This window comes from Hemitrygon akajei, chromosome 11, assembly GCF_048418815.1.
Source record: "Hemitrygon akajei chromosome 11, sHemAka1.3, whole genome shotgun sequence".
In the NCBI taxonomy this organism is placed as follows: Eukaryota; Metazoa; Chordata; class Chondrichthyes; order Myliobatiformes; family Dasyatidae; genus Hemitrygon; species Hemitrygon akajei.
In genome coordinates, this window is record NC_133134.1 from 84,561,022 (window position 1) to 84,825,851 (window position 264,830).

The 264,830-nt window shown below is 50.7% G+C and overlaps 5 protein-coding genes across 5 annotated transcripts; 2 read left to right on the forward strand and 3 right to left on the reverse strand.

Annotated features, from left to right (window-relative positions):
• Positions 1–18,472: 18,472 nt before the first annotated feature.
• On the reverse strand, positions 18,473–60,423 carry LOC140735791 (DNA-directed RNA polymerase III subunit RPC7-like). Its single transcript, XM_073061271.1, is given in 9 exon segments — positions 18,473–19,416; positions 21,766–21,876; positions 26,004–26,077; positions 27,351–27,407; positions 29,508–29,522; positions 29,525–29,575; positions 32,304–32,433; positions 33,146–33,295; positions 60,145–60,423. Coding segments are annotated over 9 exon segments (849 nt in total). The 5' UTR covers positions 60,319–60,423; the 3' UTR covers positions 18,473–19,329.
• Positions 60,424–60,692: 269 nt separating this feature from the next.
• Positions 60,693–71,018, forward strand: LOC140735790 (LIX1-like protein). Its single transcript, XM_073061270.1, is given in 7 exon segments — positions 60,693–61,048; positions 63,507–63,670; positions 64,872–65,012; positions 65,665–65,760; positions 66,199–66,276; positions 68,011–68,103; positions 68,106–71,018. Coding segments are annotated over 7 exon segments (945 nt in total). The 5' UTR covers positions 60,693–60,825; the 3' UTR covers positions 68,256–71,018.
• Positions 71,019–80,065: 9,047 nt separating this feature from the next.
• LOC140735792 (tripartite motif-containing protein 46-like) lies at positions 80,066–177,012 on the reverse strand. Its single transcript, XM_073061272.1, is given in 12 exon segments — positions 80,066–84,305; positions 86,172–86,416; positions 86,418–86,543; positions 89,385–89,682; positions 103,746–104,048; positions 124,967–125,088; positions 129,445–129,698; positions 136,230–136,325; positions 138,954–139,100; positions 141,329–141,672; positions 160,083–160,338; positions 176,830–177,012. Coding segments are annotated over 12 exon segments (2,355 nt in total). The 5' UTR covers positions 176,899–177,012; the 3' UTR covers positions 80,066–84,210.
• A 32,041-nt stretch (positions 177,013–209,053) lies between these two features.
• krtcap2 (keratinocyte associated protein 2) lies at positions 209,054–221,009 on the forward strand. The gene is made up of 5 exons (XM_073061273.1): positions 209,054–209,181; positions 213,253–213,407; positions 217,991–218,054; positions 219,380–219,446; positions 220,751–221,009. The coding sequence occupies exons 1-5, from the start codon at positions 209,178–209,180 to the stop codon at positions 220,863–220,865; spliced, it is 405 nt and encodes a 134-aa protein (XP_072917374.1). The 5' UTR covers positions 209,054–209,177; the 3' UTR covers positions 220,866–221,009.
• Positions 221,010–245,983: 24,974 nt separating this feature from the next.
• On the reverse strand, positions 245,984–248,245 carry LOC140735794 (C2 calcium-dependent domain-containing protein 4C-like). Its single transcript, XM_073061274.1, has 2 exons — positions 247,662–248,245; positions 245,984–247,276 (listed from the first exon to the last, which is right to left on the reverse strand). The coding sequence occupies exon 2, from the start codon at positions 247,211–247,213 to the stop codon at positions 246,074–246,076; it is 1,140 nt and encodes a 379-aa protein (XP_072917375.1). The 5' UTR covers positions 247,214–247,276; positions 247,662–248,245; the 3' UTR covers positions 245,984–246,073.
• Positions 248,246–264,830: the final 16,585 nt, after the last annotated feature.

The following is a 264,830-nucleotide window of genomic DNA, read 5'->3' on the forward strand; positions in this document are numbered from 1 at the left end:
CCTCCCATCGGACTATCCCAACAGACAACCCTCCCATCGGACTATCCCAATAGACTACCCTCCCATCGGACTATCCCAACAGACTACCCTCCCATCGGACTATCCCAACAGACAACCCTCCCATCGGACTATCCCAATAGACTACCCTCCCATCGGACTATCCCAACAGACAACCCTATCCCAACAGACTACCCTCCCATCGGACTATCCCAACAGACTACCCTCCCATCGGACTATCCCAACAGACAACCCTCCCATCGGACTATCCCAATAGACTACCCTCCCATCGGACTATCCCAACAGACAACCCTATCCCAACAGACAACCCTCCCATCGGACTATCCCAATAGACTACCCTCCCATCGGACTATCCCAACAGACTACCCTCCCATCGGACTATCCCAACAGACAACCCTCCCATCGGACTATCCCAATAGACTACCCTCCCATCGGACTATCCCAACAGACAACCCTATCCCAACAGACTACCCTCCCATCGGACTATCCCAACAGACTACCCTCCCATCGGACTATCCCAACAGACAACCCTCCCATCGGACTATCCCAATAGACTACCCTCCCATCGGACTATCCCAACAGACAACCCTATCCCAACAGACTACCCTCCCATCGGACTATCCCAACAGACAACCCTATCCCAACAGACTACCCTCCCACCAGACTACCCATCCCAACAGACTGCCCTATCCTGACTACCTCATCCCAGACTGTCCCATCCTGACTACCCCATCCAATCAGACTGCTCCAACAGATATCTGCCCTGTTCCATCAGATGATCCCATCCCATCAGAGTACCCCATCCCATGGAGACCCCAGACCATCAGAGTACCCCATCCCATGGCCTATTCTGTCCAACTCTTTGTGATTTTGCTTCACTCTATATCTGACCCCGGGAGTGTGTGATGGGATGGTGTAGAGAGAGTTTCACTCTGTGTCTGACCCCGGGAGTGTGTGATGGGACGGTGAGGACGGAGTTTCACTCTGTGTCTGACATTGGGAGTGGGTGATGGGACGGTGTAGAGGGAGTTTCACTCTGTGTCTGACCCCGGGAGTGTGTGATGGGACAGTGTAGAGGGAGTTTCACTCTGTGTCTGACCCCGGGAGTGTGTGATGGGACGGTGTGGAGGGAGTTTGACTCTGTGTCTGACCCCGGGAGTGTGTGATGGGACGGTGAGGAGGGAGTTTCACTCCGTGTCTGACCCCGGGAGTGTGTGATGGGACGGTGAGGAGGGAGTTTCACTCCGTGTCTGACCCTGGGAGTGTGTGATGGGACGGTGAGGACGGAGTTTCACTCTGTGTCTGACATTGGGAGTGGGTGATGGGATGGTGTAGAGGGAGTTTCACTCTGTGTCTGACCCCAGGAGTGTGTGATGGGACAGTGTGGAGGGAGTTTCACTCTGTGTCTGACCCCGGGAGTGGGTGATGGGATGGTGTGGAGGGAGTTTGACTCTGTGTCTGACCCCGGGAGTGTGTGATGGGACGGTGTGGAGGGAGTTTCACTCCGTGTCTGACATTGGGAGTGTGTGATGGGATGGTGTAGAGGGAGTTTGACTCTGTGTCTGACCCCGGGAGTGTGTGATGGGACAGTGTGGAGGGAGTTTCACTCTGTGTCTGACCCCGGGAGTGTGTGATGGGACGGTGTGGAGGGAGATTCACTCTGTGTCTGACCCCGGGAGTGTGTGATGGGACGGTGTGGAGGGAGTTTCACTCCGTGTCTGACATTGGGAGTGTGTGATGGGATGGTGTAGAGGGAGTTTGACTCTGTGTCTGACCCCGGGAGTGTGTGATGGGACAGTGTGGAGGGAGTTTCACTCTGTGTCTGACCCCGGGAGTGTGTGATGGGACGGTGTGGAGGGAGATTCACTCTGTGTCTGACCCCGGGAGTGTGTGATGGGACGGTGTGGAGGGAGTTTCACTCCGTGTCTGACATTGGGAGAGTGTGGTGTAGAGGCAGTATTTACAGTAACTTCAGTTGACTGTTTGAAGTGCTGAACCGGAATGTTCCGGCTCCCCCTGTTCTGGCTGGGCGTGTCGCTGCTGTTGTTTCTCTGATTTAAAGTACAGGAATTACTGGAGCTGCAGCACGTAACCACCAGCTGGGAACATTGCTTTGCAATAAATGGTAACAGCCCGGAGCGCTGGGAATGCGAGCAGTCAGGGGAGGGGGCAGGGAAAGATGGCTGGAATGTACAGCTGGTTGTGCACAAACAAGGCAGACTTTCAGCGTCACTGCCCACAGTGAGGGGCTTCAGTTAACCCCGAGTACCTCACCACACAGCGCACAGCGTGTACTCGGCACAACACACTGCACTGAGCGTGAAAAACGCAGGGCATCCGGTACACGAAACAAAGTACAGTACGCAGGACGGTACACCACAGCACAGCACAGCACAGCACAGGGTACAACAGGTCACAACTTATCACACAGAGAACAAGGAATAACACGCGCGGGCGGGACGATGCAGCGAAATGGAAAACACAATGTCCTGTACAGTGTCAGGGACGTTCTGTGGAGGGAGGGAGACAGAGCAGAATTTCTCAGGTCGGGTCGTCATGGGGTTCATAACATTCTGGGGTTTGGCAGAGAAGGATTTCCTCTCAATATTCAAGCGGTGGGGGGGTGAGTGAGTATTGGAGAGGGTCACTCGCTCAGGGGTGGAGGGGGGGTCCCTCGGGGTTGATGAAAGGGTCATTCTCTCCAGGTCTGTCTTCCTTAGGGGTTCAGGAGAAGCCTCTCAGGGTTCAGGAGGGATCTCTCTCTCTCTCTGCGTTCAGGAGGGATCTCTCTCTCTCACGGTTCAGGAGGGACCTCTCTCTCACGGTTCAGGAGAGATCTCTCTCTCTCACGGTTCAGGAGGGATCTCTCTCTCTCTCTGGGTTCAGGAGGGACCTCTCTCTCAGGGTTCAGGAGGGATCTCTCTCTCTCTCGGGGTTCAGGAGGGATCTCTCTCTCTCTCGGGGTTCAGGAGGGATCTCTCTCTCGGGATTCAGGAGGGATCTCTCTCTCGGGATTCAGGAGGGATCTCTCTCTCGGGATTCAGGAGGGATCTCTCTCTCGGGATTCAGGAGGGATCTCTCTCTCTCGGGGTTCAGGAGGGATCTCTCTCTCTCGGGGTTCAGGAGGGATATCTCTCTCGGGATTCAGGAGGGATCTCTCTCTCGGGATTCAGGAGGGATCTCTCTCTCTCGGGGTTCAGGAGGGATCTCTCTCTCTCGGGGTTCAGGAGGGATCTCTCTCTCTCTGGGTTCAGGAGGGATCTCTCTCTCTCGGGGTTCAGGAGGGATCTCTCTCTCTCTCTGGGTTCAGGAGGGATCTCTCTCTCTCTCTGGGTTCAGGAGGGATCTCTCTCTCTCTCTGGGTTCAGGAGGGATCTCTCTCTCTCTGGGTTCAGGAGGGATCTCTCTCTCTCTGGGTTCAGGAGGGATCTCTCTCTCTCTCTCTCTGGGTTCAGGAGGGATCTCTCTCTCTCTCTGGGTTCAGGGGGGATCTCTCTCTCGGGGTTCAGGAGGGATCACTCTCGGGGTTCAGGAGGGATTCTCGGGGTTCAGGAGGGATCTCTCTAGGGGTTCAGGAGGGATCTCTCTAGGGGTTCAGGAGGGATCTCTCTAGGGGTTCAGGAGGGATCTCTCTCTCTCTCTGGGTTCAGGAGGGATCTCTCTCTCTCTCTGGGTTCAGGAGGGATCTCTCTCTCTCTCTGGGTTCAGGAGGGATCTCTCTCTCTCTCTGCGTTCAGGAGGGAGCTCTCTCTCTCTCTGCGTTCAGGAGGGACCTCTCTCTCAGGGTTCAGGAGGGACCTCTCAGGGTTCAGGAGGGACCTCTCAGGGTTCAGGAGGGATCTCTCAGGGTTCAGGAGGGATCTCTCTCTCTCTGCGTTCAGGAGGGATCTCTCTCTCTTACGGTTCAGGAGGGATCTCTCTCTCTCTCGGGGTTCAGGAGGGATCTCTCTCTCTCTGCGTTCAGGAGGGATCTCTCTCTCTCTGCGTTCAGGAGGGATCTCTCTCTCTCTGCGTTCAGGAGGGATCTCTCTCTCTCTGCGTTCAGGAGGGATCTCTCTCTCGGGGTTCAGGAGGGATCTCTCTCGGGGTTCAGGAGGGATCTCTCTCGGGGTTCAGGAGGGATCTCTCTCGGGGTTCAGGAGGGATATCTCTCTCGGGATTCAGGAGGGATCTCTCTCTCGGGATTCAGGAGGGATCTCTCTCTCTCGGGGTTCAGGAGGGATCTCTCTCTCTCGGGGTTCAGGAGGGATCTCTCTCTCTCGGGGTTCAGGAGGGATCTCTCTCTCTCGGGGTTCAGGAGGGATCTCTCTCTCTCTCTCGGGGTTCAGGAGGGATCTCTCTCTCTCTGGGTTCAGGAGGGATCTCTCTCTCTCTCTGGGTTCAGGAGGGATCTCTCTCTCTCTCTGGGTTCAGGAGGGATCTCTCTCTCTCTGGGTTCAGGAGGGATCTCTCTCTCTCTCTGGGTTCAGGGGGGATCTCTCTCTCTCTCTGGGTTCAGGGGGGATCTCTCTCTCGGGGTTCAGGAGGGATCACTCTCGGGGTTCAGGAGGGATCTCTCTCGGGGTTCAGGAGGGATCTCTCTAGGGGTTCAGGAGGGATCTCTCTAGGGGTTCAGGAGGGATCTCTCTCTCTCTCGGGGTTCAGGAGGGATCTCTCTCTCTCTCGGGGTTCAGGAGGGATCTCTCTCTCTCTCTGGGTTCAGGAGGGATCTCTCTCTCTCTCTGGGTTCAGGAGGGATCTCTCTCTCTCTCTGCGTTCAGGAGGGACCTCTCTCTCAGGGTTCAGGAGGGACCTCTCTCTCAGGGTTCAGGAGGGACCTCTCTCTCAGGGTTCAGGAGGGACCTCTCTCTCAGGGTTCAGGAGGGACCTCTCTCTCAGGGTTCAGGAGGGATCTCTCTCTCTCTGCGTTCAGGAGGGATCTCTCTCTCTTACGGTTCAGGAGGGATCTCTCTCTCTCTCGGGGTTCAGGAGGGATCTCTCTCTCTCTGCGTTCAGGAGGGATCTCTCTCTCTCTGCGTTCAGGAGGGATCTCTCTCTCTCTGCGTTCAGGAGGGATCTCTCTCTCGGGGTTCAGGAGGGATCTCTCTCTCGGGGTTCAGGAGGGATCTCTCTCTCGGGGTTCAGGAGGGATCTCTCTCGGGGTTCAGGAGGGATATCTCTCTCTCGGGGTTCAGGAGGGATATCTCTCTCTCGGGGTTCAGGAGGGATCTCTCTCTCTCTCTCTCTGGGTTCAGGAGGGATCTCTCTCTCTCTCTGGGTTCAGGGGGGATCTCTCTCTCGGGGTTCAGGAGGGATCACTCTCGGGGTTCAGGAGGGATTCTCGGGGTTCAGGAGGGATCTCTCTAGGGGTTCAGGAGGGATCTCTCTAGGGGTTCAGGAGGGATCTCTCTAGGGGTTCAGGAGGGATCTCTCTCTCTCTCTGGGTTCAGGAGGGATCTCTCTCTCTCTCTGCGTTCAGGAGGGAGCTCTCTCTCTCTCTGCGTTCAGGAGGGACCTCTCTCTCAGGGTTCAGGAGGGACCTCTCAGGGTTCAGGAGGGACCTCTCAGGGTTCAGGAGGGATCTCTCAGGGTTCAGGAGGGATCTCTCTCTCTCTGCGTTCAGGAGGGATCTCTCTCTCTTACGGTTCAGGAGGGATCTCTCTCTCTCTCGGGGTTCAGGAGGGATCTCTCTCTCTCTGCGTTCAGGAGGGATCTCTCTCTCTCTGCGTTCAGGAGGGATCTCTCTCTCTCTGCGTTCAGGAGGGATCTCTCTCTCGGGGTTCAGGAGGGATCTCTCTCGGGGTTCAGGAGGGATCTCTCTCGGGGTTCAGGAGGGATCTCTCTCGGGGTTCAGGAGGGATATCTCTCTCGGGATTCAGGAGGGATCTCTCTCTCGGGATTCAGGAGGGATCTCTCTCTCTCGGGGTTCAGGAGGGATCTCTCTCTCTCGGGGTTCAGGAGGGATCTCTCTCTCTCGGGGTTCAGGAGGGATCTCTCTCTCTCGGGGTTCAGGAGGGATCTCTCTCTCTCTCTCGGGGTTCAGGAGGGATCTCTCTCTCTCTGGGTTCAGGAGGGATCTCTCTCTCTCTCTGGGTTCAGGAGGGATCTCTCTCTCTCTCTGGGTTCAGGAGGGATCTCTCTCTCTCTGGGTTCAGGAGGGATCTCTCTCTCTCTCTGGGTTCAGGGGGGATCTCTCTCTCTCTCTGGGTTCAGGGGGGATCTCTCTCTCGGGGTTCAGGAGGGATCACTCTCGGGGTTCAGGAGGGATCTCTCTCGGGGTTCAGGAGGGATCTCTCTAGGGGTTCAGGAGGGATCTCTCTAGGGGTTCAGGAGGGATCTCTCTCTCTCTCGGGGTTCAGGAGGGATCTCTCTCTCTCTCGGGGTTCAGGAGGGATCTCTCTCTCTCTCTGGGTTCAGGAGGGATCTCTCTCTCTCTCTGGGTTCAGGAGGGATCTCTCTCTCTCTCTGCGTTCAGGAGGGACCTCTCTCTCAGGGTTCAGGAGGGACCTCTCTCTCAGGGTTCAGGAGGGACCTCTCTCTCAGGGTTCAGGAGGGACCTCTCTCTCAGGGTTCAGGAGGGATCTCTCTCTCTCTGCGTTCAGGAGGGATCTCTCTCTCTTACGGTTCAGGAGGGATCTCTCTCTCTCTCGGGGTTCAGGAGGGATCTCTCTCTCTCTGCGTTCAGGAGGGATCTCTCTCTCTCTGCGTTCAGGAGGGATCTCTCTCTCGGGGTTCAGGAGGGATCTCTCTCTCGGGGTTCAGGAGGGATCTCTCTCTCGGGGTTCAGGAGGGATCTCTCTCGGGGTTCAGGAGGGATATCTCTCTCTCGGGGTTCAGGAGGGATATCTCTCTCTCGGGGTTCAGGAGGGATCTCTCTCGGGGTTCAGGAGGGATCTCTCTCTCGGGGTTCAGGAGGGATCTCTCTCTCAGGGTTCAGGAGGGATCTCTCTCTCAGGGTTCAGGAGGGATCTCTCAGGGTTCAGGAGGATCTCTCTCTCTCTCTCTCTCGGGGTTCAGGAGGGATCTCTCTCTCTCGGGGTTCAGGAGGGATCTCTCTCTCTCGGGGTTCAGGAGGGATCTCTCTCTCTCTCTCGGGGTTCAGGAGGGATCTCTCTCTCTCTCGGGGTTCAGGAGGGATCTCTCTCTCTCTCGGGGTTCAGGAGGGATCTCTCTCTCTGGGTTCAGGAGGGATCTCTCTCTCTCTGGGTTCAGGAGGGATCTCTCTCTCGGGGTTCAGGAAGGATCTCTCTCTCTCTCTCTCTCGGGGTTCAGGAGGGATCTCTCTCTCTCTCGGGGTTCAGGAGGGATCTCTCTCTCGGGGTTCAGGAGGGATCTCTCTCTCTCGGGTTTCAGGAGGGATCTCTCTCTCTCTCTGGGTTCAGGAGGGATCTCTCTCTCTCTCTCTGGGTTCAGGAGGGAGCTCTCTCTCTCTCTGGGTTCAGGAGGGACCTCTCTCTCTGCGTTCAGGAGGGATCTCTCTCTCTCTGCGTTCAGGAGGGATCTCTCTCTCTCTGCGTTCAGGAGGGATCTCTCTCTCTCTGCGTTCAGGAGGGATCTCTCTCTCTCTCTGGGTTCAGGAGGGATCTCTCTCTCGTGGTTCAGGAGGGATCTCTCTCTCGGGGTTCAGGAGGGATCTCTCTCTCTGGGTTCAGGAGGGATCTCTCTCTCTGGGTTCAGGAGGGAGCTCTCTCTCTCTCTGGGTTCAGGAGGGAGCTCTCTCTCTCTCTGGGTTCAGGAGGGAGCTCTCTCTCTCTCAGGGTTCAGGAGGGACCTCTCTCAGGGTTCAGGAGGGATCTCTCTCTCTCTGCGTTCAGGAGGGATCTCTCTCTCTCTGCGTTCAGGAGGGATCTCTCTCTCTTACGGTTCAGGAGGGATCTCTCTCTCTAACGGTTCAGGAGGGATCTCTCTCTCTCGGGGTTCAGGAGGGATCTCTCTCTCTCGGGGTTCAGGAGGGATCTCTCTCTCTCTCTCTGGGTTCAGGAGGGACCTCTCTCTCTAACAGTTCAGGAGGGATCTCTCTCTCTCTCGGGGTTCAGGAGGGAGCTCTCTCTCTCTCTGGGTTCAGGAGGGACCTCTCTCTCAGGGTTCAGGAGGGATCTCTCTCTCTCTGCGTTCAGGAGGGATCTCTCTCTCTCTGCGTTCAGGAGGGATCTCTCTCTCTTACGGTTCAGGAGGGATCTCTCTCTCTAACGGTTCAGGAGGGATCTCTCTCTCTCGGGGTTCAGGAGGGATCTCTCTCTCTCTCGGGGTTCAGGAGGGATCTCTCTCTCTGGGTTCAGGAGGGATCTCTCTCTCTCTCTGGGTTCAGGAGGGAGCTCTCTCTCTCTCTGGGTTCAGGAGGGAGCTCTCTCTCTCTCTGGGTTCAGGAGGGACCTCTCTCTCTCTCTGGGTTCAGGAGGGATCTCTCTCTCTCTGCGTTCAGGAGGGATCTCTCTCTCTTACGGTTCAGGAGGGATCTCTCTCTCTAACGGTTCAGGAGGGATCTCTCTCTCTCTCCGGGTTCAGGAGGGATCTCTCTCTCTCGGGGTTCAGGAGGGATCTCTCTCTCTCTCTCTGGGTTCAGGAGGGATCTCTCTCTCTCTCTCTCTCTGGGTTCAGGAGGGAGCTCTCTCTCTCTCTGGGCTCAGGAGGGACCTCTCTCTCTCTCAGGGTTCAGGAGGGACCTCTCTCTCTCTCAGGGTTCAGGAGGGATCTCTCTCTCGGGATTCAGGAGGGATCTCTCTCTCGGGATTCAGGAGGGATCTCTCTCTCGGGATTCAGGAGGGATCTCTCTCTCTCGGGGTTCAGGAGGGATCTCTCTCTCTCGGGGTTCAGGAGGGATATCTCTCTCGGGATTCAGGAGGGATCTCTCTCTCGGGATTCAGGAGGGATCTCTCTCTCTCGGGGTTCAGGAGGGATCTCTCTCTCTCGGGGTTCAGGAGGGATCTCTCTCTCTCTGGGTTCAGGAGGGATCTCTCTCTCTCGGGGTTCAGGAGGGATCTCTCTCTCTCTCTGGGTTCAGGAGGGATCTCTCTCTCTCTCTGGGTTCAGGAGGGATCTCTCTCTCTCTCTGGGTTCAGGAGGGATCTCTCTCTCTCTGGGTTCAGGAGGGATCTCTCTCTCTCTGGGTTCAGGAGGGATCTCTCTCTCTCTCTCTCTGGGTTCAGGAGGGATCTCTCTCTCTCTCTGGGTTCAGGGGGGATCTCTCTCTCGGGGTTCAGGAGGGATCACTCTCGGGGTTCAGGAGGGATTCTCGGGGTTCAGGAGGGATCTCTCTAGGGGTTCAGGAGGGATCTCTCTAGGGGTTCAGGAGGGATCTCTCTAGGGGTTCAGGAGGGATCTCTCTCTCTCTCTGGGTTCAGGAGGGATCTCTCTCTCTCTCTGGGTTCAGGAGGGATCTCTCTCTCTCTCTGGGTTCAGGAGGGATCTCTCTCTCTCTCTGGGTTCAGGAGGGAGCTCTCTCTCTCTCTGCGTTCAGGAGGGACCTCTCTCTCAGGGTTCAGGAGGGACCTCTCAGGGTTCAGGAGGGACCTCTCAGGGTTCAGGAGGGATCTCTCAGGGTTCAGGAGGGATCTCTCTCTCTCTGCGTTCAGGAGGGATCTCTCTCTCTTACGGTTCAGGAGGGATCTCTCTCTCTCTCGGGGTTCAGGAGGGATCTCTCTCTCTCTGCGTTCAGGAGGGATCTCTCTCTCTCTGCGTTCAGGAGGGATCTCTCTCTCTCTGCGTTCAGGAGGGATCTCTCTCTCTCTGCGTTCAGGAGGGATCTCTCTCTCTCTGCGTTCAGGAGGGATCTCTCTCTCGGGGTTCAGGAGGGATCTCTCTCGGGGTTCAGGAGGGATCTCTCTCGGGGTTCAGGAGGGATCTCTCTCGGGGTTCAGGAGGGATATCTCTCTCGGGATTCAGGAGGGATCTCTCTCTCGGGATTCAGGAGGGATCTCTCTCTCTCGGGGTTCAGGAGGGATCTCTCTCTCTCGGGGTTCAGGAGGGATCTCTCTCTCTCGGGGTTCAGGAGGGATCTCTCTCTCTCGGGGTTCAGGAGGGATCTCTCTCTCTCTCTCGGGGTTCAGGAGGGATCTCTCTCTCTCTGGGTTCAGGAGGGATCTCTCTCTCTCTCTGGGTTCAGGAGGGATCTCTCTCTCTCTCTGGGTTCAGGAGGGATCTCTCTCTCTCTGGGTTCAGGAGGGATCTCTCTCTCTCTCTGGGTTCAGGGGGGATCTCTCTCTCTCTCTGGGTTCAGGGGGGATCTCTCTCTCGGGGTTCAGGAGGGATCACTCTCGGGGTTCAGGAGGGATCTCTCTCGGGGTTCAGGAGGGATCTCTCTAGGGGTTCAGGAGGGATCTCTCTAGGGGTTCAGGAGGGATCTCTCTCTCTCTCGGGGTTCAGGAGGGATCTCTCTCTCTCTCGGGGTTCAGGAGGGATCTCTCTCTCTCTCTGGGTTCAGGAGGGATCTCTCTCTCTCTCTGGGTTCAGGAGGGATCTCTCTCTCTCTCTGCGTTCAGGAGGGACCTCTCTCTCAGGGTTCAGGAGGGACCTCTCTCTCAGGGTTCAGGAGGGACCTCTCTCTCAGGGTTCAGGAGGGACCTCTCTCTCAGGGTTCAGGAGGGATCTCTCTCTCTCTGCGTTCAGGAGGGATCTCTCTCTCTTACGGTTCAGGAGGGATCTCTCTCTCTCTCGGGGTTCAGGAGGGATCTCTCTCTCTGGGTTCAGGAGGGATCTCTCTCTCTCTGGGTTCAGGAGGGATCTCTCTCTCGGGGTTCAGGAAGGATCTCTCTCTCTCTCTCTCTCGGGGTTCAGGAGGGATCTCTCTCTCTCTCGGGGTTCAGGAGGGATCTCTCTCTCGGGGTTCAGGAGGGATCTCTCTCTCTCGGGTTTCAGGAGGGATCTCTCTCTCTCTCTGGGTTCAGGAGGGATCTCTCTCTCTCTCTCTGGGTTCAGGAGGGAGCTCTCTCTCTCTCTGGGTTCAGGAGGGACCTCTCTCTCTGCGTTCAGGAGGGATCTCTCTCTCTCTGCGTTCAGGAGGGATCTCTCTCTCTCTGCGTTCAGGAGGGATCTCTCTCTCTCTGCGTTCAGGAGGGATCTCTCTCTCTCTCTGGGTTCAGGAGGGATCTCTCTCTCGTGGTTCAGGAGGGATCTCTCTCTCGGGGTTCAGGAGGGATCTCTCTCTCTGGGTTCAGGAGGGATCTCTCTCTCTGGGTTCAGGAGGGAGCTCTCTCTCTCTCTGGGTTCAGGAGGGAGCTCTCTCTCTCTCTGGGTTCAGGAGGGAGCTCTCTCTCTCTCAGGGTTCAGGAGGGACCTCTCTCAGGGTTCAGGAGGGATCTCTCTCTCTCTGCGTTCAGGAGGGATCTCTCTCTCTCTGCGTTCAGGAGGGATCTCTCTCTCTTACGGTTCAGGAGGGATCTCTCTCTCTAACGGTTCAGGAGGGATCTCTCTCTCTCGGGGTTCAGGAGGGATCTCTCTCTCTCGGGGTTCAGGAGGGATCTCTCTCTCTCTCTCTGGGTTCAGGAGGGACCTCTCTCTCTAACAGTTCAGGAGGGATCTCTCTCTCTCTCGGGGTTCAGGAGGGAGCTCTCTCTCTCTCTGGGTTCAGGAGGGACCTCTCTCTCAGGGTTCAGGAGGGATCTCTCTCTCTCTGCGTTCAGGAGGGATCTCTCTCTCTCTGCGTTCAGGAGGGATCTCTCTCTCTTACGGTTCAGGAGGGATCTCTCTCTCTAACGGTTCAGGAGGGATCTCTCTCTCTCGGGGTTCAGGAGGGATCTCTCTCTCTCTCGGGGTTCAGGAGGGATCTCTCTCTCTGGGTTCAGGAGGGATCTCTCTCTCTCTCTGGGTTCAGGAGGGAGCTCTCTCTCTCTCTGGGTTCAGGAGGGAGCTCTCTCTCTCTCTGGGTTCAGGAGGGACCTCTCTCTCTCTCTGGGTTCAGGAGGGATCTCTCTCTCTCTGCGTTCAGGAGGGATCTCTCTCTCTTACGGTTCAGGAGGGATCTCTCTCTCTAACGGTTCAGGAGGGATCTCTCTCTCTCTCCGGGTTCAGGAGGGATCTCTCTCTCTCGGGGTTCAGGAGGGATCTCTCTCTCTCTCTCTGGGTTCAGGAGGGATCTCTCTCTCTCTCTCTCTCTGGGTTCAGGAGGGAGCTCTCTCTCTCTCTGGGCTCAGGAGGGACCTCTCTCTCTCTCAGGGTTCAGGAGGGACCTCTCTCTCTCTCAGGGTTCAGGAGGGACCTCTCTCTCTCTCTGCGTTCAGGAGGGATCTCTCTCTCTCTCTCTGCGTTCAGGAGGGATCTCTCTCTCTCTCTCTGCGTTCAGGAGGGATCTCTCTCTCTTACGGTTCAGGAGGGATCTCTCTCGGGGTTCAGGAGGGATCTCTCTCTCTCTCGGGGGTCAGGAGGGATCTCTCTCTCTCTCGGGGGTCAGGAGGGATCTCTCTCTCGGGGTTCAGGAGGGATCTCTCTCTCTCACGGTTCAGGAGGGATCTCTCTCTCTCACGGTTCAGGAGGGATCTCTCTCTCTCGGGGTTCAGGAGGGATCTCTCTCTCGGGGTTCAGGAGGGATCTCTCTCTCTCTCTCTGGGTTCAGGAGGGATCTCTCTCTCTCTGCGTTCAGGAGGGATCTCTCTCTCTTACGGTTCAGGAGGGATCTCTCTCTCTTACGGTTCAGGAGGGATCTCTCTCTCTCACGGTTCAGGAGGGATCTCTCTCTCACGGTTCAGGAGGGATCTCTCTCTCTCACGGTTCAGGAGGGATCTCTCTCTCTCACGGTTCAGGAGGGATCTCTCTCTCTCACGGTTCAGGAGGGATCTCTCTCTCTCTCTCTGGGTTCAGGAGGGATCTCACTCTCTCTCGGGGTTCAGGAGGGATCTCACTCTCTCTCGGGGTTCAGGAGGGACCTCTCTCTCTCGGGGTTCAGGAGGGACCTCTCTCTCTCGGGGTTCAGGAGGGACCTCTCTCTCTCGGGGTTCAGGAGGGACCTCTCTCTCTCGGGGTTCAGGAGGGATCTCTCTCTCTCGGGGTTCAGGAGGGAACTCTCTCTCGGGGTTCAGGAGGGATCTCTCTCTCGGGGTTCAGGAGGATCTCTCTCTCGGGGTTCAGGAGGGATCTCTCGGGGTTCAGGAGGGATCTCTCTCGGGGTTCAGGAGGGATCTCTCTCTCAGGGTTCAGGAGGGATCTCTCTCTCAGGGTTCAGGAGGGATCTCTCTCTCTCTCGGGGTTCAGGAGGGATCTCTCTCTCTCTCGGGGTTCAGGAGGGATCTCTCTCTGGGTTCAGGAGGGATCTCTCTCTCAGGGTTTAGGAGGGATCTCTCTCTCTCGGGGTTCAGGAGGGATCTCTCTCGGGGTTCAGGAGGGATCTCTCTCTCTCGGGGTTCAGGAGGGATCTCTCTCTCTCGGGGTTCAGGAGGGATCTCTCTCTCTGGGCTCAATAGGGATCTATTTCTCGTTGATTCTCTCACTTGGGGTTCCGGGGGGAGGGTCTCTCTCTTTTCAGGGGTTTCTGCTCTATTGGGATTAGAGGAGCCTTTCTCCTTATTTGTACAATGTTTCAGGGTCATAAGCAATTTCTTTCTCACTGATCTGTTGGGGTTCAGAGACTCGGGGCCCTGGTCTCCCAGATTGCTTTCTTGTGATTTTAGGGTTCTTGGGGATCGAGGGCTTTCTGTCCCGGCACCATTCCAACAGCTTATTCCACACACCAACCCCCCCCCCCCCCCCGATGTGAGGTAGTTGTCCCTCAAGTCCCACCAATCTTTCTCCTTGCACCTTAAACCCATACCCTCTCAGGTTAGACTCCCTACCCACCTTGTCTACACCCTTGATGATTTTATAAACCTTCAGCCTTCGTCGCTCCAGGGAAAATTGTCCCAGCCTCTCCTGTCTCAAACCCTTCATTTGCAGTTACATCCTCGTGAAGCTTTTCTGATCCCTCTCCAGCTTAATATCATCTTTCCTACGGCTGGGCGACCAAAACTGCAAACAATACTCAGAATGCAACCTCCCCAATGGTTTGTGGGAGGTCCCAGCCTCTATACTCAGTGTCCCGGCTGACAAAGGCCAATGTGCCAACGCCTTCTACGTCATCCTGTCAACCTGCAACTCCACTTCCTGGAAACCATGTTCCTCTGACCCCCAATGCAACACACAAACAGGCCTTTCAGCCCATCGAGGCCGTACCAATCACCAATCCCATTTTACATCCCCACCATCTCGCCCCAGATGCTCCGGGCAAGTCACAAGGGTCAGTTTGCACCTGAACTGACCTGCAGAGTTACAGGTTCTTTGAATGGACTTGACATCAGTCAAGTGCTGCCCAGTGCCAGCTAACTGGAGCCTGTGGGACGGAACTTCCTCAGGTGGTAACAAGAATCAGAATCAGGGTTACTACCACGTTGTGAAATTTGTTGTTTTGCAGCAAATTTGGTGCAATACACCAGAACCCTACTCCAAGTTACAGCAAAAAAGCATCTAAACATCAATAATGCAAAAAGAGAGCTTGGTCTTGTGGACTAAGATAGTGAGGTGGTGCTCGTGGACCATTCAGGTAACTGGTGGCAGAGGGGAAGAAGCTACTCCTACAAGGTTGAGTGTGGGTCTTCAGGCTCCTCCTGATGGGAGCGAAGAGGAGAGGGAAGTTCCTGAATGGTGAGGGTCTTCATCAGAATCAGATTTAATATCACTGGCATATGTCGTGAAATTTGTTTTGTGGCATCAGTACAATCCATTCATAATAAAAGCTATAAATTACAATAAGCATATATAAAAACAAATTAAATTAAATAAGGAGTTCAAAAAGAGAGGAAAAAAATTAGTGCTCATTGTGCATTCAGAAATAGTGAGGTAGCGTTCATGGACCGTTGATGGAATAATGGAAGCTGCCTTCAAAAGGTGGTACCTCTAGATGCTCTGGATGGTGGGCCGGCCAGTGGCCAAGTCTATAACCCTCAACCCTGTGCACTGGCTCGCCCGGAACAGCGGTCTGGCCAGCGAGAATACAGTACTGTACTCTCCACCGGACATCGGCTAGCGAGCGCCCCCTGCTGCCCGCTAGCTGAAGTGCTGGCAAACATCAGGTGTCTGGTAGTCTGGCCTTCATCGGATGGGGCACTGAGTACAGGGGCTGGGATGTCATTTTACAGCTAGACAGAGGAAGGATATCATGAAACTGGAGAGGGGGGTAGGAAAGATTCACCAGGAAGTTATATGGACCGGAGAGCTGAGTTATAAGGAGAGATTTCCCTGGAGCGATGGAGGCTGAGGGGTGTAGACAAGGTGGATGGTCACCGTCTCTTCCCAGGAGTAGACCAAAGTCTTTTGAGACTAGAGGGCACAGGTTTAAATTGATGGGTAATACTTAAATGGCACATGAGGAGCAAATTTTATTCCACCCAGAGAATAGTCAGTATATTCCAAATGCCTTTAAAATGCTGTTATTTTACCTGCCAGAGGAAGTGGTTGAGACAAGTACATTAACAACGTTTAAAGGCATTTGAACAGGGACACGGATAGGAACGGTTTAGAGATATTGACGGGTACACGGATAGGAAAGGTTTAGAGAGATACGGACAGGTACACGGATGGGAAAGGTTTAGAGGGATACGGACAGGTACACGGATAGGAAAGGTTTAGAGGGATACGGACAGGTACACGGATAGGAAAGGTTTAGAGGGATACGGACAGGAACACGGATAGGAAAGGTTCAGAGGGATACGGACAGGAACACGGATAGGAAAGGTTCAGAGGGATATGCACAGGAACACGGATAGGAAAGGTTTAGAGGGATACGGACAGGTACACGGATAGGAAAGGTTTAGAGGGATACTGACAGGTACACGGATAGGAAAGGTTTAGAGGGATACGGACAGGTACACGGATAGGAAAAGTTTAGAGGGATACGGACAGGTACACGGATAGGAAAAGTTTAGAGGGATACGGACAGGTACACGGATAGGAAAAGTTTAGAGGGATACGGACAGGTACACGGATAGGAAAAGTTTAGAGGGATATGGACAGGTACACGGATAGGAAAGGTTTAGAGGGACACGGATAGGAAAGGTTTAGAGGGATACGGACAGGGACACGGATAGGAAAGGTTTAGAGGGATACGGACAGGGACACGGATAGGAAAGGTTTAGAGGGATACGGACAGGTACACAGATAGGAAAGGTTTAGAGGGATAGGGACAGGTACACGGATAGGTAAGGTTTAGAGGGATACGGACAGGTACACGGATAGGAAAGGTTTAGAGGGATACGGACAGGAACACGGATAGGAAAGGTTTAGAGGGACACGGATAGGAAAGGTTTAGAGGGATACGGATAGGAAAGGTTTAGAGGGATACGGACAGGGACACGGATAGGAAAGGTTTAGAGGGATACGGACAAGGACACGGATAGGAAAGGTTTAGAGGGATATGGACAGGTACACGGATAGGAAAGGTTTAGAGGGATAGGGACAGGTACACGGATAGGTAAGGTTCAGAGGGATACAGACAGGTACACGGATAGGAAATGTTTAGAGGGATACGGACAGGTACACGGATAGGAAACGTTTAGAGGGATACGGACAGGTACACGGATAGGAAAGGTTCAGAGGGCTACGGACAGGTACACGGATAGGAAAGGTTTAGAGGGATACGCACAGGTACACGGATAGGAAAGGTTCAGAGGGATACGGACAGGGACGCGGATAGGAAAGGTTTAGAGGGATACGGACAGGGACGCGGATAGGAAAGGTTTAGAGGGATACGGACAGGGACGCGGATAGGAAAGGTTTAGAGGGATACGGACAGGTACACGGATAGGAAAAGTTTAGAGGGATACGGACAGGTACACGGATAGGAATGGTTTAGAGGGATATGGACCAAATCGGACTAGCTTAGATAGGCACCTTGAGTAACTTGGACCAGTTGGACTGAAGGGCCTGTTTCTCAGCTGAGTGACCCTGTTCCCATGGTCACATTGTCCCCATAGTGTCCTCTGGTCCCAAAAGGTCTCTAGAGAGCCCGCAGACACTGTGTGGTCTCTCTCAGGGGCACCCGAGCACAGACGTATCATTGGAAGCGGCCCCCAAATGTGTATGGAGAGGGATGATGTGGTGTCCACTGGCTCTCGATAGTGAGAGCTGATGGAGTTGAGGGAAGATAGGGTAAATGAAAGCAGGCTTTTTGCAGTGACGTTGGGTGAGGCTAGAACTCGAGGTCATAGGTTGGGATGAAAGGTGAAATATTTAAGGAGAACATGAGTGGGAACTGCTTCTCTCAGAGCGGTGAGAATGTGGAATGAGCTGCCGGTGTAAGTGGTTAACGCACGTTCAATTTCAACATTGACACGGCCATAGTGGGGTGTGTCAGGAATGGACAGGAGGAGGAGTATAGGAAACTGATACAGGACTTTGTGATATGGTGCAACTCAAACTACCTGCGTCTCAATATCACCAAGACCAAGGAGATGGTGGTGGACTTTAGGAGATCTAGGCCTCATATGGAGCCAGTGATCATTAATGGATAATGTGTGGAGCAGGTTAAGACCTACAAGTATCTGGGAGTACAGTTAGACGAGAAGCTAGACTGGACTGCCAACACAGATGCCTTGTGCAGGAAGGCACAGAGTCGACTGTACTTCCTTAGAAGGTTGGCGTCATTCAATGTCTGTAGTGAGATGCTGAAGATGTTCTATAGGTCAGTTGTGGAGAGCGCCCTCTTCTTTGTGGTGGCGTGTTGGGGAGGCAGCATTAAGAAGAGGGACGTCTCACGTCTTAATAAGCTGGTAAGGAAGGCGGGCTCTGTCGTGGGCAAAGTACTGGAGAGTATAACATCGGTAGCTGAGCGAAGGGCGCTGAGTAGGCTACGGTCAATTATGGAAAACCCTGAACATCCTCTACATAGCACCATCCAGAGACAGAGAAGCAGTTTCAGCGACAGGTTGCTATCGATGCAATGCTCCTCAGACAGGATGAAGAGGTCAATACTCCCCAATGCAATTAGGCTTTACAATTCAACCGCCAGGAGTAAGATATGTTAAAGTGCCGGGGTTGATTGTATTTAATGTATTAAGTAAACTACTTAAGAACTTTTTAAAAGCTATTATTAATGCTTTTTGAGAGAGTGATTTAGATGCATATCATATTTTTACTGAGTTAAGTATTGTTTGTAATTAGTTTTGCTACAACAAGTGTATGGGACATTGGAAAAAATGTTGAATTTCCCCATGGGGATGAATAAAGTATCTATCTATCTATTTAAGGGAATTTCAATAGATACATGGTTGGGAGGGGTATGAAGGACTATCGTCCAGGTCAAGGTGGATGGGAGTAGGGAGAATAGTAGTTCAACATGGACTAGATGGGCTGAAGGGCCTGTTTTGTGCTGTTGCTCTCCATGACACGAAGATGGAGAGATAACAATCAGAGATCGCTTGGAAAACACCCACTCCGCCCCCCCCTCCCGAGCACCAGTGTACATGAATTTCACTTGACACAATCCCCCTTGAAATACTCACTTTGTAGAAACTTCATGTACAGAAAAATTCACTTTATTACAAATGCTGAAAAGTCTACATCAGACATCAAATCAGTCCCTCCCTCTGAAATCCCAGCCCCAACCACAACCCACTGCTCTCCTGCTTGTGATGGAGTCCAGGCCAGCAATTGTTCATCCACAGCTGGGCCCTCGACAGGTCACTCGAACTGCGTTCCTGAGCCGCTGCCGTCCATGGTGTCTGTGTCATCATCAGCCTCTCTCCCCACCCCCAATTTCCCCAAAACGGCCCTCAACCCACCTCCCGCACCCACAAACCAGGGGCCGATTAACCTACCGACCCCCGATGTGGTTGGGATGTGGAAGGGAACCCGGGGCACCTGGACGAAACCCATGTGGTCACAGGGAGACCTGTAATCTCCACACGTAAACACACACAGCCTGAAAAAGGGAGATAATATAGGCACAGCTCCTTATCCCGTCAGCTAGCATTCCACACACACACGCACAGATCAATCCCGCGTCCCTGGAGGATGCAGCTCTACCACCGAGCATCCACAGGACCCAGTTTCTTTATAAACAAGGTGGCCAGTTGGCCCATCCAGTCTATGATGGCTCACAGTTGAGGGAGAGAGTGAAGAGAAGAAACAGTTGGACGACTGGTGAGTCAGCGCTTGATGGATTGATAGGCCGACAGGCCTGCTGTCACATCCTGTACGACACCGAGTTTCCCACTGACTACCCCCAGATTCTATAACTCACCCACAGAGGAGAGGCAATTCTGGGGCTGGATGAACTTGTAGCAGAGAAAGTGTTGTGGATCCTCCTGGGGAAATGTTCCGTGTGGAAGGGAGGGGAAGTTCACGGAGAGGCCAGCAGCTGCCATTCCGGGCCGCTCAGTAAACAGCCTCGTCCATGTTATCATCACTGTCACCGCCAAACTCCTCGCCATTGTCAAAGTAGGACATAACGTAGTCCGTCTCCTGCGGGGGACAAAGAGCAAGGGCGTCAGGGGGTGGGGAAGGCAGCTCGAACTGGCAGGGAGCTGCAGGGAGATTGAGGGTGGAGGGGAGAAGAGAATCGGGACAGGCACGACGCAGTGTCACAGGACATAAAAAACCCTTTCCACATTTCCACTTGTGCATTTGAAGGACTGTCACCTGCAGATATTGTGAACCCTGAACAGCACAGCACAGGAACACATCTGTTTCAAACCTCTCCTGCCTGCACCTGATCGACATTCCATGCACATTCATGAGGCCCTTACACACCACCGTAATATCCAACAGACCCTCACACACCAGCGTAATATCCAACAGACCCTCACACACCACCGTAATATCTAACGGACCCTCACACACCACCGTAATATCCTACAGACCCTCACACACCACCGTAATATCCAACGGACCCTCACACACCACCGTAATATCCAACGGGCCCTCACACACCACCGTAATATCCTACAGACCCTCACACACCACCGTAATATCTAACGGACCCTCACACACCACCGTAATATCCAACGGACCCTCACACACCACCGTAATATCCTACAGACCCTCACACACCACCGTAATATCTAACGGACCCTCACACACCACCGTAATATCCAACAGACCCTCACACACCACCGTAATATCCAACGGACCCTCACACACCACCGTAATATCCAACGGTCCCTCACACACCACCGTAATATCCAACAGACCCTCACACACCACCGTAATATCCAACAGACCCTCACACACCACCGTAATATCCAACAGACCCTCACACACCACCGTAATATCCTACAGACCCTCACACACCACCGTAATATCTAACGGTCCCTCACACACCACCGTAATATCTAACAGACCCTCACACACCACCGTAATATCTAACGGACCCTCACACACCACCGTAATATCTAACAGACCCTCACACACCACCATAATATCTAACGGACCCTCACACACCACCGTAATATCCAACAGACCCTCACACACCACCGTAATATCTAACGGACCCTCACACACCACCGTAATATCCAACAGACCCTTACACACCATCGTGATATCCAACAGACCCTCACACACCACCGTAATATCCAACGGACCCTCACACACCACCGTAATATCCAACGGTCCCTCACACACCACCGTAATATCCAACAGACCCTCACACACCACCGTAATATCCAACAGACCCTCACACACCACCGTAATATCTAACGGTCCCTCACACACCACCGTAATATCTAACAGACCCTCACACACCACCGTAATATCTAACGGACCCTCACACACCACCGTAATATCTAACAGACCCTCACACACCACCGTAATATCCAACAGACCCTTACACACCATCGTGATATCCAACAGACCCTTACACACCATCGTAATATCTACACGTACAAACAAGCTGGATGAACTCAGCAGGTCGGGCAGCATCCGTTGAAATGAGCAGTCAACATTTCCGGCTGAGACCCTTCGTCAGGACTGAAGAGGGAGGGGCAGGGGCCCCTTAAAGAAGGTGGGGAGAGGGTGGAAGGTGCCAGGTGAAAAACCAATCAGAGGAAAGATGAAGGGGTGGGGGAGGGGAAGCAGGGAGGGGATAGGCAGGAGAGGTGAAGAAGGAATCTAAGGGGAAAGCACTATGGGTAGTAGATGAAGGCAGAATCATGAAAGGTGATAGGCAGCTGGAACAGGAGGCACAGTGAAAGTGGGATAGGGGAAAAGAGAGGGAGGGAATTACCTGAAGTTGGAGAATTTGATGTTCATACCAAGGGGCTGGAGACTACCCAGATGGTATATGAGGTGTTGCTCCTCCAACCTGACTTTGGCTCATCATAATATCTAACATCCTCTTACACACCACCGTAATATCTGCCTTATCACCACCCATGACATCCTCTGACATACCTGGTATGGCAAGACGGGCTCTTAACCTTACAATCTAACCCTGCCTGCACTGCAGTTTCTCTGTAGCTGTTATACTCGATTCTGCATTTTGTTATTATTTTACCTCAATACACTGTGCAGTACTTTGATCTAAATGAATAAGCTTTTCACTCTATCGCAGTGCATATCACAATAGTAAACAATTCCAATACAATACTCCAAGTATTAAACAGTCGCAAGACAATTCCCTGATCTTTGAACTCCACGCCTGACCTATGAGGACGAGCATTTACTGTATTTACAATTCTATCTACTTGCTTGGCCAGTTTCTGTGAGCTACGAACATCATTCTGACCAAAAGAACCACTTCAGCGATGAGGGCCAGGTCCCCTCCCTCTGTGCTGTGTGGGGAAAGGTGCGCAGCACACAATACGAGCCACTCACCTCCTCGAATTCCTCCTCGTCATACTCCTCCTCATTTTCTTTCTCTTCTTCCTCCTTCTCCTGCTCCCCCTCCTCCTCAGAGCTGTGAGCTTCCTCCTTCTTCTCCAAAGTCTGGGGAAAGTTTGTCAGGTTAGAACACGGGGCAATTTGACAGAGGCACCCTGCTCTCCCCGTTTCCCTGCAGTGTCGATGTGTACAGTCTCCAGTTCACATTTACCTATCTGTATGAACGAGGTGCACTGTACGATTGTGGTTAGTGTAATGCTTCACCAAGCCGGTGATCTGCCACTGTAGGGAGTTTGTATGCTCTCCCTGTGATTCGTCCCACAGACATTCCAAAGATGTACAGGTACTGAGCTGTGGGCATGCTCTGTTGGCACCAGAAGTGTGTTGACACTTGTGGACAGTCCCAGTGCATCCTTGGACTGTTGTTGTTGACGCAAGCACATCTCACTGTATGTTTCGATGTACATTAGACAAATAAAGGTATGTTAGAAAGAACCGTATGCCACTGTACTCAGCACGTGTGACAATAATAAACTCATTCTAATTCCAAGTTCAGCCCTGAACAACGATAAGCCAATTCCAATTCATTGGTGGGTCAGCTGCTTGAATTCCTGGGCATTAACATCTCGGATGAGCTGTCCTGGGCCCAGCACATAGATGCAATCATGAAGAAGACAGCCAGTGTCTTTCCTTTCTTAGAAGCTTAATGAGGTTTGGCTTGTTACCGAACACACTCGACAGGGGCGCCGTTGAAAGTATCCAGACGAGTTACACTGCCGCGGTTCCAATGCACAGGAACACAGTCCTCCCCACCACTACAGGAGACACTGCCTCAAAAAAGCAATGTCCATCATCGAAGAACCCCACCATCCCAGCCATGCCATCTTCTCTCGGCTCCCAGAGGGCAGGAGGTACAGAAGCTACATAAACCTGAAGTCAAACTCTACCAGACTCAGGAACGGCTACCTTCCGACAACCATCAGGAACCTGCAGGACACTAATTACTACCTCAGCAATGGGATACGACGGACAACTGCGGACTTGTCTCAGGTTGTGTCTTTTTTCCTCTATTGTATCTGCGTCTGTAGAACTGATGTTTATTTTACAGCCTGTACCTCTGTGCCTGTGACGCTGCTTTTCACCGTCTCTGAGCCTCAGCACACTGAGCTCCACTTGTGATTCAGCAGCGATCACAGGGTCGTCTAATCACAAACAACTACCTTCATTAGATTTATATTCTGTTTGGAGAACGGATTCCTCATTAAAACATCCAGGAATCTGGGGGGGGGGGGGGGTGAAGTTTCCACCAATGAGAGAATCTCGATTAGAAACATAGAAAACCTACAACACAAAACAGGCCCTTCGGCCCACAAAGCTGTGCCGAACATGTCCTCACCTTAGAAATTACTAAGCTTACCCATAGCCCTCTATTTTTCTAAGCTAGCCAGGAGTCTCCTAAAAGACCCTATCGTATCCGCCTCCACCACCATCGCCGGCAGCCCATTCCACACACTCACCACTCTCTGAGTAAAAAACTTACCCCTGACTTCAGAGGAGACATAGTTCTGGTGGTGGGGGGAGGGGGGGAATCAAGGACCTTCTCACCGAGAGTGAGTGATCTCTGGAATTCTCAGCTCCAGACAATGGTGGAGGCTGGATCACTGGGGTGTGAGGGGGAAGAGGGGGATTCCAGAGGAGGTAGATAGAATCAGGTTTACACTATGCAACGTTTATCATTTTGTGACAACTGTACAAGACAAAGACATAAAATTACAAATAAATGGTGGCGTACAAGTTAGTGTGACACTATTACAGCTCGGGGCGTTGGTGGGTTGGTGGGCGGTGTTCCACGTGGTATCCCCAAATAAATCAATGAATAAAATCCCAGAAAAGGAGAAATGAGATTGTGTTCGTGGATCTGACAGAGGAGGGGAAGAAGCTGGTCCTCATTGAGTGCGGGTCTTCAGGCTACGAAGACTTTAGAGCAAACTTCTACGGTCGTACAGAGGAGAGTATTCTGACGAACTGCATCGCCACCGGGTGTGGAGGTTCCAATGCACACAATCGGAAATACTGCAGCTCCAGACGATCAACCAGCTCCATTATGGACACAAGCCTCCCCACCATGGAGGACATCTTCAAGATGCAGAGCCTCAAGAAGCTGTCATACATCATTAATCATTAAGGACCCTCACCACCTGGGACATGCTCTCTGATTATTGCAAACAGTGAAGAGGTGCAGGAGCCTCAAGTCCCACACAATGTTTCAAGAACAGATTCAAGAGAATAACTCGGGAGAGGGTAGGACCACTCAGGAACATTTACTTGGATGTGAGGGAGGTACCTAATGAGTACTTTGCTTCAGTATTTACCACGGAAAAGGACATGGAGGACCGGGGGATCACTGCTGAGTGTATATACATTAGGGTGTTTAGAGGTCAAGGAGGAGGCGATGTTGGGCCTTCTAATGACTATTCAGATGGATGGGATTTACCCCTGGTTATTGAGAGACGAGATTGCTGGGTCCTTGACCAGTATCTTCTTGTCCTCTCTAACCACAGGACTAGCAACTGGCTAATGTTGTACCTCTATTTAAGAAGGGAACAAGGGAAAATCCTGGAAACTATAGACTGGTGAGTCTTACGTCATTTGTAGGGAAATTCTGGAGAAACTCCTTTGGGATCAGACATATGAGCATTTGGAAACCCATGGCCTTATTAGGGAGAGCCAACATGGCTTTGTGCCTTACCAACTTGACTGAGCTTTTGGACAAGGTGACAAGAGAGATTGATGAGGATAGGGCAGTGGATGTTGTCTACATGGATTTTAGTATGGCATTTGATAAAGTCCTTCATGGAAGCTAATCCAGAAGATTAAGATTCATGGGGCCTGTTACAAATTGGCTGTTAGGATTCAGAACTGGCTCGCGCATAGAAGGCAGAGGATAGTGGTTGAAGAGACTTATTCAAGCTGGGGGTCTGTAATTAGTGGAATTTCACAGGGATCTGTGCTGGGACCTCTGCTGTTTGTGGTGTATATAAATGACCTGGATGAAAATGTAGATGGGTGGGTTAGTAGATCTGTGGATGATACCAAGATTGGCAGATCTATGGATAGTGTAGAAGACTAGCAAAGAATGCAGCACGATATAGATCAGTTACAGATATGGGCTGAGAAATGGCAGATGGAGTTTAACCCAGATAACTGTGAGGTGTTGCACCTTGCTAGAGCAAATGCAAGGAGACAGTACATTGTTAACGGCAAGATCCCTGAAAATGGCTACACAGATTGATAAGGTGGTTAAGAAGGCTTGCTTGTATTAGTCTAGGCACCGAGTTCAAAAGTCGAGGTTACATTGCAACTCTATAAAACTCTGGTTAGGCCACATCTGGGATATTGCGTACAGTTCTGATTATAGGAAGGATGTTGAGGTTTTGGAGAGGGTGCAGAAGAGGTTCACCAGGATGCTGTCTGGATTAGAGGGCATGTGCTATCATGAGAGGCTGGACAAACTTGGCTTGTTTTCTCTGGAGCAGTGGAGGCTGAGAAGAGATCTGACAGAAGTTTACAGTATAAGAGACATAGATAGAAGAGACAGGGAGTATCTGTCTCCCAGGGCTGAAATGTCTAATACCAGAGGGCACGCATTGAAGGTGAGGGGGTAGGTTCAAAGGGGATGTGAGGGGTAGGTTTTTTCACTCAGAGAGAGGTGGATGCCCGGAATGTGCTGCCTGGTTTGGTGATAGAGGCAAATACATTGTAGGCTTTTAAGAGATGTTTAGATAGGCACATAGATGTGAGGAAGATGGAGGGATATGGACATTGTGTGGGATTAGTTTTTGATTGACAAGGGCCTGTTCCTGTGCTGTACAGTTCTACTGTTTTACACTATACTGCTGCCACAAAAACAACAAAATCTCCCGAAGGATGTCAGATCTTTAATAATGAGAAGGCACGTTGCAGGTGGTGACAATCCTCAGTGATGATGCCACCCTCCTAAGCCACTGTCTCGTGAAGATGCCCTCGATGGTGGGTGGACTTCCGAATGATCAGGGAACTGAGGGTGACGGAGAGCCGACACAGAGGGGAAACGCGGATGTGATCTTACCGAATGGAAGATCAAGCTAGAGAGGCTGACTCCTGCCATCTGCTAATGCTGCCCTCCTCCCTCACCAACACTACTGACAAGCCCCCCCCCCCCCACTCAACACAAGCACCCACCACCACCCTACCTCCAGTTTTTTGAAGATTTCCTCTTTCTCCACGCTGGTCCGGGCTTTCAACTTCCGAGTGGGAACTGCCATCTCTGCAGATGGGTTAAGCAAATAGAGTGGGTACGTACAGGGTAAGCTGCAGGGACAGGCTTACACCCTCCTCCCACTGACACCCTCCTCCCACCCACACACCCCACTTGGCATGCACACTCCCTAACAAAAGCTATCAGGAGGTGAGCTTTTGGTAAGACAGGAGGTCCAAGGGAGCCCTGGTGATTGACAAGGGAGTGGGTGGGGCCCAGAAGACAGACAGGTTGTCTCCAGGGAGGGTGGGTCCTTATTGTTTTGGAGAGGGAGATCTTAGTGAACGACAGGCCAAGGGTAGTTGGGGCCCTCGTGCATGGACAACTGGGCTCTGGTGATGTTCCCCGGGACTGAGAGGGGCTCTGGTGAAGGGCAGATAGTCCCCGGGACTGAGAGGGGCTCTGGTGAAGGGCAGATAGTCCCCGGGACTGAGAGGGGCTCTGGTGAAGGGCAGATAGTCCCCGGGACTGAGAGGGGCTCCGGTGAAGGGCAGATAGTCCCCGGGACTGAGAGGGGCTCCGGTGAAGGGCAGATAGTCCCCGGGACTGAGAGGGGCTCTGGTGAAGGGCAGATAGTCCCCGGGACTGAGAGGGGCTCCGGTGAAGGGCAGATAGTCCCCGGGACTGAGAGGGGCTCTGGTGAAGGGCTGAGTACTGGGACTGTGGTGGGGGGGCTCTGGTGATGGATAGTTAGTTCTGGGACTGAGAGGGGCTCTGGTGATGAACAGATAGTACTGGGACTGTGGTGGGGGGGCTCTGGTGATGGATAGTTAGTTCTGGGACTGAGAGGGGCTCTGGTGATGAACAGATAGTACTGGGACTGTGGTGGGGGGGCTCTGGTGATGGACAGTTAGTTCTGGGACTGAGAGGGGCTCTGGTGATGGATAGTTAGTTCTGGGACTGAGAGGGGCTCTGGTGATGAACAGATAGTACTGGGACTGTGTTGGGGGGGCTCTGGTGATGGACAGTTAGTTCTGGGACTGAGAGGGGCTCTGGTGATGAACAGATAGTACTGGGACTGTGGTGGGGGGGGCTCTGGTGATGGACAGTTAGTTCTGGGACTGAGAGGGGCTCTGGTGATGAACAGATAGTACTGGGACTGTGGGGGGGGAGGCTCTGGTGATGGACAGAAGGCAGGGAATGGCCAGGGTCCTGGTGATTGACGGGTGGTTTGGAGATGGCAGGGGTCCTGGTGGTTCTCAGATCTGCTGGTTAGTCCTCACGGACCCTGCTGCTGGGCTGCCTACTCGTATCCCAGCCTCCCCAACTCCTCCACACTCACTGTCCTTCATCGGCTTCCGTATCCGGATCTTCAGTTCCCGTGGTAACCGGCGCCAGTCTGAAATGACAGAGGAAGGCTTTAGAGAAGGCCCAGAGGAGATTTACCAGCACATCTTATGAAGGTAGGGTGGTTTCCTCTTCAGGGAGGAGGAGGATGAGATGAGGCGAGTGGATAGAGACTTTCCCCAGGGCGGACATGATTCATGTGATTGGAGGGATGTCGAGTGAGATTTCCTGTCACACAGAGAGCGGTGGGTGTGTGGAACTCTCTGCCGGAGTGGTGGTAGAGGGTCATGAGAGACACTTAAGAGACTCCCAGATAGGCACATGGGTTACGTAATTAGAGATCTATGTGGGAGGGCAGAGGTAGAGTTAGATTGAGCTTGTAAAAGATCAGCACACACTGTGGGCTCCTGTATGTTCTATACTCTACTGGGGTTCAGTGGGAGCCTGACAGGAGGTGTCCAGCTGCAAGCTTGTCTGATTCTAACACAGGAGCCTGGTAGACAGGTGAGGTCCCACAGTTTGAGCAGAGAGGACATTCAGCCCCTCCAGTCCTGCTCCCCATTCTATAAAATCCCAGCCTATCTGACCAGAGCCTCAACAGCACCTTTCCTCAAACTTCCATGATGATCAAGAATTGACCACCCTCTGCCTTAAAAATACTAAAGACTGTTTACACCACCCACTGAGGAAGAGAATTCCTCACAAACAGCTACTTGACTGCTATAAAACCACGATAAAACCTATCATCTTCCTCGTTATCATCTTGCACCTTACTGTCTGGCTACACTGTGCTTTCTCAGTAACTGTTACACTTTATTCTGCATTCTGTTATTGTTTTACCCTGTTCTACCTAATGCACTGTGTAATGATCTGATGTATGAACAGTATGCAAGGCAAGCTTTTCACTGTGTGTGTGACAATAACAAATTAACACTGTTGCCTCTGGGTCTCTCTGTTCTGCATGGTCTGGGACCCAGAAAACTTTGCCAGATTCCATGGAGTTGAGTTCACATTTCCTGAATCTGTCTGCCCCTCTGCACCAGAGGCACTGTCCTGCAGCAACCTCTCCTCACCCCACCCACCCCAAACATTCCCTCTTCTCCCCTCTCCCTTCAGGCAGAAGCTGCAGCTCAGGGACAGATTCTACCCACTGTTATCAGATTGCTGAATGGTCCCCTACTAGAATAAGATGGATCCACCTCATCTTGGGCCCCTGCACCTTATACATCTGCCTGAACAGTAACAATCTATTCGGGATTCTGTTACTGTTTTTACCCTGTTCTACCTCAGTGCACTGTGTGTATGCAAGACAAGCTTTTCACTGTGACAATGACAAACCAATTGCAACACCTCCTCTTCTCCATTTGAAAGGAGTGAGCCCTGTGTTTTAAAACAGTGATCTGCTTCTAAATCCACCCCGTAGAGAAAACATCCTCTCCTCACCCTCTCTGTCAGATCTCTGAGGGTCTTGTGTCTTTAAATCACAAAAGTGATTTAAGACCAGAAAGGGCCTGGCCTGGAGTGAGAGGTGGGGGCGTGGGTGGCGTGTATGTGTGTGCGTGTGTGTGTGTGTGTGTGTGTGTGTGTGTGTGAGAGAGAAAGAGATAGAGTGTGAGTGTGTGTGTGTGAGAGAGAGAGATAGAGAGTGTGAGTGTGTGTGTGTGAGAGAGAGAGATAGAGTGTGAGAGAGAGAAAGAGATAGTGTGGAGTGGTGTGTGAGAGAGAGAGAGAGAGAGAGAGAGAGAGAGAGAGAGAGAGAGAGAGAGAGAGAGGACAGGCAGACAGACAGAAAGAGAGAGAGAGAGAGAGAGGAGAGAGAGAGAGAGAGAGAGAGAGAGAGAGAGAGAGACAGGCAGACAGACAGAAAGAGAGAGAGAGAGAGAGAGAGAGAGAGAGAGAGAGAGAGAGAGACATATATATATATGTCTCTGGGAATATGCAGAACACTCCATTAATTGGGAAGACTCCATACAGAGAAGGTGCTTGATGGAGTCGGCCTGCATTGAGAGAGGGATGGTAGCAAGTGTTGGGAACATTTCCCTTCAGAGGAGGTGAATTTTGACTCAGTCACCCTGATGCTTGGGTAACACACCCAGAGCCGCAGACCATTTAACTACGGGGTGAGACAGGACGAGAAAGGCTGCTCACGTACCTGGGTTCCACTCATGGTGTTGTCTGTTGGGCCGGACGACTGGTATTTGTCAGAGTAACGCTCGATATCTGTTGAAACAGCACAGTGGGTGAGTGGGGGCAAAAGGAAACATGAGGCTTGATCCATGACCACTGAGAGGGGACTCTGCACTGGGGACTTTGTGCTTTTTACCATGGTTACTCTGGTCACAACAGGATGCACGCAGGGAGGGGCCTGTCAGAAGTTTGGGAGTTTGGTGACACGGCCCGATCGAGAAGCCCCATCTCCCTGCTGGAAGAAACTGGCCTTGCGGTTAAATCTGAAATTGGGGACAGGCTACCAATCTAAGTGAATATACACTCAGTGGTCACTTTATTAGGTACAGCTGCTCGTTTAATCCACTCAGCACTCATGTGGCAGCATCTCAAAGCATAAAACCATGCAGGCGTGGCCAAGAAGTTCGGTTGTTCAGACCAAACATCAGAATGAGAGGAGGGGGATTTACTTGACTTTGACTGTGGAATGATTGTTGGTGCCAGACGGGGGGTGGTTTGAGTATCTCAGAAACTGCTGAACTCCTGGGATTTTCACACACAACAGTCTGTAGAGCAGGGGTCCACGGACCCCTTGTATTGGTCCATGGCATAAAAAAGGTTGGAACCCCTGCTCTAACGGTTACAGAGAATGATGCAAAAAACATCCAATGAGTGGCAGTTCTGTGGGTGAAAACACCTTGTTAATGAGAGAGGTCCAAGGGAGAATGGCCAGACTGGTTCAAGCTGGCAGCAACTCAAAGAGTACACCGGGGTTTCACAGCTCTACTTCATAAAGTGGCCAGCAAATGTAAATTAAACATTGGTTTTTTTTTAAAACTGATTTCTTTTGATCAAGTTTTGGAATTTTGAGGGAATTGGATAAAGAGACGAATTTCCTCTCAAATCTGAGCAGGGTAAGAAAGATCTGAATGGTTCTCACGCTGGCACAGTTAAGCTATTGTATAAAACCACAGCTTCCGAATAGGAGTTCAGTCAGCTGGAGAAAGAGAACTAAAACTGAGGGGTATTTAACATCACCAGGGGCTTAGATAAGATTAGGACGTACTGCTGTTTTAATCCCCAGGAAAAGGCAGCGATCTTCGTTACCCGCCTGCCCAAACCCACGCAGATGGGCACACACAACAGGTTGTGCCACATGAGCAGAGGCACCTCCTACAAGTGCTTATCAACTGAGCTACTCCGGATGGGTTTTACCAGGGCTTTCTTGTAGTCTGGATGTGGTTGCTTCCAGTCAGAACGTTCCCCTCATTAGCAGAACATTCCATGGTATGAAACCACGGCCTGTACAGGGGGTGGCGAGCCCATGGCATGTGGTATAGAAAGTGGCACACGGTATCCAGTGCCGCCCCCTCGATTCCCTAAACCCCACCCATAATAAAAAGATAAGTAGTGATTATCTTCAATGCAGAATGAAGCAGCAGATGACTCTTCACAAGCCAAGGGCAGTGAGATGTTTTCACCAAATGTCTCACACACGCTTGGCACCAGCTGGGTGTTTACAAGAGCCCATGACAGCTCTCAGATTCTGTGCACTGTTACTATTTGCACAGCAAACGTTTGGCCAGTTGGTGTTAGCTGTGCTCTATTCTTTTTCCTTCTGTCATTTGTGAGTGACAGTGAAAATAACAGTAAATATAACACATAATTTAGTGTCTTTATGAAACATTTTTCAGGTAAACATAATAACTATGTTATGTTATCTAGGTTTATCAGTGAGACGTTTCTAAATTGTGTTACTTTTCAATTGGCTTTTTAAAAGATTAATATGAATTCTATTGAAGTTTTTCTAAAGTGATTCATTTATTTCAGTTTATCACTGTTATACTTCAAAGTAAAATTTATTATGTAGTAAATACTGTGTATATTACCATATACTGCGCCTTGAGATTTATTTGCTTGCACGAAAATAAAGAAATAATTGACAGAAAAATATAAACATGAATAGTAAAACAATGAATACATGTGAATAAGCAACAGGACTCATCCTTTCCCCTTAAAAAATGTCCATAATTACTGCTAATGGCTCCTTAAATTTGTCATAGCTGGGGGGAGGGGTGGGGATAAACTCCCACTACCTATTAAATGCCCCCAATGGTGTGTGTCACAAAAAGCCTCTGGCCACCTCCTGACCTTCGTGTGTGGCTTGGCTACCAAGCCCAGAGGAAATGTTTCTACTGACAGGAGAACAGGCAAAGGCAGGTTACTGGTGCCTTAAAACCAGTCGCTTCGAGCAGATTGGGCTCGTCAGCTATGGGTGGCAGCTCATCCAGGAGGCAAACTCTCTGCTGCCTGGTGGCTATACCCAGTCACGGGAAAGGCTTCGGGAATAAACCCCGAGGTAATATCCAAAGCTGGAGTTCCTGAGGCAACCCTACACTGAGTTCAACACTGAATGGCAACCTTTGTGATGCTGCTGGTGCCAAACTGTATCGGTCCCTGACGTTCTTTTAGACTCATCAGCTGTGTGGATGGGGGAGCTTGCTACACGGGCAACAGCTCGCTCTCTGTATCGTACTGCCCTCGCTCGTGTACGACAGCTGGGATGCAGCATCCATGGTCGACCCTGATCAACAGAGGGCCCCCAATTTTCTCTGCTCAAAATTTCCATGGTGCGTGAGAATTTTTTAGAAGTTTATCACTAAATTGGACACACATTCTCAAAAAACATTCACCACTCCATCCTTAAGATGTTTTCCAAGATGACCGTAACGTCAAATGGACTCAGTGCCCAACGGAGAGCAGACACAGAACAGTTGGGTACCTTTCTTCGGCGCGGCCGGTTTGACATAATAGGGCAAGTTCTTCATCGCTCCCCGCAGCTCCTGCTTCAGCGCCAGCATGTACTCTGCCTCCTCGCCCGTCTGCAGGGGCACCGCCTTGAACTCTAGGGACTGAGCCAGACGGAACATTATACAGATGGCCAGCAATGGGCTGGGCTTGCAGGTGGGGTGGGGGGAGAGGCAGCGGTGAGGAGGGCGTGGGGAGAGAGAGAGGGGAGGTGGAGGGATAGAGGCAGATGGAGGGGGGATTGAGGGGTGGAAGGGCAGGGGAGATTGGAAGCTGGAGGTGATGGGGTGGAAAAAGGGAGTTGGTGAAGGGAGAGAGATGTGAAAGGGGAAGAGATGGAAAGAGGGAGAGGTGGAGGAGAGAAAGAGAGGGAGCGGGGAGGGAAGAAGGAGAAGGGGAAGAGGGGGAAAGAGGAGAGGGCAGGAGTGAGGGGGAGAGGGGGAAGGAGGAGAGGGCAGGAGTGAGGGGGAGAGGGGGAGGAGGAGATGGGGAAGGGAGTGGAGGGAAGAAGAGAGAGGGGTTGGGCAGGAGATGGAAAGGGGGTGAGGTGGAGGAGGGAGAGGGGGTAGGGAGGAGGGAGGGGGGTGGGGAGGAGGAGGGAGAGGGGAAGGGGATATGGGGAGGAGTAAGATGATGGGTGGGGGAGCTGGATGAGCAGTGGGGATGGTGAGGGAGGAGGGGGGTGGGAGGGAGAGGGGAAGGGGAAGTGGAGGGGGATGAGGGGGATAAGGGGCAAATGGGGAGAGAGATGAGGGGGAAGGGGGTGAGGAGGGAGTAAGGTGATGGGGAAGAGGGATCAGTCCTCTGGGCACTCACTGGGTACAGTGGTGGGGGCTGCAGGGTGGGTGGGGGCAGCATCTCCCCCTTGCTGATGCCCACTACCTCGACACTGAAGGTCATTTGACCGCGGCCCCGTCCGCGGCCGGTCATCGTCAGCGTCTTGTCACACCGCCCCTGGAATAGAGTCTGAGGCAAAATTACATCATCAGGAGGCTCACAGCTTCCTGCGACACCCACCAATTAAACACTCCTGGTTCCACCCCCTGTCAAGGTCACCACCCCTACCCCATTGATCACCCAACCTCTCTACATCCCACTCTGAGCAACACCCCCTTTCTCCCCCCAGAACAGAGTATAGCAGTAACTCTCCCCCAGAACAGAGTACACCAGTAACTCTCCCCCAGAACAGAGTACACCAGTAACTCCCCTGCCAGAACAGAGTACACCAGTAACTCTCCCCCAGAACAGAGTACACCAGTAACTCTCCCCCCAGAACAGAGTACACCAGTAACTCTCCCCCAGAACAGAGTACACCAGTAACTCTCCCCCCAGAACAGAGTACACCAGTAACTCTCCCCCAGAACAGAGTACACCAGTAACTCCCCTGCCAGAACAGAGTACACCAGTAACTCTCCCCCAGAACAGAGTACACCAGTAACTCTCCCCCCAGAACAGAGTACACCAGTAACTCTCCCCCCAGAACAGACTACACCAGTAACTCTCCCCCAGAACAGAGTACACCAGTAACTCTCCCCCCAGAACAGAGTACACCAGTAACTCTCCCCCAGAACAGAGTACACCAGTAACTCTCCACCCCAGAACAGAGTACACCAGTAACTCTCCCCCAGAACAGAGTACACCAGTAACTCTCCCCCAGAACAGAGTACACCAGTAACTCTCCCCCAGAACAGAGTACACCAGTAACTCTCCCCCCAGAACAGAGTACACCAGTAACTCTCCCCCAGAACAGAGTACACCAGTAACTCCCCTGCCAGAACAGATTACACCAGTAACTCTCCCCCAGAACAGAGTACACCAGTAACTCTCCCCCAGAACAGAGTACACCAGTAACTCCCCTGCCAGAACAGATTACACCAGTAACTCTCCCCCAGAACAGAGTACACCAGTAACTCTCCCCCCAGAACAGAGTACACCAGTAACTCTCCCCCAGAACAGAGTACACCAGTAACTCCCCTGCCAGAACAGATTACACCAGTAACTCTCCCCCAGAACAGGACACAGTAACAGTCCCCCCAGAACAGAGGACACCAGTAAATTCTCCCCCCAGAACAGACTACACCAGTAACTCTCCCCCCAGAACAGAGTACACCGGTAACTCTCCCCCCAGAACAGAGTACACCGGTAACTCTCCCCCCAGAACAGAGTACACCAGTAACTCTCCCCCCAGAACAGAGTACGCCAGTAACTCTCCCCCAGAACAGAGTACACCAGTAACTCCCCCCATAACAGAGTACACCAGTAACTCCCCTGCCAGAACAGATTACACCAGTAACTCTCCCCCAGAACAGAGTACACCAGTAACTCTCCCCCCAGAACAGGACACAGTAACAGTCCCCCAGAACAGAGGACACCAGTAAACTCTCCCCCCAGAACAGAGTACTCCAGTAACTCTCCCCCCCAGAACAGACTACACCAGTAACTCTCCCCCCCAGAACAGAGTACACCAGTAACTCTCCCCCAGAACAGAGTACACCAGTAACTCTCCCCCCAGAACATAGTACAACAGTAACTCCCCCCATAACAGAGTACACCAGTAACTTTCCCCCCAGAACAGAGTACACCAGTAACTCTCCCCCCCAGAACAGAGTACACCAGTAACTCTCCCCCCCATAACAGAGAACACCAGTAACTTTCCCCCAGAACAGAGTACACCAGTAACTCTCCCCCCCAGAACAGAGTACACCAGTAACTCTCCCTCCCAGAACAGAGTACACCAGTAACTCTCCCCCCAGAACAGAGTACACCAGTAACTCTCCCCCAGAACAGAGTACACCAGTAACTCTCCCCCCAGAACAGAGTACACCAGTAACTCTCCCCCAGAACAGAGTACACCAGTAACTCTCCCCCCAGAACATAGCACAACAGTAACTCCCCCCATAACAGAGTACACCAGTAACTCCCCTGCCAGAACAGATTACACCAGTAACTCTCCCCCAGAACAGGAGTACACCAGTAACTCTCCCCCCAGAACAGGACACCAGTAACAGTCCCCCAGAACAGGACACAGTAACAGTCCCCCAGAACAGAGGACACCAGTAAACTCTCCCCCCAGAACAGACTACACCAGTAACTCTCCCCCCAGAACAGATTACACCAGTAACTCCCCTGCCAGAACAGATTACACCAGTAACTCTCCCCCAGAACAGAGTACACCAGTAACTCTCCCCCAGAACAGAGTACACCAGTAACTCCCCTGCCAGAACAGATTACACCAGTAACTCTCCCCCAGAACAGAGTACACCAGTAACTCTCCCCCCAGAACAGAGTACACCAGTAACTCTCCCCCAGAACAGAGTACACCAGTAACTCCCCTGCCAGAACAGATTACACCAGTAACTCTCCCCCAGAACAGGACACAGTAACAGTCCCCCAGAACAGAGGACACCAGTAAATTCTCCCCCCAGAACAGACTACACCAGTAACTCTCCCCCCAGAACAGAGTACACCAGTAACTCTCCCCCAGAACAGAGTACACCAGTAACTCTCCACCCCAGAACAGAGTACACCAGTAACTCTCCCCCAGAACAGAGTACACCAGTAACTCTCCCCCCAGAACATAGCACAACAGTAACTCCCCCCATAACAGAGTACACCAGTAACTCCCCTGCCAGAACAGATTACACCAGTAACTCTCCCCCAGAACAGAGTACACCAGTAACTCTCCCCCCAGAACAGAGTACACCAGTAACTCTCCCCCAGAACAGAGTACACCAGTAACTCTCCCCCCAGAACAGAGTACACCAGTAACTCTCCCCCAGAACAGAGTACACCAGTAACTCCCCTGCCAGAACAGATTACACCAGTAACTCTCCCCCAGAACAGAGTACACCAGTAACTCTCCCCCAGAACAGAGTACACCAGTAACTCCCCTGCCAGAACAGATTACACCAGTAACTCTCCCCCAGAACAGAGTACACCAGTAACTCTCCCCCCAGAACAGAGTACACCAGTAACTCTCCCCCAGAACAGAGTACACCAGTAACTCCCCTGCCAGAACAGATTACACCAGTAACTCTCCCCCAGAACAGGACACAGTAACAGTCCCCCAGAACAGAGGACACCAGTAAATTCTCCCCCCAGAACAGACTACACCAGTAACTCTCCCCCCAGAACAGAGTACACCGGTAACTCTCCCCCCAGAACAGAGTACACCAGTAACTCTCCCCCCAGAACAGAGTACGCCAGTAACTCTCCCCCAGAACAGAGTACACCAGTAACTCCCCCCATAACAGAGTACACCAGTAACTCCCCTGCCAGAACAGATTACACCAGTAACTCTCCCCCAGAACAGAGTACACCAGTAACTCTCCCCCCAGAACAGGACACAGTAACAGTCCCCCAGAACAGAGGACACCAGTAAACTCTCCCCCCAGAACAGAGTACTCCAGTAACTCTCCCCCCCAGAACAGACTACACCAGTAACTCTCCCCCCCAGAACAGAGTACACCAGTAACTCTCCCCCAGAACAGAGTACACCAGTAACTCTCCCCCCAGAACATAGTACAACAGTAACTCCCCCCATAACAGAGTACACCAGTAACTTTCCCCCCAGAACAGAGTACACCAGTAACTCTCCCCCCCAGAACAGAGTACACCAGTAACTCTCCCCCCCATAACAGAGAACACCAGTAACTTTCCCCCAGAACAGAGTACACCAGTAACTCTCCCCCCCAGAACAGAGTACACCAGTAACTCTCCCTCCCAGAACAGAGTACACCAGTAACTCTCCCCCCAGAACAGAGTACACCAGTAACTCTCCCCCAGAACAGAGTACACCAGTAACTCTCCCCCCAGAACAGAGTACACCAGTAACTCTCCCCCAGAACAGAGTACACCAGTAACTCTCCCCCCAGAACATAGCACAACAGTAACTCCCCCCATAACAGAGTACACCAGTAACTCCCCTGCCAGAACAGATTACACCAGTAACTCTCCCCCAGAACAGGAGTACACCAGTAACTCTCCCCCCAGAACAGGACACCAGTAACAGTCCCCCAGAACAGGACACAGTAACAGTCCCCCAGAACAGAGGACACCAGTAAACTCTCCCCCCAGAACAGACTACACCAGTAACTCTCCCCCCAGAACAGATTACACCAGTAACTCCCCTGCCAGAACAGATTACACCAGTAACTCTCCCCCAGAACAGAGTACACCAGTAACTCTCCCCCAGAACAGAGTACACCAGTAACTCCCCTGCCAGAACAGATTACACCAGTAACTCTCCCCCAGAACAGAGTACACCAGTAACTCTCCCCCCAGAACAGAGTACACCAGTAACTCTCCCCCAGAACAGAGTACACCAGTAACTCCCCTGCCAGAACAGATTACACCAGTAACTCTCCCCCAGAACAGGACACAGTAACAGTCCCCCAGAACAGAGGACACCAGTAAATTCTCCCCCCAGAACAGACTACACCAGTAACTCTCCCCCCAGAACAGAGTACACCGGTAACTCTCCCCCCAGAACAGAGTACACCGGTAACTCTCCCCCCAGAACAGAGTACACCAGTAACTCTCCCCCCAGAACAGAGTACGCCAGTAACTCTCCCCCAGAACAGAGTACACCAGTAACTCCCCCCATAACAGAGTACACCAGTAACTCCCCTGCCAGAACAGATTACACCAGTAACTCTCCCCCAGAACAGAGTACACCAGTAACTCTCCCCCCAGAACAGGACACAGTAACAGTCCCCCAGAACAGAGGACACCAGTAAACTCTCCCCCCAGAACAGAGTACTCCAGTAACTCTCCCCCCCAGAACAGACTACACCAGTAACTCTCCCCCCCAGAACAGAGTACACCAGTAACTCTCCCCCAGAACAGAGTACACCAGTAACTCTCCCCCCAGAACATAGTACAACAGTAACTCCCCCCATAACAGAGTACACCAGTAACTTTCCCCCCAGAACAGAGTACACCAGTAACTCTCCCCCCCAGAACAGAGTACACCAGTAACTCTCCCCCCCATAACAGAGAACACCAGTAACTTTCCCCCAGAACAGAGTACACCAGTAACTCTCCCCCCCAGAACAGAGTACACCAGTAACTCTCCCTCCCAGAACAGAGTACACCAGTAACTCTCCCCCCAGAACAGAGTACACCAGTAACTCTCCCCCAGAACAGAGTACACCAGTAACTCTCCCCCCAGAACAGAGTACACCAGTAACTCTCCCCCAGAACAGAGTACACCAGTAACTCTCCCCCCAGAACATAGCACAACAGTAACTCCCCCCATAACAGAGTACACCAGTAACTCCCCTGCCAGAACAGATTACACCAGTAACTCTCCCCCAGAACAGGAGTACACCAGTAACTCTCCCCCCAGAACAGGACACCAGTAACAGTCCCCCAGAACAGGACACAGTAACAGTCCCCCAGAACAGAGGACACCAGTAAACTCTCCCCCCAGAACAGACTACACCAGTAACTCTCCCCCCAGAACAGATTACACCAGTAACTCTCCCCCCAGAACATAGTACACCAGTAACTCTTCCCCCCAGAACAGAGTACACCAGTAACTCTGCCCCCCAGAACAGAGTACACCAGTAACTCTCCCCCAGAACAGAGTACACCAGTAACTCTCTCCCTAGAACAGAGTACACCAGTAACTCTCCCCCCAGAACAGATTACACCAGTAACTCTCCCCCCAGAACATAGTACACCAGTAACTCTTCCCCCCAGAACAGAGTACACCAGTAACTCTGCCCCCCAGAACAGAGTACACCAGTAACTCTCCCCCAGAACAGAGTACACCAGTAACTCTCTCCCTAGAACAGAGTACACCAGTAACTCTCCCCCTTGAAGAGTACACTAGTAACTCTCCCCCAGAACAGAGTACACCGGTAACTCTCCCCCAGAACAGAGTACACCGGTAACTCTCCCCCAGAACAGAGTACACCGGTAACTCTCCCCCAGAACAGAGTACACCGGTAAGTCTCCCCCCAGAACAGAGTACACTAGTAACTCTCCCCCCCAGAACAGAGTACACCAGTAACACTCCCCCCAGAACAGAGTACACCAGTAACTCTCCCCCCAGAACAGGACACAGTAACAGTCCCCCAGAACAGAGGACACCAGTAAACTCTCCCCCCCAGAACAGAGTACACAGGTAACTCTCCCCCAGAACAGAGTACACCGGTAACTCTCCCCCCAGAACAGAGTACACCGGTAACTCTCCCTCCCAGAACAGAGTACACCAGTAACTCTCCCCCCAGAACAGAGTACACCAGTAACTCCCCTGCCAGAACAGATTACACCAGTAACTCTCCCCCCAGAACAGGACACCAGTAACAGTCCCCCAGAACAGAGTATACCAGTAACTCTCCCCCAGAACAGAGTACACCAGTAACTCTCCCCCCCAGAACAGAGTACACCAGTAACTCCCCCCCCAGAGTACACCAGTAACTCTGCCCCCCAGAACAGAGTACACCAGTAACTCTCCCCCCCAGAACAGAGTACACCAGTAACTCTCCCCCCAGAACAGATTACACCAGTAACTCTCCCCCCAGAACAGAGTACACCAGTAACTCTTCCCCCCAGAACAGAGTACACCAGTAACTCTGCCCCCCAGAACAGAGTACACCAGTAACTCTGCCCCCCAGAACAGAGTACACCAGTAACTCTCCCCCAGAACAGAGTACACCAGTAACTCCCCTGCCAGAACAGATTACACCAGTAACTCTCCCCCCAGAACAGGACACCAGTAACAGTCCCCCAGAACAGGACACAGTAACAGTCCCCCAGAACAGAGGACACCAGTAAACTCTCCCCCCAGAACAGACTACACCAGTAACTCTCCCCCCAGAACAGATTACACCAGTAACTCTCCCCCCAGAACATAGTACACCAGTAACTCTCCCTCCCAGAACAGAGTACACCAGTAACTCTCCCCCCAGAACAGAGTACACCAGTAACTCCCCTGCCAGAACAGATTACACCAGTAACTCTCCCCCCAGAACAGGACACCAGTAACAGTCCCCCAGAACAGAGTATACCAGTAACTCTCCCCCAGAACAGAGTACACCAGTAACTCTCCCCCCCAGAACAGAGTACACCAGTAACTCTCCCCCCCATAACAGAGAACACCAGTAACTTTCCCCCAGAACAGAGTACACCAGTAACTCTCCCCCCCAGAACAGAGTACACCAGTAACTCTCCCTCCCAGAACAGAGTACACCAGTAACTCTCCCCCCAGAACAGAGTACACCAGTAACTCTCCCCCAGAACAGAGTACACCAGTAACTCTCCCCCCAGAACAGAGTACACCAGTAACTCTCCCCCAGAACAGAGTACACCAGTAACTCTCCCCCCAGAACATAGCACAACAGTAACTCCCCCCATAACAGAGTACACCAGTAACTCCCCTGCCAGAACAGATTACACCAGTAACTCTCCCCCAGAACAGGAGTACACCAGTAACTCTCCCCCCAGAACAGGACACCAGTAACAGTCCCCCAGAACAGGACACAGTAACAGTCCCCCAGAACAGAGGACACCAGTAAACTCTCCCCCCAGAACAGACTACACCAGTAACTCTCCCCCCAGAACAGATTACACCAGTAACTCCCCTGCCAGAACAGATTACACCAGTAACTCTCCCCCAGAACAGAGTACACCAGTAACTCTCCCCCAGAACAGAGTACACCAGTAACTCCCCTGCCAGAACAGATTACACCAGTAACTCTCCCCCAGAACAGAGTACACCAGTAACTCTCCCCCCAGAACAGAGTACACCAGTAACTCTCCCCCAGAACAGAGTACACCAGTAACTCCCCTGCCAGAACAGATTACACCAGTAACTCTCCCCCAGAACAGGACACAGTAACAGTCCCCCAGAACAGAGGACACCAGTAAATTCTCCCCCCAGAACAGAGTACACCAGTAACTCTCCCCCCAGAACAGAGTACACCAGTAACTCTCCCCCAGAACAGAGTACACCAGTAACTCTCCACCCCAGAACAGAGTACACCAGTAACTCTCCCCCAGAACAGAGTACACCAGTAACTCTCCCCCCAGAACATAGCACAACAGTAACTCCCCCCATAACAGAGTACACCAGTAACTCCCCTGCCAGAACAGATTACACCAGTAACTCTCCCCCAGAACAGAGTACACCAGTAACTCTCCCCCCAGAACAGAGTACACCAGTAACTCTCCCCCAGAACAGAGTACACCAGTAACTCTCCCCCCAGAACAGAGTACACCAGTAACTCTCCCCCAGAACAGAGTACACCAGTAACTCCCCTGCCAGAACAGATTACACCAGTAACTCTCCCCCAGAACAGAGTACACCAGTAACTCTCCCCCAGAACAGAGTACACCAGTAACTCCCCTGCCAGAACAGATTACACCAGTAACTCTCCCCCAGAACAGAGTACACCAGTAACTCTCCCCCCAGAACAGAGTACACCAGTAACTCTCCCCCAGAACAGAGTACACCAGTAACTCCCCTGCCAGAACAGATTACACCAGTAACTCTCCCCCAGAACAGGACACAGTAACAGTCCCCCAGAACAGAGGACACCAGTAAATTCTCCCCCCAGAACAGACTACACCAGTAACTCTCCCCCCAGAACAGAGTACACCGGTAACTCTCCCCCCAGAACAGAGTACACCGGTAACTCTCCCCCCAGAACAGAGTACACCAGTAACTCTCCCCCCAGAACAGAGTACGCCAGTAACTCTCCCCCAGAACAGAGTACACCAGTAACTCCCCCCATAACAGAGTACACCAGTAACTCCCCTGCCAGAACAGATTACACCAGTAACTCTCCCCCAGAACAGAGTACACCAGTAACTCTCCCCCCAGAACAGGACACAGTAACAGTCCCCCAGAACAGAGGACACCAGTAAACTCTCCCCCCAGAACAGAGTACTCCAGTAACTCTCCCCCCCAGAACAGACTACACCAGTAACTCTCCCCCCCAGAACAGAGTACACCAGTAACTCTCCCCCAGAACAGAGTACACCAGTAACTCTCCCCCCAGAACATAGTACAACAGTAACTCCCCCCATAACAGAGTACACCAGTAACTTTCCCCCCAGAACAGAGTACACCAGTAACTCTCCCCCCCAGAACAGAGTACACCAGTAACTCTCCCCCCCATAACAGAGAACACCAGTAACTTTCCCCCAGAACAGAGTACACCAGTAACTCTCCCCCCCAGAACAGAGTACACCAGTAACTCTCCCTCCCAGAACAGAGTACACCAGTAACTCTCCCCCCAGAACAGAGTACACCAGTAACTCTCCCCCAGAACAGAGTACACCAGTAACTCTCCCCCCAGAACAGAGTACACCAGTAACTCTCCCCCAGAACAGAGTACACCAGTAACTCTCCCCCCAGAACATAGCACAACAGTAACTCCCCCCATAACAGAGTACACCAGTAACTCCCCTGCCAGAACAGATTACACCAGTAACTCTCCCCCAGAACAGGAGTACACCAGTAACTCTCCCCCCAGAACAGGACACCAGTAACAGTCCCCCAGAACAGGACACAGTAACAGTCCCCCAGAACAGAGGACACCAGTAAACTCTCCCCCCAGAACAGACTACACCAGTAACTCTCCCCCCAGAACAGATTACACCAGTAACTCCCCTGCCAGAACAGATTACACCAGTAACTCTCCCCCAGAACAGAGTACACCAGTAACTCTCCCCCAGAACAGAGTACACCAGTAACTCCCCTGCCAGAACAGATTACACCAGTAACTCTCCCCCAGAACAGAGTACACCAGTAACTCTCCCCCCAGAACAGAGTACACCAGTAACTCTCCCCCAGAACAGAGTACACCAGTAACTCCCCTGCCAGAACAGATTACACCAGTAACTCTCCCCCAGAACAGGACACAGTAACAGTCCCCCAGAACAGAGGACACCAGTAAATTCTCCCCCCAGAACAGACTACACCAGTAACTCTCCCCCCAGAACAGAGTACACCGGTAACTCTCCCCCCAGAACAGAGTACACCGGTAACTCTCCCCCCAGAACAGAGTACACCAGTAACTCTCCCCCCAGAACAGAGTACGCCAGTAACTCTCCCCCAGAACAGAGTACACCAGTAACTCCCCCCATAACAGAGTACACCAGTAACTCCCCTGCCAGAACAGATTACACCAGTAACTCTCCCCCAGAACAGAGTACACCAGTAACTCTCCCCCCAGAACAGGACACAGTAACAGTCCCCCAGAACAGAGGACACCAGTAAACTCTCCCCCCAGAACAGAGTACTCCAGTAACTCTCCCCCCCAGAACAGACTACACCAGTAACTCTCCCCCCCAGAACAGAGTACACCAGTAACTCTCCCCCAGAACAGAGTACACCAGTAACTCTCCCCCCAGAACATAGTACAACAGTAACTCCCCCCATAACAGAGTACACCAGTAACTTTCCCCCCAGAACAGAGTACACCAGTAACTCTCCCCCCCAGAACAGAGTACACCAGTAACTCTCCCCCCCATAACAGAGAACACCAGTAACTTTCCCCCAGAACAGAGTACACCAGTAACTCTCCCCCCCAGAACAGAGTACACCAGTAACTCTCCCTCCCAGAACAGAGTACACCAGTAACTCTCCCCCCAGAACAGAGTACACCAGTAACTCTCCCCCAGAACAGAGTACACCAGTAACTCTCCCCCCAGAACAGAGTACACCAGTAACTCTCCCCCAGAACAGAGTACACCAGTAACTCTCCCCCCAGAACATAGCACAACAGTAACTCCCCCCATAACAGAGTACACCAGTAACTCCCCTGCCAGAACAGATTACACCAGTAACTCTCCCCCAGAACAGGAGTACACCAGTAACTCTCCCCCCAGAACAGGACACCAGTAACAGTCCCCCAGAACAGGACACAGTAACAGTCCCCCAGAACAGAGGACACCAGTAAACTCTCCCCCCAGAACAGACTACACCAGTAACTCTCCCCCCAGAACAGATTACACCAGTAACTCTCCCCCCAGAACATAGTACACCAGTAACTCTTCCCCCCAGAACAGAGTACACCAGTAACTCTGCCCCCCAGAACAGAGTACACCAGTAACTCTCCCCCAGAACAGAGTACACCAGTAACTCTCTCCCTAGAACAGAGTACACCAGTAACTCTCCCCCCAGAACAGATTACACCAGTAACTCTCCCCCCAGAACATAGTACACCAGTAACTCTTCCCCCCAGAACAGAGTACACCAGTAACTCTGCCCCCCAGAACAGAGTACACCAGTAACTCTCCCCCAGAACAGAGTACACCAGTAACTCTCTCCCTAGAACAGAGTACACCAGTAACTCTCCCCCTTGAAGAGTACACTAGTAACTCTCCCCCAGAACAGAGTACACCGGTAACTCTCCCCCAGAACAGAGTACACCGGTAACTCTCCCCCAGAACAGAGTACACCGGTAAGTCTCCCCCCAGAACAGAGTACACTAGTAACTCTCCCCCCCAGAACAGAGTACACCAGTAACACTCCCCCCAGAACAGAGTACACCAGTAACTCTCCCCCCAGAACAGGACACAGTAACAGTCCCCCAGAACAGAGGACACCAGTAAACTCTCCCCCCCAGAACAGAGTACACAGGTAACTCTCCCCCAGAACAGAGTACACCGGTAACTCTCCCCCCAGAACAGAGTACACCGGTAACTCTCCCTCCCAGAACAGAGTACACCAGTAACTCTCCCCCCAGAACAGAGTACACCAGTAACTCCCCTGCCAGAACAGATTACACCAGTAACTCTCCCCCCAGAACAGGACACCAGTAACAGTCCCCCAGAACAGAGTATACCAGTAACTCTCCCCCAGAACAGAGTACACCAGTAACTCTCCCCCCCAGAACAGAGTACACCAGTAACTCCCCCCCCAGAGTACACCAGTAACTCTGCCCCCCAGAACAGAGTACACCAGTAACTCTCCCCCCCAGAACAGAGTACACCAGTAACTCTCCCCCCAGAACAGATTACACCAGTAACTCTCCCCCCAGAACAGAGTACACCAGTAACTCTTCCCCCCCAGAACAGAGTACACCAGTAACTCTGCCCCCCAGAACAGAGTACACCAGTAACTCTGCCCCCCAGAACAGAGTACACCAGTAACTCTCCCCCAGAACAGAGTACACCAGTAACTCCCCTGCCAGAACAGATTACACCAGTAACTCTCCCCCCAGAACAGGACACCAGTAACAGTCCCCCAGAACAGGACACAGTAACAGTCCCCCAGAACAGAGGACACCAGTAAACTCTCCCCCCAGAACAGACTACACCAGTAACTCTCCCCCCAGAACAGATTACACCAGTAACTCTCCCCCCAGAACATAGTACACCAGTAACTCTCCCTCCCAGAACAGAGTACACCAGTAACTCTCCCCCCAGAACAGAGTACACCAGTAACTCCCCTGCCAGAACAGATTACACCAGTAACTCTCCCCCCAGAACAGGACACCAGTAACAGTCCCCCAGAACAGAGTATACCAGTAACTCTCCCCCAGAACAGAGTACACCAGTAACTCTCCCCCCCAGAACAGAGTACACCAGTAACTCCCCCCCCAGAGTACACCAGTAACTCTGCCCCCCAGAACAGAGTACACCAGTAACTCTCCCCCCCAGAACAGAGTACACCAGTAACTCTCCCCCCAGAACAGATTACACCAGTAACTCTCCCCCCCAGAACAGAGTACACCAGTAACTCTTCCCCCCAGAACAGAGTACACCAGTAACTCTCCCCCTTGAAGAGTACACAAGTAACTCTCCACCCAGAACAGGACACAGTAACAGTCCCCCAGAACAGAGGACACCAGTAAACTCTCCCCCCAGAACAGACTACACCAGTAACTCTCCCCCCAGAACAGAGTACACCGGTAACTCTCCCCCCAGAACAGAGTACACCAGTAACTCTCCCCCTTGAAGAGTACACCAGTAACTCTCCCCCAGAACAGAGTACACCAGTAACTCTCCCCCCCAGAACAGAGTACACCAGTAACTCTCCCCCAGAACAGAGTACACCAGTAACTCTCCCCCAGAACAGAGTACACCAGTAACTCCCCTGCCAGAACAGATTACACCAGTAACTCTCCCCCCAGAACAGAGTACACCAGTAACTCTCTCCCTAGAACAGATTACACCAGTAACTCTCCCCCAGAACAGAGTACACCAGTAACTCTCCCCCCAGAACAGAGTACACCAGTAACTCTCCCCCAGAACAGAGTACACCAGTAACTCTCCCCCCAGAACAGAGTACACCAGTAACTCTCCCCCAGAACAGAGTACACCAGTAACTCTCCCCCCAGAACAGAGTACACCAGTAACTCTCCCCCAGAACAGAGTACACCAGTAACTCCCCTGCCAGAACAGATTACACCAGTAACTCTCCCCCAGAACAGAGTACACCAGTAACTCTCCCCCCCAGAACAGAGTACACCAGTAACTCTCCCTCCCAGAACAGAGTACACCAGTAACTCTCCCCCAGAACAGAGTACACCAGTAACTCCCCTGCCAGAACAGATTACACCAGTAACTCTCCCCCCAGAACAGGACACCAGTAACAGTCCCCCAGAACAGGACACAGTAACAGTCCCCCAGAACAGAGGACACCAGTAAACTCTCCCCCCAGAACAGACTACACCAGTAACTCTCCCCCCAGAACAGATTACACCAGTAACTCTCCCCCCAGAACATAGTACACCAGTAACTCTTCCCCCCAGAACAGAGTACACCAGTAACTCTGCCCCCCAGAACAGATTACACCAGTAACTCTCCCCCAGAACAGGAGTACACCAGTAACTCTCCCCCCAGAACAGGACACCAGTAACAGTCCCCCAGAACAGGACACAGTAACAGTCCCCCAGAACAGAGGACACCAGTAAACTCTCCCCCCAGAACAGACTACACCAGTAACTCTCCCCCCAGAACATAGTACACCAGTAACTCTCCCCCAGAACAGAGTACACCAGTAACTCTCCCCCCAGAACAGAGTACACCAGTAACTCTCCCCCCAGAACAGAGTACACCAGTAACTCTTCCCCCCAGAACAGAGTACACCAGTAACTCTGCCCCCCAGAACAGAGTACACCAGTAACTCTCCCCCTTGAAGAGTACACCAGTAACTCTCCCCCAGAACAGAGTACACCGGTAAGTCTCCCCCCAGAACAGAGTACACTAGTAACTCTCCCCCCCAGAACAGAGTACACCAGTAACACTCCCCCCAGAACAGAGTACACCAGTAACTCTCCCCCCAGAACAGGACACAGTAACAGTCCCCCAGAACAGAGGACACCAGTAAACTCTCCCCCCCAGAACAGAGTACACCGGTAACTCTCCCCCAGAACAGAGTACACCGGTAACTCTCCCCCCAGAACAGAGTACACCGGTAACTCTCCCTCCCAGAACAGAGTACACCGGTAACTCTCCCCCCAGAACAGAGTACACCAGTAACTCCCCTGCCAGAACAGATTACACCAGTAACTCTCCCCCCAGAACAGGACACCAGTAACAGTCCCCCAGAACAGAGTATACCAGTAACTCTCCCCCAGAACAGAGTACACCAGTAACTCTCCCCCCCAGAACAGAGTACACCAGTAACTCCCCCCCCAGAGTACACCAGTAACTCTGCCCCCCAGAACAGAGTACACCAGTAACTCTCCCCCCCAGAACAGAGTACACCAGTAACTCTCCCCCCAGAACAGATTACACCAGTAACTCTCCCCCCAGAACAGAGTACACCAGTAACTCTTCCCCCCAGAACAGAGTACACCAGTAACTCTGCCCCCCAGAACAGAGTACACCAGTAACTCTCCCCCTTGAAGAGTACACCAGTAACTCTCCCCCCAGAACAGAGTACACCAGTAACTCTCCCCCTTGAAGAGTACACCAGTAACTCTCCCCCCAGAACAGAGTACACCAGTAACTCTCCCCCAGAACAGAGTACACCAGTAACTCTCCCCCCAGAACATAGCACAACAGTAACTCCCCCCATAACAGAGTACACCAGTAACTCCCCTGCCAGAACAGATTACACCAGTAACTCTCCCCCAGAACAGAGTACACCAGTAACTCTCCCCCCAGAACAGAGTACACCAGTAACTCTCCCCCAGAACAGAGTACACCAGTAACTCTCCCCCCAGAACAGAGTACACCAGTAACTCTCCCCCAGAACAGAGTACACCAGTAACTCCCCTGCCAGAACAGATTACACCAGTAACTCTCCCCCAGAACAGAGTACACCAGTAACTCTCCCCCCCAGAACAGAGTACACCAGTAACTCTCCCTCCCAGAACAGAGTACACCAGTAACTCTCCCCCAGAACAGAGTACACCAGTAACTCCCCTGCCAGAACAGATTACACCAGTAACTCTCCCCCCAGAACAGGACACCAGTAACAGTCCCCCAGAACAGGACACAGTAACAGTCCCCCAGAACAGAGGACACCAGTAAACTCTCCCCCCAGAACAGACTACACCAGTAACTCTCCCCCCAGAACAGATTACACCAGTAACTCTCCCCCCAGAACATAGTACACCAGTAACTCTTCCCCCCAGAACAGAGTACACCAGTAACTCTGCCCCCCAGAACAGAGTACACCAGTAACTCTCCCCCAGAACAGAGTACACCAGTAACTCTCTCCCTAGAACAGAGTACACCAGTAACTCTCCCCCTTGAAGAGTACACCAGTAACTCTCCCCCAGAACAGAGTACACCGGTAACTCTCCCCCAGAACAGAGTACACCGGTAAGTCTCCCCCCAGAACAGAGTACACTAGTAACTCTCCCCCCCAGAACAGAGTACACCAGTAACACTCCCCCCAGAACAGAGTACACCAGTAACTCTCCCCCCAGAACAGGACACAGTAACAGTCCCCCAGAACAGAGGACACCAGTAAACTCTCCCCCCCAGAACAGAGTACACCGGTAACTCTCCCCCAGAACAGAGTACACCGGTAACTCTCCCCCCAGAACAGAGTACACCGGTAAGTCTCCCCCCAGAACAGAGTACACTAGTAACTCTCCCCCCCAGAACAGAGTACACCAGTAACACTCCCCCCAGAACAGAGTACACCAGTAACTCTCCCCCCAGAACAGGACACAGTAACAGTCCCCCAGAACAGAGGACACCAGTAAACTCTCCCCCCCAGAACAGAGTACACCGGTAACTCTCCCCCAGAACAGAGTACACCGGTAACTCTCCCCCCAGAACAGAGTACACCGGTAACTCTCCCTCCCAGAACAGAGTACACCAGTAACTCTCCCCCCAGAACAGAGTACACCAGTAACTCCCCTGCCAGAACAGATTACACCAGTAACTCTCCCCCCAGAACAGGACACCAGTAACAGTCCCCCAGAACAGAGTATACCAGTAACTCTCCCCCAGAACAGAGTACACCAGTAACTCTCCCCCCCAGAACAGAGTACACCAGTAACTCCCCCCCCAGAGTACACCAGTAACTCTGCCCCCCAGAACAGAGTACACCAGTAACTCTCCCCCCCAGAACAGAGTACACCAGTAACTCTCCCCCCAGAACAGAGTACACCAGTAACTCTCCCCCCCAGAACAGATTACACCAGTAACTCTCCCCCCAGAACAGAGTACACCAGTAACTCTCCCCCAGAACAGAGTACACCAGTAACTCTCTCACTAGAACAGAGTACACCAGTAACTCTCCCCCTTGAAGAGTACACCAGTAACTCTCCCCCAGAACAGAGTACACTAGTAACTCTCCCCCCCAGAACAGAGTACACCAGTAACACTCCCCCCAGAACAGAGTACACCAGTAACTCTCCCCCCAGAACAGGACACAGTAACAGTCCCCCAGAACAGAGGACACCAGTAAACTCTCCCCCCCAGAACAGAGTACACCGGTAACTCTCCCCCAGAACAGAGTACACCGGTAACTCTCCCCCCAGAACAGAGTACACCGGTAACTCTCCCTCCCAGAACAGAGTACACCAGTAACTCTCCCCCTTGAAGAGTACACCAGTAACTCTCCCCCAGAACAGAGTACACCGGTAACTCTCCCCCAGAACAGAGTACACCGGTAAGTCTCCCCCCAGAACAGAGTACACTAGTAACTCTCCCCCCCAGAACAGAGTACACCAGTAACACTCCCCCCAGAACAGAGTACACCAGTAACTCTCCCCCCAGAACAGGACACAGTAACAGTCCCCCAGAACAGAGGACACCAGTAAACTCTCCCCCCCAGAACAGAGTACACAGGTAACTCTCCCCCAGAACAGAGTACACCGGTAACTCTCCCCCCAGAACAGAGTACACCGGTAACTCTCCCTCCCAGAACAGAGTACACCAGTAACTCTCCCCCCAGAACAGAGTACACCAGTAACTCCCCTGCCAGAACAGATTACACCAGTAACTCTCCCCCCAGAACAGGACACCAGTAACAGTCCCCCAGAACAGAGTATACCAGTAACTCTCCCCCAGAACAGAGTACACCAGTAACTCTCCCCCCCAGAACAGAGTACACCAGTAACTCCCCCCCCAGAGTACACCAGTAACTCTGCCCCCCAGAACAGAGTACACCAGTAACTCTCCCCCCCAGAACAGAGTACACCAGTAACTCTCCCCCCAGAACAGATTACACCAGTAACTCTCCCCCCAGAACAGAGTACACCAGTAACTCTTCCCCCCAGAACAGAGTACACCAGTAACTCTGCCCCCCAGAACAGAGTACACCAGTAACTCTGCCCCCCAGAACAGAGTACACCAGTAACTCTCCCCCAGAACAGAGTACACCAGTAACTCCCCTGCCAGAACAGATTACACCAGTAACTCTCCCCCCAGAACAGGACACCAGTAACAGTCCCCCAGAACAGGACACAGTAACAGTCCCCCAGAACAGAGGACACCAGTAAACTCTCCCCCCAGAACAGACTACACCAGTAACTCTCCCCCCAGAACAGATTACACCAGTAACTCTCCCCCCAGAACATAGTACACCAGTAACTCTCCCTCCCAGAACAGAGTACACCAGTAACTCTCCCCCCAGAACAGAGTACACCAGTAACTCCCCTGCCAGAACAGATTACACCAGTAACTCTCCCCCCAGAACAGGACACCAGTAACAGTCCCCCAGAACAGAGTATACCAGTAACTCTCCCCCAGAACAGAGTACACCAGTAACTCTCCCCCCCAGAACAGAGTACACCAGTAACTCCCCCCCCAGAGTACACCAGTAACTCTGCCCCCCAGAACAGAGTACACCAGTAACTCTCCCCCCCAGAACAGAGTACACCAGTAACTCTCCCCCCAGAACAGATTACACCAGTAACTCTCCCCCCCAGAACAGAGTACACCAGTAACTCTTCCCCCCAGAACAGAGTACACCAGTAACTCTCCCCCTTGAAGAGTACACAAGTAACTCTCCACCCAGAACAGGACACAGTAACAGTCCCCCAGAACAGAGGACACCAGTAAACTCTCCCCCCAGAACAGACTACACCAGTAACTCTCCCCCCAGAACAGAGTACACCGGTAACTCTCCCCCCAGAACAGAGTACACCAGTAACTCTCCCCCTTGAAGAGTACACCAGTAACTCTCCCCCAGAACAGAGTACACCAGTAACTCTCCCCCCCAGAACAGAGTACACCAGTAACTCTCCCCCAGAACAGAGTACACCAGTAACTCTCCCCCAGAACAGAGTACACCAGTAACTCCCCTGCCAGAACAGATTACACCAGTAACTCTCCCCCCAGAACAGAGTACACCAGTAACTCTCTCCCTAGAACAGATTACACCAGTAACTCTCCCCCAGAACAGAGTACACCAGTAACTCTCCCCCCAGAACAGAGTACACCAGTAACTCTCCCCCAGAACAGAGTACACCAGTAACTCTCCCCCCAGAACAGAGTACACCAGTAACTCTCCCCCAGAACAGAGTACACCAGTAACTCTCCCCCCAGAACAGAGTACACCAGTAACTCTCCCCCAGAACAGAGTACACCAGTAACTCCCCTGCCAGAACAGATTACACCAGTAACTCTCCCCCAGAACAGAGTACACCAGTAACTCTCCCCCCCAGAACAGAGTACACCAGTAACTCTCCCTCCCAGAACAGAGTACACCAGTAACTCTCCCCCAGAACAGAGTACACCAGTAACTCCCCTGCCAGAACAGATTACACCAGTAACTCTCCCCCCAGAACAGGACACCAGTAACAGTCCCCCAGAACAGGACACAGTAACAGTCCCCCAGAACAGAGGACACCAGTAAACTCTCCCCCCAGAACAGACTACACCAGTAACTCTCCCCCCAGAACAGATTACACCAGTAACTCTCCCCCCAGAACATAGTACACCAGTAACTCTTCCCCCCAGAACAGAGTACACCAGTAACTCTGCCCCCCAGAACAGATTACACCAGTAACTCTCCCCCAGAACAGGAGTACACCAGTAACTCTCCCCCCAGAACAGGACACCAGTAACAGTCCCCCAGAACAGGACACAGTAACAGTCCCCCAGAACAGAGGACACCAGTAAACTCTCCCCCCAGAACAGACTACACCAGTAACTCTCCCCCCAGAACATAGTACACCAGTAACTCTCCCCCAGAACAGAGTACACCAGTAACTCTCCCCCCAGAACAGAGTACACCAGTAACTCTCCCCCCAGAACAGAGTACACCAGTAACTCTTCCCCCCAGAACAGAGTACACCAGTAACTCTGCCCCCCAGAACAGAGTACACCAGTAACTCTCCCCCTTGAAGAGTACACCAGTAACTCTCCCCCAGAACAGAGTACACCGGTAAGTCTCCCCCCAGAACAGAGTACACTAGTAACTCTCCCCCCCAGAACAGAGTACACCAGTAACACTCCCCCCAGAACAGAGTACACCAGTAACTCTCCCCCCAGAACAGGACACAGTAACAGTCCCCCAGAACAGAGGACACCAGTAAACTCTCCCCCCCAGAACAGAGTACACCGGTAACTCTCCCCCAGAACAGAGTACACCGGTAACTCTCCCCCCAGAACAGAGTACACCGGTAACTCTCCCTCCCAGAACAGAGTACACCGGTAACTCTCCCCCCAGAACAGAGTACACCAGTAACTCCCCTGCCAGAACAGATTACACCAGTAACTCTCCCCCCAGAACAGGACACCAGTAACAGTCCCCCAGAACAGAGTATACCAGTAACTCTCCCCCAGAACAGAGTACACCAGTAACTCTCCCCCCCAGAACAGAGTACACCAGTAACTCCCCCCCCAGAGTACACCAGTAACTCTGCCCCCCAGAACAGAGTACACCAGTAACTCTCCCCCCCAGAACAGAGTACACCAGTAACTCTCCCCCCAGAACAGATTACACCAGTAACTCTCCCCCCAGAACAGAGTACACCAGTAACTCTTCCCCCCAGAACAGAGTACACCAGTAACTCTGCCCCCCAGAACAGAGTACACCAGTAACTCTCCCCCTTGAAGAGTACACCAGTAACTCTCCCCCCAGAACAGAGTACACCAGTAACTCTCCCCCTTGAAGAGTACACCAGTAACTCTCCCCCCAGAACAGAGTACACCAGTAACTCTCCCCCAGAACAGAGTACACCAGTAACTCTCCCCCCAGAACATAGCACAACAGTAACTCCCCCCATAACAGAGTACACCAGTAACTCCCCTGCCAGAACAGATTACACCAGTAACTCTCCCCCAGAACAGAGTACACCAGTAACTCTCCCCCCAGAACAGAGTACACCAGTAACTCTCCCCCAGAACAGAGTACACCAGTAACTCTCCCCCCAGAACAGAGTACACCAGTAACTCTCCCCCAGAACAGAGTACACCAGTAACTCCCCTGCCAGAACAGATTACACCAGTAACTCTCCCCCAGAACAGAGTACACCAGTAACTCTCCCCCCCAGAACAGAGTACACCAGTAACTCTCCCTCCCAGAACAGAGTACACCAGTAACTCTCCCCCAGAACAGAGTACACCAGTAACTCCCCTGCCAGAACAGATTACACCAGTAACTCTCCCCCCAGAACAGGACACCAGTAACAGTCCCCCAGAACAGGACACAGTAACAGTCCCCCAGAACAGAGGACACCAGTAAACTCTCCCCCCAGAACAGACTACACCAGTAACTCTCCCCCCAGAACAGATTACACCAGTAACTCTCCCCCCAGAACATAGTACACCAGTAACTCTTCCCCCCAGAACAGAGTACACCAGTAACTCTGCCCCCCAGAACAGAGTACACCAGTAACTCTCCCCCAGAACAGAGTACACCAGTAACTCTCTCCCTAGAACAGAGTACACCAGTAACTCTCCCCCTTGAAGAGTACACCAGTAACTCTCCCCCAGAACAGAGTACACCGGTAACTCTCCCCCAGAACAGAGTACACCGGTAAGTCTCCCCCCAGAACAGAGTACACTAGTAACTCTCCCCCCCAGAACAGAGTACACCAGTAACACTCCCCCCAGAACAGAGTACACCAGTAACTCTCCCCCCAGAACAGGACACAGTAACAGTCCCCCAGAACAGAGGACACCAGTAAACTCTCCCCCCCAGAACAGAGTACACCGGTAACTCTCCCCCAGAACAGAGTACACCGGTAACTCTCCCCCCAGAACAGAGTACACCGGTAAGTCTCCCCCCAGAACAGAGTACACTAGTAACTCTCCCCCCCCAGAACAGAGTACACCAGTAACACTCCCCCCAGAACAGAGTACACCAGTAACTCTCCCCCCAGAACAGGACACAGTAACAGTCCCCCAGAACAGAGGACACCAGTAAACTCTCCCCCCCAGAACAGAGTACACCGGTAACTCTCCCCCAGAACAGAGTACACCGGTAACTCTCCCCCCAGAACAGAGTACACCGGTAACTCTCCCTCCCAGAACAGAGTACACCAGTAACTCTCCCCCCAGAACAGAGTACACCAGTAACTCCCCTGCCAGAACAGATTACACCAGTAACTCTCCCCCCAGAACAGGACACCAGTAACAGTCCCCCAGAACAGAGTATACCAGTAACTCTCCCCCAGAACAGAGTACACCAGTAACTCTCCCCCCCAGAACAGAGTACACCAGTAACTCCCCCCCCAGAGTACACCAGTAACTCTGCCCCCCAGAACAGAGTACACCAGTAACTCTCCCCCCCAGAACAGAGTACACCAGTAACTCTCCCCCCAGAACAGAGTACACCAGTAACTCTCCCCCCCAGAACAGATTACACCAGTAACTCTCCCCCCAGAACAGAGTACACCAGTAACTCTCCCCCAGAACAGAGTACACCAGTAACTCTCTCACTAGAACAGAGTACACCAGTAACTCTCCCCCTTGAAGAGTACACCAGTAACTCTCCCCCAGAACAGAGTACACTAGTAACTCTCCCCCCCAGAACAGAGTACACCAGTAACACTCCCCCCAGAACAGAGTACACCAGTAACTCTCCCCCCAGAACAGGACACAGTAACAGTCCCCCAGAACAGAGGACACCAGTAAACTCTCCCCCCCAGAACAGAGTACACCGGTAACTCTCCCCCAGAACAGAGTACACCGGTAACTCTCCCCCCAGAACAGAGTACACCGGTAACTCTCCCTCCCAGAACAGAGTACACCAGTAACTCTCCCCCTTGAAGAGTACACCAGTAACTCTCCCCCAGAACAGAGTACACCGGTAACTCTCCCCCAGAACAGAGTACACCGGTAAGTCTCCCCCCAGAACAGAGTACACTAGTAACTCTCCCCCCCAGAACAGAGTACACCAGTAACACTCCCCCCAGAACAGAGTACACCAGTAACTCTCCCCCCAGAACAGGACACAGTAACAGTCCCCCAGAACAGAGGACACCAGTAAACTCTCCCCCCCAGAACAGAGTACACCGGTAACTCTCCCCCAGAACAGAGTACACCGGTAACTCTCCCCCCAGAACAGAGTACACCGGTAAGTCTCCCCCCAGAACAGAGTACACTAGTAACTCTCCCCCCCAGAACAGAGTACACCAGTAACACTCCCCCCAGAACAGAGTACACCAGTAACTCTCCCCCCAGAACAGGACACAGTAACAGTCCCCCAGAACAGAGGACACCAGTAAACTCTCCCCCCCAGAACAGAGTACACCGGTAACTCTCCCCCAGAACAGAGTACACCGGTAACTCTCCCCCCAGAACAGAGTACACCGGTAACTCTCCCTCCCAGAACAGAGTACACCAGTAACTCTCCCCCCAGAACAGAGTACACCAGTAACTCCCCTGCCAGAACAGATTACACCAGTAACTCTCCCCCCAGAACAGGACACCAGTAACAGTCCCCCAGAACAGAGTATACCAGTAACTCTCCCCCAGAACAGAGTACACCAGTAACTCTCCCCCCCAGAACAGAGTACACCAGTAACTCCCCCCCCAGAGTACACCAGTAACTCTGCCCCCCAGAACAGAGTACACCAGTAACTCTCCCCCCCAGAACAGAGTACACCAGTAACTCTCCCCCCAGAACAGAGTACACCAGTAACTCTCCCCCCCAGAACAGATTACACCAGTAACTCTCCCCCCAGAACAGAGTACACCAGTAACTCTCCCCCAGAACAGAGTACACCAGTAACTCTCTCACTAGAACAGAGTACACCAGTAACTCTCCCCCTTGAAGAGTACACCAGTAACTCTCCCCCAGAACAGAGTACACTAGTAACTCTCCCCCCCAGAACAGAGTACACCAGTAACACTCCCCCCAGAACAGAGTACACCAGTAACTCTCCCCCCAGAACAGGACACAGTAACAGTCCCCCAGAACAGAGGACACCAGTAAACTCTCCCCCCCAGAACAGAGTACACCGGTAACTCTCCCCCAGAACAGAGTACACCGGTAACTCTCCCCCCAGAACAGAGTACACCGGTAACTCTCCCTCCCAGAACAGAGTACACCAGTAACTCTCCCCCCAGAACAGAGTACACCAGTAACTCCCCTGCCAGAACAGATTACACCAGTAACTCTCCCCCCAGAACAGGACACCAGTAACAGTCCCCCAGAACAGAGTATACCAGTAACTCTCCCCCAGAACAGAGTACACCAGTAACTCTCCCCCCCAGAACAGAGTACACCAGTAACTCCCCCCCCAGAGTACACCAGTAACTCTGCCCCCCAGAACAGAGTACACCAGTAACTCTCCCCCCCAGAACAGAGTACACCAGTAACTCTCCCCCCAGAACAGATTACACCAGTAACTCTCCCCCCAGAACAGAGTACACCAGTAACTCTTCCCCCCAGAACAGAGTACACCAGTAACTCTGCCCCCCAGAACAGAGTACACCAGTAACTCTCCCCCTTGAAGAGTACACCAGTAACTCTCCCCCCAGAACAGAGTACACCAGTAACTCTCCCCCAGAACAGAGTACACCAGTAACTCTGCCCCCCAGAACAGAGTACACCAGTAACTCTCCCCCTTGAAGAGTACACCAGTAACTCTCCCCCCAGAACAGGACACAGTAACAGTCCCCCAGAACAGAGGACACCAGTAAACTCTCCCCCCAGAACAGACTACACCAGTAACTCTCCCCCCAGAACAGAGTACACCGGTAACTCTCCCCCCAGAACAGAGTACACCAGTAACTCTCCCCCTTGAAGAGTACACCAGTAACTCTCCCCCAGAACAGAGTACACCAGTAACTCTCCCCCCCAGAACAGAGTACACCAGTAACTCTCCCCCAGAACAGAGTACACCAGTAACTCTCCCCCCCCAGAACAGAGTACACCAGTAACTCTGCCCCCCAGAACAGAGTACACCAGTAACTCCCCCCCCAGAACATAGTACACCAGTAACTCCCCCCCCAGAGTACACCAGTAACTCTGCCCCCCAGAACAGAGTACACCAGTAACTCTCCCCCCCAGAACAGAGTACACCAGTAACTCTCCCCCCAGAACAGAGTACACCAGTAACTCTTCCCCCCAGAACAGAGTACACCAGTAACTCTGCCCCCCAGAACAGAGTACACCAGAAACTCTGCCCCCCAGAACAGAGTACACCAGTAACTCTGCCCCCCAGAACAGAGTACACCAGAAACTCTGCCCCCCAGAACAGAGTACACCAGTAACTCTGCCCCCCAGAACAGAGTACACCAGAAACTCTGCCCCCCAGAACAGAGTACACCAGTAACTCTGCCCCCCAGAACAGAGTACACCAGAAACTCTGCCCCCCAGAACAGAGTACACCAGTAACTCTCCCCCTTGAAGAGTACACCAGTAACTCTCCCCCCAGAACAGAGTACACCAGTAACTCTCCCCCCAGAACAGAGTACACCAGTAACTCTCCCCCAGAACAGAGTACACCAGTAACTCTCCCTCCCCCAGCACTCGAACAGAACAGCAGTGGCCCTGCTGACTTCGATGCCGTGTTTAACTAACACCTTGTGCCTGCATGGGACGGACAACATGGTCGTGTAGTAGTTTGCACGATGCTTTGCAGCATCATCAACCATGGTTCAATTCCCCACCGCCTGTAAGGAGCTTGTACGTTCTCCCCGACCACTGCATGGGCTTCCTCCAAGTCCTCCCCTATTCCAAAGACGTATGGGTAAGTTGTGGGCATGCTGTACTGACCCTGATGGTGTTGGTTGTTGATGCAAACCATGCCTTTCACTGTGTGTATCAAACTTTCAATGTACAGGTAACAAATACAGCTAATATTCAAATCTTTAATCTAATTCCCTTCGTTCCCTGCAAACTCAATGTGTATCTAAACGCATCTTGAAAGGCATTGTCCTATCTGTTTCCACCATTACTCATGGCAACACATTCCAACCCTCCAAAACTTTCTGTGGGTCAAAAAAATTTGTTCCAGATATCTTTTGAACTCTTCCCATCGCACCTAAAATAATGCGTTTGGTACATGAAACTTCTTCCCTAGGAAGAAGATCCTCACAGCCTACGCTGACCATACCTCATTAAATATTATAAATTTCACCCAGTGCTCCCCTCAGCCTTGGACACTACAAAGCAAATAATCCAAGTTTGTCCGACCTCTCCTCATAACTCGAATTCTCTAATCCCAGCACCAACCTGGTGAACCTCTTCAGCTAGTCATACTCCCTGTCAGTCTCCCCCTTTAACTATAACCCTCCCCGTCAGTCTCCCCCGTGACTATAACCCTCCCCATCAGTCTCCCCAGTAACTTTAACCCTCCCCGTTAGTCTCCCCTGTACATATCACCCTTCCCATCAGTCTCCCACCCCCTCTTTAACCATAACTCACCAGGTCAGTCTCCCCCATAACTCTAACCCTCCCCAGTTTGCTCCATAACTATAAGCCGTCATAAACCCCTTTGCACTATCTCGTCCTAATTCGATTTGAGGATCTGCAGTAGCCTCAACTGATACCTTATTTTTGTCTTCCTCCTTCAAAGTTCACAGTAAATTTATTATCAAAGTACGTAGATTCTACCTGAGATTCGTTTTTTGCGGGCATTCACAGTAGACACAAACAAATGCAGAAGAATCAATGAAAAACGACACACAAAAACTTACTGTGCAAAAGACAAACTATACAAATAACAATAATAAATAAACAAATAGTAAATAATATTGAGAACACGAGTTGTGGGGTCTTTGAAATTGATCCATGGGTTGTGGAGTCGGTTCAGTGAAGTTATTCACACTGGTTCAGGAGCCTGATGGCTGAGGGGTAATAACTGTTCCTGAACCTGGTGGTGTGGGACCTGAGGCTCCTGTACCTCCTTCCTGATGGCAGCAGAGAGAAGACAGCATAGGTTCTAATTTATGGATGCTGCTCCAACCCTCCTTCAATCTATCCCGCCCCTCACTCACCCCATCCCTCCTTCTCTCTATCTGCCCTCGGAGGCCCTCCGTACCTCATTACCCCACCGTGCTCGGTCCCGCGGCAAATGCCGCCCGGCGCCGCAACCATCGCACACAAAGGTTCCGAGATCGAGCCAGCAGCGGCGCTTCGGCCGAGCGCTCGGTGTCGGACAATGGGCGGGGCATGAGGGAGTGACTGACAGGCGGAAGGCGTGACATTGATGCATGTCCGACCTATGATGGGCGGGATCCTGAGTAAAAGCAGCCAATGGGCGCGGGAGTGGGTCGTGATCGACATACAGTGGGCGGGATCGGTTTCTGCGCCCGCTGGGGCTCTGAGTGAGTGAAGACCGAGTAACAATCTGCAGAAACACGAGAAAATATGCAGAATCTGGATATCCAAGCAACACACACAACTCAGCAGGCCAGGCAGCATCGGTGGAGGGTCTCGGCCAGAAACGTCGACTCTTTTACGAGGATCTACCGGGCCCGCTGAGTTCCTCTGGCATTTTGTGTTGCTTGAATAACGGACAGCTTGTGGGCGGGTCGTAGGACCGTGTCTTCCGTGATTGGGCCTGCTATTGAGTGACTTCCAATGGACAAGCAGAGGGCGGAGTCACGTTCTGACCAGCAGCCAATAGGCGGATGCGTTTATCATTAATTGACAGTCGTTAGGCGGGATCTATGACTGACTGACAGACAGCCGGTGGGCCGGGTCCGGGTAACGGGCGACGATGGAGTCGGTGCGGCCTCAGCAGTCCGCGCCCGGTGGGGCTTTCCGCGGCCTGATGCCCGGGGCCCCGAGCTCGGCGCCAGTGTTGGGGCCGATCGCCAACCCCAATCCCGGGCCTGGCGGCGGGGCGAGCCCGGCGGACGAGCGGAGTCGGGCGGTGCTGCGGGAGGCGGTCGAAGCGGTGGTGAAGAGTTTCGCCAAACACACGCAGGGCTATGGCCGAGGTGAGGGAGGGGCGACTCTCCTCCCCACACCCCTCCAAACCCAGTCTCCGTCCATCTGTCTGTGTCTGCCCCCATCCCTCGCCGCTTGCCTCCATCCGTCTACAGCCATCTCCTGCCCGCGGCTCCGTCCGTCCCCACCCCCTGCCTTGTCCCACATTTCTGTCCCTCTCCCCCCCCCCCCGTGCCTGTCCCTCTCCCCCCCCCGTGCCTGTCCCTCTCCCCCCCCCGTGTCTGTCCCTCTCCCCCCCCCCCGTGCCTGTCCCTCTCCCCCCCCCCCGTGTCTGTCCCTCTCCCCCCCCCGTGTCTGTCCCTCTCCCCCCCCCGTGTCTGTCCCTCTCCCCCCCCCCGTGCCTGTCCCTCTCCCCCCCCCCCCGTGCCTGTCCCTCTCCCCCCCCGTGCCTGTCCCTCTCCCCCCCCGTGCCTGTCCCTCTCCCCCCCCGTGCCTGTCCCTCTCCCCCCCCCCGTGTCTGTCCCTCTCCCCCCCCCGTGTCTGTCCCTCTCCCCCCCCGTGCCTGTCCCTCTCCCCCCCCCGTGTCTGTCCCTCTCCCCCCTGCCTTGTCCCACATTTCTGTCCCTCTCCCCCCCCCCGTGCCTGTCCCTCTCCCCCCCCCCGTGCCTGTCCCTCTCCCCCCCCGTGCCTGTCCCTCTCCCCCCCCGTGTTTGTCCCTCTCCCCCCTGCCTTGTCCCACATTTCTGTCCCTCTCCCCCCCCCCGTGCCTGTCCCTCTCCCCCCCCCCGTGCCTGTCCCTCTCCCCCCCCCGTGCCTGTCCCTCTCCCCCCCCCGTGTCTGTCCCTCTCCCCCCTGCCTTGTCCCACATTTCTGTCCCTCTCCCCCCCCCCGTGCCTGTCCCTCTCCCCCCCCCGTGTCTGTCCCTCTCCCCCCTGCCTTGTCCCACATTTCTGTCCCTCTCCCCCCCCCCCGTGCCTGTCCCTCTCCCCCCCCGTGCCTGTCCCTCTCCCCCCCCCCGTGTCTGTCCCTCTCCCCCCTGCCTTGTCCCACATTTCTGTCCCTCTCCCCCCCCCCGTGCCTGTCCCTCTCCCCCCCCCGTGCCTGTCCCTCTCCCCCCCCGTGCCTGTCCCTCTCCCCCCCCGTGTTTGTCCCTCTCCCCCCTGCCTTGTCCCACATTTCTGTCCCTCTCCCCCCCCCGTGCCTGTCCCTCTCCCCCCCCCGTGCCTGTCCCTCTCCCCCCCCCGTGCCTGTCCCTCTCCCCCCCGTGCCTGTCCCTCTCCCCCCTGCCTTGTCCCACATTTCTGTCCCTCTCCCCCCCCCCCGTGCCTGTCCCTCTCCCCCCCCGTGCCTGTCCCTCTCCCCCCTGCCTTGTCCCACATTTCTGTCCCTCTCCCCCCCCCGTGCCTGTCCCTCTCCCCCCCCGTGCCTGTCCCTCTCCCCCCCCGTGTCTGTCCCTCTCCCCCCTGCCTTGTCCCACATTTCTGTCCCTCTCCCCCCCCGTGCCTGTCCCTCTCCCCCCCCGTGCCTGTCCCTCTCCCCCCCCGTGTTTGTCCCTCTCCCCCCTGCCTTGTCCCACATTTCTGTCCCTCTCCCCCCCCCCCGTGCCTGTCCCTCTCCCCCCCCCGTGCCTGTCCCTCTCCCCCCCCCGTGCCTGTCCCTCTCCCCCCCGTGCCTGTCCCTCTCCCCCCCCCGTGCCTGTCCCTCTCCCCCCCCCGTGCCTGTCCCTCTCCCCCCTGCCTTGTCCCCCGTGCCTGTCCCTCCCCCCCCGTGCCTGTCCCTCCCCCCCTGCCTTGTCCCCCGTGCCTGTCCCTCTCCCCCCTCCCCCCGTGCCTGTCCCTCTCCCCCCTCCCCCCGTGCCTGTCCCTCTCCCCCCTCCCCCCGTGCCTGTCCCTCTCCCCCCCCCCCCCGGTGTCTGTCCCTCTCCCTCTCCTCCCCCCCTGTGTCTGTCCCTCTTCCCCCCCCCCGTGTCTGTCCCTCTCCCTCTCCTCCCCCCCCGTGTCTGTCCCTCTCCCTCTCCTCCCCCCCGTGTCTGTCCCTCTCCCTCTCCTCCCCCCCGTGTCTGTCCCTCTCCCTCTCCCCCCCCCCGTGTCTGTCCCTCTCCCTCTCCCCCCCCCCGTGTCTGTCCCTCTCCCTCTCCTCCCCCCCGTGTCTGTCCCTCTCCCTCTCCCCCCCCCCGTGTCTGTCCCTCTCCCTGTCCACCCCTCCTCCACTCCCTGTATCGTATCTGTAACCCCCACCCACTATTAACCTGTCTCTGTTGCCCCAATGGCCTGCATCTATCCCCTTTCCCGCCTCTCTGTCTCTCCCCCAAGTCATCTGCCCGTTTGTAACCCTGCCAGTCCCTCCACACCTCTTCCCTGCGCCCATCCGTGCCCACGCTGTCCTCTCCCTGGGCCCCAGTCTCTACAGACCTTCCCATCTGGACTGCCCAACCCCGGGCACTGTGTGTTGACCGTCTCTTTGCCGCTGGTGAGGGTAAGTGACCTGTGCTTTCCGGCCTCTCCCCAGTGAACGTGGTGGAGGCCCTGCAGGAGTTCTGGCAGATGAAACAGAGCCGAGGTGCTGACCTGCGCAATGGCGCCTTGGTGGTCTACGAGATGGTCCCTTCCAGCAGCCCCCCTTACGTCTGCTTCGTCACCCTGCCAGGGGGCAGTTGCTTCGGCAGTTTCCAGGTACTGCGCTTCAACCACCCCCACTGGGGCAGTGGGTAGAAACCCATGCTGGATCCCCAGCTCTTGTGTGTGTGTACTTTGCATACTCTCCCCATGAGTTTCCCCTCGACATTCTGGTTCCATCTTGACGCTGTGGAGAAAGGCCGGGGTGGCCTGGGTCCTAGGTGGTGTCAAGCCTCCTGAGAGTTGTTGGAGCTACGCTCATCCTGGGAGCTAGGAAGAGCCCCGTCACACTCCTGAGTTGTTTTGTAGAGCAGGGAGAGGTAATGAGGCAGATGGTGAGTGCATGGACTAACTCCATCCTGGGAAGTAGGGAATGTCCCGTCACTCTCCTGACTCGTGCCTTGTAGACAGGGGAGAGGTAATGTGGCGGATGTTGAGTGCATGGACTAACTCCACCCAGGGAAGTGGGGAATGTCCCGTCACTCTCCTGACTCGTGCCTTGTAGACAGGGGAGAGGTAATGTGGCGGATGTTGAGTGCATGGACTAACTCCACCCAGGGAAGTGGGGAGTCACACTCTTGACCTTACTTTATAGATGCGAGTACTGTGGTTCTCCTCCACATCCTAATGTGTGGGGTCGGTGGGTAAATCAGCTGCTGTAAATTGTCCCCTGGTGGGTGGGTGTGTGTGTGTGTGTATATAGTAGAATCTGGGGACGCAGTCGCAAAAATACGGGAAGGGGGCACCAGGATGTGTTTAAATGGTCAGCACAGAGTGGATGGGCTGAACGGCCTGTTTCCCTGCTGTATGAATCTATCACTTGGGGCTGATAAGGGATGAGATCACTGACAATATCAGAACCTCCTCTTCTGGTTTTTGGTGGTGAGATCAAATTTTGGCAGAGGACAGGTCAGCATTTATTGCTCATCCCTAGTTGCCCCTTGACAAAGTGGGGTTTAGGTACGATCTGGAGCTGCCACCATCAGTGTGATGATCACACCGACCTCCAGCCACCCCTTTACACCCATGGATGAAGCTGGGTCTGGCAGGGCTCTGAGTGGGGAGGAAGAGGAGTCGGGTGTCGGGAGCTGTGAATGGGGGCCGGGATCGTCTGGGATCAAGCATCAGGGATGATGCACTGTGCTTCGGGTCAGGAGTCGTGAATGGAGTCTGTGATTGTGGGGTTTGGAACAGGGGTCACCTGTGTGGGCGGCAGCCATTTCCTACCCCCCTAAGGTGTGCATTGCTTTGTCCCCAGCTCTGCCCCACCAAGGCGGAGGCGAGGCGCAGTGCAGCCAAGATTGCCCTGATGAACTCCGTCTTCAACGAGCACCCTTCCCGCCGGATCAACGAGAGCTTCATCGAGAAGAGTGTGGCCGAGGCCCTGGCTTCCTTCAGTGTGAGTGGGGTGGGGGGGTCACTCCAATCTCCCAAAGCCCTCTCTCCCTCCTTCTGCTCTCCACTCCGAAACGAGCATTTTACCCTGCATTGCTTTCTCCTGACTCTTGAACTCAAGGTCAGGGTTCATTACTTTGTACCATTTCACTCTGGCAGTGTGAAGCCAGTGCACTCCTCTTGTCCACTCAAGGTTAACTCTGTTTACCCCCGAAGCACTGAGCATTCAACACCCACCCCCACCTGCCAATTTCAGCAGGCCATTTGGCCCATCGAGCCTGTTCCTTCCCTCTGGGAATTCCAGGCCTCATCCTGTGTGAGGGGTGGTGCCCTACATTGTCTGTCCCGAGTGGCACAGCAGATCAGGGGAGGGGTGATCCCACCTCACCCAACCCAAGTCCCATGGGGCATGGCGGACCATGGGGGCAGAGGGTGTGTTATCCCACGTCACCCAGCCTGAGTCCCATGTGGGATAGCAGATCACGGGGGGGGGGGGGGGGGGGTTCCATCTCACCCAACCTGTCCCCAGTGTCACAGCAGATCATGGGTGGGGGGGTGAAGGGTGGTCCCACCTCACCCTATCTGAGTCCTGAGTGGGATGGTGGGTTGGGGTGGGTAGGGCTTTTGTCTTATTTCTGGCTCTGGATCTCCTTCAGGGTGACCAGGATGAAGCAGACATTCCCAACACTGGCATCGGAGCCTTCCGCTTCATGCTGGAATCCAACAGGGGGAAGTCCATGCTGGAGTTCCAGGTCAGTCCAAAGGGTGAGGGGACAAGTTTCTGTGGACAAGGGGGAGCTGGAGTCGAGGAGGCAATGGCAGGGTGAACTTGGGAAAAGAGGGGGAGAGGAGATATGGAGGAAGAGAGGGAAACTACTGGAGGGAGGGGGGAACTGTAGAGGGGGGCTTGGTGACAAGGGGGTTTGATTTGGGAGGAGGAACTGGGGAGGACAGTGGTGGCAAAAGGAGAAGGGGAACTGGGTCATGGGAAGGAGGGGATGGGGGAACTATTGTGGGAGGGGAAGAATGTGAGGGTGGGGTTGGAGAGGCTTACAAAGTCTAAAGGTAGGTGGAACTTGGTGGCTCAGGAAGCCCAGGTGACAGTGATGGGGCCTGTACGTAACTGGCTGTATCTCACTTGTCCATACCATGTACCCCCATCCTATCCATCTTCTGTGTACCCTTTGCAGGAGCTGATGACAGTCTTCCAATTACTGCACTGGAACGGGAGCCTGAAGGCTATGAGAGAGCGGCAGTGTTCCCGGCAGGTAGGTGCCCGCAGGGCTGGGTGTCTTGTAGGCAGCAGATGAAGGCTGGCACGGGAGTGGCAATTCCTATGTACCTGATAATCCAGGCGCAAACGGTCTCTGCCGACCACTCCAGTATCCATCTGAACTGAGCCCACTTCTCTGGTCTCCCAGCTACAGGAAGAGCATTACCACCATAAAACCATTAGACATAGGAGTGGAATTAGGCCATTCGACCCATCGAGTCCATTCCATCCTGTCTGATTTATTATCCTTCTCAACCCCATTTTCCTGCCTTCTATCTGTAACCTTTGACACCCTTACAAATCAAATACCTATCAACTTCCATTTTAAATATAGTCAATGACCTGGTCTCCACAGATTCACCGTCCTGCGGCCAAAGAAATTCCTTCTCATCTCTGTTCTAAAGGGACGTCCTTTTATTCTGAGGCTGTGCCTAGACTCCCCCACTATAGGAAACATCCTTTCCACATCCATTCAATATTTAATAGGTTTCGATGAGATCCTCCCTTGTTCTTCTAAACTCGTGATTACAGAGGAGCCATCAAACGCTCCTCATTTCCTGGGATCATTGTCATGAACCTCCTCCGGACCCTCTTCAATGCCAGCACGTCCTTTCTTAAACAAAAGACCCAAAAATGCTCCCAATATCCTTAAATGTGGTCTGACCAATGACTTACAAGGCCTCTGAAAAAAGATGCAGGGAAGATTCACCAGAATGTTAATGGAACTGGAGGGACTGGATAGGCTGGGACTTTATTCCATGGGAGCATAGGAGGCTGAGGGGTGACCATCATACCATCTGCTGGAGGAACCAGAGATTCTGCGGTTGCTATATCAGCCATTCAGGCAGCATCTATAGAGGGGAATAAACAGTCAATGCTTTGGACCCAGTGTCTACGTTTCCAACCATAGACGCTGCCTAATCCACTGAATTCCTCTACACCATAAGACGGGAGCAGAATTAAGCTATCTGGTCCATCAAATCTGCTCTGCCATTCGATCAGCTGTTTTTTTTCTCCCTCAGTTGCATTCTCCCACCTTCTTGCCTTAAACCTCTCACTAGTCAAGAATCCATTGTTCCTTACCTTAAATACTTGGCCTCCACAGCCCTCGATGACAACAGATCCACCACCCTCAGAGAGGAGGAAATCCTACAGCCGGTTATTCTGAGGCTGTGCCTGTCTAGTATATCTGACTCAGGCAGTGCATTCCATGCACCAACCACTCTCTGAGTAAAAGACCTTCCTCTGATAACCCCCTTGAACCCTTACCTTAAAGCCATATCCTCTTGAGCAGTGGTGCCCTGGGAAAGAGGTGCCGGCTGTCCACTCTATCTATTCTCTAAATATCTTGTATACCTCCATCATGTCTCCTCTCATCCTCCTCTCCAAAGAGTAAAGCCCTAGTTCCCTTAATCTCTGATCATAGTCCATACTCTCTAAACCAGGCAGCATCCTGGTAAATCTCCTTTGTACCCTTTCCAATGTGTCCACATCCTTCCTATAGTGAGGTGACCAGAACTGGACACAGTACTCCCAAGTGTGGCCTAACCAGAGTTTTATAGTTTCAATGAGATCCCCCTCATCCTTCCAAACTCCATAGAGTACAGGCCCAGAGACCTCAAACACTCCTCGTACGCTCACCCTTTCATCCCCGGGATCATTCTTGTCTCCAGACTGAGCTCCAACCCCCGATTCTCACCCTCCTTTCCCTCACCTTCCCTTCCCGCAGGAAGTGCTGGCTCACTATTCCCACCGGGCACTGGATGACGACATGCGGACCCAGATGGCGATGGACTGGGCGAGCCGTGAGCAGGAGGTGCCTGGGGGCTGCTGGGCCGCGAGCTGGGCTCGGCCGAGCGGGAGCTGGAGGAGGCACGGCTCGCTGGCAAGGAGCTGCGCTTCTACAAGGAGAAGAAGGATATCCTGGTGCTGGCCATGAGCCAGCTGGTCTCCAAGCCCAACACCAGCTGCTGAGGGATCCCCGGGCCTCCGTCACGCTCACTTTATCCCACTGTGGGGGAAGTGCGGAGGGTGGAACTGTGCGAGACGCCTCCTCCAACCCCTGCAAGCGCCCAAGCTCACTGCCCCACACTTCGTACGTCACTCCTGCTTCCCCACTTACCCCCACACTCAGCTGACCTGCCCAATGGGGAGGCCACCACCCTCAACGGGGACTGTGGCTTCCTGGTGTGTACAGCTGCCTATGTTCACTACATTCAGTATCACTTGGAGTTTTTGAAGCTACTAATGTTCAGGAGGGAGGGAAAGAGAGAGAGAGAGAGAGAGAGAGAGAGAGACCAGATGTAGGGGAGCAGTGCTGCTTATGCTCCCCTCCCCCAGCCCTCTGCACCTGCAGTTCTCCACTACCCGTATAGTAATGCGCCGGACGGGTTCACCTGATCGCAGTGGTTGGTGAGCATGGACCGCTCAGCCTCTCCTCCATTGTGGAGTCTCCATTCTGCAGATGCTGGTGATCTAAGCAACACGTACAAGATGTTGGAGGGATTCGGCGGTCAGGCAGTATCTATGGTGGGGTCTCCTAATGAAGGATCCTCCGCCTGAAACATCAACTTTTTATTTCCTCCTTAAAGGCAACCTGACTTGGCAAATTGCTCAAAATTCATTTATCATCATCGCGTATATGGAGGTGATGCCGTGTGGATGTTGCATCCTTGCTGTCATATGCAATCCAGAGTGTATGGATCCATACGGAGAGCAAATTGCTTCTCACAATGAATCCGAAGGAATAGCAGAGACTTTGGCACCAGTCAGTGTTGAACTGCATTACCGACTCCATATCGTATTTACTCCTGAAGCCTTCCCCAAGAGTGGGTATAGCCATAAGGCAGTGGAGGTTTGAGATCAGAGTTTTCCTTCTAGATGGGCTGCCAATGAGAGTCATCTGGCCAAATTGACTGCTTTTAAGGTACCATTAACCCACCTCTGCTTCTCCTCTTATCAGTAGAAACGGCTCTGCCAGGCTCGTGTGATTTAGCTACTGGACTTGGTTGTCAGAGGTTATTTGCGGCGCACGCTATTGGGAGCATGTAATAGGTAGTGGGAGTGTATCCATTACCAGTCCTGGCTGCAACAACTTTAATGAAGGCAAGGTACAGTGAAAACACAGTACAGGCCCTCTGGCCCACTATGTGCCGAGCTTTTAACCCACTCTGAGATCAGTCTAACCTTACCCTTCCATGTATGGAAGAAAGAAAAATGTATGGCTTTCTAAGAGAAAAGATTTTGTCTGCATGACAGATCATTCCACACATGAATAGATCGAGGAACAGAGAGACGGTGCAAATGAGTGTTACAGTTGCAGAGAAAGTGCAGTGCCAGCAGACAAGGGCCACGATGAGCTAGACCGGGAAATGCTTCAGAGTACAAGAGCAGGATAGAAGCTGTCCTGGAATCAGGTGGGGTGTGCGCTCAAACTTTTGTATCTTCTGCTCGACAGGAGGGGAAAGACGGAAGTGATTTTGAATCTTACAGTCTGCCTGCACTTACTCTGTAGCTGTTATGGTTACACTTTGTTCTACACTCTGTTGTCCGATGATCTGATCTGTGTGAACAGTGTGCAAGAGATTCTTCTCACTGTCTCAGTACATGTGACAATAATAAACCAATTCCTATTATGTTGGCTGCTTCTCTGAGGCATCGGAAGTGTAGACAGAGTCCGTAGAGGGGGAGCCTAACCTGCGTCCACAACACTTGTTTCTTGCAGTCACGGGCAAAGTAGTTGCTGTACCAGAGTAAAACACTAAACATTGGAGGAACTCAGCAGGCCAAGTAGCATCTATGGAAAGAAATAAACTGTTGACACTTCAGGTCAAGACCTTTTGTCAGGTCTTGGCCCAATAAGTCAACTGTTTACTTCTCTCTATATTGTTAAGATGGTATATCTGTAAAAAATGTTTTTTAATCATTTACGGGATGTGGGCATCGCCAGCTAAGCCAGCATTTATTATCCATCCTGAGGTGTTGGGCAGGATTCCATGATTTTGACCTAGTGACAATGAAGGAATGGTGATATGTTTCCAAGTCAGGATGGATGAGTGTCTTGGAGAGGGATTTTCAAGTGGTGGTGTTCCCAGGTATCTGCTATTCTTGCCCTTCAAGGGTAGTTGTCGTGGGTCTGGAAGGTGCTGCCTTAGGAACTTTGGTGTGTTGTTGCAGTGCATCTTGTAGACAGTACACACTGCTGCAACTGTTTGTCGATGGTGGATGCTTGTGGAAGGGGCACCAATCAAGTGGGCTGCCTTGTACTGGATGGTGTCGAGCTTCTTGAGTGTTGATGGAGCTGCACTCATCCAGGCGAGGGACGAGTATTCCATTACACTCCTGAACCTGGAGACAATTTGCAATCATTGCTATATCACCTTATTTATTGCTCTTAGGGCATGTTTCCCAAGTTCAAACCCTTGCCCAGTTCCATCTTAAGGAATGAATTCTGATTGATTTATACTCAAGATGTGTTTCCATCTGCATACTGGATAAATCAAAGGGACAAGTTCTGGTCTCTCTCTGTCTCTGATCTAAGGGGTAACTTTATACTCTGTTTTATATTCATTATAAATCATCAACAATTGCTGGCATTTTGCATAAAGAGCAGTATTATATATTTATATACGTGGGGATGTAAACAATCACAGCCTTGTATTTTTTGCCAAAAGTTCTCCTCACTTGTGTACTCTGTTGTGTATTTTTGCCAGTAAAGTTCTCCTCACGTATATTCTATTGGTCATTTGCATTTGAGTCCTTGCTTTGCCTTCCAGTCAATCCAGTAACTCCGGTTCGGACTTTCCAGATCTTGGAATGTAGAGCCACAGAGAGCAGGGAAAGGGGCCCTTTAGCATACCCAGTCCATTCCAACTCATTTACATCAACCCCCCCCCCCCCCCAGATTTCACTCCTCAGCCACAGCAATCGGGAAGCAACGCACAGCAGCTGATCAACCTGACGCAAAATGAACTGCTGGAGGAACTCAGCAAGTCTGTGGAGGTAGAGGGGTGGTCGAGGGCCGGCCTCAGGACTGAGTGTGTAGAGAGGTACAGTGGGGGTGATGGGGTAAATTGGTTTATTATTGCCACATGTATGGAGGAGGTAGAGTGGAAAACCTATCTTGGGACAGAGGGAGGAATGGAGCTTGTCTCACCGTTGCTGCTGTGATGTGTTGTTCTGCTGAGCACGATGTTGGCAGCAGAACGTACGGCAATACTTGGGCGTGATGGTTGTTAGTTCTAACGACACACTTCACTAAGTTTTGATGCACATGTGATTAAACAAACCTGACTTTGCATACTATTCATACAGATCAATTTGTCACAATTCACTGGAAGTACAAGGGGAAACTGCTGGGAGGTGATCAGTGGAATCAGGTGAGGGAGGGGAATGATGGGCAGAAGGCCAGATAGGAGAAAGGGATGAGTCTGGGTAACGATGAGATGGAGGGGGGAGAGAAGGGATGGAAAAGGTGAACAAGGAGAGGGAGAAAGATCCTGGGAAGGAACACGGGCAGGGTGGGAGTGGTATCTGAACGAGGAAATATCATTGTTCACACAGGCAGGTCATAGATTACCCAGGCAGAATATGAGAAGCTGTTAATTCCACTTGCATTTCTTATCACCCTATAGGCTGAGGGCAGTCAGGTCAGTGTGGGAATGGGGATGGAGGGGGCTGAGAGAGAGGCCTACGCTTGTTCTCACTGACGTACCAGACTGGAGAAGGTATAGGGACAGGTGTTAAACCTATGGTTACAGAAGGAAGTGTTGGGAGGGATGAGGGAGTGTGGTGCCTCTGGAAAGTGGCCAAGAGCTGGGATGCTTGAGGAACCCCCCCCTCAGCCCCAGGAAGAATGTGCCAATTGCGTACACACACACACGCGAACACTCTGCCAGAGGCTGGAATCAAACCCAGTCTCCGGAGCCAAGTTTCTTGCATTTGGCTGATCCTCACTGTAACAACCCCACTTTCTAAGCTTCACACTTGACCTAAGCACCTTTCACCTTGGTGTTTAGATGATTTCCAATGTTCAAAGGCTCAAGAACAGCTTCAATTCCACTGTTACCAGGCTGCTGAATGGACCTCTTGCACGAAACATGGACTCTTGACATCACCTCCCCTTCCATCTTCATCAACACAGGGCTGGGTGCGTAGTCCCCTGCTCTACTCGCGTTATGCTATGACTGTGAGGCTAAAGGCTCCAATGCCATATTTAAATTTGCTGACACCACCACTTGTAGGCGGAATCAAAGGAAGTGACAAATATAGGAAGGAGATTGAAAATTTGGCCGAGTGGTGCCACAACAACAATCTCTCGCTCAAGACCAAAGAAGTGATTACTGACCTCAGGAGGATACCAGAGGTCCGTGAGCCAATCCTCATCAGGAATCAGAGGAGGAGAGAGTCAGCAACTTTAAATTCCTCGGTGTTATTATTTCAGAGGATCTGTCCCGGGCCCAGCAAGCACAATTGTGAAGAAAGAACAGCAGGGACTCTACTTCCTTTGGCATGACATCTAAAACTTTGACAAACTTCTATAGACGTGCAGTGGACAGTATATTGACTGGCTGCATCACAGTCTGGTCCATTCAATGCCCTTGAATGGACAATCCTACAAAAAAGTAGTGGATACGGCCCAGTCCACCATGGGTACGGCCCTCGCCACCATTGAACACATCTACACAGAAGGCTATCACAGGAAAGCAGCAGTATCCATCATCCTCACCACCGAGGCCATGCTCTCTTCTCGCTGCTGCCATCAGGAAGGTACCCACACCATGTTTATAATCCCTCAACCAGAGGGGATAACCTCACTCGCCTCATCATTGAACTGTTCCCACAACCTACGGACTCACTTCCAAGGACTCTCCATCTCATGTTCTTGATATTTAATGCTTATTTATTATTTCTTTCTTTACTTTTGTATTTACAGCTTGTTGACTAGTTGCTTGTCTGTCCTGTTTCTTGCAGGCATACCCGGTAACTAAGGAACACAGCAGAGATCCTTCATTGATTCCTCTGAGGATTTACTGTGAATGCTCACAAGAAAACGAATCTCAGGATTGTATATGGTGACATACACCTACGCTGATAACATATTTAAATTTACTTCGATTCTTGGCCTCACAATCCATTGTAATCTTGCACTTTATTGTCTGCCTGCACTGCAGTTTCTCTGTAGCTGCATTCTGTTATTGTTTTACCTCATTCTACTGTGTTATGATCTGATCTGTATGAACAGTATGTAAGAGAAGCTTTTCACTGTATTTCAGTACATGACAATAATAAACCAATACTAAAGTCCCCCTGTCTGTGTGCAAGTTCCCTTCCTTATTTGTTGAACGTGTGTGTGTGTTAAATCCTATTTGCCATTCCTTGGCTCTTTTCCCCAGTTTATAAATATTCTGTTGTAATTATTATACAACCTTAACCCCATCCACTTCACCCAATTCTGGTGTCACCTACAAACTTGGTATCCCCACCACCTACTCTCCTACTCAAATAGTTAATATAGATGAGAAACAACAGGGAACGTAGCACCAATTCTGTGGTCACAGGCCTCCAATCTGAAAACCAACCCTTCACTACCACCACCCCAACCCCCTTCAACCAAAACAATTTTGTATCCAATTCACTAGCTCAACCTGAATCCCAGGCTGCATAACCAGCTTGCCATGCAGTACTCTGTCAAGAGGCCTTGCTGAGGTCCGTGTAGATGTCATCTACCATCCCTCTCTTGTTGGTCCTCTCGTCATTCCTTCAGAACCTCAATCAAATTCGCGAGAGATGATTTCCCACACACAGGAGGGCATGGGGCGAGAGGGACTGGCTAAAGTTCTGGGGGAGGGAGGAGAGGTGGAAGAAGGGTAGGGAAGACTAACCAGGGTCAGGCCCCTTCCTCTAGGATGTCCTGTAGCTGCCCCTCACAGTGGTGGTGGGGGGGAGGAGGTATAGCTTGCCCCAAACCTCAGAGTTCTGATATGGATGGCGGTAGGGTCCCGATTCCTGCCACAGACCTGGTGCCCCTCTTCTCAGGATGGCCCAACACAAGAAGCTGGAACCTGGTGTTTGTTCCCCCCACAAGAGGGGGGCAACTACACTAGCATTCATCAGGAGATCAGCGAGCCTAGGGTCTCACGGACATGAGGACAGCAGGCTGAGTGTAAAACCCCACCCCCTCCCACAAATTCTAATTTCAGAGAAATTGTCCCAGGTACATACACGAAACGCTGAAGGTTTGGCAGCACCTATAAGGAATAAAGAGTCTACACTTCAGGCCGAGGTCCTTCATCATGCCCCAAAGACTCCAAAGGAAAGGCAGTGGCCATGCCCACACAAACTCCTTGGAAACACTGCTCTGTGACCAGGAGCAGTGGTGGTGGGGGAAGAGGGGAATAGGATAGAGAACCAACAGTCCGTACACCAGGAATGTGCCGCTTCGCAAACCAAGGAGCACGTCAGCCTCATCGAATCCCACTCATCCTCGATTCCCCAGGACAGCCTATAGATGTGCTCACACCACTGAAAACCAGCCAATTCCCTTCCCCAAACAAGGCTGATGAACCAAGGAACCATTTTCTTTAAAGACAGTCTCGTAGCTTCATGGACACCGTCACCAAGCCATTCTTATTTCCAAACTGAGAATTTTATTTCAACATTCAAATTTCCCAATGTGTTATGACAGGATTCAAACTCCTGACTCCGGCACTGTCCCTTCCTTCCCACCGTGGGGCAGAGCCAGAGGGAAAAAAGGAGGGAGCCAACATCTTTTGCAAAAAAAATGTTTGGCCTACCCCTCTCAAGAGAATCCAATTCGAATTCCAGCCTTAAAATGACAAGGCCTTTTTGTGGCCTCTACATTTTTTTTTATTTGGCTTCTTCATTTTTGTTTTGTTACAAAAACTGTCACCTTGACTCCACACAAACCTCAAAGTACAAACAGTTCATCTCATTTAAAAACTTTGTCCGGAGATTCCACAACAAAACCGAGAGGGCAGGCCTCAAAGTGGCCATGTGCTCCTGAGACATTTGACTTGGGTCTTTGAACCGCCCTGTAAAAAAATGCTTCACCCCGCCCCCCCCCCCCCAGCCAGGCTCAGAGATACTTAAATTTCTTACTCTTCGCCTTTGACTTTTGACCCTTGACTACACTCCCTCCCCTTAAAATTATCTCACTGATTGAAGGTAAAATTGTTAATGGCACAGTTGCAAAATTCTCCAGACAAAGGCACTCTATAAATGGTAGTTAGGGTGTTGGGTCATTGAAACTACCACCATTAATTGTACTGGGCTAGTCAAGACGTCCACAGCCATTTGCCAATCTAGGCATGGATCTCCCCCAATACTTTAAATCTCTTTAAAAGCACCCACACCCTCCCCTTTACGTCGATGAAATGCTACTTGAAACCTAGGCACAAGAGACCTTGCACCACCCAGTGACACCTGACCCTTTGCCGTTTGAACATTAGATGTTGTCAACTATTTTAACATGAATTATCAAGAATTACATTCATTTTCAAATCAAATACATGGAGAATATATATTGGCCAACCATTACACCGAATACCCTCATCAGTCACAGCAACAAACCCACTCAGAACCCAAAAACAATTTTTTTGTGAATATACACTCTAACACACAGGACCGGAAGAACGCCGCAGAGGGTCGTAGACTCGGCCAACTCCATCACAGGCACAAGCCTCCCCACCATCGAGTGCCTCAGGAACGCGACATCCATCACCAAGGACCCTCAGTATCCAGAACATGCCCACTTCTCTTTCTGCCCTCGGGAAGGAGGTACAGGAGCCTGAAGATCCACACTCAGTGATTCAGTAACACCTTCGTCTCCTCCGCCATCAGATTTCTGAACACCACCTCACTAGTCCTCTTTTGCTCTAACTTACAATAATTTTTTATGTCTATGCTGTAGCACTCTAAGACTACCATGGATGGGAGGGGTTATAGTGGGCTATGCAGAATATTTTGGCACAGACTAGATGGGCCAAAGGGCTGTGGCGCTCTTTATATCTTGCACCGCACTGCTGCCACAAAATAAACAAGTTATACAGCATAATAAACAACCTAGTTCTGATAGTAAGTAACCATCTATTTCCTACTGTAGCTGGAACAGTGACAATTCCAAAGTATTTCTCACCCTTTAACCTGCTGTGGCAGTTAAAACAATTTGCAGATTGCTTCACTGACTTTGATGCCATGGGCTCAGGGAATCAGCTTAACACTGACATCACACAGTAAAACTACAATAATCTATCAGTCTGGGCATCCTGATCGTCCGACGCCTCATCGCAGCTGGTCAAGCCATCAATTGGACCACGCCCAGGAGTACAGTTCTGGCCAGCACAATGCAGGAAGGATGTGGTAGCAATAGCGAGAGGGTGAGGATAATCCTGGGAATGAAAGGGTTAACATAATGAAAAGCCTGTGTTTGATGGCTTTGGGCCTGTACTCACTGAGTTTAGAAGAATGAGGGGAGGGATCTCATCGAAACCTATTGAATATTGAACTGCCTAGACATGTAGAGGATGTTTCCTATAGTGTGCGAGCCTCGGACCAGAGACTCAGGACAGAAGGACGTTCCTTCAGAATAGAGGAGGAATTTCTTCAGCCGGAGGGTGGTGAATCTGTGGCATTTATTGCCACGGACAATTGTGGAAGGGAGGCCATTGGGTATTTTTAAAGCAGAAGTTGACAGGTTCTTGATTAGGAAGGGTGCCAACACTTACGGCAAGAAGGCAGGAGAATGGATTTGAGAGAGAAAATAAATCTGCCATGATCGAATGCTGGAGCAGACTTGATGGGCCGAATGGCCTAACTGCACACCAAGACTTATGGTCTTGTGAATGAGATTCACCAAGATGTTGCCAGGAGAGGAGGGCAGCATGGATTCATTCTCACTTCTGAAGTGTGACCTCAGACATTTCTAACTTTATGGGCGACATGGAGAGAATAGTGTTTTATTCCCAGGGTAGGGGAGCCTAGAACAAGAGGGCTTGGATTTGAGGTGAGAGGGGATAAATTAAAAGATCTGAAAGTCAAGTTTCCCCCACACCCACACAGCAGCTGGTGGAATATTTGGAAGGATCGGCCAGAGTCAGGCAGGTTCAATTTCAGAGACATTTGTATGATGACATGGATAGGAAAGGTTTAAGAGGGGTACAGATCAAATGCAGGACTTCAAGGGCCTGCTCTGTGCTTTATAACTATTTAGAGAGAAAGAGAGAGGGCCACAATCATAACACCATAAAATACAAGAGCAGAATTAGGCCATTCAGCACATCGAGTCTGCTCAACAATCAATCTTGACCAATGTCCTTATATAACCCCAGTCTCTTACCTTCACCCTGTAACCATTAACCACCATCCCAACACCCTTTACAAAGAATCTATCCACCTCTGCCTTAAATACACCCTATGACTTGACCTCCATAGCATTCTTTAGCAACATATTCCACAGATTTACTACCGTCTGGCTAAAGAAACTCCTCTTCTTCTCATCCCTTTATTCTGAGGATCCCAGATTCTCCCACTGATGGAAACACTCTCTCCACTAGACCTTTCAGTATTCAACAAGTTTGAATAAATTCCCCATTAGCTTTCTGAATTTAAAACAAGTGGGAGTAGCATAAATAAGCATCACGGTCCTTACATAGGCCACTTGGCCCCACTGGCCCATGCTGACTAAAATTCCCATCTCAGCTAGTCTCATTTGCCCATCTTTGGCTCATGTCCTTCTGAACTTTCCTATCCGCGTACCCGTCCGTATCCCTCTAAACCTTTCCTATCCGAGTACCTGTCCGTATCCCTCCAAACCTTTCCTATCCGTATACCTGTCTGTATCCCTCTAAACCTTTCCTATCCGTGTACCTGTCCGTATCCCTCTAAACCTTTCCTACCCGTGTACCTGTCCGTATCACTCTAAACCTTTCCTATCCGTGTACCTGTCCGTATCCCTCTAAACCTGTCCTATCCGTGTACCTGTCCGTATCCCTCTAAACCTTTCCTATCCGAGTACCTGTCCGTATCCCTCCAAACCTTTCCTATCCGTATACCTGTCTGTATCCCTCTAAACCTTTCCTATCCGTGTACCTGTCCGTATCCCTCTAAACCTTTCCTATCCGTGTACCTGTCCGTATCCCTCTAAACCTTTCCTACCCGTGTACCTGTCCGTATCACTCTAAACCTTTCCTATCCGTGTACCTGTCCGTATCCCTCTAAACCTGTCCTATCCGTGTACCTGTCCGTATCCCTCTAAACCTTTCCTATCCGAGTACCTGTCCGTATCCCTCTAAACCTTTCCTATCCGAGTACCTGTCCGTATCCATCTAAACCTTTCCTGTGTACCTGTCCGTATCCCTTTAAACCTTTCCTATCCATGTACCTGTCCGTATCCCTCTAAACCTTTCCTATCCGTGTACCTGTCCGTATCCCTCTAAACCTGTCCTATCCGTGTACCTGTCCGTATCCCTCTAAACCTGTCCTATCCGTGTACCTGTCCGTATCCCTCTAAACCTTTCCTATCCGTGTACCTGTCCGTATCCCTCTAAACCTTTCCTATCCGTGTACCTGTCCGTATCCCTCTAAACCTTTCCTATCCGTGTACCTGTCCGTATCCCTCTAAACCTTTCCTATCCGTGTACCTGTCCGTATCCCTCTAAACCTTTCCTATCCGTGTACCTGTCCGTATCCCTCTAAACCTTTCCTATCCGTGTACCTGTCCGTATCCCTCTAAACCTTTCCTGTGTACCTGTCCGTATCCCTCTAAACCTTTCCTATCCATGTACCTGTCCGTATCCCTCTAAACCTTTCCTATCCGTGTACCTGTCCGTATCCCTCTAAACCTGTCCTATCCGTGTACCTGTCCGTATCCCTCTAAACCTGTCCTATCCGTGTACCTGTCCATATCCCTCTGAACCTTTCCTATCCGTGTCCCTGTCCGTATCCCTCTAAACCTTTCCTATCCGTGTACCTGTCCGTATCCCTCTAAACCTTTCCTATCCGTGTACCTGTCCGTATCCCTCTAAACCTTTCCTATCCGTGTACCTGTCCGTATCCCTCTAAACCTTTCCTATCCGTGTACCTGTCCGTATCCCTCTAAACCTTTCCTATCCATGTACCTGTCCGTATCCCTCTAAACCTTTCCTATCCGTGTACCTGTCCATATCCCTCTGAACCTTTCCTATCCGTGTCCCTGTCCGTATCCCTCTAAACCTTTCCTATCCGTGTACCTGTCCGTATCCCTCTAAACCTTTCCTATCTGTGTACCTGTCCCTATCCCTCGAAACCTTTCCTATCCGTGTATCTGTCCGTATCCCTCTAAACCTTTCTTATCCGTGTACCTGTCCGTATCCCTCTAAACCTTTCCTCTCCGTGTCCCTGTCCGTATCCCTCTAAACCTTTCCTATCCGTGTACCTGTCCGTATCCCTCTAAACCTTTCCTGTCCGTGTACCTGTCCGTATCCCTCTAAACCTTTCTTATCCGTGTACCTGTCCGTATCCCTCTAAACCTTTCCTCTCCGTGTCCCTGTCCGTATCCCTCTAAACCTTTCCTATCCGTGTACCTGTCCGTATCCCTCTGAACCTTTCCTATCCCTGTACCTGTCCAAGTATCTTTTAAATGTTGTTAATGTACCTGCCTCAGCACTTCCTCTGGCAGCTCGTTCCATAGACTGACCACCCTCGGGGTGAAGAACTTGCCCTCAGGTTCCTATTAAATCTCTCCTCTCTCATCTTAAACCTGTGCCCTCTAGTTCTTGATTCCCCCCCCCCACCCCCCCCACCGGGGAAAAGACCGCGTGCATTCACCCTATCTACACACCTTGTGTTTTTATGCACCTCTAAGATTCTTCTACTCCAAGGAATAAAGACCCATTCTCTCCCAATAACTCAATCTCTCAAGCCCCAGCAACAGCACTCTTTCCAGCTTAAAGGCACCTTCCCCAGAGCAGGGTAAACAAAACTGTGGACACTATCCCAAAAGCAGCCTCTCCAACATCTATAATGTAATCTCGCAAATTCAGTGCTCTGACTGATGAAGGCCAGCACATGAAATGCACAAAGGAGTTGGGCCGAAGCTGGGACCCTGCTTCTCCTACGCCCTCCAAACCCTCATTCCTTTTGCTCCTCTTAAACTTCAAGAGAAGTCGCACAATTATGCTGTGTAACGGCTTTGGAAGCAAAGTGCGTTGGAGGATCACATCCAATAGTCCAGAGGGTGACAGAACATTGGAAGTTTTAGTGTGGTTGTGATGCTGAAGGGGCGGGGCCAGATCTGGGCAGGGACCTGTCAACTTCTGGCCTCTGATCCCCTGCACCCCCACCATCTTCCTTCCCATTCCCAGATCTCAAAGGGCTAGCAATCCAACAGAGAACAATGGGATGAAGGGCATCCCTTTTGCCACTGCAACAATGTTAGTGGTGTCGTAGCCACCCACAACTTGTTTTCCACCCAATAGGCAGAGGGCTCGATTCTCCTGCAACACTTTACTGTAAAAATTTAACTGTGTACTTATCAAATATCTCTTTAGCTATGCAGTGTAGAATAATCCAGAAAGAAACACATAACGACAGGGGGTACATTCCAATGCATGTTGGTACAAGTGACCATTTTCTCTCAACCATCAGAAACTTCAGTCATTCCACTGAAACTCTGTCCTGCAGTGTCTCCCCCCAACCCGATCGACCCCGAAAGCCTCGGCTTTTCCTGTCAGAGGAAAGGTCATGGCTGTTATTGGCTGTGGCGATCAGAGATTGATCGGATGGTTGAGAAGATGTCTCTCCACCTCCTGCCCTTCAACCTCAAACCCTATACCCTATCAAAGAATCATGGTTTCCTGTGGCCATTACTGTTGATGGTGAATCCCAAGTTATTGATTAAGGGGGACTGGGTGATGGGAATCTCTCTTGAGTGTCAAGACCTTAATCATCATCAAACACACGCCTTGGGCTTGGGTCCAAAGCCAACACCTGGGATCGTGCGGTGGCTAGCACTAGGGATCGTGCGGTGGCTAGCACTGCTGCCTCAGGTCTCCAGAGATGCAGGTTCGATCCTGACCACTGCGTCTCTGTGTGTGCATGTTCGACGTGACCCTGTGGGCTGCTCCGGGGTTCCCTCCCACAGGACAACTACTCGCGGGGTCAGTGGATTAAATTGCCCCCTGGTGTGTGGGTGAGGGGTAAATTCTGGGGGGGAGTTGGCGGGAAAAGGGGAGAATGTAAATGGGGATGGGTGTAAATGGGTGGTTAGTATGGAGTGGATGGGCCAAAGGGCCTCTGTGTGCGCCAGATCGCTTGACATGTCAGCCCCATCCCAACTCGGGAGAATACTGTAACCATTTCTCCACGTGCTGGTGAATGATCCCACAATTGTGACCTGTAACAGAGACAGTGTCTCCCTTTTAATAAACCTCCCATTTAACCAGAGCACAACCATCACACCATCAACGGGAGTTGTGGGGGGGGGGGGGGAGGTCCTCATAACCTTGTCCGAGCACAGGACACAAATGGCAGACATGTCCGGAGGGGAGGAGTGGAGGAGGCCCCATGCAGCCAATCAGCAGAGGCAAACAGAAGGGCCTTCTGTCCTGGACATGCATCTGATTGGTTGGAGCTCAGCCACATCTTAGAGCCTCTGACTGAAGGAGCCAGGAGATTCAACAGAGACGGTTAAGGCAAAGAGGCTTAATTGAGTCACTCGGTTCTTGGCTGGTTACAGTAAATGGAAGTGACTGGCAAAAGAGAGAAGTGATAAGATTCTTCAGTAGCGTGAGGCAGATGCACTGTCAAGAGAGACACAGGAGAACCGGGACGATTTAAGGCAGCAGAGACACGCCGAGCTGAATGAACTCCCCTACTCTGACACTGATTCACTGGGCCCCCAACTCACATAGAAAGGACAAAGGTCTGGTTCCTGGCTAGCACGGCAGGAAGCTGGCAGCTTCAGTGGGTCAGTGTGAGACCTGCCTGTGCGCTCCGGGCACAATTCAACGTCCTTCCTTACTGGTACCATCTGGAATCTATACACATGCTGAATCAAACAGTCTACAGAATCTACTTGTGCGCAGAACGTAGGGACGTAGTGCATCAGTACACAGAATCTACTTGTGTGCAGAACGTAGGGACGTAGTACACAGAATCTACTTTTGGGACCTGCTGCAGCGGAGTCAATTCTATTTTGTATGGTACACTGCACCAGTCTGTAGAATTTAGTTGTCCTGCACTACAGCAGAATCCATTCCTGGAATGCACTACACCAGACAGTCCGCAGAATCTAGTTATGGGGTTATACCACTGTGGTATACTGCGTTGGTCCACAGAATCCACTTAGGGGGCAAATTACAGCAAGTCTGTTTCTGCGATGCACTGCAGCGAGCAGCCTGCAGAATCTACTTATAGATTGCACTACAGCAGAATGCATTCCTGTGACACGGTGCATCAGCCTGCAGAATCTACTTTACAGCAAACTCCAGACAGTCCACAGGATCTAGCTGTGCGGGGCACTGCAGCTGAACCCATCCCTAGGCACCCTGTATCAGTCAGTCCACAGGATCTAGCTGTGTGGGGCACTGCAGCTGAACCCATCCCTCGGCACCCTGTATCAGACAGTCCACAGGATCTAGCTGTGTGGGGCACTGCAGCTGAACCCATCCCTAGGCACCCTGTATCAGTCAGTCCACAGGATCTAGCTGTGTGGGGCACTGCAGCTGAACCCATCCCTCGGCACCCTGTATCAGACAGTCCACAGGATCTAGCTGTGCGGGGCACTGCAGCTGAACCCATCCCTAGGCACCCTGTATCAGTCAGTCCACAGGATCTAGCTGTGTGGGGCACTGCAGCTGAACCCATCCCTAGGCACCCTGTATCAGTCAGTCCACAGGATCTAGCTGTGCGGGGCACTGCAGCTGAACCCATCCCTAGGCACCCTGTATCAGTCAGTCCACAGGATCTAGCTGTGTGGGGCACTGCAGCTGAACCCATCCCTAGGCACCCTGTATCAGTCAGTCCACAGGATCTAGCTGTGTGGGGCACTGCAGCTGAACCCATCCCTAGGCACCCTGTATCAGTCAGTCCACAGGATCTAGCTGTGTGGGGCACTGCAGCTGAACCCATCCCTAGGCACCCTGTATCAGTCAGTCCACAGGATCTAGCTGTGTGGGGCACTGCAGCTGAACCCATCCCTAGGCACCCTGTATCAGTCAGTCCACAGGATCTAGCTGTGCGGGGCACTGCAGCTGAACCCATCCCTAGGCACCCTGTATCAGACAGTCCACAGGATCTAGCTGTGTGGGGCACTGCAGCAGCCCGACTACAGGGATCCTGTGCTACAGGACAGCAAGAGTCTGATAAACTGCAGAAGCTCGCTGTGCGATGCACTACAGAGACCACCCTGTGGTGCATTGCAGAGTCCACACGTGCAGTCCTGGGATGCAGGGCTCCCCACCCTGGGCTCCACAGACCCCTGGCATTGAAAAAAGAGGTTGGGAGCCCCTGGTCCAGAGTCTGCCGAGTGATGCAAACCCAGGCGAGAGGGATCCAGTGATCACTGAGGGCATTCAGAGGTGAGGGAAGGTGCAAGAATGACAGATGCTTTGGTGCCCAGTGGCTGCATTTCCGGGGGGAGGGGCTCTCGTGTAGCACCACATCACAAACCCACTCACTCTTCCCTCTGGTGAGACGAAACACAACCCCACTCTAAGGAGCAAAGAAAACCCATCAACACACAATTCACCCCCCTATCCCCACCTCCCTCCTGCGCTCATCACTCCAACAGAGCACTGACATGTGCCCCTCCCCGTTTCCCCCACCTTCCCTCCCCGCTCCCACCACTTTAGCTTCCTTGCACAGGGATATTTGCAACTCCAGGCTGTGGACGCCGGGGGAAATCGGGGGGGGAGTGTATTGACGTTGAGCTTTATATCGGCGTTCCAGAATCCGGACGAGGGCACAGAACAGCAGAAGGTAGGGATCCGGGGGTCCAACCTCCGAAGGGGGTGCAGTTGTTCACAGCTAAAGGGGGAGGGGGAAGGGGGCAAATCACAAACGGGTTAACACAACCTCGAATACATTAGGCTGGTACAATAACAGGCTAAGTCTCGTGCTCCTCAGGATAATTCTGTCCCAATGCCTCCCCCCACAAGGAAGTGTCCAGAGGAGAGTTCCAAAGATGTAGGGACTGAATAATGGGGAAGGGTAGAGCAGGCTGGGACTTCATCCATCTCAGCACAGCAGACTGAGGCGTATATAATCAGGAGAGGCAGAGATAGGACAAATTCCCACAGACCTCTCCCCATGGTCAGGCATCGAGAACAAGAGGGCACAGGTTTAAGGTGAGAGGGGAGAGATTTAATAGGTGTAGGTAAGCTGTCAGTGCACGGTGGCACAGTGCTTAGTGTAATGCTACTACGACCAAGGTCCAACTCCTAAACGTTCACCCCATGACCGTGTGGGTTTTCTCCCAGTGCTCCCGTTTCAGCCCACATTCCAAAGACGGAAGTGTTTCCTTTCCTATCCGTGTACCTGTCCATATCCCCCTAAACCTTTCCTATCCGTGTACCTGTCCGTATCCCTCTAAACCTTTCCTATCCGTGTACCCGTCCGTATCCCTCTAAACCTTTCCCATCCGTGTACCTGTCCGTATCCCTCTAAACCTTTCCTATCCGTGTACCTGTCCATATCCCTCTAAACCTTTCCTATCCGTGTACCTGTCCATATCCCTCTAAACCTTTCCTATCCGTGTACCTGTCCATATCCCTGTCCAAGTGTCTTTTCAATGTTGTAAATGTACCTCCCTCATAAAACTTCCTCTGACAGCCTGTTCCATATACGAACCACCAAATGTTTGCCCCTCAGGTTCCTCTCCCCCTTTCATCTTAAACCGGTGCCTTCTGGTTCATGATTCCCCAGCCTGTCTCTGCCTCTCCCGGTCTGCTGCACTCCAAGGAATCAAGTCCCAGCCTCCCTTCTCCACCTCTCTCTCACTCCTTCAGTCACAGCCCCATCTTCACAAATCGGCACTCTGGATATTTCCAGTGAAGCAAAGAAACACGGCAGAGTCAACGAAAACTGACACACAAAGAGCGACAAACCAACGTGCAACAGGAGATAAACACACAAGCAAAATAAAACAACAATAAATAATATGCAGAACTTGAGTTGTAGAATCACTGACAGTGACTGTATAGAATAGGGAGTGGAGGTCATGGGACCCGACAGACTGGGAGTGGAGGTCAGTACAGAGACAATGGGCTGAAAGGCCTGTTTCCCTGATGTGCAACACATACCAAATGCTGGAGGAACTCAGCCGGTCAGGCAGCATCTATAGAGGTGAATAAACTCTTCAGGTTTCAGGCCAACGCCATTCACCAGGACTGGAAAGGGAGGGGGAGAATCCCGAGTAAGAAGGTTGGAGGGGAGGGAGAGACTGGGGGGCGGGGGGGGGGGGTGAAATGAAGTAAGAAGCTGGAAGGTGATTGGTGGAAGAGGTAAAGACCTGAAGGAGGAGGAATCTAATCGGAGAGGACATTGGATCATGGAAGGGGGGGGGGGGGGAGGGGAAGCGGAGGATGGTGATATGCAGATGAGGGGATGGGGTGAGGGGGAGTCCAAAATGGGGGAATGGAGAAAGGTGGGTGAGGGGGGGTGGAGTTATTGGAATTTAGAGAAATGAATGCTCATACCACCAGGTTCTCCTGATCTGCAGAGTTTCTCCAGCACCTGCAGAATCCCTTGTCCTTATGTTCCGGGCCCGCCACGCTGCGTCTCCAGGGACGGGGGAGGACGCTGGCTGTGGTTTTCAGACCGGCTTTTGGAATGGGAGAAGAGAAGCTCGTCCACGGAGTTGTCCACCCCCACCTTGCACCAGCCCTCACTCACCCTTCTGGACGGTGCCATTCGGGGCCTTCTGCTCAGACTTGGCTGTCACCAACTCCTGGAGGTGGAGGGCACCCCCCCCGACGAAGCAGAAGGCGGGGCAGACGGGGCCACTGCAGTCCACGGCGCATTCCCACAGGCTCCGCAGCGACACCGCGTCGTAGAAGGTCACCCGGCCCCTCTCGTAGTCCAGGCAGACACCCAGCCGGGAGGGGAGGGGGACCGTGCCCCCGCCGGGGTCACGGGCGGGCGGGTGGTGGCGAGCCTTGTGGCAGCAGCACCTTGCCCATGCCGATGGTCAGGAAGGCGTACGGCGGAGAGGCCTCCACCGTGGCGTCCTCGGCCCCACTGTCGTGCCCGCTGTCAGGATCGTACCTGCGGAGGGGTGGGGTCACGCCGTTAAAGCTCGCGGCAGCGATGAGGGCGAATGAACGAACCCCTCCCGGCAATCTCCACGCGCCTCCCCACCACAGAAATTATCCCGCTGCTGTCAGGAGACTCTGCTGCTGTTTCAAATACAACGTAAAATGGAAACAGATCATCCTGCAATGAAATGCAGAGACTCTGAGGACTGCAGGGGAGGGGAGGGCACTCCACAGATTGTAGGGGCCGGTGGGGGGAATAACGCTGTGTGGACTCTACAGACTGCAGGGGCCGGCAGGGGCAATGTGGTTACAGAGCTGTGCAAACTACTGGGGTGTGTTTGCAGAATAAACAGACCACTTGGCTGATACACTGACATTGTACAAGTAGATTCTGTGGGTTTGTGCTACGTACACTAGATATAAACTGTGCCATTGTTCACCGTTCAGAGACTCTGTAGACTCTACCGTATTCGGCAGGAATGTACCATAAAGTAGACGGTTTGGCAAGATGTACCAAAGAAATATACATTCGTAGTAAACTGTGTAATTAAGGGACTTTCTTTTGGTTGCTTCTCAATGCAAAAAGGTTACAGCTGGTCTTTAAGATTTTGTGGTCATCACTTACGATGAGAGAAGCAGACGGTCACAACGGCACGAGGGGAAATGGCGAGTCAGCGTCCTGGGAATCCTGTGAGGATGAAGGGCCGCCTCTTGGACTGAGAAGACGCTGCCCTCAGAAGCTGACCGCCATGAGGCTCTCCTCCATGAGAGTGAGGGAGAGGCCTGAGGGGTGGAGCTCAGTAGGAACCCAGACCTTTTGGAGGGTAAAGGGCAGCCTGACCAGAATTAGACCAGGTTTAGTGAGGAAGGCTGAGGGAGGAGGGAAAAGAGAGGAATGTGTCCCCTTTGATTCAGCACGGAGGTGTGGGACGTCCTAGTCCGGATAAGGAGCAGCTCCGAGATCCGGATCCCCGTACACCGGGGGGGGGGGGGAGGAGCCCGTGTGTCCCAGAATAACATCGCTCCAGTCTGGGCACTCGTCAGTCCTGGACAACCCCTGGCTGAGGGCGACCCAACAGCCCGTGGCAATCGTTGTGCAGCTCCAGACTCACAAGAGCTACTGACCGTGGAGCCCAGAGCGCAGACATCAGCAGACTCTTCTCCTCTCGATGTAAACACAAGCGGTCCCTTGTCCCAGCCCCTATGACACTGCTCTGGGCTCCTCGGATCACTGGTGAAATCCCCCTCTCATCCCCAACTCACCACCCGCAACCTCCATTAAACTTCCCCACAGTCCCCAAACTCAGTCTCCTACCGTAACTATAAACAGCCCCATCAAACTCCACACCCCCCCCACCAGTTAACAATAAGCTTCCCTGTCAGTCTCTCCCCTCCAAGTAGCTCTAAATATCCCCAGTCTCCCCCGTATCTATAACCCTCCCCGTCAGTCTCCCCCGTATCTATAACCCTCCCCGTCAGTCCCCCCCGTATCTATAACCCTCACCATCAGTCTCCCCCTGTAACTATAACCCTCCCCGTCAGTCTCCCCGTAACTATAACCCTCCCCGTCAGTCTCCCCGTAACTATAACCCTCCCCGTCAGTCTCTCCCTGTAACTATAACCCTCCCCGTCAGTCTCCCCGTAACTATAACCCTCACCATCAGTCTCCCCCTGTAACTATAACCCTCCCCGTCAGTCTCCCCGTAACTATAACCCTCCCCGTCAGTCTCCCCCGTATCTATAACCCTCCCCGTCAGTCTCCCCCGTAACTATAACCCTCCCCGTCAGTCTCCCCCTGTAACTATAACCCTCCCCGTCAGTCACCCCCCGTAACTATAATCCTCCCGTCAGTCTCCCCCTGTAACTATAACCCTCCCCGTCAGTCTCCCCCCGTAACTATAACCCTTCCCGTCAGTCTCCCCCCGTAACTATAACCCTTCCTGTCAGTCTCCCCCCGTAACTATAACCCTCCCCGTCAGTCTCCCCTGTAACTATAACCCTCCCCGTCAGTCTCCCCCGTAATTATAACCCTCCCCGTCAGTCTCCCCCTGTAACTATAACCCTCCCCGTCAGTCTCTCCCGTAGCTATAACCCTCCCCGTCAGTCTCTCCCGTAGCTATAACCCTCCCCGTCAGTCTCCCCGTAACTATAACCCTCCCCGTCAGTCTCCCCGTAACTATATCCCTCCCTGTCAGTCTCCCCGTAACTATAACCCTCCCCGTCAGTCTCCCCCATAATTATAACCCTCCCCGTCAGTCTCCCCCTGTAACTATAACCCTCCCCGTCAATCTCCCTGTAACTATAACCCTCCCCGTCAGTCTCTCCCATAGCTATAACCCTCCCCGTCAGTCTCCCCGTAACTATAACCCTCCCCGTCAGTCTCCCCGTAACTATAAACCCTCCCCGTCAGTGTCTCACAACTATAATACTCCCCGTCAGTGTCCCACAACTATAACCCTCCCCGTCAGTGTCCCACAACTATAACCTTCCCCGTCAGTCTCCCCGTAACTATAACCCTCCCCGTCAGTCTCCCCGTAACTATAACCCTCCCCGTCAGTCTCCCCCTGTAACTATAACCCTCCCCGTCAGTCTCCCCCGTAACTATAACCCTCCCCGTCAGTCTCCCCCTGTAACTGTAACCCTCCCCGTCAGTCTCCCCGTAACTATAACCCTCCCCGTCAGTCTTCCCGTAACTATAACCCTCCCTGTCAGTGTCCCACAACTATAACACTCCCCGTCAGTGTCCCACAACTATAACACTGTTACACTCTCCCATGTAACTGGGCAGTTCGGACCCAGTGGGCAAAGATTGAGGGTCTCTGGCGGGCAGCACGAATCACGGGTCGAGTACCTGGGGCTGACCACGTCTTGAGGGACGTGGAACCACTCCTGGAGCTTGCTCTCCAGCCCCACGCCGACCTTGGCCAGGTAGGAGCCGGGGTCGACCGAGCAGGCCCAGTAGTGCTTGCCCTGGGTCAGCGCCACGTCCCCGATGACCAGGTCAATGGACAGGTGGCAGGAGGTCATGATGCGCTCGGCCGCAAAGAGCATGGGGACGCCGGCAACGCTGCGGACAGCCCGCTGGTCCTTGCTGATAATCACGCGGTCCTGGGTAAAGCCCCACTTGTTCTCCAGTAAGAAGTGGAGGACTGGAGGCCGAGATGAGGGGAGGGTGGCGGGGAAATGAGATGAGGCGAGGGCAGCGGGGGAACAAGAGATCGTGAGACCAGAGAACAATGTGAGAATGAGAGAAGGGGAAGGAGGAGGTGAAAGATGTCATCGAGACACAGACACAGAGAGAGAGAGAGAGAGAACAGAGCAGAATCAGAAAACTGGCTGATATCCAAAGCAGCTGCAGTTCCGGTCAGAAAAGCAGAGAGTGAAAGAGGGATTTCATCTTCCGTTACATCATGATGGTGCAATGGGAGCTTCACTCTGTGTCTGACCCCGGGAGTGTGTGATGGGACGGTGTAGAGGGAGATTCACTCTGTGTCTGACCCCGGGAGTGTGTGATAGGACGGTGTGGAGGGAGTTTCACTCTGTGTCTGACCCCGGGAGTGTGTGATGGGACGGTGTGGAGGGAGTTTCGCTCTGTGTCTGACCCCGGGAGTGTGTGATGGGACAGTGTGGAGGGAGCTTCACTCTGTGTCTGACCCCGGGAGTGTGTGATGGGACGGTGTGGAGGGACGGTGTGGAGGGAGCTTCACTCTGTGTCTGACCCCGGGAGTGTGTGATGGGACGGTGTGGAGGGAGTTTCACTCTGTGTCTGACCCCGGGAGTGTGTGATGGGACGGTGTGGGGGGAGATTCACTCTGTGTCTGACCCCGGGAGTGTGTGATGGGACGGTGTGGAGGGAGTTTCACTCTGTGTCTGACCCCGGGAGTGTGTGATGGGACGGTGTGGAGGGAGTTTCACTCTGTGTCTGACCCCGGGAGTGTGTGATGGGACGGTGTGGAGGGAGTTTCACTCTGTGTCTGACCCCGGGAGTGTGTGATGGGACGGTGTGGAGGGAGTTTCACTCTGTGTCTGACCCCGGGAGTGTGTGATGGGACGGTGTGGAGGGAGTTTCACTCTGTGTCTGACCCCCGGAGTGTGTGATGGGACGGTGTGGGGGGAGCTTCACTCTGTGTGTCTGACCCCGGGAGTGTGTGATGGGACGGTGTGGAGGGAGTTTCACTCTGTGTCTGACCCCGGGAGTGTGTGATGGGACGGTGTGGAGGGAGTTTCACTCTGTGTCTGACCCCGGGAGTGTGTGATGGGACGGTGTAGAGGGAGTTTCACTCTGTGTGTGACCCCGGGAGTGTGTGATGGGACGGAGTGGAGGGAGATTCACTCTGTGTCTGACCCCGGGAGTGTGTGATGGGACGGTGTAGAGGGAGCTTCACTCTGTGTCTGACCCCGGGAGTGTGTGATGGGACGGTGTGGAGGGAGTTTCACTCTGTGTCTGACCCCGGGAGTGTGTGATGGGGCGGTGTAGAGGGAGTTTCACTCTGTGTCTGACCCCGGGAGTGTGTGATGGGGCGGTGTAGAGGGAGTTTCACTCTGTGTCTGACCCCGGGAGTGTGTGATGGGACGGTGTGGAGGGAGTTTCACTGTGTCTGACCCCGGGAGTGTGTGATGGGACGGTGTAGAGGGAGCTTCACTCTGTGTCTGACCCCGGGAGTGTGTGATGGGACGGTGTAGAGGGAGTTTCACTCTGTGTCTGACCCCGGGAGTGTGTGATGGGACGGTGTGGAGGGAGTTTCACTCTGTGTCTGACCCCGGGAGTGTGTGATGGGACGGTGTGGAGGGAGCTTCACTCTGTGTCTGAGCCCGGGAGTGTGTGATGGGACGGTGTGGAGGGAGCTTCACTCTGTGTCTGAGCCCGGGAGTGTGTGATGGGACGGTGTGGAGGGAGCTTCACTCTGTGTCTGAGCCCGGGAGTGTGTGATGGGACGGTGTGGAGGGAGCTTCACTCTGTGTCTGAGCCCGGGAGTGTGTGATGGGACGGTGTGGAGGGAGCTTCACTCTGTGTCTGACCCCGGGAGTGTGTGATGGGACGGTGTGGAGGGAGTTTCACTCTGTGTCTGACCCCGGAAGTGTGTGATGGGACGGTGTGGAGGGAGTTTCACTCTGTGTCTGACCCCGGGAGTGTGTGATGGGACGGTGTGGAGGGAGTTTCACTCTGTGTCTGACCCCGGGAGTGTGTGATGGGACGGTGTGGAGGGAGTTTCACTCTGTGTCTGACCCCGGGAGTGTGTGATGGGACGGTGTGGAGGGAGGTTCACTCTGTGTCTGACCCCGGGAGTGTGTGATGGGACGGTGTGGAGGGAGTTTCACTGTGTCTGACCCCGGGAGTGTGTGATGGGACGGTGTAGAGGGAGCTTCACTCTGTGTCTGACCCCGGGAGTGTGTGATGGGACGGTGTAGAGGGAGTTTCACTCTGTGTCTGACCCCGGGAGTGTGTGATGGGACGGTGTGGAGGGAGTTTCACTCTGTGTCTGACCCCGGGAGTGTGTGATGGGACGGTGTGGAGGGAGCTTCACTCTGTGTCTGAGCCCGGGAGTGTGTGATGGGACGGTGTGGAGGGAGCTTCACTCTGTGTCTGAGCCCGGGAGTGTGTGATGGGACGGTGTGGAGGGAGCTTCACTCTGTGTCTGAGCCCGGGAGTGTGTGATGGGACGGTGTGGAGGGAGCTTCACTCTGTGTCTGAGCCCGGGAGTGTGTGATGGGACGGTGTGGAGGGAGCTTCACTCTGTGTCTGAGCCCGGGAGTGTGTGATGGGACGGTGTGGAGGGAGCTTCACTCTGTGTCTGAGCCCGGGAGTGTGTGATGGGACGGTGTGGAGGGAGTTTCACTCTGTGTCTGACACCGGGAGTGTGTGATGGGACGGTGTGGAGGGAGTTTCACTCTGTGTCTGACCCCGGGAGTGTGTGATGGGACGGTGTGGAGGGAGTTTCACTCTGTGTCTGACCCCGGGAGTGTGTGATGGGACGGTGTGGAGGGAGGTTCACTCTGTGTCTGACCCTGGGAGTGTGTGATGGGACGGTGTGGAGGGAGTTTCACTGTGTCTGACCCCGGGAGTGTGTGATGGGACGGTGTAGAGGGAGCTTCACTCTGTGTCTGACCCCGGGAGTGTGTGATGGGACAGTGTAGAGGGAGTTTCACTCCGTGTCTGACCCCGGGAGTGTGTGATGGGACGGTGTGGAGGGAGTTTCACTCCGTGTCTGACCCCGGGAGTGTGTGATGGGACAGTGTGGAGGGAGTTTCACTCCGTGTCTGACCCCGGGAGTGTGTGATGGGACGGTGTGGGGGGAGATTCACTCCGTGTCTGACCCCGGGAGTGTGTGATGGGACGGTGTGGAGGGAGTTTCACTCTGTGTCTGACCCCGGGAGTGTGTGATGGGACGGTGTGGAGGGAGTTTCACTCTGTGTCTGACCCCGGGAGTGTGTGATGGGACGGTGTGGAGGGAGTTTCACTCTGCGTCTGACCCCGGGAGTGTGTGATGGGACGGTGTAGAGGGAGCTTCACTCTGCGTCTGACCCCGGGAGTGTGTGATGGGACGGTGTGGAGGGAGTTTCACTCTGCGTCTGACCCCGGGAGTGTGTGATGGGACAGTGTGGAGGGAGTTTCACTCTGCGTCTGACCCCAGGAGTGTGTGATGGGACGGTGTAGAGGGAGTTTCACTCTGTGTCTGACCCCGGGAGTGTGTGATGGGACGGTGTGGAGGGAGTTTCACCCTGTGTCTGACCCCGAGAGTGTGTGATGGGACGGTGTGGAGGGAGTTTCACTCTGTGTCTGACCCCGGGAGTGTGTGATGGGACGGTGTGGAGGGAGTTTCACTCTGTGTCTGACCCCGGGAGTGTGTGATGGGACGGTGTGGAGGGAGTTTCACTCTGTGTCTGACCCCGGGAGTGTGTGATGGGACGGTGTGGAGGGAGGTTCACTCTGTGTCTGACCCCGGGAGTGTGTGATGGGACGGTGTGGAGGGAGTTTCACTGTGTCTGACCCCGGGAGTGTGTGATGGGACGGTGTAGAGGGAGCTTCACTCTGTGTCTGACCCCGGGAGTGTGTGATGGGACGGTGTAGAGGGAGTTTCACTCTGTGTCTGACCCCGGGAGTGTGTGATGGGACGGTGTGGAGGGAGTTTCACTCTGTGTCTGACCCCGGGAGTGTGTGATGGGACGGTGTGGAGGGAGCTTCACTCTGTGTCTGAGCCCGGGAGTGTGTGATGGGACGGTGTGGAGGGAGCTTCACTCTGTGTCTGAGCCCGGGAGTGTGTGATGGGACGGTGTGGAGGGAGCTTCACTCTGTGTCTGAGCCCGGGAGTGTGTGATGGGACGGTGTGGAGGGAGCTTCACTCTGTGTCTGAGCCCGGGAGTGTGTGATGGGACGGTGTGGAGGGAGCTTCACTCTGTGTCTGAGCCCGGGAGTGTGTGATGGGACGGTGTGGAGGGAGCTTCACTCTGTGTCTGAGCCCGGGAGTGTGTGATGGGACGGTGTGGAGGGAGTTTCACTCTGTGTCTGACACCGGGAGTGTGTGATGGGACGGTGTGGAGGGAGTTTCACTCTGTGTCTGACCCCGGGAGTGTGTGATGGGACGGTGTGGAGGGAGTTTCACTCTGTGTCTGACCCCGGGAGTGTGTGATGGGACGGTGTGGAGGGAGGTTCACTCTGTGTCTGACCCCGGGAGTGTGTGATGGGACGGTGTGGAGGGAGTTTCACTGTGTCTGACCCCGGGAGTGTGTGATGGGACGGTGTAGAGGGAGCTTCACTCTGTGTCTGACCCCGGGAGTGTGTGATGGGACAGTGTAGAGGGAGTTTCACTCCGTGTCTGACCCCGGGAGTGTGTGATGGGACGGTGTGGAGGGAGTTTAACTCCGTGTCTGACCCCGGGAGTGTGTGATGGGACAGTGTGGAGGGAGTTTCACTCCGTGTCTGACCCCGGGAGTGTGTGATGGGACGGTGTGGGGGGAGATTCACTCCGTGTCTGACCCCGGGAGTGTGTGATGGGACGGTGTGGAGGGAGTTTCACTCTGTGTCTGACCCCGGGTGTGTGTGATGGGACGGTGTGGAGGGAGTTTCACTCTGTGTCTGACCCCGGGAGTGTGTGATGGGACGGTGTGGAGGGAGTTTCACTCTGTGTCTGACCCCGGGAGTGTGTGATGGGACGGTGTGGAGGGAGTTTCACTCTGCGTCTGACCCCGGGAGTGTGTGATGGGACAGTGTGGAGGGAGTTTCACTCTGTGTCTGACCCCAGGAGTGTGTGATGGGACGGTGTAGAGGGAGTTTCACTCTGTGTCTGACCCCGGGAGTGTGTGATGGGACGGTGTGGAGGGAGTTTCACCCTGTGTCTGACCCCGAGAGTGTGTGATGGGACGGTGTGGAGGGAGTTTCACTCTGTGTCTGACCCCGGGAGTGTGTGATGGGACGGTGTGGAGGGAGCTTCACTCTGTGTCAGACCCCGGGAGTGTGTGATGGGACGGTGTAGAGGGAGCTTCACTCTGTGTCTGCCCCCGGGAGTGTGTGATTGGACAGTGTGGAGGGAGCTTCACTCTGTGTCTGCCCCCGGGAGTGTGGATGGGACGGTGTGGAGGGAGTTTCACTCTGTGTCTGACCCCGGGAGTGTGGATGGGACGGTGTGGAGGGAGCTTCACTCTGTGTCTGACCCCGGGAGTGTGTGATGGGACGGTGTGGAGGGAGTTTCACCCTGTGTCTGACCCCGAGAGTGTGTGATGGGACGGTGTGGAGGGAGTTTCACTCTGTGTCTGACCCCGGGAGTGTGTGATGGGACGGTGTGGAGGGAGCTTCACTCTGTGTCAGACCCCGGGAGTGTGTGATGGGACGGTGTAGAGGGAGCTTCACTCTGTGTCTGCCCCCGGGAGTGTGTGATTGGACAGTGTGGAGGGAGCTTCACTCTGTGTCTGCCCCCGGGAGTGTGTGATTGGACAGTGTGGAGGGAGCTTCACTCTGTGTCTGACCCCGGGAGTGTGTGATGGGACGGTGCGGAGGGAGTTTCACTCTGTGTCTGACCCTGGGAGTGTGTGATTGGACAGTGTGGAGGGAGTTTCACTCTGTGTCTGACCCTGGGAGTGTGTGATGGGACGGTGTGGAGGGAGTTTCACTCTGTGTCTGACCCTGGGAGTGTGTGATGGGACGGTGTGGAGGGAGTTTCACTCTGTGTCTGACCCTGGGAGTGTGTGATTGGACAGTGTGGAGGGAGTTTCACTCTGTGTCTGACCCTGGGAGTGTGTGATGGGACGGTGTGGAGGGAGTTTCACTCTGTGTCTGACCCTGGGAGTGTGTGATTGGACAGTGTGGAGGGAGTTTCACTCTGTGTCTGACCCTGGGAGTGTGTGATGGGACGGTGTGGAGGGAGTTTCACTCTGTGTCTGACCCTGGGAGTGTGTGATTGGACAGTGTGGAGGGAGCTTCACTCTGTGTCTGACCCCTTTTTTTTTTAATTACAAAATCCTTTATTACAAATATCGGTGCTATACAATATATACAAACCAGTGGCAAACACAGTTACTTCACTACAAATAAACAATAGACATTACACCAAAATGTTACCATCTCTATCCACGATGGCATTTAACACCCCGCGGAGCCCAACGGTCTCGAAACTCCTCTAAGGTCACTGTGGACTGCGTGTGTTCCTTTTCAATATTTACCCGGGCACGAACATACCCTCTAAACATTGCCAGGCAGTCTGCCCGGGGAGATCCTCCCGCCACCCGTTTCCAAGACCCTCGGATGGCGGATTTCGCCAGCCCCAGGAGCAAGTTGACTAGGACATCCTCATCCCTCCATGCCCCCTTCCTTACTGGATGACCATATATAAACAGGGTGGGGCTAAAATGCAGCCAGAAGGCGAGAAGCAGCCCACACAAATACACAAAAAGAGGCTGCAGCCTCGCACACTCCATGTACATGTGATACTCGGTCTCCTCCAGCCCGCAGAAGTGGCATGCGGGTGGGAGATCCATGTACAAACTAAAAAACTTATTGCAGGGCACCGCTCTGTGCAGCACCCTCCAGCCGAGATCCCCCAGGTGCATGGGAAGAACCCCCTCGTAAAGGGACTTCCAGTGGGGACCCTCCTCACCTCCGGATGGAAAGACCGACCGCCATGGTGTGTCGGGACGGTGGACAAGGGCAAGGAAGTGGAGGGTGTGGAGCAGCAGCCCATACAAATACCTCCTACTTGCATCCCTGAATGGGACTGTGGGTATCGATGAGAGACGGCTCAAGTTGTGTGGACACGGCTCCCGGAGAAGATTGCGGGGCCTGGGCCTGACAAGCAGCTCGGCCTGAGTCGGTCCACACAACTGAGCCGCACTGACATCCACTGAGGTAGGGCAAGGGTCAGACAGGACCCCGCCCTCCGCCTGGGGAGGGGATTCCCGGCCTGAGGCGACCATGTTCCAGACTCTCAGTAGGTCCTGATAGAAGCCGGGCAGACTCCGCAAAGCAATATGGCTGACGCCCGCCGGTGGTAGCCGCATATCTTCGTGAAGACAGCAGCCCCTCCGGAGGAAGAAAGTCGCCAACACGTGCCACCTGGGAGGGTGCTCGGCGTCCAGGAATCTCTGCAGAATCCTGAGGCGGAGAGCCGCCAGTCGCGTTCGAACGCACACCAGCGACTGTCCGCCCTCTCCCACTGGGAGATTCAAGACTGCTGCAGAGACCCAGTGTTTCCTGTTGCCCCAGAAGAAGTCCACTAACTTCCTCTGCATTCTCGCAACAAACGGGGCAGGAGGGGCCAAGGTGATCGCATACAATTGACCGGACATGGGGCACCCTTGACACACTCCTCTCCTGAAGGGAATGGGCGCTGCCAGTGATCCATTGACCTTAACAAGGCACTCTGCGGCAGAGTATAGGAGCCGAACTCGGGCCACAAAGTGTGGTCCGAGCCCAAAGGCCTGCAGAGTGCCCACCAGGAAATTGTGGTCTACCCGGTCAAACGCCTTCTCCTGGTCAAGAGAAAGAAACGCTGCTCGGGACCCAGTCTCCTGCTGAAGGTGGATCAGGTCCTGTACTAGGTGGACATTATCCTGGATGGAGCGGCCCGGGACCGTGTAAGATTGGTCAGGATGAATCACCTGTCTCAGTACTGAACCAAGATGGTTGGCCATTGCCCGGGCGAAGATCTTGTAGTCCGCGCACAAGAGGGAGACCGGGCGCCAGTTCTTTAGCAGGCGAAGGTCTCCCTTCTTGGGCAGTAGGACCACAACAGCTTTCCGCCATGAGAGGGGCATTTCCCCGGTGGCTAGGCTCTCCCCTGGAACAAGGCTGTAATCAACCCCCAGGACATCCCAAAAAGCCTGATAGAACTCTACACTCAGACCATCTTAGCCAGGGGATTTACCCCTCCGGAGTTGCCGAAGGGCAGTAGACAGCTCCTCCCGAGTCAGGGGAGCGTCCAGACGCGCTGCGTCCTCTGGGCTGACCTTTGGCAAATCTTCCCAGACCTCACTGCACGCCCCCACATTTGACGGATCTGGTGAGAATAAGGACCGATAGAATGAGCGGACTTCTTTGATAATTTCGTCGGGGTCCGTGATGGAGGAGCCGTCAGCAGCCAGTAGCTCCACCAGCTGCTTTTGAACTCCCCGCCACTTCTCCAACGAGTAGAAGGGTGAGCTGCGGTCCAAATCTTGCAGCATTTGGATCCGCGACCTCACATATGCACCTCGGGACTGCTGAAGCTGCAGATTCCTTAGTGCGTCCTTCTTCTCCTGGTATTCCTGCCACAGCTGTTGGTCTCCACCGGTCGGACCAAGACGGGACTCTAGGTCAAGCAACGCTCTCTCAAGCCGCTCAATCTCAGAGCCCCGCCTCTTTGTCGACCCCCTAGTGTACTCCCGACATAAAAACCGGATGTGGGCCTTGCGCACATCCCACCACAGCCATAGAGAGCTGAACTCTCTCCGTCTCTCTCTCCAGGTGGCCTAGAACGCTCGGAATGAATCCCGGAATCGGCTGTCCTCCAGCAGCCGGTTGTTAAAATGCCAATACCCGGATCCCACCCGAGGGTGCAGAGGAGGAAATTCCATCCACACAAGGTGATGATCCGAGCACGACACCGGCCGCATGGAGGATGCCGACACGCGGGAGACATAAGCCCGAGAGATATACAGGTGTTCTATCTGGGAACCCCCCTCTCTAGACCTTCTGGAGAAGGCGCTAGAGTCGGGGTGAAGATTCCGCCAGCTGTCCACCAAGTCAAAGGAGCCGACTAGCTCCTTTAACTTTTTCGCCGATGCAGGGTCGCGTTGGAGGCCCGAGCGGTCCTCCACCTCGAGGGTACAGTTGAAGTCTCCCCCGAGGATGATGCAGTCCCCAGGATCGATGGAACTCAGCAAGGTGGACAGCTGACAGAATAGACGCGTCTGCATCACCCCGCGCCTCGGAGCATACACGTTGACAAAATGCAGCGGTACTCCATCCAGGCGCACAGCCAGGTGGAGCAGACGGCTGGGCACAACATCTTGGACTCCTACGATTTCTGGCTGAAAGGTTGGGGCCATCAGAATCGCCACCCCGCTAGAGTTGGAGCTAAGGTGACTCATGTAGACCCCGCCCTGCCACTCCAGGAGCCAAGCGGACTCGTCCCCTGTGATGGTATGGGTTTCCTGCAGGAAACTCACCGCGTATCTCCCATCCCTGAGGACTGAGAGATTGTTATATCTGCGGAGAGAGCCCCTGCTACCATTTACATTAAGACTAGCTATGGTAAGTTTCATGTCGGGAGCACACTAGGCCTCAGCACCAGTCCCCTTCCCGCTGAGAGCGGTGGCGCCCTCAGCCACACTATCCCGAAGAAAACCAAGAATATTCTTTGCTTTCCGGGTCCGACTGCTACCATCACTACCCTGTGACCCACCATCTCCCGAAGGAGCGAGGCTGCTTTTCACCCTGATGTCCCTCACCAGGTCATCCAGGAAGGATTTCAGCTGCCGTCTGTCATTCCCTGACACAGCATTCTTCCTCCCCTTCCCTTTCCCCTGCCCCTTCCGTCTGAGAATGACTCGCAGGGACTTCACCAGCCTCGGCACGCTAGGCCAGCGAAGCGAAGGTAGTTTAGGCCGATGCTTTGCACCCACGGAGGAGTGAATAAACTCTCTGATCTCCTCCACAGGTATCAATGGGGATTTTTCAGGAGGGGTGAGGATGTCCATTGTCTTGCTATCAAAAGAATCTCCCTCCAACCCCTCACTGCAGACAGATCCCCCATCTTCCTCCTCATGTGGTGTATAAGGTGGCTACACTTGTAACCCACACTGCACAGCGGGTACCTCCCTCATATCTTCCCGCTCCACCGTCGCATCAGTCTTATCCGCAGTTGCGACGATGGAGGGAAAATCCCCAGGGACTCCCTGCAGGCCATTAGTTGATGGGGTCGGCATGCAGGGTATATCACCCTCCCCAGGAGACAGGCATGAAGGGGACCCCAGCAGCTCTGGTCCAAGGGATTCACCGGCAGCCTGATGCTGACAGTGAGAGAGCTTGGTCTCCTCTCCGCTTGTCCTATTTAATACATTTGCCTCCAGGGAGGCACATACTGCTAAGTCCCGGGTGGAGGGCTCCAGGTCTGTTTTAGTTGTGCAAACAGGCCCAGCACTAGCTTCCTGCACAACCACACCACCCACCACAGGACTGGTGGCTACATCTGGGGATTCAGGGTTAGACACAACTTCCACCCGGATTCCCACCCCTTTCTGGGACTCCCCCTCATCTACATTCTCGGCCCTCTTGGGGGAACATTCCCTTCTCCTCTTCAAGCCGGAGGAGCACACAGGTGCGGGATTCACCGATGGAGCGTTACTCTCCGCTTCCATCACCCCGTCCAACTGTGCACTTCCCCAAGCCTCCCGCTCCACTTCAGGGCAAATGGGCGTGAGCTCTGCGGTCTCGGGGGCCGACTTCTTCATGTGTTTCGATTTCTTCCTCACTTTCCTTCCCCGCACAGGCTCCACCCCGTCCCTTGCCTGAACCTCCCTGCACGTAGCCTCAGGAACACTCGCCTGAACCACAGGGGTAGGAGCAGAGACTGGAACAGACATAGGAATAGGGACAGGGTTAGAGACAGGGTCAGGGGCAGGAGCAGGGGCCGGCACAGGTGTAGGAGCAGGAATGGGATCAGGGGCAGAGGTAGCTGGGGCACTAGTTCCCGAAGTGGACTCCCTGGGTTTTCGGGTGTTCGGACAATCCCTCCGAAAGTGTCCCACCTCCCCGCACGCATGGCACCGTGGGTGCTCAGAGCTCCAATACACCTGATAATCTACCCCCTCATGCCGGACAGTAAACCGGCCCTCAACTTCGTCCTCCTTTTCCAGCTTCATGAATACCTGTCGCCGGAAAGAGATTACGGTACAGAGGGTGCGTCTCCTGAATTTGTGCCTGATGGCGGTTATTTCTGACCATACTTGCCCCAAACGGGCTAGTGCGGGAAGCAGGTCCTCGTTGGGGATGAAAGGCTTTACATGACCGAGGACGATGCGTTATGTGGGGGCTGTCACCAGCTCCATCTGTAAAAAGATGTTTTCCACCATGATCCCTCTACTGAGGGCCCGATGCACCAACTCATCATTCCTCAGGTAAAACACTGCCTTCCCGCACTCTTTCTCAGTGGCCAAAACACCATCTTTCCCCAACAAGTCCTCCATAGCCTCCGCGCACTTTTCCAGGGTAGTTCCAGTTCGCAAAATACATTGCACCCCGCGTTCAACTTTCACCGACCGAAACAGGGCGTTGTCCGAGGCTGGAGAGGCAGCCGCCTTTGCATAACTCCCCGAAGGCCTGCGACTCCCTGTAGACCGGTCCGGCATGTTGCTTCTGTGTCCGAATCGAGAATGATACGGTGGTGCTGCTGCTTATAAAGTCCTGGAGCGAGTTGAGTAACTGGCTGGAAAAGTTTGTACTAAATTCCAACAACCAGGAAAGGCTCCGTTAGTCCTGCAGAAACTCCAGGCCGTGAGAGGTAGAGACGTCTCAAACGATGTTTCGGCTCCTACACCGAACGAGAATCCGGACGATAGAGATGGAAGGAGGTTGTCCCGATGTCAGTGGGGGAACAACGGTGTTTGTCTCCGGTTTTTGGAGCGACCCAGCTTCCTGGCGAGTTGCCAGCGGCCACAGCAGGGTGCTACACAGTTCGTAGCCGTCAACGGACCCCGTCCAAACTGGCAGAAAAACTCCAAACAAAGCTTCCACACTAAACCAGCCACTCACTTAGATGTCCAAGAGACGTTTCAAACCAACCCCAAGTAACTCACGACCTTAATACAGCAATTTTTCCTCAATTATTCCCAGCGCAATCAGAACAGCTCCACTCTGTGTCTGACCCCGGGAGTGTGCGATGGGACGGTGTGGAGGGAGTTTCACTCTGTGTCTGATCCAGGGAGTGTGCGATGGGACGGTGTGGAGGGAGTTTCACTCTGTGTCTGACCCCGGGAGTGTGTGATGGGACGGTGTAGAGGGAGTTTCACTCTGTGTCTGACCCCGGGAGTGTGTGATGGGACGGTGTGGAGAGAGTTTCACTCTGTGTCTGACCCCGGGAGTGTGTGATGGGACGGTGTGGAGGGAGTTTGACTCTGTGTCTGACCCCGGGAGAGTGTGATGGGACGGTGTAGAGGGAGTTTCACTCTGTGTCTGACCCCGGGAGTGTGTGATGGGACGGTGTAGAGAGAGTTTCACTCTGTGTCTGACCCCGGGAGTGTGTGATGGGACGGTGTAGAGAGAGTTTCACTCTGTGTCTGACCCCGGGAGTGTGTGATGGGACGGTGTAGAGAGAGTTTCACTCTGTGTCTGACCCCGGGAGTGTGTGATGGGACGGTGTAGAGGGAGTTTCACTCTGTGTCTGACCCCGGGAGTGTGTGATGGGACGGTGTGGAGGGAGCTTCACTCTGTGTCTGACCCCGGGAGTGTGTGATGGGACGGTGTGGAGGGAGCTTCACTCTGTGTCTGACCCCGGGAGTGTGTGATGGGACGGTGTAGAGGAGTTTCACTCTGTGTCTGACCCCGGGAGTGTGTGATGGGACAGTGTAGAGGGAGTTTCACTCTGTGTCTGACCCCGGGAGTGTGTGATGGGACGGTGTGGAGGGAGTTTCACTCTGTCTGACCCCGGGAGTGTGGGAAGGGACGGTGTGGAGGGAGTTTCACTCTGTGTCTGATTCCGGGAGTGTGGGAAGGGACGGTGTGGAGGGAGATTCACTCTGTGTCTGACCCCGGGAGTGTGTGATGGGACGGTGTGGAGGGAGTTTCACTCTGTGTCTGAGCCCGGGAGTGTGTGATGGGACGGTGTGGAGGGAGTTTCACTCTGTGTCTGACCCCGGGAGTGTGTGATGGGACGGTGTGGAGGGAGTTTCACTCTGTGTCTGACCCCGGGAGTGTGTGATGGGACGGTGTGGAGGGAGTTTCACTCTGTCTGACCCCGGGAGTGTGTGATGGGATGGTGTGGAGGGAGCTTCACTCTGTGTCTGACCCCGGGAGTGTGTGATGGGACGGTGTAGAGGAGTTTCACTCTGTGTCTGACCCCGGGAGTGTGTGATGGGACAGTGTAGAGGGAGTTTCACTCTGTGTCTGACCCCGGGAGTGTGTGATGGGACGGTGTGGAGGGAGTTTCACTCTGTCTGACCCCGGGAGTGTGGGAAGGGACGGTGTGGAGGGAGTTTCACTCTGTGTCTGATTCCGGGAGTGTGGGAAGGGACGGTGTGGAGGGAGTTTCACTCTGTGTCTGACCCCGGGAGTGTGTGATGGGACGGTGTGGAGGGAGTTTCACTCTGTGTCTGACCCCGGGAGTGTGTGATGGGACGGTGTGGAGGGAGTTTCACTCTGTGTCTGACCCCGGGAGTGTGTGATGGGACGGTGTGGAGGGAGTTTCACTCTGTCTGACCCCGGGAGTGTGGGAAGGGACGGTGTGGAGGGAGTTTCACTCTGTGTCTGATTCCGGGAGTGTATGATGGGACAGTGTAGAGGGAGCTTCACTCTGTGTCTGACCCCGGGAGTGTGTGATGGGACAGTGTGGAGGGAGTTTCACTCTGTCTGAGCCCGGGAGTGTGTGATGGGACGGTGTAGAGGGAGTTTCACTCTGTGTCTGACCCCGGGAGTGTGTGATGGGACGGCGTGGAGGGAGTTTCACTCTGTGTCTGACCCCGGGAGTGTGGGAAGGGACGGTGCAGACGGTGTCAGAGACCGGTTGCCTCAGTCCAACTATCGGCTCACCTGGTGCAGGCGGGCTGCGCAGGTAGATCTCCTCGCTGTACTCTCCGTGGCCAGCCTTGTTGAAGCCGCGCACCCGGAGTGCGTAGACGTGATCGGTGTCCAGGTGCCCCACCACGGCCCCCGTGCCCCGCACCTCCTCAATGCGCTGCCAGCGGCTCCGGGGATCCTTGGCCGGAAGGTCGGCCTGCCGGTACTCCACATCGTAGTGCCAGGCCGCCGCAGAGTCTCGCGGCAGCCGCCAGCAGAGGTAGATCTGGTCGTAGGCGTAGGTGCGCTGCGTGTCGATCACCGGCGCGTCCGGCACTGTGGGACAGAAGGCAAGCAGAGTCAGGGAAAGTTCGAGGCCCTTCGTGCCAACCAGTCAGTTCCACTCTCTTCATTCTCCTCACATCCCCAACAACTCTTCACCCCTCAGCCACGGAGCAGGGCCACAGTTTACCTGGGGATGGTTGTGTGGCAAGGCTTCACTGGGCCAGGAGGGCCCATTTCCTCCAAATAAAATAAAAACTGGGAACATAATGAATCAATCAGCTCCTCATTCCCCCTCCATCACTGATCTTCCCTCTGTCTCTCTCCTGCTCCCACCCACCTCCCTCCAGTCAGGGAGCTTTAGAAACCTGGGAACATATTCCCAGTTTGTGCGGATGTTACTGCAACATCCAGTCACAAGATGGGATGCAGTTTGGGTATTGTACAGCAGGAAACCAGGTCGTTCGGCCCATCCAAAGCATGCCTACCATCCATCCCCAACCCTATTTACTCCCATTCCTCTCTCCTCACATTATCCCATTCCAGATTCCAGCCCCAGCCACACATCAGCAGGGAGACATACAGTGGTCCATTAATCCCACATGTCATTGGGACATGGGAGGGAACCAGAGCACCGGGGGGGGGGAGAACCCTCGTGGTCAGAGGGAAAACACGCAAGCTCCACACACGCAGCATCCGAGGTGGGGATTGAAACCGGCTCTCTGCAGCATGAGCTGAAAGCTCCACCTGCTGCATCACTGGGCTTCCAACGTCACAACGACCCAAGCCTGAAAGCTGGCTGTGTTTCGTGCTGGCTAAGGCCTTGACAACCCAACACCCGGTCCCTCAGCATCAACAACCCAGGGGTCAGAGGCTGGGCAGTCTTCCAGTGAGAGCCTCGCCTCTCAACATCTGAAAGTCTCTCGCCTGTCTACAAGGCACAAGTCAGGAGTGTGACAGGACACTCTGCAACTCCCTGGGTGGAGTTAGTCCATACACTCAACATCTGCCACATTACCTCTCCCCCATCTTCAAGGCACAGGTCCGGAATGTGACGGGACACTGTTCATGTCCCTGGGTGGAGTTAGTCCATACACTCAACATCCACCACATTACCTCTCTCCCATCTACAAGGCACTGGTCAGGAGTGTGACGGGACACTGTTCATGTCCCTGGGTGGAGTTAGTCCATACACTCAACATCCAACACATTACCTCTCCCCCATCTACAAGGCACAGGTCCGGAATGTGACGGGACACTGTTCATGTCCCTGGGTGGAGTTAGTCCATACACTCAACATCCAACACATTACCTCTCCCCCATCTACAAGGCACAGGTCCGGAATGTGACGGGACACTGTTCATGTCCCTGGGTGGAGTTAGTCCATACACTCAACATCCAACACATTACCTCTCCCCCATCTACAAGGCACAGGTCCGGAATGTGACGGGACACTGTTCATGTCCCTGGGTGGAGTTAGTCCATACACTCAACATCCAACACATTACCTCTCCCCCATCTACAAGGCACAGGTCCGGAATGTGACGGGACACTGTTCATGTCCCTGGGTGGAGTTAGTCCATACACTCAACATCCAACACATTACCTCTCCCCCATCTACAAGGCACAGGTCCGGAATGTGACGGGACACTGTTCATGTCCCTGGGTGGAGTTAGTCCATACACTCAACATCCACCACATTACCTCTCCCCCATCTACAAGGCACAAGTCAGGAGTGTGACAGGACACTCTGCAACTCCCTGGGTGGAGTTAGTCCATACACTCAACATCTGCCACATTACCTCTCCCCCATCTACAAGGCACAGGTCCGGAATGTGACGGGACACTGTTCATGTCCCTGGGTGGAGTTAGTCCATACACTCAACATCCACCACATTACCTCTCTCCCATCTACAAGGCACTGGTCAGGAGTGTGACGGGACACTGTTCATGTCCCTGGGTGGAGTTAGTCCATACACTCAACATCCAACACATTACCTCTCCCCCATCTACAAGGCACAGGTCCGGAATGTGACGGGACACTGTTCATGTCCCTGGGTGGAGTTAGTCCATACACTCAACATCCAACACATTACCTCTCCCCCATCTACAAGGCACAGGTCCGGAATGTGACGGGACACTGTTCATGTCCCTGGGTGGAGTTAGTCCATACACTCAACATCCAACACATTACCTCTCCCCCATCTACAAGGCACAGGTCCGGAATGTGACGGGACACTGTTCATGTCCCTGGGTGGAGTTAGTCCATACACTCAACATCCAACACATTACCTCTCCCCCATCTACAAGGCACAGGTCCGGAATGTGACGGGACACTGTTCATGTCCCTGGGTGGAGTTAGTCCATACACTCAACATCCAACACATTACCTCTCCCCCATCTACAAGGCACAGGTCCGGAATGTGACGGGACACTGTTCATGTCCCTGGGTGGAGTTAGTCCATACACTCAACATCCACCACATTACCTCTCCCCCATCTACAAGGCACAAGTCAGGAGTGTGACAGGACACTCTGCAACTCCCTGGGTGGAGTTAGTCCATACACTCAACATCTGCCACATTACCTCTCCCCCATCTACAAGGCACAGGTCCGGAATGTGACGGGACACTGTTCATGTCCCTGGGTGGAGTTAGTCCATACACTCAACATCCACCACATTACCTCTCTCCCATCTACAAGGCACTGGTCAGGAGTGTGACGGGACACTGTTCATGTCCCTGGGTGGAGTTAGTCCATACACTCAACATCCAACACATTACCTCTCCCCCATCTACAAGGCACAGGTCCGGAATGTGACGGGACACTGTTCATGTCCCTGGGTGGAGTTAGTCCATACACTCAACATCCAACACATTACCTCTCCCCCATCTACAAGGCACAGGTCCGGAATGTGACGGGACACTGTTCATGTCCCTGGGTGGAGTTAGTCCATACACTCAACATCCAACACATTACCTCTCCCCCATCTACAAGGCACAGGTCCGGAATGTGACGGGACACTGTTCATGTCCCTGGGTGGAGTTAGTCCATACACTCAACATCCAACACATTACCTCTCCCCCATCTACAAGGCACAGGTCCGGAATGTGACGGGACACTGTTCATGTCCCTGGGTGGAGTTAGTCCATACACTCAACATCCAACACATTACCTCTCCCCCATCTACAAGGCACAGGTCCGGAATGTGACGGGACACTGTTCATGTCCCTGGGTGGAGTTAGTCCATACACTCAACATCCAACACATTACCTCTCCCCCATCTACAAGGCACAGGTCCGGAATGTGACGGGACACTGTTCATGTCCCTGGGTGGAGTTAGTCCATACACTCAACATCCAACACATTACCTCTCCCCCATCTACAAGGCACAGGTCCGGAATGTGACGGGACACTGTTCATGTCCCTGGGTGGAGTTAGTCCATACACTCAACATCCACCACATTACCTCTCCCCCATCTACAAGGCACAAGTCAGGAGTGTGACAGGACACTCTGCAACTCCCTGGGTGGAGTTAGTCCATACACTCAACATCTGCCACATTACCTCTCCCCCATCTACAAGGCACAGGTCCGGAATGTGACGGGACACTGTTCATGTCCCTGGGTGGAGTTAGTCCATACACTCAACATCCAACACATTACCTCTCCCCCATCTACAAGGCACAGGTCCGGAATGTGACGGGACACTGTTCATGTCCCTGGGTGGAGTTAGTCCATACACTCAACATCCAACACATTACCTCTCCCCCATCTACAAGGCACAGGTCCGGAATGTGACGGGACACTGTTCATGTCCTTGGGTGGAGTTAGTCCATACACTCAACATCCAACACATTACCTCTCCCCCATCTACAAGGCACAGGTCCGGAATGTGACGGGACACTGTTCATGTCCCTGGGTGGAGTTAGTCCATACACTCAACATCCAACACATTACCTCTCCCCCATCTACAAGGCACAGGTCCGGAATGTGACGGGACACTGTTCATGTCCCTGGGTGGAGTTAGTCCATACACTCAACATCCAACACATTACCTCTCCCCCATCTACAAGGCACAGGTCCGGAATGTGACGGGACACTGTTCATGTCCCTGGGTGGAGTTAGTCCATACACTCAACATCCACCACATTACCTCTCCCCCATCTACAAGGCACAAGTCAGGAGTGTGACAGGACACTCTGCAACTCCCTGGGTGGAGTTAGTCCATACACTCAACATCTGCCACATTACCTCTCCCCCATCTACAAGGCACAGGTCCGGAATGTGACGGGACACTGTTCATGTCCCTGGGTGGAGTTAGTCCATACACTCAACATCCACCACATTACCTCTCTCCCATCTACAAGGCACTGGTCAGGAGTGTGACGGGACACTGTTCATGTCCCTGGGTGGAGTTAGTCCATACACTCAACATCCAACACATTACCTCTCCCCCATCTACAAGGCACAGGTCCGGAATGTGACGGGACACTGTTCATGTCCCTGGGTGGAGTTAGTCCATACACTCAACATCCAACACATTACCTCTCCCCCATCTACAAGGCACAGGTCCGGAATGTGACGGGACACTGTTCATGTCCCTGGGTGGAGTTAGTCCATACACTCAACATCCAACACATTACCTCTCCCCCATCTACAAGGCACAGGTCCGGAATGTGACGGGACACTGTTCATGTCCCTGGGTGGAGTTAGTCCATACACTCAACATCCAACACATTACCTCTCCCCCATCTACAAGGCACAGGTCCGGAATGTGACGGGACACTGTTCATGTCCCTGGGTGGAGTTAGTCCATACACTCAACATCCAACACATTACCTCTCCCCCATCTACAAGGCACAGGTCCGGAATGTGACGGGACACTGTTCATGTCCCTGGGTGGAGTTAGTCCATACACTCAACATCCAACACATTACCTCTCCCCCATCTACAAGGCACAGGTCCGGAATGTGACGGGACACTGTTCATGTCCCTGGGTGGAGTTAGTCCATACACTCAACATCCAACACATTACCTCTCCCCCATCTACAAGGCACAGGTCCGGAATGTGACGGGACACTGTTCATGTCCCTGGGTGGAGTTAGTCCATACACTCAACATCCACCACATTACCTCTCCCCCATCTACAAGGCACAAGTCAGGAGTGTGACAGGACACTCTGCAACTCCCTGGGTGGAGTTAGTCCATACACTCAACATCTGCCACATTACCTCTCCCCCATCTACAAGGCACAGGTCCGGAATGTGACGGGACACTGTTCATGTCCCTGGGTGGAGTTAGTCCATACACTCAACATCCAACACATTACCTCTCCCCCATCTACAAGGCACAGGTCCGGAATGTGACGGGACACTGTTCATGTCCCTGGGTGGAGTTAGTCCATACACTCAACATCCGACACATTACCTCTCCCCCATCTACAAGGCACAGGTCCGGAATGTGACGGGACACTGTTCATGTCCTTGGGTGGAGTTAGTCCATACACTCAACATCCAACACATTACCTCTCCCCCATCTACAAGGCACAGGTCCGGAATGTGACGGGACACTGTTCATGTCCCTGGGTGGAGTTAGTCCATACACTCGACATCCAACACATTACCTCTCCCCCATCTACAAGGCACAGGTCCGGAATGTGACGGGACACTGTTCATGTCCCTGGGTGGAGTTAGTCCATACACTCAACATCCAACACATTACCTCTCCCCCATCTACAAGGCACAGGTCCGGAATGTGACGGGACACTGTTCATGTCCCTGGGTGGAGTTAGTCCATACACTCAACATCCAACACATTACCTCTCCCCCATCTACAAGGCACAGGTCCGGAATGTGACGGGACATTCCCCGCTTCCCCGGGTGGAGTTAGTCCATGTACTCAACATCCAACACATTACCTCTCCCCCATCTACAAGGCACAGGTCCGGAATGTGACGGGACACTGTTCTTGTCCCTGGGTGGAGTTAGTCCATACACTCAACATCCACCACATTACCTCTCTCCCATCTACAAGGCACTGGTCAGGAGTGTGACGGGACACTGTTCATGTCCCTGGGTGGAGTTAGTCCATACACTCAACATCCAACACATTACCTCTCTCCCATCTACAAGGCACTGGTCAGGAGTGTGACGGGACACTGTTCATGTCCCTGGGTGGAGTTAGTCCATACACTCAACATCCACCACATTACCTCTCCCCCATCTACAAGGCACAAGTCAGGAGTGTGACAGGACACTCTGCAACTCCCTGGGTGGAGTTAGTCCATACACTCAACATCTGCCACATTACCTCTCCCCCATCTACAAGGCACAGGTCCGGAATGTGACGGGACACTGTTCATGTCCCTGGGTGGAGTTAGTCCATACACTCAACATCCAACACATTACCTCTCCCCCATCTACAAGGCACAGGTCCGGAATGTGACGGGACACTGTTCATGTCCCTGGGTGGAGTTAGTCCATACACTCAACATCCAACACATTACCTCTCCCCCATCTACAAGGCACAGGTCCGGAATGTGACGGGACACTGTTCATGTCCCTGGGTGGAGTTAGTCCATACACTCAACATCCAACACATTACCTCTCCCCCATCTACAAGGCACAGGTCCGGAATGTGACGGGACACTGTTCATGTCCCTGGGTGGAGTTAGTCCATACACTCAACATCCAACACATTACCTCTCCCCCATCTACAAGGCACAGGTCCGGAATGTGACGGGACATTCCCCGCTTCCCCGGGTGGAGTTAGTCCATGTACTCAACATCCAACACATTACCTCTCCCCCATCTACAAGGCACAGGTCCGGAATGTGACGGAACACTGTTCTTGTCCCTGGGTGGAGTTAGTCCATACACTCAACATCCACCACATTACCTCTCTCCCATCTACAAGGCACTGGTCAGGAGTGTGACGGGACACTGTTCATGTCCCTGGGTGGAGTTAGTCCATACACTCAACATCCAACACATTACCTCTCCCCCATCTACAAGGCACTGGTCAGGAGTGTGACGGGACACTGTTCATGTCCCTGGGTGGAGTTAGTCCATACACTCAACATCCAACACATTACCTCTCCCCCATCTACAAGGCACTGGTCAGGAGTGTGACGGGACACTGTTCATGTCCCTGGGTGGAGTTAGTCCATACACTCAACATCCAACACATTACCTCTCCCCCATCTACAAGGCACTGGTCAGGAGTGTGACGGGACACTGTTCATGTCCCTGGGTGGAGTTAGTCCATACACTCAACATCCAACACATTACCTCTCCCCCATCTACAAGGCACTGGTCAGGAGTGTGACGGGACATTCCCCGCTTCCCCGGGTGGAGTTAGTCCATACACTCAACATCCAACACATTACAAGGCACAGGTCAGGAGTGTGACGGGACATTCCCTGCTTCCCTGGATATCTTCCAACTTATACATATTATACAAATCAAAAATAACTGTGGGCGAGGAATGGATTCATTGGTAACAGCCCAAAGAGGACCCAGTTATTCCCCTCTTATCCTCAATGTAATATCAACGTTCAATGCATGCTAATACCCCACCTCCAATCCTTTAACCTCTCACGCATCAGATTTATGTTCTCTTCTCCCCCTCCCATCGATCAGAAGACACAGAAACCCGATAGCAAGTACCTCTAGGCTCAAGGGATACTTCTACCCTATTAGATTCTTGTCACCCAGCACTCTGTTTAAACAGAACTTACCCTGCACATCGCCATTAAACTTTGCCCCTCTGACTTTAAAGTTGTGTCCAACTAGTATTTGACACTTCTGGCTTTGATTTTCAACCTGATAAACTTCTAACAGGCCTCCCGTCAGTCTCCACCATTACATCGATATCTCCAGCCTCTCCTTATAGCTCATATCCTCTAATCCGGGCAGCATCCTGCTGATCCCCCCCTAAAGCTTCCAGATCCTTCCTGTAATGTGGAGACCAGAACTGAATGCAATACTCTCAATGTGGCCTGAAGTGTTATAAAGCTCTAATTTTTTTTTTTTTTTTAAAGCTGTGATTAGAAGATGTGTTGAAAATTTCTGTATCCCACTCTAACAATTCAACACCTGGACCAGGAGCTGATGTAGGTGTGAGACAGTTCTGGCCTGGGCTATATTTAGAATGTTCTCCAAAACCAAAGCTGCAGATATTCTGAACACGGTCATGCACACAGATGCAAACTCAGTCCCGTGATGCCAGCTCAGAGGACAAACAGCACCTGGATTCAAACCCCGACCAGAGAGCCAGAGCAACACAGTCCTCTCCCTCAGAGACTCACTCTGTGTCTGACTCCGGGAGTGTGTGATGGGACAGTGTGGAGGGAGTTTCACTCTGTGTCTGACCCCGGGAGTGTGTGATGGGACGGTGTGGAGGGAGCTTCACTCTGTGTCTGACCCCGGGAGTGTGTGATGGGACAGTGTAGAGGGAGTTTCACTCTGTGTCTGACCCCGGGAGTGTGTGATGGGACGGTGTAGAGGGAGTTTCACTCTGTGTCTGACCCCGGGAGTGTGTGATGGGACAGTGTAGAGGGAGTTTCACTCTGTGTCTGACCCCGGGAGTGTGTGATGGGACGGTGTAGAGGGAGTTTCACTCTGTGTCTGACCCCGGGAGTGTGTGATGGGACGGTGTGGAGGGAGTTTCACTCTGTGTCTGACCCCGGGAGTGTGTGATGAGAGTGTGTGATGGGACGGTGTGGAGGGAGCTTCACTCAGTGTCTGACCCCGGGAGTGTGTGATGGGATGGTGTGGAGGGAGCTTCACCCTGTGTCTGACCCCGGGAGTGTGTGATGGGACGGTGTGGAGGGAGCTTCACTCTGTGTCTGACCCCGGGAGTGTGTGATGGGACGGTGTAGAGGGAGTTTCACTCTGTGTCTGACCCCGGGAGTGTGTGATGGGATGGTGTGGAGGGAGCTTCACTCTGTGTCTGACCCCGGGAGTGTGTGATGGGACGGTGTGCAAGGAGCTTCACTCTGTGTCTGACCCCGGGAGTGTGTGATGGGACGGTGTGGAGGGAGTTTCACTCTGTGTCTGACCCCGGGAGTGTGTGATGGGACAGTGTAGAGGAAGTTTCACTCTGTGTCTGACATTTTTTTTTTACAAAATTCCTTTATTACAAATATTGATGCTATACAATATATACAAAACAGTGACTAACACAATTACTTCACTACAAATAGACATTGCACCAAAATGTTCCCATCTCCATCCACGATGGCATTTAACACCCTGTGGAGCCCAACGGTCTCGAAACTCCTCTAAGGTCACCGTGGACTGCGCGTGTTCTTTTTCAATATTTACCTGGTCACGAACATACCCCCTAAACATTGCGAGGCATTCTGCCCGGGGAGATCCTCCCGCCACCCGTTTCCAAGACCCTCGGATGGCGGATTTCGCCAGCCCCAGGAGCAAGTTGACTAGGACATCCTCATCCCTCCATGCCCCCTTCCTTACTGGATGACCATATATAAACAGGGTGGGGCTAAAATGCAGCCAGAAGGCGAGAAGCAGCTGACGCAAATACACAAAAAGAGGCTGCAGCCTCACACACTCCATGTACATGTGATACTCGGTCTCCTCCAGCCCGCAGAAGTGGCATGCGGGTGGGAGATCCATGTACAAACTAAAAAACTTATTGCAGGGCACCGCTCTGTGCAGCACCCTCCAGCCGAGATCCCCCAGGTGCATGGGAAGAACCCCCTCGTAAAGGGACTTCCAGTGGGGACCCGCCTCACCTCCGGGTGGAAAGACCGACCGCCATGGTGTGTCAGGACGGTGGACAAGGGCAAGGAAGTGGAGGGTGTGGAGCAGCAGCCCATACAAATACCTCCTACTTGCATCCCTGAATGGGACTGTGGGTATCGATGGGAGACGGCTCAAGTTGTGTGGACACGGCTCCCGGAGAAGATCGCGGGGCCTGGGCCCGACAAGCAGCTCGGCCTGAGTCGGTCCACACAACTGAGCCGCACTGACATCCACTGAGGTAGGGCAAGGGTCAGACAGGACCCCGCCCTCCGCCTGAGGAGGGGATTCCCGGCCGAGGCGACCATGTTCCAGACTCTCAGTAGGTCCTGATAGAAGTCGGGCAGATTCCGCAAAGCAGTACGGCTGACGCCCGCCAGTGGTAGCCGCATGTCTTCGTGAAGACAGCAGCCCCTCCGGAGGAAGAAAGTCGCCAACACGTGCCACCTGGGAGGGTGCTCGGCGTCCAGGAATCTCTGCAGGGTCCTGAGGCGGAGAGCCGCCAGTCGCGTACGTACGCACACCAGCGACTGTCCGCCCTCTCCCACTGGGAGACTCAAGACCGCTGCAGAGACCCAGTGTTTCCTGTTGCCCCAGAAGAAGTCCACTAATTTCCTCTGCATTCTCGCAACAAACGGGGCAGGAGGGGCCAAGGTGACCATCCGATACCACAACATGGAGGCCACCAGCTGGTTTATGACCACCACCCTGCCTCGATAGGAAAGCACCCTGAGAAGGCCTGACCAGCGCCCCAGCCGGGCCATGACTTTCATCTCCAGGTCCTGCCAGTTCACCAGCCAGGTCTCCCCAGAAGGACTCAGGTAGACTCCCAGATAGAGGAGACGTCTAGTGCTCCACTCAAAAGCTCTCATCTCCTCCGGCAGGGAGTCCACCTGCCACTGACCCACTAAGAGTCCGGAACATTTCGCCCAGTTGATCCTAGCGGAGGATGCCGCCGAGAAAACTTCTTGGCACTCGCGCATCCTCCGCAGGTCATTGGGATCTGTCACCATGAGGAGTACATCGTCGGCGTAGGCCGACAGGACGACCTCCATGTCCGGTTCACGCAGAACCAGACCTGTCAGCCTTCGCCGAAGGCTCAGGAATGGTTCAATGCAGATCGCGTACAATTGACCAGACATGGGGCACCCCTGACGTACTCCTCTCCTGAAGGGAATGGGCGCTGTCAGTGATCCATCTATACACTACTAAAACTTTCATGCTCTGTTTGTGACCTCCAATTAGCGCAAACGGTGCCTCACAGTGGCACTATTTTTGGCTAAATCGACTAAAAATGTGCTAACTTACAGAATGCAGGCAAAGTTCAGGGTTATATATGCGTATAAAATTGCTGATTCACAAAAATCAACAAGCTGGCTTTCATCCGAGAGCCAATCCGCCATCATGGAAACCGCGACACAACACCAGGACGTATGCGCACGGCCAGCCTCAGCAGCGCCTCACGATGCTCACACAGCTGATTCCAGCTTTGAGTGATCGGGCAATTTTTGCAGTGAATAGAGAAGACGAAATCACACAGTATTTGACAGGCAGATATATCGGGCCCTCTGAGGCTGTCGGATCGATACTTGGATTTCCAATTCACGAGAGGGAACCAGGCGTTGTTCGCCTTCAAGTGCAGCTTCCCCAACAGCATCAAGTATTCTTTGAGATAATGCCGCCGTGCAACTGGATAATGAAATGGCAAGAACCACTTTAACGGAATTCATGGATCTTTGCACTCGCGATCCATTTGCAAGGACCCTGTACTATGCAGATATTCCGAGATTCTACACTTGGACTAATAAGAGATGGGAAAGAAGGAGAATGGGGAAAAGAGTGGAGGAGTACTCCGGGATTTTTGAAGGAAACGTTCTGGGTCGAGTGTATACTGTTTCTCCACGAAGTGGTGACCTCTGCTATTTGAGACTACTTCTTCATCACATAAAGGGACCAATATCTTTCAAATCATTGAAAACACATGATGGAGATATCCTTCCATCATTCAAAGACATCTGCAGAGAGAGAGAGAGGATTGTTGCTGCCAATGATCATCAGCTTGCAAACTGTGGGAGAAGCAGAGAGAACAAGAATGCCCAGAGCAATGAGAGATTTGTTTGTTGTCTTGCTAACAAACACTGAAATCAACAATCCACAGCAATTATGGAACCGGTTCAAGAATGCAATGTCTGAAGATTTCTTACAAATGGGTTTCTTACAAACTAATATCATGATCGATGAGAGGCACCATGGACAAGCTGTTCCGTATTTCCAAGAGAAACTTGAGAACTTGGGCATAACACTTGAAGAGTATAACTTGCCAATACCAAAAACAGTACAATTACTCAAAATGCTGACAATCTGGAATTATTGCGTGAACTGCAATACAGCAGAGACAAACAGCAGAAATTTCAGGAATTTGTTTCACAGGAGCCGCCCCTATTGAATAACGAACAAAGAGAAGTTTATGAATATGTGTGCGACTGCTTGGAAAGGAACCTCTCTTCAATGATTTTCATTGATGCACCAGGAGGAATGGGAGAGATATTTATCATCAACTTGATCCTCGCTAAAGTTAGAGGAGATGGAGGTGTTGCTATTGCTCTAGCATCATCAGGTATTGCAGTAACATTGATGCCTGGTGGTAGGACAGTGCATTCAAGATTCAAAATACCCCTCAAAGTCAATGAAGATGCCCTTTGTAACATCGATTTAAAAACACCAATACTGCAAATTTACTCCTAAACGTGAGGCTTATTGTCTGGGATGAGTGCCCCATGATTAGGAGGGAGAACTTTGAAGGCGTGGACCGGACTCTTTGCGATGTATGCGGCAAGAATGAGGTCTTCGAGGGTATTTTAACCATTTGCTGTGGCGATTTCCATCAGCTTCTACCAGTTGTGAAACACAGAAAAGATGCTGATGTGGAGAATTCATGCATTAAAAAATCCTACTTATGCAGAAGCTTCATCAAGTTTCAACTGAAGAGAAACATGCGATTTGAGTGAGGGAGAAGGACGATATTCTGAGTTCTTATTGGAGAAGACAAGATTGAGACAAATGAAAACGAAATCGAATTACCTGAAGCTATGATTCTGCCAGCAAAAACTATGGAAGAATGCATTGATTTCATCTACCTGACATTCGACAATCCTGCAGAACTGTTCTCGAGGAATTCTATCTTGGTTCCTCTCAATGAAATGATGTGAAAAATAAACTTCACATGCATTAGATGCTTCCCTGGAATCATGAAAGAATACTGTTCCCTCAATGCCGTAGGTGAAGGAGCCAACGCCACTCATTTTCCAACAGAATTCCTTGGCTCGGTCGAACTCTCTGGATTGCTGCCACATAGACTGGAATTGAAGAGGGGATCTCCCAACATTTCAACGAGGAACTTGGATCCACCAAGGCTTTGCAATGGAACGCGAATGATGGTGGAAGAACTGCACGACAATCTCATTAGCGAAGATAAACATTGGTGCGTTCAATAATGATACTGTCATGATCCCAAGAATTACTCTCAATTTTTCAGAAGGGGAAGATGTCCCTCTCCAGCGGAGCCAGTTCCCAATTCAGTCATGCTTTGTTATGACTACACATAAGGCGCAAGGCCAAACCATGGAGAATGTGTTGATTTATTTGGAGAAACCGGTATTCCAGCATGGTCAGCTGTATGTGGCTTTAAGCCGGGGAAAAAGAAGTGAAAACGTTAGAGTATTCTTGAAGGGTGGCAGATCAACCAGAAATGTTGTCATCAAAAGTGTCCTTCGTTAAACGAGGAGGAGCTATATTTGTCTTGCTACACGTCTTTATTCTTTAATAAACTGAGTTTTTCTTCTTTAATTTCCAAAGCATATCACATCAGACTGCACTATCTTTCTCTCAAAGGTGCCCCAACGAGTCACCTAGTTGTGTAGTTAAACTTAATCCTATACTCTGTGGCAGAGTATAGGAGCTGAACTCGGGCCACAAAGTGTGGTCCGAGCCCAAAGGCCTGCAGAGTGCCCACCAAGAAACTGTGGTCTACCCGGTCAAACGCCTTCTCCTGGTCGAGAAAGAAACGCTGCCGGGGACCCAGTCTCCTGCTGCAGGTGGATCAGGTCCTGTACTAGGTAGACATTGTCCTGGATGGAGCAGCCCAGGACCGTGTAAGATTGTTCAGGATGGATCTCCTGTTTCATTACTGACCCAAGGCGGTTGGCCATTGCCCAGGTGAAGATTTTGTAGTCTGTGCACAAGAGGGAGACCAGGCACCAATTCTTTATCAGGCGGAGGTCCCCCTTCTTGGGCAGTAGGACCACAACAGCTCTTCGCCATGAGAGGGGCATTTCCCCGGTGGCTAGGCTCTCCCCTAGGACAAGGCTGTGATCAACCCCCAGGACATCCCAAAAAGCCTGATAAAACTCCACACTCAGACCATCTAAGCCAGGGGACTTACCCCTCCGGAGTTGCCGAAGGGCAGTAGACAGCTCCTCCCCAGTCAGGGGAGCGTCCAGACGCGCTGCGTCCTCTGGGCTGACCTTTGGCAAATCTTCCCAGACCTCACTGCACGCCTCTGCATTTGATGGATCCGGTGAGAATAAGGACCGATAGAAAGTGCGGACTTCTTTGTTAATTTCGTCGGGTCCGTGATGGAGGAGCCATTAGCAGCCAGTAGCTCCACCAGCTGCTTTTGAACTCCCCACCACTTCTCCAACGAGTAGAAGAAGGGTGAGCTGCGGTCCAAATCTTGCAGCATTTGGATCCGCGACCTCACGTATGCACCTTGGGACTGCTGAAGCTGCAGATTCCTTAGTGAGTCCTTCTTTTCCTGATATTCCTGCCATAGCTGTTGGTCTCTAGCGGTCAGACCAAGACGGGATGCTAGGTCAAGTAACGCTCTCTCAAGCCGCTCAATCTCAGAGCCCCGCCTCTTTGTCGACCCCCTAGTGTACTCCCGACATAAAAACCGGATGTGGGATTTGCTCACATTCCACCACAGCCGTAGGGAGCAGAACTCTTCCGTCTCTCTCTCCAGGTGGCCCAGAACGAATCCCGGAATCGGCTGTCCTCCAGCAGCCGGTTGTTAAAATGCCAATACCCGGATCCCACCCGAGGGTGCAGAGGAGTAAATTCCATCCACACAAGGTGATGATCCGAGCACGACACCGGCCGCATGGAGGACGCCGACACGTGGGAGACATAAGCCCGAGAGATATACAGCCGTTCTATCTGGGAACCCCCCTCTCTAGATCTTCTCGAGAAGGCGCTAGAGTCAGGGTGAAGATTCCGCCAGCTGTCCACCAAGTCAAAGGAGCCGACTAGCTCCTTTAACTTTTTCACCGATACTGGGTCACGTTGGAGGCCCGTGCGGTCCTCCACCTCGAGGGTACAGTTGAAGTCTCCCCCGAGGATGACGCAGTCCCCAGGATCGATGGAACTCAGCAAGGTGGACAGCTGACAGAATAGGCGCGTCTGCATCACCCCGTGCCTCGGAGCATACACGTTGATAAAATGCAGCGGTACTCCATCCAAGCGCACAGCCAGGTGGAGCAGACGGCCGGGCACAACATCTTGGACTCCTACGATTTCTGGCCGAAAGGTTGGGGCCATCAGAATCGCCACCCCGCTAGAGTTGGAGCTAAGGTGGCTCATGTAGACCCTGCCCTGCCACTCCAGGAGCCAAGCGGACTCGTCCCCTGTGATGGTATGGGTTTCCTGCAGGAAATTCACCGCGTATCTCCCATCCCTGAGGACTGAGAGATTGTTATATCTGCGGAGAGAGCCCCTGCTACCATTTACATTAAGACTAGCTATGGTAAGTTTCATGTCGGGAGCACACTAGGCCTCAGCACCGGTCCCCTTCCCACTGAGAGCGGAGGGGCCCTCAGCCGCACTATCCCGAAGAAAACTAAGAATATTTTTTACTTTCTGGGTCTGAGTGATACCATCTCCCGAAGGAACGAGGCTGCTTCTCACTCTGATTTCCCTCACCAGGTCCGGCATGCTGGTGCTATGCCCAAATCGAGAAATATACGGCAGTGCTGGTTATAAAGTCCTGGAGCGAGCTGAGTAACTGGCCGAAGAAGTTTGTACTCGACAGTACCTTGCTGGCTTGGCGCCAGAAATCCCAACGCCAGGAAAGGCTCCGTTAGTCCTGCAGAACTTCCAGGCCGTGAGAGGTCGAGACATCCCAACAGATGCTTTGGCTCCTACACCGAACGAGAATCCCGACGATAAAGGTGGAAGGATGTTGTCCCAATGTCAGTGGGGGAACAACGGTGTTTGTCTCCGGTGTTCAGAGCAAATCGGCTTCCAGGCGAGTTGCCAGCGGCCACAGCTGGGAGCTACGCAGTTAGCAGCCATCAACAAACCCCGTCCAAACTGGCAGAAAATCTCCAAACGAAGCTTCCACACTAACTCAGTCACTCACATGGATGTCCAAGAGACGTTTCGAACCACCTCCAAAGTATCTCACGAACAGTAGCTTTTCCTCGATTTCTCCCAGCTCAATCAGAACAGCTCCACCCTGTCTGACCCTGTGAGTGTGTGATGGGACGGTGTGGAGGGAGTTTCACTCTGTGTCTGACCCCGGGAGTGTGTGATGGGATGGTGTGGAGGGAGTTTCACTCTGTGTCTGACCCCGGGAGTGTGTGATGGGACGGTGTGGAGGGAGTTTCACTCTGTGTCTGACCCTGGGGGTGTGTTATGGGATGGTGTGGAGGGAGTTTCACTCTGTGTCTGACCCTGGGAGTGTGTGATGGGATGGTGTGGAGGGAGTTTCACTCTGTGTCTGACGCCGGGAGTGTGTGATGGGACGGTGTGGAGGGAGCTTCACTCTGTGTCTGACCCCGGGAGTGTGTGATGGGACGGTGTAGTGTAGAACAAAAGTTAAACTCACAGAGCGGTGTCTAATCTGTGCCCTGGGACTCTGGAAAGAGAAGGTATGATAGAGGGGCCTCCAGTTCTACCATCAGTGACTACGATCCTCTTACACCCTCAGGAGGCAGTAGATTGAGCCTCATTCCAACATCCAGAGGATGGCACCTCAGACGGTGCGGCACTCCCTCAATACTGGCACTGAGGGCGCCAGCCTGGATTTTGGGCTATCCTGTCTGGCACAGTCCTGAGGCCGGAGTTCCACGCACATTCCTGAGCAGAGCCCACATTCCCATTGGGAGTTTTAACAGGAAGGATGTGGAAGGTTAAGGAGAGCTTAAAAAGAGATTTACCAGGATGCGGCCTGGATTAGAGAGTACATCTTTGAGGCAAGGTTGAGCGAGCTGGGGCTCTTCCTCTTTGGAGTGAAGGAGAATGAGAGGTGACTTGAGAGGAAAGTGTACAAGATGAGGCACAGATTGAGTGGACAGCCAGAGATTTCTTCCCCAATGCAGAAATGGCCAATGTGAGGGGGCATGGTTTTGTTTGGAGGGAAGTATAGGAGGAATGTCAGAGGTAGGTTTTTCTTTGAAAGAGAGTGGTGGTGGTCGTAGAGGCATTTACACCTGGGAAATTTAAGCGACTCGTAGATAGGCACGTGGATGATAGAGAAATGGAGGGAAGGGTTAAATTGATTGTAAAGTTAAGAGTTCGGCACACATTGTGGTGTTGTGGTGTACAAAATTATGAGTCATAGGCAAGGCAAATGCAAGCAGGTTTTGTCCGGAGGTTGGATGAGACTAGAACTAGAGGTCATGGGTTAAGGGTGAAAGGTGAAATATTTAAGGGGAATAGGGGGAGGGGTGGAGAACTTCTTCACTCAGAATGTGGAATAAACTGTTCGTTCACGCGAGGGAGGGGTTGGAGGGCTCCGGTCCAGGTGCAAGTCAATGGGACTAGGCAGAATTACAGTCTGGCACAGGCTAGATGGGCTGAAGGGTCTTACTTGGGTGCTTTACTTTTCCATGACTATGACTGTGCTATGTTATAGAGTCATAGCAAAGTACAGCACAGAAACGAGCCCTTCGCCAAAACATTTAAACTCCCTGCTCCCATCGACCAGCGCCAGGACCATAGACTTCCATACCCCCGCCATTCAGGCACCTATTCAAACTTAAATGTTGAAATCGAGCTTGCATACACCACTTCTGCTGGCAGCTCATCCCACACTCTCACAACCCTCTGAATGAATACCGTAAATTCCGGTGTATAAGCTGAGAATCTGGCCCTAAATTTTGGTCCTAAAATTAGGGGGTCGGCTTATACAACTTTGGAAAAACGAATACACGGAAGACAGGTCATATTTATTGGCTATTTTTGAGTCAAATGCGTTCCACTGTTGATGCATGAATTCTTTGAATGGTTTGTTTAAACTCACATCTCGTGGCTGGAGCACGGACATCAAACCACCGGGGATGACTGCAATGTCCGTGTTTTCAGCTTTCAGTGCTGCTTTAATCTCACCTGACAAGTGCGCTTTGAACATCTCCCAGACAAGTAGCGACTTTTCCTTCCTGAAACCTTTGGGACATCGACACCACACCTCTTGAACCCACTTCAAGCAACCAGCTTCATCCATCCAGCAGCGTTCTTGAACGTAAACAACAACACCCCACGGGAATTTTCTGAGCAATCTTTGTTTTTTTGTCTCAACGCAAGATCACGTCTATTCATAAATTGGGTGCACCAACTTCACGTAGCTTTGAAATTTTCGCTGACTTCACGGTGTTTTTCATCCCACTTCAACGCTTGAACTCGAATCATTTCTCTGGTAACAATGTATCCGGACAATCGCTGGTGATTCACCCACTCTAAAACTTTTTCTTTCAGTTCCGGCCGCTGACGTTTCCCGCAGTTTGCACATTTCGTCTTTGGCATTTCCCTCAGCGTGTCCTCTGCGTTTTGCCACTCTCTCACTCTCTCTCATTTACACTAAACTTCTTAGCAGCTGAAGAATTATTCGTTCCTTTAGCAAAATCAACAACCTTCAGCTTGAAGCCAGCATCATATCGCATTCGTTTTAATCTTTTGTACATGGAGGTCGCAAACTCAATACTGAGTACACATACTGATCCCGCCACCCCGTGTTATGTTTTAACGAGATTACGGTGGGTGCTAAATGGTTTCACAGGGGTTACATTTCAGAGGATTCTTTACCATTGGAGACCTAATCCAAAACTTCCCTCCCTGATTTATTTATTAAGAATTCGCTTACAACACTCTACAATGTATAGGCCTGTTTTCTTAGCAGTACTTGTTCACAAAATTTCCCGGTTCCAGATCCGGCAAAGCTGAGTACCAGCGTGTGAGATCTTGTGTGATCTTTTCCGGTTAAATCAAAAACCTCTACAAAAGGGGTCGGCTTATACAAAGGTAACATGAAAAAGTCACTTTTTAACCTTGAAAATGGGGGTCGGCTTATACCCCGGAATATACGGTAAGTTTCCTCTCGTGTTCTCCTTAACCCATGACCTTTGGTTGTAGTCTCACCCAGCCTCAGTGGAATGGGCCTGCCTGCATTTACCCTATCTATACCCCTCATAATTTTGCACGTCTCTATCAAATCTCCCCTCAATCTTCTACGTTCCAAGGAATAAAATCCTATTCCTTACAACTCCGGTCCTCCAGACCCGGCAACATCGTCGTGATTTTCTCTGCACTCTTTCAACCTTATTTACATCTTTCCTGTAGGTAGGTGAACAAAACTGCACCCAATACTCCAAGTTAAGTTTCACCAACATCTTATACAACTTGAACATAACATCCCATCTCCTGTACTCAGTATTTTGATTTATGAAGGACAATGTAGCAAAGGTTTTCTTTACGACCCTGTCTACCTGTGCCTCAACTTTCAATAAGTTATGGACCTGTACTCCCAGATCCCTTGGTTCCACCACACTCCTCAGTGCCCTACCGTTCACTGTGTGAGACCTGGCTGGTCCTACCAAAGTGCAACATCTCACATTTCTCAGCATTAGATTCCATCTGCCATTTTCCAGCCTATTTTTCTATTGATCCAGATCCCTCTGCAAGCTGTGAGAACCTTTCTCGCTGTCCACTACATCCCCAAGCTTGGTGTCATCCATAAATTTGCTGATCCAGTGAACCAGATTATCATCCAGACCATCGACACAGATGACAAACAACAAAGGACCCAGCACCGATCCCTGCAGTCACAGGCCTCCAGTCAGGGGCAACCACCTACTGCCACTCTCTGGCTTCTCCCACAAACCCAATGTCTAAGCTTTGTACTCTCAAAGTTTCACTTTCGAAGGCCTTCCGCTTAGCACGTACAGTACCCCTTTGCCAGAGAACAACCTGTCCCAATCCACACTTCTCATACCATCAAAACTGGCCTTTCTCCAATTTAGAATCTCAACCCGTGGACAAAACCTACTGTATCTTTTTGCATGTTTACTTTGAAACTAGTGGCCTTGTGGTCACTGGATGCAACGTGTTCCCCTGCAAAAACTTTTGTCACCTGCCCTGTCTCATTCCCTAACAGCAGATCCAGTATCACACACTCTCTTGGGAACTTCTCCATACTGATTAATGAAACTTTCCTGAACAAATCTGACAAACTCTAGCCCTTCTGGTCCTTTGTGGAAATGTTAAAAATCACCTTCTATAACAACCTTCTGTTTCAAGTAACAGCCTGTGATCTTTCTGCAGATTTGTTCCTCTAAATCCCTTAGACTGTTGGGTGGCCTGTAATATAGTCCCTTTAACCTGACTATATTTCTCCGACCCACCCATAACACCTCGCTAGGCGAGTTCTCCAGCCTGTCCTGATGGAACACTGCCATGTCATTTACCCCGATTAGTAATGCCTCCCCACCTCCTTTAATCCCCCCTACTCCGCCGCATCTAAAACAACAGAACCCCCAAAGGTTGAGCTGCCAGTCCTGCCCCTCCTGCAACCAAGTCTGACTAATGGCTACAGTATCATAATTCCAGGTGTTGATCCACGCCCTGAGCCCATCCGCCTTTCCTACAATACTTCATACACTGAAATATACGTACCATGCTCAACCCTTCGATTCCTGGTAACATCTGTCTCCACAACCTCTCCACTAACTGTTCTGACTCTCCGGTTCCCACCCCTCTAACTCTACTTTAAACCTACCTGTGCAGCATTAACAAACCTTCCCACTAGGATATTAGTCTCCCATCGGTTCAGGTGCAACCGTTCTATGTTAACTGGTGATATTCCACTTCCCACCCCAGCAGCCTGCAGTGCCGGGGACGCAGGTCAGGAATGGCCTGGAACGTGCTGCACTGACCTGTGGCAAACTGGAGGTCATTCAAGAGTTTCAGCTCCCTGCTGATGTCCAGCTGGAAAGGGGTGAAGGATGATTCCACGGCTGGGATGAAGTTCTGCAGGGACTCAGTAGCCTTCACAATCCTGAAAACCAAAAAGACATTTTGTTAACAACCATTCAGAGCAAACAGACAGGAGTCTTGGAGTCACACAGCATAGAAACAGACCCTTCAGCTGACCAAAACTCATTCTAAGCCAGTCCTGTTTGCCTTCATTTCTCCCATATCCCTCTCAACCTTTCCTATCCGTGTACCTGTCCGTATCCCTCCAAACCTTTCCTATCCGTGTCCCTGTCCGTATCCCTCCAAACCTTTCCTATCCGTGTACCTGTCCGTATCCCTCCAAACCTTTCCCATCCGTATCCCTCTAAACCTTTCCTGTCCATATCCCTCTAAACCTTTCCTACCCGTGTACCGGTCCGTATCCCTCTAAACCTTTCCTACCCGTGTACCAGTCCGTATCCCTCTAAACCTTTCCTACGCGTGTACCTGTCCGTATCCCCTAAACCTTTCCTGTCCGTGTACCTGTCCGTATCCCTCTAAACCTTTCCTATCCGTGTACCTGTCCGTATCCCTCTAAACCTTTCCTATCCGTGTACCTGTCCGTATCCCTCTAAACCTTTCCTATCCGTGTACCTGTCCGTATCCCTCTAAACCTTTCCTATCCGTGTACCTGTCCGTATCCCTCTAAACCTTTCCTATCCGTGTACCCGTCCGTATCCCTCTAAACCTTTCCTATCCGTGTACCCGTCCGTATCCCTCTAAACCTTTCCTATCCGTGTACCCGTCCGTATCCCTCTAAACCTTTCCTATCCGTGTACCCGTCCGTATCCCTCTAAACCTTTCCTATCCGTGTACCCGTCCGTATCCCTCTAAACCTTTCCTATCCGTGTACCCGTCCGTATCCCTCTAAACCTTTCCTATCCGTGTACCCGTCCGTATCCCTCTAAACCTTTCCTATCCGTGTACCCGTCCCTATCCCTCTAAACCTTTCCTACCCGTGTACCTGTCCCTATCCCTCTAAACCTTTCCTATCCGTGTACCTGTCCCTATCCCTCTAAACCTTTCCTATCCGTGTACCTGTCCGTATCCCTCTAAACCTTTCCTATCCGTGTACCAGTCCGTATCCCTCTAAACCTTTCCTATCCGTGTACCAGTCCGTATCCCTCCAAACCTTTCCTATCCGTGTACCTGTCCGTATCCCTCCAAACCTTTCCTATCCGTGTACCTGTCCGTATCCCTCCAAACCTTTCCTATCCGTGTACCTGTCCGTATCCCTCCAAACCTTTCCTATCCGTGTACCCGTCCGTAACCCTCTAAACCTTTCCTATCCGTGTACCTGTCCGTATCCCTCCAAACCTTTCCTATCCGTGTACCCGTCCGTATCCCTCCAAACCTTTCCTATCCGTGTACCTGTCCGTATCCCTCCAAACCTTTCCTATCCGTGTACCTGTCCGTATCCCTCTAAACCTTTCCTATCCGTGTACCCGTCCGTATCCCTCTAAACCTTTCCTATCCGTGTACCTGTCCGTATCCCTCTAAACCTTTCCTATCCGTGTACCAGTCCGTATCCCTCTAAACCTTTCCTATCCGTGTACCAGTCCGTATCCCTCCAAACCTTTCCTATCCGTGTACCTGTCCGTATCCCTCCAAACCTTTCCTATCCGTGTACCTGTCCGTATCCCTCTAAACCTTTCCTATCCGTGTACCTGTCCGTATCCCTCCAAACCTTTCCTATCCGTGTACCCGTCCGTAACCCTCTAAACCTTTCCTATCCGTGTACCTGTCCGTATCCCTCCAAACCTTTCCTATCCGTGTACCCGTCCGTATCCCTCCAAACCTTTCCTATCCGTGTACCTGTCCGTATCCCTCCAAACCTTTCCTATCCGTGTACCTGTCCGTATCCCTCTAAACCTTTCCTATCCGTGTACCCGTCCGTATCCCTCTAAACCTTTCCTATCCGTGTACCTGTCCATATCCCTCTAAACCTTTCCTATCCGTGTACCTGTCCGTATCCCTCTAAACCTTTCCTATCCGTGTACCTGTCCGTATCCCTCTAAACCTTTCCTATCCGTGTACCCGTCCGTATCCCTCCAAACCTTTCCTATCTGTGTACCTGTCCGTATCCCTCCAAACCTTTCCTATCCGTGTACCTGTCCGTATCCCTCTAAACCTTTCCTATCCGTGTACCTGTCCGTATCCCTCTAAACCTTTCCTATCCGTGTACCTGTCCGTATCCCTCTAAACCGTTCCTATCCGTGTCCCTGTCCGTATCCCTCCAAACCTTTCCTATCCACACTTTCGATGCTCTTTCTCTGTAACCGATACACTTTATTCTGCTATTGTTTTTCTTAGTTTTATCTCAATGCACTATGTGAAGATCTGTACGAACGGTATGCAGAACAAACTTTTCATTGTGTCTTGGTATAGATGACAATGTTAAACCAAGCCTAATATTCTAAACTTTGTTCTGACTGGTGAAGACCTTCCCTGCTGCCCTGTCTACCTGTAACTCCCCACCAATTAACATCAAAAAGAGTCTTTTTCAAATATATGAAGAGTAAAAGAGTGACACAGCTAGTTATAGGACCGATTGAAAACGATGCTGGAGAAATTATAATGGGTAACAAAGAGATGGCAGAGGAACTAAATGAGTATTTTGCATCAGTCTTCACAGTGGAAGACACATTAGCAACATACCCGATAGCCAGAGGTCTCAGGGAATAGAATTAGGTACAGTCAAGATTACTAGAGAGAAAGAGCTTGGGAAGATAATTGGACTAAAGATAGATAAATCTCCCGGACCGGATGAGGTGCACCCACGGGTTTTGAAGGATGTGGTTTTAGAGATTGTGGAGGCATTGGAAATGATCTTCCAGGAATCGGTAGACTCTGGCATGGTTCCGGAGGACTGGAAGGTCACAAATGTAGTTCCTCTGTTTAAGAAAGGAGGGAGGCAGCAAAAAGAAAATTACAGACCTATTAGTCTGACATCGGTAGTTGGAAAGTTATTGGAGTCGATCCTCAAGGACGAGGTTATGAATTACCTCGAGGTGCATGACAAGATAGGCCCAAGCCAGCATGGTTTCATGAAGGGATGATCCTGCCTCATCAACCTACTGGAATTTTTTGAGGTAATCTCAAATAAAATTGACAAGGGGGAGGCTGTGGATGTTGTGTATTTGGATTTCCAAAAGGCCTTTGATAAGGTGCTGCATAAGAGGCTGCTTAATAAGATGAGAGCCCATGGAGTTACGGGAAAGATATTGGAATGGGTGCAGCATTGCTGATAGGCAGAAAGCAAAGGGTGGGAATACAGGGATCCTATTCTGGTTGGTTGCCGGTTACTAGCGGTGTTCCTCAGGGGTCGGTGTTGGGGCCGCTTCTTTTTACACTGTATATCAATGATTTAGATTATGGATTAAATGGTTTTGTGGCTAAATTTGCAGATGACACCAAGATAGGTGGAGGAGCAGGAAGTGTTGAAGAAACAGAAAGGTTGCAGAGAGACTTGGTCAGTTTAGGAGAGTGGGCAAAGAAATGGCAGATGAGATACAATGTTGAGAAATGTACGGTTGTACATTTTGGAAGAAGAAACAATCGGGCAGATTATTATTTAGATAGAGAGAAAATTCAAAAATCGGAAGTGCAAAGGGACTTGGGGGTCCTAGTGCAGGATACCCTAAAGGTTAACCACCAGGTTGGATCTGCAGTAAGGAAAGCGAATGCTATGTTGGCATTCATTTCAAGAGGAATAGTGTATAAGAGTAAGGAGGTGTTGATGAGGCTCAATGGGGCACTGGTGAGACCTCATTTGGAATACTGTGTGCAGTTCTGGGCTCCCTATCTTAGAAGGGATGTGCTGATGTTGGAAAGGGTTCAGAGAAGATTTACGGGGATGATTCCTGGAATGCAGGGGCTAACATATGAGGAGCGTATTTCAGCTCTTGGACTGTATTCATTAGAGTATAGAAGGATGGGAGGGGATCTCATAGAAACATTTTGAATGTTGAAAGGACTGGACAGTGCAGATGTGGAAAGGCTGTTTCCCACGGTGGGTGAGTCCAGGACAAGTCTTAGAATTAGAGGTTATCCATTTAAAACAGAGATGAGGAGAAATTTTTTTCACCAGACGGTCCTGGATGTATGGAATTCGTTGCCACATACAGCTGTGGAGGCCCAATCATTGAGAGGGTTTAAGGAGGAGATTGATAGGTATCTAATTAGTCAGGGTATCAAGGAATATGGGGAAAAAGCCAGAAATTGGAACTGGATGGGAGAATAGTTTAGCTCATGGTGGAGTGGCGGAGCAGACTCGATGGGCTGAATGGCCTACTTCTGCTCCTTTGTCCTGTGATCTTGTGATCCCCAAATCCTGTAACTGCCGACTCTTCCGGGGCGGAGGGGGGGGGGGGGGGTGGAGAACGATCACGAATTGTACCTGGTATGCAGCTGCCTTGCGGCCTGAATGAAGCAGGCGGGGTCGGTCTCCTTCAGGACCTCCTGCGTGTAGCCCACCATGCCGGAATGCTCCAGCATGCCCTGGTGCTCGGAGATCTGGCCAGCCAGCCGGTGCAGGCGGTGCTGCTTGCTCTCGTCGATGGCCTGCAGCAGCGAGCCCTGCCTCTCCTCCAGTGCCCGGCACAGCTCTCCTATCGAGCTCACCACCTCCTCCCGCGCACGTGAGCTGTTGGCCTTCGAGAGTCACACCGAGAGGGCTGTCAGCATGATGTCAGCGCTCGAGTCTGCCCTCCCATTCCCCACCCGAATCATCCTCCCACTCAAATGAACAATCCACCTTCCCATTCCCCACCTAAATCTTCCCCCCACTCAACCCAACACAGTCCACCTTCCCATTCCTCACCTAAATCCTCCCCCCACTCAACCCAACACAGTCCACCTTCCCATTCCCCACCTAAATCCTCCCCCCACTCAACCCAACAGTCCACCTTCACAAACCCCACTCAACCCAACACAGTCCACCTTCACATACCCCACTCAACCCAACACAGTCTACCTTCCCATTCCCCACTCAACCCAACACAGTCCACCTTCCCATTCCCCACCTAAATCCTCCCCCCACTCAACCCAACAGTCCACCTTCACAAACCCCACTCAACCCAACACAGTCCACCTTCACATACCCCACTCAACCCAACACAGTCTACCTTCCCATTCCCCACTCAACCCAACACAGTCCACCTTCCCATTCCCCACCTAAATCCTCCCCCCACTCAACCCAACAGTCCACCTTCACAAACCCCACTCAACCCAACACAGTCCACCTTCACATACCCCACTCAACCCAACACAGTCTACCTTCCCATTCCCCACTCAACCCAACACAGTCCACCTTCACATACCCCACCTAAATCCTCCCCCCACTGCACCCAATACAGTTCAACTTCACAAACCCCACTCAACCCAACACAGTCCACCTTCCCATTCCCCACTCGACCCAACACAGTCCTCCTTCCCATACCCCACTCAACCCAACACAGTCTACCTTCCCATACCCCACTGGACCCAACACAGTCCACCTTCCCATTCCCCACTCAACCCAACACAGTCCACCTTCCCATACCCCACCTAAATCATCCCCCCACTCAACCCAACACAGTCCACCTTCCCATACCCCACTCGACCCAACACAGTCCACCTTCCCATACCCCACTTGACCCAACACAGTCCACAGTCCCATACCCCACTCGACCCAACACAGTCCACCTTCCCATACCCCACTCGACCCAACACAGTCCACCTTCCCATACCCCTCTCGACCCAACACAGTCCACCTTCCCATACCCCTCTCGACCCAACACAGTCCACCTTCCCATACCCCACTCCACCCAACACAGTCCACCTTCCCATACCCCACTCCACCCAACGCAATCCACCTTCCCATACCCCACTTGACCCAACACAGTCCACAGTCCCATACCCCACTCAACCCAACAGTCCACCTTCCCATACCCCACTCGACCCAACACAGTCCACCTTCCCATACCCCACTCGACCCAACACAAGTCCACCTTCCCATACCCCACTCGACCCAACACAGTCCACCTTCCCATACCCCACTCGACCCAACACAAGTCCACCTTCCCATTCCTCACTCAACCCAACACAGTCCACCTTCCCATACCCCACTCAACCCAACACAGTCCACCTTCCCATTCCTCACTCGACCCAACACAAGTCCACCTTCCCATTCCTCACTCAACCCAACACAGTCCACCTTCCCATACCCCACTCAACCCAACACAGTCCACCTTCCCATACCCCACTCAACCCAACATAGTCCACCTTCCCTTTCCCACCTAAATCCTGCAGAGAATTGAGGACACTGCCCAGCACATCGGGGAAACCAGCCTCCCCGCGCCCCCCATGGACACTTCCTGTTACCTCGGTAAGGCAGCTAATATCAAGGACCCATCCTACCCCAGACTTTCTCCTCTCTCCCCCCTCCCATCAGGTAGCAGATACAAAAGCCTGAAAGCCCAAACTACCAAGCTCGGGGACAGCTTCTGCCTCGCTGTTATCAGATTGTTGAACAGTTTCCTCGTACAGTAAGATGGACTCTTGACCTGACAATCTAGCTCATTATGACCCTCTCTGTAACGGTAACACTCTATTCTGCATCCTGCTGTTGTTTTCCCTCGCACTACCTCGATGTAGTGGTGTGATGAAATAACCTGAATAGGTCACATTCAAAGGAGTCAGCTCAGTAACGAACCGACTCAGCAGATCTGCAGGTGACATCTCTGCTGTCACACGACTGAAGGGTAGCGATGATTCAGCGGCCGGGAGCCAGGCAGGACATGTTTCAGCGTGCCAGCTGCAACAGCAAACGCAAGAGCCGATTGCTGACTGCAGGAAGGGGGAGGGTTAGGGTGACCACGCTCCACCTGCACCGGGGGACCAGTGGCGGAGAGAGTCAGCAGCTTCAAATTCCTGCCCGTTAACATACTGGCCGCCCTGTCCCGGGAACAGCACGTAGCTACCAACCTGAGGAGGGTGTGCCAGCGGCTTTATCTTCTCAGAAAGTTAAGCAGGTTTGGTTGGTCACCGAACACTTCTCCAGGTGTACTTTTGAAAGTACCCTGACTGGTGCAGCAGGAGCACAACAAGCTCTTCCCTCACACATCACCGGCACTTCCGTCTCCAACCCCACCGTGGATGGTCCCACACCCGGCTGTGAAGGAGGGCGAGCTACCCCATCCCATAAAAACCCAGAGCTACAGAAATGACAGCAGAAGCCCCACAGACTGAATCCTGGGAGAGGAAGGATCTTTGCCTCGAAGACGTACGAAAGCAGAAGCCATAGGGCTGACCAACATTCGGGCCGGGACCGGCTGGTGAGTGCTGTCAGCAGCCTATGCCCCAGTGATGGGGTTAAGTTGATGACATCTGTCCCCACAGTCAGTAGTATCTACAGGAGATGCTCTCTCAAGACATTGTCTAAAGACCCCCACCATCTGGGCCAGGCCATCTGCTCACAGCTCCCATCGGGCAGGAGGTACAGAAGCCTGAAGTCCCACACCATCCGGGCCAGGCCACCTTCTCACAGCTCCCATCGGGCAGGAGGTACAGAAACCTGAAGTCCCACACCACCAGGGTCAGGAACAGCAACTTTCCTTCAACCATTCGGTTCCTGAACCGACCGGCACAACCCCGATCACCATCTCAGTTATACACCCACTTTGCACTACAATGGTGCTCTTCCTTGTATAATTTATGTTTTCCTTGTGAATGTTGTGTATTTGATGCTGTGTGTCTGTGGTGCTGCTGCAATAGCACCTGTGAACACGCGTGTATCTGACGATAAACTCAACACTGAGACTCACCCAGGCTCACTGTGAGGGATTCAAGTGTTACGGATTTGTGTTTTAATAGCAAGCATTGATTAAAACAAGAACCTACTCTTCAGCTCTTAATGGAAATGGTAAGCAGTAATCAGTTTGAAATTAAAAGGACAGATTTGCAAATAAACAGTCCTATCTCTTGACTGCCGAAGAGAAATGGTTTTCAAAGCACTATGACAATGAGGATTTCTTGTCTGCATCAGCCAAACACGTGACAATGGGGATGTTACCTGGCTTACAAACCAGGCAGGGCTGTCCAAGTTAGCTTGCCCTATTTCGACTGACAGCCAGGAATTTTCAGACCAGACAGGCACATGACACCTAGTCAGAGGTATATTTGTTCCGTCAATAATTGGGATATTACTGTCACATGTAACAAGGTACAGAACATACTTGTCTGCATGCCGTCCACACAGATCAGTTCATTACAACGGGGTATCGTGGAGGCACAAGGGAAAAGCAATAACAGAGACATAGAAAATAGGTGCAGGAGTAGGCCATTCGGCCCTTCGAGCCTGCACCGCCATTCAGTATGATCATGGCTGATCATCCAACTCAGAACCCTGTACCTGCTTTCTCTCCATATCCCCGATCCCTTTAGCCACAAGGGCCATATCTAACTTCCTCTTAAATATAGCCAATGAACTGGCCTCAACTGTTTCCTGTGGCAGAGAATTCCACAGATTCACCACCCTCTGTGTGAAGAAGTTTTTCCTCATCTCGGTCCTAAAAGGCTTCCCCTTTATCCTTAAACTGTGACCCCTCGTTCTGGACTCCCCCAACATTGGGAACAATCTTCCTGCATCTACCCTGTCCAATCCCTTTAGAATTTTATACGTTTCAATAAGATCCCCCCTCAATCTTCTAAATTCCAGTGAGTATAAGCCTAGTCAATCCAGTCTTTCTTCATATGAAAGTCCTGCCATCCCAGGAATCAATCTGGTGAACCTTCTCTGTACTCCCTCTATGGCAAGAATGTCTTTCCTCAGATTAGGAGACCAAAACTGCACACAATACTCCAGGTGTGGTCTCACCAAGGCCTTGTACAACTGCAGTAGAACCTCCCTGCTCCTGTACTCAAATCCTTTTGCTATGAATGCCAACATACCATTTGCCTTCTTCACCGCCTGCTGTACCTGCATGCCCACTTTCAATGACTGTTGTACAATGACACCCAGGTCTCGTTGCACCTCCCCTTTTCCTAATCGGCCACCATTCAGATAATAATCTGTTTTCCTGTTCTTGCAACCACAGTGGATAACCTCACATTTATCCACATTAAGTTGCATCTGCCATGAATTTGCCCACTCACCTAACCTATCCAAGTCACCATGCATCCTCTTAGCATCCTCCTCACAGCTAACACCGCTGCCCAGCTTCGTGTCATCCGCAAACTTGGAGATGCTGCATTTAATTCCCTCGTCTAAATCATTAATATATATTGTAAACAACTGAGGTCCCAGCACTGAGCCTTGCGGTACCCCACTAGTCACCGCCTGCCAATCTGAAAAGTTCCCATTTACTCCCATTCTTTGCTTCCTGTCTGCCAACCAATTCTCTATCCACATCAATACCATAGCACCAATACCCTGTGCTTTAAGTTTGCACACTAATCTCCTGTGTGGGACCTTGTCAAAAGTCTTTTGAAAATCTAAATATACCACATCCACTGGCTCTCCCCTTTCCACTCTACTAGTTATATCTTCAAAAAATTCTATAAGATTCGTCAGACATGATTTTCCTTTCACAAATCCATGCTGACTTTGTCCGATGATTTCACCTCTTTCTAAATGTGCTGTTATCACATCTTTGATAACCGACTCTAGCATTTTCCCCACCACCAATGTCAGACTAACCGGTCTATAATTCCCCGGTTTCTCTCTCCCTCCTTTTTTAAAAAGTGGGGTTACATTAGCCACCCTCCAATCCTCAGGAACTAATCCAGAATCTAAGGAGTTTTGAAAAATTATCACTAATGCATCCACTATTTCTTGGGCTACTTCCTTAAGCACTCTGGGATGCAGACCATCTGGCCCTGGGGATTTATCTGCCTTTAATCCCTTTAATTTACCTAACACCACTTCCCTACTAACATGTATTTCCCTCAGTTCCTCCATCTCACTGGACCCTCGGTCTCTTACTATTTCCGGAAGATTATTTATGTCCTCCTTAGTGAAGACAGAACCAAAGTAGTTATTCAACTGGTCTGCCATGTCTTTGTTCCCTATGATCAATTCACCTGTTTCTGACTGTAAAGGACCTACATTTGTCTTGACCAATCTTTTTCTTTTCACACATCTATAAAAGCTTTTACAGTCAGTTTTTATGTTCCTGCCAGCTTTCTCTCATAATCTTTTTTCCCTTTCCTAATTAAGCCCTTTGTCCTCCTCTGCTTGTCTCTGAATTTCTCCCAGTCCTCAGGTGTGCCGCTTTTTTTTTGCTAATTTATATGTTTCTTCTTTGGACTTGATACTATCCCTAATTTCTCTTGTCAGCCACGGGTGCACTACCTTCCCTGGTTTATTCTTTTGCCAAACTGGGATGAACAATTGTTGTAGTTCATCCATGTGACCTTTAAATGCTTGCCATTGCATGTCCACCGTCAACCCTTTAAGTATCATTTGCCAGTCTATCTTAGCTAATTCACATCTCATACCTTCAAAGTTACCCTTCTTTAAGTTCAGAACCTTTGTTTCTGAATTAACTATGTCACTCTCCATCTTAATGAAGAATTCCACCATATTATGGTCACTCTTACCCAAGGGGCCTCGCACGACAAGATTGCTAACTAACCCTTCCTCATTCCTCAATACCCAATCTAGAATGGCCTGCTCTCTAGTTAGTTCCTCGACATGTTGGTTCAGAAAACCATCCTGCATACATTCCAAGAAATCCTCTTCCTCAGCACCCTTACCAATTTGGTTCACCCAATCTATATGTAGATTGAAGTCACCCATTATAACTACTGTTCCTTTATTGCACGCATTTCTAATTTCCTGTTTAATGCCATCCCCAACCTCACTACTACTGTTAGGTGGCCTGTACACAACTCCCACCAGCGTTTTCTGCCCCTTAGTGTTATGCAACTCTACCCATATCGATTCTACATCCTTCAGGCTAATGTCCTTCCTTTCTATTGCATTAATATCCTCTCTAACCAGCAATGTTACCCCACCTCCTTTTCTTTCCTGTCTATCCCTCCGGAATATTGAATATCCCTGGATGTTGAGCTCCCATCCTTGGTCACCCTGCAGAGTACAGTTACAGAGAAAGTACAGAACAGGCAGACAAGGTCACAAACAAAGTAGATTGTGAGGTCAAGTCGTAATAACATGCACACACACACAATCATAGTACCTACCTCTGTCTGCTGGACCAGCTCATCCAGTACTTGGATCTGTGTCTGTACCAGGTTCTGATTGGTCAGGATGAATGTGATTGCCTTGGTCAGTTTGTCCTGGATGGAGGGGTTGGGGAGGGGTGAGTGGCAGACAACAAACAGGACAGTGGATGGGGAGGAAAAGAGGGAGGGGGGCGTAAAGGTTGGGATGTGGGGGTGGGGGGGGAGACGTAAGGAAAAGAAAGGATAATCTGAGAGGGTCTCGTCGCTTTACGTGGATCTTTTCCATCCACATCCAACCCCAGTCCAAAACACCGAGTTTTAAATCAGCCCGATGGCTCCCACTGGCGAGGAACACCATTGAGTCATCGCCAAGAGACGTGTCTCCAGACTGGGATTTGGGAAGTGCGAGGAGCAAGAATGCTGTTTTGGGAATGGGGGTAATGGGTGGGTGGGGAGGGGGCTGGGGTTAGTAGTTCAAAGGTCGTCGCTTACAGCTGGTTCATTGCAGGACCAAGTCGAGGGGGAATTGTACATGGACCGGGAAGGTGGGGGGAGAGCAGGCAGGAGTGAAGCATGGCAAAATTCCAACCATCTGGCATCTGACAGTTCGGAAATCACGGCACCCGCCTCTCATTAGTCCGGAATGTGCTCCAGGATCCGGAGTGATCCACATCCTGCTCCCTTTAAACTCACTGGCTCACTAGAAAAGGTAAAGTAAGCAATTGCAACAACTTCCAATAACCTGGAGGGGAAAATCACTGTTGTGTGGAGTCCTACAGACAGACTGCTCTTCCCCGTGCAACCACAGAGAGGGAGAGAGAAATGTGGGGGCTGGGCTGGGGTAGAGACTTGACCAACACAGCGGCCAAATGTTACAGCCCTCCCCACCAGAACACAACATCTCAAGAAGGCAACACCCACCCGAGTTGAGTCGGTAGTGACACTGCAGCTTTATCAAACTGGTCAGGCGCATTTGGAGTTTTCCACTGAGTTCTGGTTGCCCCATTCCAGGAAGGATGCGGAGGCTTTAGGGAGGGTGCAGGACAGGCTACCTGGATGAGAGGGCATGAGGAGAGTTTGGACAAACTTGTGTTGTCTTCTATAGAGTGCCGGGGGCCACGGGGAGACCCAGCATAAAACTGAGAGATGTAAACAGACGATCTTTTACATGGAGATGAATTGTCTGATCCAGAGGGCATGCATTTAAAGTGAGAGGGGAAAAGTTCAAAGGAGATGTGTGGGGTAAGTTTTTTGTTTTGAAAAACAGAGTGGTGGGTGCTTGGAGTGCGCTGCCAGAGGTGGTGGGGGAGGCCGGTATGAAAGGGGTGGTTAAGAGCATCTTGAAGTCAGGCAGATGAATGTACAAACAATGGAGGAGCCACGTGCAGGCAGATGGAATTATGCATCATTATCTCAATTACTTCAGCACTACATCGTGGGCCAAACTGCCTGTTCCAGTGTTCTACTGTTAATCTTCTACCGTCAGGAACCCTCATCCGAGCCGTGCCCTCTCCTTGCAATCAGGCAGGAGGTCCGGGAGTCTCAAGGCTCACATCTCAAGCTTCAACAACAGCTTCCTCCCCACAGCCATCGGGTCCTGAACCAACTTGAAAAACCCAAGCACCACCTTGGACTGTATTTCTTGCTCTCAATATTGACCCCTGCCATAGAGTCACACAGCAAGGAAACAGGCCCTTTGGCCCAATGCATCCATGCTAACCGAGATCCCTATCTAGACTAGTCCCATCTGCTTGCATTTGGTCTGTATTTTTAAGTTTTTGCTGTCCAAGTACCTTTTAAATATTGTTAATGTACCTGCCTTAAACACTTCCTCTGGCAACTCGTTCCATAGACTGACCACCCTCTGGGTGAAGAAGTTGCCCCTCAGGGTTCCCTCTCACATAAAATCTATGCTCTCTGGTTCTTTATTCCCCCATGTTGGAGGAAAAACCATTGACATTCACCCTATCCATGCTCCTTTTGACTTTAGTCTCCTGCACTCCCAGGAATGAAGTCCCAGACGGCCCAACGTCTTGGAAGTCCCAGTAACATCCTCGTTAATCTCCTCTACACACTTCCCAGCGATGCATCTCTCCTAGAGCAGGAGGACCAATGATGATGCTCCAGGGGTGGCTTGCACAGGTACTGCTGGACTTCATGTTAGTCAGCATTGTTTGTAACGGACTGTGCTGCTGAGAAAAAGCTGCTTTTATCTATTTATTTAGAGATACAGCAGAGTTAACAGGCCCTTCCAGCCCAATGAGCCCACAGTGTCCAACTGCACCCAACAACTTACCAGCCTGTATGGCTTTGGCATATGGGAAGAAACCACAGCACCCAGGGGTGGGGGGAACCACAGCACCCGGTCACAGGGAGAACATACAAACTCCTTGCCACCACCCAGATCTCATCACCAGTAGCGTCTCACTGTTTACTGTTGAACCAAGTATCAATCTTCTGGGATACGTGTTATTATTTGTGGTAATATTGCTTTATACGTTGTGTGTGAGAGTTAGATGTACTGCGTTGTGCACCTTGGTCAGAAGGAATATAGTTTTGTTTGGCAGTATACGTGTAAATGGTTGAATGAAAATTAACTTGAACTTCCGGACATCGGTGGAATTGAACCGGTGATAAATGTTACGTTAACCACTATGTGACCGTGCCACCCCCAGGGCATTTCTACCCTGGGGTATAAATGTCCACCCATGATAATACCACGTTGGATCGGAGGGCACCTACCTTCAGTGCCTGGTAGGCACTGGCCACGGGGGTGATCTTGTGCGTGGTGTGGACCCGCCTGAGCTTACACAGCTGGCATATGAGGCGTTGGCATGTCTTGCAGTACAGGCTGACCTTCTCCATCTCATGCTCGGGGCACATCAGGACCTGCAGCAGAACACCTGCAATCCGTTAGTACGAGGAACTCAGCAACCCCCAACATCCCATCCCCTCGCTTCCTGGGCTCAGATCTGAGCTCCGATTCCCAGATCAGATTGTCCAAGGGAGCAGGCTGTTATGCAGAGGGACTTGTGCGTGAATCACAAAAGGTTGGTTTGCAGATCCAACAGAGTATCAAAAAGGCAAATGGTATCCATTTACGTAGATATTGACAGCACGGAAACAGACTCTTCTGGCCCATTGAGCCAGAATTATACCACGAGTTTCATCAGATATATAAAGTGCAAAAGTAAGGTGAGGGGTAGATATCAGACTGCTGGAAAATAATGCTGGAGAGATAGCAATGGGGGTCAAGGAAATGGCAAACGAACTAAGTAAGTATTTTGCATCAGTCTTCATTGTTGAAGACACTAGCAGAATGGGGGAAATTTGAGAGTGTCAGGGGTCAGAAGTGAGAGAAGTTGCCATTACTGGGAAACAAAGGTCTGAAGGTGGATAGATCACCTGGACCAGATGGCTTACTCCCCAGGATTCTGAAATAGGTAACTGAAGAGATTATGGAGGCATTAGTAATGATCTTTCAAGAATCAATGGATTCTGACATGGTTCCAGAGAGCTGGAAAATTGCAAATGTCACTCCACTCTTCAAGGAGGAAGAGACAGAAGGAAGTTATAGGCCATATACCCTAACCTCATTGTTTAGGAAGATATTGTTGAGGATGTGGCTTTGATGTACTTGGAGGCAGATGATGAAATAGGCCGAAGTCAGCATGGTTTCCTCAAGGGATAATCTTATTTGACAAATCTTTGCAGAAATAACAAGGATTGACAAAGGAGAATTGGTGGATGCTGTGTGCTTGGATTTGCCACACAGGAGGCTGCCTAACAAGTTAAGAGCCAATGGTATTACAGGAAAGATACCGGCATGGATAGAGCATAGAGGAGGCAAAGAGTGGGAATAAATGGAGCCTTTTCCGGTTGGCTGCTGGTGACGAGTGGTGTTAGGACCGCATCTTTTTATATGTCAATGATTTTGATGATGGAGTTGATGGCTTTGTAACAAAGTTTGTAAACAATATGAAGATAGGTAGAGGGCAGGTGGTTTTGAGGAAGTACAGAGGCTAAAGGCGGACAGATAGGTTAGGAGAATAGGCAAAGAAGTGGCAGATGGAATACAGTGTCGGCAAGTCTATGCTTATGCAGTTTGGTAGAAGAAATTTTAAAAAGTAAACTGTTTTCTAAATGGAGAGAAAAATCAAAAGCCCAGGGTGCAGGATTCCCTAAAGGTTAATTTTCAGGCTGAGTCAGTGATGAGGAAGGCGACTGCATTCGTTTGGAGAGGACCAGAATGTAAAATCAGAGATGCAATGCCGAGGCTTCAGAAGGCACTGGTGAGGACTCACTTGGAGTATTGTGATTGTGAGCAGTTTTGGGCCTCTTATTTAAGAAGGGATGTGCTGACATTAGGAAAGAACCATGAAAACAATTCCAGGATACAAAGTGTTATCATATGAAGAGCGTTTGATGGCTCAGGGTCTCCGTGCAGATTTCCCCAAGGGTAAAATTGCAGGTGGAGTCGGTAGTGAGGAAGGCAAATGCAACAATAGAAGAGCAAGGGTGAAATACTGAGGCTTTGTAAGTCATTGATTGGACCACATTTGGAGCATTGTGAGCAGTTTTAGGCCCCTTGTCTATAAGAGAGGGTCCAGAGGTTTATGAGAATGATCACGGGAATGAAAATGTTAATGTACGAGGAGCGTTCGATAGTTCTGGGTCTGTACTTGGAGTTTAGAGAAATGAAGGGGGGAAACTCATTGAAACCTGGTTCATATTGAAGGACCTAGATAGAACAGATGTGGAGAGGATGTTTCCTGTGGTGGGAGAGTCCACCATCAGAAAGCACAGCCTCAGAATAGCAGGACATCCCATTAGAACAGAGATGAGGAGGAATTTCTTTAGCCAGAGGGTGGAGAATCTGTGGAATCCATTGCTACAGACAGCCGTGGAGGCCGAGTCATGGGTGCATTTAAAGCGGAGGTTGATAGGTCAGGGCATCGAATGGAGACGTGAAGGAAAGTACATCGCATGTGATCAAATGGCAGAGTAGACTCGATGGGCTGAACGGCCTAACTCGGCCATTAGTGGTAAGTTCCCCAGCAGAGTGCTGTCAGTCTGGATTCCCCTCCCCCCCTCGGCCGAAGGGGAGCAGGACTCACCTTGGGTCTGAAGCTGAGGGTAGGCCCGATGGACTCGTGCTGGGCCTTGGGAGTGCCCCAGGGGTGATAGAGCTTGAAGCACTCCTTGCAGTAGTTGAGACGGCAGTCGGTGCAGCCCTTGGCGGCCTCCTGGGCGGGGGGCTTACACGCCTGGCAAGGCACGGCCGCTCCCAGATCAGCCGAGTGCTTGTAGCGCTCCACGATCCGCTCCAGCGTCAGGTTGCGGAAGAGATCGGAAAGCCCGCGCTCCCCCAGGTCCACGTCCCGCTGGCAGCTCGGGCAGGGCATGGTGATGGTCTGAGCGTGGGCAGCGCCACGTCGACGACCCGGGTACGTACCGTAACCTGCGGGAGAGGCAAGGTAGTTAACTGTGAGGGTGAGGGTGAGGGTGAGACACTCATTCTCATGGACCCACACATTCTCCTTAAAGTCAAGGTCAGGGGCATTGTCATGGATGCACAGGCTGTGGAGTAACAAGGGTTCCAGAGGTCCCACACCAGGAACAATTACTCCCTGACCAAGAGCAGACAACTTCACTCACCTCCACTCAAACTCCCTCCGCAGCCTGCCTCACTGAACCACTCGACACCTCACCTCCACTCCAACTCACTCCACAACGTGCACTCACTCAACCAGTGTGTGTGTGTGTGAGAGTGTGAGTGTGAGTGTGAGTGTGTGTGTGAGAGTGAGTGAGTGTGACTGTGTGTGTGAGAGTGAGTGAGTGTGTGTGTGTGTGCGTGTGTGTGAGTGTGTGTGTGTGTGCGTGTGTGTGAGTGTGTGTGTGAGAGTGTGAGTGTGTGTGTGTGTGTGAGAGTGTGAGAGTGTGTGTGTGAGTGAGTGTGTGTGTGTGAGTGTGTGTGTGTGTGAGAGTGTGTGTGTGAGAGTGTGTGTGAGAGAGTGTGTGTGAGAGTGTGTGTGAGAGTGTGTGTGAGAGTGTGTGTGAGAGTGTGTGTGAGAGTGTGTGTGAGAGTGTGTGTGAGAGTGTGAGTGTGAGAGTGTGAGTGTGAGAGTGTGAGTGTGAGAGTGTGAGTGTGAGAGTGTGAGTGTGAGTGTGAGAGTGTGAGTGTGAGAGTGTGAGTGTGTGAGTGTGAGTGTGTGTGTGTGAGAGTGTGTGAGAGTGTGTGAGAGTGTGTGAGAGTGTGTGAGAGTGTGTGAGTGTGTGAGAGTGTGTGAGAGTGTGTGAGTGTGAGAGTGTGAGAGTGTGAGTGTGAGAGTGTGAGTGTGAGAGTGTGAGTGTGAGAGTGTGAGTGTGTGAGAGTGTGTCTGTGAGTGTGTGTGTGAGTGTGAGTGTGTGAGAGTGTGAGTATGTGTGTGTGAGAGCGTGAGTATGTGTGTGTGTGTGTGAGAGTGTGAGTGTGCGCGCGCGTGTGTATATCAGTTCGATAAGATAGATAGATAGATAGATACTTTATTCATCCCCATGGGGAAATTCAACTTTTTTCCAATGTCCCATACACTTGTTGTAGCAAAACTAATTACATACAATACTTAACTCAGTAAAAAAAAATATGATATGCATCTAAATCACCATCTCAAAAAGCATTAATAATAGCTTTAAAAAGTTCTTAAGTCCTGGCGGTAGAATTGTAAAGCCTAATGGCATTGGGGAGTATTGACCTCTTCATCCTGTCTGAGGAGCATTGCATCGATAGTAACCTGTCGCTGAAACTGCTTCTCTGTCTCTGGATGGTGCTATGTAGAGGATGTTCAGAGTTATCCATAATTGACCGTAGCCTACTCAGCGCCCTTCGCTCAGCTACCGATGTTAAACTCTCCAGTACTTTGCCCACGACAGAGCCCGCCTTCCTTACCAGCTTATTAAGACGTGAGGCGTCCCTCTTCTTAATGCTTCCTCCCCAACACGCCACCACAAAGAAGAGGGCGCTCTCCACAACTGACCTATAGAACATCTTCAGCATCTCACTACAGACATTGAATGACGCCAACCTTCTTAGGAAGTACAGTCGACTCTGTGCCTTCCTGCACAAGGCATCTGTGTTGGCAGTCCAGTCTAGCTTCTCGTCTAACTGTACTCCCAGATACTTGTAGGTCTTAACCTGCTCCACACATTCTCCATTAATGATCACTGGCTCCATATGAGGCCTAGATCTCCTAAAGTCCACCACCATCTCCTTGGTCTTGGTGATATTGAGACGCAGGTAGTTTGAGTTAATACATTTACTTTGAGGATAAGCTGCACTGCGACACACACACTACTTGCCGCACCTTTTATTCAGTCGTGCCACATCAGCTTATAACAGCACAATACTCCATGGTTCACACTACTGACAGAAACAGCTTCAAATTAGCAGAGCCTTCAGCTTAACACAAATAGATACAGGGTCAAATACACATCTATACTCTCAGATACACACAAATCTCCCCACTGCAGGCGCACACAGACAATATGTGGCAAAAATTAGGACAATACTGATATATACATAAACATTTCAATAATTATGGTTCACAGGCATTGAGGACATTGGAAGTGAATGGGAAGGGGTGGGGTCCCATTGGGAGTGTGGACAGTGGGAGTGAATGGGAAGGGGTGGGGTCCATAGGGAGTGTGGATGGTGGGAGTGAATGGGAAGGGGTGGGGTTCATTGGGAGTGTGGTCGGTGGGAGTGAATGGGAAGGGGTGGGGTCCCATTGGGAGTGTGGACGGTGGGAGTGAATGGGAAGGGGTGGGTCCCATTGGGAGTGTGGACGGTGGGAGTGAATGGGAAGGGGTGGGGTCCCATTGGGAGTGTGGACGGTGGGTGTGAATGGGAAGGGGTGGGGTCCATTGGAAGTGTGGACAGTGGGAGTGAATGGGAAGGGGTGGGGTCCCTTGGGAGTGTGGATGGTGGGAGTGAATGGGAAGGTGTGGGGTCCCATTGGGAGTGTGGACGGTGGGAGTGAATGGGAAGGGGTGGGGTCCCATTGGGAGTGTGGACGGTGGGAGTGAATGGGAAGAGGTGGGGTCCCATTGGGAGTGTGGACGGTGGGTGTGAATGGGAAGGGGTGGGGTCCATTGGAAGTGTGGACAGTGGGAGTGAATGGGAAGGGGTGGGGTCCCTTGGGAGTGTGGATGGTGGGAGTGAATGGGAAGGGGTGGGGTCCATTAGGAGTGTGGACGGTGGGAATGAATGGGAAGGGGTGGGGTCCCATTGGGAGTGTGGACGGTGGGAGTGAATGGGAAGGGTTGAGATCCCATTGGGAGTGTGGACGGTGGGAGTGAATGGGAAGGAGTGGGGTCCCATTGGGACTGTGGATGGTGGGAGTGAATGGGAAGGGGTGGGGTCCATTGGGAGTGTGGACGGTGGGACTGAATGGGAAGGGGTGGGGTCCCATTGGGAGTGTGGATGGTGGGAGTGGATGGGAAGGGGTGGGGTCCCATTGGGAGTGTGGACGGTGGGAGTTGATGGGAAGGGGTGGGGTCCCATTGGGAGTGTGGACGGTGGGAGTGAAGGGGAAGGGGTGGGGTCCCATTGGGAGTGTGGACGGTGGGAGTGAATGGGAAGGGGTGGGGTCCATTGGGAGTGTGGACGGTGGGAGTGAATGGGAAGGGGTGGGTCCCATTGGAAGTGTGGACGGTGGGAGTGAATGGGAAGGGGTGGGTCCCATTGGAAGTGTGGACGGTGGGAGTGAATGGGAAGGGGTGGGTCCCATTGGGAGTGTGGACGGTGGGAGTGAATGGGCAGGGGTGGGGTCCATTGGGAGTGTAGACGGTGGGAGTGAATGGGAAGGGGTGGGGTCCATTGGGAGTGTGGACGGTGGGAGTGAATGGGAAGGGGTGGGGTCCATTGGGAGTGTGGACGGTGGGAGTGAATGGGAAGGGGTGGGGTCCATTGGGAGTGTGGACGGTGGGAGTGAATGGGAAGGGGTGGGTCCCATTGGGAGTGTGGACGGTGGGAGTGAATGGGAAGGGGTGGGGTCCATTGGGAGTGTGGACGGTGGGAGTGAATGGGAAGGGGTAGGGGCTCGTTGGGATTCTGGACAGTGGGAGTGAATGTGAACATGTGTGGTCCTATTGGGAGTGTAGTCGGTGGGAGTGAACGGGAAAGGGTGGGTTCCCACTGGGAGTGAATGGGAACGTGTGGAGTCCGGTAGGATTCCGGACTGTCAGAGTGAATGGGAAGAGGTGAGGTCCCATTGGGAGTATGGACTGGGAGTGAATGGGAACATGTGGGGTTCCTTTGGGAGTGAGGACAGTCAGAGTGAATGGGAAGGGGTGTGGTCCCATTGGGAGTGAGCAGGAAGGGGTGGGCTCTGTTGGGAGTGCAGATGGTGGGAATGAATGGGAAAGTGTAGGGGCTGTTGACAGTGCAAACAGTCAGCGCGAACATGAATGAGAGAGGTCCAGCAAGCAGTAATTCAGGCAGTGTGAGAGGGAGGATAGGCAGGTGATAGAGAAGGGACATGCTCAGACCGATGGTTTGAGATTGTCTATTTTAATGTGAGGAGTATTATGAATAAAGTGGATGAGCTTAGAGCATGGATCAGCACTTGGAGCTGTGATGTTGTGGCCATTACAGAGACTTGGATGGTGCAGGGGCAGGAATGGCTACTTCAAGTACCAGGCTTGAGATGATTCAGAAAGGACGGGGAGGGAGGCAAAAGAGGTGGGGGTGTGGCACTGCTGATCAGAGATAGTGTCACGGCTGCAGAAAAGGAGGAAGTCATGGAGGGGTTGTCTACAGAGTCTCTGTGGGTGGAAGTTAGAAATAGGAAGGGGTCAATAACTCTACTGGGTGTTTCTTATAAACCACACAATAGTAACAAGGACATCAAGGAGCAGAAAGGGAGACAGACTCTGGAAAGGTGCAGTAATAACAGGGTTGTCGTGGTGGGAGATTTTAATTTCCAAAATATTGATCGGCATCTCCCTAGAGTTAGGGGCTTAGATGGGGTGGAGTTTGTTAGGTGTGTTCAGGAAGGTTTCTTGACACAATATGTAGATAAGCCTACAAGAGGAGAGGCTGTACTTGATCTGGTTTTGGGAAATGAACTTGGTCAGGTGTCAGGTCTCTCAGTGGGAGAGCATTTTGGAGATAGTGATTACAATTCTATCTCCTTTACCATAGCATTGGAGAGGGATAGGAACAGACAAGTTAGAGAAACGCTTAACTGGAGTAAGGGGAAATATGAGGCTAACAGGCAGAACTTGGAAGCATAAATTGGAAACAGATGTTCTCAGGGAAACGTATGGAAGAAATGTGGCAAATGTTCAGGGATATCTGTGTGGGTTCTGAATACGTATGTTCCAATGAGACATGGAAAGGATGGCACGGTACAAGATCCATGGTGTACAAAGGCTGTTGTAAATCTAGTCAAGAAGTAAAGAAAAGCCAAGCTTATGAAAGTTTTAAAACACTAGGTAATGATGGGAATCTAGAAGATTCTTAGGCTAGCAGGAAGGAGCTTAAGAATGAAATTAGGAGAGCCAGAAGGGGCCATGAGAAGGCCTTGGTGGACAGGATTAAGGAAAACCCCAAGGCATTCTACAAGTATGTGAAGAGCAAGAGGATAAGATATGAAAGAATAGGACCAATCAAGTGTGACAGTGGAAAGGTGTGTATGGAACCAGAGGACATAGCAGAGGTACTTAATGAATACTTCGCTACAGTATTCACTAAGGAAAAGGATCTTGGTGATTGTAGGGATGACTTGCAGCAGACTGAAAATCTTGAGCATGTAGATATTAAGGAAGAGGATGAGCTGAAGCTTTTGGAAAGCATTGAGTTGGGTAAGTCACTGGGATAGGATGAGATGTACCCCAGGGTACTGTGGGAGGCAGGAGAGGAGATTGCTGAGCCTCTGGCGATGATCTTTGCATCATCAATGAGGACGGGAGAGGTTCCGGAGGATTGGAGGGTTGCAGATGTTGTTCCCTTTTTCAAGAAAGGGAGTAGGGATAGCCCAGGAAATTATAGACCAATGAGTTTTACTTCAGTGGTTGGTAAGTTGATGGAGAAGGTCCCGAGAGTCAAGATTTATGAACATTTTGAGAGGTATAATATGATTCAGAATAGTCAGCATGGTTTTGTCAAAGGCCGGTCATGCTTTACAAGCCTGATTGAATTTTTTGAGGATGTGACTAAACACATTGATGAAGGAAGAACAGTAGATGTAGTGTATATGGATTTCAGCGAGGCATTTGATAAGGTACCCCATGCAAGGCTTATTGAGAAAGTAAGGAGGTATGGGATCCAAAGGGACATTGCTTTGTGGATCCAGAACTGGCTTGCCCACAGAAGGTAAAGAGTGGTTGTAGACGGGTCATATTCTGCATGGAGGTCGGTAACCAGTGGTGTGCCTCAGGGATCTGTTCTGGGACCCCTTCTCTTTGTGATTTTTTATAAACGACCTGGATGAGGAAGTGGAGGGATGGGTTAGTAAGTTTGCTGATGACACAAAGGTTGGAGGTGTTGTGGATAGTGTGGAGGGCTTTCAGAGGTTACAGCGGGACATTGATAGGATGCAAAACTGGGCTGAAAAGTGGCAGATGGAGTTCAACCCAGATAAGTTGAGGTGGTTCATTTTGGTTGGTCAAATATGATAACAGAATATAGTATAAATGGTAAGACTCTTGGCAGTGTGGAGGATCAGAGGGATCTTGGGGTCCGAGTTCATAGGATACTCAAAGCAGCTGCGCAGGTTGACTCTGTGGTTAAGAAGGCATATGGTGTATTGGCCTTCATCAACCGTGGGATTGAGTTTAAGAGCCGAGAGGTAATGTTGCAGCTATATAGGGCCCTGGTCAGACCCCACTTGGAGTACTGTGCTCAGTTCTGGTTGCCTCACTACAGGAAGGATGTGGAAACCATAGAAAGGGTGCAGAGGAGATTTACAAGGATGTTGCCTGGATTGGCGAGCATGCCTTATGACAATAGGTTGAGTGAACTCGGCCATTTCTCCTTGGAGCGACGGAGGATGAGAGATGACCTGACAGAGGTGTTTAAGATGATGAGAGGCATTGATCGTGCGGATAGTCAGAGGTTTTTCCCCAGGGCTGAAATGGCTAGCATGAGAGGGCATAGCTTGGAGGTGCTTGGAAGTAGGTACAGAGAAGACGTCAGAGATAAGTTTTTTTTAATGCAGACAATGGTGAGTGTGTGGAATGGGCTGCCAGCAGTGGTGGAGGCAGATACGATGGGGTGTTTTAAGAGACTCCTGGAAGGCTACATGGAGCTTAGAAGAAGAGGCCTATGGGTAAGCCTGGGTAGTTCTAAGGTAGGGACATGTTCTGCACAGCTTTGCGGGCCGAAGGGCCTGTACTGTGCTACAATACAGTTTTCTATGTTTCTATATCAGATGAATCAGTTCTAATCTTAAACGTATTCCTAAATGTTTGAAAGAACAGCACAGGAACAGTATATTTGGCCCACCATGCTGCCCAACTAATTAAAGTAGTGATTAAGTGTCTAATTAAATTAATTATATCTGCCTACACAACTCCCATATCCCTGCATGGGCCTGTCTACGAGCTTCTTAAACACCTCCATCATATCTGCCTCCACCACCACCCCCGGCAGCACATTCCAGGCACCCAGCCCGCTGCACAAATAAAAACCGGCCCTTCACATCTTTTTTAAACCTGTCCTGTCATAATGGATCCCCACCCTGGGGGCCACAGACCCCCCTTTGTGTGTTGGGAACCCCTGCTCTGTCCTATTAAATATTTTAATTCCAGGATAAAAGATTACAGGTAACAACTGTCTATCCTCTGATAATTTTATAAATCTCTATCTGCCGCTCCAGAGAAAACAACGCAAGTTTTCCGACCTCTCCTTATAGTTCGTGCTCTCTAATGCAGGCAGTGTCCTGGTGAACCTCTCCTTCACCCCCTCCGAAGCCTCCGCATTCTTCCTGTAATGGGGCGGCCAGACTAAATGCAGTACACCAGATGCCACCTTAAAGCTCTTAATAGTCTGGGACCAGAATACTTTGTCGCATTGTTTTCACTGTGTAATGCTGCTCAAACTTATAGATAGGTCTTCTGCTGCTGGATGTAAATGATCTCCCTCAGAAGATCAGGTCAGCTTTTCTGAACTACGCTCCTGAACTGTGGAAAACAACACCTGAAAGTATTAGGGATGGAGGCTCAGGTGACACTTTCAAATGCCTATGTATTTAACCTTGTTTTCAATTAACATAATTTTGTCTTTTAATTCCATGCTTATTTTTACATGCTTGCACTTTTATTGCATTTAAAGCACTTTGAACTACATCGTCTGTAAGTGCTCTGTACAGTTGTTATTATTATATAAAGTTTCAGTTAGCTGCGACTCAGCCTCCTGACTTGAACACAAAACCTCGATTCATGAGGTAAAGCATGGCAGACGCCTTCTTTAACCAACTGACACTTCCATGTCACGCAGTAACTGAAAAGCCACCATGCACACAGCCTTCGCTGCTGCACAGCTCAAATTTTCTTTTATATAATGTTAATATAACTTTGAAATACGCTGTAGTTATGTGTTAATGAATATTATCCAAAAATTTTCTAAATAACGTACATGATCTTTACTTTGAAACGGGTTGACATCGTCAGTGTTTCAAATTGCAACACTTACGAATTGTAACAGTAAACACAGAATGGAAGTTACTAAACCGCTGGCCCGTTGAATACAACGGGAAAGATTTTCTTTGTTGTTCAGTATTTCATTATACCCTTCGATCAATAAATAAAATCAAAAGCATGTGATTATTCAATTTTCATTCTGAATATTCATAGTATGCATATTACATAAAACATTCAAAGTTTGCACAGTTTTCAGGCAGTGTAATAATTTCCTGCACGGGGCAATGGTTGGTCCACGCAGCTGTGTTAAAAATAATTGGAGAGAATGTTGACTTGGACCCCAAGACACCTCTTAACAAGACTACTATTCATCATCATTATGTTGTATGACATGGGAGATCATGGTCTTGACCATGATTATTCTTGGCAAATTTTTCTACAGAAGTGGTTTGCCATTGCCTGTCTGTACAAGACAGGTGACCCCGGCCATTATCAATACTCTTCAGAGATCTGGTTACATGACCAGGACTTGTGGTGATCACCAGCTGCTCATATGACCATCCACCACCCACTCCCAAGGAGGACCTGCAGACTAGCAGAGGTCAGGAGCACCTTTGGTAGAGACGCATCTCCACCCTGCCACCCAGAGCACTCCTAAAGGGTCTTTAAATGAACACTGCTGAGCCCTTTGCTCTGTCTGCAACAAGCACAATTTCCCAGCGGCCAACCATTTTAATTTCAATTCCCACTCTGCTGGGGTGGAGATACGTGTCTACCAAAGGAGGTGTAAGGTGCTCCTGAACTCGGTCCATAGCCTCTACTGCCAGCAGGAGGCTCCTCTTTAGTTGGAACAACATCTCGTATTCCATCTGGATAGCCTTCGACCTGACAGCATGAACATCCCCAGTTTCCAGTCATTTCTACCCTCTTTCCCTTCTTTCTTTTTCTATATTCCCATTCCAGCTCCCCTCTTATCCCTTCTCTTCTCCTCACCTGCCTCTGGTGCCCCACCTCATTTCCTTTCTCCCAATCTCCTCTTCTAGCCGATTCCTTCTTCTTCACCACTTTAACTTTTCCACCTATCACCTCCCAGCTTCACTCTTCAACTCCCTCCCCTATCCGCCCACCTTCCCCCTCACTTGGTCTCACCTATCCCCTGCCAGCATGTACTCTTACCCACCCCCACCCCCCCACTGATTCTGGCTTATCCCCTTTTCTTTCCAGCCCTGGTGAAGGGCTGTTTATTCCTCCAGCATGTTGTGTGTGTCATTCTGGATTTCCAGAATACAGCCTTGTGCTTACGACATGATTGAGGGCCCTGCCATTAATTGTGCACCATTTCCAAAATGGCAAATTCTCGCGTTTACCAGAGTCAGATTCCACCTGACATTACTCTGGCCACATCTGCAACTGGTCTATATCCCACTGGATCCTCGGGTAACCTTTACCATCTACACAATCCACTACAGCACCAGCCACTGTCAGTAGTGCGAGCACTCGTCCAGCACGATGTTCTCCTCAGTTGTCGTGTATCAGCGGGGCCTCAGCTGACTGGAGAGGACTACACAGGATCCGTATAAATGGAAACACCTGTGTGTGTTTATCATGAGGAGACAACCACCACATGGCGCGTGAGCGCGAACAGTTTAAAAAGAAGGCAGCCATATCCAGCGGGCAGCAGAGTGAGAGGCAGCAGAGTGAAAGGGCTTTGGCTCCATGGGCTTCGGCGGTAACGGGACGAGGTCAGGCAGTTGTTGATTGCTAAAGGATGTAGTATGTGTGTGAGGCTGGTTTTCTGTGGTTGGTGTCAGATGTGGGAGGTCCTGGAGTCTCTCGGTGTCCCAGACAGCCACATCTGCACCCAGTACATCAAGATGCAGCTCCTATGGGGCCGTGTTAGGGAACTGGAGCTGCAGCTCGATGACCTTCGTCTGGTCAGGGAAAGTGAGGAGGTGATAGAGAGGAGTTACAGACAGGTGGTCACTCCGGGGCCACGGGGGACAGAGAAATGGGTCACAGTCAGGAGAGGGAAGGGGAAGAGTCAGGTACTAGAGAGCACCCCTGTGGCTGTACCCCTTGACAATAAGTACTCCTGTTTGAGTACTGTTGGGGGGGACAGCCTACCTGGAGGAAGCGACAGTGGCCGTGCCTCTGACACAGAGTCCGGCCCTGTGGCTCAGAAGGGTAGGGAAAGGAAGAGGAAAGCAGTAGAGATAGGGGACTCTGTAGTCAGGGGGTCAGACAGGTGATTCTGTGGATGCAGGAAAGAAACTTGGATGGTAGTTTGCCTCCCAGGTGCCAGGGTCCAAGATGTTTCTGATCGTGTCCAAGATATCCTGCAGTGGGAGGGAGAACAGCCAGAGGTTGTGGTACATATTGGTACAAATGACATAGGTGGGAAAAGGGAAGAGGTCCTGAAAGAAGACTACAGGGAGTTAGGAAGGAAGTTGAGAATCGGATCTCAAAGGTAGTAATCTCAGGATTACTGCCTGTGCCACACGACAGTGAGAATAGGAATAGAATGAGGTGGAGGATAAATGCGTGGCTGAGGGAATGGAGCAGGGGGCAGGGATTCAGATTTCTGGATCATTGGGACCTCTTTTGGGGTGGGTGTGACCTGTACAAAAAGGATGGGTTACATTTGAATCCCTCGGGACACCGAGGAGCAGATAAGTAGGCAGATTTTAGAATGGTGCACAAAATACAGGGTAGCAGTTATGGGTGATTTCAACTTCCCTCATATTGACTGGCACCTCCTGAGTGCAAGGGGGATAGATGGGGCTGAATTTGTCAGGTGTGTTCAAGAAAGATTCCTGACACAGTATGTGGACCGGCCAACGAGAGGTGAGGCTATACTGGATCTAGTTCTGGGTAACGAACCTGGTCAGGTGACAGACCTCTTGGTGGGGGAGCATTTTGGTGAGAATGACCACAACTCCCTTAGTTTCAGCCTAGCTATGGAAAGGGATAAAATCAGACGAAATGGTAAAGTGCTTAACTGGGGAAGGGCTAACTTTGAAGGGATGAGGCAGGAACTAGCGAGAGTAAATTGGAAACTGATGTTCAAAGGGGAAAGCACAGAAGTAATGTGGGAGAAGTTTAGGGACCACTTGAGCTGGGTTCAGGATAGGTTTGTCCCACTGAGGCAGGGAAAAAATGGTAGGAAAAGGGAACCGTGGCTAACGAAACATGTGAGGCAACTCGTCAAAAGGAAAAAGGAAGCATATGTTAGATATATGAAGCAGGAAGTAGGAGAGGCTCATGAGAAATATAGGGCAGCCAGGAAGGAACTAAAGAAAGGATTTAGGAGAGCTCGAAGGGGGCATGAGAAGGCCTTGGCATGTAGGATTAAGGAGAACCCCAAGGCGTTCTATGTGTATGTGAAGAACAGGAGGATGAGAACGAAGATGGGACCGCTAAAGGATAAAGAGGGCAACATGTGCCTGGAGGCGGAGAAGGTTGGGGAGGTCCTAAATGAATACTTTGCTTCAGTATTCACAAGTGAAAAGGATCTTGATCAGGATGAGGTCGAAGTAGAACGGCCTGTGTGCTGGACAATGTGGAGATTAAGGAAGAAGTGCTGGATCTACTTAAAAACATCAAGATTGGTAAATCCCCAGGGCTGGATATGATACACCCCAGGTTGTTGTGGGAATTGAGAGAAGAGATCGCAGGAGCTTTAGTCATGATCTTTGAATCCTCTTTGGCTACAGGGGAAGTGCCGGAGGACTGGAAAATGGCAAATGTAGTTCCCTTGTTTAAAAAAGGTATTAGGGAGAAACCTGGGAACTATAGACCGGTGAGTCTTGCGTCGGTGGTCTGCAAACTACTAGAAAGGATTCTTAAGGATAGGATCTACGCGCATTTGGAGAAGTACAGTCTACTCATGGATAGTCAACATGGTTTTGTGAAGGGAAGCCTAACTGAGTTTTTTGAAGAGGCAACAGAAGAAATTGATGAGGGTAGGGCAGCGGATGTGGTATACATGGACTTTAGCAAAGCATTTGACAAGGTTCCTCATGAAAGACTCATCTAGAAAGTCATGAGGCATGGGATAAGTGGAACCTTGGCTGTTTGGATAAAAAATTGGCTTAAAGGAAGAAAGCAGAGGGTAGTTGTGGAAGGAAAGTATTCTGCCTGGAGGTCAGTGACTAGTGGAGTGCCGCAGGGATCTGTCCTGGGACCCCTGCTATTTGTGATTTTTGTAAATGACCTGGATGTAGAGGCGGAAGGATGGGTGAGTAAGTTTGCGGATGACACGAAGATTGGAGGAGTTGTGGATGGAGCCGTAGGTTGTCGAAGGTTACAAGAGGATATAGATGGGCTGCAGAGTTGGGCAGAAAAATGGCAGATGGAGTTCAATCCGGTTAAGTGTGAGGTGATGCATTTTGGAAGGACAAACCAGAAGACTGAGTACAGGATTAATGGTCGGTTACTTAAGAGTGTGGATGAACAAAGGGACCTTGGGGTTCAAATCCATACATCCCTCAAGGTCACTGCACAGGTTGTTAGGTTAGTTTAGAAGGCCTATGGGATGCTAGGCTTCATTAACAGCGGGATTGAGTTCAAGAGTAGAGAGGTCATGTTGCAACTCTACAAATCTCTGGTGAGACCGCACTTAGAGTATTGTGTTCAATTCTGGTCACCTCATTATAGGAAGGATGTGGAAGCTATGGAGAGGGTGCAGAGGAGATTTACCAGGATGTTGCCTGGTTTGGAGAACAAGTCTTATGATGCAAGGTTAGCAGAGCTGGGACTTTTCTCTTTGGAGCGTAGAAGGATGAGAGAGGACTTGATAGAGGTCTACAAGATTATGAGAGGCATAGATACGGTGGATAGCCAGTACCTGTTTCCCAGGGCACCAATAGCAAACACCAGAAAATTAAAGGAAAATTAATAGTACAAAATTAAGGGAGGGAAGTTTAGAGGAGACATCAGGGTAAGTTTTTTTTTGTGTTTTTTTTAAAAAAAAATTTATACACAGAGGGTTGTGAGTGCCTGGAATGACTTGCCAGGGATGGTGGTGGAGGCTAAAACATTAGGGGTATTTAAGAGCCTCTTGGACAGGCACATGGATGAAAGAAAAATAGAGGGTTACGGGGTAGCGTGGTTTAGTATTTTTTTTAAAGGATTATATGGGTCGGCACAACATGGAGGGCTGAAGGGCCTGTACTGTGCTGTAATGTTCTATGGTCCTTGAGAGATCAGGGTCAGGGTCCAGTGGCATGGTGCTAGATGACTGGGGACCCTTCACTGCTGCAGCCTTCCTCCCCCTTACTGCCCTTGCGATGTGTCATCATCTTCCACCTCTGAGGTCTTGGCTGGATGTCTCTTCGGAATACCCCTATGACCGTCCCACCATGGGTGTCCCTACAAAGAGCTAAGCTCCAGATGGCATCGCCCTGGGACCTCAGGAACTCGAGCCTCTTCATCACAGCAAGGTGATGAAACTCGGAGAAGGGTATTAACGGCCTGACACACCAGCAGCCCACACCCCGCTGAGGAACTGTGGAGAAACACATCTTTCAGAAGGCGGTGAGGGGGAGAAACATCCCAGACACATTACTCCCACCTCACCTTGCCAGAGCCCCCCCTCACCCCACCCTTCCAACAAAATCACTCAAACCTGCAAATGGACCCGCGAGCCGTGAGTCGTGGGCACAGCTCAGCACATCACGGAAACCAGTCTCCCACACGTCCTGTTGCCCTGATAAAGCACCAGCGTCACCCACCCGGGACATCCTTTTCCCCTCTCCGATTGGGCAGGCGCAGGAGCCTGAAATCACACAGCTCCATACTGAAGGAGGACTTGTATCCGGCTGTTATTTGGAATTAGTATATGTACCAAGCGATGGTGAAGAGCTCGTCTTGCACACTCTTCATACCGATCAGATAATCACACAGTGCATCGAGGCAGAACAAGGTAAAACAACAACATAATGCAGAATAAAGTGTCACAGCTGCGGAGAAACCGCAGTGCCGGTAGACAAAGTACAAGACCGTAATGAGGTAATCATTAGGCCAAGAATCCATCTTATCATGTGGACGAGACCTTTCAATAATCTGATAACAGCCGGATAGAAGTTGTCTTTGAGACTGCTAGTATGTGCCTTCAGGCTTTTGAAACTGGCCAGAAACGAGCCAGGGTACGCCACGAGTCACAGGCCTCCAGAAACAATCGTCCACCATCACCCGCACAAGAAAGATTCGACAGATGCAGGAAATCCAGAACAATGCACACAAGACGCTGGAAGATCTATGGAAGGTGAATAAATAGTTCATGTTTCTGGCTGAGACTGACTATTCATACCTCTCCATAGATGCTGCCTGACCTGATGAATTCCTCCAACATTTTGTGTGTGTTCCACGATAAAACATAAGAGCACAAGTAGGCCGTTCAGCCCATCAGTTCTGTTCCACCCTTCGATGATGGTGGATTTATTTTCCCTCAATCCCATTCTCCTGCTTTGCTCAGTAACATTTGACGTCTTTACTAATCAAGAACCCAGCAGCCTCTACTCTAAATACATCCAATGATTTGGTTTCCACGGCTGTCTGTAGCTATAAATTCTACAGATTCACCATCTGGCTGAAGACATTCCTCCTCATCTGTGTTCTAAAGGGATATCCAGAGGCCGCGCCCTCTGGTCCTAGAATCTACCATTACTGGCAGCATCCTCTCTGCATTCACTGTCTCCAAATCTAGTCTGTCTAATAAAGCCTCAGCATTATATCCTTCCTTTTATATTCTGGCCCTCTCGAAATGAATGCCAACATTGCTTTGCCTTCCTTACCACTGATGTCAGCTGACAATTTTTGAGAAATATCAATAGGCAAGGTAAGCCAGCAAATGGGAGTGTAATATTGGAAAATAACTTGGAAAGGAAAGAGCCAGAAAGAACAATATTCTATGGAACTCATTCTGGAAAAGTGTGACGTGATTCACGTTGGAAGATTGAACTTGCGGAGTACAGTGTTAATGACCAGATTCTTCGCAGTGTGCAGAGTAGCGTTAGAGATTGTGGAGGCATTAGTAACGACCTTTCATGGTGCCAGAGGACTGCAAATGTTCTTCCACTCTTTAAGAAAGGAGGAAGGCAGCAGAAAGGAAATTACAGACCAGTTAGATTGACCTCATTGGTTGGAAAGGTGTTGGAGTCAATTAAAGATGAGGTTATGGAGAACTTGGTGACAAGAGTACAAGATGGGACAAAGTTCGCATGGTTTCCTTCAGGGAAAATCTTGCCTGACAAACATGTCGGAATTCTTTGAGGATATTACACATAGGAGAGATAAAGAGGATGAAGTGCATGCTGTATATTTGGACTTTCAGAAGGCCTTTGACAAGGTGCCACACACGAGGCTGCTTATGAAGTTAAGAGCCCATGGTATTACAGGAAAGTTACTAGCATAGTTAGAGCTTTGGCTGATTGGTAGGAGGCAGTGAGTGGGAATAAAAGGATCCTTTTCTGGTTGGTTGCCAGTAACTAGTGGTATTCTGCAGGGGTCGGTGTTGGAACCACTTCTTTTTATGTTATATATCAATGATTTAGATGATGGAAGACTGGTGAAGGGGCAGGTAGGGTTGAGGAAACAAGTAGACTGCAGAAGGACTTAGACAGATTAGGAGAATGGGCAACAAATGAAATAGTGTTGGAAAATACGTGGTCAGCACTTCGGTAATAGAAATAAATGTGCAGACTATTTTCTAAACAGGGACAAAATCCAAAAATCGGAAATGCAAGGGGACTTGGGAGTCCTTGTGCAGAACACCCTAAAGGTGAACTTGCAGGCAGAGTTCGTAAAGAGGAGGCAAATGCAATGTTAGCATTCATTACAAGAGGTCTAGAATAAAAGAGCAGGGATGTGATGCTGAGGCTTTATAAGACAATGGTGAGGCCTCACCTTGAGTATTGTGAATAGTTTTGGGCTCCTCATCTTAGAACAGATGAGCTGGCATGGGAGAGGGTCCAGAGGAGGTTCACAAGGATGATTCTGGGAATGAAAGCGTTATCATATGAGGAACGTTTGATGGCTCTGGGTCTGTACTCACTGGAATTTAGAAGGATGAGGGAGAATCTCATTGAAGTCTTTTGTTGAAAGGCCTAGACAGAGTAGATGTGGAAAGGATGTTTCCCATGGTGGGGGAATCTAGGACAAGAGAATAGAAGGGCATCCATTTAAAATGAAGAAATTTCTTTAGCTATTGGGTGGTGGATTTGTGGAATTTGTTGCTGTGGTCATTGCGTGTATTTAAGACAGAGCTTGATAGGTTCTTGATTGGACATGGTATCAAAGGTTTTGGGGAGAAGGCGTGGTTGAGCAGGGGGACAAAAGGATCAGCCATGACTGAATGATGGAGCAGACTTGATGGGCCAAATGGCCTGATTCTGCACCTATGCCTTATGGCCTTAATGGCCAGATTGTTAGTGGAGCAGTGAACAGGGAGATCTTGAGGCCCCACATCCATAGACCCCTCAAAGTTGCCATGCATTTTGATAGAGGCATAAACTGGTTAGGAAAGTTGGCGTTTGTTAGTCGGGGGATTGTGTTGAAGAGTTGTGAGGTAATGTGGCAGCTCTATAAAACCCTGGTTAGACCACACTTGGAATGTTGCGTTCAGCTCTAATCACTTCATTATAGGAAGGGGTTGGAAGCTTTGGAGAGGGTGCAGAGGAGATTTACCAGGATGCTGCCTGGATTAGAGAGGGTACATAGAAGATTTACCAGGATGTTGCCTGGATTAGAGAGGGTACAGAGGAGATTTACCAGGATGCTGCCTGGATTAGAGAGGGTACAGAGGAGATTTACCAGGATGCTGCCTGGATTAGACAGTGTGGCTTGTCAGGAAAGGTCAAGTGAGCCAGGGCTTTTCTCTCTGGAGCGACGAAAGATGAAAGGAGATGAGGTGTATAAATGACGAGAGGCACAGACAGCACCCTTACCCCAGGGTGGCAGTGGCCAACTGTTTCACAGGACAACCATTGAAGGTGAGTGGAAAGAAGTTTAGGGGAGATGTCAGAGGTACAGTAGATTATTTACACAGAGAGTGGTGTGAGCCTGGAATGCACTGCCACAAGCATTGGTAAAGCTGACAGAGGGACGTCTAAAAGATTCTTACAAAGACGCATGGATCTAAGAAAAATGGAGGGTTACGTAGGAAGGAAGGGGTAGATTGATCGTGAACAGTAGGCATGACATCGTAGGCAGAAGGGCCGGTACTGTGCCTGAAGAAATCCACCATTGCATCTGAAAGCGGGGAAGACGTTGCACTCACAGGCACGCCTGGAGGAAATCTGTTCGCGTGAGTCGCGCGACGGGCGAGCGACCTCCGCTGTGCCGCAGAGAACAAGCGGCAGCTCTGAGAGGAGAGACTGAACAACGAAAAGTCCCAACCGCTGACCACAGCCGCCACTTACTCACGTCCACTCTGCACCAGATCGGCCTCTACAGCCACCAATGGACTCGACTCGAGTGAGGGCACTACTCACTACACTGTTCCACGTTCTGTCATATTAATCAGACCATAGAAACAACCTTCCACTGTTACCAAAGGCCTTCTAAACCTCCCCTGTGGCCTTTCCAATGTCATTGCCACTAACTGGATTCAGAACACACGGACATTTACTCTTCAAACATTCTTCATTTTACTTGCGCACAGCGTGGCCCCCGTCACCACACTGTTCTGAAGTTTGAACAGAGAAATGCCATTTTGATACTGAATTGTCCAGCAGTTTCATTACGTAGGTCATTTGGTAAACTGTGCATGTTTCAACTCCTTCCTTGCAAGATCAGTCACAATTCACAACTCGGGTGTTACGAATCGATAGAAGTTACACGCTGACGTCCCGTGACACTTTGAAGTTAGCAAAGCAATCGTCCCTCAGTTGCTGGGTGTGCTTCGCATCCTTCCATCGCTCCCATCTTGTCCGTCTCCGGCACCACCTACTGTGTAAGGGAAGCCATGGTCTCAGAGACCTTTCCAGCAGAGGTCTCACTTTAGAGGCCCTGTTCATTTAGCTGGATTACACACCACTGCAGTCATCCTTGCCTATCTCAAGGTGCCACTTCAAAGATCTGGGTTGGCTATTACTGCCCCAGGCTGCCCTTGCCTGGACGTTGCCTTACTGCAATTTCCACACCGGTTTAGCGGCATCTTTACCACAGTAGGGACAGCCAAACCTGAACAACATCCACGTCTCACACTGCCACTCAGTAATCCGCTCAGGGACTGTGGGGTGGTCTCACCTGCCCGGACGAGTCTGTCCAACCTGTCGGTCTTGGCCCCAGCTCGGCGGCCGAGGCGGGGGCTGCGCATCACGGGGGTGGACGCAGGCGAGGAGGGCTCGGAGGTGGGCTCCGCACACAGGATGCCCTGCTGCACCAGCAGCTCGGTGGCACACATCAGGCAGACGTTGTGCGCGCAGGGCAGGATGACGGGCTGCTTAAACATCTCCTTGCACACCGGGCACAGAAGCTCGCGCTCCATGTTCTTCATGGCCGCCTGAAGACAGGAAGGAGAGTCAGAGGGAGTGCATCCTCCATGTGGCCCCGTGTCCCCCTCCAGCCCACTGCACCGTCCCCATCTCCATGATCCCCTTTACCTCACCTCAACGATCAGACCTACCCTGACTGTGATCACCCCCACCATGGAATCACACCCTGTCTGTTCACTTCTCCCCATCTCTGTGACCTGTGTCCCCCCCCCAAACTCCTGAACTTGCAGCCCTCCCCATCTCCACAACCCTCTCCACCACTCTCACTCCATCTCCGTGAAGTCCTTCCTGCCCCTCCCTGCTTCAGTGACTCCCCCACCCCTGCGATCCCCCGCACCCCATCCTGGCCTCTGCTACCCCCTCACCTTTGTGACCCCCTCCAACCTGCCTCCCTGTCTCAGACCCCTACACTTTTCCCATCTCCGCAACCCCAGAAATCGCTTCAGATACCTCCATCTCACAACCGCCCTGCTAACGGTAACGCTCGGTGTATAATACATGCAATTGGACGTGTCTGACCAACCACATCCATGCCAGAAACAAGCTTTAGTCTGATCTTTGTGTAACGGGAACAGTACATTGGATAGATTATAAATTTACAAGTTGTATAACATGCATTAAAGTACTGCCGCAAGATAGCAACAAACGGTAACTCCAAAGATTGGTTTATTATTCTCAGACGTACAATGGAGAAACTTCTGTCTTACACGCCATCCGGACAGATCGTTTGACAAGTGCACTGAGGTAGGGAAACAGAGTGCCACAGTTACAGAGAGAGTGCAGAGCAGTGCAGGCAAAGTGCGAGGGCCACAAGCAGCCAGACTGGGAGATCGAGAATTCAGTGCTCAGCCTAGCGGACATTCACCCAAGCGTGTGATGACGGCAGCTGTCTCTGAGCCTGGTGGTACGTGATTGCAGACTGTTGTACCTTCTGCCCGATGGAAGGGGGAGAAGACAGAATGTCCGGGGTGACGCAGGCTGCTTTCCTGAAGCAGCGAGGGGTGGGTGTGGGGGAATAGAGCAGACACTTGTGGGTGGCTGGAGATGCGGTGGTCAATGGAAATAAGTTACTGACGCCGAGACCATCCCCGTCAACCCCAGATGCAGAAAATGTACACAGAGATTGGAAATATGGCGCTGACTTACAAAACTATTGAGATCCAACATCTGACCCGTCATTGCTGCAGCCTGTAATTTCCCTTTAAGGAAGGGACTTGACCTGTCTAAACACAGTAGCCACCTAGCGATGGACACCCTGACGAGCCCAAAAGATCCTCAGTGCTGTTTATTCACGTCTTTATTTGCACAATGTGCCTGCTTTTGCGTCAGCCATTCTGCAGTTTTATTCTATCGTAATTCTTTATTCTCCTGTGAATGCCTGGACGACAGGAGTGTGAGGGTGGGACACGGGACGTGAGGGGAGGGCACGGTAACATGCACATACTCTGGTCATGACTCTTTGATACTGGCTGATGGATGAATATTTATCCTAAAGAATGTCTCATTAATGCCAGTACTTTGCAATGGCAGTCCTGGATTGCAGGCACGCCTGGCGGTGGGGACACAGTCCCACTTGGAAATCTCCTGGTGGACACAATACCACACGTGATGTAGCCATGGCTCACTGTACAGCCCTCCTGTTAAATCCCCTCATGATCTTCACAGCTCCGAGAAGCAAGCATCCTCTCCCCCACCAACCACCGCATCCTCATTCCTGGAATCATTCCAGTAAATCAAAATTAAGATCCACATATAAACAGAGAAAAGCTGATTCCATGGACAGGGTGCAAGTGAGGGGTAACTTGGTACATGTGACTACAATCTGGGGTGTTCCACCCCGGACCGATGGAGGGAGGAAACGTGGGAGAGATAAAGATATAGAATGATTGCAATATGAAACAAGGTTTGGGTGAGAGGGAAGTGATCTAATCAGAATCTGAGGGGCAACAATCCACCCAGAGAGTGATCAATCTATGGAACGAGCTGCCAGAGGAAATAGTTGAGGCAGGTACATTTTCAACATTTAATTATACTTGGACAGGTACACGGATAGGAAAGGTTTAGAGGGATAAGGACGGGGACACGGATAGGAAAGGTTTAGAGGGATTCGGACGGGGACACGGATAGGAAAGGTTTAGAGGGATACGGACGGGGACACGGATAGGAAAGGTTTAGAGGGATACGGACGGGGACACGGACAGGAAAGGTTTAGAGGGATACGGACGGGGACACGGACAGGAAAGGTTTAGAGGGATACGGACGGGGACACGGACAGGAAAGGTTCAGAGGGATACGGACGGGTACACGGACAGGAAAGGTTCAGAGGGATACGGACGGGTACACGGACAGGAAAGGTTCAGAGGGATACGGACGGGTACACGGACAGGAAAGGTTCAGAGGGATACGGACGGGTACACGGACAGGAAAGGTTCAGAGGGATACGGACGGGTACACGGACAGGAAAGGTTCAGAGGGATACGGACAGGTACAGGGACAGGAAAGGTTCAGAGGGATATGGACAGGAAAGGTTTAGAGGGATACGGACAGGTACACGGACAGGAAAGGTTTAGAGGGATACGGACAGGAAAGGTTTAGAGGGATACGGACAGGAAAGGTTTAGAGGGATACGGACAGGAAAGGTTTAGAGGGATACGGACAGGAAAGGTTTAGAGGGATACGGACAGGTACACGGACAGGAAAGGTTTAGAGGGATACGGACAGGTACACGGATAGGAAAGGTTCAGAGGGATACGGACAGGTACACGGATAGGAAAGGTTCAGAGGGATACGGACAGGTACACGGATAGGAAAGGTTCAGAGGGATACGGACAGGTACACGGATAGGAAAGGTTCAGAGGGATACGGACAGGTACACGGATAGGAAAGGTTCAGAGGGATACGGACAGGTACACGGATAGGAAAGGTTCAGAGGGATACGGACAGGGACACGGATAGGAAAGGTTCAGAGGGATACGGACAGGGACACGGATAGGAAAGGTTCAGAGGGATACGGACAGGGACACGGATAGGAAAGGTTCAGAGGGATACGGACAGGGACACGGATAGGAAAGGTTCAGAGGGATACGGACAGGGACACGGATAGGAAAGGTTCAGAGGGATACGGGCAGGAAAGGTTTAGAGGGATACGGATAGGAAAGGTTCAGAGGGATACGGACAGGGACACGGATAGGAAAGGTTCAGAGGGATACGGACAGGGACACGGATAGGAAAGGTTCAGAGGGATACGGACAGGGACACGGATAGGAAAGGTTCAGAGGGATACGGACAGGGACACGGATAGGAAAGGTTCAGAGGGATACGGGCAGGAAAGGTTTAGAGGGATACGGGCAGGAAAGGTTTAGAGGGATACGGACAGGAAAGGTTTAGAGGGATACGGACAGGAAAGGTTTAGAGGGATACGGACAGGAAAGGTTTAGAGGGATACGGACAGGAAAGGTTTAGAGGGATACGGACAGGAAAGGTTTAGAGGGATACGGACAGGTACACGGATAGGAAAGGTTTAGAGGGATACGGACAGGGACACGGATAGGAAAGGTTTAGAGGGATACGGACAGGGACACGGATAGGAAAGGTTCAGAGGGATACGGACAGGGACACGGATAGGAAAGGTTTAGAGGGATACGGACAGGTACATGGATAGGAAAGGTTCAGAGGGATACGGACAGGGACACAGATAGGAAAGGTTTACCAGGATATGGGCCAAACACAAACAAATGGGACTGGCTTAATGGGAATCTGGGTCAGCGTGGGCCAGTTGAGCTGGACAGTTGGTTTCTGGACTCTGAGCTTTGTGGGGGAAGCGGTGGGTGTGGTGAGGAGGGTGGTATTGACTGAAGGACCTATTCAAATAGCTAGCAGAGGCCTCTTGCTGCGCCTTGCAATCTGTGTGTACACGTGCAATTCGGAAAACCCAAATAATTATTCCAATTAATTAACTTCCTCCCACAAGGTTCTATTGAAGGAAGGTTAACTAATTGGAATAGTTTGGGTCAGGGAGTGCAGAGGCCATTTAGTCCAGTCTGTACTAGCCCTCTAGATAGATAGATAGATAGACAGATACTTTATTCATCCCCATGGGGAAATTCAACATTTTTTCCAATGTCCCATACACTTATTGTAGCAAAACTAATTACATACAATACTTAACTCAGTAAAAATATGATATGCATCTAAAATCACCCTCTCAAAAAGCATTAATAATAGCTTTTAAAAAGTTCTTAAGTAGTTTACTTAAATACATTGAGTCCTAACCCCGGCACTTTAACATATCTTAATCCTGACGGTTGAATTGTAAAGCCGAATGGCATTGGGGAGTATTGATCTCTTCATCCTGTCTGAGGAGCATTGCATCGATAGCAACCTGTCGCCAGTACCTCTACCAGTAGTTCCAACCCCTAGACCACTTACCCCACTGTACGTTTACCCCACGCCTTCTTGAAAGCCTGAGTCCCGACCCCCCCTTGGCCACAGACGGTGTTCCAGATTCCAACCACACCTTCCTCCTGCGATCACTCCTAAAGTCTCCTAGCCACCATCCCTATAGACTGCCACCCACTATCAAGACATTTTATAGATCCAGACCCTCAAGCCCATCGGGAAAACAGTACCTGCCTCGCCCTACCTCTCGTTCACTGCAATTCCCCTCCTCCCAGGAACTCACTGCCTACAGCCCTCAGCAACATAACCACCCCCCTCGGGGATTCTGCCTTTGGCGACATAACACCCCCACCCCGGGGATTCTGCCCTTGGTGACATACCCCCCCCCCCCACCCCGAAGAATCTGCCCTCGGCAACAACTCTCCCACCCCGGGGATTCTGCCCTTGGTGACATAACACCCCCCCACCCTGGGGATTCTGCCCTCAGCGACATACCCCCCCCCCACCCCGGGGATTCTGCCCTCGGCAACATAACACCCCCCACCCTAGGGATTCTGCCCTTGGCAACATAACCCCCACCCCCCCCCGGGGATTCTGCCCTCAGCGACATACCCCCCCACCCCAAAGAATCTGCCCTCGGCAACATAACCCCCCCCCCCACCTCAGGGATTCTGCGCTTGGTGACATAACCCCCACCCCAGGAGATTTTATTATTGATTACAGACACAGCATGGTAAACGGCCCTTCCAGTCCAACAAGCCCAATTCCAGCCAAGTGACCAATTTACACACTGAGCAGCGCGTCTCCGGAACGGGGAGTAAACCAGAACCACCGGCTCACGGGGAGAATGTAACTGAACCCAGGTCACTGGGCTCCTCTGCACACATCAACCCCCAGCTGTCTGAGGGGGTGGTGGAGACGCATTCCCAGTTTATCAACAGGCGCGTTGAGGACCGTGTACCAAAAGAGTGCAGTCTGTGTTCCCACACCGGATGAACCCGGAGATTCACTCCTCAAGTCTAGGACTGCGGCATTCAAATCAAATGACCCTGACTTTTACAAGAAAGGCATTATGGTTACCAGGAGACGATACCAGCCTATGACCACAGGAAACCGCAGAGAGTTGTGGACACATCACAGAAACCAGCCTCCCCTCCCTGGACTCTGCCTACACTCCTCACTCCCTCCGCACCGCAGTCGACATAATCCAAGAGCCCACCCACCAAAGCCATCCTCTTCGCCCCCCCCCCCCCCGAGAAGACGCAAAAGCCTGAAAGCACATTCCACCAGGCTCAAGGACAGCCTCTGCCTATCGAAGCAACACACACACAAAATGCTGGAGGAACTCAAGCGTCTACGGAAAGGAATAAACAGCAACACTTCGGGCCGAGACCCTTCATCACGACGATTTCAAGACTGTTGGTCAGTTCTCTTTTTCAATAAGATGGACTCTTGACCTCCATCTTGTAGTGACCGTGCACCTTACTGCCTGCGGGCACCCTCTCTGTAGCTGTTACCCTTCATTCTGCATTGTTACTGTTTTACCTTGTTCCAGCACCACTTCATACTACAGTGCATTTCTTTGTTCTGATCGTGGTCCTCTTGTAAAAATCCATTCATTTGTTCACATTTAAGTTTGATTATGACATCTCCGGGGGTATCCTGACGGATTTTTGCTCAGCCATCACTGAGAATGTTGTGACCACCTCTATCACCGTTTGGTTTCCAGCCGTCTCCTCCCTCTCCGAGTTCAGGTTGCAGTGAGTGGCCCACTCAGCAGAGATCTGGCCATCAGCTACTGACATTAATAGCCAGAGTGGAGAAAAAAGCTGAAAACAATCCCTGCTGACTCCACCAGCCCTAGTTGGCACCTATTCACCAAACTGCCATCAGGAAGACACTGCCAGTCCATCAAGAGCAGGACTACACATCATCTCCAAAGCCTCTTTCCTGCAGCTTCTCAACAAAACTCACCCTAACTGCCCCTGCACAACGTCCTTCCTGCTCTCCGTGTTCTGTTCACATTCATTTAATTTGATTACTGACATTTGTGCAATTCTGCTAATTGTTGATGGCCCGTGGCTGTTTGCACTGTCGTCTTGTAAGCTGCTGGTTGCTGTGTTGTCTGTTCCGGTATGGCCCTGTGTTTTGTGCCTGGCTCTGAACCACGATCAGTTCTGGTGTGTTTCAAACACTGGCAATGAAGTGATTGTGAAAAATTGTACAATTTCTTTAATTTATGTACTTCTTGTGACAGCTGCTTATTTGACGCTGTGTGCCTGTGGCGCCACTGTAAGTTTCTCTTGTGTGCTCGTGCATTTGTGCACACAATAAGCTTCACATTGATTTTGCTACGATATCATCGGCCCATCCAGACGATGAACCAACCACACCCCCCCCCAGATTCCGCTCCTCAGCCACAGCAATCAGGGGGCAATGCACAGCAGCTGATCAACCTGACGCAAAGTAAACTACCGGAGGAACTCAGCGGGTCCGAGGAGGTCGAGGGCCGGCCGCAGGACTGAGTGTGTAGAGAGGTACAGTGGGGTGAGGGGGTAAATTGGTTTGTTATTGCCACTTGTATGGAGGTAGAGTGGAAAACCTGTCTTGGGTCGGAGGGAGGAACGGAGCTTGTCTCACTGTTGTTGCCTGTGATCTGATGGGTTTAACTGAGCTCTCTGTTACTCTGCCGTGTTCTGTGCTCCTGCTACGTTGGCACCGGAATGTGCCCCGACACTCGCGGACAGCCCCCAGCACATCAGTGGGTGTGTCGATGCTAATGCAAACAATGTACATGGATAATTAAATCTGAAACTGTGCCCGGTACTCTGCGGGTGGTCTCACCAGTACCCCGTATCCCGGGAACGGCACAGAAGGGCCCGTTTCCCTGTTGTGTGATTCTGACAATGAAAGGAGGGTTGGTACAGAGACACTGTTTCCCTCAGCAGAGTGGGCAGTAATTCAGCACTGCAGTCAAAGGCAAGAGGCACTTGGCATAAGGATAGAGGGGGATGGTTCCTTAAGGCTGTTATAGTCAGCGTGGTAATGAGGACAAGCTCCCAGTATTTATTAAATCCTCCCAATAGCACACGTCTGAAATGGCCTCTGACAACACCAGCTCCTGGCCTTCACGTGTGGCTTAGCTACTAAGCCCCGTGGAACCAATTCTACTGACAGGCGAAAGGGAAAAGGCGGGCCACTGTTGCCTTAAAACCAGTCGCTTTGGATAGATAGGGTCCATCAGCCGTGACGCATCTAGAAGGTAAGCTCTCATCTCAAACCTCCACTGCCTTGTACACAGAACATAGAACGTCTACAGCACATTACAGGCCCTTCGGCCCACAATATGGTGCTGACCTTGTATCCTACAGCAGAGGCTGCCTAGAATTTCCCTACCGCATAGCCCTCTATTTGTCTGAGCTCCATGTACCTATCTAAGAGTCTCTTAAAAGACCCTATTGCAGCTGGTCCAAATACAGCTAATGGGACTGGCTCGGATGGGAATCTTGGTCAGCAAGGACTACATGGAGTGCCCGCTTCTGAGGTTTTTGTTGAGGGATACAGGACAGTAACAGGCCCTTCTGATCCAATAAGCTCACCCCCCCTGCCCAATTATACCCACGGAAGCAATAAACCTACTAACTAGTACACCTTTGGAATGTAGGGGGGAAACTGGATCAGCGAGGGGAAAGCCACCATGTCACGAGGAGAACGTATGAACGAGGTAGTGGCAGGAATTCAAGTTCGAGTTTAGCTGTCATTCAGCTATCGGTGAATACAGCCAAAGAAAAGAGCGTTACTCCAGGGCCAGGGTGCAAACCGCAGTACCGACAGTCGCACACAGCACATACCAGACAGCAGTAAAATATAACCACACAAATGATATGGTGCAAGTCCCCCACTTCATGAATGTTGCAGCAGTCGAACGCAGTACACCTTCTGCTGAGCACCCACCGCCTCCAGCACTCCGGCGACTGGGCGGCTGCCGACAGGCAACACCACGGCTCGACGCCCAGTCCTCGCCACGCCGTCCGCCAACAGATCAGTGAATCGGACTTGCAGCGCTCCACATGAACAATGTCCGACAGGGTCTTGCGATCACAGGAAAAGCGACCAAGGTGATCACCCGCTGTTAGACTGCACGCACTGACTCAGACTCTGCGAAGCAGGCAGCAGCGCGATCCGCTCCACCAGCGGGCAACTCGCTGATGGGGTAAACCTGCAGTACACTCACTTCTTAACGTCCAGCAGGCTCTTGTGGTCGTAAAAAAAACTAGTTTAAGAGTAAATACCTTTGGCTGGCCCTGTAGAAGTTGCTGCGTCCCAGCATGCTGCTGCCTTACCAGAACTGAAGCCGAGTCACTGGCCCAGTCAGAGCGTCACGCTAACCGGCAAGCCACGACTGTATGACTATGATGAATCTCACTGGCCTGTATCATAACTGCACCTTCTATTCCCCCTCCAAGCCTTCTTATTGCTCCTTTCTGCATCGGGCGCAAACATTTATTTTTTTAAAAACGAGGCTGAGTGGCTAGTTCCACGCTCAACCCAGCAGCTGGCCGGATTCGAACCCGGGACCACCTGCGAAGCCCGTGCAGATAGCACTATAACACCGGCCAACCAAGTACCGTACCCGTCTCTTGCCCCTTAAATACAATGATCGTATCTGATTACGCCATCTTTCCTTGTCACACCAGGCCGTTCTCTCTTCTCTGCCCTCCCATACAGAAGCCAGAAAGCATGCACCAGGAGGCTCACTGCTGTTGTAGACTACTGAATGGTTCCCTAGTCCGCTAAAGTGGATTCCTGGCCTCAAAATCCACCTGGTTGTGGCCCTTGCACGTTGTCTGCCTGTACTGCACCTTCTCTGTAACTGTGACACTCTGCTGTGCTTTCTGTTTTTGATTTCCCTTGTTCCATCTCAACGTGGTGAAATCAACATGGTTGATCAGGAGTTGTTTTCACTGTACCGGAGGACACAGGGCAACACTAAACCAGTTTAACTATCTTTCTGCATCCAGGTATCGGCCATTAAAAATAAAATCCTACCCACTCAGACCGCTCTCTCCTTAACCCCCCTCCCTCGCACCCAAAACCCACGCTCTCGTTTTGGATCCCCTACTGCGGCAGACAGAATCATGAAACCAGCGCAAGCTGGCCCAGGAGGTTAGTCTCAATGATGCAGCACAAAACCCGATGGGCTGAATGGCTTGCAGCACTCGAAACCTCAGCCGATTTCCCAGTGACGGCGACTCAGAGTGCTACAGTACAGAAACGAGCCCTTCGGCCTGTCTAATGCCATCCCAGGTAGATAGAGCCATAAAGAGAGCTATAAAGTACTGAGTACAGGAGCTGGGATGTTATGTTGTAGTTGGTGAGGCCTGATTTGGAGCATTGTGCGCACTTTTGGTCACCTGCCTACAGGATCGAAAGAGTGCGGAGAAAATTTACAAGGATGTTGCCAAGACCCGAGTCACAGGGAAAGGTTGAATAGGTCAGGACTTTATTGCCTGGAGCTTGGGAGAGTGAGAGGAGATTTGATAGAGGTGTTCAAATTATGAGGGGTATTGATAAGTTTGGGTGAGACTACAATGAGTGGTCATGGGTTAAGGGTGAAAGGTGAAATATTTAAGGGGAATCAGAGAGGGAACTTCGCTCAGAGAGCGGTGAGTGTGGAAGTGGCAGACGCGGGGTTCAGTGCAACACTTTTAAGAGAGGTTTGGCTGGTAGGGGTATGGAGGGATATGGTCCGGATGCAGGTCGATGGGTGTAGGGTGACAGCAGCAATCATGGGATCCACACACAGCAAACAAACGCATCCAAAAACACCCCAGGCCAGGGCCAGTCACGCCACCCCAGGCCAGGGCCAGTCACGCCAACCGGCCAGGGCCAGTCACGCCACCCCAGGCCAGGGCCAGTCACGCCAACCGGCCAGGGCCAGTCACGCCACCCCAGGCCAGGGCCAGTCACGCCACCCGGCCAGGGCCAGTCACGCCACCCCAGGCCAGGGCCAGTCACGCCACCCGGCCAGGGCCAGTCACGCCACCCCAGGCCAGGGCCAGTCACGCCACCCCAGGCCAGGGCCAGTCACGCCACCCCAGGCCAGGGAACAAGCAGAGGGCAGTGTGGCACTGTGTGCCATCTGTTCTCAGGCGCACCTTGACTGTCAGTAACTGCTGCCACACAAGCTGGCAGAGCGACAGCACAGGGAAAAATCTCTTAAAGGGACAGTGTTGGCTTGTCCCCAACGACCCTCACCAACTTTTACCGATGCCCCACAAGAAGCATCCCATCTGGATGCATCGGGCTCGGTGTGGCATCTACTCTGCCCCAAACCGCAAAAATACAGCAGTACAGCCAGCCCCTCCTCCACTACCTCTGCCTACACTTCCATTTTATACCCCACTTGCCCATCACCCTGAAGGATTTGCCCCTTAAATCTATTCCTCCTCCTTCCCCCCCCCCCCCCACAACCCACCAGCCTCCCCTCCACTGACTCTCTCTAGATGTGCCTCAGGAAAGCAGCCAATATAATCGGGAACACCTCCCATCAGGCAGAAGACACAAAAGCCTGCAAGTATAAACCCCCAGGCTCAAGGACAGCTTCCACCCCGCTGTTACCGGACTCGAACAGACGACTCACACAATAGAGATGAACGCCTGATCTGCCAACCTGCCTCGCTGTGGCCCTTGTGCCAAACTTTGTGACTGTGACACTCGACACTGAATTCTCTTTCCCTCTGTACTGCCACAGTGTACTGATGTGTGGAAGGACACCCAAACGAACGCTTTTCACTACATCCCGGTACATACGACAATAATAAATTAATTACCATTTAACCCAACGGGGTGCTGGTCAACCCACGGGGGAGACATCGACACAGCTTTTCCCCCGGTACCCCATTTTCTCCCACACCCCAATGATGTGTGTGTGGGGGGAGCTGATGGTGGACATGAGCAAAATTGAATGGGATTAACAAAGGATTACAGTTAATTGTTGTTTGACGGCTGGCAGAGAGTTGATGGGCTGAAGGGCCTGTTTCTAACTCCACTGCATTCCTAACAAGATCATCTCAGAGTTTTTCCCCAGCTGAACACCTCCAGTCACCGATGAGCACCATCAGTGGAGGGTACTTTGCACAGCGAGGCAATCAGCCATGAAACACCGTAAACCTCCGACCAGAGTTTCAGATCCAAACACAGGCATCCCACCAAATCTCAGGATGTTGGGTGTGGGGCTTCACAGCCAGATCACCGTCCCATCACACACTCCCGGGGTCAGACACAGAGTGAAACTCCCTCCACACTGTCCCATCACACACTCACAGGGTCAGACACAGAGTGAAACTCCCTCCACGCCATCCCCATCACACACTCCCGGGGTCAGACACAGAGTGAAACTCCCTCCACACCGTCCCACAGGGTCAGACACAGAGTGAAAACTCCCTCCCACACCGTCACATCACCCACTCCCGGGGTCAGACAGAGTGAAACTCCCTCTACACCATCACATCACCCAATCCCAGGGTCAGACACAGAATGAAACTCCCTATACACCGTCCCATTACAAACTCCCGGGGTCAGACACAGAGTGAAACTCCCTCTACACTGTCTCATCACACACTCCCAGGGTCAGACACAGAGTGAAACTCCCTCCACGTCATCCCATCATACACTCCCGGGGTCAGACAGAGTGAAACTCCCTCTACACCATCACATCACCCAATCCCAGGGGTCAGACACAAAATGAAACTCCCTATACACCGTCCCATTACAAACTCCCGGGGTCAGACACAGAGTGAATCTCCCTCCTCACCATCCCATCACACACTCCCGGGGTCAGACACAGAGTGAAACTCCCCCCACGCCATCCCATCATACACTCCCGGGGTCAGACACAGAGTGAAACTCCCTCCACACCATCCCATTACAAACTCCCGGGGTCAGACATAGAGTGAATCTCCCTCCACACCGTCCATCACACACTCCCGGGGTCAGACACAGAGTGAAAACTCCCTCTACACCGTCCCATCACACACTCCCGGGGTCAGACAGAGTGAAACTCCCTCTACACCATCACATCACCCAATCCCGGGGTCAGACACAGAATGAAACCCCCTCTACACTGTCCCATCACACACTCCCGGGGTCAGACACAAAGTGAAGCTCCCTCTACACCGTCCCATCACACACTCCCGGGGTCAGACACAGAGCGAAGCTCCCTCTACACTGTCCCATCACACACTCCATCCACACTGTCCCATCACACAGTCCCGGGGTCGGACACAGAGTGAAACTCCCTCTACACTGTCCATCACACACTCCCGGGGTCCAGACACAGAGCGAAGCTCCCTCTACACTGTCCCATCACATACTCCATCCACACTGTCCCCATCACACAGTCCCGGGGTCGGACACAGAGTGAAACTCCCTCTACACCGTCCATCACACACTCACAGGGTCAGACACAGAATGAAACTCCCTATTACACCGTCCCATTACAAACTCCCGGGGTCAGGACACAGAGTGAAACTCCCTCTACACTGTCTCATCACACACTCCCAGGGTCAGACACAGAGTGAAACTCCCTCCACGCCATCCCATCATACACTCCCGGGGTCAGACAGAGTGAAACTCCCTCTACACCATCACATCACCCAATCCCAGGGTCAGACACAAAATGAAACTCCCTATACACCGTCCCATTACAAACTCCCGGGTCAGACACAGAGTGAATCTCCCTCCTCACCGTCCCATCACACACTCCCGGGGTCAGACACAGAGTGAAACTCCCCCCACGCCATCCCATCATACACTCCCGGGGTCAGACACAGAGTGAAACTCCCTCCACACCGTCCCATTACAAACTCCCGGGGTCAGACATAGAGTGAATCTCCCTCCACACCGTCCCATCACACACTCCCGGGGTCAGACACAGAGTGAAACTCCCTCCACACCGTCCCATCACACACTTCCAGAGTCAGTGCAAGCTTGCAATTAAGATAGAATAATTTACATTCTAAAAATCCCCAAAAGTCCCAAAACAGAAAAAACAAAGAATCTCAATGTACAGCAAGATGCCAAGCAACAGAAGACAGAGATCTATCAAAATCTGAGGAAACAGGAGATATGGGACACCAGCTCAGGAAAGTGATGCTGCTCTTACTGAATGGAGGAGTAGAATGAGGGGCCAAATGGCCTCCTGCCTCTCCTACTCATGGAACATTAACGCCTTCTCTCACCGCAGACGCTGCTTGACCTGCTCTTACGATTGGCAATACTTTGAGTAGACCCATGTGCTGCAGAAGTAGGCCATTCAGCCCATCGTGCTGCAGCTGACCCATCCACCCACGTGCCGTTTCCCAGCACCTTTGTGCCTTGGTCCATTCAAGTGCCCATTTTGGTATTTCTTGACTAGTGAAGACACAGGGAGTTTTGGAGAACTGGATAAAGAACTTGAGTTGAGGGGTGGGAGGTTTCTCGACTGACAGGGTGGGGTGCAACTGCTGGCTTCAGTGGGCTTGGGCGGGGAGGAGATGGAGACCTTGGGATGGTGATGCTAGTCATGCTAGGGATCAGGACATTAAAGCTGAGTACTGAAACACCTTCTCCTACCTACTAGGGAGACAGAGAGTCTTGCAACTGGGAGGGTGGGTGAGGAAGAGATTGGTTTGGGAGGGGGTCTGGTTAACAATAGGGCAATAAACCAAAATTCTCATAGCTCAAATGCTTAAAGTTATGGGAGGCATAACTGCCCATAAGGTGGACAGTAGTCTTTTTCCAAGCAACACACACAATATGCCAGAGGAACTCAGCAGGTCAGGCAGAGAGGAATAAACGGTCAACATTTCAGGTTAAAACCTGAGGAAGGGTCTCTCCTCCATAGATGCCTCCTGACCTTCTTGCATTTCCGTACTTGTGTTGCTCTGGATTTCCAACATCCACAGAATTTCTTGTGTTCAGTCTCTTCCCAGGTTGGGGAGATCAATACCAGGTGGCACTGTTTTAGATGGGGGGGGGAGATTTAAAAGGGACCCGAGGGGAACTTTTTCCATCTGGAGGGCGGGTGAGCGTACGGAACGAGCTGCCAGAGGAAGCGGTTTGAGGCAGGTACAGAAGCACTTGGATATGTTCACGGGCGTGGGGCTTGGAACCCAGAAAACTGGGATGGGCGCAGGGGTCAGCACAAGCTGTTGGGCCAAAGAGTCTCTATGCCTCATACAGGATGAGCTCCAGGATTTGGAGGTCTCGAGAGGCAGCCTCTACCCTTCCCAAGCTGGGCCCCACATTCTCTCACCTGAGGGCCATGGGTTCAAGTCCCACAACCACCACGTTAGAACAAGTGCCAGGACAGTCCCCCAGTGGAGCGCCAAGGGGAAAGCCCTCTGCTCTTAAAAATAAAAGATCCCCCCCCCTCCCCACAACCCATACCAGAAGGGAAAACGACCCCTCCCTCCCAAAGCCTCCCATTGGAAAGACAGGGAGGGGTTTCCCTGTGCTTTCTCGGTCAGTATCTACCCCTTAACCAAAGGGTGGGGAATACAGGCGACCTACTCATTAGCAGGCTGCTGTTTCTGGGATCCTGCTGTGCACGGAGTTGCTGTCAAGATTCCCCGCGTTAAAACCCTTCACTGAAACACTGAAATTCCGTTAGCTGCAAAGGTCCTTATGAGGTCATGAAAGATACAACAGGAAAAATGGTTGGAGAGTGGGGTGGGGGGGGGTTGGGATATAGGGAGAGCAGGGAGGGCCGAATGAGTGAGAATCAGCGATGGCTCTCACCTGTAGATGTAGAGGTGTCCCAGAGCGAGGTCTGAACCCCGACCAGCCCCGTTACACACAACAGGCAGGGCGAGAAGGGGGCCGGTGCGGTGAAGTGGTGGTGATGGGGGGGGGGGGGGGGGGGGGGGGGGGGGGGGGGGGGGGGGGGGGGGGGGGGGGGGGGGGGGGTGATCGCCTACTTAAATACACCCACCGCCCCAGTCAGAACGCCCACCCTACACTCCCGGAGCAGATTTCAGACCACCGCAGCTCCCCCACATCCGCTGGGCCGCATAACAAAAGACTAATAGCAGAAATGTATCTGTCAAGACAAGTGATCCGCAGAGCCCGTTCCGTGCGAGCACTTTCACCGGGGGGGTGGGGGGGGGGGAGAAAAAAATAATATCCCGGCTGAGCAGGCGGATTAATTATGCACGATACGAAATGCAAAAATTAAAAATGCGCCCGCGGACCTTGCCATTATCGCTAATTTACTTGGAGGCACCGGGTTTTAAATTCTCCGCAACGTCCCCTCCTTCCCGTCATATACTCACTCTCAAAACCTTCTTTGATGTCATTGTCCTCCGAATTGCAAATGTTTCATAAAGCAGAAGGTGGGGGGGGGGGGCCGAGATTTTTTTTAAATAAATTGGGGGTGGGTGGTGTAAAATTCTGCCGATTGCTGCGATTCGCTCCTTCCCCCTCTCTCATGCACACACTCACACTCCCCTTGCACGGTGGGCTCTGCAGTCTTACCGGTGTCAAAATAAGGAGGGGAGGGCTTGAAAAGCACTGTTAAAAAAAAACAGGAGGGAGAGGAGGGAGAGAGAGAGAGAGAGAGAGAGAGAGCGAGGGAGAAAGAGAGCGAGGGATCTGTAGTTTCTATAGAAACTGCGACCAGACGAGATGATGAGGAAATCGTTTTGCAAGATCCCCCAAATTAACATTACAAGTGTGGTGCGCGTTAATTGCCATTCCTCACCCCCCCGCACACTCATGTTCACCCTATCTCAATCCCCAGACATTTTTGTTTTTAAATACATAATTTTCCTTGTAAAAAAAAATTGCAACAAGAACGCTGTATTGCAATGCAAATCCAGTCGCCAAAAACATGCTGCAATCTCTCTCCCTCTCTCTCTACAAAACATGCTGCAATCTCTCTCCCTCTCTCTCTACCAGTAAAACAACAATATTTACCTGCATTAGATGGCCTTCTGTCGCATTTAAACTTGTAACGTGCAATATTTTAATCGCCAAAACGTTGCAATGCACATAAATCAGGAAGGACTGTCCAATATGTTACTTTCTGGGTTAGAGAATCTGCAAATACTGATACTTACACTTATTCGGGATAGGGTGTCCATGATGGAGTTTAAGTGGTATATTTCGCCGGAGGCCGGCTCAGCCATGCTAAAGTCTACGTGCGATGCTCCCTCTCTCTCTCTCTCTACCGAGACGGCGGCTACATTGGCTACCTGTGCGCGCTCACGGCGAGGAGGCTGCGGCTGGGGGACGAGCGCTCATGTGCGGGTCGCAGCAAGTTCGGCGCAGGCGCAGGCGGGGCGGGACCCCCGTCGCCGCGCCTGCGCGCTGGCTCGCCCGGAGCTGCAGCAAGATGCGAGCTGGGGGCTGGGGGCTGGGGGGCTGGGGCTGGGGGGTGGGGGGCATTGTGGCAAGAGACAGGCTGGGTGGGACGCGAGGTGCAATGGCGTGCAAGAGTCACCAGATACAGAAGAAAAGGTTCCTGAAGGTTGTCAGAGCTGGGCAGGTAGTGGACATTACCTATTAAGTGCTCCAAGTGGTCTCAAATAGCCTCTGACAAGCCAAGGCTAGCTCCTGGCCTTCGTGTGGCTTAGCTACTAAACCAGGCGGAACCGTTTCTGTTGACACGAAGAGGGGCAAAGGTGGGTTACTGGCCTCTGAAAACCAGTCGTGGCTTGTCAGCTGTGGGTTGGCATCTCATCCAGCAGAAAGAAAACTTTGATCTCACACCTCCACTGCCTTGCGGCTATACCCGCTCATAGGGACTCTGAGGAAAAATTCAGAGCTGGAGTCCCTAAAGCAGTCCCACATTGGGTTCAAGGCGGACTGGCAACTTCTGCAACGCCACTGGTGCCATTCTGTGCCATTCCTGTGCCATCAGTTGTTTGGAGGGGACAGCCTGCTCACTCTCCATATTATTGCTGCCCTGGCTTGTGTATCACGTAGACAGCTAGGACACAACATCCTCAATCTACCCCAAACAATGGAAGGGCTCACAGAAGAATAATTAGGCCAATCAGTCCATAGAGGCAGAGGGATGAAGGGTGGGGGGGTGGCTTTGCTAGTCAGGGAAAATATTACAGCAGTGCTTCGGCAGGACAGATTAGAGGGCTTGTCTACTGAGGCCATATGGGTGGAGCTGAGAAACAGGAAAGGTATGACCACATTAATAGGGTTGTATTATAGACCACCCAATAGTCAGCGAGAATTGGAGGAGCAAATCTGCAGAGGGATAACAGACAACTGCAGGAGACAGAAAGCTGTGATTGTAGGGGATTTTAATTTTCCACACATTGATTGGGACTCCCATTCTGTTAAAGGTCTAGATGGGTTAGAGGTTGTGAAATGTGTTCAGGAAAGTTTTCTAAATTAATATATAGATGTACCAACTAGGGAGGATGCAATACTAGATCTCCTATTAGGAAATGAGTTAGGGCAGGTGACGGAAGTGTGTGTAGGGAACACTTTGGTTCCAGTGATCATAACGTTATTAGTTTCAACTTGATCATGGATAAAGATAGATCTGGTCCTCAGGTTGAAGTTCTAAACTGGAAAAAGGCCAAATCTGAAGAAATGAGAAAGGATCTAAAAAGCGCGGATTGGGACAGGTTGTTCTCTGGCAAGGATGTGATTGGTAAATGGGGAGGCCTTCAAAGGAGAAATTTTGAGAGTGCGGAGTTTGTATGTTCCTGTCAGGGTTAAAGGCAAAATGAATAAGAATAAGGAACCTTGGTTCTCGAGGGATATTGGAACTCTGATAAAGAAGAAGAGAGAGATGTATAACATGTATAGGCAACAGGGAGGAAATAAGATGCTTGAGGGGTATAAAAAGAGTAAGAAAATACTTAAGAAAGAAATCAGGAGGGCTAAAAGAAGACATGAGGTTGCTTTGGCAGTCAAGGTGAAGGATAATCCAAAGAGCTTTTACAGGTATGTTAAGAGCAAAAGGACAGTAAGGGATAAAGTTGGTCCTCTTGAAGATCAGAGTGGTCGGCTATGTATGGAACCAAAAGAAATGGGAGAGATATTAAATGGGTTTTTTGCATCTGTATTTACTAAGGAAACTGGAGTGGAGTCTATGGAAACAAGGCAAACAAGTAGGGAGGTCATGGAATTTATACAGATTAAAGAGGAGGAGGTGCTTGCTGTCTTGAGGCAAATCAGAGTAGATAAATCCCCAGGACCTGACAGGGTATTCCCTCGGACCTTGAAGGAGACTAGTGTTGAAATTGCAGGGGACTGGCAGAAATATTTAAAATGTCGATATCCATGGGTCAGGTGCCAGAGGACTGGAGGATAGCTCATGTAGTTCTGTTGTTTAAAAACAGGCTCAAAAAGTAAGCCGGGAAATTATAGGCCAGTAAGTTTGACATTGGTAGTGGGTAAATTATTGGAAGGAATACTGGGAGATAGGATCTACAAGTATTTGGATGGACAGGGACTTATTAGAAACAGTCAGCATGGCTTTGTGCATGGTAGGTCACGTTTAACCAATCTATTAGAGTTTTTCGAGGAAGTTACCGATAAAGTGGATGAAGGGAAGGCAGTGGATGTTGTCTACATGGACTTCAGTAAGGCCTTTGACAAGGTCCCCACATGGGAGGTTAGTTAGGAAGATTCAGTTGCTAGGTATACATGGTGAGTTAGTAAACTGGATTAGACATTGGCTCAATGGGAGAAGCCAGGGAGTGGTAGTGGAGAATTGCTTCTCTGAGTGGAGGCCTGTGACTAGTGGTGTGCCACAGGGATCAGTGCTGGGTCCATTGTTATTTGTCATATATATCAATGATCTGGATGATAATGTGGTAGATTGGATCAGCAAATTTGCTGATGATACAAAGATTGGAGGTGTAGTGGACAGTGAGGAAGGTTTTCAAAGCTTGTAGAGGGATTTGGACTAGTTCAAGTCAAGTCAAGTCAAGTCACTTTTATTGTCATTTCGACCATAACTGCTGGTACAGTACATAGTAAAAATGAGACAACGTTTTTCAGGACCATGGTGTTTACATGACACAGTACAAAAAGTAGACTGAACGACGTAAAAAAAAACAACACAGAGAAAGCTACACTAGACTACAGACCTACACAGGACTGCATAAAGTGCACAAAAACAGTGCAGGCATTACAATAAATAATAAACAGGACAATAGGGCAGTAAGGTGTCAGTCCAGGCTCTGGGTATTGAGGAGTCTGATAGCTTGGGGGAAGAAACTGTTACATAGTCTGGCCCTGAGAGCCCGAATGCTTCGGAGCCTTTTCCCAGATGGCAGGAGGGAGAAGAGATTGTATGAGGGGCAGAAAAATGGCAGATGGAGTTTAATGCGGACAAGTGTGAGGTATTGCACTTCAGAAGGTCAAACCAAGGTAGAACATACAAGGTAAATGGTAGAACACTGAGGAGTGCAGTAGAACAGAGGGATCTGGGAGTACAGGTACATAATTCCTTAAAGGTGGTGTCACAAGTAGATAGGGTAGTAAAGAGAGCTTTTGGTACATTGGCCTTTATAAATCAAAGTATTGTGTATAGGAGTTGGAATGTAATGGTGAGGTAGTATAAGACATTGGTGAGACCGAATTTGGAGTATTGTGTGCAGTTTTGGTCACCGAATTACAGGAAGGATATTAATCAGGTTGAAAGAGTGCAGAGAAGGTTTACAAGGATGTTGCCGGGACTTGAGAAACTGAGTTACAGAGAAAGGTTGAATAGGTTAGGACTTTATTCCCTGGAGCGTAGGAGAATGAGGGGTGATTTGATAGAGGTGTATAAAATTATGATGGGTATAGATAGAGTGAATGCAAGCAGGCTTTTTCCACTGAGGCTAGGGGAGAAAAAAACCAGAGGTCATGGGTTAAGGGTGAAGGGGAAAAGTTTAAAGGGAACACTGGGGGGGGCTTCTTCACGGAGAGTGGTGGGAGTGTGGAATGAGCTGCCAGATGAAGTGGTGAATGCGGGCTCACTTTTGACATTTAAGAAAAACTTGGACAGGTACATGGATGAGAGGGGTTTGGAGGGATATGGTCCAGGTTCAGGTCAGTGGGACTAGGCAGAAAAATGGTTCGGCACAGCCAAGAAGGGCCAAAAGGCCTGTTTCTGTGCTGTAATGTTCTATGATTCTATGAGTCTGCTGCAGCATTCCATCATGGCTAATTTATTAACCCTCTCAATCCCATTCTCCAGCCTTCTCCCTGTTCCTTTGACATCCTGACTATTCCAGAACCTATTAACCTCCACTATAAATATACCCAATGACCTGATGACTGCGGCAATGAATCCACAGACTCGACACGCTCCGGCTAAGGACATTCCTCAACACAGGCACAGCCCTCCACACCGTCGGTAGTACAGGTATCTCTACAAGGCGCTGCCTCAAGGAAACGACATCCACCATCCGGACCAGGCCATCTTCTCACAGGAGGTACAGAAGCCTGAAGTCCCACACCTCCAGGTTCAGGAACAGTGACCATTCAACCATTCAGTTCTTGTAATCACCACCTCGGTACAGAAACACTGTGACTTTCGTGATCATTTTATACTAACATTGACTTTGCCTGTCTGTTTATTTAGGGGTACAGTGTGGAGCATGCCCTTCCCACCCAATGAGCTGCACCATCCAGCAACCCCTCGATTTAACCCTAGCCTAACCACAGGGTAATTTACAATGATAATTAATGGTCTGTGGACTGTTGACACCCCGCGGTCACAGGGAGGACATACGAACTCTTTCCAGAGGATGCCAGAATTGAACTCTGAAGTCTGACACCCGAGCTGTAATAGTCATGCTAATTGCCGAACTACCACATTGTGTTCTTTCTTGTAAAAATTGTGTATAATTTATATCTGATTTATGTTTTTCTTGTGAATGCTGCTTGTCTGATGTTATGTGCGTGTGATGTCGCTGTAGTTTGACCTCCTCCGAGTCTGGCATCGATTCTGGTCACGGCTGACAAGCAAACGCGAACAGATTGCTGTAGGAACTTGGAGAGTTGAGCAGCATCTATGGGACAGAATCCGAATGAGATTTATTATCACTTACTTCAGATAATGTGCAATTTGTTATTTTGCTTTACTATAAATTACAAAATAAACATGAAACCCCCTGGTTTCCTTGGCTGCGTAAGTCTGGGGAAGACCCTCTCCAGTCCCGCTAAACTCATGAGATTGGGCACTTGATCCCACCCCAAACCCCAGTTCGTGTGGACGCTGTGTATTTGCTACCCTGTTACAAATTAATGCCACAAAATAATGGACAGCACACTGCACACAAATCAAGAAATTATATTTATGAATCTTAACTTTAAGGGTTAGTAAAGAAGGGCCCATTCTAATTAAACAGTTAAATATGCACAAGTTGGAGCTCATCTTGAACTTCTCTGTCACTCACGCGCTGGGCTCTCGGTCAACGTGAAAGCACACTCCACCTCCCAACATCGCTCGCAATCCATCTCGAACAAACAGGTCTCCCACCGGATCATATGCTACGACCAGTTCTCCCTAGCGTCTCCTCTCTTCACCTCCTCTCGAACAAAAGCCCCAAGACCAACTTCAGAGTCCCTCACCAAAAAAGCCTCCCGCCCCACCCCCCCAGTTCTGGCATCCTGATTGGACGGCACACATTCCACGCCATTCCTCATCTTCAACAATAACCCAAACGGGCTGAGAGCAGAACAGACGGCTCTTACAGAACTGCTAATTGAAAATACCTACAGCATAACCGTAAACCTATGAACTGGGGCATTGCAAGGAAACAGTGTCAAAAAAAGAATAATGGATTCATGTACTGCTCAGAAATCTGATGGCTTTTTTAAACTTCTTTAAAATTTGTACAGTTTTTCTTCTTTTGTACATCGGTTGCTTCTCAGTCTTTGTGTAGTTTCTCATTGATTCCACTGTGAATGTCCGCAAGGCAATGAATTTCAGGGTAGTGTGTGGTGACACATACCTAGTCTGATGATAAATTTACTTTGAACTTAGAAGCTGTACTGAACCAGTGAGTGTAGGTTTTTAGGCTTCTGTACCTCCTCCCCGATGTTGGAAATTAGAAGAGGGCAAGTCCTGGGTGGTGAGGGGCTTTCGTGGTGGATAATGCCTTCTTGAGGCTTCACCTTTTGAAGGTGTCCTTGGTGGTGGGTGGGGAGGGGGGGGGTTGTGCCTGTGATGGAGCTGGCCAAGTCTACAACCCTCTGCGGCCTCCTACGATCCTCCTCACCAGGCAGTGTTCTTCATCCCCACCCTTCATCTGTCAAGGCAAAGGGATCACCGGCACTTCAAAAGGGGACAGGACTGATGCAAGGTCCTGACCCTGAAATGACGACTATCCCTAAACCCCCCCCCCCCCCCCCCCACCGACGCTGCCTGACCCGCTGAATTCCTCCAGCAGTTTCCTCTGTTGCTGCAGCTTCCGACATCTGCAGGTTACTTCATTAAAAGTGAAAGGTGGTGTGGAATTCTGCAGCCCCTCCATTTCTCCCTGTAACCCTTGATGCACCTACTAATCAACAGGACTAGATTGGCTGGGCAGGAGGGGTAAGTGCTTGTGCTCTGCAGAGTCTGTTGCCAGTTACCCTTCTCGTGGCCGCCTCCTGTACCTAGTAAAGTGGCCACAGGAGTGGAGCCCTGTGTGGTCTTCTGCTGCTGTAGCCCATCCACTTCTGCACACCACTGTTGTCACATGTGATTACTTAGGTTACTGTCGCCTCCCTGTCAGCTTGGAGGCATCTGGCCATTCTCCTCTGACCTCTCACTAACAAGCAGTTTTGCTGTCGGAACTGCCATTGTTGTTGTTTTTTTGTTTTTCACACTATTCTCTGTAAACTACAGACCGTTGTGTTGAAAATCCCAGGAGATCAGCAGTTTCTGAGATACTCAAACCACCACGTCTGGCACCAACAGTCAAAAGTCAAATCTCTTTCCCGTTCTGATGTTTGGTTTGAGCAACAACTGAACCTCTTAAGTGCTTTTATGCACTGAATTGCTGTCATATGGTTAGCTGATTAGATATTTGCAGTAATGTCTCGAATTGAGGGACTTGGAGAAGCGATGGGGGACTCCAAGAGGCAACAGGAAAAACAGTGAACTGCTGGTCTCCCACTCTCACTGTTGCAGGAGTGACCCCTCTCTCCCTCGCTAGTGAGAGAGAGCCTGTCTGAGATTCCGAGTTGTTAGGATGGAAGTGTTGGGTCGGTGTCGCGGCGGGAGGTTCGGAAAATCTACTGCTGTGGGCCTGAAGACCTGGGATCTTTGGGTGATTGATAAGTTTGTAGCCTCAGGTAGAAGGAGATGGGTTATGAATCATCCCTGCTGTGGACCACTTCTGGAGGTCCAAGACACCGACTTCTACAAAGAAGGGATCCGTATGCTCCACGACCGCTGGACTAAGTGTGTAAGTGTAGGAAAAATAAATGTGCTAGGTTTTCTGAAATTGACTCCGTCTACTTTAGGCCACGAACTTATCAATCACCCCTCGTAAATCAAGGTCTCTTTGGGGGGCTTTGCTATTGCCTGCATGGTGGGGGAAGGCATAGTACTTTTGCTGGTGTCAGTGTGGGGAGGGGTGTTGATGCTTTTGCTGCTGCTTGTTTGTGGGGGGGCATGGGGGTTTGGGGTTTCTGATATTTCTGTCATTCAATCTTTCGGGTTTTTTCCTGTTTTTTGGATGTCTGTAAAGAGTAAGGATTTCAGGTTGTCTACATTCTCTGCTATTAAACTGAGCCATCGAACCAGCAGGTGTACCTAACAAAGTGGCCACTGAGTATATAGTGTCTTTTCATTGCAGACTCAACTTCTGTCATTTCCATATTTGAAAATGTAATCCCGTATGTCCTGTACACCAATTCATGAAGACATTTTAAGAAAAGCAGTGGTCCAATTTCTAATGATCTCGCTGTATAGTTTCCTCCAAGGATGAAAAAGTGTTTACTAATACATTTCTTCTTGTTACCTAACCTAGTTTATTTTATGCCATGGGCTTCAATCTAGAAGACAAACTTATTGTACAACAATAAACAAAAATCTGCTGGAGAAACTGCAGCACACACTGGAAAACGAGTCCTTCGGTCTAACTAGTGAATTCAAGATTGCTTAATGTCATTTCCAGAACACAGGTGAAAAGGAGAATGGGATCATTGTTACTCTGGCTCAGATGTAGTGCAAAAAAATACACTATAATAAATAACACGATAAACATAAATACATAAGATAGCATTAGCCACATAGATTGACCGTACACACATAAAGTGACACTAGCTACGAGAGTGCTTGTACAGAAGGTGATTCTGACAGGAAACGATAAAGAGGTGGGTTGGTAGGTGGAGGTGTTAATCTGCCTGCTGGTCCTGGCGTGGAAGATATTTAGCCCTCCTACTTGATAGGACAGGGACTAACAGTCCATGAGCAGCTGGGTGAGTGGAATCTATAGTACTGGTACACAAGACAAAGGGGTAGAATTAACCCACTCAGCCCATCGAGTCTGCCCATGGTTGATTTACAATCCCTCTCAACTCCACTCTCCTGCCTTCTCCCTGTAACCTTTGATGCCCTCACTAATCCAGAACCTTATCAACTTCCACTTTAAATATACACAAGGACTTGGACCTGCACAGCCATCCATGGCAATTAATTCATCTCATCTGTGTTGTATCTGGACATCCCTAGGTTCTGAGGCTGTGCCCCCTCGCCCTAGACTCCCCCGCTATAGAAAACATCTTCTCCACATCCACTCTGCTAGGCCTTTCAATATTCAATAGGTTTCAATGAGATCCCCCCCCCCCCCATTCTTGTAAACACCAGAGCCATCAAATACTCCTCATACATTAACCCTTTCATTCCTGAAATCATTCTCGTGAACCTCCTCTGGACCCTCTCCAATGCCAACACATCTTTTCTTAGATAAAGGATGCAAAGCTGCCAGCAATACTCCGTGTGGCCTGACCAATGCCTTAAGAAGCATCAGTATCATATCCTTGCTCTTATATCCTAGTCCTTTCAAATTAAATGCTAACGTTGCATTTGCCTTCCATACGACTGACTCAACCTGCAAGTTAGCCTTTAGGGAATCCTGCACAAGGACTCCCAATTCCCCTTGCACCCCAGATTTGTGAATTTTCTCCCCATTTAGAAAATAGAAAATGCCTTTATTCCTTCTGCCAAAGTGCATGACCATACAATTTCCTATGTGATATTCCATCAGTCACTTCACCCACTCTCCCAATCTGTCCAAGTCCTTCTGCAGATTCCCTGCGTTCTCATCGTTACCTGCCCCTCCACCTATCTTCCTATTGTTTGCAAATTTGGTCACAAAGTCATCAATTCCGTCATCCAAATCATTGACATACAATATGAAAAGTAGCAGTCTCAATACCAACCCCTGTGGTACATCACTTATGACCGGCAGCCAACCAGAATAGGCCCCCTTTATTCCAACTATTTGCCCCCTGTCAATAGCCGATCTTCTATTCATGCTAATATCTTGCCTTTAATATTGTATCTTGTTCAGCAGCCTCATTGTGGCACCTTGTCAAAGGCCTTCTGAAAATCCAGGTGAACAACATTCACTGAATCTCCTTTCTCTATCCTGCTTGTTATTTCCTCAAAGATTTGTCAGGTAAGATTCCCGCCTAAGGAAACCATGCTGACTTCAGCCTATGTTACCATGCACCTCCATGTTCTCCAAAAACTCATCCTTAATAAAGGACTCTAATCACTGAAGCCAGGCTAACTGGCATCATCCCCCATCCTTCTCAGTCCTGAAGAAGGGTCTCAGCCCGAAATATCGACGTTATTCTTTTCCGTAGATGCTGCTTGGCCTGCTGAGTTCCTCCAGCGTTTTTGTGTGAGATGCTTTGGATTTCCAGCATCTGCAGACTTTCTCGTGTTTGTGACTGGCCTATCATTTCCTTTCTTCTGCCTCCCTCCCTTCTTAAAGAGTGGAGTGACATTTGCAATTTTTCAGTCTTTCAGAGCCATTCCAGAACTACAGATTCTTGAAAGATCATTAATAATGCTTTCACATTCTCTTCAGCTACCTCTTCCAGAACCCTGGGATGTAGTTTATCTGGTCCAGGAGGCTTATCTATCTTCAGATCTTTCAACTTCCCAAGCACCTTCTCCCTAGAAATAGCAACGACACTCACCTTTACCCCCTGACACTCCTGAATTTCTGGTATACTGCCAGTGTCTTCCACAGTGACGACTGATGCAAAATACTGATTCAGTCCGTCTGCCATTTCCTTGTCCCCTCTCCAGTTTTTCCAGCTGTCCAATATCCACTCACCCTACTTTTACTCCTTATATATCTGAGAAAAAAAACTTTTGGTATCCTCTTTGACGTTTTTGAATGGCTTATCTTCATATTTCATCTTTTCTCTTCTGTCTTTTTTAAATGCCTTCTGATGACTTTTAAAAGCTTCCCAATTCTCTAACATCCCACTGATGTTTCCTATATTACATATTGTATGCCCTCTCTTTTGCTTTTATGCTGTCTTTGACTTCCCTTGTCACTGGCAGTTGCCTCGCCCTCCCTTCTTCATCTTTGGGATGTACCTATCCTGCATCTTCTGAATTGCCCCCAGAAATGCCACCCATTGCTGTTCTGCCATCATCCCTGGCCAACTCCTCTCTCATGCCTCTAATTCCCTTTCATCGTCATGGTCTCACGACCTTAATTGTTCTTGGTAAACCTACTGAAGTGTTTTGCCATTTCCTCCTTCTGGGCAGTGTCTTTACAAGATGGGTGACCCCAACCATTATCAATGGCTCTTCAGAGACTGTCTGCCTGGCGTCAGTGGTCAGGTAGCCAGGACTTGTGATATGCAGCGGCTGTTCATATGACCATCCACCACCTGCTCCCATGGTTTCACATGACCCTGATTAGGGGGCTAAGCAGGTGCTACACCCTGCCCAAGGGTGACCTGCAGGCTAGCGGAGGGAAGGAGCACCTTCCACCTCCTTTGGTAGAGACACACCCCCATCCTACCACCCAAACTTCCCTTTACTCCACTGTAATGTCTGACTTCACCTTTTCCCTCTCAAACTGTCATGATCACTCCTTCCCAAGGGTTCCTTTACCTAACCCAGTCTGGTTAACTACACAACACCCAGTCTAGAATTGCCTTTCCCCAGTCGGCTCAACTACAAGATGCTCTGTAAAACCACCTCGTAGGCATTCTACGGATTCCCTCTCTTGGGATCCAACAGCAACCTGATTTTCACAATCGACCTGCATATTGAAATTCCCAAAAGCTATCGTAACATTTCCCTTAACGCGTGCCTTTTCTAGTTCCCTTTGCATTATATATTCCCCCTCCTGGCTACTGTTCAAGGGCCTGTATACAATTCCCATGAGGGTCATTTTACCCTTGCAGTTTCTTAACTCCACCCATAAGGACTCTACATCTTCTGATCCTATGTCATCTTTCTGAGGATTTGATTTCACGTTTTAAACCAACAGAGCCACACTACTCCCTCTCCCTACCTGCACTTTCAATACAAGGTGTACTTGGATTTTAAGCTCCCAATTGTAATCTTCTTTCAGCCACGACTATGATACCGGCAACGCCATATCGGCCAATCTCTAACTGTGCTGCAAGATCAGCTACCTTATTCTGAATAGTGTGTGCATTTATCACCCATATCCATTTTGCCCCATGTTACACTTCACCTCATCCCACTGACTGCATTCTTGTCCCACAATCTGCCTGTCCATCCTCAGTCTCACTACACACTGCATTGACATCTCAGAGTACATGCACTGCTCATCTCAGAATCATAGTCTTACAACATGGAAACACACTCTTCTGCCCATCTGGTCCAAGATTCCCGTTTAAGCTGGACCCATTTGCTGGTGTTTGCCCATATCTCTCTAAACCTTTCTCATCCATGTACCTGTCCAAGTGTCTTTGAAATATTTTTCACCTGTGTGCCACTAACTATTTCCTCTGGCAGCTCATTCCCTATGGGTGAAAAAGTTACCCCTCAGATTGCTATTAAATCTCTCCTCCCTCACTTGAAACCTGGGCCTCCTGGTTTGAGATTGCCTAGCCTGGGGGTGGAGGAGGGGGTGGAAGGACTGTATGCATTCATCCTATCTACACCCCTCGTGATCTTATACACCTCTATTCTCCTAGGCTCCAGTGGGAAAAGTCCCAAGCTGCTTGACCCCTTTATCCCCATAACTCAGTCCCTCAAGTTCCAGCAACATCCACGTGGTCCTCTGCACTCTTTCCAGCTAATGGCATCTTTCCTACAGCATGGTGATCAAAAACTGTGTACGATGTAGCTTCAGCAAACACCTTGTACAACTGCAACGTATCATCCCAACTCCGACACTTCGTGCCCTGACCAATGAAGGGCAGCGCAGATCTTCAGCACCCTGTGATGCCACTTGCCACACCAGTGATCAAGAAGCAACTGTGGAGGGGAATTGACAGTGGACAGCTGGCGTTTCGGACCAAAACACTTCATCCAGACACAGTTCCTCCAACCGTCTGTGTGTCTGCAGTCTCCAGGCACCTTGTCAAGTCCCTTTGGAAGGCCACATGTACTGCTATCAACTTTATTAACCCGGTGTGACTTCATTAGAGAACACTACCATTGACGAGGCACAATTTACCATTAACAAATCTCTGCTGACTATCCCTAATCAATCTACATAGTCTAAATGACTTACAGTACAGAAAAAGGCCACTCAGCCCACCAAGTCCTTGCTGACCATCGACCACCCATTTACACAGATGCTAGCGATTCCCCCCACGCTCCCAGCACCTCCCCCAGATTCTACCCCATCACCCACACAGACGGACAACCGACGTTCTCAGTATTTATTTACCTACTTGTTACTCCTATTTTTTATTTGCACAATTTGTCTTCTTTTGTACTTTAGTTGTTTGCCAGTCTTTATGTATAGTTTTTCATCCATTCTGTTGTGCTTCCTGTTTCTTCAGTGAATGCCTGCTAGAAAATGGATCTCAAGGCAATGTATAGAACATTACCGTATGGCAGAGGAACAGGTCCTTTGGCCACAACGTTGTGCTGAAACAATCCAATGGCCAACTAAACTAATCTCGTCTGCCTACTGATGCACCATCAATAACTCTCGGAGACGGGAGGTGAACGATAGGCTTTTATTAGCAGCAAAAGGGACCACAACATCTCGGAGACTGAGGGGGGAGCAGTGCCTCCAATCGCCTTTATACAGGGGTCTGTGGGAGGAGCCACAGGAGCAGTCAGCAGAGGGGCGTCTCCAGACAGGTATACATAGTTTACCACATTCACCCCCCCCCTTTGTTTTAAAAGAGAGTCCCCACGGGGCAAAGTTTCTTACAAGTATATTTACAGGTTAAGTCTATCGGGCGGTCGAATCTGTTGCTGTGATCTACGTAGCACCGGTGGTGATTGCACCAGTGACGGTGGTTGTGCTGGCTCTGGCCTGACTTGAGGTGCCAGCCCGTTAGGCGTCAGTAATCCCTCATGCGTGTGCGTGGCGCCCGGTATGGGAATGTCGTGAGGAGTCTGTGTAGGGTTTGGCATGCGCGGTGTCTCGTGGGTATATACATCGGTGGGTACGGGGTTCATAGTCACCGTGGAGTGTTCGGGGTAGGGGTCTGGTGCTCCTGCGGGCGCCAGGTCGCGGACGGAGACCGTGTCCTCTCGCCCATCAGGTAAGACCACGTAGGCATACTGGGGGTTCGCATGAAGTAGGTGAACCCTCTCGACCATCGGGAAGTATTTATTGCTCCTCGCATGTTTCCGGAGCAGCACCGGCCCTGGGGACGTCAGCCAAGCCGGTAGGGTGGTCCCAGTGGCAGACTTCCTGGGAAAAGAAAAGAGGCGCTCATGAGGGGTGGCATTGGTGGACGTACACAACAGGGAGCGGATGGAGTGGAGTGCCTCAGGGAGGACCTCCTGCCAGCGAGAGACCGGAAACCCCTTTGACTTAAGGGCTAAAAGTGTGGCCTTCCACACTGTGGCATTCTCCCTCTCCACCTGTCCATTCCCCCGGGGATTATTGCTCGTGGTCCTACTAGTAGCAATACCCCTAGCCAGCAGGTACTGGTGCAGCTCGTCACTCATAAATGAGGATCCTCTATCACTGTGGATATAGCAGGGATATCCAAACAGAGTGAAGAGCTGGCGCAGGGCTTTTATGATGGATGTGGCAGTGGTATCGGGGTAGGGGATGGCAAAGGGGAACCGCGAGTACTCGTCGATTATGTTGAGAAAGTAGACATTGCGGTCGGTGGAGGGAAGGGGGCCCTTAAAGTCGACACTTAGTCGCTCAAAGGGGCGGTTGGCCTTGATAAGTTGCGCCTTTTCAGGACGGTAGAAGTGCGGTTTGCACTCAGCACAGACTTGGCAGTCCCTGGTCATTGTCCTGATTTCCTCAAGGGAGTACGGCAGGTTCCGGGCTTTCACGAAATGGTAAAGTCGGGTGACCCCCGGGTGGCAAAGATCTGCATGGAGGGTGTATAGCCGGTCGAGCTGCACGCTGGCACACGCTCCCTGGGATAGGGCATCAGGGGGCTCATTGAACCTTCCAGGCCGGTACAGGATATCATAGTTGTAGGTGGAGAGTTCTATTCTCCACCTCAAAATTTTATCATTTTTGATTTTGCCCCGCTGTTGGTTGCTGAACATGGACGCAACTGAGCGCTGGTCGGTCAGCAAGGTGAACCTTTTGCCGGCGAGATAGTGCCTCCAGTGCCTAATAGCTTCCACTATGGCCTGGGCTTCTTTCTCCACCGCGGAGTGCCGAATTTCAGGGCCTTGAAGGGTACGAGAGAAGAATGCTACTGGCCTGCCTGCCTGATTGAGGGTAGCAGCAAGCGCAAAATCGGAGGTGTCACTCTCTACTTGGAAGGGATTAGTCTCGTCCACCGCATGCATCGTTGCTTTGGCAATGTCCCCTTTAATGCGGCTGAAGGCCGCGTGGGCCTCGGCTGAGAGGGGAAATGTGGTGGACTTGACCAGGTGGTGGGTCTTGTCTGCGTAGTGAGGGACCCATTGGGCGTAACAGGAAAAGAAGCCCAGGCACCGTTTGAGGGCTCTGAGTGTGGTGGGAAGGGGGAGTTCCAACAGGGGGCGCATACGGTTGGGGTCAGGGCCAATGATCCCGTTCTCCACGACATACCCAAGGATAGCAAGTCAGGTGGTTCCAAACACACACTTGTCCCTGTTATAGGTGAGGTTAAGAGCTTTGGCCGCTTGGAAAAATCATTGGAGGTTGGTGTCGTGATCCTGCCAGTCATGACCGCAGATGGTGATGTTATCCAGATATGGGAACGTGGCCTTCAGTTGGCACTGGTCCACCATCTGGTCCATTTCCCTCTGGAAGACAGAGACACCATTCGTGACACCGAAGGGGACGCGCAGGAAGTGATAGAGCCTGCTGCCCGCCTCAAAGGCGGTGTAGGGGCAGTCCTCCGGGCGGATGGGGAGCTGATGGTAAGTGGATTTCAGATCTATGGTCGAGTACACCTTGTACTGAGCTATCTGATTGACCATATCTGCGATGCGGGGTAGGGGGTACGCGTCAAGCTGCGTGAACTTATTGATGGTCTGGCTATAGTCCACGACCATCCTATTTTTCTGCCCGGTTCGAACAACATCCACCTGGGCCCTCCAAGGACTTGTGCTTGGCTCAATGATCCCCTCCCTGAGCAGCCGCTGCACCTCCGACTTAATGAAGGCCCTGTCCCCCGTGCTGTACCTCCTGCTTTTAGTTGCCACAGGTTTACAGTTGGGGGTCAGGTTGGCGAACAGCGATGGGGGAGGGATCTTGAGAGTGGAGAGGCTGCAAGTGGTGTCCGTAGTGTGGCTGTTGACATGGTGTTGGGTGGGATGTGCGGGTTGGTGTGTGTGTGTGGTCAGTAGCGGGGTATATGACGAAGTCCCACAAAACTGAGGATTCCTGACAGTGAGTGGTGGGAGGGGCCCGTCATATGCCATAGTCACACTTTTGAGGTGGCTCTGGAAGTTGAGCCCCAATAGCACAGGGGCACACAGTTGAGGCATGACCAGTAATGCAAAGTCCCGATATTCTGTGCCCTGCACCACCAGTGTCGCTACACAACCCCCCCGGATGTCTGTGGAATGTGATCCAGAAGCCATGGTGACCCTCTGGCTTAACGGCCGTGTCACAAGTCCGCAGCGTTGCACCGTGTCCGGGTGAATAAAACTCTCAGTGCTGCCCGTGTCAAACAGGCAGCTAGTCCTGTGTCCCTCCACCAGGATGTCCATCATTGACCTTGCATGCTAGTGTGGGGCGCTTTGGCCGAGGGTCACGGAGGCCAGAGTTGAACCGCCGTCTTGGTGTCCAGTAAGCACCCGTGGGTCGGAGGCAGGGCGAGGTGGCGCCGACAAAGATGGCCGCCCCCATGCCTCGCACGTGGCGGGCAGGCAAGATGGCAGCGACCAAGATGGCGACCCCCATGCCTCGCATGTGGTGCTGCTCAACCCCGCTCGTGGTTTAGACTTACAGACCTTGGCGAAATGGCCCTTCTTCCCGCAGCGGGAGCAGGTCGCTTCTCGGGCCGGGCAGCATTTTCGGGGGTGTTTTTCGAGTCTGCAGAAGTAACACTGCGTGGACTTGCGACTGGCAGCAGCCGAGGTCGATTCGCCGGTGAGTGGCGGGGTCTGCAGCGTCCATGGGACCGGCGGGAGATCGCGTGCCTGGACAGCATCAGCGTTGTGCAGAGCAGCCTCCAGCATGTCGGCCAGCTCGATCACCAACTGTAAGGTAAGATCAGCGTTTTCCAGCAGCCGCTGGTGCACATACACTGACCTGATCCCCATAACGAAGGCGTCTCGTACCAGGAGCTCCACATGCTGTTCCGCTGTCAGTCCCCTGCAGTCACAGGCCTGCACGAGTGTCTGTAGGGCCCGGACAAACTCAGCGCTCGACTCTCCAGCCCGCTGCCGCCGTGTCGCTAAGCGATGTCTTGCATAGACGGTGTTCACCGGCCGCCGGTATTGTCTTTTGAGGGCGTCCAGTGCCCCCTTGTAGGTCGGCAGGTCCCTGATCAGGGAGTAGACCCGCGGACTGACTCTGGAGAGGAGAACCCTGTGCATTGTGGCAGGCTCGGTCACTTGAATCTCTTCCAGGTACGATTCGAAGCATGCTAGCCAGAGTTCGAAAGCGTCGCCAGCTTCCTGGGATTGAGGGTCGAGATCCAATCTGTCGGGTCGTAAAATGCTCTCTTTGTTTTAAAATTGCTGCTAATAAAATTGATGCACCATCAATAACTCTCGGAGACGGGAGGTGAACGATAGGCTTTAATTAGCAGCAAAAGGGAGCATGGCATCTCGGAGATGAGGGAGGAGCAGTGCCTCCAATCGCCTTTATACCGGGGTCCATGTGAGGAGCCACAGGAGCAGTCAGCAGGGGGGCGTGTCCAGACAGGTATACATGGCTTATCACACCTACACAACATCCATATCCTTCCATTTTCCTCAGATCCATCTGCCTACCTAAATATCTCTTAAAGTCCCTATGCATCAGCCTCTACCACCACCCCAGGCAGGGCATTCCGGGCACCTACCACCCTGTGTAAAAAAACTTACCCCCCTCACCATAAATGCATGTCCTCTGGTATTAGACAGATACAATACTGCGCCAAAGTCATAGGCATCCTAATATATATAATTTATGTATTGCACTGTACTGCTGCCACACATAAACAAATTATATGAGCAAACACGAGGAAAGCTGCAGATGCTGGAAATTCAAACAACACACACAAAATGCTGGTGGAACACAGCAGGCCAGGCAGCATCTATAGGGAGAAGCTGTTTGCCCGTTCTCCATCTCCCTCTGGTGCTTTCCCCACCCCCCCCCCTTTCTTTCTCCTGAGGCCTCCCGTCCCATGATCCTTTCCCTTCTCCAGCTCTGTATCACTTTCGCCAATCACCTTTCCGGCTCTTAGCTTCATCCCACCCCCTCCGGTCTTCTCCTATCATTTCGCATTTCCCCCTCCCCCCTCTACTTTCAAATCTCTTACTATCTTTCCTTTTGGTTAGTCCTGACGAAGGGTCTCGGCCCGAAACGTCGACATCGCTTCTCCCTGTAGATGCTGCCTAGCCTGCTGTGTTCCACCAGCATTTTGTGTGTGTTGTTGGTTGAACAAATTATATGATATGTGAACAGTGATAAACCTGATTTTGATTTGGATCTCTATTGTGGACCGAGAGTGGGAAGGGGGCAGGGAAAAGGAGGAGGGAGAGGGGAGGGAGTGGGAAACCCCAGCAAGTTCCACGTATCCACCACTGTGTGTAAAAACAAGCCACCTCACCCGTCCCTGGTGTCGCAATGGCATCAGCGCTGGACTCCGGAGTGAGGGCTCCCAAGTCCAAACCCAGTTGGACCCCCCGCCCAGCACACTTTCCATCCGTGCCGGGTTGAGCATCGAGCTAGCCACTCGGCCTCATAAAAAAAGCCTTAGCCTAATGACAGGACAGTTAACCTACTAACCAGTTTGCCTTCGGACTGTCGGAGGAAACTGGAGCACCCGGAGAAAACGCATGCATACAAACTCCTTACAGGTGATGTTGGAATTGAGACCGATTTGTAGAAATTTGTTTTCACTTTGACACAAAAGAGTTTTTTCTGTTGATCAGTGTAAAGAAAAAGCCAAATTAAATCCACTGTGATTCAATGTTATAGAACAATAAAACATGAAAACTTCCAAGAGGAGTGAATACTTTTCATAGGCACTGTATATGTGCCTTAGCCTCTTGCACAGTACTGTACAGCATATACAGAAAGGTGTCAGAAAAAGGCCAGAAGTCTCATGCGTAATCCCACCTACCCGGCTCATGGACTGTTCATCCCACTCTCGAAAGGAAAGAGGCTGCGCAGCATCCGCACCAGGACCACCAGACTCAAAAACAGTTACTTCCCCCAAAGCCTTCAGGCTGATCAACACCTCCACCCATTAACCAACCCCATCACCACAACTTCATCATTTGCTGTCAGAGTCGTGGCAGTGTAGCAGTAATAGTGTCACTCTGACTACTCGGGGTCCGAGTTCATTCCCAGCATCCTCGGTAAGGAAGTTTCTTCCTGTGAGCACGTGGATTTCCTCCGGCTGCTCGGGGCTCCCCCTACATGTACCAGTTAGTAGGTTAAATGATCATTGTAAATTGTCCTGCAGTTAGGTTGGTGTTAAATAGGTGGGTTGCTGGGTGACGTGGCTCGTTGGGCTGGAAGGGGTTGTTTAAATAAAAATAGAATCACCTTGTGTACAGAAACTCCTGTATCTAGTATTGCTTTACCTACATAAAAATCAGTCTAGGTATACAAGTTAATCTTACTATTTATCATGGTTTTAAAAATTGTGCTTTACGCTTGTTGTTTTTAATGCTGCGTCAGATCTGGAGTAAATCATTTTATTCTCCTTTACATTTGTGTACCGACGAGTGACAATAAATAATCTTGAATGTCGATTTTGTTTTTTTTTTAAGAAAAGAGCTGAACTCAGTCTGGCTAATGAGCCCCACTTTTGGTATCTGTTAAAAGTTTTATTGTTCTTATCTTGGCAGCTCTATTCATCATGATTTGTGGGCCGGCTTTAAGAATGTAAGGAACACCAACAGGAGTAGGTCATACAGTCCCCAGAGGTTTCAGATAACCAGCCATCCCAGTTTGGTTCAGAACTGACATTTCCATTTGAATGATCATTAACCTCTAAAACACTCCACACATGCTGTCTGGCCCCCTGAATATTTACACATCTCAGGTGTACAGCAATTTTACATCTCACAGTGCAGGCCTTGTGCTCTCCCCTTAGTGATCAAGAATTTACACCTCCTTCAGAACCTCTCTCTCAGTCAACACCATCTGTGCAATTCACATTCTTTTGACCTCTGGTTGTAAATTCAGAACAGAAAATGTTACTACAAGGCTATTAACGGTCCCTTGGTACCTTAGATAAAATGGATACTTGACCTTCCATCTACCTCGTTATGACCCTGGTACTTTATTGCCTGCCACTCTGTGACTATAGCAAGATTAGGGTGATAGGACAGACAAGGAGTTGGTACAGGGGGCAGAGTATCAGATTTGTGGATCATTGGGATCTCTGCTAAAAGGTTTGACCTGCAGAAAAGGTACGTTAGATATCTAAACTCCAGAAGGACTAAAGTCCTTGCTGGCATATTTGCAAGCAAGTTCAGCAAATCTGTCAGGGAGGATTTAAACCAGATTGGGAGGGGAATGGTAATCAGAGTGTTAGGTCAGATGATGAAGTAGTTGGTATAAAGGTCCAGCAGATGTTAATTATAGAGAAGGGGAAGGATAGCCAGTGAACAGACCATAAATGCACTGGATGGGTTTTCAGTTGATTGTATTTAATGCGAGAAGGCTGAGAACCTTAGAGCAGAGACAAGTACATAGATGCTGCACCCTTACCGAGACCTGCTTACACAAGGGTGTAAATGAAAATTTTAATATTTGTTATGTGTTCTTTTCTGGTACAGCACAGGGTTATCATTTACAGTGTCTGTAAAAAGTATTCACTCCCCATGGAAGTATCATGTTATTGTTTCACAACATTCAATCACTGCGGATTTAATTTGTTCTTTTTTAAAAACACACTGACCAACAGAAAAGACTCTCGTGTCAAAGTGAAAACAGATTTATATAAATTGGTCTAAACATTAATACTATTAAATATAAAATAACTGATTGCAAAATTACTCACCCCCTTCAAGTCAATATTTAGATGAACTTTTGGCAGCAATTACAGCCTTAAGTCTATGTGAATACGTCTCTGTCAGCTTTCCACATCTGGACACTGCAATTTCTCCCCTTTCTTCTTTATAAAGCTGCCCAAACTCTTTCAGACTGCATGGGGATCGTGAGTGAGCAGCCCTTTTCAAATCATAGAAACATAGAAAACCTGCAGCACCATACAGGCCCTTCAGCCCACAAAGCTGTGCTGAACAGGTCCTCAGCCTAGAACTACATAGGCTTTACCCATAGCCCTCTACTTTTCCAAGCTCCATGTATCCATCCAGGAGTCTCTTAAAAGACCCTATCGTTTCCACCTCCACTGCCACCGCCGGCAGCCCATTTCAGACACTCACCACTCTCTACGTAAAAAACTTACCCCTGACATCTACTCTGTACCTGCATCCAAGCACCTTAAAACTGTGCCCTCTCATGCTAGCCATGAGAAAAGCCTCTGACTATCCACACGATCAATGCCTCTCATCATCTTATACACCTCATCAGGTCACCTCTCATCCTCCGTCACTCCAAAGAGAAAAGGCTAAGTTAATTTAACCTGTTCTCATAAGGTATGCTCCCCAATCCAGGCAACATCCTTGTAAATCCCCTGTGCACCCTTTCTATGGCTTCCACATCCTTCCTGTAGTGAGGCGACCAGAACTGAGCACAGTACACCAAGTGGGGTCTGACCAGGGTCCAATATAGCTGCAACATTACATCTCAGCTCTTAAATTCAATCCCACGATTGATGAAGGCCAATGCACCATATGCCTTCTTAACCACAGAGTCAACCTGCTACTCAGACCCCAAGATCCCTCTGATCCTCCACACTGCCAAGAGTCTTACCATTTATACTATATTCTGCCTTCATATTTGACCTACCAAAATTAAATACCTCAACTTATCTGAGTTGAACTCCATCTTCCACTTTTCAGCCCAGTTTTGCATCCTATCAATGTCCCACTGTAACCTCCGACAGCTCTCTATACTATCCACGACATCTCCAACCTTTGTGTCATCAGCAAATTTACTAACCCATCCCTCCACTTCCTCATCCAGGTCATTTATAAATTGCATGGCCTTGCATGGGGTACCTTATCAAATGCCTTGCTAAAATCCACATACACTACATTTACGGCTCTACCTTCATCAATGTGTTTAGTCACATCCTCAAAAAATTCAATCAGGCTCCTAAGGCACAACCTGCCTTTAACAAAGCCAAGCTGACTATTCCTAATCATGTTATGCCTCTCCAAATATTCATAAATCCTGCCTCTCAGGATCTTCTCCATCTCTAAGGTAAGACTCACTATTCTATAGTTTCCTGGGCTATCACTATTCCCTTTCTTGAATAAGGGTACAACATCTGCAACCCTCCAATCCTTCTGAACCTCTCCCATCCCCATTGATGATGCAAAGATCATCGCCAGAGGCTCAGCAATCTCCTCCCTCGCCTCCCACAGTAGCCTGGGGTACATCCCGTCCAGTCTTGGTGTCTTATCCAACTTGATGCTTTCCAAAAGCTCCAGCACATCCTCTTCCTTAATATCTACATGCTCAAGATTTTCAGTCTGCTGTAAGTCATTCCTATAATTGCCAAGATCCTTTTCCGTAGTGAATACAGAAGTATTCATTAGGTACCTCTGCCATCTCCTCTGGTTCTATACACACTTTTCCACTGTCACACTTGATAGGTCCTATTCTCTCACGTCTTATCCACTTGCTCTTCACATACTTGTAGAATGTCTTGGGGTTTTCCTTAATCCTGTCCACCAAGGCCTTCTCATGGCCCCTTCTGGTTCTCCTAATTTCATTCTTAAGCTCCTTCCTGCTAGCCTTATAATCTTCTAGATTCCCATCATTACCTAGTGTCTGGAAATATTTGTAAGCTCTTCTATTGTTCTTGACTAGATTTACATTTCCTGTACCCTACCATCCTTTCCCTGTCTCATTGGAATGTATCTACGCAGAACCTCACGCAAATATCCCCTGAACATTTGCCACATTTCTTCCATACGTTTCCCTGAGAACATCTGTTTCCAATTTATGCTTCCAAGTTCCTGCCTGATAGCCTCATATTTCCCCTTACTCAAATTAAACATTTCCCTAACTTGTCTGTTCCTATCCCTCTCCAATGCTATGGCAAAAGGAGATAGAATTGTGATCACTATCTCCAAAATGCTCTCCCACTGAGAGACTTGACACCTGACCATGTTCATTTCCCAACACCAGATCAAGTACAGCCTCTCCTCTTGTAGGCTTATCTACATATTGTGTCAAGAAACCTTCCTGAACACACCTAACAAACTCCACCCCATCTAAACCCCTTGCTATAGGGAGATGCCAATTAATATTTGGGAAATTAAAATCCCCCAACACAACAACCCTGTTATTATTACTCCTTCTCAGTATCTGTCTCCCTATCTGCTCCTCGATGTCCTTGTTACTATTGGGTGGTATATAAAAACACTCAGTAGATTTTTCCCCTTCCTATTCCTAACTTCCACCCACAGAGACTCTGTAGACAATCCCTCCATGACTTCCTCCTTTTCTGCAGCCGTGACACTATCTCTGATCAACAGTGCCACACCCCCACCTCTTTTGCCTCCCTCCCCGTCCTTTCTTAAACATCTAAAGCCTGGCACTTGAAGTAGCCATTACTGCCCCTTCACCGTTCAAGTCTCTGTAATGGCCACAACATCATAGCTCCAAGTGCTGATCCACGCTCTAAGCTCATCCACTTCATTTATGATACTCCTTACATTAAAATTGACACATCTCAAGCCATCGGTCTGAGTGCATCCCTTCTCTATCACCTGCCTATCCTTCCTTTTGCACTGCTCCAAGCTTTCTCTATTTGTGAGCCAACCTCCCTTTCCTCCGTCACTTCAGTTCGGTTCTCACTCCCCAGCAATTCCAGTTTAAACTCTCCCCAATAACCTCTGCAAACCTCCCTGCCAGGATATTGGTCCCCCTCAGATTCAAGTGCAACCCGTCCTTTTTGTATAGGTCACGCCTGCCCCAGAAGAGTTCCCAATGATCCAGGAATCTGAATCCCTGCCTCCCCGCTCCAATCCCTCAGCCACGCATTTATCCTCCACCTCACTCTATTCTTATACTCACTGTTGTGTGACTCAGGCAGTAATCCTGAGATTACTACCTTTGAGGTCCTGTTTCTCAACTTCTTTCCTAACTCCCTGTAGTCTGTTTTCAGGACCTCCTCCCTTTTCCTGCCTATGTCGTTGGTACCAATATGTACCACGACCTCTGGCTGGTCTCCTTCCCACTTCAGGATATTGTGAACGTGATCAGAAACATCCCGGACCCTGGCACATGGGAGGCAAACTACCATCCGCGTTTCTTTCCTGTGTCCACAGAATTGCCTGTCTGACCACCTAACTATAGAGTCTCCTATCACTGCTGCCATCCTCTTCCTTTACCTTCCCTTCTGAGCTACAGGGCCAGACTCTGCCAGAGGCATGACCACTGTTGCTTCCCTCAGGTAGGCCGCTCCTTCCCTTAGCAGGAGTACTTATTGTTAAGTGGGACTGCCACAAGGATGTTCTCTAGCCTCTGACTCCTGCCCTTCCCTTTCCTGACTGTTACCCACTTATCTGTCTCCCCAGTCCCCGGTGTGACTACATGCCTATAACTCCTCTCTCTCCCTGACCAGATGAAGGTCATCGAGCTGCATCTCTAGTTCCCTAACGCGGTCCCCAAGGAGCTACAATTCAATGCACCCGGTGCAGATGTGGCCATCTGGGAGGCTGGGAGTCTCCAGGACCTCCCACATCTGACACCGAGCACAGAAAACCAGCTTCACACACATACTACCTGCCTGTAACCTACCTCGCCTCAACCTGTTATTGCTGAAGCCTCGTTGAGCCAAAGCCTTCCTACTCTGTCTCCCACTATTCCGTTGCCTGCTCTGTAAAGCTGTCTTCTTTTAAAACACCTCCCACTGTTCTCACTGGCCGACCTCCACCCGCTTGCACGGTCATGCCCCATGTGTCAGAAAATCCAGTCACAAATTCTCAATTGGATTGAGGTCTGGGCTCTGACTTGGCCAGCCCAGGACATTAACTTTGTTGTTTATAAGCCATTCCTGTGTAGCTTTGACATTATGCTTGGGATCATTGCCTTGCTGGAAAACCAATCTTCTCCAAAGTCACAGTTCTCTTGCAGACTGCATCAGGTTTTCCTCCAGGATTTCCCTGTATTTTGCTGCATTCATTTTACCCTCTACCTTCACAAGCCTTCCAGGGCCTGTTGCAGTGAAGCATCCCCACAGCGTGATGCAGCCACCACCCTGTTTCACGGTAGGGATGGTGTGTTTTTGATGATGTGCAGTGTTTAGTCTATTGGCCACAAAACTCAATTTTGGATCATCAGACTATAGAACCTTCTTCCAGCTGACTTCAGAATCTCCCACATGCCCTCTGGCAAACTCTAGCCAAGATTTCAAGTGAGTTTTTTTTCCCCAATAGTGGCATTCTCTTTGCCACTCTCCCATAAAGCTGTGACTGGTGAAGCACCCGGGCAACAGTTGTATGCACAGTCTCTCCCATCTCAGCCACTGAAGCTTGCTGGCATGGGTCTCCTGGTGGCCTCCCTCACTAGTCCCCTTCTTACAGTCACTCAGTTTTTGAGGACAGCCTGCTCTAGGCAGATTTATAGCTGTGCTATATTCTTTCCATTTCTTGATAATTAACAACTGTACTCCAAGGGACATACAGTGACTTGGAAATTTTCTTGTATCCATCTCCTAACTTGTGCTTTTCAATAACCTTTTTGCAGAGTTGCTTGGATGTTTTGTCCTCACGGTGTAGTTTTTGCCAGGGTACTGACTCACCAGCAGTTGGACGATCCAGATACAGGAGTATTTTTACTACAATCAGTTGAAACACCTTGACTGCACACAGGTAATCTCCATCTAACTATTTATGTGACTTCTAAAGCCAACTGCCTGCACCAGTGATGATTTGATATGTCATATTAAAGGGGGGGGGTGAATACTTCTGCAATAAATTATTTTGTGTTTTATATTTGTAATTAATTTAATATCACTTTGTAGAGATCTGTTTTCATTTTGACACTAAAGAATTTGTTTCTGTTAATCAGAGTCAAAAAAACAAATTAAATCCACTCTGATTCAATGTTGTAAAACGATAAAACATAAAAACTTTCAAAGGTGGTGAATACTTTTCATAGGCACTGTATGTATTTGCAAACAAAGGAGACAACACACGTGTTCAGGCCACAAGAAAACACTTTATTAGAACCAGCACAAATGTAACACAGAAAGCGAAAACAGATCTCTAAACCAATAGCAGTACAGAAATCAAATTAATACTGATCACCCTCTGAGCTGATTTGTGGAATGCCGACAGACTTTCACACCACCTGTCTCCTCTCTCACTCTCACTAACTCAAACACAACATTCTGTTCCCTCTCTGAGTACTAGCCACCAGCAATGACCTAGCCGAGGACAAAAATCTCTCCTCTTGCACCAAGACAATTCTCCTTTTATACCCTTCAAAAGCCCCTCCACTTGTCCTTTTTCACGCATTTGGTACCTATACCTGCGCAATGACCTTGCCTTCCCCAGAAAAAAATTATCTTTTTCACCACTTTCTACTATTATGGCTGCAAACTTGTCCTTCCTTGACTCTATCAAAACATTGTTGTGAACGGGTCCCCTTGTACTTTCCAAAAGAATTCTTCTCCAAGCTAACAGCACTCTGTCTGACAGACTTCCATTATATTTCAGCATCTACCAAGGAGGAATCGCATTGAACTTTTTCCTCACCAAGAGTGGGATTGAATGTTTGATGTTTCCAGAGGGATAGGGAGGGAGGTGGAAGAGGTGAGGAATGACTTTGCTCACCAGGGATAGTGTAACAGCTCCAGAAACATAGATAGACACTTCATTGATCCCAAAGGAAATGACAGTGTCACAGTAGCATTACAAGTGCACAGATATATGAATATTAGAAGAGAAGTAGCATGAATAAAAAAGTAAGTTACCACAAACAGTGTAACAGTGGAAGGGGTCATCACTGCCCTGGCTGTAGGTTGACTCATTATGGAGACTAAATGGGGACAACTCCTGTGACGACACTGGTGCCAAGCTGTATCGGCCCTAGCCCTTCCCTTGGGCAACATCGGTGGCGTGGAGAGGGGAGACTTGCTGCTTGGGCAACTGCCGGTCTCCCATACAACCCTGCCCAGGCCTGCACCCTGGAGAGGGACTGAAGCAAGACTTTCCAGGCGCAGATCCATGGTCTCGCGAGACTAACGGATGCCATCATTATCATATTGAGCCTGTTGGCATCACCGTGTTGATGCCATTGCCCCAGCACGCCACCGCATAGAAAATTGTACAGGTGCAAACAGACTGGTAGGACATGTGAAGGAGAGACCTGTGCACTCCAAAGGACCTCAGACTCCTCAGGAAATATAGGTGACTCTGGCCCTTCTTGTACACGGCCTCCGTGTTGGTGCTCTGCTCATGTTTGTCATCCAGGTGCACCCCCAGGTACCGGTAGGTCCTTACCAGATCCACGTCCTCACCACCAATAGTAACAGGGAGCAATGCAGGCTTTGGTTTCCTGAAGTCCATCACCCTCTCCTTTGTCTTACTGACGTTAAGCTGCAGATGATTCAGCTTGCACCGTTTGACAAAGTGCTCCACCTTTATACACCCAACTATTGCTGAGCCAGCAGAGAATTTCTGCAGAAGACGTGACTCAGTGTTGTATTTAAAGTCTGATGTATACATGGTAAACAGGAAGGGAGCCAATGCAGTCCCCTTTCAGGCCCCAGTGCTGCTCACAGCGATGTCTGACACACAGCTCACTAACTGTGCTCTGCCGGGCAGGTAGTCCATTTTCCAAGATACAGTGGAAGTGCCAGCCTGCATTGAATGGAGCTTCTCCCCCAGCAATGAGGGCTGTGTGCTATTGAAGACAAAGAACATGATCCTCACTGTGCTGCCCTGCTTATCCAATGGGAGTAGGCCCTGCTCGGCAGGTAGTTGCCAGCCTCATTGACTCCAATGTGCTCCTGGTAGGCAAACTGCAGGGGTTGGAAGTGAGCCAGGACCAGCTCCTCCAGGGTCTTCATGATGTATGAAGTCAGGGCAACTAGACAGTAGTCATTCAAGACTTTTGGCTGGCCCCTCTTGGGTACTGGGACCACAGATGAGTTTTTCCAGAGTCAATTTCCTGGCTGAGACTCAGATTGAAGGTTCGCTGGAGAACTCCACGTGGCTGCTCAGCACCCTGGGGTAAAACACCATCCGGTCCCAATGTGTCTGAGTTTCCCAGAGCCCTTCTCACCGGCTCAGTAGTGAAGGTGAGTCGTGAGTCAGTGTGGGTGGGAGTCAGAAACAGGAAACACAGAAACATAGAAAATAGGTGCAGGAGTAGGCCATTCAGCCCTTCGAGCCTGCACCGCCATTCAGTATGACCATGGCTGATCATCCAACTCAGAACCCTGTACCTGCTTTCTCTCCATACCCCCTGATCCCTTTAGCCACAAGGGCCATATCTAACTCCCTCTTAAATATAGCCAATGAACCGGCCTCAACTGTTTCCTGTGGCAGAGAATTCCACAGATTCACCACTCTCTGTGTGAAGAAGTTTTTCCTCATCTTGGTCCTAAAAGGATTCCCCTTTATCCTTAAACTGTGACCCCTCGTTCTGGACTTCCCCAACATTGGAAACAATCTTCCTGCATCTAGCCTGTCCAATCCCTTTAGAATTTTATACATTTCAATAAGATCCCCCCTCAATCTTCTAAATTCCAGTGAGTATAAGCCTAGTCAATCCAGTCTTTCTTCATATGAAAGTCCTGCCATCCCAGGAATCAATCTGGTGAACCTTCTCTGTACTCCCTCTATGGCAAGAATGTCTTTCCTCAGATTAGGGGACCAGAACTGCACACAATATTCTAGGTGCGGTCTCACCAAGGCCTTGTACAACTGCAGTAGAACCACCCTGCTCCTGTACTCAAATCCTTTTGCTATGAATGCCAACATACCATTTACCTTTTTCACCGCCTGATGTACCTGCATGCCCACCTTCAATGCCTGTTGTACAATGACACCCAGGTCTCGTTGCACCTCCCCTTTTCCTAATCGGCCACCATTCAGATAATAATCTGTTTTCCTGTTCTTGCAACCAAAGTGGATAACTTCACATTTATCCACATTAAATTGCATCTGCGATGAATTTGCCCACTCACCTAACCGATCCAAGTCACCCTGCATCCTCTTAGCATCCTCCTTTTAGCTAACAGTGCCGCCCAGCTTTGTGTCATCCGCAAACTTGGAGATGCTGCATTTAATTCCCTCGTCTAAATCGTTAATATATATTGTAAACAACTGAGGTCCCAGCACTGAGCCTTGCGGTACCCCACTAGTCACTGCCTGCCATTCTGAAAAGGTCCCGTTTACTCCCACTCTTTGCTTCCTGTCTGCCAACCAATTCTCTATCCACATCAATACCATACCCCCAATACCGTGTGCTTTAAGTTTGCACACTAATCTCCTGTGTGGGACCTTGTCAAAAGCCTTTTGAAAATCTAAATATACCACATCCACTGGCTCTCCCCTATCCACTCTACTAGTTACATCTTCAAAAAATTCTATAAGATTCATCAGACATGATTTTCCTTTCACAAATCCATGCTGACTTTGTCCGATGATTTCACCTCTTTCCAAATGTGCTGTTATCACATCTTTGATAACTGACTCTAGCATTTTCCCCACCACCGATGTCAGACTAACCGGTCTATAATTCCCCGGTTTTTCTCTCCCTCCTTTTTTAAAAAGTGGGGTTACATTAGCCACCCTCCAATCCTCAGGAACTAATCCAGAATCTAAGGAGTTTTGAAAAATTATCACTAATGCATCCACTATTTCTTGGGCCACTTCCTTAAGCACTCTGGGATGCAGACCATCTGGCCATGGGGATTTATCTGCCTTTAATCCCTTCAATTTACCTAACACCACTTCCCTACTAACATGTATTTCCCTCAGTTCCTCCATCTCACTAGACCCTCGGTCCCCTACTATTTCCGGAAGATTATTTATGTCCTCCTTAGTGAAGACAGAACCAAAGTAGTTATTCAACTGGTCTGCCATGTCTTTGTTCCCTATGATCAATTCACCTGTTTCTGACTGTAAGGGACCTACATTTGTCTTGACCAATCTTTTTCTTTTCACATATCTATAAAAGCTTTTACAGTCAGTTTTTATGTTCCTGCCAGCTTTCTCTCATAATCTTTTTTCCCTTTCCTAATTAAGCCCTTTGTCCTCCTCTGCTGGTCTCTGAATTTCTCCCAGTCCTCAGGTGTGCCGCTTTTTTTTTGCTAATTTATATGTTTCTTCTTTGGACTTGATACTATCCCCAATTTCCCTTGTCAGCCACGGGTGCACTACCTTCCCTGGTTTATTCTTTTGCCAAACTGGGATGAACAATTGTTGTAGTTCATCCATGCGATCTTTAAATGCTTGCCATTGCATGTCCACCGTCAACCCTTTAAGTATCATTTGCCAGTCTATCCTAGCTAATTCACGTCTCATACCTTCAAAGTTACCCTTCTTTAAGTTCAGAACCTTTGTTTCTGAATTAACTATGTCACTCTCCATCTTAATGAAGAATTCCACCATATTATGGTCACTCTTACCCAAGGGGCCTCGCACGACAAGATTGCTAACTAACCCTTCCTCATTGCTCAATGCCCAATCTAGAATGGCCTGTTCTCTAGTTGGTTCCTCGACATGTTGGTTCAGAAAACCATCCTGCATACATTCCAAGAAATCCTCTTCCTCAGCACCCTTACCAATTTGGTTCACCCAATCTATATGTAGATAGAAGTCACCCATTATAACTACTGTTCCCTTATTTCACGTATTTCTAATTTCCTGTTTAATGCCATCCCCAACCTCACTACTACTGTTAGGTGGCCTGTACACAACTCCCACCAGCGTTTTCTGCCCCTTAGTGTTATGCAGCTCTACCCATATCGATTCCACATCTTCCAGGCTAATGTCCTTCCTTCCTATTGCGTTAATCTCCTCTCTAACCAGCAATGCTACCCCACCTCCTTTTCTTTCCTGTCTATCCCTCCTGAATATTGAATATCCCTGGATGTTGAGCTCCCATCCTTGGTCACCCTGGAGCCATGTCTCTGTGATCCCAACTATATCATATTCATTAATAACTATCTGCACATTCAATTCATCCACCTTATTATGAATGCTCCTCGCATTGACACACAAAGCCTTCAGGCTTGTTTTTACAACACTCTTAGCCCTTATACAATTATGTTGAAAAGTGGTCCTTTTTGCTTTTTGCCCTGGATTTGCCTGCCTGCCACTTTTACTTTTCACCTTACTACTTTTTGCTGCTACCCTCATTTTACACCCCTCTGTCTCTCTGCCCTTGTTCCCATCCCCCTGCAGTAATTACTCTATTGGGGGTATTCTATAGACTCCCCCCACCCCCAATACAACAGTGACATGGAGGAGCTGATCAGGAGGCAGATTTTGAAAAGCTGCAAAAATAACAGGGTTGTTGTCATGGGTGACTTCATCTTCTGCAATGTTGATTGGTACCTCCTTAGTGCAAAAGGTTTAGGTGGGGCAGAATTGTTAGCTGTGTACAGGATGGATTTCTGACACAGTATGTGGACAGAACAACTAAAGGAGAGGTCCTACTGGGTAATGAACCACGTGAAATGACAGATCTCTCAGTGGGCACTTCGCAGTCAAAGACAACTCCCTGACCTTTAGCTTTGCAACGGACAAGGATAAAGACAGACGATATGGAGAAGGGATTTAATTGGGGATAGGCTAATTACAATGGTATCTGCATGGGACCTGGACAGATTTGTCCCATCGAGGCAGGGAAAGGATGGGAATGGGACGTGGAATTAAAATGTGTGGCCACTGGACCTATCAGAATGGGAATGGCACATTTTAATTCCACGTCCCATTCCCATTCTGATATGTCTATCCATGGCTTCCTCTACTGTCAAGATGAATCCACACTCAGGTTGGAGGAACACCACCTTATATACCAGCCTCCAACCTGATGGCATGAACATTGACTTCTCTAACTTCCGTTAATGCCCCTCCTCCCCTTCTTACCCCATCCCTGACATATTTAGTTGTTTGCCTGTTCTCCATCTCCCTCTGGTGCGTCCTTCCTCCTTTCTTTCTCCCGAGGCCTCCCGTCCCATTATCCTTTCCTTTCTCCGGCTCTGTATCACTTTCCCAATCATCTTTCCAGCTCTTAGGTTCATCCCATCCCCCTCCAGTCTTCTATCTTTTCGCATTCCCCCTCCCCCCCACTACTTTCTAATCTCTTAGTATCTCTCTTTTCAGTTAGTCCTGACGAAGGGTCTCGGCCGGAAACGTCGACAGTGCTTCTCCCTATAGATGCTGCCTGGCCTGCTGCGTTCCACCAGCATTTCGTGTGTGTTAATCGGACAATAAGTAGGCTTTGCCCTCATCAAAATGGTCGCCGCTGCCTGCGCCTGCGCACTCCTCAACAGGCGGGTCCCATGCAATCCGCGCATGCGCCTATCGTAGAGCCGAGAGTGGCCGCCAAAGACGAAGCGCGACGTGGCGCGGGAGGTCACGTGGGGGTCGTGCTCAAGCCCCGCCCCCCCGGGTAGAGTCGTGACCGAGGCAATGGGTGAGTGGGGTTGAGGGACGGAGGGCAGGAGGGAAGCATTGTGTCGGAGGCTCGGGGTCTGGGCTGCTCCGAGTGCCCGGACTGAGGGGGTTGAGCGAACCGATAACAGGGCTGAACCAGACGTGGGGGGGGGGGGGAGGCTAACTAAGGGGCGACAAATTATAAACATAATTCACAATGCCAGCACGTCAGGCAAAATCTGTGGTGGGGGATCTATGCCGTTTCAGGCCGAGACCCTTCATCAGGACAGGAAAGGAAGGGGGGAAATCCAGAATAGGAAGGTGGGGTGGGGGAGGGGAGGGGAGGGAGGGAGGTAATAGGTGAGACTAACTTTTCCTCCCTACAATGACCACCTCACTGGTGCTGCTTCCTACGCCCATTCTGAGCTCGTCAATGTCATCAAATTTGCCGCCGACTTCCATCCCGCAGTCAAATTCACTTGCTCCATTTCTGACACTTCCTCCCTAAGTTCTGTAGATACTTCAGCAGCACATAAAATACTGATGGAATTCAACAGATCAGGCAACATCATTGGAGGGGAACGGACAGTTAGTTGATGGTTCAGGCTGAGACCCTTCCAGAATAAGAAGGTGCGGGCGGGACAGGTCTCTAATCCCCTTACTCGATCTCTCTGTCTCCATACTGACATCTTTTGCAAACCTACTGACTCTCACAGCTATCTTAAATAAACCTCCCATTGCCATCGATGCTGCTCTCACCTGTGCTCCTCCATCTGACCCTTACCTCACCTTCCTGTTGCCATAAAAGGGAAAAGGATGACCTTGTCCTTACCTACCACTCCACAAGCCTCTGAACCCAGCACGTCATTCCCCAACAGGATCACATCTTTCTCTTCCTGACCCCACTCCTCTGCTTTCCACGGGGATCGGTCTCTACGTGACTGCTTTGTCCACTCATCCCTCTCTTTGGTTCCCTGCAAGCCTGACAACTTCTACAGCTGCCTCTACGCCCCACTACCATTCAGGGCCCCAAACAGTCCTTACAGGTAAGGTAACACCTCTTGAGCCTGCTGGGTTCATCTATTGTATCTGATGCAGATCGGGGGACCGCTTTGGTGAGCACCTTGGCCCTTTTTGTTTGTACGTGGCCTCCTCCACCACCACGTTGAAGCCACTCGGATTGGAGGAGCAACAATTCTCACTGCCAAGCTCCTTCCTGGTTTTCCTCCTCCTCTTTCTTCCATGGTTCATTGTCCTGTTAGATTTCTTCAGCCCTCCATTCTCTCATCTATCCACTCCCAGTTTCTTTCTTCAATCCACAGCTCTACCCTCACCTGCTAGCTTGTACTTCTTCGCCCTCTCCCTACCTTACTCTGGCTTCTGCCCCCTTCCTTTCCTGTCCTAATGAAAGGTCTCGACCTGAAATGTCAACTGTTTATTACCCTCCACTGATGCTGCCGCCTGACCTGCTGAGTTTCTCCAGCATTTTGTGGGCAAGAAGCAGGGTGAGGTCCAGACTTGGAACTTCTAGGTTGAAGGAGACCAGAGCCATGAATTGGGGTAGATCGAGGGTGACGGGAACACTAAGAGGTGGGGAGGTGGAGCCATGACCTTACTGAACAAGGCAGGCATGAGGGCAGATTCTGGAATCAAGAGTAACGAATATGATCATATCTGTACTTCTCATTGCCTTGGTAAAGTGGTCAGCATAACCAAAGATTCTACGTCAGACATCTCTCTTCTCTCTCCCCCCTGCCCCGGATTGGCAGAAGCCTGAGAGCACACACCATCAAGACAGCCTCATCCCCGCTGTTAAGAACACTATTGAAAGGTTCCCTAGTACAATAAAATAGATTCTTAGCACTCCTGATGAATGGTCTCAGCACACAAAAATGCTGGAGGAACTCAGCAAGTCAGGCAGCATCTATGGAGAGGAATAAACAGTCAAGGCTGAGAGATAGTGCCATTTACACCAGAGATTCTGCAGACGCTGGAAATGCAGAACAACACAGACAAAATGCTGGAGCAACTCAGCAGGTCATTTCTAAATAGTATTGCTACTGTAACTGTTTACTATCCAAATACCAAATGTGTACATCAGGTGTGTGAGGATTTCAAAATATGTCTTGCAACTGTCTAGCTGGTGCCAAGCCGGCATGAGACGTTTCCTGCGAAAGCATCTCCCTGCTCTCTCGGTTTTAAAAAAAAATTATTCGCTGCTTCACTTGGCAGTAAAGATAATCGTTGTGTACATTTTTGTTAGGCGTGGAGTTTGGCACCGCACGCCGTGTGCCAGCAAAGTTTTTGCGTGTGTTACCTCAGGCACCCTGACAGGACGCAGTGCTACAAAGATTTCCCTAGGCGACACTGTCCAAACCCACCACCTGGGTTTTTGTCACACATTCTGAAATGCACTCAGTGGCCACTTTATTAGGTACAACAGTACACCTGCTCATTAATGCAAATATCTAATCAGCATAAAAGCATACAGACATAGTCAAGAAGTTCAGTTGTTTGTAAGACCGAACATCAGAATGGGGAAGAAATGTGATCTAAGTGATTTTGACCATGGAATGATTGTAAATCTAGCCAGCTCCATCTTGGGTACTAGCCTACAAAGTACCCCGGACATCTTTAGGGAGCAGTGTCTCAGAAAGGCAGCATCCATTATTAAGGACCTCCAGCACCCAGGGCATGCCCTTCTCTCACTGTTACCATCAGATAGGAGGTACAGGAGCCTGACGGCACACAGTCAGCAATTCAGGAACAGCTTCCCCTCTGCCATCCGATTCCTAAATGCACATTGAGGTTTTGGGCACTATCTCACTGTTTTTAATATGCAGTATTTCTGTTTTCACATTTTTAAAAATCTTTTCAATATACGTATACTGTAATTGATTTGCTATTTATTTATTTATCTATCTATCTATCTATCTGTTTATTTATTTATTCATTCATTCTTCCCTTCTATATATCGCATTGAACTGCTGCTGCTAAGTTGACAAATTACACGTCACATAATAAACCTGATTCTGGTGCCAGGCGGGGTGGTTTGATTATCTCAGAAACTGAAGGTCTCCTGGAGTTTTCATGCACAACAGTCTCTAGATGGTACAGAGAATGGTGTGGGAAAACGGAAAAAATTCCAGCGATTGGCAGATGTGTGGGTGGAAATGCCTTGTTAGAGAGGTCGGAGGAGAATGGCCAGACTGGTTCCAGTTGACAAGAAGGCAACAGTAACTCAAATATCCACGTGATACAACAGTGGTTTGCAGAAGATTGCACACCACATTGAACCTTGACATGGATGGGACACAGCAGCAGAAGACCACAGCGTGTTCCACTCTTGTACCTAATAAAGTGGCCACTGAATGTATGTTGCCTTTCCTTCATTGTTACTGGGTTAAGGTCCCGGAACTGCCTCCCTAAACACCTACACCACACCTCAAGGACCTCGCCAGATCAAGAAGACAAGTCACCACCACCTTCATAAGGGCAGCTAGGAGTGGGAAATTAAACACTCACATCCCTTGTATGAATCAAAGATCGTCTCTGTCTTAAATGATATGAAATTTGTTTTGCAACAGTAGTCCGATCATAAAGTTTCTATAAACAACAAAAATAAGGTGTAATGAGGTAATGTCTATGGACCATTCAGAAATCTGGTGGTCAAGCTTCCTGAGTTGTTGAGGTGGATCTTCAGGCTCTCATATCTCTTTCCTGCCGATAGTAACAAGAAGAGAGCAATTACCAGGTGGTGAGGGTCTTTAATGATGGATGCTGCTCTCTTGAGTCACTGCCTCTCAAAGATGTCCTCGATGGAGGGGAGGGCTGTGCCTGTGGTGGCGCTGACTGAGCCTACAACTCTCTGCAGCCTCCTGAGATCCTGAGCATCGGAGCCTCCCCACCAGGTGTCGATGCGACCAGTCAGAATGCTCTCCACTGTACATCTGTAGATATTCACTAGAGTCTTTGCTGACATTCAAGTCCTAATGAAATAGAGTTTCTGGCATGCCTTCTTTAGGATTGCATTGATGTGTTGGGTAGATTTTTGATGTGCAGCCTATAGTTACCATGGGTTTGCTAACAGTGTTTCTTTGTTGTGTTCCAGCGGTCAGCACTAAGTCCTCGCTTGTGCTCTCATCCCTCCTCACCCTCCTGCTCTTTGCCGGGATGCAGATGTATAGTCGGCAGCTGGCTTCTTCTGAGTGGCTGACCATATTGGGCGGATTCCTGGGGTCGGTCCTCTTCATCTTCTCCCTGACTGTATCCTTTTACCGGACCCCTACTTCCCGTTGGAATTAGTCATGGTGCCGAACGCCTCGAAGGAATTGAACAGCAGGATACAACGTAATCTGGAGCAAACCACCGGATCAACTCAGCAAGCCAGGCAGCAGTTGTGGAGGCAGAGGAGTGGTTGACGATTAGGATCGAGAGTAGTTTATTGTTGTGCGCACAAGTACGGTGAGGTACAGGTACAATGAAAAACTCGCAGCAGCATCACAGGCATGTGGGTGCCATAAAACAGTCTGTGCAAGACAGGATATTAGTGCAAAAAGCATAATCAGAGAGAAGTCCATGCTAGTGCAAGAGGTGGTCAGTAATGTTCTGTTGCTGGGGTAGTGATCAGGGCTCTGCCGGTTGGTTCAAGAACTAGATGGTTGAAGGCAAGTAGCGGTTCCTGAACCCATTGATATAGGACTTCAGACTTCTGTACCTCCTGCCCAGGGGATTAAAGATTGCTTTATTTGTCACACAGGCGTGGAAACATGCAATGAAATGTGTTGTTTGTGTCAATTGCCAACAGAAGTCTGAGGATGTGCTGGGGCAGGAGGAGTGTTGCCAAGCCTCTGGCACTGACATAGCATACCCACGGTTTACTAATCCTAACCCGTACGCTTTTGGAATATGGGGGGACACTGGAGCACCTGGGGGAAACCCGTGCGGTTACAGGGAGAATGTACAGACTCCTTACAGACAGCGGCGGGAATGGAACCCTGATCAGTGACACTGTAAAGCGTTGTGCTAATCACTATGCTACCATGCCTCCCTATAAAGGTGGGTGGGATAAAGAGTTGAGAGGGAAGGGGGTGAAGCAGGGTCTGGTAGGTGATGGGTGGAACCAGCTGGGGAGGAGTGGAATTGATAGCTGATAGGGAAAAATGGATAATAAAGGCCCATCACCTTCTCCTCGTCTCACCTGGATCCACTTATCACCCGTTCCATCTCGCCGCTCCTTCCCACCTCACTAGATTGGATCTCTTCTCCCGACCTTCTCAGTACTGATGCAAGGGTTGGATATTTACCTGATGTCAGTTGCCAGTATCCCCTAAGTCCATCAGTCCACCTCCCCGCCCCATCTGGTTCTTCTGTGGATCTGCCTTTCATACCCCATTCCTAAAGGCACGTGGTTCTCTGAGAATACAATGTCACAAGTTGAAGAAGTTGTTATTTGGAATTCTGGCCTTCATCAGTCAAGGCACTGAGAACAGAAGTTGGGACATACATACAAGATGTTGGTGAAACCGCTCCTGGAGCATTGTATTCAGTTTTGGATGGGTAAGCTTTTATTAAGCTGGGAAGAGTGCAGCGATTTATAAGGATGCTTCCAAGACTGGAGGGGCTGGTTATAGGGAGAGGTTGGACAGGCTGGGACTGTATCCCTTGGTGTATTGGAGACTGAGGGGTGAACTTATAGAGGTGGGTAAAAATCATGAGGGGCAGAGAGAGTGGATGCACAGTCTTTATCTCGGGCTTGAGGAATTGAGAACTAGAGGGCACAGGTTTCAGATGAGAGGGGAGTCCACCCTTAACACCTCACTGGATGAGTTCTCCATGTTTTAAGAAAAACTTGGACAGGTACATGGATGAGAGGGGTTTGGAGGGATATGGGCCAGGTGCAGGTTAGTGGGACTAGGCAGAAAAATGGTTCCGTACAGCCAAGAAGGGCCAAAAGGCCTGTTTCTGTGCTGTAATGTTCTATGGTTCTATGGGAGAGATTTAGTAGGAACCTGAGGGGCAACTTCTTCACCCTGTATATGGGACGAGCTGCTAGAGGAAGTGGTTGAGGCAGGGACATGAACAATATTTAAAAGACACTTGTGGGCCAATTGCAGGCAAATGGGACTGGCTTAGCCCATTGGGACTAGGAATCATGGCTGGCATGGACTAGTTGGCCTGAAGTGTGTGTTTTCTTGTTCTTGTTATAAATGCTGAGATGAGGAAGTGGAAGGGTGGGATGGGACATTTGCAAATGACACAAAGTTTGGTGGTGCTATGGATAGTGTGAATAGAGCTTGGCAGATGGAGTCCAATCTGGAAGAGAATGAAGTGATGCAGTTTGTAGGATTGAAACTGAAGGCAAGGTGTAAGATTGTGGCAAGATTCTTGGCATTATGGAGCAACAGAGAGATTTTAGTGTCCAGGTCTATACAGTAACTTGTAAAAGTATTCAGTCTCCAAGCCTTTGTTCACATAATGAGTATTGCATAGAAAACCTACAGCACAATACAGGCCCTTCGGCCCACAAAGCTGTGTTAAACATGTCCCTACCTTAGAACTACCTAGGCTTACCCATAGCCCTCTATTTTTCTAAGCTCCATGTAGCCATCCAGGAGTCTCTTAAAAGACCCTATCGTTACAACCAGGGATTTTCATCAAGATAACTGAAAATTTTTATTTGTGAATCACATGTTCCCTTTTTCACAGCAGAGTCCAAAACAATAGGGAAAATTATAAAGCATGTAAAAACTAAAGATTCAGAAACTGAAATGTCAGCAGTTCAAGAGTATTCATCCCCATTTGCTCACTGCTTGGTTGAACCACCTCTCAGCTATTGCAGCCAGTGGTCTTTTGGGATAAGTCTCTTTATTAGTTTTGCAAATTGGTGCAAGATTTGTCCATTCCTCCTTGCAAAATTGCTCAAGCTGTGCCAGGTTAGTCGGGGGAGCAGCAGTGGGCAGCAATCTTGAGGTCTTGTCAGAGATGTTTAATCAGGTTAAGGTCAGGACTCTTGACTGGGCCACTCAAAGACATTAATTTTCTTCATTTGAGGCCATTCCATGGTTGCTCTGGCAGGGTGCTTTGGGTCGTTATTCTGCTGAAAGTCAAACTTCCTCCCCAGTTTAAGCTTTCTGGACGAGGCTAGTAGGTTTTTATCCAGGATCTCTCTGTATTTAGCAGTATTCATCTTCCCATCAATCCAGGCCAGATTTCTAGTCCCTGCTGCTGAAAAGCATCCCCATAGCGTGATGCTTCCTCCACCATACTCTTCAGTAGGGATGGTGTTACCTTGCTGAAGCGTAGTATGAGATTTATGCCAAATGTACTGCTTAGTGTTGAGGCCAAAAAGTTCTATTTTAGTCTCATCTGACTATAAGATCTTCTTCCACATCTTCTCAGTATTTTCTAAGTGATGCTTTGCAAAATCTTTGCGAGCAAGGATATGTTGTTTTTTAGCCAGGGCTGCTTCCTTGCCACTCTTCTATAAATGCCCTTTCTGTGCAAGGCCTGAGAGATTGTAGAACCATGAACTTCATGTCCAGTTGCAGCCGCTGACTTGTGCAGCTCACCCAATGATTTTTGGCATGTTAGAATAGTAGCTTCTCTTACAAGTGCAATTCCTCTCCGGTGACTAAGTTTCGAGGGGCAGCCTGACCTTGGCATTGTGGCTGTGGTTTCATATTTTTCACGCTGGAATGCACTAAGCTGCGAGGAGTATTCAGTGCCTTTGAGATGGTCTTGTTCACTCACCCAGATCTGTGCATCATTTCCTGACTTGTTTTGAATGCTCTTTTGTCTTCATTTCGGCTTGGTCTGCTGAAAATCTACTATACATTGGACCTTACAGAGAGAGGGGGTACTTATTCTTATGAATTCATTGAAAACAAGTGATCCTCCAATTCTCTACACCAGCAAATTGGGCAAGTTGGTAAGGTGATATACAGTATTGCACCTGAGGAAAGTTAGCATAGGAATTACAAACAAAATGAATGCCTTTCCAGCCTCACAATTGTGGTTTTTAATTTTTAGTAAATTGTTGACAGGTTTTCATATGACTTGACATGATACAAAATGTGTGTAGATGAATTCAAAAATCCTACTGCAATATACTTTAAATTTAGAAAATGAGACAGTAAAACAGTTGTGGGGGCTGAATACATTTTCAAGGCACTGTATATTCCTTGAAGTTGCTGGGCAAGTTGATAGGGTTGTTAAGAAAGCAACACACACAAAATGCTGGTGGAACGCAGCAGGCAAGGCAGCATCTATAGGGAGTACAGTTGACGTTTCGGGCCGAGACCCTTCGTCAGGACTAACTGAAAGAAGAGATTTGTAAGTCACTTTTGTGTGTGTGGCTTGAATTTCCAGCATCCTCGTGTCTGCTTTATTAAGAAAGCGTTTGGTGTGTTTGTCGGGCGATTGAGTTCATGAGCCGCGAGGTAATCCATAAAACGCGGATTAGACCACGCCTAGAGTATTGTGTTCATCTCTGGTTGCCACATGATAGGCAGGATGTAGGAGCTTTAGAGAGGGTGCAGAGGAAATTTACCCGAATGCTGTCTGGATTAGAGAGCATATCCTATGAGGATAGGTTGTGCGAGTTTTCTCTTTGGAGCGATGAAGGATGAGAGGTGTATAGATTATGAGAGACACAGAGTTGACAGTGAGCACATTGGCTTGCCTGCTCTGCTGATGACTGGTGTTCCCATCCACATCCAGGCAAGGGCAGTGGGGTGTTGAGTACTGCAGTGTTAGGAGTGGGTGGGGAGGTGCCGTTGCCAGGTTGGGGGGTTTGTTGGGTGAGTGGGACAACTCGGCACAGCATACCCTTAACTCCACTGACACAGGCCTTCAACAACTTGGAGAGTGTGGTGTTTGGCAAAGGATTCCAGGCAAAGATATTCCCTGAAAGTAAGTCCCGGTCTCGCGGTTGCTAGTGGGGGGTGTGGGATTGCTACAAGGTACTGCAGGAGAGCTGGTGTCAGACTCGCTCCTTGTACCCTGTGGGCTGAGAGATACCTGTGGCAGTGACCATGGGATGGATGCAGTATTTAAATGGAAGCACAAGGAGTGTGTCAATGTTGAAGGGAGGGATGGGTTGGTCTTAGGGAGTGTATTGGTATCTACGCATCATCTTGGGGAACGTGTCAGTATCTACGGGGTTCCCTGAGAGAGTGTTGATATTTACAAGTAGTCCCATAGAGTGTGTCAGTAATTACAGGGGGTCCTGGGGAGAGTGTTGGTTTTTACAGGGGTTCCCGGAGAGTGTGTTGGTATTTACGAGGGGTCCCGGGGAGTTTGTATTTACAAGGGGTCTCAGGGACCGTGTTGGTTTTTACAGGAGGTCTCAGGGAGTGTGTTGGTATTTACAGGGGGTCCTAGGGGTGTGTCAGTATTTACGGGGGGTCCCAGGGAGCGTGTTGGTGTTTATAGGGGGTCACGGGGAGTGTGTCGGTTTTTACAGGGGGTCCTGGAGGTGTGTCAGTATTTACGGGGGGTTCTGGGGAGCGTGTTGGTGTTTATAGGGGGTCACGGAGAGTGTGTCGGTATTTACAGGGGGGTCCCGGGGAGTTTGTTTGTATTTACAAGGGGTCTCGGGGACCGTGTTGGTTTTTACAGGAGGTCTCAGGGAGTGTGTTGGTATTTACAGGGGGTCCTAGGGGTGTGTCAGTATTTACGGGGGGTCCCAGGGAGCGTGTTGGTGTTTATAGGGGGTCACGGGGAGTGTGTCGGTTTTTACAGGGGGTCCTGGAGGTGTGTCAGTATTTACGGGGGGTTCTGGGGAGCGTGTTGGTGTTTATAGGGGGTCACGGAGAGTGTGTCGGTATTTACAGGGGGGTCCCGGGGAGTTTGTTTGTATTTACAAGGGGTCTCGGGGACCGTGTTGGTTTTTACAGGAGGTCTCAGGGAGTGTGTCGGTATTTACAGGGGGTCCTGGGGGTGTGTCAGTATTTACAGGGGGGTCCTGGGGAGCGTGTCGGTGTTTATAGGGGGTCTCGGGGAGTGTGTCACTATTTACAGGGGGTCCTGGGGGTGTGTCAGTATTTACAGGGGGTCCCGGGGAAAGTGTTGGTATTTACAGGGGCCTCAGTGTATCAGCAGTATTTACAGGGGGTCTCAGAGAGGGTGTTTAGTGTTTACATTTTCTTTGAGGTCAGTGGTTTACTATGAGTCTTGTCTGCAGTGCTGCTACCATCCACAAACCTTACTCTGACCTTCTACCCCCCCCACCTCAGTCACGCTGTGCCTGCTGCTGTCCCTGTTCGCCTCCGCGCTGATCCACAGAGTCTGCGTCACCACCTGGTAAGTGCATCCGTGTGCTAATCCTTGATGACAGAAATCACTGGGAGGAGCTGGTGCCTCCCACCTAGTACATCTGCAGCTAAGACATCAATTGTCTTGATGGATTAACGAGACGGATAGAATTTGACCCTCAGGTGTACTCTAACACTAGTGTCTTGTACCTTTGTTGGAAAATGACCAGTGATAATAGGGTCCTTCTAACCAACCCTGTTTCAATCACCAGGAGTGACAACTGCTCTAACCCACCAATCAGATCATTCCTTTGGATCACACAGCACAGGAACAAGTCCTATGGCCTGAATGTCTGTGCCAGACCTGTTCGGAGTTTAATTCCAGCTCCTTCTGTGTGAATGTGTGGGTTTCCTCCCACAGTCCAAAGATGTGCTGGTCATTGTAAGTTGTCCTGTGGTTAGGCTAGGGTTGCTGTGCCGTGCGGCGTGTTGTTCCTGAAGAGCCTGTTCCATGTTGTATCTCCAAATAACCAAATTGATAAACCAGTCCTTTCTGCTGACAGAATGTCCATATCCCTCCATTCCCTGTACACTCATGTGCCTAAGAGCCTCTATCATAACCCTCCACCACCACCCCTGGCAGTGCATTTCAGACTCAAAAAGAAACAGGCATTGCCCTGTGCGTCTCCTTTCAACTTACCCTACTCGGACGGTGAGGGCCCTTCATGATGGATGCTACCTTCTTGAGGCATTGCCTCTTGAAGATGTCCTCGATGATGGGGAGGGTTGTGCCCCTGATGGAGCTGGCTGTCTATAACCCTCCGCAGCCTCTTGCGATCCTCTGCATCGGAGCCTCCACACCAGGCAGCGATAGAACTAGTCAGAATGCTCCCCACTGCACACGTGTAGAATCTACCAAATCTTCTCAAACTCCTAATGAAGTGTGCCTTCCTTGTGTTGGGCCCAGGGTTGATACTGTGAGATGACTGATGCCTCTCGACTTCCCCTTCCTGAAGTACGCACTCATTTCCTTGGTGTTGCTGATGTAGAGTGAGGTTGTTGCTGCGACCAGCCAATCTATCTCACCAGTGTACACCTCCAGAGAGTTGTCTCGAGGTGGGGTTGGTGGCGGGGCAGTTGGACCCAATGGCTGCCCCGCACTACTGCAGCCAGCTGAACGGTGGTCTGTGCATCTGCTCCTGTATCACACCACCCTCCTCCCGACTCATGGGATCTTACAGTGTAAGAAAAAAGACAGCAAGACCACAGAGACCTGGGGTTGGGCGCGGGGTGGAGCACAGTCAGGATTCATGGCCCTTGTGGTTGACCTCACTCTCTCCGTCCTTCCCACAGCTTCATCTTTTCCATGTTGGGTCTGTACTACCTGAATCGGCTATCGGCGGCCCTCTACCAGGTGGCCCCCCCACCCCCACTCGCCACCAAAGCACCCAAGAAGAAGAAGAACTGAGCCTGCGCCCTGACCTGGTGCTGGGGAGTGGGAGCAGGGTGGGGGAGGGAAGGGGGCGCAGGAACACATCGTTCCTTCCAAGACCCTGGTTGGTCCCCGCTGTTACTGTCCTTGCTGGAATAAAGAACGGTTTAATTTGTCTCAGAGAGTTGGTGAGATGCTTAATTAGGGTGGGGTCTGTGGGGTTTGGAGGCCATTCCTGCCACTCAGTGGAGGCAGAAAGGGAGGGGTCACATTGTCCCCTCCCCTTCCCCCTCTCTCCCACCCTGACTTCATCCTCCCTCTCTCTCTCTCTCCCGTTTTTGCCTCTCCAGAATTTGCTCAATGAGAGACAGCGAGGGGTGCGGGAACTGGAGGGATGGTGGGGTGGGTAGGGAGTATAGGGGACAAGCAATGGTGTAAGGGTTTGGAAGGTGTGTGATGGGGAGGGGGTGGAGCCATGGGGATGGGGAGCAGGTCTGGATGGGAAGGGGTGTAGATCAGGACAGAGATGAGTGTAGGAGCTGGGGAGGCCCTTGGGGAGTGGGGAGGAGATGATAGGGCAAACATGAGGAAATCTGCAGATGCTGGAAATTCAAGCAACACACACAAAATGCTGGTGGAACACAGCAGGCCAGGCAGCATCTATAGGGAGAAGCACTGTCGACGTTTCGGGCCGAGACCCTTCGTCAGGATTAACTGAAAGGAAAGATACTAAGAGATTTCCTTTCAGTTAGTTCTGACGAAGGGTCTCGGCCCGAAACGTCGACAGTGCTTCTCCCTATAGATGCTGCCTGGCCTGCTGTGTTCCACCAGCATTTTGTAGGAGATGATAGGGATGGGAGGGTGTTACACAGACAGGGAGGGGTGAGACCACAGAGGGATTGGAACTCGTGGCTGAGAATGTGAAAGTGGAGGTGTTTCACCGGCACTCAACGTAGATCAGGAGCACTAGGCAGTCAGGGTGGGAAAGAAGGTGGGGGTGTGGAACAGCAGAGGGCGTGTGGAACTCTGCGGCAGGGGAACAGTGAGGGCAGTGGTACAGTTCCAGTTCCACAAAGATGCGGCAGGATCTTACAGAGGGTGCAGATCCCCAGGGAGAGATGCAGAGGGTGCGAGGCTGGCTACCGGCCGGCAAGTGCTCAACAGTGCTGGCACGGTCAGTGTCAGCTGCAGGGGTTGGGAATTGTCATCCTGCTCAGCGACACCAGGGTGCACTGAAATTCCTTGCTCGCGTGAAGCAAACAGGCCAGGCAGCAATAGGTTCATGAACATTCATGCAACAACTGAACCATACAGAGACTGGCCGAGGCTGCGCTGACAGCAGTAACAGGGAGGGGGTAGTGTTCAAAGTCTGCAGATGTGAGAGAGGGGACGCTTCAGTAATCTGATAACAGTGAAGCAGAACCTGTTCTTGGGTTTAGGGAGGATGTTTCTCCTGGCTGACCGGGGAGCACCGTCACAGAATAAAGGGTCGGGCATTGAGGGCATAGATGGGGAGAAAGCTATTCACAGGGGTTGAATAGCTTGGAATGAATCTCTAGAATATTCTCCCCCTAGAAGCTCCGTCACTGAGGATATTCAAGATTATACTTTGGGGTGATGCAGAACCACTGCCTCACACTCCCAGGGTCGCAGGTTTGATTCCGACCTCCAGCCCTGTGTGTGTGTGGAGTCTGCATGTTCTCCCTGTGACTGTGTGGGCTACTCCCCAAGTGCTCCAGTTCCTCCCACATCCAAACGACATGTGGAGTGGCTGGGGGCCGGTGAGTTAATCACAGTGTGGGAAACTTAAGTGTTGAAGAGATGAGAGAAAAGGTGCAGGAGTTATAGAGGAACAAGACCAATGGGACTGCACTGCTTGTGGATTGAATAACCTCTGTGTCATGATAAGAGAATGTTGCTTGAACTGCAAGAAGTCATGGAGTTAGACAGCAGATACAAGCCCTTTGAACTGACTCATCCATGCTGCCATCTGAGCTGGGCTGCATTGCCTGTTGACCTTTCGCCAAATGTCTTTCCAATGTTAATGTACCTGCCTCATCCAGCAGTTTGTGCTGTTTACCCACTGCCTTCTGTGTGGAAGAAGTTGCCCCTCAGGTCCTATTAACTCTTCCCATCTCATCTTAAACCTGTGCCCTCCAATTCTGATTTCCTAAACATGGGGAAAAACTGTGCAATCACACTATCCATGCCTCCTCGTGATTTTATAACCTCCGTAAGTCTCTGACACTCCAAGCAATATAGCTCCAGCCTATCCAACCTCCCCCTATAACTCAGACAAAGTCCTAACATCTTCATAAATCTTTCCAGTTTAATGGCATCGTTCCTACAGCAGGTGAGCAAAGCTGCACACAATACTCCAAATGCAGCCTCACCAACATCTTACACAACTGCAACGTAACATCCCCACTCCTCCACTCTGTGCCCTGGCTGACGAAGGCCAGTGTGTCAAATGTCTTCACTGCCCTGAAGTTTTAGTAGTTGTGCTTGAGCTTTTGTGGCTACTGTAGACTTGGTCACTGTTCAGAGGGGAGGCAGTCTGGGGTTTGGAATCGCCCATTTTGTCATCAAAAGCTTTGACAAACTTCTATACATACACAGTGGAGAGCATCATAACTGGTTGTCTCAAGGTCTGGTATGGAAACACCAATACCCTGGAATGGAAGTGGACACAGCCCAGTCCATCATAGGCAACACCCTCCCTACCACTGAGTGTGTTTACGTGGAGTGCTGCTACAGGAAAGCAGTATCCCTCATCAAAGACCTCCACCATCCATCCAGGCCATCATATAGAAGCCTTGGGTCCCACCCAACCAGGTACAGTTATTACCCTACAACCATGAGACTCCTGAACCGACACGGATAACTTCATTCACCACTACTCTAAACTGATTTTACCACATACTTTCAACTCATGTTCTCTTTATTATTAATTACACAGTCTGTCTTCTTTGATTTGGGTTCTGGGGCTGCTTTAAGCTGCCGGGCCAGCAGAGGGCAGCTGCACCCCATCAAGAACTCAGGCCAAGGTCGAAATCATTCATCATTCAAAGTAAAGTTTATCATCAGAGTCCATACACATAATTAAATACAACCCTGAGATTCTTTTTCTGTGGACATACTTAGCAAGTCTATAAGACTTAGCTAAACATCAGGAGCTGTAAACTAAACGAACTTCAAATGTGGATATAAATAAATAGCAATAAATGACAAGCATGAAGTAACAGTACAGTATATCAGAGTCCTTAAATGAGTGTAGCAAACCCCTTTTTGAAGAGCTTGATGGTTGAGGGGTAGTAACTGTTCTTGAGACTCGGCCCATCAAGGTTGCTCATTTTGGTGAGAAATCTATTGGTTCAAGGTGCATCTTGCATTCAAATCAGGTCAATGAGGCGCTGTTGCCTTTCAAAACCATGAGGCATAGGAGCAGAATTGGGCCAACTGGCCCATCAAATCTGTTCTACCATTTCATCATGGCTAATCCATTTCCTTCTCAGCCCCATCCCCTGCCTTCTCCCCATATCCTTTCACACCCTGACTAACCAACACGACATCAACCTCCACCTTAAATGCACCCAGTGACCTGGTCTTCACAGCCAACTGTGGCAAAAAATTCCTCAGGTTCTCCACCCTCCGGCTAAAGAAATTCCTCCTCATTTCTGTTCCAAATGGACGTCCCTCTATTTTGAGGCTGTCTCTTCTGATCCTAGACTCTCCCACCAAATGAAACATCCTCTTCACATCTGCTCTATCTAGGCCTTTCAGCATTCGATAGGTTTCAATGAGATCCCCCCCTCATTCTTCTAAATTCCATTGAGTACAGGTCCATATCACTGCTCATGGTAACCACTTCATTCCCGTGAACCCCCAGTGTCAGCACATATTTCTTAAGTAAGGGGTTTAAAGCTGTTCATGAGGCCTCACCATGCCTTATACAGCCTCAGCATTACATCCTCGCTTTTAATTCTAATCCTCTTGAAACAAATGCTGTCATTGCATTTGACTTCAACCTGCAAATTAACCTTTAGGGAATCCCACATGAGAACTCTTAAATCCCTTTGCACTTTGGATTTTTGAATTTTCTCCCCATTTAGAAAATAGCCTATGCTTTCATTCCCTCTGCCGAAGTGCATGACCCTCCTTTAGAACCCTGGGTGTAGTCCATCAGGTCCGGGTGACCTAAGCACCTTCTCCCTAGTAACTGCTCAGTTCTCAGTTCTGCCCCTTGACACCTTGAGCTTCCACAGTGAAGACTGATGCAAAATACTTATCCAGTTCGTTCGCCATTTCATCGTCCCCATCACTACCTCTCCAGCGTAATTTTCCAGCTGCCCGATATCTACTCTCGCCTCTCTTTTACACTTCATATTTTGCAACTGGTGTGTGGTTACACTAATTGGAAATAATTGGTTTATTGTTTGTGTACCAGGATACAGTGAAAAGCTTTTGTGTACTATCCAGGCAGATCAGAATCAGGTTTAATATCACCAGCATATGTTGGGGAATTTGTTGTCTTACAGCAGCAGTACAGTGCAATACATGGTAATAAGAATTATAAATTACAGTAAGTTTATATAAAAATAAATAGGGCAAACAGAGAGGGAAATATACTGAGGTGGTGTTCATGTATTCATCGTCTATTCAGAAATCTGATGGCAGAGGGGAAGAAGCTGTTCCTGAATGGGTGGTGGGTATCCTTAATGACAGATGCCGCCTTTTTGAGACATCACCTCCTAAAGGTGTCCTCGATGCTGGGGAGGCTGGTGCCCATGATGGAGCTGGCTGAGTTTGCAACTTTCTGCAGCTTTCTCTGATTCTGTGCAGTGGCCCCTCCAGACCAGACAGTGATGCAGTCAGTCAGAATGCTCTATGGTCCATCTGTAGAAAACTGCGAGTGTCTTTGGTGACATACCACGTTTCCTCAAACTCCAAATGAAGTACAGCTGCTGTTATGCCTTCTTTGTCATTGCATCAATATGTTGGACCCAGGATAGATCCTCAGAGATGTTGACACCCAAGAACTTGAAACTGCTCACCCCTTCCACTTCCCTCTAGATGGCCTGGTGTGCATTCTGTCATCTTACCCTTCCTGAAGTCCAGAATCAATTCCTTGGTCTTACTGACTTTGAGTGTGCAAGGTTGTTGCAGCAGCAACACTCAACCAGCTGATCTATCTCACTCCTGTGCGCCTCCTTGTTGCCACGTCAAATTCTGCCAACAGTAGTTGTGTCATCAGTGAAATTGCAAATGGCATTTGAGCTGTACCCAGCCACACGGTTGTGGGTGCAGAGTAGAACAGTGGGCATTCCGTTCATTGAGGGGTTGAAAAAGAGAGCAGAATGAAGACTATGGTGTTAGTTAAATTGCAGTGCAGACAGACAGATAAAGATCAAGAGCCACAGCAAGTAGATTGGGCATCGTAGACAAAAGATTTGCCTCTGCTGTGGACCATTCCAAGCCATGAGGTTTGGCCATGGCGTTAGCAACCCCATCCCTTAAAGAGCCAGAACTACAGAAGCTCCAAAGACCTCATGGCTGGGAGAGGAAGGATCCTCGAAAATGGGCTACACCTGGGGACAACTTGAAAGACTCTGGTGAGCTGCTGTCGATGACCTATGCCCCAGTAGGGGTGGTGGGTTTAAAGAAGAGAAAAAGACGGGAGATTCTGCGGATGCTGAAAATCTTGTGCAACGCACACAAAATGCTGGAGGAGCTCATCAGTGGAGGGGAATAGACAGTCAATGTTTGTTCATGTTTTAGTGTATGAGTGGTTGTTCAAGAGTCTGATAGGGTAGAAGCTGTCCTTGAACCTTATGCTACCTAATTCCGAGGTGTTATGTCTTCTGCCTGATGAGAGAAGGTCTGGGGTGTGAGGGGTCTTGGATTCTGCTGGCTGCTTTACTGAGGCAGTGGGAAGTGTAGACAGAGTCCATGGAGGGGAGGCTGGTTTCGGTGACGTGCTGATCTGTGTCCGCAGCTCTCCGCAGTTCCGTGTGGTCTCGGACAGAGCAGTTACCATAACAAGCCGTGATAGGATGGTGCATCAATAAACACTTTGAATGTGCCTCATATAGGGCGCGGAGGTAAGGATTATCTGTAGTATTCACCCCCACGGCTGGGAATAATTCCTAAGGGCACATCTTCTCCCGGTTTCTCTCCCTAAACACTGATACATGGGAGGGGAAGGAGAACTGGGCTTTGACAGAGAACTCTGGGAGGCTGGTTTGGAATCACACCTCATCCAGGACATTGTCCTGCAGATGAGCGTCTGGATAGGGAGGAGACTGCGGGAACGTTGGGCCCGAGCAGGGATCCGAGAATCGTCTGCCGATCAAACTGTCTGAAATTTCAACAAACGCATTGCTTTATTGAAAAAGAGAATCTACAGGAGTCACAACCAGTTACACAAAGAGCGCTATATAACGCAAGAGAGGCTTTGACTGGGGAGAGTGTTGCGGAACACCCGCTCTCTCTTCACTCCGTTCTTTATTTCTTCTCTCCCACGTCGCCTCCTTACCACCTCTTCTTTCTTATCTTGCTCTTCCCGTTCCCTCTCTCTCCGCCTGCTCCCCTTGCTCCCCTCTCCTCGTTACCCTCCTGTCATTTACCCTTTCCTCGTTTCTCCCTTCTCCCTTATCTCTCCCCTTCTGCCACACCTCTTCCCTCTCCCCCCCCCCCCCATCTCCTCCACAGCAGCCAGATGTTGGTCCCATGACGTTTCCAGGCAACCGGGATGTCTCCCGGCAACCGGCAGGAAGCCAGGCATAAATCGGTGCTGACAGCGAAGGTGCTGCGTTGACGGGGAACCTCTGAGTCATCGGCCGATGGTCCAGCTCCGCTCGTAAACACCCGTCAGCCCGGCTCCCGGCTTCCTGCTCAGATCGCTGCGCTCGGACAGTGACTTGCTGCCCTTATCTCGACACAACATTTACGGGAAAAGAATCTCAAAACAATAGGAAAAACATGTAGCCAAACAGGAACCTGCGCCAACAGTCAGCAGGTCCTCGGGGAAGAGGCTCTTGTAGAGTCACACAGCACGGAGAGAGAGGCTTCGGCCCAACTTATCCATGTAACCCAGTGAACTAGTCCCATCTTTGACACCCTCTAAACCACGCACTAATCCAGATGCCTTTTAAATGTTGTGAACGTGCCCTACTCAACCACAAATACCCGTGACGCATTCCAATTACGCACCAACCTCTCTGTGCGAAGCAGCTGCCCTTTTAAGTCTCTCATCCGATCTGAAACTTATTATTTTTAGTAAACCCCCCCCCCCCCGGGAAAAGACTGTGAGCTTTCGCCCTGTCAACGCCCCTCATGATCTTACACACGGCTGTCAGGTCACCCTTCAATCCACGTTCCAGACAATAAAGTCCTTGACTACGCAACCGCTCTCTGCAATTCAGCGAAGTCCGGGCCGCATCTTGGTGAATCTTTCCCGCACTTCTTCCAGTTTACTAACATTTTTCCTATAACAGGGTGACAATACGCCAAGCGTGGCCTCACTGACATATAACTGCACCATAATATCCCAACTCCTGCACTCGTCCTGACTGATGAAGAAGGTCACCACCCTGTCCGCCTGTGGTGGTGTTTCCAGCGAACTATCGACTTGTACTCAGGTCTCTGTTCTGAACACTTCACGGGGTCAAGTCCATACCTCATTGTTTATCTGAATTGAAAGTCACTTGCCAATCCTCAGCTATCTTCCACATGCCTTGAATGTTCATATTTAAATTGTTTACACCTCAGCCACGTCACTACACACAAACCTTTATCCAGTTTTTTAGAGGTGTTGGCCCTCCCGACTCGACCTGCTGACCCGCACGGCTTTGGAATTTGGGAGGAAACCCACATGATTGACAGGGAGAACATACAAACTCCTTAGTGCCGGAATTGAACTCTGAACTCAGAAACACCCCGCGCTGTAACAGTGTCACTCTACCTGCTACACCACCCATAGCCTTGACCCTCTGCTCTTTACCACTATGAATCCAATCCACTGTCTTCCCCGGATCCCGTGTGATTTGACTTCAGACTAGCCTGCCCTGAGGGACCTTCTTGATACACATCTCCCCATGCACAAAGCCATTCTGAATCAGACCCAGTCTCTCCAGACGTTGGTAGATCCTGTCCCTTGGAATCCTCTCCAGTAATTTACCCACTGTAGGTTCCTGGGTTTTATTCTTCAAAGTTCAAGATAAGTTTATTACCAAACTACCTACATGTAATCCCATACATTCCTGAGATTTGTTTTCTTGTGGGAATCCCATAACCATCATAGAATCAATTAAACCTGCACTCAACAACCAGTGTGCAAAAGACAACAAACCATGCAAATACTAAATAATTAATAGGAAATAATAAGCAATAAATATGGAGAGCATGAGATGGAGTCCTTGAAAGTGAGTCCATAGGTTGTGGGAACTGTTCAAGTGAAGTTATTCCTTCTGGTTCAATAACCTGATGGTTGAGGGGTAATAACCTGGTGGTGTGAGTCCTGAGGCTCCTGTACCATCTTCCTGATGGTAGCAGTGAGAAGAGAGCGTGTCGTGGGAGGTGAGGGTTCCTGATGGTAGCAGTGAGAAGAGAGCGTGGCCTGGGAGGTTGGGGTTCCTGATGGTAGCAGTGAGAAGAGAGCGTGTCGTGGGAGGTGGGGGTTCCTGATGGTAGCAGTGAGAAGAGAGCGTGTCGTGGGTGGTGGGGGTTCCTGATGGTAGCAGTGAGAAGAGAGCGTGGCCTGGGAGGTTGGGGTTCCTGATGGTAGCAGTGAGAAGAGAGCGTGTCGTGGGTGGTGGGGGTTCCTGATGGTAGCAGTGAGAAGAGAGTGTGGCCTGGGAGGTGGGGGTTCCTGATGGTAGCAGTGAGAAGAGAGCGTGGCCTGGGTGGTGGGGGTTCCTGATGGTAGCAGTGAGAAGAGAGCGTGGCCTGGGAGGTTGGGGTTCCTGATGGTAGCAGTGAGAAGAGAGCGTGTCGTGGGAGGTGGGGGTTCCTGATGGTAGCAGTGAGAAGAGAGCGTGGCCTGGGAGGTGGGGATTCCTGATGGTAGCAGTGAGAAGAGAGCGTGTCGTGGGAGGTGGGGGTTCCTGATGGTAGCAGTGAGAAGAGAGCGTGGCCTGGGAGGTTGGGGTTCCTGATGGTAGCAGTGAGAAGAGAGCGTGTCGTGGGAGGTGGGGGTTCCTGATGGTAGCAGTGAGAAGAGAGTGTGGCCTGGGAGGTGGGGGTTCCTGGTGGTAGCAGTGAGAAGAGAGTGTGGCCTGGGAGGTGGGGGTTCCTGATGGCAGCAGTGAAAAGAGAGCGTGGCCTGGGAGGTGGGGGTTCCTGATGGTAGCAGTGAGAAGAGAGTGTGGCCTGGGAGGTGGGGGTTCCTGATGGTAGCAGTGAGAAGAGAGTGTGGCCTGGGAGGTGGGGGTTCCTGATGGCAGCAGTGAGAAGAGAGCGTGGCCTGGGAGGTGGGGGTTCCTGATGGTAGCAGTGAGAAGAGAGCGTGGCCTGGGAGGTGGGGGTTCCTGATGGCAGCAGTGAGAAGAGAGCGTGGCCTGGGAGGTGGGGGTTCCTGATGGTAGCAGTGAGAAGAGAGCGTGGCCTGGGAGGTGGGGGTTCCTGATGGTAGCAGTGAGAAGAGAGCGTGGTCTGGGAAGTGGGGGTTCCTGATGGTAGCAGTGAGAAGAGAGCGTGGTCTGGGAGGTGGGGGTTCCTGATGGCAGCAGTGAGAAGAGAGCGTGGCCTGGGAGGTGGGGGTTCCTGATGGTAGCAGTGAGAAGAGAGTGTGGTCTGGGAGGTGGGGGTTCCTGATGGTAGCAGTGAGAAGAGAGCGTGGCCTGGGAGGTGGGGATTCCTGATGGTAGCAGTGAGAAGAGAGTGTGGCCTGGGAGGTGGGGGTTCCTGATGGTAGCAGTGAGAAGAGAGTGTGGCCTGGGAGGTGGGGGTTCCTGATGGTAGCAGTGAGAAGAGAGTGTGGTCTGGGAGGTGGGGGTTCCTGATGGTAGCAGTGAGAAGAGAGCGTGGCCTGGGAGGTGGGGATTCCTGATGGTAGCAGTGAGAAGAGAGTGTGGCCTGGGAGGTGGGGGTTCCTGATGGTAGCAGTGAGAAGAGAGTGTGGTCTGGGAGGTGGGGGTTCCTGATGGTAGCAGTGAGAAGAGAGTGTGGTCTGGGAGGTGGGGGTTCCTGATGGTAGCAGTGAGAAGAGAGCGTGGCCTGGGAGGTGGGGGTTCCTGATGGTAGCAGTGAGAAGAGAGTGTGGCCTGGGAGGTGGGGGTTCCTGATGGTAGCAGTGAGAAGAGAGCGTGGCCTGGGAGGTGGGGGTTCCTGATGGTAGCAGTGAGAAGAGAGCGTGGCCTGGGAGGTGGGGGTTCCTGATGGTAGCAGTGAGAAGAGAGTGTGGCCTGGGAGGTGGGGGTTCCTGATGGTAGCAGTGAGAAGAGAGTGTGGTCTGGGAGATGGGGGTTCCTGACGGCAGCAGTGAGAAGAGAGCGTGGTCTGGGAAGTGGGGGTTCCTGATGGTAGCAGTGAGAAGAGAGCGTGGTCTGGGAGGTGGGGGTTCCTGATGGCAGCAGTGAGAAGAGAGCGTGGCCTGGGAGGTGGGGGTTCCTGATGGTAGCAGTGAGAAGAGAGTGTGGCCTGGGAGGTGGGGGTCCCTGATGGTAGCAGTGAGAAGAGAGCGTGGCCTGGGAGGTGGGGGTTCCTGATGGTAGCAGTGAGAAGAGAGCGTGGCCTGGGAGGTGAGGGTTCCTGATGGTAGCAGTGAGAAGAGAGTGTGGCCTGGGAGGTAGGGGTTCCTGATGGTAGCAGTGAGAAGAGAGTGTGGCCTGGGAGGTGGGGGTCCCTGATGGTAGCAGTGAGAAGAGAGCGTGGCCTGGGAGATGGAGGTTCCTGATGGTAGCAGTGAGAAGAGAGCGTGGCCTGGGAGGTAGGGGTTCCTGATGGTAGCAGTGAGAAGAGAGTGTGGCCTGGGAGGTGGGGGTCCCTGATGGTAGCAGTGAGAAGAGAGTGTGGTCTGGGAGGTGGGGGTTCCTGATGGTAGCAGTGAGAAGAGAGTGTGGTCTGGGAGGTTGGGGTTCCTGATGGTAGCAGTGAGAAGAGAGTGTGGCCTGGGAGGTGGGGGTTCCTGATGGTAGCAGTGAGAAGAGAGCGTGGCCTGGGTGGTGAGGGTTCCTGATGGTAGCAGTGAGAAGAGAGTGTGGCCTGGGAGGTGGGGGTTCCTGATGGCAGCAGTGAAAAGAGAGCGTGGCCTGGGAGGTGGGGGTTCCTGATGGTAGCAGTGAGAAGAGAGTGTGGCCTGGGAGGTGGGGGTTCCTGATGGTAGCAGTGAGAAGAGAGCGTGGCCTGGGAGGTGGGGGTTCCTGATGGTAGCAGTGAGAAGAGAGCGTGTCGTGGGAGGTGGGGGTTCCTGATGGCAGCAGTGAGAAGAGAGCGTGGTCTGGGAGGTGGGGGTTCCTGATGGTAGCAGTGAGAAGAGAGCGTGTCGTGGGAGGTGGGGGTTCCTGATGGCAGCAGTGAGAAGAGAGCGTGTCGTGGGAGGTGGGGGTTCCTGATGGCAGCAGTGAGAAGAGAGCGTGGTCTGGGAGGTGGGGGTTCCTGATGGTAGCAGTGAGAAGAGAGTGTGGCCTGGGAGGTGGGGGTTCCTGATGGTAGCAGTGAGAAGAGAGCGTGTCGTGGGAGGTGGGGGTTCCTGATGGCAGCAGTGAGAAGAGAGCGTGGCCTGGGAGGTGGGGGTTCCTGATGGTAGCAGTGAGAAGAGAGCGTGGTCTGGGAGGTGGGGGTTCCTGATGGTAGCAGTGAGAAGAGAGTATGGCCTGGGAGGTGGGGGTTCCTGATGGTAGCAGTGAGAAGAGAGTGTGGCCTGGGAGGTGGGGGTTCCTGATGGTAGCAGTGAGAAGAGAGCGTGGTCTGGGAGGTGGGAGTTCCTGATGGTAGCAGTGAGAAGAGAGCGTGGCCTGGGAGGTGGGGGTTCCTGATGGTAGCAGTGAGAAGAGAGCGTGGCCTGGGAGGTGGGGGTCCCTGATGGTAGCAGTGAGAAGAGAGCGTGTCGTGGGAGGTGGGGGTTCCTGATGGCAGCAGTGAGAAGAGAGCGTGGCCTGGGAGGTGGGGGTTCCTGATGGTAGCAGTGAGAAGAGAGCGTGTCGTGGGAGGTGGGGGTTCCTGATGGCAGCAGTGAGAAGAGAGCGTGTCGTGGGAGGTGGGGGTTCCTGATGGTAGCAGTGAGAAGAGAGCTTGGCCTGGGAGGTGGGGGTTCCTGATGGTAGCAGTGAGAAGAGAGCGTGGCCTGGGAGGTGGGGGTTCCTGATGGTAGCAGTGAGAAGAGAGCGTGGCCTGGGAGGTGGGGGTTCCTGATGGTAGCAGTGAGAAGAGAGCGTGGCCTGGGAGGTGGGGGTTCCTGATGGTAGCAGTGAGAAGAGAGCGTGGCCTGGGAGGTGGGGGTTCCTGATGGTAGCAGTGAGAAGAGAGCGAGGCCTGGGAGGTGGGGGTTCCTGATGACAGCAGTGAGAAGAGAGCGTGTCGTGGGAGGTGGGGGTTCCTGATGGTAGCAGTGAGAAGAGAGCGTGGCCTGGGAGGTGGGGGTTCCTGATGGTAGCAGTGAGAAGAGAGTGTGGCCTGGGAGGTGGGGGTTCCTGATGGTAGCAGTGAGAAGAGAGTGTGGCCTGGGAGGTGGGGGTTCCTGATGGTAGCAGTGAGAAGAGAGCGTGGCCTGGGAGGTGGGGGTTCCTGATGGTAGCAGTGAGAAGAGAGCGTGGCCTGGGAGGTGGGGGTTCCTGATGGCAGCAGTGAGAAGAGAGCGTGGCCTGGGAGGTGGGGGTTCCTGATGGTAGCAGTGAGAAGAGAGTGTGGCCTGGGAGGTGGGGGTTCCTGATGGTAGCAGTGAGAAGAGAGCGTGTCGTGGGAGGTGGGGGTTCCTGATGGCAGCAGTGAGAAGAGAGCGTGGTCTGGGAGGTGGGGGTTCCTGATGGTAGCAGTGAGAAGAGAGCGTGTCGTGGGAGGTGGGGGTTCCTGATGGTAGCAGTGAGAAGAGAGCGTGTCGTGGGAGGTGGGGGTTCCTGATGGCAGCAGTGAGAAGAGAGCGTGTCGTGGGAGGTGGGGGTTCCTGATGGTAGCAGTGAGAAGAGAGTGTGGCCTGGGAGGTGGGGGTTCCTGATGGCAGCAGTGAGAAGAGAGCGTGGCCTGGGAGGTGGGGGTTCCTGATGGTAGCAGTGAGAAGAGAGTGTGGCCTGGGAGGTGAGGGTTCCTGATGGTAGCAGTGAGAAGTGAGTGTGGCCTGGGAGGTGGGGGTTCCTGATGGTAGCAGTGAGAAGAGAGTGTGGCCTGGGAGGTGGGGGTTCCTGATGGCAGCAGTGAGAAGAGAGCGTGGCCTGGGAGGTGGGGGTTCCTGATGGTAGCAGTGAGAAGAGAGCGTGTCGTGGGAGGTGGGGGTTCCTGATGGCAGCAGTGAGAAGAGAGTGTGGCCTGGGAGGTGGGGGTTCCTGATGGTAGCAGTGAGAAGAGAGTGTGGCCTGGGAGGTGGGGGTTCCTGATGGCAGCAGTGAGAAGAGAGCGTGGCCTGGGAGGTGGGGGTTCCTGATGGTAGCAGTGAGAAGAGAGCGTGGTCTGGGAGGTGGGGGTTCCTGATGGTAGCAGTGAGAAGAGAGCGTGGTCTGGGAGGTGGGGGTTCCTGATGGTAGCAGTGAGAAGAGAGCGTGGCCTGGGAGGTGGGGGTTCCTGATGACAGCAGTGAGAAGAGAGCGTGTCGTGGGAGGTGGGGGTTCCTGATGGTAGCAGTGAGAAGAGAGCGTGGCCTGGGAGGTGGGGGTTCCTGATGGTAGCAGTGAGAAGAGAGCGTGGCCTGGGAGGTGGGGGTTCCTGATGCAGCAGTGAGAAGAGAGCGTGGCCTGGGAGGTGGGGGTTCCTGATGGTAGCAGTGAGAAGAGAGTGTGGCCTGGGAGGTGGGGGTTCCTGATGGTAGCAGTGAGAAGAGAGCGTGTCGTGGGAGGTGGGGGTTCCTGATGGCAGCAGTGAGAAGAGAGCGTGGTCTGGGAGGTGGGGGTTCCTGATGGTAGCAGTGAGAAGAGAGCGTGGCCTGGGAGGTGGGGGTTCCTGATGGTAGCAGTGAGAAGAGAGCGTGTCGTGGGAGGTGGGGGTTCCTGATGGTAGCAGTGAGAAGAGAGCGTGTCGTGGGAGGTGGGGGTTCCTGATGGCAGCAGTGAGAAGAGAGTGTGGCCTGGGAGGTGGGGGTTCCTGATGGCAGCAGTGAGAAGAGAGCGTGGCCTGGGAGGTAGGGGTTCCTGATGGTAGCAGTGAGAAGAGAGTGTGGCCTGGGAGGTGAGGATTCCTGATGGTAGCAGTGAGAAGAGAGTGTGGCCTGGGAGGTGGGGGTTCCTGATGGCAGCAGTGAGAAGAGAGCGTGGCCTGGGAGGTGGGGGTTCCTGATGGTAGCAGTGAGAAGAGAGCGTGTCGTGGGAGGTGGGGGTTCCTGATGGCAGCAGTGAGAAGAGAGTGTGGCCTGGGAGGTGGGGGTTCCTGATGGTAGCAGTGAGAAGAGAGTATGGCCTGGGAGGTGGGGGTTCCTGATGGTAGCAGTGAGAAGAGAGTGTGGCCTGGGAGGTGGGGGTTCCTGATGGTAGCAGTGAGAAGAGAGCGTGGTCTGGGAGGTGGGAGTTCCTGATGGTAGCAGTGAGAAGAGAGCGTGGCCTGGGAGGTGGGGGTTCCTGATGGTAGCAGTGAGAAGAGAGCGTGGCCTGGGAGGTGGGGGTCCCTGATGGTAGCAGTGAGAAGAGAGCGTGTCGTGGGAGGTGGGGGTTCCTGATGGCAGCAGTGAGAAGAGAGCGTGGCCTGGGAGGTGGGGGTTCCTGATGGTAGCAGTGAGAAGAGAGCGTGGTCTGGGAGGTGGGGGTTCCTGATGGTAGCAGTGAGAAGAGAGCGTGGTCTGGGAGGTGGGGGTTCCTGATGGTAGCAGTGAGAAGAGAGCGTGTCGTGGGAGATGGGTGTTCCTGATGGCAGCAGTGAGAAGAGAGCGTGTCGTGGGAGGTGGGGGTTCCTGATGGTAGCAGTGAGAAGAGAGCGTGGCCTGGGAGGTGGGGGTTCCTGATGGTAGCAGTGAGAAGAGAGCGTGGCCTGGGAGGTGGGGGTTCCTGATGGTAGCAGTGAGAGAGAGTGTGGCCTGGGAGGTGAGGGTTCCTGATGGCAGCAGTGAGAAGAGAGCGTGGCCTGGGAGGTGGGGGTTCCTGATGGTAGCAGTGAGAAGAGAGCGTGTCGTGGGAGGTGGGGGTTCCTGATGGCAGCAGTGAGAAGAGAGCGTGGCCTGGGAGGTGGGGGTTCCTGATGGTAGCAGTGAGAAGAGAGCGTGGCCTGGGAGGTGGGGGTCCCTGATGGTAGCAGTGTGAAGAGAGCGTGGCCTGGGAGGTGGGGGTTCCTGATGGTAGCAGTGAGAAGAGAGTGTGGCCTGGGAGGTGGGCGTTCCTGATGGTAGCAGTGAGAAGAGAGCGTGGCCTGGGAGGTGGAGGTTCCTGATGGATGCAGCTTTCCTGTGACACCACGCCATGTAGACGTGCTTTACCAGTGATGGCCTGGGCTGTAATTCACTACTTTTTGTAGGAAAAGGTACTTTGAAGTTTGAATTTTAATAACAATGATCTAGAGAGGGGATCATCCACTGAGGCTGTATGGAATAAGATGGGGGGGGGGGTATTATTGGAGACATTGTTAGTGGGAGAGTTTAACTTCCCTAATATAGTCTGGTCCAACCATAAGACATATGAGCAGATTAGACCACTCAGCCCATCGAGACCTTCTGCCATCCCATCATGGCTGATTTATTATCCCTCCCAACCCCATTCAAACCCCTTCTCCCTCCAACTTTTGATGCACTGGCTAACCAAGAACCTATAAACCTCTGCTTTAAATGACTGGCCTCTACAGCTGTCCATGATGATGAATTGACCATGACTAAAGAGATTCCTTTGCATTTCTGTTCTAAATGGACTTCCCTGTATTTTGAGGCTGTGTCTTCTGGTCTTAGTCTCACCTACTCTACATCCACTCTGTCTCGGCCTTTCAATATTCAATAGGTTTCAATGAGATCCTCCTTCATTCTTCTAAACTCCAGCGAGTGCAGGTCCAGAACCATCAAACTTTCATTTCTGGGATCATTCTCATGAACCTCCTCCCAGCCCTCTCCAATGCCAGCACATCTTTTCTTGGAAATAGGGGCCACAACTGCTCAGTCTGACCAATGCCTCATCAATCCCTGCTCTTATATTCTAGCCCTCTTGAAATGAATACTAAGATTGCATTTGCATTTCTTACCTCCAACTCAACCTTTAGGGGATCCTGCAGGAGAACTCCCCCAAGGTCCATTTCAGCCTCAGAACCTGTCTCAGTGCCACTCACTTGGTTGCTGCCCCTCTGTCAAAAGGGGTCTAAAGTCAAGTTCATTGTCATCTGTACAAGTCCATGTGTGCACAGGTGCAACAGCATCATACATGCACATTCATAAGGAGAGCATAAATTACACACAGTTTTTATTAGAAAGCACAACTAGTACAAAAAAAATTCTATTTTAGTGCAAAGTGGTCATAATATTGCTGTACTGGTGTGGTGATTAGGGTTGTCCCAGCTGGCTCAAGAACCAAATGGTTGAAGCTGTTCATGGCTTCTGTGAGAAAATGGCATGGCATCTTTGATGATGCTTTCTTGAGGCAGTGTCTCCTGTAGATACGACCAATTGAACAGGCTCAAGAACAGCTCTTATTCCACTGTAATCAGACTTTTAAATGGACCTCTTGCATGATAGGACGGACTCTTTAGTACACCATCTACCTCGTTATGATCTTGCACCTTATTGTCTGCCTAGCAGCCGCTGCACTTCATTCTGCATTCTGTTACTGTTTTACCTTGTTCTCCCTCACTGTAGTGTGTGACTAGTATGCAAGGCAAGCTTGTCACCGTATTCCCATACATGCGACAGTAATAACCCTGTACCGATCGTGCCTGATGGTGTCTGTGAGAAGGTGGATGATGGGGATTGTTGATCTTTGTTGCTGAGAGGAGTGGCTGCCGAGAGACCCAGCGCCATCGGTCTCTTCCCCTTACCCAGCCTGCACCTCGCTAACGCTCCGATCAGCTTCCCAGACAATCCAATGTCAGTCCAGCTCGATGTGCGAAGTAAATTTATTATCAAAGTATGTATACCACATACAACCCTGAGAGTCTCTCCTGCAGCTTTGCTCACTTCCTAGGGGAAGGCATCATAGAGGATCCTTAAGGAGTGGAGAAGTGTGTTAGAGGGAGAACAGGAGCCCATTTTGACGAGGTTCAGATCAATAACGTGCATCACTCCACAGGTTATATTGACTACAGTTCCTCCCTCCCTCCTGTAAAAACTCCATTTTATTCTCCACCGAAGTTGTGTCTTTCGTCATTGAGACTTTCTGAGAGGTCCTCCTACTTCTGGGTCAGGGGTTGGCCCAGTGGTACAGTGGGTAGAGCCACTGCCTCATGAATCCAGATGCCCAGGTTCAGTCCTGATCTCTGGTGCCGTGGGAGGGTGAGGTTACACATCCTCTATGTGACAATCCTGCGGAAAGTAGACGTGAGAAGATGGCATCCCTGGATGGAAGGAATTGCTGAGGCTGAGGGAAATGGGTGCAGAGGTACCCTGCACGGTCAGTCTGCTCCTGATGGACACCCAGCTGTCCAAAGCCAGCACCACCCTGGGTGCTCCAGGTTCCTCCCAGTTAATCCAACACCCCCTGTGTGTGGATGAGGGGTAGATTCTTAGGGGGAGTCAGTGGGAATGTGGAGAGAATGAAATGGGGATGGGTGTAAACGGGCAGTTGATGGCCAGCATGGTGGGGGAATTTGTGGTAGAGATACAAAAACAGCGCATAATAAAATTGAGAATGAGAGAGAGAGAGAGAGAGAGAGAGAGAGAGAGAGAGAGAGATGTGGGTGGGGGGGGGGTCACACAGACACAGATGACAAGAGAGAGCCTGAGAGCTGGAGCAAGATAGATGTAGAGGAAGTTTGTCAGCCCCACAGTGAGATTCACTGGGGGGATTAAAGGGATTCAGAAAGAGAGAGGCGGTGGAGAGATAGACGGAGGGAGTAAAAAAATCAAATTAAAATGAGAGAGTGAAATAGGAAGATAGAAAGAGCAAAGAGGTGGAGAGAGAGGGAAATGGAGAGAAGTAGAGAGAGAAGGAAAAAGCAAGACATTTCAAGAGAGAGGGAGAGAAATCTTTAAAAGTATCTGACCCAGTGACTGAGAGGAAGTGGCCTTGTTCAGTTCCAGTAACGCTAACTGATGAGCTAAATATGTGCTTAGCTTGTCAATCTCATGAGATTTACGTGTGTAAGTCTCCCTTTGTATAATCTTGCCACCTCTAAGCTGGTTGAATATTTAGGGGTTCATTGATACGGAGGGAGCAGCTGGTCGGCTTGCCAGGAAGGTGAGCAGTGACAAGCTGGGTCTCGAGTTGGGGATCCAGCTCTAGTTGGGACAGATCAGTCTGGATCTTCGAGCATCCAAAGGTCGGGATGGTTGTGGGGGATGTCAGAGAATGCAGAGGCTCAAAGGACAATAGCGCTCAGTTCCAAGGGTGGTTTGATGTTCACAGTGATGAACAGATCAAAGGAAAGCTTTCATCTCCCTCGCCCTCTGTGAAGCTCTGTCTTTAATCACTTGTGGATTCAGATCATAAAGTCGTAGAGCATTACTGCACAGAAACAGGCCCTTCAGTCCATCTAGTCTGTGCCAAAATGTTATTCTGCCCAGTCCCATCAACTTGAACCCAGACCAGAGCCCTTCATACCCCTCTCATTCACATAACTATCCAAATTTCTCTTAAGTGTTGAAATTGAGCTTGCATGAACCACTTCAACTGGTAGCTTGTTCCACACTCTCACCACCCTTTGAACGAAGAAGTTCCCTCTCATGTTTCCCCTAAATATTCTACCTTTCATCTTTAACCCATGACCTCTAGTCTCACCCAACCTCGGTGGAAAAAGCCTGCTCATATTTAACCTATCCACATCCGTCATAATCTTATAGACCGATGAGGTGTTCTACAAGTATGTGAAGAGCAAGAAGATAAGACGTGAGAGAATAAGACCAATCAAGTGTGACAGTGGAAAAGTGTGTATGGAATCGGAGGAGGTAGCGGGGGTACTTAATGAATACTTTGCTTCAGAATTCACTACAGAAAAGGATCTTGGCAATTGTAGGGATGACTTACAGTGGACTGAAAAGCTTGAGCATGTAGATATTAAGAAAGAGGATTTGCTGGAGCTTTTGGAAAGCAACAAGTTGGATAAGTCACCGGTACCGGATGAGATGTACCCCAAGCTACTGTGGGAGGCAAGAGAGGAGATTGCTGAGCCTCTGGCAATGATCTTTGCATCATCAATGGGGACGGGAGAGGTTCTGGAGGATTGGAGAGTTGCAGATGTTGTTCCCTTGTTCAAGAAAAGGAGTAGAGCTAGCCCAGGAAATTATAGACCAGTGAGTTTTACTTCAGTGGTTGGTAAGTTGATGGAAAAGATCCTGAGAGGCAGGATTTATGAACATTTGGAAAAGCATGGCTTTGTCAAAGGCAGGTCATGCCTTACGAGCCTGATTGAATTTTTTGAGGATGTGACTAAACACATTGATGAAGGTAGAGTAGTAGATGTGGTGTATATGGATTTTCAACAAGGCATTTGATAAGGTACCCCATGCAAGGCTTATTGAGAAAGTAAGGAGGCATGGGATCCAAGGAGACATTGCTTTGTGGATCCAGAACTGGCTTGCCCACAGAAGGCAAAGAGTGGTTGTAGACGGGTCATATTCTGCATGGAGGTTGGTAACCAGTGGTGTGCCTCAGGGATCTGTTCTGGGACCCCTACTCTTTGTGATTTTTATAAATGACCTGGATGAGGAAGTGGAGGAATGGGTTAGTAAATCTGCTGATGAAACAAAGGTTGGAGGTGTTGTGGGTAGTGTGGAGGGCTGTCAGAGGTTACAGCGGGACATTGATAGGATGCAAAACTGGGCTGAGAAGTGGCAGATGGAGTTCAACCCAGATAAGTGTGAAGAGGTTCACTTTGGTAGGTCAAGTATGATGGCAGAATGGTAAGACTCTTGGCAGTGTGGAGGATCAGAGGGATCTTGTGGTCCAAGTCCACAGGACACTCTGCTGCGCAGGTTGACTCTGTGGTTAAGAAGGCGTATGGTGTATTGGCCTTCATCAATTGTGGGATTGAGTTTAGGAGCTGAGAGGTAATGCTGCAGCTATATAGGACCCTGGTCAGACCCCACTTGGAGTACTGTGCTCAGTTTTGGTCGCCTCATTACAGGAAGGATGTGGAAACCATAGAAGGGGTGCAGAGGAGATTTACAAGGATGTTGCTTGGATTGGGGAGCATGCCTTATGAGAATAGATTGAGTGAACTCGGCCTTTTCTCCTTGGATCAAACGAAGGATGAGAGGTGATCTGTTAGAGGTGTAGATGATGGTGTGGATTGCATTGATCGTTTGGATAGTCAGTGGCCTTTTCCCAGGGCTGAAATGGCTAGCATGAGAGGGCACAGTTTTAAGGTACGTACAGAGGAGATGTCAGGGGTAAGTGTATTACGCAGAGAGTGGTGAGTGCGTGGAATGGGCTACCAGCAATGGTGGTGGAGGCAAATACGATAGGGTCTTTTAAGAGACTTTTGGATAAGTACATGGAGCTTAGAAAAATAGAGGGCTATGAGTAACCCTAGGTAATTTCTAAGGTAAGGACATGTTCGACACAACTTTGTGGGCCAAAGGGCCTGTATTGTGCTGTAGGTTTTCGATGTTTCTATGTTCTAGACCTCAGTCAAGTCTCCCCTCATTCTCCTACCTTCCAGGGAATAAAGTCCTAACCAATAACTCAGGTCCTCAAGTCCCAACAACATCCTTGTAAATTTCCTCTGTACTCTTCCAATCTTTTTGATATCCTTTTTGATAGGTAGGTGATCAGAACTGCACACCATGTTCCATATTTGGCCTCACCAATGTCTCGTACAACTTCAAAATAACGTCCCATCTTCTGTACTCAATACTTTGGTTTATGAAGGCCAATGTGCCAAACGCTCTCTTTATGACCCTGTGATGACATTTTCAATAAATGATGGATTTGTATTGCCAGGTCTTGCTCTACTACACTCCTCAGTGCCCCACCATTCACTGTGCAAATCTTATCCTAGTTTTGCCTCCAAAATCAAGTGTGTGTGTGTGTGCACGCGCGCCTCAGCTGAGGCAGCTTGTGCCCTTGAGCAAGGCACTTAACCACGCATTGCTCTGCGACGACACTGGTGCCAAGCTGTATTGGCCCTTGACCTTCCTTTGGACAACATCGGTGGCATGGAGAGGGGAGACTTGCAGCATGGGTAGCTGTCGGTCTCCCATACAACCCTACCCAGGCCTGTGCCCTGGAAACTTTCGAAGGTGCAAATCCATGGTCTCTCAAGACTAACAGATGCCTAATATATATCCATTAGAGAGAGAGAGAGAGAGAGGCCAGAAAAAGGACAACAGTATCATGAGGGATCCCAGCCACCCTGCTCATGAACTGCTTGTCCCACTCGCATCAAGGAGGAGGCTATGTAGCATTCACAGCAGAAACCCCAGAATCAAAACATTTACTTTCCCCAAACCATCAACATCTTCACCCACCAACCCACCAATCACCTCCACAACATTATCACTTCCTGTCAATAACCTTCTGTGCCTCGCGTCCCTTTATCTTGTTGTGATTTTTGTGCTGCATCAGATCCGGAGTAGCAATTATTTCATTCTCCTTTACACGGGAAATGACATTGAACAATCTTGACCCTTGAAGCAATGTGCAACGCCTCTCCTCTCTCTCGTTCTGTTCATATGTCACTGAAACAGGTCCCTCTGCTCCGAACACTGAACACCCACTACTCTCATTCTCCCCAACGCCCGTCAGCTAACACCTCCCCCCACCACCCCCAGATTCCCTCAACACCCACCCACTCAGTGACGGAGCCTCTTGGGGGGAGAGGTTCCCGATTCCCCCACCCTCCAGGTGAAGAGACGCTCCCCGTCCCAAATGTCCAACCTCTCAGTCTGAGACAGTCAAGGACACCCTCTCCGTCGAGCCCAGTCAGACGTCTCGATGGGATCTCGCTTCGATCTTCCCAGCCCCAGAGAACAGAGTCCCGGTCTCCTTAATCTCTCTCCAAACCTGCCCGCCTTCCGAGTCTGGTGGATCTTCTGGGCACTCCCTTGGTGGCAAGGACATCTTTTCCTGGGTCAGGGGGCTAGAACTGTGCGCTCTCGCCAGGGCGGTGAGCCACTCTCTCGTGGTAAAGCCCGACACACTATCTACTCACCTGATCGCTTGCTGCCCCCTGGGTGTGTGGGAGAGAGAGAGAGACCCATCCCCCAGTGAAGGTCTGTGTGTGTCACAGAGACCATCCTCTCCGGACGCATCCCGGCTCGGTTAGGTAACCGCTCTGCCCAAGACCACCAACAACTGCAGGGAGCCATGGGCATCAGGGAGACCACGGACTCTGTCCCCGCTCAGTAAACATAGGTCCCACCCACCCCGGCAGTCTCTCTCCCCCCTCCTCACATCAGGGAGACCACGGACTCTGTCCCCACTCAGTAAACATAGGTCCCACCCACCCCGGCAGTCTCTCTCCCCCCTCCTCACATCAGGGAGACCACGGACTCTGTCCCCGTCCAGTAAACATAGGTCCCACCCACCCCGGCAGTCTCTCTCCCCCCTCCTCACATCAGGGAGACCACGGACTCTGTCCCCGCTCAGTAAACATAGGTCCCACCCACCCCGGCAGTCTCTCTCCCCCCTCCTCACATCAGTCAGGAGACCTGGAGGTACGTAGGGCAGCTTTTCACCCACTGTTACCAGAGTCTTGAATGATAAGGTGAACTCTTGACTTCGCACCCCTTATAACATCTGCCTGCACTGCGCTCTCTCTGTAACTGTAATACTTTATTCTGCATTCTGTAATCGCCTTTCCCTTGTACGACCTTGATGTATTGTTATAACCATAACAGCACGGAAACAGGCCATCTCGGCCCTTCTAGTCCGTGCCGAACGCTTACTTTCACCTAATCCCACTGACCTGCACTCAGCCCATAACCCTCCATTCCTTTCCTGTCCATATACCTATCCGATTTTACTTTAAATGACAATATCGAACCTGCCTCTACCACTTCTACTGGAAGCTGGTTCCACACATCTACCACTCTCTGAGTAAAGAAATTCCCCCTCGTGTTACCCTTAAACTTTTGCCCCTAAGTCTCAACTCATGTCCTCGTTTGAATCTCCCGTACTCTCAATGGAAAAAGCCTATCCACGTCAACTCTATCTATCCCCCTCATAATTTTAAATACCTCTATCAAGTCCCCTCTCAACCTTCTACGCTCCAAAGAATAAAGACCTAACTAACTTGTTCAGCCTAAATGATGTCATGAAAAGTTCAGTATGGACGGCATGAAAAGCAAAGTTTGTCACTGGACCTCGGTACTTGTGATGATTAAACCATCTCATCTGTCCTCCCTACGCCTTCTCTGCAGGTCAAGCTGTTTCCTCGTTTCCTTCGACGCCCCCCACCCACCCACCCCAGGGCCGGCTGTGAAATTGGGCACGGGGGTTTGCAATGTTCCCTCGAAGGTGTGTGAGCACACATCCTTCGCTGCTAGCGCACAGAGGAACCCTCCACCTCGTCGGCAGGTGACGTCTATCGTACACTCTCACATTTCCATTTCCGGTTTCTGATGCAGACCGTGTTGACAACGTCGAGTTTGTGACGGTTTGCCTGCAAATTTTAGAACTGACTTACTTATACTGTTCTTAGTGAATAAGTTATTGATTCACTGTCCAAAGAAGCGGAATGGCTTATTGAAACAGCTACACTGAAAGCTCACGAGGGCAGGAACGTGCAGCTACGGGAAATATTTATGTACAACACAGAAACCGCTGTTCCCTGCGTGTATCGTCACAATGCAAAAGTTGCTGGAGAATTTGCAAGTGGGAAGAAGTGGAGTGATATGTGGAAATTTTAAAGCGTCATTTAGCAAGCAAATCATGTATATGGATGGTGTGCTCCAAGCTTGCTGAGTGCGTTTTGTGAGAGTGCAGATAAACAAGAGGAAAAGCGATCAAGACCAGAGATCAAAGTTCTTATTGACAGTGTTTCGCTAGCTGTTAAAATGAATACCTGTCTATATAAAATTCAGTGCGCACATGTTGTCACTGGGCAAAAACAGCACAGCACAAGATGTTTGCGCACACTGGTAGAGGGAACACCGCATGCAGTGGGAACATCCCATAAATGCCAGGAGCTATAGCAACACCGACAGAGGCTCATCCTTGGAAGAGGATGGATCCACCAAGAGGATGTGCTACACCTGGGGACAACGTGAAAGACTGGCCCAGCACAGGGGGCTCTGGCGACCTATACCACAGTAGGGGTGGTGGGGTTAAATAGCTTACTACCCTCTGAAAACACTGCCTGGCCTGCTGACATCATTTTTTTGCTTTCAATCGCTTGGCTGTCCCCTTCCACCATTTCTCTCTCACCATAGATTCTACCCTCCTCACCTTACCACCTTCCTCCTGGGGCCCCCTCCATCGAAACCCCAGCGTGGGGTTGAGGAAAGGCACCTCGCCCTCTCCCCGGAATGGCTACAGTCATTGGGCTTCATGGTTGAATTCAGCTTGCCACTGTTCGTGACAGAATTGGCCAGCTTCAATGACATGTGATTAGAATAACTATCTTCTTGTCCCATCTCTCCCCCACTGTCCCCATCGATGGCTCAAATTGCAGGGGCCACATGTCCTGGGACACTCCCCCTCTTTCCCCGTCCTCCATCCTCTTCCCCCTCTGATCTCCTCTTTTCTCCTTCCATCTCCCCCAGTCCTCCCTCCTTATCTCCCCCTCACCTTCCCTTCCTATACTCTTGTCTCCCTCCATCTCCCCAGTCCACCCTTCTCTCTCCCTCCCCATCCTCCCCTCCATCTGTCTCCCTTTGTCCCTCACTCCTCACTCCCTTCTCCTCCTCTCCGTCCCTCTCTCCTCATTCCATCCCTTTCCTTCCCTCTGCTCCCTCCTCAAAGCCATTCAGCCCGGTTCCCCCATGCCAGTAAATCAGCTGCGAGAGCCAGAGGGATCAGCAAAACATTTTATTACGAAACAGCATAAACATCGCAACAAACAGCAGGCAGCTGCAGGTGGTGGAATTGGGCCCCTCACCACTGCTAGCCCCGGCTCAGGGCGTGGGCCGCGGGGAGGAGGGCGGACAGTTCCAAGCGGTATCGCCCCACCACACAGTCCCTCCTGACCCCCGAGCCCCGGTTCAGGACCTTGATTTTCAAGTGTCGTTGGCTCAGCTCATCCTGCGGCAGTCCCTCGAAGAAGAAGTCCTCGTTGAAGACGGGCTCCCGGCTCCTTCTGATCACGGCACTCCGCTGCCTCTGGCACTTTCCGGGCAGGAGGCAGAGGGACACGCAGCAGCCCACGTCCCGGGCCGGGAAGGGAGGAGGGTAGAGGCCGTGGGCCGCCAGCAGCCGGAGGTGCAGCCTGCTGCCCTCAGGACTGTACTCGGCCTCCAGGCTCAGTGTCCCACCCTGGTCCAGGGTTAGCGTCCTTTCCTGAGCTGGGAAGCCGAGCGGAGGCCCTAAGCGGCGGGGTGCCCAGCTGGGCTCACGGGCCCGCGGGGGAGACGGCGAGCCAAGGGGTGAGGAGTCAGCCGAGGAGGCCGTGTCACTGTCCAAGGCTCGAGGCCTCTGCGTTGCATTGGGGTAAGCCCACGAGCCAGAATAAGGCCCCTGTAGTCCCAAGGATGAGCAAGGGTAGGAATTAGGTCCCTGGGGGCAAAGACTAGGCCCTTGTGGTCCCAACGAGATCCAGGTGTTGGGACTAGACCCCTGCGGGCAAAGATTAGGCCTCTGTGGTTCCAAAGAGGCCCAAGGGCTGGAGTTAGCCTCCTGCGTGTCTAGTAAACCCCAGGGCCAGGCCTCGGAGTTGTGGAAGAGGGACTCCTTCCTGCGTGTGTGGGGGCTCTCGGGCAGATAGATGATTTCAGATGGGTTGGCATGCAGCGGGACCAGGCCGGCCCCCAGAGTTGGGCCTTCCTCCTCGTCCTGCCCCTCGCCCTCTTCCTCCTCCCCCTGTCCCAGGCTGGGTCCCACGCTCTCCACCTGGATGATGTGGCGGCGGGCGGCCTGGAGGGGGCTGAGGCGGGTGCCGATCCTCCTCGCTGGAACCGCGGCCCTCCGGGGCGGGATGCAGAAGTCGGGAATGCTGTCGGGGGTCAGCACGTTGGGGTGGGAGGGGGTGGCTCGGACGCGGGATCCCCCTTCCCCGCTCAGGCCCAGGCTCTGCAGGAAGAACCACATGCAGCCTGTCCCGGGAGGGGGTGCTGTTGCTCCCAGATCCACGACCCTCTCCGCTGGGGGACCCTGCAAGACACCGGACAGGAGAGCACCTTAGATCCTGCTTCACTACCGTCTCCCCTCCCGCCTCCTCCCTTTCCCTCCACAACTGGCTCGTCCCTCCTTCCCCACATTGACCACCCCTCCCCTCTCCCCTCGCTTCACTCCTCCCCTCCACCCTATCCTCCTCCCCCTTTCTTCTATTTCTCCCTCTCTCGCTTTCCTTTCCCCTCCATCCACTCTCCCCCATCCTCTCTCGATCCCTTCCCCTCTTGACCCTCTCACCCTAACCCTTCCTTCCTCATCCTGCCTTCCCTCTCCTTTCCTCAGCCTCGCTTCCTCCCCGTTCTACGCACTCTTGCCCCGTTTCCCCCCACTCCTCTCCCTCCTCCCGTTTCCCGGTTGGACTCACCACTCGGCGTGAAGACGCTCTAGCGCCCGTCACTGTCTGCTGATCTCCTCTCCGGGCCGAAGGTGCGAGGACGGGGCACTGCTACAGACGCTGTCCCGACACCGGTCCCTCTCGCGGGCGACTCTCTCCACGTACTGGCCGCTGGAGCTTTATACCCGTGGTGAGAGAGAACTGGGCGGGACAGTCCGGCCCCTACATACAGTCACGCACTCCCTGTCCCGGCCGAGCAACGTCTGACCAGGGGGGAAAGTGCGTGGAGGGAGCAGGACCGAGAGACAGAAAGGGAACGAAAAGCCGGGGGGCGGCGTGAAGAATGATTTGGTAAAATAGAGAGGGAAGGAGGGAAAGACAGAACGAAAAAGAAACAGGTGCATGTGTGTGAGAAAGACAAAGAGATAAGAAAGGTTGAGAGAAGACGAGCAGAGAGAGGTGGCCAGAAAGAGGTACATAAAGAGAGACATAAAGACACACACACAGACACAGAACACTCTCTCACACATACACATTTTTTCCCTCTCACAGGCACGCACAGACACATTTATTCTCTCTCACACACACACTGTCTCTGTCTCACACTCACACACACTCTGTCTCTGTCTCACACTCACACACACTCTCTGTCTCTGTCTGTCTCACACTCACACACACACTGTCTCTGTCTCACACTCACACACACTCTGTCTCTGTCTCACACTCACACACACTCTCTGTCTCTGTCTGTCTCACACTCACACACACTGTCTCTCTCTCACACTCACACACACTCTGTCTCACACTCACACACACACTCTGTCTCTGTCTGTCTCACACTCACACACACTCTGTCTCTGTCTCACTCACACACACACTGTCTCTGTCTGTCTCACACTCACACACACTCTCTGTCTCTGTCTGTCTCACACTCACACACACACTGTCTCTGTCTCACACACACACTCTGTCTCTGTCTGTCTCACACTCACACACACACTCTGTCTCACACGCGCGCCCGCACACACACGGGCACGGAAACCTCGGGTCAGCTTGGCCAGTCCCGGAGCGTTTGTAAGTACTGTACTGTGTGCTGTTACGGTCAGCTGTTTATGTTTGGTGTGCTGACCCCGTCAGGACTGCGTGTTGGGGAAAGTTCCCCCAAGATTCTCGCATTAAGACTTTCTCCTTTGGGCATTCGGGTTGCCATTTAGACACGCTCCTTTAACTCTTCTGGGATTGTTCCTTTGCGGTTTTCTACTACTTGCGTTTTTTTCTCGGGAGTTTGTTGGGGGGGGGGGGGGGTTGTCATTTGAGTCCCTTAATAAATCACTCAAAATGCTGGCGGAGCTTAGCAGGCGGGGTGGGGGTGGGGGGCACTATGGAGGAGAATAGTCGACGTTTCGGGTTAAGATCCTTCATCGGGACTGAATCCAGCATTTGTGCCTTGAAATCACCCACCCGTTTCTAATCGAAGCGCCACAGACGGCACCCTGTCCGGGCACATCAGGGCTTGGCGTGGCCACTGCTCTCCCCGGGAGCGCAAACACATCACGGAAACCAGCCTCCCCTCCCTCCATCTACATTCAGTAAAGCAGCCAGCATAATCAACAGCCCCTCCCGTCCTGAACATTCCCTCATCTCCCCTCTCAAGCCTCGTACCAGGCTGAAGAACATATTCCCCGCTGCGATCCGACTCGTGAACACACCTCTCAAACGCTAAAAGGTGATCTGCTTCCTCGTGACCCTTGCACTTTCGCACACCGGTTGTCTCTCATGGTGTGTGTCTTTATTGGGATTGTTGGATGTATCGAGTACACCCGCAAGTAAATGAGTCTCAGGCTTGTATATGGTGACGTACATGTACTTTGATAATAAATTCACTGTCACTGTTTTCCTATTGTACAAGCTCGCGTGTCTGAACGGTGGGCAGAAAGAAGTTTTCCCCTGCATTGCGGGGAATAATAAAAGCTCTGTAAATCCTGCAAATTAAAGGCAAGCACGGCACCTGTTCTTGTACACGGCGATTTTAAGGAATTCCTGAGGAGTTTGCCAAGATTCGGCATGACATCTAAAAGTTTGACAAACTTCTGCGGTGGAGTGTGTATTGACCGGCTGTGTCACAGCCTGGTGTGGAAACACCAATGCCCTTGAACGGAAAATCCTACAAAAAGTGATACATTCAGCCCAGTCCATCGTGGGTAAAGCCCTCCACATCACCGAACACATCCACACGGAACTTTGTCACCGGAAAGCAGCACCCATCATCAGGGACCCCCCACCACCCACCACCCAGGACACGCTCTCCTCTCGCTGCTGCCATCAGGAAGAACGTACAGGAGCCTCGGGACCCGCTCCACCGGGTTCAAGAACAGTTATTAACTCCCAATCATCAGACTCCTGAACCAGTGGGAATTAAAACAAATCCCCGTATATGAGGGATAAACTCATCTCGGGTTTCCAGCCGGGTACCTGTATCAATAACTAACTCTGTAGCGTTTGTCATCGACACGTCCGTTCAAATCGATGCCAGTACAGTACTCGGCTGGAAACCCGGCAAGAGTTTATCAGTGGGGATAACTTCTCTCGTTCAATAACTGAACTTTCCCACAACCTATGGACTCAACGGCTCTTCATCTCCTGTTCTCGGTTTTAATTGAGTATGTCCGAAAGAAAGTGAATCTTGAAGACATGTATGTACTTTGATAATGAAGTTACTTTGAATTCTAAGCCTTTGCCGCTGTGTAGCTTCATCAGGTTAAGTCTTGAAAGGTTTCGGTCCCAAACACATGGATGATAGAAAAATGGAGACTACGGAGGAGGGAGACGTTAGACTGACCTTGGAGTAGGTTATAAGTTCGGCCGAATGGCCTGTACTGTGCTGTACTGTTCAATATACAGTACTTGTCACTGTACAGGCCACAATAATAAATTAATTTTAAGCAACAGATAAAATGGTGGAAGAACTCAGCAGATCAGGCTGCTCGGCTCCCAAACATCTCCCGGAGCACTGAGACAGATTGAAATCAAGATTCTGTCCTCCATCGGAACTCCCCAGCCACCACCTGCTGCCGTCAGTGCCAACACTCAACGCAGGAGCTGAGTCAGCAAAGAGGGAGGGGATTCTGCCGATACCCCCCACCACTACCAATGATGACATAGTCCACGTGGTAAAGGGTGGTCAGGATTCAGGGAATGCCCTGCACCCCACACCTGCTCATTTCTTCAACTCCAACCATTCACCCCTCATCTCCAACCCTTCATTCCTCACCTCCAACCATTCACCCCTCATCTCCAACCCCTCATTCCTCACCTCCAATCCTTCACCCCTCATCCACACCTCCTCAACCCTCTCCCTGGAGAAACCCCTCATTATTTCATATCTCCCCAGCTTCCTCTCTGCCTTCTTTGGGAAGACCATCCTGGCCTCTCTAAACCCTCCACATCACTGCCATTCCCGTGGCACATTCACCCGAATCTGGCCCTTTCCAGCACCCCCCCCCCCAGCCCGCACACAATGTGATGAGCTCCGTTTGTGACAAGTATATAAACACAGTGAAATGCATCTCAGTCTGAGGATGTGCTGGGGAAGTGTCACTGTACTTCTGACACCAATGTAGCATGCCCACAGTAACACACACAAAATGCTGGAGGAACTCAGCAGGCCAGGCAGCATCTATGGAAAAGAGTACAGGTGATGTTTTGGGCCAAGACCCTTCATCAGGACAGGTAGCGAAGGGGATGATGTCTGAATTAAAAGGCTAGGGGGTGGTGGCAGGGAAAGAGGCTAGGTGGACGGTGATAGGTGAGGCCAGTTGGGTGGGAATGGTAAAGGGCTGGAGAGGAAGGAATCTGATAGGAGGAGGGGACCCAGATAGAGAGGTGAGAAGAAGTGAAAGGTCAGAATGGGGAATAGAGGAAGGGCAGGGAGAAGTTTCTTCACTGGAAAGAGAAGTTGATGTTCATTCCATCAGGTTGGTGAATACTCAGACAGGACAAAAGATGTTGCTCCTTCACCCTGAGAGTTGCCTCTTCTTGTCCCAAAAGGAAGCCATAGATCAACATATCGGAACAAGGATGGGAAATTGGAATTATAATGTTTGGCCACCAGGAAGTCACACTTGTGGCAGATGGAGTGGAGGTGCTTGATGAAGCAGTCCCCAGATTTACAAAGAGTCTCACCAATGTAGAGGAGGCCGCTTTGGGAGCACCAGACACCACTGACCACCCCGGCAGGTTCACAGGTGAAGTGTTGCCTCACCTGGAAGGACTGTTTGGTGTCCTCAATGGAGGCGAGGGAGGAGGTGTGGCACTTCAGCTGCTTGCGAGTACAAATTACTAACCTGTTACAAGAGCGTGGCTGTGGACAAACCCAAGTGCAGAACACGGGCGTGGAGGCAGAGTCAGGAGGCGTTATTAATGTAGCGAGCGTGGAATCGGTATCCAGGAGTGATGTAAGACCTACAACTGTCAGTCCTAAGAACTAGGAAACGAGGTTACTCACACCGGAGTCAACCAATGAACTGGCAGCTCCTTGTTGTGCTCACGGGGTTTTTATCCTGCATTTGCTGACGGAAAGCAGGTGTTTGTAGTTAGTGGAACCTGGGAATGATTGGAAACTAAACGAGGGGATTGAGGCCCAATTCCTGAGGTAAATAGCCAGGTGGGCGATATGCCAGAAGGGACCATGACATAACCCTAACTGGTACATCTTCGGAACATAGGAGGAAACCAGAGCACCCAGAGGAAACAGACACCGTCACGGGGGGACATCAGTGCAAGTAGAACCCAGGTGGCTGGTGCTCTAAGCCGTTGTGCTAACCACTACCATTGCTTCTAAGTTGTGCAGATGCACAGCCGTGCAGTAACTGAAATGCTCCCACGCACATAGCCTTCGTAGCCAGGCAGCAGGAATTCTCTTTTACGTAATGTTAATGTAATTTTGAAATGTATGTTAATTTAATCATGAAATACTCTAATTATGTGTTAACAAATATGATCCATAAATTTTCTAAATAATAAACGTACCACAACCTATAGTTTAAAAGACTTTAGAGCTTCAAAGTATTTACATTGTCAGTGTTTCAAATTACAACACTTAAATTGTAACAATTTGTAAGTTTCTGTTGAGTTTCCCTTTTTTCTTACCTGTGTCTTTCTTTCTTCTTAAATCTTTTTATTGATTTTAAACAAACTTAAATGAAACATTGAGTACAAAGAGCTTGAGAGTACATAATTAATAGGTTAAGGAATAAATACAAACGTTGTATAAATAGATGATAATCCATATATAATAACCTCCCAAACTCATAGTGGTTACAAAGAATGGAGTAAATAAGAACCCCCCCCCCAAAAAAAAGAAAAAAAAAACCTAACCAACATGGGCCATTGCATTATGTCAAATATACACAGTAGCGTCAATAACTCCGCACCTCCATCCAAATAATTAGGGATAATAAAAGTAAGGTTTAGGAAAGTCAGTTTAGCTCATATGAAAATGTTGAATAAATGGTCTCCAAGTTTCTTCAAATTTAACTGAAGAGTCAAAGACAACACTTCTAATTTTTTCTAAACTCAAACAAGAAATAGTTTGAGAAAACCACTGAAATGTAGTTGGAGGATTAATTTATTTCCCATTCAATAGGATAGATCTTCTAGCCATTAATGTGACAAATGCAATCATCCGCCGGGCTGAGGGTTTTAAACAACTGTTATCCACCACTGGTAAACCAAAAATTGCAGTAATAGGATGTGGTTGCAATTTGATTTTCAGAACTGTTGAAATAATACCAAAAATATCTTACTCTTACCGTGTCAGGGATGCCTAGTGTAGTAAATGGCCGTTGTGTGTTCTTCATGCCGGATGTTGGAGTCCTGGGAGACCCAGAGTCTCCTGGGGAACCACATCTGGGTGAAGTGCACCGGGCTGCAGCTCCGTGAAGACCATGTTAGGGATCTGGAGCAGCAGCTGGATGACCTTCGGCTTGTACGGGAGAGTAGGGAGATAATCGATCAGAGTTACAGGGAAGTAGTCACCCCGAAGTTTCAGGGGGCGAGTAGCTGGGTGACTTAAGAGACATGCAAAGGTGAAAAGGCAGTTAGCACAGAGCACCCCTGCGACGTTCCCCTCAATAATAAGTGTACAGTTTTTGATACTGCTGTGGCAGATGACCTCTCATGGGAGTGCCATGAAGACCAGGATACTGGCACTGAGCATGGGTCCATGGTGCAGAAGGGTAAGAGGGAGAGGAGGGGAGCAGTAGTTATGGGGGCTCAATAGTCAGAGCAACAGACCAGAGATTCTGTGGGCATAAATGGGACATGCAGATGGTATGTTGCCAGGGACATCTCAGATCACACTCACACCATTTTGGAGGGGGAGGAAGAGCAGCTTGATGTCTTGGTACATATTGGTAGCAATGACTCAGGAAGGAAAAGAAGAGGTCCTGAAGAGAGAATTTAGAGAGCTAGGCAGAAAGCCGAGAAGCAGGACCTCCAGGGTAGTAATTTCTGGACTGCTACCTGTGTCATGCACCAGTTAGGGTAAAAACAGGATGATTTGGCAAATAAATGCATGACTGAGAAGCTGGTGCAGGGGGCAGGGCCTCAGGTTCTTGGATCATTGGGATCTCTCTTGAAGGAGGTTTGACCTGTACAACAGGGACGAGTTGCTCCTAAACCCAAGGGGGGGGGGGGAAGCAATATTCTTGTGGGCAGGTTTGTTGGGGAGGGTTTAAACTAATTTGGCAGAGGAGTGGGAACCAGAGTGAATGGACTCAGGATAGGATGATGGTTTAAAAAACACAAAGATAGCATGCAGTCAGACTGTCAGGAAGGGCAGGCAGATGATGGGACAAAACTGCAGCCAGCAGGGTAAGTATCAGTGCATTAGGGATGCAGAGTCAAAAAGGGTAGCAAATACAGTTTTCAAAGTGTTGTATCTCAGTGTACGGAGAAACAAGGCAGATGATCGTTGCAGTATTACAGATTATTGGATATGATGTTGTGGTCATCACTGAATCGTGGCTAAAGGATGGTTGTAGTTGGGAGCTGAATGTCCAAATTTATACATTGTATTGGAGGGATAGGAAGGTAGGCAGAGGGGGTGGTGTGGCTCTACTGGTAAAGAATGGCATCAAATCAATAGAAAGATGTGACATAGGATCGGAAGATGTTGAATCCTTGTGGGTTGAGTTAAGAAACTGCAAGGGTAAGAGAGCCTGATGGAAGTTATATACAGGCCTTCCAACAATGGCTGGGATGTGGACCGCAGGTTACAACAGGAAATAGAAAAGGCGTGTCAAAAGGGCAATGTTATGGTAGTCATGGGAGATTTCAACATGCAAGTAGATTGGGAAGATTAAGTTGGTAATGGATCCAGAGAGAGTTTGTTGAATGCTACAAGATGACTTTTTACAGCAGTTTGTCATTGAGCCTTCTTGGGGATCAGCTGTACCGGATTGGGTGCTATGTAATGAATCAGAGGCAAATTGGGAGCTTAAGGTAAAGGAACCCTTAGGGGACAGTGATCACAACATGATTGTGTTCAACTTGAAATCTGATAAGGAGAAAGTAAAGTCTGATGCAGCAGTATTTCAGTGGAGTAAGGGAAATTACAGTGGGATGAGAGGAGCTGGCCAAAGTAAATTGGAATGAGATGCTGACAGGGATAACAGCATTTTCTGGGGAAAATGAAGGAGGGGCAGGAAAGATGTTTTCCAAAAACAAAGAAATACTCAAGTGGCAAAATAGTACAACTGTGTCTGACAGGGGATGTAAAAGCAAAAGAGAGGGCATACAAAGTAAAAACCAGCTGATTGGGAAGCTTTAAAAAACCCACAGAAAGCAACGAAAGGATGGAAAAGATGAAATATGAAAGCAAGCAATATCAAAGTGGATAAACAAATCAGAAACAAAAGAAAATCTGCAGATGCTGAAACTCCGAGCAACACACAAAGTGCTGGAGGAAGCCAGCAGGCCAGGCAGCTTCTCTGGAAAAGAATACAGTCAGCATTTCAGACCCAGACCTTTCATCAGGATCCTCTTGGCCTGAATTGTCAACTATTCTCTTTTCCATAGATGCTGCCTGGCCTTCTGAGCATTTTGTGTGTAGCAAGGTGGATAGAAAAAAGCTTTTTCAAGTATATTAAAAAAAAAGGGAGGGAAGAGTGGATACAGGACCTCTAGAAAATGAGGACAGAAATAATAACAGGGGCCAAGGAGATGGCAGATGAACTGAGTATTTTGTGTCAGTCTTTACTGTGGAAAACACTAGCTGTGTGCCAGATGTTGATGGGTGTGAGGGAAGAGAAGGGAGTGCAGTTACGATTACAAGGGAGAAGATGCTCAAAAAGCTTAAAGACCCAAGGGTACGTAAGTTACCCGAATGAGATGAACTGTGGGTTATGAAAGAGGTAGCAGTACAGATTGTGGAGGCATTAGTAATAACCTTTCTTTTTTTTTACTGGTTTTTTAATGCATTTTCTACATCACTACAGATAAAAAAAACCCAAACCAAAATGAAGAAAATTAATACAGTGCAAAAATAAACATGCAATAATAGTATAATACAAAAAAGATAATTGAGAAAGCACCCAAATTGAAGTCATGTAAAGTTAGTATCCTCCCCAAGCCCCACAACAAAAAAACTCCAGACCAACCACAACACAATATAGAGAATACAAATCAGGACATTCAAACCCCCAAAACTGTAAATACACTTGAAAACAGAAGATAATAATGCCTACTACCAAAAAAAAGAGCTGAAAGCAAGGGACCGAAGAAAAAAACCTTAATTAAGAGGAAGGTTATGAAAGTACTCAATAAAAGGTCCCCAGACCTTATGGAACTTTATATCCGAATTAAGAACTGAATAATGAATTTTTTCAAGGTCTAAGTAGGACATAATATCATTAAGCCATTGAGCATGCATGGGCGGGGCAGCATCTCTCCATCTAAGGAGGATTAAACGTCTAGCCAGGAGAGAAGCAAAAGATAATATTCAACACTTAGTCAAACTCAGACGTATATCTGTCTCACCCAAAAAACCAAACAAAGCAATTAAAGGGTTAGGTTCTAAGTGGTGATTCAGAATATAAGATAAAGTTGTGAAGACGTCTTTCCAAAATTTCTCTAAGCTAGGACAGGACCAGTACATATGTATAAGAGAGGCCTCGCCCCTTTTGCATTTATCACAAATAGGACTAATATTAGGGTAAAATCGAGATAATTTAGATTTAGACATATGGGCTCTATGAACAATCTTAAACTGTAAAAGGCAATGGCGAGCCCAAAGAGAGGTTGAATTGACCAATTTGAGAATCGAGTCCCAAGTCTCATCAGATAAGGAGATATTTAAATCATGCTCCCAAGCCATTCTAATTTTATCTACAGGGGCACGCCGTAAGAATGCTAATTTATCACGAATAAATGATATTAAACCTTTACCCAGTGGATTAATAGAAAGAAATAAATCCATAACATTTTTCTCAGGCATTTCAGGGAAGTTAGGAATTAAAGGATTAATAAAATGTCTAATTTGGAGATATCTAAAAAAAAATGGGCATTAGGCAGATTGAACTTAGCAGAGAGCTGTTGAAAAGATGCGAAGCGATTATCAATAAAAAGATCTTCAAAATGTCTAATGCCCTTCCTATACCAATCATGGAATGTTGAATCATACATAGTAGGTAAAAAAAAAGGTGATTATGTAAGATAGGACTAGAAGAGGAAAAACCATAGAAACCATAAAATTTCCTAAACTGAGCCCAAATTCGCAAAGTGTGTCTAACAAGAGGATTAACAATTAATCTAGACAAACTACTAGGGAGTACAGAGCCAAGAAGTGCAGAAATAGATAAATCTTTAGTGGAACTCAACTCCATTGCCACCCAATTAGGGCACTCGGGTTGGTTATGGAAAAAAGACCAAAAGGCAGCACAACGTATATTGGCTGCCCAATAATATAAACGAAAGTTAGGTAAGGCCATGCCACCCTCTTTTTTAGATTTTTGGAGATAAACTTTACTAATTCTAGAACGCTTATTCTTCCACAGATATGACAAAATAATAGAGTCTAAGGAATCAAAAAAAGTTTTAGGAATAAAAATTGGGATTGATTGAAATAAATATAAAAATTTAGGGAGAACATACATTTTAACAACATTAATACGACCTACCAAAGATATAGATAGAGGTGACCATTGTGACAGACTCTGTTTTGTAGTATATAAAAAATTGGCAAAATTTTCACGAAAAAGATCTTTAAACTTCCTTGTAACTGTAATCCCAAGATAAGTAAATTGATTATGAACTACTTTAAAAGGGAGGTAACGAAATGCTAATTCTTGTGCTTCTTTATTAATTGGGAAAAGTTCACTCTTATGTAAATTAAGTTTATAGCCAGAAAACTGGCTAAACTGATCAAGAAGTAAGAACATTGGAGGTAAGGATGTAGACGGATTTGAAAGAAAAAGTAATAAGTCATCAGCATAAAGAGAAACTTTATGCTCAACACCCCCCCCCCCCCCCAAATCCCGGTCAATTCAGGACAGCTTCGGAATGCTATCGCCAAAGGTTCTATCGCCAAATCAAAGAGAAAGGGACTTAAGGGGCATCCTTGACGGGTGCAGTAATAACCTTTCAAACATCACTGGACTCTGGCTTGGTGCCAGAGGACTGGAAATTTGGAAATGTTTCTCCACTCTAAGAAAGGAGGAAGGCAGCAGAAAGGAAATTACAGACCAGTTAGCCTGACTTCAGTGGTTGGGAAGATGTTGAGTCAATTGTTAAGGACGAGGTTATGGAGTACTTGGTGACAGAGGACAAGATAGGACAAAGTCAGCATGGTTTCCTTCAGGGAAAATCCTGCCTGATGAACCTGTTGGAATTCTTTGAGATTACACGCAAGATTGATAAAGGAGATGTAGTGGATGTTATATATTTGGACTTTCAGAAGGCCTTTGACAAGGTGCCACTCACGAGGCTGCTTACCAAGTTAAGAGCCCATGGAATTACAGGAAAGTTACTGGCATGGTTAGAGCATTGGCTGATTGGTAGGAGGCAGTGAGTGGGAATAAAGGATCCTTTTCTGGTTGGCTGCCAGTGACTACTGGCGTTCTGCAGGGGTCGATGTTGGGACCACTTCTTTTTATGCTGTATATCAATGATTTAGTGTCACCAGGTGCAGATATGGTCCAAGTGCGGAGTGAGAGAAACTGACGCGGGTCGATAGTTCACAGGCTTTAATGCGGACAATGTTAAAAGGAAAGAAAACAATAAACACTAGGCCAAACAGGGCCGTTAACTAAAACTCTGAAATGGAAAACGAAGCTGACACCGGGGCTGAAAAGGACAATGAAGAATAGAACGAAGACCACTAGTCTTCACAGTCAGTTGAATCGACAGTCCAATTTCTCAGGCAAGGCGGAATGCAGGCAAGGCAGGCAGTGAAGCGTAGTTATGTCCAAGTCACGACAAAAACTACAACAGAATGAATGGAGTTAAATACTATCACAATGAAATTATAATTAGCTGACACGTGCATATTCACGGGCGCAATTGCTGAATCTGATGCGCTGCCGAATCCGTGGTTGTGACAGGGCCCCCCTCTCTAGGCACAGCCCCTGCGGTGCAACAGAACTGTGTCTGCTGGAAGTCCCGAATGAGGGACTTGTCCAAGATGTCCTTCAGTGATGCTGGTAGATAAGTGCCATGGTGTGCACTCCCAATATCGGAGCCAAAGACTTATAAGCAGAGACAGAGACAAGAGCTTAGACAGAGGTAGCTCCACCAAGTGACACCGTGAGACAAAACATGAGGACCCTCCGATTGGAGTTAATCAGACATCTGCTTCAAGAATAAAACTAACAGAATCTGAATTTATCAAAATAAACTTAAACTTAAAGCACCGGGAAACTGCATTGCAAAGAGTGAGTCACTCAAGGAAAACTAACCACAAGAAACTAACATCATTAATAACTTTTGAGCAACAATTAACCAATTCAGGTGCTCTAAAAACTTTAGAACCAAAAATCTCTCTGATGCCCTGCACAAGCCTGAAGAAGTCACTACAGGACCCCCTCTATAGCTGGCACCCAATGGCCCAGGAAGATCTGAAAACTCGAGATCCAGGGAAGACTCAAGAGACCTGGGGAACTCAAGAGGCAGGGAGACTCGGGAATCCAGAGAGAATGAGAGGCCTCAGAACCCCAAGAGACTGAGATCAAGAAACCTTGGATGAGGCCGAGAAGGAGGCTTGGGAGTCCTTAAGTTGGGGAGGACATTGAAAAATCCTAAACACATTGAATAAGCCTTGGAAATGATCGGAAAAAGAAAACCCCGGGGACATAGAGAAAGGTCCTTGGGAAACCTTAAAACCATGAAACTTGAAACCTAGAGAAGGAACCTTTTCAAATCTTGCTCAGGGTTTTCTTTCACAATTTTATCTAGAGGCAATTAGGATATGCCCTCAATTTCACAGATCAACACAGCGTGGAGAGGTTTCTTTCATCACTAAGCTGGCTGGTTCTCTGTAGATCTGTTTAATTTGCTACATGAAAGTTCAATTTTCCTGGTCTGTACCACGACATTCATCAAGGGGTTAAAATACTCCGATAGGGCTACTTTAGTTGTGTATTTGCACACCCCAGTCAGGGATCAGCTTTTGGAGTAGGGCTCTTCCAGAATTTACACTTGACTTGAATGTTGAATCAATTGAAAAGCTCGCTCGAAGCGAGCATTTGTTATGCAGATCTGAGTCACGGGCCCACAACGCTGGGAACCTGAGTACTTGTGAGTTGAAAAGCTTAGAATGGATACCGGAGAAACTCAATGTAGACTAAAGCTCGGCGAGCAGACTCAGGACTCCCGGAATATAGAGTCAAGGCAGAAACATACAGCACAATACAAGCCCTTTGGCCCACAAAGCTGTGCCAAACACGTCTTTACCTTAGATATTACCAAGCCTTCTATTTCTCTGTGCTCCATGTACCTGTCCAGGAGTATCTTAAAAGACCCTATCGTATCCACCTCCGCTACCGTTGCCAGCAGCCCATTCCACACACTCACCACTCTCTGAGTAAAAAAACTTACCCCTGACATTTCCTCTGTACCTAATCCCCAGCACCTTAAACTGTGCCCTCTCGTGCCATTTCAGCCCTGGGGAAAAGCCTCTGACTATCCACACGATCAATGCCTCTCATCATCTTGTACACCTCTATCAGGTCACCGCTCATCCTCCATAGCTCTGAGGGAAAAAGGCCAAGTTCACTCAACCTATTCTCATAAGGCATGCTCCCCAATCCAGACAACATCCTTGTTAATCTCCTCTGCACCCTTTCTATGGCTTCCACATCCTTCCTGTAGTGAGGTGACCAGAACTGAGCACAGTACTCCAAGTGTCCTATATAGCTACAACATTACCTCTCGGCTCCTAAACTCAATCCCACGATTGATGAAGGCCAATGCACCGTATGCCTTCTTAACCAGAGTCAACCTGTGTAGCAGCTTTGAGTGTCCCATGGACTCGGACCCCAAGATCCCTCTGATCCTCCACACTGCCAAGAGTCTTACTATTCTGCCATCATATTTGACCTACCAAAATGAACCACCTCACACTTATCTGGGTTGAACTCCATCTGCCACTTCTCAGCCCAGTTTTGCATCCTATCAATGTCCCACTGTAACCTCTGACAGCTCTCCACACTATCCACAACACCTCCAACCTTTGTTTCATCAGCAGATTTTCTAAGCCATCTCTCCACTTCTTCATCCAGGTCATTTATAAAAATGACGAAGAGTAGGGGTCCCAGAACAGATCCCTGAGGCACTCCACTGGTCACCGGCCTCCATGTAGAATATGACCTGTCTACAACCACTCTTTGCCTTCTGTAGGCAAGCCAGTTCTGGATCCACAAAGCAATTTCTCCTTGGATCCTATGCCTCCTTACTTTCTCAATAAGCCTTGCATGGGGTAGCTTGTCAAATGCCTTGCTGAAATCCATATACGTACACTACATCTATGGCTCTACCGTCATCAATGTGTTTAGTCACATCCTCAAAAAAATTCAATCAGGCTCATAAGGTACGACCTTCCTTTCACAAAGCCATGCTGACTACTGTATTCCTAATCATATTATGCCTCTCCAAATGTTCATAAATCTTGCCTCAGGATCTTCTCCATCAACTTACCAACCACTGAAGTAAGACTCACTGGCCTATAATTTCCTTGGCTATCACTACTCCCTTTCTTGAATAATGAACAACATCTGCAACCCTCCAGTCTTCTGGAACCTCTCTCGTCCCCATTGATGATGCAAAGATCATCACCAGAGGCTCAGCAATCTCCTCCCTCATCTCCTAGCCTGGGGAACATCTCATCCGGTCCCAGCAACTTATCCAACTCAATGCTTTCCAAAAGCTCCAGCACATCCTCTTACTTAATATCTACACGCTCAAGCTTTTCAGTCCGCTGCAAGTCATCCCTACAATCGCCAAGATCCTTTTCCTTAGTGAATACTGAAGCAAAGTATTCATTAAGTACCTCTGCTATCTCCTCCCGTTCTATATACACTTTTCTACTGTCACACTTGATTGGTCTTATTCTCTCATGTGTTATCCTCTTGCTCTTCACATACTTGTAGAATGCCTTGGGGTTTTCCTTAATCCTGTCTGCCAACGCCTTCTCATGGCCCCTTCTGGGTCTCCTAATTTCTTTCTTGAGTTCCTTCCTGCTCGCCTTATAATCTTCTAGCTCTCTGTCATTACCCAACAACCTCTGTACACCACTGTTCCTGTACCCTACCATCTGTTCCCTGTCTCATTGGAATGTACCTATGCAAATATCATGCACTGAGAATAGAATAGAAGGCACCTTCTCCTCAAGCCACCAATGTCTAAACATCCCTGTTCAATCTTTTGTGGGTCCATTATTTGGCAAGATCCTTCTGTCACGCTGGAGACAGAAACAAGAGTTCATACATTGGAATTTCAATGGAACATTGTTTCCTTCACAAATCATTGACCATTGAATCTCATGGCCAAGGTCTCTCTCTGCTGGGTCCATCTTTGTGTGGTCGAGACTTGCTGTCACTGGGTTCGGATATGGCCCAAGTCAAAGTGAGAGACCCTGAAGCAGGACAATAGATCACAGACTTTAATGCGAACAGTGTTAAAGGGGGGGGGGGGGGAACAACAAACTCTGGGCCAAACAGGCCATTAACTAAAACTCTCAAATGGAAGACGAAGCCAACACTGCAGCTGAAAAGGACAACGAAGAATAGAACGAAGACCGCTAGTCTTCAGAGTCAGCTGAATCGACAGTCCAATTTCACAGGCAAGGCGGGAATGCAGGCAGTGAAGCGTAACGATGTCCAAGTCTCGACAAAAACTACGACAGAATGAATGGAGTTAAATACTATCACAATGAAATGATAATTAGCTGACACGTGCATATTCACGGGCGCAATTGCCAAATCTGTGGTTGTGACATTTAGATGATGGAATGGATGGGTTTGCAGATGATACAAAGATTGGTGGAGGGGCAGGTAGTGTTGAGGAAACAGGAAGGCTGCAGAAGGACTTAGACAGATCAGGAGAATGGGCAAGAAAGTGGCAAATGAAATACAGTGTTGGAAAAGGCATGGTCATGTACAAACGTTTGTACTTTGGTAGTAGAATAAACGGGGAGAAAATCCAGAAATCTGAGATGCAAAGGGATCTGGGAGTCCTTGTGCAGAACATCCTAAAGGCTAACTTGTAGATTAAGTCGGTGGTGAGGGAGGCAAATGCAATGTTAGTATTCATTTCAAGAGGACTAGAATACAAGAACAGGGATGTGATGCTGAGGCTTTATAAGGCACTGGTGAAGCCTCACCTTTAGTACTGTGAACAGTTTTGGGCTCCTCATCTAAGGAAAGATGTGTTGGCATTGGAGAGGGTCCAGAGGAGGTTCACAAGGATGATTCTGGGAATGGAAGGGTTATCAGACAAGGAATGTTTGATAGCTCTGAGACTGTTCCTGGTGGAATTTAAATGAAAAAGGAAGATCTTATTGAAAACTTTCTAATGTTGAAAGGCCTAGACAGAGTAGATGTGGAAAGGGTGTTTCTCATGGTGGGGAGTCCAGGATAAGAGGGTACAGCCTCAGGATAGAGGAAGTCCATTTACAACAGAGATGCAGAGAAATTTCTTTAGCCAGAGGGTGGTGAATTTGTGGAATTGAATTGAATTGGCTTTATTTCCTACATCCTTTACATACACGAGGAGCAGTCAATCAGTGCGAGTTCATCAGTCTAACGGCTTGGTGGAAGAAGCTGTCCCAGAGCCTGTTGGTCCTGGCTTTTATGCTGCGGTGCCATTTCCTGGGTGGTAGCAGCTGAAACAGGTTGTGGTTGGATTGACTCGGGTCCCCAATGATCCTTCGGGCCCTTTTTACACTCCTGTCTTTGTAAATGTCCTGGATCATGGGAAGTTCACATCTACAGATGTGCTGGGCTGTCCGCACCACTCTCTGCAGAGTCCTGCAATTAAGGGAAGTACAGTTCCCATACCAGGCAGTGATGCAGCCAGTCAGGATGCTCTCAATTGTGCCCCTGTAGAAAGTTCTTTGGATTTGGGGGCCCATACCAAACTTCCTCAACCGTCTGAGGTGAAAGAGGCGCCGTTGTGCCTTTTCACCGCACAGCTGGTGTGTACAGACCGCGTGAGGTCCTCGGTGATGTGGATGTTAAGGAACTAAATTAATCACCCTCTCAACCCCAGATCCATTGATATCTATAGGGGTTAGCCCGTCTCCATTCCTCCTCTAATCCACAACCAGCTCCTTTGTGTTTGTGAGATTGAGGGGGAGGTTGTTTTCTTGACACCACTGTGGGGGTCAGAGAGATGACTCTTCCCTGTAGGTCACCTCATTATTGTTTGAGATTAGGCCAATCAATGTAGTGTCATCGGCAAATTTAATTAGCAGATTGGAGCTGTGGGTGGCGACACAGACCTGGGTATACAGAGAGTAAAGGAGGGGACTCAGTACTCAGCCCTGAGGGGCTCCTGTGTTGAGGGTCAGAGGGTTGGAGGTGAGGGAGCCCACTCTCACCACCTGCTGGCGATCTGACAGGAAGTTGCAGAAGGCAGGGTGAAGGCCGAGGCCTCTGAGCTTCCTGTCGAGCCTGGGGGGAATGATGGCGCTGAGTGCTGAACTCT

Coding starts and splice junctions, on each gene's coding strand:
- krtcap2 (XM_073061273.1), top strand. Junction 213,408..217,990: donor TCTTCATCTTCTCCCTGACT/GTATCCTTTTAC, acceptor CCACTGACACAG/GCCTTCAACAACTTGGAGAG. Junction 219,447..220,750: donor AGAGTCTGCGTCACCACCTG/GTAAGTGCATCC, acceptor TCCTTCCCACAG/CTTCATCTTTTCCATGTTGG.
- LOC140735794 (XM_073061274.1), bottom strand. CDS start 247,213: ATGTGGTTCTTCCTGCAGAGCCTGGGCCTGAGCGGGGAAGGGGGATCC.